The sequence below is a fragment of the Moschus berezovskii genome, chromosome 7 (genome assembly GCF_049115385.1).
Source record: "Moschus berezovskii isolate FMDL1 chromosome 7, NW_MosBer_1.0, whole genome shotgun sequence".
In the NCBI taxonomy this organism is placed as follows: Eukaryota; Metazoa; Chordata; class Mammalia; order Artiodactyla; family Moschidae; genus Moschus; species Moschus berezovskii.
The window spans coordinates 56,006,283-56,250,692 of NC_142466.1; the positions used below are offsets into that span (position 1 = coordinate 56,006,283).

Consider the following 244,410-nt stretch of genomic DNA (forward strand, 5'->3'; position numbering starts at 1 on the left):
CCTTGCAGTCCAAGGGACTCTCAAGAGTCTTCTCCTTAGGACACATCAATTTTCCCTCTACTTCTCTCCAGGACTCTGAGATGCTGATGACTCAAGGCCAGTGCTTGTAATTACCTCTTTTTCAAACCCTCAGAAACTTGGTGATAGTTTTTCCAGTCTCTAAAAACGGAGACTGTATTCTCAGTGACTGGGTGTCCTTGCTTTTTGGCCTGTAGAAGACTAGGTAAAAAGTGATGTAGGAATTCTCAGAAATCTCTTAAGTGGAGGCACCAGGGAAGCAGATAGGTACTACATTTAGTTTCTCATGCAGGTGTTTATTTAATTGCTCTCTTAAAGATGGGAGATTAGTTTGTTGATTTTATTGCAGTATAACTTAAATGCTAACCTGAAACTATTTTTAAGCAAATAGAAAAGCAAGTGGCAAAAAAAAGCACAATTTTAAGTGTACAGTTTGACGAGTTTTACATATGTTCACATTCATGTAACTACCACCCAAATCATATGGAGAGCATTTCTAGCCTCTCAAAAGTTCCCTATGCCCTTTCCTGGGCAGAACATGGCCCAAGGTATTTACCTTTGAAAAGAATTATATTAAATGTTTCAAACATAAAGTACGAAGAAGAACAAAGTGTACTCCTCCACATATCCCACATATCATTCTTATACTTATTACCCAGATTCTAAAGATTTTTCCACACAATAGTTATCTATTCCCTTTCTCCTTATTCATGGGTGTTAACTATTTTAAGCACACCTCCAATATCACGCCATTCTATTTTGATACACATCTCTAAAAATGTGGATATTTTCTTACAGAGTCATAACTTTATTGTCCTGTATGTTAAATGATGTGGGATCATTTAACACTTAGTACATGTTACAATTTCCCTAATTGTCTTTGTATAATTTATTTGGTCAAATTGGGATTTTGTTAAGGTCCATGGTAGTTCTCTCTTTTTGTCCTTGTCATTTGACTTGTTAAACATACTAATGAGTTGACCTGTACAATGTCCTGCATTGTCTGTTTCCTTTAGGTGGTATTTAACTTGTTTCTCCAGATGTTTTTTTTTTTAATTGGAATTCAGTTCTACAACCTTGATCCAATTCAGGTTCAGTTTTTTTTTAGAATATGACATTATATGTTTCACATCACATCACTTCAGGAGGCACATTGGATCTGGCCATTTCATTTTAGTGATATAAGTATTGATTCTTGAATTCAAATATTCACAGCCTGATCGCTTCCTTTCCTTATCAACCTTTCATCTAATGGTTTCCACATTAGTTTTAAACATTTATTATACAAATATTTGTCAGCCCCTCCACTGAGTACTTGTACTGTACAAGACACTGGGGTTATCAAGGTGGACAAAAGGAGCCACCTGCTGACAAGTATAAAGACTGTTCATATATCCTCAGCCCAAGAGCATTAACCCCGCACTCTCTTCACCAGTATGGGGTTTCCTTTTTAGAGCAGTTTTTCTAGCCAAGGAAAGAGGTGAATGGAAAATACAAGGAGAGCCCAGAGCTTTCTTAGTGACTAATTAAGCCCGTTACCTTTTCTTCCTTTACTTCTTCCTCATTTCATTTCATTCTCTTCTCTCTTCGACTTTTCAATTATTTTGCTTTCATAATATGCCGGGTATACTGAAGTTTGCTACTGGAGGTGTGCTGCACTAACTTATTCTTCTTTGTATGCCATGCTGATTCATGAGGGAGCTTGCTAGATAGAAGATCATCAGTTCAGTTCAGTTCAGTCGCTCAGTCGTGTCCGACTCTCCGCGACCCCATGAATCACAGCACGCCAGGCCTCCCTGTCCATCACCAACTCCCGGAGTACACTCAAACTCATGTCCACAGAGTCGGTGATGCCATCCAGCCATCTCATTCTCCGTCGTCCCCTTCTCCTCCCGCCCCCAACCTTTCCCAGCATCAGAGTCTTTTCCAGTGAGTCAGCTCGTCTCATGAGGTGGCCAAAGTATTGGAGTTTCAGCTCTAGCATCAGTCCCTCCAATGAACATCCAGGATTGATCTCCTTTAGAATGGACTGGTTGGATCTCCTTGCAGTATAAGGGACTCTCAAGAGTCTTCTCCAACACCACAGTTCAAAAGCATCGATTCTTCGGCGATCAGCTTTCTTCACAGTCCAACTCTCACATCCATACATGACCACGGGAAAAACCATTGCCTTGACTAGACGGACCTTGGTCGGCAAAGTAATGTCTCTGCTTTTTAATATACTATCAAGGCTGGTCATAACTTTCCTTCCAAGGAGCAAGCGTCTTTTAATTTCATGGCTGCAATCAGCATCTGCAGTGATTTTGGAGCCCAAAAAAACAAAGTCTGACACTGTTTCCACTGTTTTTCCATCTATTTCCCATGAAGTGATGGGACCAGATGCCATGATCTTTGTTTTCTGAATGTTGAGCTTCAAGCCAACCTTTTCACTCTCCTCTTTCACTTTCATCAAGAGGCTTTTGAGTTCCTCTTCACTTTCTGCCATAAGGGTAGTGTCATCTGCATATCTGAGGTTATTGATATTTCTCCCAGCAATCTTGATTCCAGCTTGTGCTTCTTCCAGCCCAGCGTTCCTCATGATGTACTCTGCATATAAGTTAAATAAGCAAGGTGACAATATACAACCTTGACGTACACCTTTTCCTATTTGGAACCAGTCTGTTGTTCCATGACCGGTTCTAACTGTTGCTTCCTGACCTGCATACAGGTTTCTCAAGAGGCAGGTCAGGTGGTCTGGGATTCCCATCTCTTTCAGAATATTCCACAGTTTATTGTGATCCACACAGTCAAAGGCTTTGGCATAGTCAATGAAGCAGAAATAGATGTTTTTCTGGAACTCTCTTGCTTTCTCCATGATCCAGCGGATGTTGGCAATTTGATCTCTGGTGCCTCTGCCTTTTCTAAAACCTGCTTGAACATCTGGGAGTTCACGGTTTACATACTGCTGAAGCCTGGCTTGGAGAATTTTGAGCATGACTTTACTAGCGTGTGAGATGAGTGCAATTGTGCGGTAGTTTGAGCATTCTTTGGCATTGCCTTTCTTTGGGATTGGAATGAAGACTGACCTCTTCCAGTCCTGTGGCCACTGCTGAGTTTTCCAAATCTGCTGGCATATTGAGTGCAGCACTTTCACAGCATCATCTTTCAAGACTTGAAATAGCTCAACTGGAATTCCATCACCTCCACTAGCTTTGTTCGTAGTGATGCTTTCTAAGGCCCACTTGACTTCACATTCCAAGATGTCTGGCTCTAGGTCAGTGATCACATTATCGTGACTATCTTGGTCATGAAGATCTTTTTTGTACAGTTCTTCTGTGTATTCCTGCCACCTCTTCTTAATATCTTCTGCTTCTGTTAGGTCCATACCATTTCTGTCCTTTATCGAGCCCATCTTTGCATGAAAAGTTCCCTTGGAATCTCTAATTTTCTTGAAGAGGTCTCTTGTTTTTCCTATTCTGTTGTTTTCCTCTATTTCTTTGCATTGATCACTGAGGAAGGCTTTCTTATCTCTCCTTGCTCTTCTTTGGAACTCTGCATTCAGATGCTTATATCTTTCCTTTTCTCCTTTGCTTTTCGCCTCTCTTCTTTTTACAGCTATTTGTAAGGCCTCCTCAGACAGCCATTTCGCTCTTTTGCATTTCTTTTCCATGGGGATGGTCTTGGTCCCTGTCTCCTGTACAATGTCACGAACCTCCGTCCAGAGTTCATCAGGCACTCTATCAATCAGATCTAGTCCCTTAAATCTATTTCTCACTTCCACTGCATAATCATAAGGGATTTGATTGAGGTCATATCTGAATGGTCTAGTGGTTTTCCCTACTTTCTTCAATTTAAGTCTGAACTTCGCAATAAGGAGTTCATGATCTGAGCCACAGTCAGCTCCTGGTCTTGTTTTCGCTAACTGTATACAGCTTCTCCATCTTTGGTTGCAAAGAATATAATCAATCTGATTTCGGTGTTGACCATCTGGTGATGTCCATGTGTAGAGTCTTCTCTTGTGTTGTTGGAAGAGGGTGTTTGCTATGACCAGTGCATTCTCTTGACAAAACTCTATTAGCCTTTGCCCTGCTTCATTCCGTGCTCCAAGGCCAAATTTGCCAGTTACTCCAGGTGTTTCTTGACTTCCTACTTTTGCATTCCAGTCCCCTAGAATGAAAAGGACATCTTTTTTGGGTGTTAGTTCTAAAAGGTCTTGTAGGTCTTCATAGAACCGATTAACTTCGGCTTCTTCAGCAGTACTGGTTGGGGCATAGGCCTGGATTACTGTAATATTGAATAGTTTGCCTTGGAAACGAACAGAAATCATCCTGTCATTTTTAAGATTGCATCCAAGTACTGCATTTCGGACTCTTTTATTGACCATGATGGCTACTCCATTTCTTCTAAGGGATTCCTGCCCACAGTAGTAGATATAATGGTCATCCGAGTTAAATTCACCCATTCCAGTCCATTTTAATTCACTGATTCCTAGAATGTCGACGTTCACTCTTGCCATCTCCTGTTTGACCACTTCCAATTTGCCTTGATTCATGGACCTAACATTCCAGGTTCCTATACAATATTGCTCTTTACAGCACCGGACCTTGTTTCTATCATTGGTCACAACCACAACTGGGTATTGGTTTTGCTTTTGCTCCATCCCTTTATTCCTTCTATAGTTATTTCTCCACTGAGCTCCAGTAGCATACTGAGCACCTACCGACCTGGGGAATTCCTCATTCAGCATCCTATCATTTTGCCCTTTGTTACTGTTCATGGGGTTCTCAAGGCAAGTATACTGAAGTGGTTTGCCATTCCCTTCTCCAGGGGACCACATTTGGCTGTGGTCCATGTGATTAGATCAGCTAGTTTCCTGTGATTATGATTTCAGTTTGTCTGCCCTCTGGTGCCCCCTAGCAATACCTACCGTCTTATTTGGGTTTCTCTTACCTTGGTCGTGGAAAATCTCTTCACAGCCGCTCCAGCAAAATGCAGCCGCTGTACCTTACCTTGGACGAGGGGTATCTCCTCAAGGCCACCCCTCCTGACCTTGAACGCGGAGTAGCTCCTCTCGGCCCTCCTGCGCCCGCGCAGCCACCGCCTGTTGGACGTGGGGTAGCTCCTCTCGGCCGTCGGCCCTGGCCTCAGGCGTGGGGTAGCTCCTCACGGCCGCACCTCTTTGCGTGGTTCGTTGCGCCCGGGCCGGCGTCTCTCGCGTCGCGTTAAGCCCAAAATATTTATTAGAAGGGTTCGGGAGAAACTCAGAAAATTCAAGGAGCTTCAGGAAACAGGGCAGCCCATGGGATTCAGGGACTAGACCTGTAAATCTGGTTCCACCAGACTCTCTATCTTTGATCATACGACAACCTAATTGTGTGAAAGAGAAAAGAGAGATAGAAGCCTTGTTGCTCTTCCAAGCTTACACAATAACTGACCCAATAATAAAGACTGTCTACAAGCAGCAAGGACTCTACCAAGAAGAAAGGCACATAGTGTAAATGGACACCAAAGCACACCTGATAAGGAACTGTGTGCACTGCCCACTCTGGAAACTCGGCATACTGTGCGTTGATCACAGTTGCTTCGGGCAGCTTAAAGTAGTTGAGTAGTATTATCATTAGGTCTTCTTTGTGGAATTCAAACATTAAAAACTTTCACTCTGCCTTGAGGAAAATACACAGCTAACAAAAGAAATGCACGTTTAAAGAGCAGGAAAAAGCAACAAAGAAAACCCCCTAGGGTCTCTGAAAAGAAGTGTGTGAGGCAGGTGCCGTAAGGTCCTTGCGTCTCAGTTCACGTTGTGCCAGGGTAAAGGCACATTGATGGCTAGCGTCCCTGGTGTGTATCTGTGGATTTGAATTTCACGAAGCGAGATACCACCAGCTGAGGGCTCTGCTGCTCCTGTTACAGAGCTGCGGCGACTATCGCAAAACTGCCACGTGGGAGACTTCTCAGATGACAAGATGTGGAACTCCTCAAGAGAAAAGTTTATTAGCAAAAGCTTTCTAATGCTGTCTCTTTAGAGAAGCACATTTTACATTTGTTTAGGACCAAAGTTCTAGCTGTTGACTTCTCTTCCTGCACAGAGAAGAAAGGATGACGTGAACAAGTGCTGTTCACGTTGGGCAGGAGACATGCTCTTGCCAAGCGGGTCAGCAGGACATGGGGACTGCATGCCTCACAATGGTGCAGATTAGCTCAGATTTACTCGACTCTGTAGACTCCCAGTGCTCCCTGACAGATTTCAGTTTCTGGAAAAGGAAGAGCCACCTTGAGGGCACCTGCTGTTCACCCTCTATTAGCTTAAGATTGAAGAACGATAGTAGCTGTTTGTAGAAACTTGGCATGAGGGGATCCTGGCTACCTGCATGTCAGCTCCCGGACATGGCTGCATTTTCCAAGTTGTTCACCACATGGCCCTGAGTAGGAATAAAAGTCAGTGCTTATTAGGGGAATGTAGAGAGTTGATAACAGGCCTCTCACAAGTCCTTGACCTAGATAGATATAGGGGCTATCATGCCTTGGATGTTATTGGGAGCTGTGTTGTGTGTGTTCTATTTGGCTCCCTAGTGGAGAATAATAACAGTAGCAACAGTATTAATGATAAAACCCAGATGTCAGCACAGACCTTCTGTTCTCTATCTTCTTCAAGATTTCTACACCTTTCCAGGGATTAATATTGGTTCAGGGCTGGATCTTCTCATATACCCAAAGACAAGTGAATGTGCTCTTGCTCTGCTAAATTGTCTACTTCGGTCTCCATCCTTCTTACCTATCAGTCTCTGCAATTGAAAGAGGGCAGCATAGAGACTTATTTTCCCAGTAACATAAATTAATTCCTTCCTGTGTTTTTCCAACTTGGAAGACAGATTTAATTATAGTTAGTTTTGATTAAAAACAAGCTTTTCTTCCCCTTCCGCTACTAGAATAATAATGTAAGGGAGCATTGTGAGGTATGATTATTCTATTTTCATAATGTTATCTATTATTAATAAAATCTTTTTCTCCTCCCAAAATTTGCTGGATAATGTAGCAAATACAATGGACTCAAAGCTCTGATAATAAAATTGCAGAATTCTCCAAGGCCAAGAGCCCAGTTTGAAGTCATGATCTGGCTTCCCTATCTTTATCAGTGAGGGCCCAGAGAGAGGAAGATGATGACTTTTGAAAGAATGCAGAATTCATATTGTGGAATTCATATTGTCCTACTCAAAGAAGGACTTTAGACTTACCCCTCTCCTTTTCCTGTCCATATTTGGGGGTGTCAGAGCATCTGTTCCTTCTTCTCCACGTGATCTCTTGTTTTAAAGTTACTTTCCATTGGACCAGTAGAGTGTTTGTCACTAATTAGGCAATGAGAAGGTGGTAAGAAAGATACGGCTGAGCCAGAGAATATCTGCATTTCCCACCATTTTATTTGCAAAGATATTTAGATTATTCTCCATTAGGTAGATGAAAAAGAAGATAGAAGGGGCAAAAGCCTTTTTGCAGGTGTCTCCCAAAAGGGCTGTGGAAGAGTGGATCCCAGTTTCAAAAAGTCTGTAGGTTAAGTGTCACAAGGAAAGGAGTGGGGAATAGAGGCCAAGATAAAGCTGGATTTTCCATATCAGACCCTATGTAGAGGAAGACCCGTCAGGACCCTGCAATGAACCAACAACGCGCACATCTAGTACCTGGACACCTGTCATGCAGAGAAGGCCCTGCCAAACTGGTGGATAAGAGACAGCAACAACTATCAGAAACAATGCACTTGCAGCAAGCAACTTGCTGCATCTCAAGTAAGTCAGTGTTGGCCTTTTCTGCATCAATTACCTGAAGTTCAAAGGTAAATGTGGGCTGGAGAATCAGAGAGGAGAAAGGGAGAAGGCAGTCATGAGAAGGCAGACCATGCCTTCAGCGGGGTGCTGGGAACAGTTCATACTTGCTCTGGAGACTAAGTTTAAATTTTCAGGAATGTTGCCAGTTGTTTGTTGGTAGTTTGGATAAGCCCCGGTGGGGCTACTGTGTATAGCATCAATACATAGTGGAAATCAGCCAGTGCTACAAACTGGGGTCCTTAGCTTTTTTCTCCCCTAAAGAGCTGGTCCACACGTGTGCCACTGCCTTCTCCCTACCCCGGCAGGTGCTCTCTGGGGACAGTGAGAGCACAAGGGGATAACATATCTGATTATTTCAAGAACAGAAAAGAAATTAAATTGGAATATAAGTAAAGAATCCTGCACCCCAGCAAGAAAAGGGAGGTTAACAAAATAATATTGTGTCATTTATTAAAAAAGCAAAAACCATTCTATAGCCTTACCAAAATGGACTTCTGCAGGGGAGGAAAAGTAACTTCCCTCTACTTTTCTGAGTTCTAGAACTGGACATGGAAAAACAGACTGGTTCCAAATATGAAAAGGAGTACGTCAAGGCTGTTTATTGTCATTCTGCTTATTTAACTTATATGCAGAGTATATCATGAGAAACACTGGGCTGGATAAAGCACAAGCTGAAATCAAGATTGCCAGGAGAAATATCAATACCCTCAGATATGCAGATGACACCACCCTTATGGCAGAAAGTGAAGAAGAACTAAAAAGCCTCTTGATGAAAGTGAAAGAGGAGAGTGAAAAAGTTGGCTTGAAGCTCAACATTCAGAAAACTAAGATCATGGCATCCTGTCCCATCACTTCATGGCAAATAGATGGAGAAACAGTAAACAGTGAGAGACTTTATTTTTTGGGCTCCAAAATCACTGCAGATGGTGACTGCAGCCATGAAATTAAAAGACGCTTACTCCTTGGAAAAAAAAGTTATGACCAATCTGCTGCTGCTGCTAAGTCACTTCAGTCGTGTCCGACTCTGTGCGACCCCATAGATGGAAGCCCACCAGGCTCCCCCATCCCTGGGATTCTCCAGGCAAGAACACTGGAGTGGGCTGCCATTTCCTTCTCCAGTGTGTGAAAGTGAAAAGTGAAAGTGAAGTCGTTCAGTCGTGTCCGACCCTTAGCAACCCCACGGACTACAGCCAACCAGGCTCCTCCATCCATGGGATTTTCTAGGCAATAGTACTGGAGTGGCTTGCCATTGCCTTCTCCGTAATGACCAATCTAGATAGCATATTTAAAAGCAGAGACATTACTTTGCCAACAAAGGTCCATCTAATCAAGGCTATGGTTTTTCCAGTAGTCATGTATGGATGTGAGAGTTGGACTATAAAGAAAGCTAAGTGCCGAAGAATTGATGCTTTTAAATTGTGGTGTTGGAGAAGACTCTTTAGAGTCCCTTGGACATCAAGGAGATCCAACAAGTCCATGCTAAAGATCAGTCCTGAATAATCATTGGAAGGACTGATGCTGAAGCTGAAACTCCAATACTTTGGCCACCTGATGCGAAGAGCTGACTCATTTGAAAAGACCCTGATGCTGGGAAAGATTGAGGACATGAGGAGAAGGGGACGACAGAGGATGAGATGGTCGGATGGCATCACCAACTCAATGGGCATGAGTTTGAGTAAACTCTGGGAGTTGATGATGAACAGGGAAGCCTGGTGTGCTGCAGTCCATGGGGTTGCAAAGAGTCGGACACGACTGAACAACGGAACTTAACTGAACTTTTCTGATTTCTAACTGATACTTCTGTAATAATAGACAGATTAACAAAAGAAAAACAAACAAGTTTATTAACATGTATATGTTACATATACATGGGAGATAGCCAGAAGAAAATGAGTAGCTCCCTGAGATGACTTAGAATTCAGACTTAAATACCATCTTAATAGGGAAAGGGGAAAAGGATGTAGGCTTCTTAATAGAAAGTGGATGATTTTTAGGAAAGTTGAATGGGTATTTAGAAGAACGTATATGTGAGATATGATAGTTTGTGGCAAAGTTTGTTTCAGTTTGGTGTTGACCTCTAACCTTCTCTCCTGTAATAGTTTTTTCTGCCTAATGAAGCCCCCAAGGAAAAGATTTATGACAAGTGAGTTCCTTTCAGAAGAGCAGTGTTTAGACACATGTGAGGAGTTCAGAGAAAGCCTCTCCCAGCATTTGCTGTTTTTCAAGTGCCTTCGACTCAAACTAGTCAATACACCAAAGTGACATATTTTGGAGTAGCATGTCCTAAATTCCTACAGTCATATTTTAAGGTAACATATTCTGCTATCTCTCACTTCTGTTATGGATTGAATCGTGTTCTCCCTAAAAGATATGTTGATGTTTTAATCCCCAGTACCTCTAATGTGACCTTATTTGGAAATGTTATCTTTACAGAGGTGATAAAGATAAAATGAGGTCATTAACCCCTGATCCAGTAGGACTGGTGTCATTATGAGGCATTTGGACAGAGACAGATAAGCTCTGAAAGGAGATGATATCAAGACACACAGGGAGAAGATGGCCATATAACTACAATGATGCATCTATAGGTCAAGGACCTGAGAAATGCTGGCAACTACCAAAAGCAGAAGAGACAATGTAGGCTCCCTTGATAGAGCCAACAGAGAAACCGTGGTCCTGCCAACTCTGATTTTGGACTTCTAACCTTCAGAACTGTGAGACAATAAACATCTATTATTCTAAACCAGTTTTGGTACTTGTTATGGCAATCCTTGGAAACTAATACAGTTGCCAAAATTCAGTTGCAAAAATGGCTACTGTTTATTGATTATTTACAATGTGTGTGGTGTATTTCACCACCTAGATTTATTTATATTAACTGAATTAATCCTTATGGAAGCCCTGTAAGGATGAGAAAACAAGCTTCTGTTAGTCATTGCTAAAGAGCATCACAGAAGTTTCCAGCAAGGAGGAATCTCGGATATCTCAGAATCAGCAACAAGGAAAGGTCACTTGGTTTCTCCAGGCAGACAGTGAGGAGCTGGTACTTACGGGAAGAGTTATTGTCATTCCATCCAGACCCATCCATTGCTCCAATTTACTTAAAATCTGAAAATGTGTCCTTTGGTTTAAGGGACATGGCAGTAACTAGGGAGATGATAATGAGCAGCCAAACAAATAGGATATTCTCAAACAATTTGCGATTAATTCAAGGTGTTGGCGCTCAAGCGCTAAGTGCTCCAGGGATGGAACTGGCTTAGATAGCTCGCTGGGTGTTCCAGCTACCCCCAGCTGAATGCTTTGAGGCCGAACAATTTAGCAAGAATGAAATATCAAGGGCACACAGCAGAGCCAAGTGGAGGAGGGAAAGTATTCTAAAATGCTAATCTGGGAAGTGAAATGGTAGCATGGCTGTGAGGGAAGTCAGATGGAGAGTGATGAGTTGTAGATCAGCAAATATTAATAAGTACCATGATTCTGGAGTCAGGAGATTTACTTAGTAGGCTAACAAATGGGGGGTCAGCTGCCTTAAAAATGCTAAGTCCAGCTTAGTTTTCAGTTTTGACTTAACTCTTAGAGCTGTAAAGCTCATGGCAAACAGCCTGAGATAAAGTTTGGAGGTTTCAATGAATATCAGCAGATGTAGGAACTTTGGGGGCCAGAATGTCTTAAATGAAATGAGTTTTAGTGGCTCTCAGAAAATAGTGGGAACAGGACATTCCATCTTGGAGACTGTCTGCCAGAATGAGGATGACAATGGAACCTTGGAAGTGGCAGAGCTTTTGGTCAAAATTCAAAGATTTTTGTCATAATATGGGACTAAGAAAGAGGCTCCAGGTGATGGCTGTGTTTTCCTGGGCTGATCTCTGGCTTATGCATAGATCTTACATTTTAAATCCACATAATATCTTTATTTATTGTCCGTTTTGTACTGGGCTTTATGCCAATTGCTGGGGACAGTAAAATGAAAATTGCTTCTTGCTATCAGTAACCATCAAGTAAATGTCTTGTTTAGAGAGAGAAGTGCAAACAATTATAATGTAATGTAAAAATGACTACTAGAAGTCTGCATGTGGTGCTCCAGAAGCTCTGAGTTAGGAAGGACCAACTCCCCGGTGATAGGGAGTGGATTATCAAGGAAGGCTCCATAAAAAATGGAGGTATAATTATAGGACTGAGGTCCATGAAATAGGTCAGCAGGTGCCAGATTACAGAGACTCTCATACCAGGCTTAAGGGAGTCATTTAAATCTTTTAAGTTGTTTGGTGACATGATTAAATGTGTTCTTTAGAAACATCTCTATGGCAGCCATGTGGAGGCTGAAGTGACAAAAATATACACTGTGGCTTACTTTGTTCTAAAAGGCAATTTTACCTTTAACTGTGTATATACCTTATTGACTGTACTCACGCCACAAAATGCACAGACTTAGAAGCCCTGCATTACATGCCTGTACCTAGGTTTGTCACTGATTCACCATATGCCGATGCTGTAATCTTACAGTCATATGATCTTGTTTATAGAACTGGTTAAGACTAATGAGTAATAGGCTGTGTTCAAATGTTCAATCTAATAATTATCACCAATACTATAGACTCTCTCTTTTAAGTGAGTTTTTCCATTGTATTCTTGGCTTTACAAAATATGTTAACACAATTTAATAATAGATCTCTTGGAACATGGTTGTGTAATATAAAGGAGCAAAGCAAAGTCAAAAATAAGATGGTAAGTGTTATTCCACAGAAATCCTATTGTTTTCAAGCTACTGCTGCATTTCTTTTTCTAGTTAAGGAAAGAAAGAAAACCAAGCATTCTCCTGCATTTAAATAGTCACGAAAACAGAAGTTCTTAATGATAACTTATGTTAAAACTTATTTTTGTTTGTTTGTTTTACCCTATATTCCACAAGCATGGTTCTCAAGTTTCAGTAGTTACCAGAATCACCTTCAGGACTTGTTAAAACAGAGTACTGTGTCCTGCCCCCAGAGTTTCTTATTCAGTTGGTCTGGGATGAGGCTTGAGCATTTGTATCTTTAAGCTTCAGATGATGTTACTGCTGCTAGTTCAGGGGCCACACACGAACAGCCATCAACCTGAAATAATAATGTACATGTGCAGTTGCTCAGTCATGTCTGACTCTTTGTGATCCCGTGGACTGTGGCCCACGAGGCTCCTCTGTCCACGGAATTTTCCAGGCAAGAATACTGGAGTGGGTTGCCATATCCTTCTCCACTAAAGTAATAATAGCTAACTTTTATTGAGCACTTTCTATCTTCCAGCTGTGTTCTGAATACCTTACTTTACCTTAGCTCACTAAATCCTCATGACAACCCTAAGACTCTCCATTGGTTAAGAGTATCTCCCTTTGTGTACCAGAAGAAGTCTGGCTCTAAATCACAAGAGAATCTTATCAGTGGAGAAGGTACCAACTTAAATCTGCATAACAAACTTGTCCTTGTTTACTGTGCTAATAGCCTCCTATAACTAATCTTTTCTCACCTTTCCTTCTTTGGTCTTTAGATGAAGATGATATTTAGGTCAGAAATCTAAGCCACCCTAGAGAGTTACTCATTTACCCCTGTGCATCTACCATGTATCCATGAGGTATACATATTAATGCATTTTTTCATTTTTCTCTTATTAATCTGTTTTTCATTATATGGGTCTCAGCTAGAACTCAGAAGAATGGAGGGAAAATTATTTTTCCTCCTTTAAAATCATCACAACAAATGAAGAAACTGAGACTTGAGAAAGTAAAATAACTCAAGTTCACACAGCCAATAAGCAATGGGTGAGGACTATTAATAAATCCAGAATTATACATGTTAGTGAATTATTGTCATTTTCCTGTTGGTGATTTCCTACCTCCCAAGCATGCCATGAACTGGAAACTTTGGAACCCTGACAGCATTTTATTAATGTATTTTGTGAACAATATTTCCTTGTTTTGAGACGAACATTGTTCTTCATAAAAATATTCAAATTTTTAGGTAGAAACTAACTTTCTCCCCAATGAACACTTCTTGGAGAAGGCACTGGCAACCCACTCCAGAACTCTTGCCTGGAAAATCCCATGGATGGAGGAATCTGGTAGGCTATAGTCCATGGGGTTGCTAAGAGTCGGACATGACTGAGTGACTTCACTTTCCCTTTTCCCTTTCATGCATTGGAGAAGGAAATGGCAATCCACTCCAGTGTTCTTGCCTGGAGAATCCCAGGGACAGGGGAGCCTGGTGGGCTGCCGTCTATGGGGTTGCACAGAGTTGGACACGACTGATGCGACTTAGCAGCAGCAGCAATGAACACTTCTGACTAGAGAGAAATTGCTGAACTTGTTGACTCAGAACAAAAATAAAGAGCATCTACTGTTCAGTTTATGGCTTTTATTTTGGGGAGGTGGTAGGAGGCAGTCTAGATTGCCACCACTATAAATCATTTCATTTTTATCATATTCAACATCATTTATAGTACTGTACGTAGAGGTGGTCTTGAGAACTTTGTGGAGACTATTTTTTCAATAGTACAGATGGTTCTGATGAATATTTAAGTCACCTTGGGGAACAAGAATATGATCCTGAGTCAGGGGAACTCAGTCATGTAAATCACATTGTTTCAAGTCCTTTGACTTCTAAACATCTAAAATAAGCACATATTTTATTGGCTGATTAACTAATTGCTGGAGTCACTGAAGGCCCAAGCTACAACCTCATGCTTGACCACATACCAGGGTTTTTTTTATTACTTATTTTTCTGGATCTTTGACTGTTTTCCTCTCTCTATCCATAACCACATATGTATAATGGCTAGTGAACACTCCCTCACAAGCATACACATTAATATTTCACTTTTCATGGATATGCTAGGTCAGAACATTTTCTGTTATGAAGCTAAGTATTAATATAAAACATCTTCTCTCACCAAAGGAATGCCAAATTTAGTTTTAAAGCTGTTTTGTCAGAATATAATGGAAGAAAGAGCCATCATCACCTGGAGATGAAGTTTCCTATGAAGGAGAAAACATTGATGCCTGGTATGCTTTTAATTTTAACACCAGTGTGTCAAAATTGAATACGTTGAATACAATTCATCTGCTGATAAACTCTCATTTAATCTTGAACATAACTGCAAAAAAGGAATTATACACTGAAATTCACCATGAAAATTATCTTAGAAATGAGCAAAGCTAAAACAGGAATATATCCCCATATTCCTGAAAGTTTACAAGATTTGCTAAAAATTATTAATATGGAATATTTATAAGAGCCTCCTCTATTTACTAGCTCAATATCCTCACATTTCTACCCACCACCTAAAGGGAGTTGATCATGGTCAGAAATGTTTCTAAATCCGGAAATATGGTATATTTTTCCATCTATTTGTGTCATCTTCAATTTCTTTCACCAGTGTCTTATAGTTTTTGGAGTACAGGTCTTTTGCTTCCTCAGGTAGGTTTATTCCTAGATATTTTATTATTTTTGATGTGAGGGTAAATGGGATTATTTCCTTAATTTCTTTTTCTGATCTTTTGTTGTTAGTATATAGAAATGTATCAGTTTTCTGTGCATTAATTTTGTATCTTGCCACTTTACTGAATTCGTTGATTCTCTCTGGGAGTTTTCTGGTAGCATCTTTAGGATTTTCTAGGTGTAGTATCATGTCATTTTCAAACAGTGACAGTTTGCTTCATATTTTCCAATTTGAATTCCTCTTCTTTTTCTTCTCTGGTTGCTGTGACTAGGACTTCCAATACTATGTTGAGTAAAAGTGGTGAGAGTGGGCATCTTTGTCTTGTTCCTGATCTTAGAGGAAGTGCTTTGAGCTTTTCACTGTTGAGACTGATGTTAGCTGTGGGTTTGTCATATATAACCTTTATTATGTTGAGTTAAGGTATGTTCCCTCTGGGCTTCCCAGGTGGCTCAGTAGTAATGAATCCACCTGCCAAGCAGGAGATGTGAGTCTGATCCCTGAGTGGGGAAGATCCCCTGGAGAAGGAAATGGCAATCCACTGTAGTAATCTTGCCTGGAAATTTCCATGGACAGAGGAACCTGGCAGGTTGCAGCCCATGGGATCTCAAAAGAGTTGGACATAACTTAAAGACTAAACAGCAACAATAAATGTTCCCTCTATGTCCACTTTCCGGAGAGTTTTTACGATAAATAGATGTTGGATTTTGTCAAAAGCTGTTTACTGCATCTATCAAGATAATCATATGGTTTTTATTTTTCAATTTGTTAATGTGGTATATCACACTAATTGATTTACAGATATTGGAAAATCCTTGCATCCCTGCGATATATCCCACTTGATCATGCTGTATGATCTTTTAAATTTAAAAGCTTTTGGATAGCAAAGAAAACCATAAACAAAACAGAAAGACAATTCACAGAATGGGAGAAAATGTTTACAGTGATGCAACTGACAAGGGTTTAGTTTCCAAAATACATAAACAGCTCATACAACTCAATACCCCTCCCCCAAAAAAACCCTAATAAAAAATGGGCAGAAGATCTAAATAGATGTTTCACCAAAGAATACATACAGTGGCCAACATCTCTAATTATTAGAGAAATATAAATCAAAATAAGAATGAAGTATCGCATCACACTGGTCAGAATGGATGTCATCAAGAGTCTACAAATAATAAATACTGGAGAGGGGGGTGGAGAAAAAAGAACTCTCCTACACTACTGGTGGAAATGTAATCTGGTACAGCTACTATGCAGAACAGTATGGAGATTCCTTAAAAATCTAAAAATAGAGTTCAGTTCAGTTCAGTTGCTCAGTCGTGTCCGTCTCTCTGCGACCCCATGAATCACAGCACGCCAGGCCTCCCTGTCCATCACCAACTCCTGGAGTTCACCCAAACTCATTCCATCGAGTCGGTGATGCCATCCAGCCATCTCATTCTCTGTCGTCCCCGTCTCCTCCCGCCCCCAATCCCTCCCAGCATCAGAGTCTTTTCCAGTGAGTCAACTCTTCTCATGAGGTGGCCAAAGTATTGGAGTTTCAGCTTTAGCATCAGTCCTTCCAATGAACACCCAGGACTGATCTCCTTTAGAATGGACTGGTTGGATCTCCTTGCAGTCCAAGGGACTCTCAAGAGTCTTCTCCAGCACCACAGTTCAAAAGCATCAATTCTTCGGCGATCAGCTTTCTTCACAGTCCAACTCTCACATCCATACATGACCACAGGAAAAACCATAGCCTTGACTAGATGGACCTTTGTTGGCAAAGTAATGTCTCTGCTTTTTAATATACTATCTAGGTTGGTCATAACTTTCCTTCCAAGGAGTAAGCGTCTTTTAATTTCATGGCTGCAATCAACATCTCCAGTGATTTTGGAGCCCCCCAAAATAAAGTCTGACACTGTTTCCACTGTTTCCCCATCTATTTCTCATGAAGTGATGGGACAAGATGCCATGATGTTTGTTTTCTGAATGTTGAGCTTCAAGCCAACTTTTCACTCTCCTCTTTCACTTTAATCAAGAGGCTTTACAAAGCCATTAAAACGAATGAAATGTCATTTGCAGCGATATGGATGGACCTAGAGATTATCATATTAACTAAACTAGACAAAGACAAATATCATATGATATTGCTTATATGTGGAATCTAAAAAATAATACAAATGAACATACCTACAAACCAGAAATAGAACCATAGATATAGAAAACAAACATGATTATCAAAGGGGAAAGGGTATGGGGGGCATAAAGTAGGAGTTTTGGATTAACATATACATGCTACTATATATAAAAATAGATAACCAACAAGAACCTACTATATAGCACAGGGAACTATACTCAGTATTTTGTAATAACCTATAAGGGAAAAGAATTTGAAAAAAAAGATAAATATACATATGTACATATATATCTATTCTTTTTTCAGATTCTTTTTGCCGACAAAGGTCCGTATAGTCAAAGCTTTGATTTTTCCAGTAGTCATGTATGAATGTGACCATATAGAAGGACCATAAAGAAGGCTGAGTGCTGAAGAATTGATACTTTCAAACCGTGTTGTTGGAGCAGACTTTTGAGAGCCTCTTGGACTGCAAGGAGATCAAAACCAGTCAATCCTAAAGAAAATCAACCCTGAATATTCAGTGGAAGGACTGATGCTGAAACTCCAATACTTTGGCCACTTGATGTGAAGCTGGCTCATTAGAAAAGACCCTGATGCTAGTAAAGATTGAAGGCAGGGGAGAAAGGGATGACAAAGGACAAGATGATTGGAAGGCATCTCTGACTCAATGGACAGGAATTTGAGTAAGCTCCAGGAGGTGGTGAAGGACAGGGAAGCCTGGCATGCTGCAGTTCATGGGGTTGCAAAGAGTCGTATACAACTGAGCAACTGGACAGCAACATAACTGAATCACTTTGCTGTGTACCTGAAACTAACACAACGTAAATCACTATACTTCAGCTTTTAAAAAGAGAATATATGGTGCCAAAGAAGCCAGAGGAAGAAGTAAATTAGGAGGGAAGGAATAATGGCAAGATCTTTTTCTGCAAAGAAGTTAAAGTTGATAAGGTTTGGGGAAAAGTCTATCAGATTTGGTGATTAGAATATTCAGGTAGTTTTATTTAAGGGGTGAAAGTCATGGGAAGCTGAGCAAGCAGTTAAGCCCCTGTTACCTGATACTATGAGGTTGGTAGAGGATTCAGTAATCAGGGTGTTTAAGCTTTTTCTATCAATGTTAGCAACTTAACAACGTGAGCAGAGAATGTAGGGTGCAGGGAAGGGATGGGTATACCTGATACTTGGGATTGAAGATTTGAATGGTGGGAATGGGTCTAAGGATTGAAGTTTGTTAGAAAAGACAGCATTGAAATATCTGACTACGGGCTTTTGCTTCAGAAAGGAGACAAATAAAGTCAGAAGGCCAGAAGAGGATTTAAGAGACTTTTCAAACTGCATTCTTTGTTTCAACTTGGACCGGTGGGTCAGAGATAAGGCCAACCTGTACTGATCTCAGTACCTTCTCCCACTAAACATCACAAAAACTTTGCTTTGATCAGTTTTGGTTAATAGGGCTTGGCTCAGATGGTAAAGAATCCGCCTGCAATGTGGGAGACCTGGGTTCCATCCCTGGATTGGGAAGAACCCCAGGAGGAGGGCATGGCAACCTATTCTAGTATTCTTGCCTGGAGAACCCCATGGACAGGGGAGCCTGGCGGGGCTACAGTCCATGGGGTCACAAAGAGTCGGACACGACTAAAGCAACTAAGCACAGCACAGCACACAGCACAGCGTGCTGCGCTTCCTTGCTGTTTGCTCCCCAGTTCCACTTTCCACCCTTTTACATTCTGCTCTGTGACCTTGTAGGCTGATGAATAGGGACCATAACAGTGAGTTTTCTTGCTCTCCTGCTTCTATTTGTATTTAGCTATTGGGGAGCACTGGTCTGAGACTGGAGGGAGGGAGAATGTGAGGGAGGTATTCACTCTTCTGCTCCCCTACTATAAGGTCGTCTGGTCCTCTCCCCTTCAAGCCTAGAGACAGTAATAATGCCCAGCTCTCTTAGCCCTTTGTGATTTCTCTATTCTCTGTCACACATTTGAAATTTCCTATATATGCTGCATATGTTTTACTTTCTCAAATTACCCAAGTTGAAAGTTCCATCTGGACCCTGTCTGACACAATTTTTATGTGAGATTTCATTATAAAATTTTGCATCACTAAAAAAAAATGTTTGAAATTGCTGGACTAGTACAGAAGTTGGCAAATTTTTTCCCTAAAGAGCCATATAGTAAATATTTTTGACTCTACAGATTATACAATACCTGTTATCATTCTTCAACTCTATTCTCTTAGTGATAAAGCAGCATAGATAATAAGTGAATGAATGTGCCTATGTTTCATTAAAACTTTAGTTACAAAGATAGGCAGTGGGTTTTACTTTTGGCCTATTAGACTGTAGTTTACTGATCCTTGATCTAGGATAAGCAGTCTTCTGCTCGATTCATAAGAATGGTTCTCAATCTGGGAAGACTTTGACCCTTAGGGTATGTTTGACAGTATCTATAAACATTTTTGATTATCACAAATGGAGGAGGGTTATGCTTGGGGAATGTGTCCCTGAACTAGTTCTTTTGATTATCATCTTCTGGGGCTCTGTGTTTAAGACTGGATACCTTAACATTTCAGAAGGGGAAGAAGAGGAATTGATAATGCCAACATGGGTTATTATAAGTTTTATTTATTTATTTATTTTTGTACTATGAGTTTTCAGTGAAGCTACATATGATCCTGAAGCTATTGAACCAGAACAAAACTGCAATATTTGTATTCCCTGAACTGATATTTCTTTTGACTAATGTCCTTATTTACTGACAGGGGACCATGTCTCACTCCTCACTCACCCTACCACCATATCATTAATTAGAGGACAAGTTGAAGAACAAGGATGCAGAGAAATCTGTGTCTGGATGACATCATAATTTTGATCAGCTTAACGTCTGCCAGTAGTTTTGAAGACATGCTTAACTTTTGGAAATCACTTCTTTATTGAAACCAAAGCTATTAAGTTTAAAGGTCCATAAAGATGAGACAAACAGTCATAAAGACCTTTTGAAATTCATACACAGTGTGTTAAATGGATTTAATCACTGTCAGTTAAAAATGGTGATGTTTTAGCAATGTCCATACACTGGCAAAAATCAGATCACTGACTGCTTAATGGGGGACAAAAATCTCAGTGGATGAAATGTTGCTTATTTGTGACTTCTGAGTCATTTTTACAGGGTTTTCAGGGGAAGAACTTGACCTTAGTGTACTACAATGTAAAACAACTCTATATCTAGGCTCATTCTTTTAAAATTAATTTTAGAGTTCATTATTCTAGTAAACATTTTTATCATAGTCTAATCTATAGATTGATAATCCTTGAAAAATCATTTTAGAATAATTCTGACCTTGACTATCAGGAAAAGAAATGCAATTGAAAAGTTAAGCCAATTTAGTGAGTATATAAAATACACTGCTGCTAAGTCACTTCAGTCGTGTCCGACTCTGTGTGACCCCATAGATGGAAGCCCACCAGGCTCCCCCGTCCCTGGGATTCTCCAGGCAAGAACACTGGAGTGGGTTGCCATTTCCTTCTCCAATGCATGAAAGTGAAAAGTGAAAGTGAAGTCGCTCAGTCGTGTCCGACCCTTAGCGACCCCACGGACTGCAGCCTACCAGGTTCCTCCGTCCATGGGATTTTCCAGGCAAGAGTACTGGAGTGGCTTGCCATAAAATACACAGTATAATCTTAATCCAGCTAGTATTGACCGTTTTCTATGTCTGTGCCAGACAGTATACTAAACAGTTTTCACAGATTACCTTTTTAATTCTTCTGGTAAACTGGAAGTATGTGCAACTATAATCACCCTAATTCTCTAGATGAAGAGAACGAGGGCTTGAAGAGATTACATAATTGGTTCAAAATCACACAGTAAGTAGTGCTGTTGGAATTTGCACGCAGGCAATTTAATTTCACAGCCTACGCTTAACCACTCTCTTATGCCGCTTTCCTTTGAGTACTTTGGTGGTAAATATGAGAGGATTATTTTGAAGGTATTATGGTATATTTAATCTTAATAACCCAGGTAATAAAGATGTCTATAATACAAGCAAGTTGTGTGGTCTTGGGAAATCACATAACTTGCATCAGTAGAATGAGGGATAATACTGAGTGATTTCTAAAATGGCCTTTCTACTCCAACATGGTGTTTCCAAGATAGTGTATAATATTTTTCAACCATATCATTCAATCAAATGGTCATCCTTTTAGCATTAAAATGTTTGGATTAAACACTTCCAAATTTGCAGAAAAATTTCCCAGTCCTTTTTGACCTCATTTTTGGTGTTTACATGTAATAAGAAACTCCATAGCCAAAATATGAATAATATTGTTTAAGTCATTATTCTTGTCATAAAAGAGATGTTTTGCCAGTATAGAAATTTCATAGAATTTTAGATCTGTAAAGGCTTTAGCCATAATCTAATCTGTCCTTATTGCATCATAAATGAGGAAGCTGAAATCCAGAGAGGTTCAGGGATGTGTCCAGATTCACAAAGCTACTTATTCATAGTAGAACTAGACTACAATTATCTAGGTTCAGATCCCAGATCTCTTTCAATGAGTCATAACCACTTCTATCTTAATGTCCCTGAGTCATGAGAAACTACTGGCCAGTTTTAGTCCAGGTTTATTGGAACAGAAAGATCTGGGTTTGAAGCTCAGCTTTTTGCTTACTAGATGTGAAATGCTGGGGAAGGTTAAAATGAAAATCTGTGCATATATGTTTATATATAGATATAGATATATGCATACACTATACACTAATCCTTCAAAGATAATGAGGGATGACTTTATATAAACCCTGAACATTATGTGTGCATATATATTATGCATATAATCTATGCATACATAATGTTCACCCTGGTTATTATAGTTTTTATATAATAATATATATTATATATATAATATATGTATATAAATATATTCACATATATATAATATATGCACATATTTATGCATGTTTATATAAAGTCATTCCTCATTATCTTTGGAGGATTAATTCCTGGACCCCACTCCCTAGTTGTTGAATAGAGTGTAGTAGCGTTTTAAGTCTGTTTGCTTTGGGTCTGGGAAGTCTTGTTATTATATAGGAACTATAATCATAAGTAGTTTACATCTCATTTTGTATTACACATTTAAATTAAGCAAAATTAAGTAAAAAATTAGAGAATTCTTTTTCAAGAACTCTTCATTCATTTTCTTCTAGGCGTGACAAATACTTGATAGTCCAGTATGAGGACTCCTTTTAGGTGATAGAGATTTTCTTAGACCCTCACATGATGGCAGCTGCATGTTTCAAGCATGCTAACTGAGACAATACCAAATGTTAAAAGACCGCTGTGAATTTCAAAGCTTCCAAAATAATTTCATTCATCACACAAGCATTTACATGAATTTTATAAGATGATATCACATGAAAAGGCTATTCACTGCAGCATGATTTTTAAGAGCAAGAATGGGAACAACTCATGACTACCAATAGAGACTGTGAACTTGTTATATCCATATTATAAAATATTATGCAGGTGAGAGGCGGGATGAGAACTATTTCTATCCATAGCTAGGAGTAATCTTGAGGATAAACTGTTAAGTGAGAAAGAAAGATAGAGAAAACATAACTCACAAACCACCATTTATCCAAGAACAGTAAGTACGAGTATGTGTTTGTGCATATACATAAGAACATATGGGTATAAATATATATGTGTGTATATGTCATGGTTAATTTTGTGTCATCTTGGCTTGGCTGTGGTGCCCAGTTAACTGGTCAAACTGGTCTAAATGTTGCTATACAGGTATTTTTTAGGTGTGAATAACATTTAAGTCAATAGACTTTGAGTAAAGTATTAATAGATTATCTTTCTAATATGGGTGGACCTTATTCCATTAGTTGAAGGTTTTAAGAGTAAAGACCAAAGGTTCCCAAACAAGAAGGAATTTGACCTCAAGACTGCAAAATCAACTCTTACCTGAATTTCCAGTTTGGTGGCTTGCCTTCCAAGTTTCAGACTTGCCCTTCTCCACAACTGTGTGAGCCAGTTCCTTAAAATCAATCAATCAGTCTCTATCTCTCATTCTCTCATTCTTATATATCTGAATGGAAATGAAAAGGATGAAGAGGATGGGGATAGAACCAAGTGAGACTTCTCTGGGTATAGCTTGTTAATAGGTATGACTTTAAACCAAGTTAATATTTTCTATAATTAGAAAAACAGAGAAATAAAAGAACGATTTCTTAAGAGAAAGTGAAAATAAACATATTAACTGTGAATCAAGTTGGTGGCAAGAAAAATGATTTCAAATGATTTTAAAACATAATAATTTGAGTGCACAGCTCTAGTGAGATTAAAAACAAAGGGAAAAGAACACATACAAAAGGTGCCTGCAATATTGATTGTACCAAAAAGCAGCAGAGCTATGAAAGACTCTAGGGGTTTTATCAAAATAGCCCGAGTCCCCAAAAGTGACTCCCATCATCCAGAGATGAAATAATTTGAACATTAATGAGAATAACAATAATTAATTCATAATGTTATGAATGTAATCACATCATAGATATTCATAGCAACGTGTTTAGAAATAATGAAATGTCAGAAAGAAGCTAAATATTAAAAAATAGTAATGTGTATTCAAATATCAAAATGTCATTTAAATCTTGTAAAAAAGCAATTTATGATTTAGGAAAATGTTTATAATATATTATTATGTAAAAAATATTATAAAATATGTCTATAGTATATTTTAGCTTGTTAAAAATAATATATGTGTAAGAATGCATATAAAGAAAACTGTATGAATATACTATAGGAATATACTACATATTAGTATATACTCATATACTAACTATATGAATATACAACACACCATATCTATATGGCAAGATTGCAGGAGATTTTGTTTTATCTTCAACTTATTTTCCAGTCTGCTGTAGTTAGCATACATAATTTTATAATTTTTAAATGAAAGAGGCTATTTTTTAAAAAGATAGCACGTGAATGGAAAGATTATTATTTTCAGGCTATAAATAATGCCTGTGCTCAGAGATTTGATACTCTGGATAGAAAACTACTCATTGAGTTCAACTTTTTCATTTTGAAAACAAACTAAAAAGACCTCAAAAGAGTGAGATGACTTGACCGAGGCCATCGTTACAAAGCAAAGAGAAAAAGTCCAAAGTAGAAAATGTGATCATAGTTTTAAAATTACATTTCCCTTAATTTGAAGTTAACCTGGACCAGTTGTGTTTCTGTTGTACAAAGCTTTGTACTTCTCTCCTAAACCTAGAGAAAAATAGCCAAATTTGGTACAAGTGAATTTCTCATGGACTGATGACTAAGTGATTAAAAGACTGACCTGCAAGAATCTCAAGGTCTGTTCAGTATAGATTTATAGTGATTATCTTGCACCACAAGGGTATATTGATATATTGGTATAACTAGCTGGTACTTCACCATCTAGAGAAATTTGGCCTCAGAGGGGAATCCTTCTGTAGAGTGTCTCATATGGTTCTAAGGAGACTGACACCGTCGATTATCAATCCCAATTCAGCCAAAGAAAGCACTTTGACACAGAAGGGATTGTGTGAGTGTTTATGTCTGGCATCTTAAACTTATCTCCAGATGACTCAAAGCATAAAGCAAGAGCATTTCGAGGTGTAATAGGCTCCTCTGTCCATGGAATTCTCCAGGCAAGAATATTGGAGTGGGTAACCATTCCCTTACTCAGGGGATCTTCCTGACCCAGGGATCGAACCCAGGTCTCCTGCATTGCAGACAGATCCTTTACTATCTGAGCCACCAGGGAATCCCAACAGAATATATAGTTAGCCACAGTTTAGGGGAAAAGAAGAGAAATAACCAATGGAGAACAAGAAAGAAATTTCAGTAGAGAAATTACTCAGACTCTGATCTTCAAATTGTAGTTTTAAAAGTTGAAAATTAGAACACATTTGTGTTACAAAAACAACTGAACAACAACAACAAAATAATCTAGATAGAAGAAAGTGAAAATGCAGTTAAAAACTAAGAGAATAGACTTGTCTTTTGATTCTGGAATGGTTGGCGGACTCTTTAGCCAGACTAAGGAAAGCAAAAAGACTTTTCACTACTGCTCCCTCCTATCCTAACTTTGAATCCAGAAAGCACCACTGGAGAGCTTTTTCCTGCCCCAGCTAAGTGTTCTGTTTTCTCACCTTATCAGACTTTAGTTCTGCTCTAATTTGCTTGGGATGTTGGCTGAACTGAAGGTGCAAGAAAAAGCAAAAACAATAGTCTCACAGAAAGAAAGCCAGTGGTTGTCAGGGACTGGGGAGAGGGATATGGATAGCAACGGTTTAGTGGTAGGGTCTCTTTTGGGAGTGATGAAAATGTCCTGAAACTTGATAGTGATAATGGTTGCAAAACATTTGAATGTACTAAATGCCATAGAATTTTCACTTTACGGTGGTTAAAACAGTGTATTTTATGTTAGTGGGTTTTACAGTAAACAAAATTAAGGCCTCAAATGTAGTGCATTTGAGGCTTTACTTTTTGTAGTAGTGTAGTGGGGAATGATAGAGGTAAGAATAGGGAGGTGCTGGCATCATGGAAGCCAAAGAGAGTGAGTGTGAGGAGCTCGAGGGACTGAGCTAAAACCAGTGGGACAGCTGGCTTGGAAATGAGTCCTGACATTATTTGGTGAATCCGCTTTTAGTAGTTCTTTCTTAGCACTACCTCAGCATCTAATTCAGTTCACCCAAAATTATACAGAAGTCCTGAGGGGACTGTCTAATAATCTAATGTGGTTTATGAATTTTTCTTCTCTAGCAGTGTCTTTTATTTTATTATTTACTTTACTTAGTATAAATGTCTTTAGATGGAGTATGCTTTCTCCAGTTTTGTATGTTCCCTGTGGATCCTTATAATTTTAAATTATTCTTGTTTCATTAATTTATGGTAACATGCATGGTCCATGCGGAGAAGGCAATGGCACCCCACTCCAGTACTCTTGCCTGGAAAATCCCATGGACGGAGGAGCCTGGTAGTCTGCAGTCCGTGAGGTCGCTAAGAGTCGGACACGACAGAGCGAATTCACTTTCACTGTTCACTTTCATGCATTGGAGAAGGAAATGGCAACCCATTCCAGTGTTCTTGCCTGGAGAATCCCAGGGACAGGGGAGCCTGGTGGGCTGCCGTCTATGGGGTCACACAGAGTCGGACACTACTGAAGTGACTTAGCAGCAGCAGCATGGTCCATGAAAGCATTTATGTTTGCACTCCTGATTGTTAAGTAGCTTACTCATTTAAAGCACAATGCTAGAAATAGTTTACTCCAAGTAGGTTTTTGCCTCACAGAGTGTTTTTAAAGTGAAGACACATAGGCAGGATAAATGCCCAAATGATAATAAAAATTAAGTGCATTGGAAACAAAGACAAATGCAAAGACCACGTGATATCTGATTCCCTTCCACTTTTGCTCACTGCATTGAGATTTTGTTGCAGTGAATGTAGTTAAAGACAAATGGTGTTTGTTAAGGAGCTGGGGAAAAAATACCATCAAATCTGTAACTAATAGTCATCAGGGCATAACTATATCATAACATCCTTATAGCTTGGGAATGAGGAGTGCAATTACATCTTTAATGAAAACAACTTTGGGGTATATATATGCATATATATATATGAAAAAAAATATGTTTGGATTCTTAGCAATTTAACAGCAATGTGCAACTATTGGAAATAAAGCAACTATTTATTGACTCTGCCTGGGTGCTTTATATATGTCATTATTGGTCCTCATAACAACCCTAAAAGTGTGAGAACCTTGACAACAGTGAGGGGATGTATCAAATATTTCCCAAGCCCTCAATTTCAAAAATGTGAACATGGATCTTGGCTTTCCTGAATCATATGTTTTTAAAAAATCAGATGTCATTTATGGGTAGTCTCATATTTCATTAAAAGTTTTTTTCCAACTATTAGAATCTTAATTTTATCTCTGCTTTGATAGTCATTTAAATAAATAAACAAACAAACCAAAATCACCTTTGAGAAAGACTCCATGAAGAAATGAGCAGAGCAACAGGAGCTGACTAACCTAGGGAGTCATTTGTTCCAGTACATCAGCCTCCTAGAACCGCCCAGAGGGTGCTCGTTCTTCAACCAATTATCTTCTGCTGGAATAAGCATACATGTTCATACCTTTATGGAGAAGTTTTATTTTAAATGTCTGAATCTTTGACCTTGGCAATCTATTCTAGGGCTTCCCTGGTGGCTCAGAGGTTAAAGCGTCTGCCTCCAATGTGGGAGACCCGGGTTCGATCCCTGGGTCGGGAAGATCCCCTGGAGAAGGAAACGGTAACCCACTCTAGTATTCTTGCCTGGAGAATCCCATGGACGGAGAAGCCTGGTAGGCTACAGTCCACGGGGTCACAAAGAGTTGGACACGACTGAGCGACGGAACGGAACGGAATCTATTCTAGGGGAAATAATTGTAATCTGAAGGCAATGGCAAGCCACTCCAGTAGTCTTGCCTAGAAAATCCCATGGACGGAGGAGCCTGGTAGGCTGCAGTCCATGGGGTCGCTACGAGTCAGACATGACTGAGCGACTTCACTTTCCCTTTTCACTTTCACACATTGGAGAAGGAAATGGCAACCCACTCCAGTGTTCTTGCCTGGAGAATCCCAGGGACAGGGGAGCCTGATGGGCTGCCCTCTATGGGGTCACACAGAGTCGGACACGACTGAAGTGACTTAGCAGCAGCATCCATAAAGATTTATGTGAATTTTGATAATAGTTTTAGTTATAATGGTGAAAACTTGCAAGGTGCCAGTTATCATTCTCTTGTCCTGAGCTCCAAATTCACCCTTCTTTGTCTTCCTTTGTGTTAGGTAGCTGAGTCCTGTAAACTCTTCTTTTGCCAGCTGGTGGGTTATTCACTTCATCAGCAGAGGGCAGTATAGAATAGTTGCAAGAAAACACTTCTTTTCCAGGTTGTAGCCGTCTAGATACATTCTGAGCCCCACAGCCTTAAGCAGGAGATTGAGCGGCACCCTTAAGCCATCTCTCCTTATGTGCAGCCACTTGAGAGCAACCAGCAATGCTGGCCACATTTACAGCCACACTCTGGCCCATCCATACCAGCCAGCAAAGGTATGCCATTCCTGCCAATCAGCTCCCACCTATCCACACCCACAAGCAAGGATGAGCGGTTTTTACAGCTAGTTCTCTCAGTCAAGTGTTTCTTTTGTTTTTGTTTTTCTTCTGCTGCAGTAGGCTGCCTGTGGTAGTGACTCCTGTTGAAGAGCTTTGAATTCAGCCTTGGGTCCCAGAGGGCTTCTCCTAGTCCCTTATTGTACTTCTTCTTCAGTCTCTAGATAGTACCTGCTCTTTTTAAAATTTTATTTTATATTGGATCATACTTGATTAATGGGGCTTCCCAGGTGGCGCTAGTGGTAAAGAATCTGCCTGGCAGTGCAGGAGACACAAGAGACACGGGTTTGATCCCTGGGTCCGGAAGATCGCTTGGAATAGGAAATGGTATCCCACTCCAGTACTCATGCCTGGAAAATTACATGGGCAGAGGGGCCTAGTGGGCTACAGTCCATGGAGTTGCAAAGACCTGGACATGACTAAGTGACTGAGCACATAATCGATTAACAATGTTGTGTTTTTAGGTGTACAGCAAAGTGATTCAGTTATACATATACACATGTCTATTCTTTGTCAAATTCTTTTCCCATTTAGGTTATCACAGGATATTAAACAGTGAACCTTGTGCTATACAATAGGTCCTTATTAGATTAAAATAGGTAATCTATTTTAAATATAGAAGTATGCACTTGTCAATCCCAATGTATCACAAATTAAAAGAGCAGGGAATTTAAAGTTAGAGCCCCCTTCAGTTCAGTTCAGTTCAGTCGTTCAGTCATGTCTGACTCTTCACGACCCCGTGGACTGTAGCATGATAGGCTTCCCTGTCCATCATCAACTCCCAGAGCTTGCTCAAATTCATGTCCATTGGTTGGTGATACCATCCAATCATCTCATCCTCTATTGTCCCCTTCTCTTCCTGCCTTCTATCTTTCCCAGCATCAGGGTCTTCTCCAATGAGTCAGTTCTTTGCATCAGGTGGCCAAAGTATTGGAGTTTCAGCTTCAAAATCAGTCCTTCCAATGAATATTCAGGACTGATTTCCTTTAGGATATACTGTTTGGATCTCCTTGCTATCCAAGGGACTCCCAAGAGTCTTCTCCAACACCACAGTTCAAAAGCATCAATTCTTTGGTGTTCAGCTTTCTTTATAGTCCAACTCTCACATCCGTGCCTGACTATTGGAAAAACCTGACTAGATGGACCTCTCACTAGATGGACCTTTGTTGGGAAAGTAATGTCTCGGCTTTTTAATATGATGTCTAGGTTGGTCATAGCTTTTCTTCCAAGGAGAAAGCATCTTTTAATTTCATGGCTGCAGTCACCATCTGCAGTGATTTTGGAGCCCCCCAAAATGAAGTCTGTAACTGTTTCCATTGTTTCCCCATCTATTTGCCATGAAGTGATGGGACCAGATGCCATAAGTTTTCTGAATGTTGAGTTTTAAGCCAGCTTTTTCACTCTCCTCTTTCACTTTCATCAAGGGGCTTTTCAGTTCCTCTTCACTTTCTGTCATCAGGGTGGTTTCATCTGCATATCTGAGGTTATTGATATTTCTCCTGGCAATCTTGATTCCAGCTTGTGCTTCATCCAGCCTGGCATTTCACATGATGTACTCTGCATATAAGTTAAATAAGCAGGGTGACAATATACAGCCTTGATGTACTCCTTTCCCAATTTAGAGCCCCCTTAGAGCCTACTTTTACCTGTTTTAGTAGTTAGCTTTTTGAATATTTATTTTTCCCTGTTCAAATAACTGTTGTGGTTTCTGTATCCCAACTGGGCTTTTATTAGTATGTAAGTTAAATGTTCAGCAATAAAGGATTAGTTGAATAATTGTGGATATATCCATTTAGTGGAATAATATTGGGATCTATCAGTACTCTTCAATCAAAGTCCACTAGGAACACACTGAGGATTTATTATTTGTTGCAAGGGAGAACACACATCATGGGAAACTGTGGGGTGTTTCAGTAGGAAGATATTCGAAAGAACCCTTTACAGGGTTTGGGATTTGGCTGGGCAATTTTTGGGAAGGTTTAAGAAAGAGATTTGGTTTAGACTGGGTGTTCAGAATGTGGGGGTAATTCTATGGTTGGATATTTTAGAGGTGCCATAGTGATCTTGCTTTTATCTGTACTTATACAAGGTTATGAAGAGGCCTTGCTTTATATAATCCTGTCATGATGTCAGAGTAACCTTGCCTAAGGTTGGTATTCTATGAGATTGTTTATGTCCAGTAGGAGAATAACATGGCCTTGCTGGGAATGTCAGATCATTTCTGAACAAGAGTTCTTTTTCAGAGCTTTCAGCTATCATTTAAGAAGTCTGGCTACCCTCGGGCTACCACCTGGAGTGACCACATGCTTACATATATAGAGAGATGGCTCAGAGTTCAGTCTCCAACTATTGAATGTTGGGTAACAGACAGTTGAATAAAGAAGACGCTGAGCTGATCTCAGCCCCAGTCATTGTCTGGCACAGCTGTGTGAGGGACCTGCATGCAGTGAGCAGTACTTAGCTGAGCCCAGCTGGCCTCTAAACTGGTAAGTAAAATAAACAATTCCATTGATTTACTACTTTGGAGCGATTCGTTGTTCAGTAATAGAGAACTGTTACAATATCTGGTAGGCAGTTAGCTCTATAGTTCTGGAGCTCAGGAGAGAGATCAAAGCCTGGAGGGAGAGGTTAGGGAGTCCTTTAGCAAGGAGGAAGCAGTTACAGTCATAGATGAAGTCATCAGGGAGATAATATACATTGAGAAAAAGAAAAAAAGAAAAAGAATCTTGAGTGTCACCTTTAGCAACAGCTCTAAAGGGATCAAGATTAAAGAAGTATTTGCAAGGAGACTGAGAAGGAGTTATCAGACGACGGAGGGATGATGTCAGGGAAGTCGAGAATGAGAGTGTGCAAAAGTAAGGGCATTTTCCACAGAGTCAAATGTTGTGGAGGGAGGTCAATTAAGACAAGGACTGAAAAGTATTCTTTGGATTTAGCAACAATTAGTTTACCTTGTTGGCCGAAGTTGTTTCAGGGAAACTGGAGGCTAAGCAGTGATGGAGACAGAAACCAGGTTGCAGAGATAAGGAGGGAGGAGAATATAAGAAAGAGACTACCAAAGTTCGGACTGTTTCACCACATTATGCTGACTTTCTCCATACTATTTGTTGGTATATAATTTTTTCTGCAATTCAATAACCCATAAAACAATCACATCATGTCATGAAACTTATACTTCCAGAATAGCATGGATTTATCACATCCTGGTATATATTTATTATTATACTTTAACCTGCAGTTTCCAGTTATAAATACATTACTCTGTGTTTGCCTTTATAATCACTTTAAATCTCTCATTGTTTATTTCTCTTGAAAGTAAAGTAGCTCATCATTAAAAATAGTACTCAGTGTTCATCGGTGCTGTATAGTTACTTCAGAAACACTTTCAGTTTAAAATTTATAAACTCTTGAGACATCTTTGCAGGAGGAATAGTTTACTTTCACCAGAAAAGTCTGGGGGAAATATTCTAGTCTTAGCCTGCTAATTCGTTGGTTTGATTGTCAGGGCTTCCATGACAGTTCATGCTCTTGGGACACTGATATGGGGCTCTGCTAATGCAAGAGGGAGGTCAAGGCCTCCTTGGCAACAGGGAATGCATTACCACCAGGGGGCTGTGGAAAGAAATTCTCTTCAATTCAACCTGTAAGTAGATCTGGACATAATGGCCTCATTTGACTCCTCTAAGTTTCTCTTTCCCACTTATTTTCAGGGCAGATCTTACCCTTAACTCTTTTTTTTTGCTTATGGTTTCCTTGCCGTCAATGTGTGGACACAAGCACTCTGATAAAAATCGGAGTAAGGCTTTTTGAATGAAGAGTTTACATTTCAAAGGACTTGAAATTTATATTTCAAATGTTGCTTCCAAATGAGCCTTTCCACACAGACAAAACACAATGAACATAGAGAAGATGAGAAATAACATGCATGTTTAACTCCTGTTGCATTCTTGGACTACAGTGGCTGTAATTTTTCCACAAATCCTATAGTTGCCTTGAAAATGTTAGTGCTGAGTATATTATATTTAAAATAGTCTTTTGTTAGGTGTAAAAGTTTAAAATCTACTATTATTGTTAAAAATCTGGCTTTGGCATTTTTTCATATTTTATGATGTTAGAAACCTCTAAAATGGAAAATTTGTGGACACTGCTCAGTGTTTGAGAAGCTCTGCCAGGGGCAGTAATTTTGGCCCTGTGTGGAAAGTTATGGAGGATAATTGTGTGAATGCTAAGAGGGATTGGAAAAGTTAGAAATGAACATTTATGCACTGAGCACGTTTTGTTGTGCTTAGCACCATACTAGGGGCTACACATTCTATTACATTTAATCATGGAGAATTGCCTGGAATAAGGCCTGAGAACACACTGTCCTGATGGAGATGGTCCGAGCTGTCAGCAGAAAGGAAACTGCAGCATGTGAGACTTAAAAACAGCTTGTAGGGGGTATGGAATAAGGGTAGAAGGGAAAAGATCTTGGCAAATTTATTCTGCACAAATACTTGTGTCATCCTTATTTGTGCAGACTTTGTGACTTTTTCCCTGAGTTCGTCTGGTTGGCAAATGGATGCAAATGCCTTTTGGACTGAAGGAAGGCATACAGAAGGCACGTACGAATCTTGGCTGAGTGATAAACAGAAGCTGGGCTTCAGAGAGTATCTGGTGTGTGTGCGTGGTTGTGTGCATGCAAGCATGCATGTGCATGTGCGCAGGCTGAATGTACCACTGGTTTACGTCTGATTTTCAGCTAGAAAGGTTTCACGTACTTTAGTGTGGCTCAAGTGAATTATTTTTGCTAATGGAAAGTAGAGCATGATCCAAAAGTTCTTTTCTTTTGTCATCAGGGATAGCAGTACTTTTATTTATAGTAATTTCAGGTCCCCAAATACCTTCAGCAGTTTTAATGGGGCAAACAAAAAATAATTAAGTAGCGGATGATTAGATCATGTGTTACTTTACAGAGTACTCTATTTTTCTTGCTTTTGGAAAATACAGGTCTTCTTTTCTCAACTGTGGTTACAGCTAATTCTTCACCAAGATTTATTTAAAAGGAATATTCTTGCCCGTGCAGTGAGAATATGGACAGAACAATTGACCTTATCTCTTGGTCTTGATGATTCAAGGAAAAATACATACATAAGAATCAAATCCTTTGAATTGGTTAATATTTATTATAACGGAACATACCTGGAATGGAAATATACATGGAATGAAGTTTTAATTATAAAGAAATAATTTCCATAGTTTTATAATGGAAATATATAGCAGTAGCTAAAAATGTCTATTATTTATTTAGCCACCACTATATGCTAGGTTCTTTCATATACTCATTATGTAATTTATACTCAAATAATCCTAGTAAGATATGTTTTGTGATTACCATTTGTTCCAGTGCAGTCTCAAAGATATTAATATTAGGTAATGACTCCAAGGACAGTAGCACAGCTGGGTTGAACCTAAGTTTGACCAACTCTGAAATTTATATTCTATCCACACAAACAAGCTGCCCGTCAGAGTCATGACAGTTATTGGGGGTGACATTCAGTTCTATCACTAGGAATACAGCTATGTTTATTTTTCAATACTTTCATATTCACAGAACCATTTACTGAGTTTCTACTTTCTTCTGTACATGTCCCTGCCCTCATAGAACCCACAGGTTAGTGAGAAACTCTGGAAAGAATATTAATTATTTTGGTGTTGGATGTTAGACATTATGAGAAATGTAGCAACAAGTTACTGATGGAGCCTGGGAAAAAACATAGCCTCTATGTGCAATGTGGTATGTACAGTGTGTTTGTGTGTGTTTGAGGTAAGACAAAGGACATTCAAAAGGAAGAGTATATGTAACGTCAAGTGGTTGAGAGCATATGACTGATATGAGAAACTGCAAATTGTTTGGTTTAACTGGATCATAATGGTAATGGGTAGTAGAGTGATGGAAAATGAGAATAAAAGTCTTTGAGAATGGTGAAATCAGAAATTCTACTTTTTGTAATGACTATAAACATTCAAAATTGTCTTGATAAGGTAAATATGTTCCTCCTTATCTTCTGGAGACCCACTGTACTAATATTTTCCTAAGGAGGAAATGCAATTAGTACACACGTACATGGGGAAAATAGTCTTACTGATAATCCAAGTAAAGAAAAAAAAATTAACCAAATGAAAAATAAAACTGATAAAAGTATCCAGTATTGTTAAGGATAAGTTGAGCTAGGCATATTTGTGTTTTGCTCATTGTTCTATAAACTGGTTGGACACTTTTCTAAAGCTCAATATATATTAAGATGTTATAAGTGTTTATGCTCTTTAAATCAATGGCACTAGTTTTGGAACTCTGTAATAAGAGAGTCATTATAAATTATAAATATATATAATACATTTATATATTATATATATATGAGTCATTGTTATTCAGTCTTTATGTCTGACTCTTTGTGACCCAATGGACTGCAGCATGCCAGGCTTCCCTGTCCTTCACTCTCTCCCAGAATTTGCTCAAGTTCATGTCCATCAACTTGGTGATTCTATATAACCATCTTGTTTTCTACTGCCCTCTTCTGCCTTTGCCTCCAATCTTTCCCAGCATCAGATTCTTTTCCAATAAGTGGGCTCTTCCCATCAGGTGGCCAAAATATTGAAGCTTCAGCTTTAGCATTAGTCCTTCTAATGAATACTCAGGGTTGATTTCCTTTAGGACTGACAGGATTGGTCTCCTTGCAGTCCAAGAGACTCTCAAGAGTCTTCTTCAGCACAATTTGAAAGCATCAGTTCTTTGACACTCAGCCTTCTTTATTGTCCAACTCTCACATCTGTACATGACTACTGGAAAAATCGTAGCTTTGACGATACAGACCTTTGTCGGCCAAGTGATGTCTTTGCCTTTTAATAGGCTGTCTAGATTTGTAACAGCTTTTCTTCCAAGAAGCAAGCGTCTTCTAATTTCATGGCTGCAGTCACCATCCACAGTGATTTTGGAGCCCAAGAAAATAAAGTCTGTCATTCATTCAGTCAGTTCAATTCAGTTGCTCCATTGTGTCCGACTCTGATCCCATGAACTGCAGCATGCCAGGCCTCTGTGCCCATCATCAACTCCCGGAGTTTACTCAAACTCATGTCCATTGAGTCGGTGATGCCATACAACCATCTCATCCTCTGTTGGCCCCTTCTCCTCCTGCCTTCAATCTTTCCCAGCATCAGGATCTTCTCCAATGAGTCAGTTCTTCTCACCAGGTGGCCAAAATATTGGAGTTTCAGCTTTAGCATCAGTCCTTCCAATGAACACCCAGGACTGATCTCCTTTAGAATGGACTGGTTGGATCTCCTTGCAGTCCAAGGGACTCTCAAGAGTCTTCTCCAACACCACAGTTCAAAAGCATCAATTCTTCAGTGCTCAGCTTTCTTTATAGTCTGACTTTCACATCCATACATGACCATTGGAAAAACCACAGCTTGGACTAGATGGACCTTTGTTGGCAAAGTAATGTCTCTGCTTTTTAATATGTGATCTAGATTAGTGATAACTTTTCTTTCAAGGAGGAAGCATCTTTTAATTTCATGACTGCAGTCACCATCTTCAGTGATTTTGGAGCCCCCCAAAATGAAGTCTGTCACTGTTTCCATTGTTTCCCCATCTATTTGCCATGAAGTGATGGGACCAGATGCCATGATCTTAGTTTTCTGAACATTGAGTTTTAAGCCAACTTTTTCACTCTCCTCTTTCACTTTCATCAAAAGGCTCTTTAGTTCTTCACTTTCTTCCATAAGGATGGTGTCATCTGCATGTCTGAGGTTATTGATATTTCTCCTGGAAGTCTTGATTCCAGCTTGTGCCTCCTCCAGCCCAGCATTTCTCATGATGTACTCAGAATATAAGTTAAATAAGCAGGGTAATAATATATAGACTTGATGTACTCCTTTCCCAATTTGGAACCAGTCTGTTGTTCCATGTCCAGTTCTAACTGTTGCTTCCTGACCTGCATACAGACTTCTCAAGAGGTAGGTCAGGTGGTGTGGTATTCCCATCTCTTTCAGAATTTTTCACAGATTGTTGTGATCCACACAGTCAAAGACTTTGGCATAGTCAATAAAGCAGAAGTAGATGTTTTTTCTGGAACTCTCTTGCTTTTTCGATTATCCAATGGATCACAACAAGCAAACTGTGGTGAATCATTAGACTCAGCCTAGGTAGCTATAGTACATCACTTTGATGCAACCTAAGGAACTAAAAAGCCTCTTGATGAAAGTGAAAGAGGAGAGTGAAAAAGTTGGCTTGAAGCTCAACATTCAGAAAACAAAGATCATGGCATCTGGTCCCATCACTTCATGGGAAATAGATGGGGAAACAGTGGAAACAGTGTCAGGCATTGTTTTTTTGGGCTCCAAAATCACTTTGGATGTTGACTGCAGCCATGAAATTAAAAGACGCTTACTCCTTGGAAGGAAAGTTATGACCAACCTAGATAGTATATTAAAAAGCAGAGACATTACTTTGCCAACCAAGTTCGTCTAGTCAAGGCTATGGTTTTTCCCGTGGTCATGTGTGGATGTGAGAGTTGGACTGTGAAGAAAGCTGATCGCCGAAGAATTGATGCTTTTGAACTGTGGTGTTGGAGAAGACTTTTGAGAGTCCCTTGGACTGCAGGGAGATCCAACCAGTTCATGCTAAAGGAGATCAATACTGGGTGTTCATTGGAGGGACTGATGCTAAAGCTGAAACTCCAATACTTTGGCCACCTCATGCGAAGAGTTGACTCACTGGAAAAGACTCTGATGCTGGGAAAGATTGGGGGCGGGAGGAAAAGGGGACAACAGAGAGTGAGATGGCTGGATGGCATCACTGACTCTAAGGACATGAGACTGAGTGAACTCCGGGAGTTGGTGATGGACAGGGAGGCCTGGCGTGCTGTGATTCATGGGGTCGCAAAGAGTCAGACACGACTGAGCGACTTAACTGAACTGAACTGAATGTACCTTTAAAATTATGTTTACAAATAACATACAAAATGCATTTAACACAGTTCTAGCTTAAAAAGTAGGACACTAAAATTATGTATATATATATACACACACACACCGATTTCTTTCCCCATTCCCCTAAACTATATAAAGCTCTGCATTTTGCATATATACTTTTATGATTTTTATATATTCTTTAATGATTAACTTTCAGAAATACTAGTAAATATTTTATTAATGAACAGGAAAAATGTTTATAGAATTAAATTTTGTTTCCTGATGTCTGGTAAACTATTCTCAGATAGAACTGGCCAGCAAGGGGATAATTCACTTAAAAAATTCCAAGTGTTGGCAAATTTTCTCTTGGAGTAGCTCTGCTGAACTCAAATGAGATCTTTCCCCCCTAAAACCCTTGCCCTCCTGTTCTTTGAAAGATGGAATTCATGAACAATTACCATCCATAGTCTACAAATTGCTGTTCACTACAGGTCTATTAAACAGTATGACATTTTATTTTAAGAACTATATATCCCAGGTTACCATGCCCCATAGCTAGTCTCACATCAAATGCAGTCTTCTTGAACAGCCATTTTCTCAAAGTTTCTATTTCTGTGTAAAGTAAGTTGTTAGGGAAAGCAGGATAAAAATCTGGTGACTGAAAACATCAGCCATCCACATGCTCTTCCTCTCTGAGAATGGCAAATCTGAACATGCGTCTCCTAGTCAAAGATGAACAATCACAAAAGACATTAATGAAGCCCATGAAAACAAGAGCAGGGTGTAATAAAACATGACCATTATGAAGCAGCACAAAGTTACTAGGAAAGAACAAGCCAGGATGAGAAGATACCCAGTGAGACTGAAAGAGATATGGGAGAGATAGTTAAGAGTGACAGGGAAGTAAAGCAACACAAAAACAATGAGACATTCATGCCAGCGAGTAAAGAGAACATTCAATGATGCAGATACTCTTGTGGAAAACAAATGAGAAATTTTTGCAGAACATAGAGTAAAAGGATAAGAAGGAAAAGGAAATGTCATGTATATAGAGGGCAAAGAATGGAATTTAAGCTAAAGCTAATAATGCTGAATACTCCTAAGGAACCAACAAAGATAATATAAACAGAATAATTACTAAAAATGTAATGGGAGAAAAAACTTTGTGTTGATAAAAGTCAAAGTATGTAGATTGAAAAGGCTCATTTTCTATTAAAAAGCATTCAAAACAGACGCTCCCCCCCAAAACACTACAAAATCTATTCTTGCAAATATAATATTAGGTTTTAGAAAAAATAAGTTCTCATGCAGTAGAAAAAAAATTTTCAATGAAGGAATTAAAATTAAGCTTTAATTTTTCTTATGTAAGTCTAAATTCCAGAAGTGGAGACGTATCTGTAAGTTTTGCAAGAGATATTCAAAATTAGGCAAACACACTTTCATTGTCAAAGATAGTAGAAAGATATATTTTTAGAAGTACATAGTAGCTCTCTAACTACCCTATATTCTATTTTTGCAAAATATAAGATAAAATATAACTAAAATAACATAAACTTAACAGTGTGCATTAATCACTGAGAGATGATTCAAAAACAGAATTTAATAACAAGAATGTTAGCATTTAAAAAGTGTGTAGAATTTTTCCTTACCCAATTTGCTCAACAAACCCATGGATCCATTATAACCTGATATACTTTGTGGCTTAAAGGAAAAGGTTGGCCTTACCATTTTTGTTCTCGCTCCTTTCCTGGTATCAGTTCAGTTCAGTTCAGTCGCTCAGTCGTGTCCGACTCTTAGAGACCCCATGAACCACAGCACGCCAGGCCTCCCTGTCCATCACCAACTCCCGGAGTTCACTCAAACTCATGTCCATTGAGTCGGTGATGCCATCCAGCCACCTCATTCTCTGTCTTCCCCGTCTCCTCCTACCCCCAATCGCTCCCAGCATCAGAGTCTTTTCCAGTGAGTCAACTTGTCACATGAGGTGGCCAAAGTATTGGAGCTTCAGCTTTAGCCTCAGTCCTTCCAATGAACACCCAGGACTGATCTCCTCTAGAATGGACTGGTTGGATCTCCTTGCAGTCCAAGGGACTCTCAAGAGTCTTCTCCAGCACCACAGTTAAAAAGCATCAATTCTTCGGCGATCAGCCTTCCTCACAGTCCAACTCTCACATCCATACATGACCACGGGAAAAACCATACCCTTGACTAGACGGACCTTGGTTGGCAAGGTAATGTCCTGGTATAAGAGATATATTTTTGCTAACCTGTTACTCACTCTATGTTTAAGCTGGCCTTTGTGGCCCTTTTGGATGGCTATTGAGTTAGATCAAAGGTAGTTTCCTGCCACATGCCTAAGCCACTTTAAATGATGTGACACTGCCCTCAGCTCCTAATGTGGGAACCACATGCTTTGTCCTACTCTGGTGCAACCAAAATTGAACCTTGGTGGGCACCTGATCCATGACCATCAAATTATCGGTGATTAAAAGAATGGAAACAGTCAGACTGTCTGGGTCCAGATCCAAAATTTGCCACTTAACTTTGATCTTCATTTTTTCTTTCATGAAATGATCTTAATGATTATTCCTATTTGGTTTGTCTGAAGTAAGGATTAAGAGTTCAGGCAAGCAATCTTTGGTACATAATACCTTATCCTGTTACATGTTATTATTGTTATTTTTTTTTATTGGAAGATAATTGCTTTATTGTATATTTTTTATTGGAAGATAATTGCTTTACAATATTCATCAACATGAATCAGTCACAGGTATACAGAAGTCCCCTCCCTATTGCTATTATTATTTGAAAAGATGGGATAAGTCAATCAAATTCTCTCTCCTTTCCTGAACTGGATTTGGGTAACTCAGAGTCAGTCAACTAGCAATGGGAACAGGAGTTTAAAGCATACACAGAGGGGAGTTATGAAATAGACTTGCAAGGGGTGTTGGCAATTTGGAGTTTGGAGATAGTGGAAACTATGATTAAACAGAGTGTATCTTTAGGCAAATCTGATATAAGCCCAGACAGAGTCACATCACCTCACTGAATACATGCCCCAAAACACTTGTCTTAAGCATATAAACATTCACCCTTTAGAGATTGTCTCTTCTATGACTGTTGGACTTTTCAGCTTCACCAAATAAGGTAGCTCCCTATTATAGGCTGAATCAGTTTGTATTTCCAGAAAATTTGTAAGCTGAAATTCCCATACTGTGATGATATTAAAGAGGGGGGTGAGGAGGCCTTTGGATGGTGGTTAGATCATCAGTGTGGAACCTCATGAAAGGGATTAAGGCCCTTATATAAGAGACTTCAGAGAGATTTCAAGCCCTCTCTCTGCCATTGAGAATACAGTAGGAAGACTGTAATATGCAACTAGGAGAGAATTCTCATCAGAACCCTACCATGCTAACTCTCTGGCCTCTGACTTCTAGTCTTCAGAACTGTGAGAAATAAATTTCCATTGTTTGTAAGTCACCCAGTCTATAGTACCTTGTTTAGTAGCTTGAACAGTGTAAGACACGCCCTTTACATAGGGAGATCTGCCAGAGTTAAAGGTAAGACAAGGGAATCTGGGTCTGGGATCTGAAATGGTGTTGAAGTGATCTTCCATTCTTTCTGCGATGTCTAGTCTGCCTTTTCCTCTGCCAAGCAACAGATTAAAGACCAAGTTTCTACACATAGAAGTAAGGCCTCACTTGATTGAAGGAGGGTCCAGCTTAATGGAACTTTTCTAAGTTCATTCAGCCAAGAAATTTATGTACATTTCTATTAATAACATATCTAACTTGTTTGGACTTGGACAATTTCTAAGAATAATTATGAACATTGAGTCATACAAAAGGCTCATTATCTGATTTCAAGATATAATTAGCAATGTGGTATGGAATAAATGAAAGGGGACAGTTTCGGGGTTGATGCCTTGTATATTTATGTCTCAAACCTTTCCAGTGCTTTTAATTTTTTGATGATAAAGAATACAGCAATGTGTGGATCTTTGAATCTGTGGTGTATAGTAACTGTCAGCCTAGAGCAGTGGCTCTCAACCAGGGATGGTTTTTGTCTCCTGGGAACATTTGTCAATTTCTGAAGACAGTTTTAGTTGTCATAACTTGAGGGCTCGCGTGATTGGCATCTATTGGGCAGAGGCCAGGGATGTTGTTAAATATCTTACAATTTAGAGGATGACCCCCCCCAGCCCGGCAAAAAAAAGAATTAGTTGGTCAGATATGTCAATGGGGCCAATATTGAAAAACTCAGACCTAAAATAGAAGCCTAGAACTTCTATTGCATGTTCTTTTTTCAAGCAACTAATGAGAAAAAACATGGGAGAGACAAATAAAAATGTCAGTAGCCCTCCATGGTATTCAGAGTTCCTCAGGTCCGGATCATTTCAGATGTTTGCTGTTTACCAATGACAACCAATTTGTTTATTTTCTAAAGTTCAGAGATTTCATAGGGGCTTATTATTAAACTGTTATTTTCTCATCACAAGCCTATTTTAATGGCCTAGTATTGAGATGTCTGACATAGAGATCTTTTTGTTCTGAGTGCTGGATCTATTTTCACTTACTCAAGATTTTTCTAGACAATACATCCTTCAACCTGAAAAGTCAAGAAGTATAAATCCTCCCCATGGTTCTGTCCTATCTGTATCCCCAGTTGGCAGGCCTTCTACAAACTCCTCACGTACGTTGGACATAGCACTTCCTAACAGTTTCATGATTAGAACACCCTATTCCTCTGAACTGTTTAATTTTTAAAATTAATCTGATAAGCTATAACCATTCAACTCTGAATCATTCTTCTAGTGTCAGAACAGAAGTCTAAATTGTTACAATATTTACAAGGCTAATCAAAAAAGCCTTATGGATGTCCCACTGGGTCATATGTAGCATTGATATGATCAGATAGGTCTTAAAAATTTACCTGACAAACACCTTGACATATAATTTTATTAATGAATCCTAGAAACTTTTTGGAAAAATTCCTTCTATTCTGAGTTATTCAGGACACATTCTTGAATATAGGGGATTCTGCATAAACATCTTCATAACTGGAAAAGTATAAGAGAATGAGTATTTCATTAATAAGGAATCCATTATTTTTTAAAAAATAAAGATAGTCTAGCACAGAAATGGCTATCTAGTAAATTTTGAAGGGAAATCTGAGGGACAGTTTGGTGGGTTTGTTTGCAAGTTGTGGGATCTGAATTTACAGAATGCATGGAAAGATATTTTAAAGTCTGGTGGGCTTCCGCCTATGGGGTCACACAGAGTTGGACACGACTGAAGTGACTTAGCAGGAGAAGCAGCAGCTGTAAGGTTAAGAAAGTCGCCTTCATAAATTTAAACATGATCCACACAGTTAATAGATATACCCCTAGAACTGGACGAACAACAACAGAACCTTGGAGTACCCCTAGGATTTTAGTCCCAGCACTGAAAGGCATAAGAAACCTGATACACTCTGTAAAGCAGTGGCTCCTAGCAGTGTACACAGTACTCCTCCAGGAGAGCTTCTCGTGAAGGAACAGTGTGTCATGGTAAGAGCTTCCCTTCCTATTGAAGGTGAATTGAGAATCTGTTCTGTCGACCTACCTCTGCTGCTGCTGCTGCTAAGTCACTTCAGTCGTGTCCGACTCTGTGTGACCCCATAGACGGAAGCCCACCAGGCGTCCCCATCCCTGGGATTCTCCAGGCAAGAACACTGGAGTGGGTTGCCATTTCCTTCTCCAATGTGTGAAAGTGAAAAGTGAAAGTGAAGTCGCCCAGTCGTGTCCAACCCTTAGCGACCCCACGGACTGCAGCCTACCAGGCTCCTCCATCCATGGGATTTTCTAGGCAACAGTACTGGAGTGGCTTGCCATTGCCTTCTCCGGTCGACCTACCTCTGGCATGGCTCAAACTCCCAGTTTGACTCAGAGGCATGCCTATAGCCAAGGACTAAACTGTCCTCAAGTCCACTGTCTCTAGAAATGCAGGTAATACAAGGCCCTGTAGAAAATGGAGGTTCTCCAAAGTCCTGTGGCAGGCCCTGTAGGCTGTTGAGAGAGGATAGTGAAAAATCCTCCTGTTGCCTGATACACAGAGGAGTCTAGTAGGGGCAACCCATCCACATGGGCTGCACTTGCAATTCAGCCCAACACTGACACCATCTGGATGGAAGCAGGGACAAACCATTTTAACCAATGGGCTGAACTTGGAGCATTTTAGCTGGTACTCAACAACCTTGGCCATTACCCTTTTACTGAAAGTAGGGCTGTTTTAAAGGGATTAATCCTATGGCTTAGACAATGGGAAACTGATGGGTAGATGGTCATGAATAAGCCCTTGCAGGGGCGGGATATGTGGAAAGATATTTGATTTCTCCTACAAGAGCCTGTGACAGTCCTCACTGTTTTCCACATCCCAGCTCACAAGGTGCTGACACCCTGTGGTAATTAGGAAGCTGATGCTCGGTCGATAGAGCAGCTTGTTGTATATGTAGAAAGAGTGGCCACCCTAGAGCATGGGGAGGTGGTGTAATGCCAAAGAAGCCAGACTGACCTTGCAATACCGTGATGTGATGAGTGCGGTCACAGCACATCTGTGTGTTCTAAACAATGCACAAGGCAACTATGAAAGGACTCTGGGACAGTGCCCTTGATTTCCCAGCTGGCTAGGGACTGGCAAATTGATTATATTGGGACCCTCCCTCTGATTGAGGGTTTTAGATATGCCTTGGTTTGTGTGGACATTCTGTCTGGTCTAACCCAAGCTTTCTCCTGTGCCTGCATAAGCCAGCTTGTCACCCTTAGGTGATTAGAGAAACCGAGTATCATGTTTGGATACCCTCACCAAAGAGACAGAGAGTGGGGTCACATTTTGAAGGTTGTGTGTGCAAGACTGGGCAAAAGAACTTCACATCCAATGGAGGTTCTATCTCCTCCATAACCTGTAGGCAGTGTTGTTGGTACAAAGGAAAAATGGAATATTAAATCAGCAGATTAAATTGCCAATAGGTAAAACTACCTTGGCTGGGTGGACTAAAGTACTCTCTCTGGCTTTAATACATTTGAATGATTTGAATGATCAAGCAGTAGGGCCTGATGACCCAGATGCCAGACTTGGGACCCCTGCTGAGATACCCCACTTTGTAAAGGCAAGGGAATGGCAGGATATAGCCTTGTATCAAAGTGCTCTGCTGCTAAGCTCCCATCACAGCAGGGAGAGGTCTTACCTCCTGGAATTTACAATGGGATGTTCCACTGGGATGGGTGAGTTACTTTGTATCCCTGAGTGAGGGGAACTCCTCAGTCTCCACTAGGATCCTGCTGTCCTGCTGCAAATCAGGCCTATTGAAACATACTGTACCTGGAATGGAACCCACAGCACTGAAGAGGGGAGAAAGTATGTGTCCTGGTCTGACAAGTCCCTACTAAAAGGAATCAAAAAGCCCATACCCATACGGCTTGAGGTCTCAGTTTGAGTTTCTCTAGATAAGACTGGAACTTTCTTATGTTTGCTGGCTGTGTTCCTTCTGTGAATTTACTGCTCATATTTTGTTCATTTTTATTAGATTTTATATCTTCCTATGTGGAATATTTGTTCAGATCTTTTGCCATTTATTTCCTTTTTGAGGGTACTAGTCTTCTTGTTGATGGGTAGAAATTCTTTGTTTGTTACACTAATGAAGTGTTGTGTGAGTTGTAAATATTTTCTACTTTAATTTTTTTGACATATCTTTTTATGTACAGAAATTTTTAACTTTAACATGCTTGAGCTAATCTATTTTTCTGTTTTGGTTTCTGTTTTTAATCTTTTGTATAGTATTGTTTTTATAATTTTCTGGACACAAGCCTTGAAAAACATCTTTTGTTAATTTATTTATGTTTACTATGGTTTTTGTCAGAATACCATTTAGAATTATTTCACATTTTTTTGCATAATCTAAGTTCATATAAATTAAATTACAGTTTGTCCTCACTCTAGAGTATAGGTCCAATAATTTGCAACAAAACTTCTCAGTTTCCTTATAAATTCCCAAGTTAAAGAGCCATTTTAACTTTAAATGTAAGTACTCATATCAGCTATATCCTACCTTACTATTATAATTGAGATCTAGTGTCCAGAATAGGAGAAAACTGAGCCTCACTCTACAGAGCTTTGTTTTAAACTATAATTCCAGGTGTGCTACACACTGCTTTGGCTGAAATCTACGTAGTAGGCTTTATAGTCTAGAAGGGTCAGATGTGTATAGGAATCCATCCATGAAGCCAAAAGCTGCCCTGGTGTAAATGTGCCACCAGGATCCATTTCAAAACAGTGCTTCCTCTTGCCAAGGTCAGTGGCTATCACCGAAGTAACCAGAGAATGCTCATGTTCTCCCTCTCAAAAAAGCAACCTCTTTGCAACATTAAATTTCAGCACTTTTTGTCCCTTTCTTTTCAGTGATGGAAATTTGTTGTTGTTTATCCTTTCAAAGAAAAGATTACCACCTTCCTTTGAGAAATGTTGACAGAGAGAAAAAATTGTTTTTAATTTCCAGAAAATGTTTCCTTATTTTCTGGTAAAGTTTTATTTTCAAAGAAGCTGAAAAATGAACACAATATCTCCAGGTTTCCCCACATTGGGATTGATTGCTAAACTGAACATGTGTCAGCTTTGCTGCTTAAACATGAACTCTACACCTAAGAGTGCCTTCTTTATTTACTCATTTAATTTACTGATTCGACTTAGCAGTCAGTATTTCTCACCTTTCTAAAAGTGGTTTCCATACACTGCCCTCTTCACATGTAACTGGGATAAAGCCCTAGAATTGAAGGTATTTAAAATGAGGCAGACAAGTGCATATGGGATGAAGCCAGATTTGCTTTGAATACCACTTACATGATCAGTTTAGTTTTGTTTCAAACATGAGCCTCACATACAGCCCTTTTGACCTGAGTACTCCATCCTTAAATGGCAAACTAAGCATTCATGAAAATTTAATGGCAAGGAAATTAGTACCTTCTTATGTTTCAGACTGTGAAATGGCACCAGGGAGCACTTTCAGCAACAAGCAGAAGTGTGTGAATGTGCTGGAGCAGACCTGAAACATTTGTCCCTTCAACCTGTCTTCCCTTTTCAAGTTAACTGGCAGCTGAGACGTCCTGAAAGGATACCACCAGGATGCCACCCAAGAAAGGTATTTCAAAATAAATACCTTGTTGTAGGATATTCTACCTTTCTTAGAGATTAGGCACTTTAAAAAGTTTGTTTCATAACTTTTGTTTTCCTTTTGGGGTAACTCCCCTTTCTATTTTTTTGTGTGTAGGGCCCCTTTGTTTCTTGAGAAACTGGGATGGGTTCAATATTTCAACTTCCTTTCTTTAATGGATGTATGATTTCACCAACTAGTAAATGCTCAAATTTACCTTCCTTTCATTTAGGAAGACAATGGGGGAAAGCAAAATACACTGAGATTCCAGTGCAGCAGCTCAGACTAGGGGTTTAGTCTGTAGCAGTGATCTCTTGTTGGATTGGTGTGTGTAACAACTTTGTAAGGGAGACCTATCTAGCTTCAGTTTGTGAATTAGATACAGTTCTGAGTTCAGTAAAGTTGATGAGCAGAGCAAAGAGGATTAAGACAGAGAAAGCTAAGAAGAGAGACATAAAACCCCATTGGGGGAGGCATTTATATGAAGGGAAGCAATGTGATGAAGCACTTTTGGTTCCTATGACTTGTCATAGAGGTGCATTTCAGTACCATGGAGAAAGTGGTTAGCATGTTCAGCTGTTATTCTATGATGCTAACACAGTTTGATCTATTGTCAGCCTCATTTCAGTCCCCAAAAGACAAACAGGTAAAAATTTTAAATATGGAAAACCTGGAAATACATATTTGCTTTTCAGCATAGAACTTCCAATCCAAATGGCCTTGGTCTCCATCATTCCCTTAACCAACTTATTTAATCTTAGAACGGAAAGTGGAGACACTAGAGATTTCATTTTGTTGTTGTTCAGTTGCTAAGTTGTGTCCGACTCTTTGTGATCCCATGGACTGCAGCATGCCAGGTTTCCTTGTCCTTCACTATCTCCCAAAGTTTTCTCAAACTCATGTCCATTGAGTCGGTGATGCCATCCAACCATCTCATCCTCTGTCGCCTTCTTCTCCTTCTGCCCTCAATCTTTCCCAGCATCAGGGTCTTTTCCAATGAGTTGGCTCTTTCCATCAGGTGGCCAAAGTATTGGAGCTCATTTAGAGAAACCTATTAAAGTCATCCAGATCTAGCTCTTGACAGTCTGAGCAGTATCCTATTTAATATGCTCACTTATTTTGTTGATTTCAAACATCTGGGCAGTCTTAGGAATATTATTATCAAAACAAGTCATTGCTTTAAAATGCAAAAACAAAATCAACCACTTCTTTTGAATCTCAGCACACTTTTCCAAAGAAGCTATTAGAAATAGCTCATATTTGTATATTAACTTTTAACATGTGGGGTTGGTTTTTCATTAATAAGTGTAGGGCTCAAATTTTATATCAGATGTTCAACTTCAGAACCTTTAAGATGTTCCAACCTGGAGTCTCAAACTTCTTAGGCTATTTTTGTAGTGAAGGTATTGGCAGGCTCTTTTTGGATCTCCAACAATTTTTATAAAATCTGGCAATATGGCTGCTCAGGCTATCTTAACCATTTGTAAATGTGATACTAATCCTGAATTGTAATTTAAAATGTTAAATATTGAGATCTTTCCCCACTCTCTCTCTCTTAGCTGTCTGAAACAGATTAACAAAGTGTTAACTGGAAAAGTTCTTGGAAATTTTCCTTCAATGCATCAATAGATTCTGTGATTTATAGACAGAAACGACCTATTGATAAATGGTGGTCCTAGATGTCTCAGATGAGTAATGTTTGTAAAAGCTATTTGTAAACTCTGATATAACATACAAAATAAAAGTGGCAATCACCATCATGTTTCTCTACTATTGTTTGGCCATATGATTTTTTTCAATAGTGCAAAAATTTGTGGTGCTCTAGTAAATGATCTTTTGTCATATTTAAAGTTGGAGAGATAGCATTTTCTGTAAGAGACAAATAATATATAGCTGTGTTGGGATTATTAATTCCCATAGAAATGTACTTTATTTATTCATTCATTTAGTCATGTATTGGTGCATACAACAAACAATTCATTTGATTCTTTTTATAAAAGTGCTTTTGGAAGAATGAGATGTGACAGAGTTCTTTTTCTCGAAGAGTTTATAGATTGATGTGTTTGGGGCAGTACTGAATAATTATCAAAACAAAACTAGAGTCAGAAACATTGCAGGTTTTTGAGGGCCTTGAAAATTAGGAACATTGAGGTGTTTGTTTCCAACTTGGCCAGTGCTTTAAGGATTTCCCTGAAGTGGACAGCACTTCCTGGGTCTAAAGTGCCCAATAACGATGACAAAGGATGGTATTCCTATGACTGATAAAATGTTGGCATTGTTTTATTTTCATTTCTTTCATTCCACTTTAAAAAAATCATGTTATTGAGTATAACTTGTGCACATTGAACTGTATACATTTAAAATATACCATTTGTCAAGTTTTGACAAATGTATACATGACATAATGACCATCACAAATAAGATTTCCACTTCCCCCAAATGTTCCTTGTGCCCTTTTGGCATAATTCCACACAGTCTTCACCTACTTCCCATATAAACCCTAATGTGCTTTTTTTCACTGTATATTATCTTGCATTATATAGAATTTCATGTAAATGGAAACATGCAGTATGTACTCTTTTGTGTCTGCTCCCTTATATTTAGCATAATGCTTTCAAAATTCATTCATATTTCAGTAGTGTTTCTTTTATTGATGAGTATTCCATTGTATGGTGCTCCACAGTTTGTTTATCCACTGACTTTTTTTTATTGGAGGCTAATTATTTTACAATATTATATTGGTTGGTTTTGCCATACATTGACATGAATCCGCCCCGGATATACATGAGTTCCCCCTCCCGAACCCCCCTCCCATCTCCCTCCTCCCCTTATCCTCCCTCTGGGTCATCCCCAAATAAAAGCCCTGAGCATCCTGTAACATGCATCGACCCTGAACTGGCGATTCGTTTCACATATGATAATATACAAGTTTCAATGTCATTCTCCCAAACCATCCCACCCTCACCCTCTCCCACATAGTCCCAAAGACTGTTTTATACATCTGTGTCTCTTTTGCTGTCTCGTATACAGGGTAATCATTTGCATCTTTCTAAATTCCATATATATGCGTTAGTATATTGTATTGGTGTTTTTCTTTCTGGCTTACTTCACTCTGTATAATAGGCTCTAGTTTCATCCACCTCATTAGAACTGGTTCAAAGGTATTCTTTTTAATGGCTGAGTAATACTCCATTGTGTATATGTACCAAAGCTTTCTTATCCATTCATCTGCAGATGGACATCTAGGTTGCTTCCATGTCCTGGCTATTATAAACAGTGCTGCAATGAACATTGGAGTACATGTGTCTCTTTCAATTCTGGTTTCCTTGGTGTGTATGCCCAGGAGTGCGATTGCTGGATCATATGGCAGTTCTATTTCCAATTTTTTGAGGAACCTCCACACTGTTCTCCATAGTGGCTGTACTAGTTTGCATTCCCACCAACAGTGTAAGAGGGTTCCCTTCTCTCCACACTCTCTCTAGCATTTATTGCATGTAGACTTGGATAGCAGCCATTCTGACTGGTGTGAAATGGTATCTCATTGTGGTTTTGATTTGCATCTCTCTGATTATGAGGGATGTTGAGCATTTCTTCATGTGTTTGTTAGCCATCTGTATGTCTTCTTTGGAGAAATGTCTGTTTAGTTCTTTGGCCCATTTTTTGATTGGGTCATTTATTTTTCTGGAATTGAGCTGCAGAGCTGCTTGTATATTTTGGAGATTAATCCTTTATTGGGTGCGCTACACGTTCAGAGAAACTTCTCTAGTAACAAACTATAGAAATGATCCCTGAAAGTATAGTCTATTTCCACTCACTTGTTGATGAACATTTGAGTTGTTTCTAATTTGGGATACTATTAATAAAGTTTCTGTGGACATTGGAGTGTGTGTCTTTGTGTGAATGTATGAGCTGAATGTATGAATTGAAATCAGGTTGATTAATATTCTTTGCAGCCAAAGATGGAGAAGCTCTATACAGTCAGCAAAAACAAGACTGGGAGCTGACTGTGGCTCAGATCATGAACTCCTTATTGCCAAATTCAGACTTAAACTGAAGAAAGTAGGGAAAACCACTAGATCATTCAGGTATGACCTTAATCAAATCCCTTACAATTATACAGTGAAAGTGAAAGTGAAAGTGAAAATCGCTCAGTCGTGTCCGACTCTTTGCGACCCCATAGACTATACAGTCCATGGAATTCTCCTGGCCAGAATACTGGAGTGAGTAGCCTTTCCCTTCTCCAGGGGATCTTCCCAATCCAGGGATCGAACCCAGGTCTCCCGCCTTGCGGGCAGATTCTTTACCAGCTGAGCCACAAGGAAAACAATTATACAGTAGAAGTGACAAATAGATTCAAGGAATTAGATCTGATAGAGTGCCTGAAGAACTATGGACAGAGGTTCGTGATACTGTACAGTAGGCAGTGATCAAGACCATCCCCAAGAAAAAGAAATGCAAAAAGGCAAAATGGTCGTCTGAGGAAGTGATACAAATAGCTGTGAAAAGAAGAGAAGCAAAAGGCAAAGGAGATAAGGAAATATATACCCATTTGAATGCAGAGTTCCAAAGAGTATCAAGGAGAGATAAAAAAGCCTTCCTCAGTGATCAATGCAAAAAAATAGAGGAAAACAATAGAATGGAAAAGATTAGAGATCTCTTCAAGAAGACTGGAGATACCAAGGGAATATTTCATGCACAGATGGGCACAATAAAGAACAGAAATGGTATGGATCTAACAGAAGCAGAAGATATTAAGAAGAGATGGCAAGAATATACAGAAAAACTATACAAAAAAGATCTTCATGACCCAGATAATCATGATGGGGTGATCACTCACCTAGAGCCAGACATCCTGGAATGTGAAGTCAAGTGGGCCTTTGGAAGTATCACTATGAACAAAGCTAGTGGAAGTGATGGAATTCCAGTTGAGCTATTTCAAATCCTAAAAGATGATGCTGTGAAAGTGCTGCAGTCAATATGCCAGCAAATTTGGAAAACTCAGCAGTGGCCACAGGACTGGAAAAGGTCAGTTTTCATTCCAATCCCAAAGAAAAGAAATGCCAAAGAATTTTCAAACTCCTGCACAATTGCATTCATCTCACATGCTAGCAAAATAATGCTCAAAATTCTCCAAGCCAGTCTTCCACAGTATGTGGACAGTCAACTTCCAGATGTTCAAGCTGGATTTAGAAAAGGCAGAGGAGCCAGAGATCAAATTGCCAACATCTGTTGGATCATCAAAAAAGTGAGAGAGTTCCAGAAAAAAACATCTACTTCTGCTTTATTGACTATGCCAAAACCTTTAGCTGTGTGGATCACAACAAACTGTGGAAAATTCTTAAAGAGATGGGAATACAAGACCACCTGACCTGCCTCCTGAAAAATCTGTATGCAGGTCAAGAAGCAGTTAGAACTGGACATGGATCAACAGACTGGTTCCAAATAGGGAAAGGAGTACGTCAAGGCTGTATATTGCCACCCTGCTTATTTAACTTACATGCAGAGTACATCATGAGAAACGCTGGTCTGGATGAAGCACGAGCTGCAATCAAGATTGCAGGGAGAAATATCAATAACCTCAGATATGCAGATGACACCACCCTTATGGCAGAAAGCACAGAAGAACTAAAGAGCCTCTTGATGAAAGTGAAAGAGGACAGTGGAAAAGTTGGTTTAAAACTCAACATTCAGAAAACTAAGATGATGGCATCTGGTCCCATAACTTCATGGCAAATAGATGGGGAAGCAATGAAAACAGTGACAGACTATTTTTGGGGGGCTCCAAAATCAGTGCAGATGTTGACTGCAGCCATGAAATTAAAAGACGCTTACTCCTTGGAAGAAAAGTTATGACCAACCTAGACAGCATTTTAAAAAGCATTAGAGACATTACTTTGCCAACAAAGGTCCATCTAGTCCAAGCTGTGGTTTTTCCAGTAGTCATGTATGGATGTGAGAGTTGGACTGTGAAGAAAGCTGAGCGCTGAAGAATTGATGCTTTTGAACTGTGGTGTTGGAGAAGACTCTTGAGAGTCCCTTGGACTGCAAGGAGATCCAACCAGTCCATTCTAAAGGAGATCAGTCCTGGGTGTTCATTGGAAGGACTGATGCTGAAGCTGAAACTCCAATTCTTTGGCCACCTGATGTGAAGAACTGACTCATTGGAGAAGACCCTGATGCCGGGAATGATTGAAGGCGGGAAGAGAAGGGGCCGACAGAGGATGAGATGGTTGGATGGCATCACCAACTCAATGGGCATGAGTTGTGTAAGTTCTGGGAGTTGCTGATAGACAGGGAGCCCTGGCCTGCTGTGGTCCATGGGGTCACAAAGAGTCAGACACAACTGAGCGACTGAACTCAACTGAACTGAACTGATGAATTGAAATTGCTGGATTGTATGGCAAGTGTTTAATTAACTTCATAAAATCTGCCAAATTAATTTCCAAAATGGCTGTATCATTTTATGTTTTTACCAGCGAGGTCACAGTGCTGGTGATCGGTAGCCTCACCATGTTTGATATTGCAAGTGAATCTTTTTAATTTTAGCCTTTTGAGAAAGTGTGTGGTTTTTAACCCATCTTTGTTGTTTATTCTCATAACTTCTTTTGGAGTATTTCTTTTAAATTTGATTTTATCTCCTCTGTTGGTATATTAGCTCTTTTTTGTTGTCACTCTATTTTAGTGAGCTTACAATATGCATCTTTAGCTTATCACATTCTACTTTCAAATAATGGTATTCTACTTTAAATATATTTTAAGAACATTACCATAGTATAGTTTTATTCCCCTCTCCTATATTTCATGTTATTATTTTTGTATATTTTACCTCTCTATGTATTATAAATTCCACAATTTATCTTTATTATTTTGCTTTAAACACCCAGTTATCTTTAAAAGAAATTTTGAAAAATAAGAAAAAAATGTTCCCATTTATCTGTATATTTACCACTTTCAGTCATTTTTCTTCCATATTTCAGATCCAGTTTTCTATCTGATATCATTTTCCTTCTGCATGAATAACTTCTTTTAGTATTTTTTGTGGAGTTTCCCTTGTAGCTCAGTTGGTAAAGAACATGCCTGAAATGCAGGAGTCCGCCTGCAATGCAGAAGACCCGAGTTCAGTTCCTGGGTCTGGAAGATCCCCTGGAGAAGGAAATAGCAACCTACTCCAGTATTCTTGCCTGGAAAATCCCATGGACAGAGGAACCCTTGGGCTATAGTCCGTGGGTTTGCAAGAGCTGGACATGACACACAATAATTTTTGTAAACCACACCACAATATTTTTTGTATAACAGGCTTTTTGGAAATGAATTCTCTCAACTTTTGTTTGAAAGAGTCCTTACCTTAGGTTTTGAAGGATATGTTTCAATGGAAATAAAATTCTAGCTTGAGAGATTGCTTTTTTTTTTTCTTTTAGCGTTTGAGGATTTCTCTTTTTCATAGTTTCTGATGAGAAGTCTGTGATTATTCTTATCTTTATGTCATTTTTCTTTGTCTGCTTTTAAGATGTTCCTATTACTAATGTTTATTGTACAATTTGTTTTTGCTGTGTCTTTTATAGTTTTATTAATCTCTTTTTCTATTCGGAATCTGCTGAAATTTTTGAATATTTGGTTTATCAGTTCAGTTCAATTCAGTTCAGTCGCTCAGTCGTGTCCAACCCTTGTTGCTGCTGCTGCTGCTAAGTCGCTTCAGTCGTGTCCGACTCTGTGTGACCCCATAGACGGCAGCCCACTGGGCTCCCCCATCCCTGGGATTCTCCAGACAAGAACACTGGAGTGGGTTGCCATTCCCTTCTCTAATGCGTGCAAGTGAAAAGTGAAAGTGAAGTTGCTCAGTCCTAGTTGCCATCAAATTTAAAACAATTTGGTCATTATTTCCTCACTTTTTTCTGACTTTCACTCTGATTACATATATTTTAGATTGTTTACCATCATCTTATAGGTCCAGATGTTCTTTTCAGTTTTTAGTCTCATTTACCTTCTATGTTTAATTTTGGATAAAATTGATGTCTTCAAATTGTTGTTCTTTTCTTCATCAACATCTAAACCACTGTTCATTCATCCAGTGCATTTCCCATTTCACATACTGTATTATTAATCTTTAGAGTCTGATTTGTATTTTTAAATTTTTTAAAAAATTGTGGTCTTAAATATATGGAGCCTATTTATAATAGCTATTTTACTATTGTCTACTAACTCTATCATGCTGATTTTTACTGGATCTGTTTCTATCAATGGATTCGATTGCTCTCCTGGTTGGGAGGCATTATTTCCCCAACTTCTTTGCTTTCCTGGTGATTTTTAAATTCGCTGTTGAATATGTTAAATTTTACATTTTGGAGTCCTGGATTTTTCTGTATTCCTTTAAATATTGTTGGATTGTTTTCTGGGATTCAATTAAGTAACTTTAAATTGAGCTGGATGCTTTAGAGACTCGTTTTTTTTTTTTTTTTCAAAATTTATTTATTTTTTTTTTGCATTTCAATAGTTTAATATGAACAATCAGAACTAATTAACAGTATAACAATATTTTACAATTGAAATAATTAAAATAAACTATAAAATTACTACATAAAACAGGTCTGATCTAGCTTATTTACTTTCTATAATCTCTTCAGTGCTGCAAAACCATTTATTTCTTTTTTTTTCATGTTTTAATAAACACTTCATCTTTTTGTATTGCTTTCTTTTTCATCACAATAATAGAAATATAACACCATATATCACTGTAAAACACATTTCCACATAAATGCTGATAAGCACAAAATATTTTTCATCATTTACATTTTAACTGTAATAATATATGGCAGGATTAAAGCTGCATCCATCATGTGTCTAACTAACCTTGCTGTAATGAATTTTTAAATGTAATGGTTTCTGTCGCAAAGTAAAATCGTACATAATGTCTAGTGACACAGTACGTTGGTGGATGGGTGGTTTTGGAAAATGGAAATGCAACTTCATTTTTAATTAGATTTATAAACTTCACCACCTCCACCTCCAGCCAGCTTCCCAACCCTCCCTCCCACCACCATTATTTATTTATTTATTTATTTTTAAATGAGGCTTTTAATTAATGTTTGACAGAGCTGATTCAAGTTGAACAGACTAAATTTCTTTAAACAAACTTACTTATACTCCAGAGTCCTTTAAAAACTTAATAGCATTTATACATTGAAGGTATTTGATTTTCTTGTAACTAGCACTTCAAATGCAACAAGCATTTGAAGCAACAAGCATTTGACCCAACAAGTAAAACTTTCTACAGTTCATAACTTTTATAAATAAAATAAATTAATGTACAGTGAATAAGTTCTCTGAAATATTTCAATATTTCTGCAGGTTTAGTAACATCATAAAATACATTTCAACTAAAATTCACAAATCTAAAAACCTGTTAGGCACTTTTAGGCGTTTTAAGTTGGAAATGAAGACCAATGTTACATCGTAATATGCCAATTACAAATAGTACTTCAAATAGCAAATACTACAGTTTGTCCCAAACTTTAAAAACTATTCATGAACTCAACACTGAACTATTGATGGCTATGAGAATTGTTTCCTAGCCTTTTTGAAAATTTCAACCCATTTACGTTTAAGGTAATTATTGATAAGTACGATCCCGTAGCCATTTTCTTTATTGCTTTGGGTTCAAGTTTATACACTCTTTCTGTGTTTCCTGTCTATAGAAGATCCTTTAGCATTTGTTGGAGAGCTGGTTTGGTGATGCTGAATTCCCTCAGCTTTTGCTTGTCTGTAAAGCTTTTGATTTCTCCTTCATATTTGAATGAGATCCTTGCTGGGTATAGTAATCTGGGCTGTAGGGTATTTTCTTTCATCACTTTAAGTATGTCTTGCCACTCCCTTCTGGCCTGAAGAGTTTCTGTTGAAAGATCAGCTGTTATCCTTATGGGAATCCCCTTATGTGTTATTTGCTGCTTTTCCCTTGCTGCTTTTAAGATTTGTTCTTTGTGTTTGATCTTTGTTAATTTGATTAATATGTGTCTTGGAGTATTTCGCCTTGGGTTTATCCTGTTGGGGACTCTCTGGGTTTCTTGGACTTGGGTGATTATTTGTTTCCCTATTTTAGGGAAGTTTTCAACTATTATCTCCTCAAGCATTCTCTCATGGTCTTTCTTTTTGTCTTCTTCTTCTGGGACTCCTATGATTCGAATGTTGGAGCGTTTAACATTGTCCCAGAGGTCTCTAATATTGTCCTCATTTCTTTAAATTTGTTTTTCTTTTTTCCTCTCTGTTTCATTTATTTCTACAATTCTATCTTCTAGTTCACTTATCCTGTCTTCTGCCTCTGTTATTCTACTGTTTGTTCCCTCCAGAGTGTTTCTGATCTCATCTATTGCATTATTCATTGTATATTGACTCTTTTTTATTTCTTCTAAGTCCTTATTAAATCTTTCTTCCATCTTCTCAATCCTTTTCTCCAGGTTATTTATCTGTAACTTCATTTTGCTTTCAAGATTTTGAATCATTTTCACCATCAAAATTTGAAATTCTTTATCAGGTAAATTCCCTATATCTTCTTCTTTTGTTTGTGTTGGTGGGCAATTATCTTGTTCCTTTACTTGCTGGGTATTTCTCTGCCTCTTCATCTTGCTTATATTGCTTTGCTTGGGACTCGGTTTTAAACTCTGTCAGGGTGTTTTTGAGCAGGGCTAATTTGGTCCGGACAATAACTTTCTGAGGACTATAACAAATGCTTCATGAATTCGGAGGTCTCTCCTCTCTGACTGGTGAAAAATCTGAACCCTTCCTGACTCTTGTGAGCTTCAGAAGCCATTCTGTTTGTCCTTTCTAGTGGTCTTTCTCTGACGTTGGTAGTTTCCTCTCATGTATGTGCATAGTGGGCTTCCCTGGTGACTCAGTGGTAGAGAACCCACCTGCCAATGCACGAGACCTGGGTTCGATCCCTGAGTTGGGAAGATCCCCTGCAGAAGGAAATGGCAACTCACTCCAGTATTTTTGCCTGGAGAATTCCATGGACAGAGGAGCCTGGTGGGCTACAGTAATGGGGTCGCGAAAGAGTCGGGCATGACTTAGCAATTAAATAACAACATGCATGTGTCAGTACTCAGCCAACATTTGAAAAGGTTTGCTTGCAGATCTAAAGCTTGCCCTCTTTCTCCCTTTTTTTCTTTCTCTCTCTCTGTGTGAAATCAGAATCATGTCTCCTTAACCGAGGGAGACCAAAGACTCTGTGTATGTTCCTTCTCCCTGTGTTGCAGTCTAGAAACTCTGCTCAGGCAAAATGTTCAGGCAGTATTCTGGGTGATTCTCATTTGTTTTCCTTCCTTGAGAGATCACTGTTTTGAGCTGTCTATTGAGCAGCGTCTGAAAAGAGATGTTTCATGTATTTTTTCTGGGTTTCTAGTTGCATAAAGAAGGTTAATACAGTCTTAGTTGCTTCATTGTGGCTAGAAGCAAAAATTCCAATACTGCATTTATAGTATGCCTTGGCTTGACTGTGTGAGGATTCCCTTTAGTTATCATAACTGTCAAATGATGTAAGATAAATACCTTCAAAACATATTTTTCTACTTTGGAGTAGTTTTCACAGGCCTGTTTTGTTTTTTTTTTCACCAAAGATACAGATTTTTAGTATCTGAGTTCCATATACTAATATTCAGAAGCACTAGGCATCAATCTATTCATATATTTTAATGGGGAGAAAAGATAAAATTATACTCTTGTCTGATGTCTTCATAGGTCTTGGAAAGGCTTGAACAGGGGCATGAAGTTCATAAACCATTATTAAGTGAGAGACATTTAAATGATCCAAACCAAAATTGTCGTAGACAAGAAAAATATCCCTGTGTAGAAGTTGAATCTCTAAGGCTTTTCCTCATGCTACAACAATTGCTTCAATTTGGAAATTTATCCCTAACATTTGATATCCCTGATAGCTCAGTTGGTAAAGAATCTGCCTGCAATGTGGGAGACCCTGGTTTGATTCTTGGGTCGGGAAGATCCCCTGGAGAAGGGATAGTCTACCCACTGCAGTGTTCTTGGGCTTCCCTTGTGGCTCAGCTGGTAAAGTAACCACCTGTAATGCGGAAGACCTGGGTTCGATCCCTGGGTTGGGAAGATCCCCTGGAGAGAGGGATGGTTACTCACTCTAGTATTCTGGCCTGGAGAATTCCACGGATGAGTCCATGGGGTCGCAAAGAGTGAGACACAACTTTTCACTTTCAGATATCAGTGTGTGAGAATTTTTCCTCCTCTTCTCTTTGTGGTATGGGGAAAAGTCAGTTCCCATCAATGCAGAGATTCTTATTTGCCAGTACTGTTACTAAATTATCTTCTTATTCTCTTGTGTTTGAACAAGGTGTCTTCTTTAATTTTAATTCATTTAACACAATGCACAAAAAAATAGAAACTCCTTGACTTCAAGAAGCTCATAACCTATTTGAGGAGATGAGACAAAGAGTAGAAAATATTAAAAAGCAGTACCATTATGAGAAAGATGTTTGAGTGCAGGATATGAAGTATCAATTGAATTGCAGAGGCAATATACTATGCACCTTTTCTCATTTCCAATTACCTAATCCTCTTCTATGACACTCTACTGAACATTCTTCAGTTTATCCAGATCACCCCTTAGCTATGGGGCTGAAATTTTCAGCAGACACAAATCTGGTAGGCCCTGGATATGTTTGGATGACCACTTTAAAGTTCTGACAACTACAGTTCTGTTTATGCCAAACCGAAGGTGCTGACCCTCATCACTACATCATATCATTATCTCTTGGCAGTGTGGGGAGTAGAACAAATATTGGAATCATGCAGACCTGGGTTTGAATTCAATCCTTGCTTCACTTCTTGTAAGCTTTAGATCTTATTGGTTAGGGGAAATTTGGTTACAGACAACATATTCCAGCTTAGCTAACCTAAACTAAAAGATACTGAGATGGGTGAGGGCAGGGAGAGAACCCAAAGGTAAAAAGAGGGTGAGTGTCGGTCTCAGCTTGAACCAGAAACTGAAGCCCTACAGCAAACCCAGGAAATTCTCTTTGTCTCTTACCTCTGCACACCTGCTTCATTCTTTCTGGTTGCATATGGTTTTCTCTCTTTTGTAGTAGACATAACAGGTAAGACTAAGGCTTAGAGTGCCTAAAGCTTCCATTTTCTCAGCCATATGGGTGGGAAAATGTGTGTATGATTATGTCAGGATACAATTAACAGAAAATGTTGGGGAGGTAGTAGAAAAGTTCCCATAAAAGTAGAGTAACTGGAACAATAAAATGATAATTGTTCACTACTGCTGCTGCTGCTAGCAGTCATGTCTGAGTCTGTGCGACCCCACAGACAGCAGCCCACCAGAATCCCGTCCCTGGGATTCTCCAGACAAGAAGACTGGAGTGGGTTGCCATTTCCTTCTCCAATGCATGAAAGTGAAAAGTGAAAGTGAAGTTGCTCAGTCATGTCCAACTCTTAGCGACCCCATAGACGGCAGCCCACCAGGCTCCCCCATCCATGGGATTTTCCAGGCAAGAGTACTGGAGTGGGGTACCATCATTTCACTTCTTTTAGTTCAGTGTACTTCTTTATAGGAGATCTTTCATAAATATTAATTTTCTTGTTCCTTACTTCCTTTCCAGCCAATCTTTACTCTCTATCCTAAACAAGTTTCTGCTAAGAGTATATAATATGTACTACCCTCAAATAGAAATACGTCTTGACAAAACAGAATTCTTGAGAACAGCTTCCATTTCCATCTTTTATCAAGGGAAGAATTCATATATTCTTCTTGGGCCACACAGATACAGTGAAAGTAACTGGGGTTGAGTCATTTGGATGAGTCTTTATCCAAGAAGGCTGCTTCTTGGAGCGAGGACTGTACAGATACAGAGGCTGCCTATGGGATGAACTGCTGGGATCATACCTGTAGGAGTGATACAAAAGGCCCTCAGGAGAAGGCATTAACCAAGTCTTAGACTGATTACTTAAGAGTGCACTGTGCATTGTAATGCCTTGATACTGGGAAATGAATATGGCTTATCAGAGTGAGGTGATTCTTATAACTGTAAATTACCAGAAAGCTGAAGGATCTGCCTGAAATCCAGCCTGGAAAGTGAAATCTCATGGAACATGATTAAAGGTAGTATTTATTTACTTTCTAAATAAACAATCTCTGTTTACTGAAGTGAGCTACAGTTATAGTTAGTAGGTCACATAGTAGATTTTGATATAAATCCGTTTGGTTCAGTTCAGTTGCTCAGTCGTGTCCGATTCTTTATGAGCCCATGAACTGCAGCACGCCAGGCTTCCCTGTCCATCACCAACTCCCAGAGCTTACACAAACTTATGTCCACTGAGTTGGTGATGCCATCCAACCGTCTCATCCTCTGTCGTCCCCATCTCCCCATGCCTTCAATCATTCCCAGCATCAGGGTCTTCTCCAATGAGTCAGTTCTTCACATCAGGTGGCCAAAATACTGGAGGCTCCAGCTTCAGCATCAATACTTTCAATGAATATTCAGGACTGATTTCCTTTAACATGGACTGGTTGGATCTCCTTGCTGTCCAAGGGACTCTCAAGAGTCTTCTCCAACACCACAGTTCAAAAGCATCAATTCTTCAGCGCTCAGCTTTCTTCACAGTCCAACTCTCACATCCTTATGTGACTACTGGAAAAACCACAGCTTTGACTAGACGGACCCTTGTTGGCAAAGTAATGTCTCTAATGCTTTTTAAAATGCAGTCTAGGTTGGTCATAACTTTTCTTCCAAGGAGTAAGCGTCTTTTAATTTCATGGCTGCAGTCAACATCTGCACTGATTTTGGAGCCCCCCAAAATAGTCTGTCACTGTTTTCATTGCTTCCCCATCTATTTGCCATGAAGTGATAGGACCAGATGCCATCATCTTAGTTTTCTGAATGTTGAGTTTTAAACCAACTTTTCCACTGTCCTCTTTCACTTTCATCAAGAGGCTCTTTAGTTCTTCTGTGCTTTCTGCCATAAGGGTGGTGTCATCTGCATATCTGAGGTTATTGATATTTCTCCCTGCAATCTTAATTCCAGCTCGTGCTTCATCCTGTCCAGCATTTCTTATGATGTACTCTGCATATAAGTCAAATAAGCAGGATCACAATATACAGCCTTGACGTACTCCTTTCCCTATTTGGAACCAGTCTGTTGTTCCATGTCCAGTTCTAACTGTTGATTCTTGACCTGCATACAGATTTTTCAGGAGGTAGATCAGGTGGTCTGGTATTCCCATCTCTTTAAGAATTTTCCATAGTTTGTTGTGATCCACACAGTCAAAGGCTTTGGCATAGTCAATAAAGCAGATGTTTTTCTGGAACTCTCTTGCTTTTTTAATGACCCAGTTCTTTTTCTTAACAGAGCCAGTTAGACGCTTTGAACAAGACAGCTAAGGAATTTCTTACAGGATGGTATGGCTCATCTATCTATCCTGTGTGTCATCTTGCTCTTTGTATGTTCTGGCCTGGGCTCTGTAATTCTAAAACCTTAATTATGTATGACACAGTTTTCACAATCTTTGCTTTTTAATTCTGAGAATGACTTCATGATGCTGTAAGTCTTTTTATGCACCTAAGGTTTAACGGTTTATCTGTCTTATTCCTCACGTCTATTCTTTCTCTTTGAATGTGAAGATTGTCTAAAAACTGTGTAGACTGAAGAGGCCTTCCTACCCTTTCAATGTTGATCCTATCTTCTGCTGTTAAGTCTAAACTGAAAATGGATCCCTCATTTATACAGCACCATGACATTTCTTGGGTAATGAACGGTCTTACAGCAGGAGTATTTCGTTTTGTTTTTTCATTCCACAGCTAATATTATGTGCAAGTTAAACTTGCAATTAGTCCACACCTTAAAATACAGTGATTTTGTGAAATGGAATTCTCTAACTTCAAATAGACTTCCTTTTCATTGAACTTACTGAATTACATTCAAGTCAATAATTCTGTTCTTTACTATCTGGTTTTTGAGAGGCAGTGACTAATACAATAGCATCTCCTCCCCCAATTCAATCTCCCTTAAGAAAATATTTTCGACTCAAAGAAAAAGATGTTTTCCTGCTCTTCTATTTCTGTTCCAACTCCCCAGATATGCAAAAACTCTGGGTTTTCACAGTTCCAGAATACCTCTGACTCCACTTAAAAGATTTCAATATAGAAACATATCGATAATGCTAACCTCCCACAGAATGCTTAGAAAATAATGAAAGAGTCTTCTTGCAAAAACATCTCCTGGGCCCTGCAGGAGGTACTTGCAAGTTCCAGTCAAACTTATGATGTAGCCCTAGGTCTGTGCCCTCATGTGGCTTCTCCTTATTATAATACCACCATTGTGATCTAGGATCCAGTACTCTAAATTCTCTGTCCTTTTCATTTTAGCTTGCTTTAATTTAATTTTTGTCCAAGTATCTGGGTGGAAAATGTCAGTATATTATTTTTACACTAGAATTTAAATCATTGATGGGTAAAGGAGTGCTTTTTAGTGTTCTGCTATGGTTCATATTTTTTCAGACTTTGCCTAATTCCTAGATTGTCATTCCCTTCTGTCTCTTCCTTCATCAGAAAGCTTAGATGGTTTCTATTGTTGCCATGTAAAATTTGATAGATTTCCCAAATCAGTATGTCAGGGTCTTCTGCCATTTGAACTTAGTTTTACTTTAAGTTCTTATTTGATCTGTTTGATCCACTTTCCATTCCCTACCCTACGTTTGATTAATAAGTACTAACATCACTTCTGTTTTGACTTACCACTTTCTGTGCTTCTTTTTCTGACCAATTCTTTTCTTTTGACTGCTTTTATTTTTCAAGTACATCAGTAGCATTATTTTAACTACTTTTTCTGCCCTGGGAGCCATCCTATCTCTTTAGAAAGCTTTTGCCTGTGTCATATCTCATCTTTTATATTTTGATGTTTAATAGCACGCAGAAGTTTTGTTTTCTTTTGTTTTAATAATATGAGAGAAAGTGTGCTCACTTAATGTTGCATTTTAAAAATTGTTACTTTAAAAAAAATAAAGAATAGAAAATTCAACAGTATGTCATAGCTAGCAAAATATTTGTAATCAGGACTCTTCTAGAAATTTCAGGATGTATCCTATCACTGATTACACTGGAAGACATGGGAAAGCAGGGGCATGGCTGACTTTTAATACCATATATCTTCTACTGCCACAGGAATACTTAATACTTGGTACGTATTTATTGAGTGAATGATTGTCTGTACTGGGAATCGGTATGTGGATAGTGAGTAGAGCGATCCTAGGCTTTATAAGACACCAGCTAAGACCCATTTTCAGGCAAGTGTAAGACGTGAGTGTAGTCTAGGACCCCACTCCTTGTTCTTTTGCAGGGAGAATTAGAAAAGGAAGTTGACTTCTGATACTATTTTCCTTGGTAGGTTATATGAGATCAAAGGCAGAAATTAAGGAAATAGGTCTATTTTTAGACTTGGTGACTTATTTAGATAGGTTGCTGTGGAAGGTGGTGCAAAGATATTCACACATAGAATATTACATCAAGGGTGCTTTAACACTGCATTCCAATGATCTGGGAGGGGCTGGGTGGAACACGTCTGCCAGCTGATGACTCAGGCAGACCTGATTATTACCTTTGGCACCATGATAATGCCTTAGCTTATAGACTTTGAGATTAATCTAATAGAACTTCAATCATTTGTTTTATCTAAAAAAATCTGTGTAGCTTTTTGCTTCCCTTTAAACTTCTCGTGTCTATAGGTGAGGGCACCAGGTGCCTGTGAGCTTATCAGCACTGATCACTAAGAAGAAAAATTTTCCCACTCATGAGAAAGTGACATTTGCTTTCTCTGTGAAAAGGAATGATCTGTATAACTGTGTGCAGAAGTGAGAACGTGGCCTGCAGTTCTGTGCCACGTTCCTCTCCATCCCCCTGCAGTTATGTTTCATTTGTGTGGAGGAGCCTGGGGTTATGTGAGGAGCAGAGCTGCCAGACTGAACAAATGCTATAGTGAGAAGGCAGGAAATTAAAATATCAAAAATTTCAAGGGGAAAAATTTACAATAGCTACATTAAAACAGTGCTTTGATGTTAAAGGGTATGAGAGATGCCTTAAGGAAAACAGGATCTTCTCTAAGAAAGTTAGGAAAGAGCCTAAAGAAGCAGCCCTCATCTCTTGGGGCACAGCTCTTATCTATTCCCTCCATGGCCTGTGCCTCCTCCTTCCTGTGATTTTGCTCAGTATCTTTTTTCCTCTTGGAAAGGTTTCCTATATTAACCAAAAGGCCCCAAGCAAGACTCAGGGGGAAATGTGGTAAGTCTGAGACTGGAAGGAATTTACTGTATAATATCCCTACTGTTCACTGATGGGCTGGTTTATTCGTTCACTCATTCATGTGACAAATATCTACTGACTGCTACAGTTTGCCAGGCACTCAGGATAAAGAGTTAAAGAAGGCCAGCAGAGGTTGATCCTGGCTTCCTGGAGCTTACTGCTTGTGGAGAAAATGAACAGAGGCTCAGTTTACAAATAGCTGGATTACATAGTGTCAGACCGTGACAGTGCTCTGAAGAAAACTAAAGCAGGGTAAGAGAACTAGTGATCCCTGGTAGTGTTTGATTTCTCCATCTTTCTAGTTGCTCTTGCGGGTAGCATGACAAAGGAAATTTCCAGTGCTGACTCTCAAGTTAGGGCATTTTTCTACCCTGTGTCTCACCCCTACGTTCTCCCTCCAGCCTGTAAGATCTGTTCCCTTGGATTCTGCAGTGTAAGTCAGCTTCCTTCCTCTTAGCTGCCACATATTCACTATAAAAATGTACATGCACTACCTTCCTTTGCCTAGAGACACCAGACTTGTCTGTTCTCTCATTTTTGAAATATTATAGAGATCGCTTATCTGCTGATATTCCTTCTTTCCCTTTGTCTTGTGGATTTGTACCTTTAAAAATTCCTTCACTACCATATATAGTTAGATCTTGGGAAGTACTGAAGGCAAACACGTATACAACCCACTATATTTAAATGAATTTATCCACTTAATCTGTCTAAAACTTGAGAAAATAACGCAACCATCACTGGGTTTCTCTGTGGACTCTGGACATTTTTAATCCCTGTAGTTTTTCAATTGCTTTGCAGTAACATAGTCAAGTATGTTGACTCGAAACAAACAGATTGCCAGATATTTCTCCAGCAAATAGAGATTTACTGAGGATCTACGTAAAATTGCAATTAGGGGTCTGCAGCCATGGTTAGCCACATGCAAGTTCCTGCATGGAGGGAAAGGGAACACTTTTAAAGAAAGGAAAAGAGGGGTGTGTAAATTGGGAGACTGGGACTGAGATATACACACTAGTGTATATATAATAGTGGAGAAGGAAATGGCAATCCACTCCAGTACTTTTGCCTGGAAAATCCAATGGACAGAGGAGCCTGGTGGGCTATAGTCCATGGAGTTGCAAAGAGTTAGACACGACTGAGCACACACACAGCCACACACATATAAAATAGATAACTAATAAGGACCTACTGTATAGCCCAGGGAACTCTAATCAATACTCTGTAATGGCCTATATGGGAAAATAATCTAAAAAAAAAGAGTGAGTTAATGTATATGCATAACTGATTCACTTTGCTGTACAGCAGAAACTAATACAACATTGTAAATCAACAATACTCCAATAAAAATTATTTAAAAAAAAAAAAGAGCGATAGAAAGGAAAAGGAAATTGATAGGGCTTTAGTAAGCCAAGAGTCCATGGCTTTTCATTGACCGAGTCTGTGCTAGGAAAAGAATCTGTCTTCCTACTGGGCTTTGTTTTGGTCACAGGGTGTGAGAGCTCCCCCTTCTGGTCTCCAAACTCTATTTAATTGAGGTTTTTATTTATTCATTTTTCATAGGTAACAGGGCCTATTGCTATGAATTCCAGCCCCCATCTTGTCTACCTCAATGGGGTTGTAACTTTCTCTTTACCAATTCTGCTTCTTTTTTATTAAGATTTTTTTTAACCTCTTTTTTGAAATTCAGTTTAACTCAGAACTGTTCACAGGGAGCCTTCAGCAATTTATCCATTACAGTGTAGAATTTTCTACCCAGTAACAGTTCCCATGGGGGATTCTGCTTGTAGATTTTGCTCTGGTAAATTGTAATTCTCTGTATTTGCTTGTCTCTCTCTCTCTAATTTTGGGGGCTGCCTTGTGACCTTGGTTCTCTGACAGATGTTAGAAGAGTTATTGATTTTCAGTTTTATCAGCTTTTTCTTGTTTGGGGGGTGAGAGTGATGATTTCCAATCTTTTTACATCTAGAGTCAGTGGGAGTCCACCTCTTTAATGCAGCTTCTTCTGACCATTTCAACTCCCTGGGATGTTTCCTCTCTCTTAGCACCCTATTTTTGACATTTAATATCAGGGTACTTACATTCCACCTTACACCAACTGTTTTATTTGTGCATAACCTATATTCTAGCTAGACTGGACCTCTTTAAATGAAAGAAAAACATTTTATTTACTTTACAGTTCCCCAGATTTCATTAGATTATTTTAGATTTGAGTGCTTCTGTATATCAGACTCTGCCACATACATTTTACTTATTTAATTATCACAACATTCCTATGAAATTACTTTTTTACAATTTGTTGAAATGAAAACTGATGTTTGGAGGGGTTATATGTGGCCTGTGGTCATGCTTTTTAAAGTGGCAGACCTAGGTTTTGAACTCAGGTCTCCCTGATTCTAAGAAGACAGTTCCTTCAGCTAAGCTACAAAGTCCTTCCTAGTGCTTTGTTGTATTCTTATTGATTGAGTGAATTAATGAATGAATTATCTGGATATTTCTGTACTGCTCTCTCTCTAAGTGAAGATGATGACAGGTACTTGACCTGTAAATAAAACAGTCAACTGAGATCTCTTAATTTGGTAACCAAGAGAAAGTAGAGTTAATTAACTGAAACTCTCTCTCATCACTTCTCCTTAAACTTGCAGAATGTCTCAGAGTCATTTTTCTGAGATCCATTATAAGGTGGAACATTTTAGCTACTAATGAAGAAAGCACTAAACATTTTATGAGTTGGCTCTTTCTTCCTAACACTGTGGGAAAAAATGTTGTTTGCTAAGTTCTGGCTGCTTTATTTATTTTTTTTTTCATGATGCTTTATGATCCAGGCCTTCTTTACAGGGTCACAGGAATGGTTTATAACTGAAAGGGTCAAAGAAATGTTTGTGTGAGATTCTAGAAGACATAGTGAAGCAGTAAGCTTTTACTTTCTGTAGCCTTTTTCTTTCTTTTTTTAAAAAAATTTCGCTTATTTTAAGTCTCAGTCTTAAAATAAAAAACAAAACACAACTTTGCTTTTTAAAATATCATTAAAAGTAAATGTGGTAAGTAATAATTTACCATAATAATAATTTGGAAATACAGAAATAATCTAAAGAAGAAGAAATTTTCTCACAATTTCATCATCCAGATGTGTCTGCTAACATTTTGGCATATTTCAGCTCAGCCTGCATACCCTTTTTGCGTAAAACATTGATTTCTGATCTCTAATTACCTGAAGGTATTGGATATGAAACAAAAAAGAAAGAGCCAGGAGGCAGCCAGGGAGCTTGACTCATGTTTTGTTTTGCTTTGTTTCCCACATGTGACTGGAAAAAAGAACTCAACCTACAGAATGCTAGAACATTTCGCATGAATAGATTTCTCATTTGGTCAAGATACCAACTTTACTCTCCTTTCTGAAACAAACTTTTAAAAAGTGGACAAAATACATGAAACAACCGTTTTCAAGATATTATACCTCAGATAACAAAGGATAGTAGCCTCTAAGAAATGGAAGACAAATAAGGTGAACCCTGCAACTGCCCCAGCTACTATCTAGAGAGAGACTCCAGGCCACAGTGTAGGAAGTAGGGATGTATGCAGAGATTAATGAGTTCCCTGAGTTGAGGGGATACAGCTAAGAGTCCAGGGACACTGAAGCAGCTAAAATTCACAGGACTGAACAGAAGAGAAAGCTGAGCAGAGAGAGAGAGCATTCTGGAGATTTGCAATGTTTCTATGCAAGGAGTCGGCCATGACTGAAGCAACTGAGCACTCACTGACACTTCAACTGAATAATGATCCTTTTTTGCATGGCTGGGGAAAGAACCTCCAAAAGGCTTAGAGGGAGAAATCACTAAAGCCCACACAATTCTGGGAATAGTTCGTCTTTCTACCAGCAAGAATGTAAAATCTTATAATTCATGGAATCCAGGAAGAGTACTAAGAAGAGTTTTTCCTTAGCAATAGGGAAAAGTTAGCCTTAGACCAAATGTTGTTCTGGTCCCACCTAACGGCTTAAAAGTGAATCTCTAAAGAATAAAACTACTTTAAGGTAACTTAAATGCATCCGTTCCGTTCAGTCGCTCAGTCGTGTCCGACACTTTGTGACCCCGTGGACTGTAGCCTACCAGGCTTCTCCGTCCATGGGATTCTCCAGGCAAGAATACTGGAGTGGGTTACCATTTCCTTCTCCAGGGGATCTTCCCGACTTAAATGCATACCAGAACAAAATTGAAGAATGTTTATAGGAATATAAAACACTCAATAAGGACACATTTATAATTTCTATTATGTAATCAAATATTATCTTGAATATAAAGAAGCATAAAAATACATATAATTATGAAAAATATCAATGAAACATAATTACCCAGATGATACAGATACAAATGATATAAATAGTAGACAAATAGTTAATATAACCTTATTACACACATTCAAGAGACTAATGGGAAAACTAAGTAGAGACGTAGATGAAATTAAAGAGATAAAATTAATCTTCTACAGACAGTGAATAAAATGAAACATATACTGCATGAGATTAACATCAGACGTCAATGGTCTAAATACCCAAATTAACAGTTAGAAACAGTCAGACTAGAGTCAAAAACTAAGATTCAACTATATGTTGCCTATGAGAAACTCATTTTCAGTATAAATATACAAATAGTTTAACAGTAAAAAAAGATGGGGAAAAAAAAGAAGTATTAGACTAATCAAAAGAAAGCTGGAGTGATCATGTTAATATTGGTCAAGTTCTATTTCAGAGCAAAGAACATTACCAAGATTAAAGAATGCCATTTCGTACAAATAGGGGTAAATTAATCAAGAAGAAATAACAAATTTAGATATTTGTATACCTAATAACTTTGCCAAACAAGGTCCGTCTAGTCAAGGCTAAGGTTTTTCCAGTGGTCATGTATGGATGTGAGAGTCGGACTGTGAAGAAAGCTGATCGCCGAAGAATTGATGCTTTTGAACTGTGGTGCTGGAGAAGACTCTTGAGAGTCCCTTGGACTGCAAGGAGATCCAACCAGTCCATTCTAAAGGAGATCAATCCTGGGTGTTCATTGGAAGGACTGATGCTAAAGCTGAAACTCCAATACTTTGGCCACCTCATGCGAAGATATGACTCATTGAAAAAGACCCTGACGCTGGGAGGGATTGGGGGCAGGAGGAGAAGGGGACGACAGAGGATGAGATGGCTGGATGGCATCACTGACTCAATGGACATGAGTCTGAGTGAACTCCGGGAGTTGGTGATGGACAGGGAGGCCTGGTGTGCTGTGATTCATGGGGTCGCAAAGAGTCGGACACAACTGAGCAACTGAACTGAACTGAACTGATACCTAATGACAGAACCTCAGAATACACGAAGCAAATACTGATAGAATTGAAAGGAAAAATACACAAACTCACTATTATAGTCAGATTTCAGCACCTTTTTTGTAATAATTGATAGACAAGCAAAAAAATTAAGACGCATATAGAAGGCCTTTACAACACTATCAACCATTTTGAACCAACTGAAATTTCTATAACTCCACCTAAGATTAGCAGAATATGCATTCTTTTCAAGTGGATACAGAACATTTAGCAAGATAAACCATATTCTAGGTTATAAATAAATCTCAATATATTTGAAGAGATTCAAGTTGTACAAAGTATATTCTCTGGCTACGGTAAAATTAAACTAGAAATCAGTAACAAAAGACTTATCTGGAATCCCCCAAAATTTGGAAAGTAAATAGCACACTTTTAAATGACCCTTGGGTCAAATAAGAAAGCAAAACAGAAATTAGGAAGTGTTTTGAATTGAATTAAAATAAACGTATAGCATTTAGAAAATTTTTGGAAGCTGCTAAAACAGTATTTAAAAGAAAATTTATAGCATTGTACACCTATATTAGAAAAAAAGGAAAGGTCTCAAATCAGTGATCTCAGTTTCTACTTTAAGAAACCAAAAAGAACAGAAGAGTAAATAAAACTCAAAATAAGCAAAAGAAAGTAAGTAGTAAAGGCTGGAGCTAAAATCAATGGAAGATAAAAACAGTAGAGAAATTGACACTAAAAACTTGTGTTTTGAGATAATCAATAAAATTGATAAACTTCTGGCCAGACTATCAGGAATTTATCAAGAGGAATTAATTTTAGTTAAATATAGTTATTCACCTAGTAGAAGACAGAAATGAGAGAAGTGACATCTCTACAAATCCTATTGATACTGAAAGAATAATAAGGTAATATTATGAACAACTGATGCTGAAGCTGAAGCTCCAATACTTTGGCCACCTGATGGAAAAGGCTGACTCATTAGAAAAGATCCTGAGGCTCAGAAAAATTAAAGGCGGAGGAGAAGTGGACGACAGAGGCCAAGACGGTTGGATGGCATCACCGACTCAATGGACATGGTTTTGAGCAAGCTCTGGGAGATGGTGAAGGACAGGGAAGCCTGGAGTGCTGCAGTCCATAGGGTCACAAAGAGTTGAACACGACTGAGTGACTGAACAACAGCAATGAACAACTCAAGACAATAAATTTGACAGCTTAGGTAAATTGTACAGATTATGTGTATGATAGCCTGCTACAGCTGACTCAAGAAGAGATAGATAACCTGAACAGAAATTGAATTTACTGTTTAAAACTGATCCACAAAAGAATATTTGGCCAACCAAATAGATGGTTGAGAATAACGCAGAGGCTATGAAGAGAAATCTAGGATTCTGAAATTTTCCTTGAGGCTTTTAAAATTCCCTTTCTCTCTCTCTCCCTCTTCCACACACAAACACACACACATGCTTTCACAGTGACATCTCATGACACACGAGACAGGATGTGAAACTGAACAGTTCTGATGAATGTCTGAGTGATAAGATCTCACCTCTAAGAGCAAAGAACCGAAAGGCTATTCTGGCTCTGAAAGACCTAGAAACTAGTTTCTTGGGGAATACTTGATTACATTAGGTAGGCCAAATAGCTTCTGAGGCTACCATTAGAGTTTTAGCCCTATCTTCAACTGCCTGAAAAATGTACTATACTAGATTAGGAAACTGAGTCTCATGTGGTCTGGTCTCATGTGTTCTGGTCCTGCTTTCTTGATTTAGGATGTGGTTTGTCTCAATAATCAAAGTAAGTCCATCTTATGGAAAGAAAAGCAAGGAATGATGGGAATTTGAAAATGTAATGAGCACCTGAATTTGTTTGTTTCTCTTTCTCTCCTGCCTCCCACCTGGCTGTTAGGACTAAATTTAGATCTTAATATTTGACCATTGCCCTTCCCTATGAGACATAATAGTTACAATCATAGTCCCAACCTCTGGCATTTTATCAAGATAAAACTGATTATCTTTAACTGAAAACAAAAAAATCACTTATAATCAGGATGCTGATTTCAATTTTTAGTAGACTTAGCAGACTGTCAGGTACTTATTGAGTGCTCCTCATACTGCTTCTCTCTTTTCTGTTGCTACATAGGCCTAATAGCTTGTCCTCTGGATGCCAGAGTACTGACAAGAAAGGAATTTGGAAGCTGAGTAAGAGAGGGTATAAAAATTTCTCATTCCGAAGTCCACAGACTTCTGTCTCTTTGTATGGAACTAATTTTCTGTGTCATTGTTACTCACAATGGCTATTGGCCCCTTGCTTTTTGTTCAACTTAAACCTGTGTTACAAGTGCTCCAATTATTGACAAGCAAAAATTGGCTAATGAAGTTGACTGTTGGCTCAGACAGCATGACTTTCAGCATTGATTGGCGTCATAAAAAGGTGTGGTGATGAGTAAAGAGATGGAGAGTTTTGGGTCAAATTTTATTCGTTTTCATTTTTTAGTGATTAGTCTTAAATATAATCTCAGACTGAATATTGTGGCAATTTTCTTACTTGCAGAGTGCAAGATATTAAAGTAAAGGTCAAAGTAGCTGTGTCTTCCTAGAATTTTAGGTGAAAGATGTAAAATTTTTGTTTATGCATAAGAGCATTTGAACCGTCCTTATAGATTACTATAACTTTTGCTATGTGTGAGGCACTATATTATGTGCCTGCATATGTTATTACATTTAGTTCTCCTGGCATGATGGTTATTATTCCTTCCTTTCTCTAAGACATAGGGAATTTAAATGAATTATCCAAAGTTATGGCATAAAATTGTGGCAGAGCCAAAACTCAAATATGAGTTTGTCTGACTTAAAACCTCAGGCTCTTTCTACTAGAGTCAGCTGCTGACTTGAAAGCTCAGAGTTGCCTCTTCTAGTTCTATGATGTGAACGCAATAGTCTTAGGAACCCAAATGAGCATAAGTCCTTTTTTGCTCCTGTTTTTCAGTAGTAGGCCAGTGATAGAAATAAACTTTGTTCTTTATGGCCATGATCTTGAAGGAATTGGAATTAATCCAAATGGAATTAAGTAGTGAAACATGTTCATTTGTATTAATTTTCTGCCTATTTCCAGAAATATTTGAAGAAATGTGAAAAAAATTGAATATCCTGAAAGTCCTAATGAGCATAATCTCACTCTCTTATGAACTCTAATAGATATTTATAGAGTTCTAATATCTAATAGATATTTATAATAGACATTTATGCTTGTATGTCTCTGGGGAACTTGCCATTATATCTTGTGTTACTGTTTCTAGTATTTGTCTAAGTCCATCAAGATGACCCTGAAGGCAGATACTCTTTGTATTAGTCAGGATTCTTTAGAGAAACAGACAAATAGTTCTCTCTCTCTCACATTTGATTTCATGAAGTTCACTTCTAAGAATCATTACTTCACTTAACACATCATCTAATGTTAGTTTGAGGTAGAGATGGCTGAAGTACTTCCGACTAGTCTTTTGGATGTTAAAACTTCATTCTACCATTGTGGATTACTAACTAGAGTACTCAGATGTTAACCAACTGCCCTTAGGATATAAATGAACACATATATCACATTTTATGTGAGCTATTTTAATAAAATGACAGACTACCTACAAATTACTTAAGGGTTTGGTCTTATTGAATATTATAAATTGAGTCTGTGAGGAAGAAATTGGCATGGGTGGATAGTTGATCGCAATACTTACAAATTCCTAAGTGTGTTAGTCATTCAGTTGTGTCTTACTCTTTGTGACCCCATGGACTGTAGCCTGCCAGGCTCCTCTGTCCATAGGATTCTCCAGGCAAGAATACTGGAGTGGGTTGCCATTTCCTTGTCCCGGGGATCTTCTTGACCCAGGGATTGAACCCGGGTCTCCTGCATTCCCAGGGAAGCCCAGGTGGCTCAGATCATAAACAATTTGCCTGCAGTGCTGGAGACCTGGGTTTGATCCCTGGGTTGGGAAGATCCCCTGGAGAAGGGAATGGCAACCCACTCTAGTATTCTTGCCTGGAGACTTTCATGGACAGAGGAGTCTGGCAGCAATATAAACTCTTGAGGACACCTAGAATTCAGAATTCTTTTTCATTAACTGATGACAGTGTTATCTGGTATCCCTAGTTGAGTAGCAAATCCTATAATGTGCAGTTGTTCCCAAACAACTAAAGAGCAGAAAAAAGACTGATTCATTCTAGTCAATGACTTACTTTTTCTAAGGAAAAATAAATTATTTCACCCTTAATCCTATTAATATTTTGTCAGAGAAACAAATTCTAAATTTCAGAAAATAAATTCAAGTTCTAATCTGCCCTCATTTTCTTTTTTCTGCCAGTCTTGTTGGAGCCCTTCTCTCACCATTCAGCTTTCATTGTGACTCTCTGCCCCCACTGCCTTTTGTTCTTTAGAATGCACTCATTAACATTTGCTCATGTATGCTAATGAGCATTAATTAGCATCTTCTGTGTGAACAAAGGCTGGTGCTAAGAAGGATGGGTAGAGACTGTATGGAGTTCAGTCAGCCTTGCTTCGTACTTCTTTATTCTCTGAGAACAATCATCTTCTTTCAGTTGTTTCATAGTTTTTGTTCTTTTTGTTTGTTTTGTTTGTTTACCCATGAATCCGGACAACCCTTCTTCATGACTGGGAATATTACAGAAATTTCATGGGCCACGGAAAGATCCCTTTTTGTTCTAAGCAATCCAAGGATATAGAAACAAAGTCGTCAAGGGTTAATAACACACTATTTTCATTGGGTTAATAGCCACAAAAACTCACACAGGAGAATGTATTTTCATTTTAGCACATTTATTTACAGCGATTGCCCTTTGTCGTGGTAATTGTAGTGTGAGAGCACACACTCTGAATATCTATTATGACAGCATGGTTAAATAAGAAATGTCCTTCCCCCCAAAATAATCTAAATGCAAAGAAGAAGAAAGACACCACTTACTTTTTTGTAACTGTAGAGAGCTCTAATGCCTTTGTAAATAGCTATTTATTTCCTGGATATAGTTAAAGTCAACCCTCCAAACCACATAGAATAAGAATTTCTTTGTTCTTTCTGTAGACCATGGTGTCAAGAAATATCTGATGGCAGCTTTTTGCAAACACTCTTGTATATAATTTGCCATTTGAAGAATGATGCTTCATCATTTCATATTTGCTCTTGACAGTTCAGGGGTGAGTGGGAGAATTTAGAATACCAGCTACCCATTTCACTCAGTCTGTTTAATTTTAATTTCATATACTATGTGCAAACAGAAGGAAAAAGTGCCAAAAAATTTGATGTGTATCCCCTCTTCTTTTAATTGTGAAAGGATAGAAGTTGGGATCTTTATTTTGAGTGAATTTTCTATTTTTCTCTTTTTTATCTCAGAGTTGTTTCTCTGGAACCTTGTGGTAAAATGTGTTTCTCCATAGACTTAATTCTCTTCCATTTGGCAAATACAATATTTTATCTTATGTTTTTAATAAAGCAGGCATCAGCAGCTATTTATTTTCTATTTCTTAAGGGCCACAGAGCCTTAAAAATAAATGTAATTCAAAAGGAAAGACATTAGAGAATGACAGTTACTACAGCAGTGATACATATATTTTTGCCTGCCCCCCTCCCTCCTTAGGTGAGTCTTAACAAAAACCAAAATTATTTTTCTTTTTTGTGATTTTGTAACCACAGAAATGTAAAATAACTATTTAGTATCTCCAAGATATTAAAGTGTTTGAAAATATGACAAGTCTTTTGGCATTTATTATACAAATTGCCATTAGTGTATTGTTGAACGTAAGCACCCCATGATTTTTTCAGTGGTTTTATGGAAGACCTTATGATTTTAAGGTTTTTAGTGGTATTAAGGAAGGATGCTGGCACCTGCAGAAAGAATATCAGCCTAGGTCTGTCAAATTAAACCTTTTTCCAAGATACCTTATTGACAATTGTGTAATAATTTCATTCTGTTATTCTCACTTCGGAGGATTTTTTAAAATGTCATAGTTTACAGGTTCATTAACGTATTTGATTGATATAATAGCTAAATAATAATTTTTTTTACTCTGTGGCTTCCAGAATATCATGCTCAAGTCCATGACTTGAAGGATTTCGGGTTGTTATAAACAAAGGTCCTGAATATTTTTTTGAGTGCGTGTGTGCTAAGTTACTTAAATCATGTCTGACTTTCTACAATCCTATGTTCCGTAGCCCGCCAGGCTCCTGTGTCCATGGGATTCTCCTGGCAAGAATACTGGAGTGGGTTGCTGTGTCCTCATGCAGGGGATCTTCCCAATCCAGGGACTGAACCTGAGTCTTTTATGTCTCCTGCATTGGCAGGCGGGTTCTTTACCACTGGTACCACCTGGGAAGCCTGAATAGTTTCTTACCCTGACCTAAAACTAGGAAAAATAAATGGAGCTGCTGAGTTAAATTGAATCAGATCTTATGTCCTTGGTAGATATATGAGAAGAAGAAAGATCACATTCCATCATTTTTGTTCACTTTCATGGACAGTGGCTTCCATTCCCTACTTAACATCCACCAATGATAGTGTTTTGATAAATTAATGGAAGCCGAGTGCTGGGCCACTCTCTGTAGGGGAAATGATACCTCAATATGTTTTGGTGATTTCATTTAGTCAGATTAAACTCCTGAACTTCAACAGTTGTGGCTGCTGCTGCTGCTAAGTCACTTCAGTCGTGTCCGACTCTGTGCAACCCCATAGATGGCAGCCCACCAGGCTGCCCCGTCCCTGGGATTCTCCAGGCAAGAACACTGGAGTGGGTTGCCTTTTCCTTCTCCAATTCATGAAAGTGAAAAGTGAAAGTGAAGTCTCTCAGTTGTGTCCGACTCTTCGTGACGCCATGGACTGCAACCTACTAGACTCCTCTGCCCATGGGATTTTCCAGGCAAGAGTACTGGAGTGGGGTGCCATCGCCTTCTCCTCAACAGTTGATACTTAACCTATTTTCCCTAGAGCCTCCTATCTCTTTTTCTTGCATCTCCATCCTCCCAGTTACCCAGGCCAAAATCCTTGGAATTATCCTTGATTCTTCTCTTCCTCTCACATCTTACATCATACCACATACTGATGACATGGGTTCTTCACTGACTACTTGGAAATGTGCTTGTTATGGCATGGATTAATGTCTGTCTCAGGGCAGTTTAGTCTAAACTGAAAGGTTTATTTTTTAAATTTTATTTAATTTATTTTTTAATTTTTTCTTAATACAATTCTAATTTAATTAATGAGCAGTTTCTTACCATTTTGCAGGTGAACATGAAAGTGTGTGTATGTGCCCAGTTTTGATAAAGGCAGTGCTTTTGTTTTAAATATCAAAGTTTATTTACTTCCCCTTATTGTATGTAACATTTTACATTTTTCATTTTTAAAAGGTTATACTCCATTTACAGTTATTATGAAATATTAGCTACATTCCCTGGAAATGTGCCCCATTTATATGGGAAGAACTGATGTTGACATTTGCTCATACACAAAGGAACCCTAAGAAAATAACACTAGTACATTGCTAATATGGAGAAGGAAATGGCAATCCTCTCCAGTACTCTTGCCTGGAAAATCCCATGGACGGAGGAGCCTGGAAGCCACTGTCCATGGGGTCACAAAGAGTCGGACATGACAGAGAGACTTCACTCACTCACATTGCTAATAAACATAACTAGTACATTGCTGCAATAATCCAAGTAAACGAGATAAGATATTCATACCTAAACTTGAATCTCATAAAGTCATTCTTTTGCATCAAATAGCTAGACTCCTTAAGGACTACCACTTTTCTTCTATAGTCTACAATCTCCTCCAGAACACTTTACTCTATAGACCCTTTTAAACGCAAAATAAACACTAATTGAATAAATGAATTTTCAGTTTCCAAAGGAATGATCTGGTGCTACAATAATCCCTTCATTAGCTAAATGTGGATCAGAGGAACAGGTGATATCATTCGGCTCTTTCGGCTACTTGGCCACTCTGATCCTAAGAACCACAAAATATTTTCAGTGCTATAGACTGAAAAAGAAAGCCTGGAACAACATTCACTTTTGTGAACGATTCCAGTGCCTCTAAAATGTGACATTTTGCTGTTGTTTCCTTCTACTGTTTCTAATTACTGGGTCTATTTGCATGAAATGAGGATCTGGGTTGCCTAGGAGTTCATCTGCTCCTATTTCATATTCTTCTCTTAAATAAACATACTTCGTTGTAGTCTTGCTTGCTGCCTTCAACATTTAGACAGGACCCTCCCCCCACCCCCAACTGTCCCACTCTCCTCCCATCACTTTTTAGGAGAGGGGTTATTTTTAAAGTACATAATCAATAGGTTTTGGGAAACATCCAGAACATGAGAAGGTCATATGATTGGGAGCAAGCTACCAGGGATTGCTGAGAGAAGGGATGGCAACAAGCCATGCCAAAAATTGTCTGAGAAGGGAAAGACAGTCTGTAACTCGCATTTAAATGTTCTGAGTTATTCTTTTGCTCAGGCTTTTGTTTGGGAGGGGCTTCTTAGCTTGGTTCTTCAGCATTATTTTGAGTTTCAGGAGATGCAGATCAGTATTAACAGTAGATTTTCAGACTAAATAGTGTTATATTAAAATCAAGAGGCTCTTGATGGAGTCTTCAATCTCCTGGTCATGGTGCTGCTATTTAGTTCCTGATGCTGATGCTACCTTTGCTGAGGGTTTGAATCAAGAATAAACCAATTATGGTCACAATACCTATGAAAACAAGGGCTCCATAGCTCCTGACTCAATTGCCAGACAAAAGAAACACTATTAAACAAAGAATGCACCTACTGAGAATGTGCAGATGATCATGCACAGATGAGTATTGCTATTGGAAAGTCACCTCAAGAGGAATGAAGAGTATTCTGCAATACTGTCCACTACATCACTCAGAAACCGTAGCTCTTTTTTCTTCTCTACTTGCAACCAGAGCAGAGCTATCTCCCCTTATGGAGCTTTATTTAATGGCAATTTATAACTATCCTTCCTGTACCTTAGAAGATGATCCACAACTCCAGCCCTGCATTTTCTGTCTTCTGGTTATCAGAGGAAATTGATTTGTCACTCATCTCCTTGGCTTGGGACATTTCATTTTGCTGTTTTTGTTTCATAGGATTGTAATCCTTCCTAAAGATTTGCTTGTATCTCTATTTATTTAGTATTTTCCTCCATTTCATTATTTAACTTTAATCATGTCTAGTGAGTCGGACACGACTGATGCAACTTAGCAGCAGCAGCAGCAGTGAGTTGATTATTAAAAATCAGTTTAGCATTTTGTGTGAGTTTTGCTTTGGTTAGGCATGGTGCAAAAGAGGCTGTGTGTCAGCCTTTGCTATTTGTCCTTAGCTGTTCCTATATTATGCCACTGATCAGACCTTGGGCTAAGGCTAATCTTATATCATTAAGTTGCCTTCCTAAGTGAATTATTCTTTGACTGAAGAAATTTGGTGGTAGCATTAATTGCAAGTAAACACCATGACTTATTGTTGAATATAAAATATCTTCTGAGAAGTGTCTGTCGTCACTATTGTGAACTCTCAGTAGTGACATAAAGACTTTTGTCCCCTGCAGATTCAGTTACAGCCAGTGACAAAGGCATATGTCCACTCTGAACAAAAGAACACTTATTTTCCTATTCCATGGCTGACATTGAGTGATAACATTTTTGCATATTGTAAAAATTTTTATGCATATGCTGTTTAAAGGCAAAAAGTGCTTTTACAATAATCTTCTTTGTGAATAGAATTTAAACTCCGAATGTGCTGCCTTTTCAATATGCCTGTCAAGCTCTGAATAATAACCTTTGACAGTGCTGAGCAGAAACAAAACCAGAGGTTGTTTCCTCTGTTCACAGCAGCATTGTTTATTATCTTTGCTGTTTTGGACTTAGGCTCATCCACCTTAAATAAAATATGTAAATTAATATTTTAAATGAGTTACTAGACTGTGGTTTAAAGAAATAGTCTGCTCTGATTTTTGCCATGGCAAGTCACAGATATTTGTCTCTGGCTGACTCAACCTGTGATAAACAGACAGTAGTTGACAAGGGGAAAAATCTGCCAATTAATATATTTTCTGATATTATTGTACCACTAAAATTTTATAAAACTTGTATATGCCTTTATAAAAATGGAGCTAATCTGAAAACGACCCTAAGGATGAGGGGAGGAATAAACAGAAAAAACATTTTTTGTCTTGAAAGAACTGTTAAATCACCTATCTCCACATTGTTAAGGTAAATCATATACGGGAAAATTTAGGCTGCATATAATATGTATGCTGCTGCTGCTGCTAAGTCACTTCAGTCGTGTCCGACTCTGTGCGACCCCATAGACGGCAGCCCACCAGGCTTCCCCGTCCCTGGGATTCTCTAGGCAAGAACACTGGAGTGGGTTGCCATTTCCTTCTCCAACGCGTGAAAGTGAAAAGTGAAAGTGAAGTCACTCAGTCGTGTCTGATTCGTAGCGACCCCATGGACTGCAGCCTACCAGGCTCCCCTGTCCATGGGATTCTCCAGGCAAGAGTACTGGAGTGGGGTGTCATTGCCTTCTCCGATAATACGTATAGAAATAATTAAAATAGGAAATATCAGCTTATAAGCATTTTTGAAAGGTCCTTCAAACCCTAAGTCGACTTACTGCAGAACAGAATTTATTTTGGTTGAAGTTATTTTGAATTGAACTGACAGGCTTATGATTGACATGTTTTCAAACTGTTGAAGGTGATGAAGCAGAGAAGTCCTTGCACAACACTCTATAAGATGCTATAGCTGTATATCTTTAATAAACAATGTTCATTTTGACAAGTTTATTGAAAAAATTTATTGACTGCACAGAAAACTTTACAATGAAAATAACAACAGTAAAAATCAGTTATTAACAATTGTGCTGTCATTTAAAGAATTGCTATATTTTTTTCTTTCCTCGACAGTGCAAATCCAAGTGGAGGAGAAAGAAGATGATACTGAGGAAAGTTCAAGTAAGTGGGGATGGACCCAGTTGGGATATGTTTCCTGTGGAATAGCAGTGAATTTAGGGGATTCGTCCTCTTATCTTGTGAAAATATGTGACCCTATGCAAACACAGGAGCACATGTGGATGACTTTTAATGGTCTCACAAGAGCGATCAAGTCCATCAGATAGACTCTTCACTTGAGATTCCATTCAACTGGCAAACACACATTACACCCAATTTATAAATTGCTCATCATTAAGTGAATGGTGGTCCAGAAAAAATTGCTTTTTTATTTCTTTACTGTTTTCTTTGTCCTAAAACGTTTTCCCTTAGGCTAAATCTATTACAATATAACAGATTGGCCTTTTGACTAAAGTGATCAGGTTGTTCAATAAAAATGAATAAACCTGTTCTTTTGAATCCATGAATATTTTGTCTAAATTGACCTGTTGTTTTTACTTTGAATAGGTTCAGCTCAAGAGCCTGGATTGTGACCCCTGCCCAGGCATGCAAACCACTCGTGGACTAGAACAGAGAAAGATCATTTAATGAGCTAAAGTTTTGAGTTTATCAAAACTGAAAGTGCAGTATTTCAGGTAGAGTTCAATTAGAGAATACATCAACACCATCAATTAAAAACCTGAGCCCAATATGACAGCCAGTGAATGTTCATGGTGACAGTTGTTTTCATTAATTTGGTACATTCTGCATGTAAGCAGCCCAGAGTCTCACATAGATCCTAGAGGCTCTGACTTGACTACTATAGGGAAGGAAAAGTAATTTTTCCTTTACCCTTCTGAGTTCCTTAACTGCCACTCCTATAATCAAGACAGTTTAACAAGAAAACCAAACCAAAACAGAAGTTTATTAACACATACACCTTATGTATACATGGATGATACCCAGAATAAAACTGAGTAATTGTCTGAGGGTGGCTTAACATTTAGACTTAAATGCCATTTTAATAGGGCAAAGGGAGGGGTATGTAGGTCTTTTGGGAGAGAATAAGTTTTAAGAAAATAGATGGGAAGTATGACAGTTTATGATAAAATGTCTGCATGTGGTGTTGACCTATAGTCTCCTCTATAGAACACTTCTATAGTGTTCCCTGGGGATGAAATTCCTGAGGAGGGGATTTATGACAGTTGAGTTCCTTTTGGAAGCTCTGTTTTCAGGCAGACAAGAGGAATTCAGAGAAAGTCTCTTTCTGCATTTGCTGTTTTTCAAGTGCTACATCTCAAAATAGTCAATACACTGAAGTGGCATATTTTGGGGTGGTATATTCTGAATGTCCTTTTGAGGAGGTATATTCTGCTACCCTTCAAAACTAAATTGAGCCCATTCCAAAAGGTAATGTTTATGCAAATCCACATTTAGTAGGCAACTGTAAAACACTTCTTTTTTTAAGAATTTGAATATGTGGAAACTAGTGAAAACACTAAAGATAGCGTTTTTGTCCTAAGTGCTAAAAGATAAATATAATGATATACTTTTTATCCATGGTAAAACTCTGCAAGTTTAATAGCTTAGCTTTAATGTAAAATATACTAAAATGAAGACTACCAGGTGTCTTCTTGAATTTTTGAGTTATTTGAGGGTGAAATTGTTTCTCAGTTCCTGTGAAGCCCTTGTTCTTTCTATGATTAGTGACTAAAATGAACAGTAAAGGCTGGGTAGATTTTTAAAATGCCAGAGTGGGGTTTGAATATCATGCAACATCTGCCACAGTATTTAACAAATTTTTGGTCTTGATGACAAGAGCACAGTTTTCAAAACCTAGTTAGAAAAGCTATTCTCCTGTTTCTCTCTGCTAGTCAAACTTTAGTAATATTGGTAATGTTTATTTCTTATTTAGATTTGGAATATCAATAAAAGTTTAATAAGTAATGTTAAAAAGATAACAAAATTAAAAAAAATAAAATGACACACACTATGTAAAAATGAACATATTTAACTAATAAATGAGGACTCTGGTGAGCCATGTATAGCAGTTACCAGTTCAAAGGAAAATTCAAAGAACAGATTAATTTATAGATCAGGAATATTGAACTGATTGTGCAAGTGAAGACATGACTGTTTTGTGGGGTTTTTTCCTTTCCTTTCTTTTTTGGTGGTGGAAGGTTGTCTGCACTGAAAAGAGTTCACTTGCTTGTCTATCGACAAGAACTATTTTGCATTGCTATCTAGTGATCTACAACTTACAAAGTTATAAGAAAGCTTCCATAGAATCAGCATCAGACAACATAGAAGGGCATGGTACAGACATTTCATAGTTTTCCATTAAAGCACAGCTTTTTCCCTATAGCAGCTTCTATTTAAAAAGATAGTGATAATTATGAGTCATATTTTTAATAATAATTAACTGTAAATATCAGAGTTAAAAAGCAAAAGTGAAGGTGAAGTAGGATTGTCTGTCATAAACAGTGAAGGAAGGAACTGAATTCTCCCCCTACTCTTTACTAGAAAGTTTCCAAAGAAGTTTATGTACATATGAGGCATTAATTGTCAGTTGGTGAATAAATTAAAATAATAATATTTCTCTCAATCTTGTATTAAATTTACTAGCTATCTATTTCTAATCAGAAAGATGGAATGATCAAGCAAAGTTATTTACTATCAATTTCATCTAAGAAAGAGAAAGAAATTTAGGAAAAATAAGTGTTTGAAGTTAAGAATGAAAATGATTTTACATAAAATAGATAAGCAACTAGGATTTACCATGTAACCCAGGAGACTATATTTAATATCTTGTAAAAACCTATAATGGGAAATAATCTGCAATATATATATAAATATAATATATATATAATATATATAAAACTGAACCACTTGCAGTACCCCTGAACAAGTAATACAATATTGGAAATCAACTAGGCTTCAAGTTTTTAAAAAAAGTTAAAAAAAAAAGAATGAGAATGATTTAAATTAGGAAGGTATTTGAATTATGTCAAGGCATAAATTAATTTCTTCAAAATTATTCTAGTTTACAGCATTTCCTTGCATTCTTATTGTTTGTTCTAAGATAGAAGCAATTATTAGCACATAGTGATTAAACACTCAACCCTTATGTTTTGAATTGATAATCTACAAACTTGGTCTGAGAGGTCACGATATGATATTAAACTCCCAAGTCATCTAGTTATACAAGTAAATGAAGGCTGGAATTCTAAGCTTTACTAGAATTTGGGGATTGATACTCACATATTTGAGTGGATAAACCACAAGAAATGAGAATGTAGATAAGTGTATTTAAATGGAAGACTATGAAATATGTATGGCATGGTGCATTTTATCTTGATATGACAAATTGCTAGATTATGGTTTCAGAGGTGTGACAATGATAGTTAAAAAGTAAGAATACATTTGGGATCGGGAAAGCACTTTTCTGAAACTACTTGCTGAAGCATTAACTGCTGTGTTTAGGTGAAGAGGAAGAGGAGGAAAACAAATTACCTCGAAGAGAGAGCATGAGACCAAAGAGGAAACGGACCAGAGATGTTATCAATGAAGATGATCCAGAACCTGAACCAGAGGATGAAGAAACAAGGAAGGCCAGAGAGAAAGAGAGAAGGAGGAGGTTAAAGAGAGGGGCGTAAGTTAGTTCTGATCTATAATTGACATTATTTTTCATTCAAAAGTGCCTGATGCTGAAAGATCACTCTTTAGGCACTCCCTAGCCTTAAAATTCAGAGAAGGCAATGGCACACCACTCCAGTACTCTTGTCTAGAAAATCGCATGGGCTGCAGTCCATGGGGTCACTACTAGTCTGACACGACTGAGCAACTTCACTTTCACTTTTCACTTTCACACATTGGAGAAGGAAATGGCAACCCACTCCAGTGGTCTTGCCTGGAGAATCCCAGGGACAGTGGAGCCTAGTCGGCTGCCATCTATGGGGTCGCACAGAGTCGGACACAAATGAAGTGATTTAGCAGCAGCAGCAGCCTTAAAATTGATAATTAAAACTACTTTCAGAAAAACAAGCTTAGTGTGATGTCACCATTTTATTCCACTTAGTTCAGTTCAGTTCAGTTCAGTCGCTCAGTCGTGTCCGACTCTCTGCGACCCCATGAATCACAGCACGCCAGGCCTCCCTGTCCATCACCAACTCCCGGAGTACACTCAAACTCATGTCCACAGAGTCAGTGATGCCATCCAGCCATCTCATTCTCTGTCGTCCCCTTTTCCTCCCGCCCCCAACCTTTCCTAGCATCAGAGTCTTTTCCAGTGAGTCAACGCATCACATGAGGTGGCCAAAGTATTGGAGTTTCAGCTTTAGCATCAGTCCTTCCAGTGAACACCCAGGATTGATCTCCTTTAGAATGGACTGGTTGGATCTCCTTGCAGTACAAAAGAGTCTTCTCCAACACCACAGTTCAAAAGCATCAATTCTTCGGTGATCAGCTTTCTTCACAGTCCAACTCTCACATCCATACATGACCACGGGAAAAACCATAGCCTTGACTAGACGGACCTTGGTTGGCAAAGTAATGTCTCTGCTTTTTAATATACTATCAAGGTTGGTCATAACTTTTCTTCCAAGGAGCAAGCATCTTTTAATTTCATGGCTGCAATCAGCGTCCGCAGTGATTTTGGAGCCCCCAAAAATAAAGTCTGACACTGTTTCCACTGTTTTTCCATCTATTTCCCATGAAGTGATGGGACCAGATGCCGTGATCTTTGTTTTCTGAATGTTGAGCTTCAAGCCAACCTTTTCACTCTCCTCTTTCACTTTCATCTTAGTTAAATGTATTTTAATATTAAAATAGAATTTTAAAATGAATATATGTTGAGAATGAACTTATGAGAGATTTCCTTATGAGAGATATAAATTGTCATGGGTCATTAACATTTTATAATTAATTTAAATATTTTAAAGTTATTCTGTTAGTTAAATGCATCGTTAATGAAGTTAAATGAAAAACTTACAAACATGATCCCAAATCACATATCTTACAGAGCAGGAGTTGGAAAACTATGGTTAATTTCAACCTAAGAGCCAAGAATGGTTCTTATAATTTTAATCAAACTGTAATTAAAATTAAAAAAGACTAAAAAGAATATGGGACAGAGCTGTTTAAGCTCTGTATAGCTCCCAAAGTCTAAAGTATTAACTATCTGTCCCTACAGAGGATTGAATTGTCCTTTACTTTTTAACATAACTCTATGTTTTTCACTTCTAGCAAGTCACTGATTTTCTGAGTGCTGCCTTTGTCTAGAATAATATATTAAATGCTGTTTAGGGAAAAAAAAATCCAAGAAAATAATTTTCTGCTCTTTGCTTCCTGGAGAATTGCAGATGGCAGACAGGTAGAAAAACTGTATATTTGAAACACATTTACTAATAGGAAACCTAGGTCACTTGGAAAGGATTCAAGAGAATAACTCCTCTGACACCCCTATGTGGGGCATGGAAATCACATGAGGTGATAGGATCTCTTCTCTGAAACAGTCTTAGAACTTTAAATGCTGAGGAACTTTCCAAGATTTCCTCCCAAGATGACACCTTGTGGTATTCAATAACTAGCTATTATTTGTGAATATTTTGTCAGTAGAGAAGTTTAGCATTAGTTGACGATGGTTCCTCTTAAAATAAGAGTAACCCCACCCATTTCTTCATTGTATTTTTGTTGACTTAAGGTTTTAAATCTCTCTCTTCCTCTTCTTTCTCCTTCTCTTCCTTTTCCTCCTTCTCCCCAGTCTCCTCTTCTTTCTTCTGTCCTTGAATATTAAGACATAGCCTGCTTTCCGTTTTACTCTGATATTTTTTATTTCTATCTTCAAGTATTTTTATGTTTTGTTCTTTTCAAAAACAAAACGCCCTTTTAAGTTTCATGTCTTATTGTGATTGTTATTTCTATTATTAGCTAGCAATATTTCCTACTAGCAAGGGTGATGCTTTCTGACAGTGGTATTTCTTTGAGGAAGCATCACCAATAGACGTATGAATGATATAGATTGTGTTCCAGAATTTGCCTTTTCCTCTCCACCTGTGCTTCAGAGATGTCGCTTTTAAAATATAACTCAGATGGAAATTCTTTGGCTTTCTTGGTCTGCTCAAGGCCCTCCTGTCAAGGATCAACCTCTAGAAATAGGACCATGTGAATCAACTGGGTTTTGGCCCCTGTTACTAGGTCAAATCTTGTCCCTGTGACAGGGTCTGTCCTTAGCTGGTCCCACTCTCATCCTGATTCTGAGAAGCCAGAAGCACCCGTCTCGCTTCTTCCCCTCTCCTCTGCAGAACCAGTCTTGACTAAAATGAATTTTATTTCCATAGGTTGTACAAATTTTATTATTACTGCATAATTTTTACAACTATTTTAAGTAATATAAATTACTTATGATGATTGACAGTTCTGGTCACTATTTCAGTGTCCATATTCTATCGTTCACTTTGAAAATAAGCCCTTCTGTTTTTAAGAAAATGTATTAGCAAATATGTTTTGAGAAAGATTAGTAGGCAAATCATGGCACATTTATTTAGGTTTATTAATTCATGATCTTCTTTTATTTAAATGTTCATGTGAAACACCTTAGGGAATTTTTCTTGAACTGAAAAAACATTTGAAACCAACTAAATCCAAGGTTGTAGTGTTAACTGTCTTTGGAGATGGTTAACAAAAGCTGCCTTGTTTGGCATTTTGAAGTATTTCTAATAATATTATATGCTTTTCTTGACCCAGTTTTAAGTGAATAAGTAATATGTTTATGGCAGTGAGAAATTCAGCACATTATGCCTCCTTTTTCCTAACAACTGTTGTTTAAATAAATCAAAACTAAGATAGAAAACCATTCTTACACAAATTAGCCCTACATTTTAGAAGCAAAGCATGCTTGTGCTATGCTTTTTAAATATGATTAGCACTTTCTTTGAGTGGTTCCTGGAAAAGCAGTTTCCCTGTAATGCAATGTTTAATTATGCATTATTATATTTAAATTATGCAAAAAATGTAATATCTTAATTACCTGCATATTTGAAGGTAACTTAGCTGACAACAACTATACATTGTAGCACAGAGTGATCTTCCTGGAGCAATCGACAATTAACAACCCAACTGGTATATTAAAAATATACCAGTCTGAGATCATTTAGTGTAGGAATAAAGATCTTTCCATAACTTGGAAGACATTGTTCTATTTTATTTTAGTGTACTTGTTGGTAATCCTGTCATCCAGAAAAATTCTGTACATAAACATTTATTTAATAAATACTTATTCAGCTCCACTTCTGTCAAAGATAATTTGCTAATTTCTTTGGAAAATATGTATATGAATGTGAAATTGCCTCCATTCTCTACAAATTAATAGCATAGTAAAGGAGAGGCCACTTAGACACAATTATTATGAAACAAGACTGTATAAATGTGCCAAAGAAGTAAAAAGTGATTTAGAGTCTTAAAGAAAACTATCTCATAAGTACAATCAGAAAAGTGTATTGAAGACATTTCATATGATTTTTGAAGGAGTCATAGAATCTGAATATGTTAAACATATAAAGTACTGGGTTTAAGACAGCAGGAAACTACATAATTAGTATTAGGAACATAGAGAAATGTAGAGAAATAAGCTTTAATTACATGGTAAATCCAAACATGAAATAGGTCATTCTTTAATTCTTTGTAAGTATTTTGTTATCCTTGTACAGCACCATAGGATTTTATATGTGTGTGTATGCTCAATTTTGTCCAACTCAGAAACTGTATGGATGGTAGCCCGCCAGGCTCCTCTGTCCATGGGGATTCTCCAGGCAAGAATATTGGAGTGGGTTGCCATGCCCTCCTCCAGGGGATCTTCCCAAGTCAGGGACCTGGATTCCCAGGTCTCCTGCATTGTCAGAGAATTCTTTAATATCTGAGCTACCAGGGAAGGATTTTGTATAATAAACATCAAATGTTTAAAATAAAAACAACTTAATGACATTCAGAGTTGTATCTTAGTATGAGCGTACTTCCATAGTTCACTTAAACCAGGATTACTATTCTAAGAAAAATATCTTAATTGATTAAAAAAAACCCAACCAAACTATCAATGGCAAATGTTATTTTAGAGGGATAATTAAATTTCTGTTTCAGTAACCATGACCTGATTAAAAACTCTGGTGGTGGTTTAGTCGCTAAGTTGTGTCCAACTCTTTGTGACCCCATGGACTGTAGCTTGCCAGTCTCCTCTGTCCATGGGATTCTCCAGGCAAGAATACTGGAGTGGGTTGCTGTTTCCTTCTCCAGAGGATCTTCCCTATCCAGGGATCGAACCTGGTCTCCTGCTTTGCAGACAGATTCTTTACCAACATAGCTACAAGGGAAGACCTAAAAAAAAAAAAAAGCCCTAAAAAAAACCTCTGGGTTGGTGGGAAAAAAAGGAGGTTGTGAGGTCATTTTGTAAGGTGGGCTATAAAACTATGGGTATGTCCTCCTATTATTCAGCTGAAACTTTCAAAAACATTTTTTGCCATAGCCCTACTGTGTGTGGTCATGAGTTTAGTGAACAACAAAACATGTTTCTGACTAACCCTGAGTCATGACTAACATTTCCTCCTTAGAAGAAAAGTGATGAACAACCTAGATAGCATGTTAAAAAGCAGAGACATTACTTTGCCAACAAAGGTCCGTCTAGTCAAGGCTATGATTTTTCCAGTGGTCATGTATGGATGTGAGAGTTGGACTGTGAAGAAAACTGAGTGCCGAAGAATTGATGCTTTTGAACTGTGGTGTTGGAGAAGACTCTTTAGATTCCCTTGGACTGCAAGGAGGTCCATCCAGTCCATCCTAAAGGAGATCAGTCCTGGGTGTTCATTGGAAGGACTGATGCTAAAGCTGAAACTCCAATACTTTGGCCATCTCATGCGAAGAGTTCACTCACTGGAAAAGACCCTGATGCTGGGGGGGATTGGGGTCAGGACGAGAAGAGGATGAAAGAGGATGAGATGGCTGGATTGCATCACCAACTCGATGCACATGAGTTTGAGTAAACTCCAGGAGTTGGTGATGGACAGGGAGGCCTGGCATTCTGCAGTCCATGGGGTCACAAAGAGTCGGAATGACTGAGCGACTGAACTGAGCTGATTTAGTAGGTATAAATAATCACTCAGTTCAGTTCAGTTCAGTTGCTCAGTCGTGTCCGACTCTTTGCGACCCCATGAATCACAGCACGCCAGGCCTCCCTGTCCATCACCAACTCCCGGAGTTCACTCAAACTCATGTCCATCGAGTCAGTGATGCCATCTAGCCATCTCATTCTCTGTCATCCCCTTCTTCTCCCTCCCCCAATCCTTCCCAGCATCAGAGTCTTTTCCAGTGAGTCAACTTGTCGCATGAGGTGGCCAAAGTATTGCAGTTTCAGCTTTAGCATCAGTCCTTCCAATGAACACACAGGATTGATCTCCTTTAGAATGGACTGGTTGGATCTCCTTGCAGTCCAAGGGACTCTCAAGAGTCTTCTCCAGCACCACAGTTCAAAAGCATCAATTCTTCGATGATCAGCCTTCTTCACAGTCCAACTCTCACATCCATACATGATCACTGGAAAAACCATAGCCTTGACTAGATGGACCTTGGTTGGCAAAGTAATGTCTCTGCTTTTTAATATACTATCTAGGTTGGTCATAACTTTCCTTCCAAGGAGTAAGCGTCTTTTAATTTCATGGCTGCAGTCAGCATCTGCAGTGATTTTGGAGCCCAAAAAAATAAAGTCTGACACTGTTTCCACTGTTTTCCCATCTATTTCCCATGAAGTGATGGGACCAGACGCCATGATCTTTGTTTTCTGAATGTTGAGCTTCAAGCCAACCTTTTCACTCTCCTCTTTCACTTTCATCAAGAGGCTTTTTAGTTCCTCCTCACTTTCTGCCATAAGGGTGGTGTCATCTGCATATCTGAGGTTATTGATATTTCTCCCAGCAATCTTGATTCCAGCTTGTGCTTCTTCCAGCCCAGCGTGCCTCATGATGTACTCTGCATATAAGTTAAATAAGCAAGGTGACAGTATACAGCCTTGACTGTATTCCCTATTTGGAACCAGTCTGTCGTTCGATGTACAGTTCTGACTGTTGCTTCCTGACCTGCATACAGGTTTCTCAAGAGGCAGGTCAGGTGGTCTGGTATTCCCATCTCTTTCAGAATGTTCCACGGTTTATTGTGATCCACACAGTCAAAGGCTTTGGCATAGTCAGTGAAGCAGAAATAGATGTTTTTCTGGAACTCTCTTGCTTTCTCCATGATCCAGTGGATGTTGGCAATTTGATCTCTGGTGCTTCTGCCTTTTCTAAAACCAGGCTAATAATAAATAGGTTACTGGAAAGGTGAAAAAAAAACACTAAGTATCATGGTAATAGCAACTATAGGAAGCAAATAGCACACCATGGGCTGGAGGAACAATGGAAAGAGGTTGAAATTAAAACCAAAAAGCATAGAGGAGAGACCCGGGGAGCTGAAACTACTGCAGAGGGGTTGATGCTCAAGTGGTGCTGGTGTCTACAGGGCTAATGATGAAGCTGGTTCTGCTAATGTTGGAAAAACTGGCAAACTAGTCTCACCTGCAGCTATGGGCAGGCCCTGCAGCTCTTGGGGTAAGAAAAATTCCTGAAGAGTAAGCATCCCACAAGTGGCAAATGGGAAGCCAAAGGAAAAACCAAGTCCCTTCTTAGTATACTCTATTTGGCAGCCGATTATGACAGCAGAATATTGAACCAACTGACAAACCAGAAATGTGTCCTACATAGTCACAGCCACAACATCACAATATTAAGTCTAAAAGGGTAAATTTGAAGTTAAGTGACCATGTTGTTGTTGTTCAGTCACTAAGTTGTGTCTGACTCTTTGAGACCCCATGGACTGCGGCTCACCAGGCTTCCCTGTCCATCACCAACTCCCAGAGTTTGCTCAAATTCATGTCCATTGTACCAGTGATGCTATCTAACCATCTCATCCCCTGTCACCCTCTTCTCCTTTTACCTTTAGTCTTTCCCAGCATCAGGGTCTTTTTCAGTGAGTTTGGCTCTTCGCATCAGGTGGCCAAAGTATTGGAGCTTCAGCTTCAGCCTTAGTCCTTCCAATGGATATTCAGGGTTGATTTCCTTTAGGATTGACTGGTTTGATCTCTCTGCAACAATAACTCACAGCTGAAACAATCTCTTACCAAAAACATTGTTCTCTACAACAGGGCATTACATTCTTCAATTTAAAAACCTTGTCGCTCATGTTTAGATTTTGTTTTCTTTGTTTTGGACCCTTTGTTATTTTTTGCAATACTAGGAACACAGAAGAGAAAAGATCCATCTCATTTGCTCAGTGAGAAACTAAATTCCTTTGAAGGCTTCTTCAAAGGATTGACTTCTATCAAGTACACTTTGAGTTCAATTTTATCAATTGAAGTTCTGAGCTTAATTAACAGATTAAGTTACCTTAGAGAAATAGATTCTTTTTATTTTTTCCTATTTCAGTTTTTCTCTTTCTCTTGAGACAGGGCTAACAAATTTTTTAAGGGCACTTCAAAGACATGTTCACCTCTAATTTACTATCCTTGTTGAAAAATAAAGTTTTTAAATGAAATGTAGAATTGGAGGGGGAAGGTGTACAGGGGAACAAAGAAGAGAGGAAAATATATTAATAGCTTTTTATTTCCTCGGATTTTCTGAGAATTTGAGACTATGGACATAAAATGGTTTCAGGACTTCAGAATATAAATACTATTTTTTAAAGTTACAGCAATTCCAGAAATCCTGCTTCAACGTTCAGCTATAAGCTCTAAGGCTTATGAATCTCAGCATTAACTGTATACAACCAAGTTGTTATGCATTAATCAGCTAAGTATCTGATAGCATTCTTTAAGTTTGGAAGTCAAGCAAATCTTAGCTTTACTAAAGAAGGGTTTTCTTTTTCTTTTTTTTTTTTAAGGGAAGAAGAAGAAGAAATAGATGAAGAGGAGTTGGAAAGATTGAAGGCAGAGTTAGATGAGAAAAGACAAATGATCGCTACTGTCAAATGCAAGCCTTGGAAAATGGAGAAGAAAATTGAAGTTCTCAAGTATGATGCCACTTTTCATAATTAGAAACACTTTTCTTGCCATTGATTTCCAAAATTCTCTATTTCCTATACATTATAGATAATACTATATGTAGTACATCATTTATATAAAGCACTCATTATATATAATGTTCATGGCCATATATACATAATTAATGTATCAAATGTTAACACATCATATATGTACACACACACACAGATGCATATATATATATCTCACTAGAGAGGCTGGGATAATGATTATAAAAGAAAACAATCATAATTAAATTCATTATTTGGAATCTTACAACATCTGATCACCTTTAATCATTTGCTCCTTGAACTGAGAATTTCCTTAGTTTAATACATTCATTACTATCTCTCTGAAAAAGATACTATATTTGAATTTTGCAAGTTTGTTGGATTACACACTCTAGTTTCTCTGCAGGGTTCCAGCATCAAATGATATATTCATGTGACAGCTCTTATTAAAGCACAGGGAGGATACTAAGCCAACAGAACAGTAAATGGGATTCCAATTAAGGGTTATGCTAATAGCTATTCCCTGGTAACATGTCAGCAACCCAGTTTCACTCTTATGTTGAGTGTTGACGCACTCAGAGACACATAGGTTTATAAACTCCCGATAAAAAAAAGTCAAATGATTATCCCTTTCCTGAGACTGCAAGCATATTTGCCTCTAGGATCACACTTTATTTCCTTGCCATAGTGGTTGGGGAAGCGGGGCATGAATAAAAAGGACGTGTCTGTGATAACAACCATGTTCGCATCTCACAGATGTGCTACTGATTGCATTTTCCCCACAGAATCATTTTTATAAACGGTGGTAAATTTCCAAAGCTATCCCTCCACAAGCCTATTTAACTAATAACATTAAATGTTTAGTGTATATATAATAATGTTAAAATTAGAGAAAAATGTTTCTGTCTCTGGTGATGAAAAAAGAACTGAAGCAGTTATCAGGGTAATTCACTACAAATCTTGGCTCTGCAAGAGGTTGTGCATTATTTAAGGAAACAGCTTAAACTTCTGGGACCTCGGTTACCCTGTATCTAAAATAAAACAAGATATGCCAGCTTTACCCTATGATGTGGGAACCTAGGTATCATTTCTAACAGTATTGTTTCATGGAATAAAGTTTTCCAAGTTCCAAAGAGTGGTCTTCCTAGAAAACTTCTGGAACACCACACAGCTGTAGGCTGGGAACTCCCTATGTTTGTGCATGTACACCAGTCATAAATGAGGTCAAAGAGAAGTAGCGTTTCTGGTTCCATGAAGCTATTAATGTGTATGCACGTGCATGTATGTGTGTCTGTTCAGTTCAGTTCAGTTCAGTCACTCAGTCGTGTCCGACTCTTTGCGACCCCATGAATCACAGCACGCCAGGCCTCCCTGTCCATCACCAACTCCCGGAGTTCACTCAAACTCATGTCCATCGAGTCGGTGATGCCATCCAGCCATCTCATTCTCTGTCGTTCCCATCTCCTCCAGTTTTCATTCAATGAAGTGATAGTGATGCTAAATAATAGGTTTAAAAAATATCCTTACTTAGCAAAATAGAAGTTTGGCAACCTTATGTGGGTTCCCAAAATATGTCTTAAAATATTGCTGACCATGAAATCCCCAAACCTGGAAACCACAGGTAACTGTATGTGGAAAGTTGTAAAATTATATAGTGATAATATTTTGAACTTTCAAAGGATGGTGTGAAACTGAGTAAAAATGCCAAGAAATATATCCTCCCTTTCCATCTGTATGGAGGTGTAGAAATAGCCCTTGCTCTTCCTTGTCTGCATTTTCCATAAAGAGCAGTGGAGAAGGGATGGGCATCAGGCTTGAGATTGAATCTCAGATCTTCCATTTAAAAGCTGTGCAAATTTGAATGAACTGTGTAGTCCTCTGACCTCAGGTTTCATATGAAATTTTACTAATTTACAGGGTTACTGGACTCATAAAGTGGGTTATTTCATATGAAACACTAATCAGGGTGCCAGAATATTGCACAAAGATGGGAAACACAACTTGTAATTATCATTTTATCTCAGGACAGACTCAGCGTTGCCTGATTCCCTGCAATATAACAGGAGAGATGGGGAGGGTATCGGGCATGGCAGGACTGGGTGGGAGCAGACTTAGCCATAGGCAACCCCAGGAGCCTTGGGGGATGGTGGCACATCGGTATAGCAGTCTGGGCAGTCTGGCAGGATGGACAACTGATTTTGATGCTCCAAGAAAGAAAAGAGAGTATCTTGACAGTTCAGCAGAATCTATGGTCAGCCACTTCTAGATTTTTCAAAACGTACCCACAAGGTCATCTTGTAGCAGATTCCAGATCCTGGGGCCTTAGGCTGGAGTCCAGGGATTTAGCCATTTTTAGACACAGGGAGAGATAAAGATTGGGATGGAAGGAAGGGCAACACAGGTCCTATTACTAGAGCAGACGTCAAAAATGAGGAGTCTGCAGCTGAATCTAGATTATAAATGGTTTTTATATGGCCCACATGCTTTTTGTTTCTTTTTCTTTTATTGTTTTTTTAAAATTATGATTAACTATATGTAACATAAAATTTAACATTTTAATCATTTAATAAAAATAATAATATTTTCTTTGTTCTTAAATTTAAAAAGTAGAAGATTTCACATTTTAAAATTCAGATATTCATCTTCTCCTGGACAGGAAGAAAGTCTGGTCCACATTCCTGCATGAAAATAATAACTGGGACTACGCAGTTGCTGTCCCCTACTAGCAGGATATTCACTCTTCAGTGTGCACAGTTCCCAAACAATCCACATCACTTATTCATGCTCCTTGGCTGGACCTTATAAACATTCATTTGTTGCCTCCTACACCATGCATCTGGGGAGCAAGTTAGGCATGCTATTGAGACAGTGATTCAGAAAGTTGGGGTGAAAGCCAGCTTGCATAATGGAAGCACAGATTTAGGCCCAGAGAAAAAATAACTGTGGCTTCTCACCTGTCATTAATGCCCAGTGTCTTGTGATGATTCTCCATAGCCAGAAATGGCTCCTGCTTTGTGGCTTTGCAGGATTCTGCACAGCTGGTACCATTGGCCATGATCAGCCTGATTCTCTTGGTTTCAGCCTCTGTGATAAGATTGTTGGTACTACAATGCCTGACCTATTTTCCTTTGCAGGTTTCTGAATACTGTATTGAGGTTCTCCCCCAAGGATTCCAATTACATTCTGGAATCAACACTTCATAGTATATACATTCAGGAAAAGTTTTCCCTGGGGCTTCCCTGATGGCTCAGAGGTAAAGAATCCGCCTGAGGTGCAGGAGACATGGGTGCAGTCCCTGGCTTGGGAAGATCCTCTGGAGAAGGAAATGGCAACCCACTCCAGTATTCTTGCCTGGGAAATCTCATGGAGTCACAAAGATCTGGACATGACTTAGTGACTAAACAACAACAATAAAGTTTTCCCTACCCCAGTATTATTAAAACATGGGAGCCAGGCATCTTTCCTCCCACCATTTATTCCTTTCAGAGACTTCAAACTCTGACGGAGTGTGTCAGTGGATTATGTTATTCCCTGAAGTAGCCTCTAGTCATCACTTCTGGCTAAGTCGACAGAATCCAAGACACTAGGCTCAATATAACTGGAATAGATATTTTCCTCATGGATTTGGATCTATATCTGGGTTCCAAGTCTTCCCATCTGGCTCTGGATTCTGAAAAACTTGTGAAACTTCTAAAACAGATTTTTACAGAGGGTCAATGTTTAAAGACGTGTTTTAGAGTAAAGTCTCAGGAATGGAGGCTTATGGTTCTGAGGATATATATTATGGGGGACCCAGGTATAGTTCTCATAAGCCATAATTCATCTTGGGACTCTCAAAAAATTTTGGAGACGGTCTTGTCCATCCCCAAACCCTCATGGTCATCATTGTCGATAACTAATGATTTCTAAAACAAAGAGCTGGAATTCAGATTTTGAATTCGGATTGTGGAGCTCACTGATATTTTTAATCGTAAACTTTTAAATTTTGTTATTATAATTACTGGGGACATTGAAAGCTTTGGACATAGAGATGACATGTTCAAAGTGGTATTTCAAAAGAAACTCCAATTTTCTTCATCCGCAAAACCTCATAATTTTCCTACTTCTCATTTGAACCATGTTTTCCAGCAAAATAAACAGTCTTCCCTAGACACTCTGGTAGACTTTCTCACTTTGCTTTAGTCTCCTCTCCCTTTGTCTGCAGCCTGTGCTTCTTCCAACTGAGTTCTATCCCCTTCTTGAATTACTGTCTCCCTGTGGTCTTTTATCTGCCAAATCCTATAGAATGAGAACTCAGATAGTCTCTCTATTATTCATTTGGCTCTGTTGTTATGCTTCATTATATTGCATTTTAAAATTGTATATAAATCTCTTTTCCTTTAGAATAGATTTTGAGCTCCTAAGACTATGATAGGGGTCTGACAGCTTTTTATTTCTTCAGGGTCTAGCCTTGTGCTCTGTACATAATAAGCTGAATTACTGTTTCCTGAGTATCACTGTTCATGTTGATTTCTTTTGTTGTTGGACACTCATTCCCAAACCAAGAGAATCATTAACATGACTGAGGCCTGTTAAAAACCTAGATAAATGTGTGAGTTAAAGGCAGGAATGTGCTGAAACTTTGATTCATAGTGTTTGCCAATTTCCATGGTGTAAATATTCCCACTATGATTAATTTCAAGGTTCTAACAGTTTAAGAACCAGCTCACATAAGACCTGTAAATTTAACAGTCAGTGCCTGAGTCAGCTGCAGCACCTCAATGGGGGGGATCTAATGATGCCCTTTGATTAAGCTTATATTAAAGAGATCTTAATCTGGAGCAGTTAAGAGCAGAAGCTAAAGAATAGAACCTATTTATTATGATATAACATATTACCTTAATTTAAATTCTAATCAACAATGAAATGCTTAAATTAGGACTACCTGTGAGAAAAAAAACATTATTCTATAATTTCAGGACTCTAAAGTTCAAAGTGCTGTCAACTGATAATAAAAAACAAAAAGTCCCCCGTACAACCCAAAGGTGCAAGTTATGCTTTATTTGGGGACTTTATTGAGTACTATAGCCTGGGAGACAGCCTCTCAGATAGGTCTGAGGAACTATTCCAAAAAGTTTATGGAGGAGCCAGCATATGCAGGAGTTTTTGCTGAAAACAAACAAACAAAAAATGTGGTCAAACATGAGAAGATCACTGCTAATCACAGAAAAACAGACATCACACTTTAATGATTTTAGTGCTATTTTATTTAAGGGAAGATGCAAGAGTCCAAGCTCACTAAAATTATTCCTTAGATATGCATCTTAACTATCTAGGGTCAGTATTCAGTTTTTCTCCAACTGAAGTTCCCTCAGGGTGCAAAGTTAGGAGATGGCTGCAGTGACTGATGGCTTGATAGCAGGCAGCATTCTTTGTTCACTAAAGTGACAGCAGTTTTTTTTTTTTTTTTTTTTTTTGCCACAGTGCGTTAGTAACCTCTTATCCTGAAAGGAGATCCAACCAGTCCATTCTAAAGGAGATCAGTCCTGGGTGTTCATTGGAAGGACTGATGCTAAAGCTGAAACCCCAATACTTTGGCCACCTCATGAGAAGAGTTGACTCACTGGAAAAGACTCAGATGCTGGGAGGAATTGGAAGCAGGAGGAGAAGGGGACGACAGAGAATGAGATGGCTGGATGGCATCACCAACTCTGTGGACATGAGTTTGAGTGAAGTCCGGAAGTTGGTGATAGACAGGGAGGCCTGGAGTGCTGTGATTCATGGGGTCGCAAAGAGTTGGACACAATTGAGCGACTGAACTGAACTGAATTGATCCTAGTTATTTTATCTTATCACCATGCTAAATTTCTTTTTTTAACATGTCTAGAGATTTTCAATCTTTCTTTCTTCTTTCCTCCCATTCTGTTCTTTTCAAAATTCATCTTAAAGAGGAAAAGTTTTTATTCAAGAGTATTCAGTTCTTGATTGATTTCATAAGTAGTTTACCTTAGAGTTCACCTGCCACGATTGTCTGTCTCATAATTTTCATGGTCTTAGAAGGAATCTTTCCATATTAAATAAGAACAGTGTCCCCAACAAGTCTTTCTGTCTTGGGATTTAGACTGTTAATATTTGCTGTTTCATTGTGAGTCCTTAGAAAATTATTGTGGTTATTTTAATAATGCTTTTCTAATAATATTTTGGAATTCTCCCCTGAAGGGTATTGAAAGGAACCAAATGAGAAAGTGACTATTTTTGTTTGGGACTTGTATGTTCTGGAAACTTTTTCAATTGTTAAAAATGTAGTTCTGAATTATTTCAGAGGAACATACTTTTGTCTACCAAGAATTCTCTTTCTTTATTTGTTTCATGACTCATTGAATTTTTTTTATCCATATTGTACCATTTTACCATGGTTGCCTGGAGATGTTATGTTCTTCATCTTGGTTTGGCAAGCTTTTCAGGTGGCACATGGAACCGTATACATGCTCCTGTATCTTTTGGAGAGCTGTGAAGGAATTTATGACTGTTCTATCTCAAAATCCTGAGCACACAGGCTAGTTAAATCAGCCTGAAATTCTGCCCATATGGCTGGTGGAAGGGTAATAGTCACTGAAAAAAGGGGTTAAAAATGCTAATATTCAAGGTTGCTTACCAAGATTCTTGGCAATCTTATTTGCTACCTTCCATGAACATCTGCTTATCCAGAATTCAAATAATCCTAGAGTTAAAAGAAACAGGGATTTTTTTAATGGCACACTATAAGATAATAATTATAATAAAAGTAAATGTTAGCAATAAAGAAGTTCCAAAGTTTTCCTTTAGATAGGTGACATATCATTATTTTCATCTTCTTAATTGCATTTCATTGTACACTACTTTCTCATTTTATTATCAGTCAGTGTATTGTATATGGTAAGACACACTGAGTTAGTTTTTCCAGCTTAACAAGTAATATAACCTCCAAAAATTTTTGATAAATAGCAGTTTACCTAACTTGCACTCCTTAGTATTTTAGTTGTCAGTGATAGCTAATTTTCACAATTTGTTCTTAGACTATCCATAAATACATGATCTTTGGAAACTGATTAAAAGGAGACATTCATTGACTATGACTTAAAATTATTTGGGAATGCTATTAAATATATTTGATGTAATACATTAACAGTAAAAAGAAAGCAACTGTGCACATGATAAGCACAAATAAACTTAATTTGAGAAATTTGTCCTTGTTGTTTTGGGAAAGTATGATACAGATATCAGATAAGATACTAATTATGAAGACAACCCTTAACTTTATCAGGTTTATAATAAAAGAGAATAACTAAGGCATTTTTGAAAATGTTTTTATCTATATAACCAAGAAATGGCAGGTAGAACATTACTTCAGGGGATTTAAATAAGTCTGTTGCTATAGAATAAAAATGGTTACATTTTGTTAAAATGCATATACTAAAATTAAATTTGGAGAACAGTGTATTAGAATATCATAAAAAATAAGATGAGCTGAAGAAAGGAGAATAGTCTTTCATATTCAATATATTATGTCTAAGATGTCCTGATTTTAGAAACTTTTAAATTAAATATAAATTATTTCTTTCAAATAGTCCTGTTAATTATGCTTTTGTAATATATGTACACACATGTGTATGTATATGCTACTGACCATATACATACATCAGTTCAGTTCAGTCGCTCAGTCGTGTCCAACTCTTTGCGACCCCGTGAATCACAGCACGCCAGGCCTCCCTGTCCTTCACCAACTCCCCGAGTTCACTCAAACTCACGTCCATTGAGTCGGTGATGCCATCCAGCCATCTCACTCTCTGTCGTCCCCTTCTCCTCCTGCCCCCAATCCCTCCCAGCATCAGAGTCTTTTCCAGTGAGTCAACTCGCTGCATGAGGTGGCCAAAGTATTGCAGTTTCAGCTTTAGCATCAGTCCTTCCAATGAACACACAGGATTGATCTCCTCTACAATGGACTGGTTGGATCTCCTTGCAGTCCAAGGGACTCTCAACAGTCTTCTCCAGCATCACAGTTCAAAAGCATCGATTCTTTGGTGCTCAGCTTTCTTCACAGTCCAACTCACATCCATACATGATTCACATTCAAATATCTATAAGAGATACATGATTCTTTGGATGAATTAATTTTTATATTTTATGCATACTATTATAGTGTTTCTTGGCCAGTGGTTAGTCATGTGGGTTAGGAAAGCTTAGAAGGAAGGCTGTGGAAGGAGACTGTGAAATAGAAAGACTTCAAGTCAACTCAGCAGAAAGATTAATTCACATCGGAATATACTATGCTCTGTGGATGACCTTGCATAAGTTGTGTTGACAAATGTTCAGGAGAGACCTAGATCTAAGTGTATCTTGTAGCAAGCAATTTACCAGGTAGTCTTCATTATTTGTAGAATTCACTGAACTGCCATCATTTAAAATTTCTTGCCCACTCTTGGATCAAAAGGCAGAACACACTGTACTAACAGAAAACTAAGGCTTTCTAGCATTCCTAAATATCATCACACAAAATTTTGAAAAAAAAAGTATTTCACGATACTTAGAAATGTTGACCAGGGACTAAATATGAACACACAGGTGTTGTGCAGAAATATTTTACCAAAACTTTCAAAACAGAATGGTTCCTCTAACTCTGAGGCAGTGCCCTGTGAATCCGTCTGTTTCACAGTATTCAGAATTCATTAAATATGCTTCATTAGAATGCATATAAACCAACCAAGCGAAATTAGCACAGTCTGTCTACCAATCCCTGAATGTTAGTATATCTAAGAATATGAGATTGTACTTGAGATTCATGGTGGAAATGTCTCCTTTGTTGAGAAAATTTCTGCAAATTTATGCCTGAAATGCCTTTCTCTGCCTACTCAAATCTATCAGCCCTTTAATGTTCTGTTTAGTTCTTATCTCATCTACAATGTCTTCAGCAAGCTCTCAAGCCTCCACTGCCCTTTCCCTTTTCACTTCAAGGCTGTCTAGCACTGTTGTATAACAGTTTTATGGGCCTATATCTCATTTTTTCTTAATGGGATTTAAGCTTCTGGAAGGAATCTCCATGTTTCTTTTAGTTTTTTGAACCACTTAAGTCTGCTAAAAGCATAAAACACACTCAATGAGTAATTAGAAAAAATGGCTAAATAAAAAGGAGAATGAAAAATTATAGAAATAGATTTCCTTGTTGGTCAGAATTTCAGATAGGTCCTTCTTACATCTATATGTAGCAATATACATTTTCAGTGCTATTTCTACCTAACTGTGAGTATAATTTTCCCACAACGAAGGTAGGGAGCGGATACACTGCCATTTTGAAAATCTTTGGGGTTAAGAATAGTCAAGATAAGATTTTAGATTTCACTTTTCTTATTACTCTTTAGCTCTCGATTTCAAGATTCATTTATGTCTTTAAGGACTTGGTCTCCTTAAATCTCATTTCTGCCCCAAAGTCAAAGCAATAGCAATATACTGGGATATACCTAGATGTCTTAGGGATATGGCCCAGAACTCTGCAGCCCACGTACTGCCACCCCTAATTTCAGATTTTAGTGCTGTTAATTGCATGCTCATTGATTCATTAAAATAAGACAAAAACAAAAATAAAAAATCCTTGATATAGAGCTTAGTAAGATCTGGAGAGATATTTATAAAGTTACTGTTATAGATTGTTTTAGATGGAGAAAGAATTCTTTTTAGCAACTTATTTGCACATCATCTCTGCTAGCAATTCACACATCTTAGAATTTTTTGATGTACTCATAAAGCAGAAAACTAGTTTATGTTGTGACCAATATCTAAAACTCAGCACAAACTTTTAGCTCCTGGGAAAATCTATATTGTCTTCTTTCTCCTCTCTCTACTATTATAATAAAAAGGAATACTGTTAAACATGAATTGATTTTTAAATTAATCAGGTAGAATAGAATTAGGAAAACATTTAATCAGCAAGTAGAAAGAGGATCTAGTGTTCTTTCTTACTGTATTAAACTACTAAAGCCCAGCTATGTTGTTTCTCCCTTGATTCATTTAAAATTACTCTAAGATGACTGACCTCTAGGGTACAACTAAATTATGTCTGAGTTTTTAATTGACATTTAAGCCAGCCATGAAAATTAGCATTGTTTTATACTCCCAGGGCGCAAAGAAATTATCTTAGTTCTGAAGAATTTCTATTGGTAGTAACTTTGAACTTAATACAGATTTGACCTACACAAGCTTTGCTTTAGTTTTTTACCAATACCAACAGCTGGCTTTGACATATCTTCATGAATGTCATCAGAGCTGGTGAAAACAGATCATTGTAATGTTTATTGCTGATGAAATGTTTAGAGGTCTTAATGATCTCTCTCTCTCTAATATATATATAAAATCTGTGAAATCTGTGAAGTGATGCTATTAAAAGGAGGCAGACCAAAATAAGCCACACATATAGGCTAAGAGGTTATATTCAGCCAATGTTTTTGGTGTTCTTTGTTGCTTGTCTTCAGATTGTTTCAGAAATTTTTAGTCAGTTGTCCTTTAGGGATACAAGATAGAGTGAGCTAGTTATTTTTCAAGGTAAAGTTATTCACCAAAATAAATTTATCAAGTTTCAAAATATGTAGAGTATTGTCAGTGCCAGAGGACACCAAAATAATCATATTTGATATAGTAACTTTTTAGCCCAACCCTCCAGCAACTTTTTGGCCACGTAAAAATCTCTTAAATTTACTAGTCTCAACAAATAAAATTTTGTTTAGTTCTGAATTTGATCCTCAACTTGTTTACATTGGAATTATTTAGGGACCTTGAAAAGTATTGATGTCTATGTCCCATCCTTAGAGATTGTGACTTAAGTGGACTGGAGATGGGGACACTTGGCCTTTGGAATTTTTAAAAGATCCCATAGGTATCCCACAGCAGACTATCATCTAGTCTTAGAGGTGTTCATTCATTCAAATAGCATTTGTTGAAACTTACTTCTATGCCAGGTGTTATATTAAATATCGGGAAATTAGAAATTGAGACAATGGACCTTGCTTTCAGGAAATCCCAGTGCAGCGGTGAAAATGGACCATGGGTTAACTTTAATAAGTGATGTAATTACTACGTAAAGGGCAGATGTTAAATCACCCTGACATGTGGCTGGAGGTGTAAGTGTTAGAAAGGAAAACCAGGGAAAAGCTTATGGAGGAGCTGTAGTGTGGACCTGGCTGTTGAACTGAAAATGAAAAGGAAGAAATCAAGTGGCGAAGAGGGGAAGGGCATTCCAGAAAGAGGAAGCAGCTTGTATAAAGGCCTTAGAAAACAAGTTATTGATACATCCAGCCTCTCATTTGGTTTTCCTCTAATTCATCTTGCAAATCATTGTTGCAACATTTTTCAGATAGCACACTGTACTGCACTTATCAGTCTCTTGCTTAAAAAATGCTCATGGTCCTTATTAACATCAGAATGAATTCTGCACTGCTTAACCTGGCATTGGGCGTGCCTACTCCTCCTTTAAGCACTTAGACTGTTTTCTTCATCACCCATCTGAAGGCCCCAGATATATTTCCATCTCTTCACTGTTGTTCACACCAGTTCCCTGCACTGTAACGTCTTTCCAGCAACCTTGACTATGTATCTGAATCCTCCTTTTGTTCAAGTTTCCTTCTACTCTTTCATCTGAATTTTTCCAGCCCTTAATTTTCCTATTTACTCATTTGGTAGCAATTAGATGATTCCCTGAATATTTATCTATGTCTTAGCTTTCTAATGAAATTAGAAATATCTTACAGAAAAGCACAGAACCACATTCTTTTTTTCCTTCATATGGCACAGTGCCTTGAAACAAATAAAAACCTGTATTTTACTACCGTAAATCTTATTTTATTACTGTAAACAAAACTGTATGACAATATTATACGTTTAGAAGATAGAGGAACTCATTATTTGCATAATTGCCGAGTCTTTGGCCATTCAGTTCAGTTCAGTTCAGTTCAGTTCAGTTCAGTCGCTCAGTCGTGTCCGACTCTTTGCGACCCCATGAATCACAGCACGCCAGGCCTCCCTGTCCATCACCAACTCCTGGAGTTCACTCAAACTCATGTCCATCGAGTCGGTGATGCCATCCAGCCATCTCATTCTCTGTTGTCCCCTTCTCCTCCTGCCCCCAATCCGTCCCAGCATCAGAGTCTTTTCCAGTGAGTCAACTCGTCTCATGAGGTGGCCAAAGTACTGGAGTTTCAGCTTTAGCATCAGTCCTTCCAGTGAACACCTTGGCCATTGGCACACACAATTTATACAGAGTTGTAAAGATAGTGTACATGTGTGCTCAGTTACTAAGTCATGTCAGAATCATTCTTTATTCTGGAGTTTTACTCAGTGTATCATATACATTTCCCCAGAAAAATAATAAATATTTTTGAATACATGAGTTTGAGTGTACTCTGGGAGTTGGTGATGGACAGGGAGGCCTGGTGTGCTGTGATTCATGGGGTCGCGGAGAGTCGGACACGACTGAGCGACTGAACTGAACTGAACCCCTGGTATACCAAGAAGCTGTTTTGTTTATGTTGTCTCAACTTTTATATGTCCTTATACCAATCCCATGAGGTAAGTAATAATGTTATTTTGAGGAAACTGGAGACACTGAACTCAATTCCTAGCTGTGCTGTGCCATTTACTCTCTGGGTAAATTTGGACACCTCTTTTACTGACCTAATCCTCAGTTTCCTCATCTCTGTAATGGGGATAAAAATAGTTCCCACCTTGCAAGATTTGGTGGGGATTAAATGAGATGATGGATGTAAACTACCTGGCTTATGGCAAACATTCAGTACATTAACTGTCATTGCTGTGACTTTCCCTGGTCATATTTTATAGGAGAGAAAGCTTGGGATCAACAACAGCTCCCCAAAAGCATACAGCTAATATTAATATGTGACAGAGCCAGGATTCAAATCTGTGTCTCAGTTATAAGATACAGATCACAGAATTGAATAGAAATGTGGTCCTAGTCAACAGAGTGTATGTATTAGTTGCTTAATCATGTCCAACTCGTTGTGACCCCATGGACAGTAGCCCATATAATTTTCCAGGTGAGAATACTGGAGTTGGTAGCCATTCCCTTCTCCACGGAATCTTCCTGATCAAACCAAGGTCTTCTGCATTGCAGGCAGATTCTTTTCTGCCTGAGCCACAGGAAAGCCCTTTTTGTCTCTTATCACAGACTCCCCAGCTGTCCAAGCATCCTGTACTCTCTGCAATAGCAGAGAATGGCAGGAGTAGGACTTGGGCTGGCACCTAGCACTGTGCTCCTCCCAGGAGCATTGTATCTGGGGCTTCTGAAACTGGACACCTGGGCCCCCTCATCAGGTCTCAGATGTAAGGCTGAATTCTCTCCTGCTCTTTTGGTAATAAGATGAATTCCCACTATACTCACATCTCACTAGGGTCACAGTCTAAGGGGAAATGGACTGGCTTTCCACAACTGCCTGGAAGTGTCTAGTCCTCAGCTTTTTACTTATTTGGAGAGTCAGCACAAAATTGGTCAGCGCTATTAGTTATATTGCTGTTAATGATAGCTACTGTTTATGGTGATCTTTTTGTTTGTCATGGACACATTACATACATTATTACAAAACACATCACAGACATTTTTTCCTATAAAGCATAAACAACCCTTGGGATAGCTATTACTATCTCTATTTTAAAGATGAAGAAGCTGAACCTCTTACCCATTATGACTACTGTCACCAGAACCTTTGTTTTAAAAGCCCATGTTTTGATAATCAGTTCCAGTATTAGTATGATCTAAAATAATTCTGCCAATCTAATTATGGAATTATATTATCTAAGAAGGCCTATAATCATTATTTTCAATTTCTGTACATTAGGCTATCTTCTTATCTCCTCAATTTTCTTTCAATTACTCAGTAATATTTTTGGAAAAGTTAGAGCTCTAAGTTTTAGTCAATTTAAATTGGTCAGTGTTTTTTTTTTTTTTTTTTTTGGTGGTGCTTATTAGAAAAAGACTTTTCATTCTTCTGGTTGCTTTATTGGGAAGTAGTGTTCATGAGCACAAGTTTGATGACAGTTGGCTTCAAGACCAGTTTTGAAATGTCTTTCATTTACTTGGGCAATACATGGGTTGCTCAATGATACCATCAAACTGAAAACAAGAGGAAAGAAAAGTCAACTTAACCTAACCCAAATGAGGAGCATGTTTCCTGGGATGAGAATGTGTCAAAGGCAGCAGGGCATGTCCTAACTCCCTTGTGGAATCAGGGTTGTATCACGTGTTAAGGGTAAATTATCTATTTTGTAAGTTAGGCCAAAGTGTGCTCCTTCAACTAACTGTGAAAGCATTCTTGAACGCCCATGAAACCTTATTATTCTAATTACCAACAAAAGGGGTTGATAAATGAATGATGAAGCCAGGTATTATTGTCATTAAATAGACCTTGCTCAATTATTTATCCCTGGGTCTGGGGTTACAGCTCAGAGAGCTGTGCATATTGTACCAGGGGCTTGAGCTCTGAGACATGGAGACTGGATTACAGACTTGGCAAGCAGCTTTTGTTGAATGCAGTTCAAGGAGACGGCACACATTTTTTCAGTCAGATATTTGGTTGATTTGAGGCTAGTAGGTATTCAGAATTTATCCACAAAAGCCTATTTCATGTTAGCCATGAAAAATGGCTAGAATTATCCAGAACAATACAAATGGTTAGGAAAATAGATTCATTACAAGAAAAATATAAACCCCCCCCCCTTTTTTTTTTTTGCCTTTTGGTTTTCAAAGACTCTGCTGTTTGTTTTCTTGCATTCTGACATCTGCTATGGCTACTTTAGTGTGATAAGTATCACTCAGTGTTTGTCTCCATACTGGATATTTTCTTTTTGTACTTTGTTTCTTACAGCGCAGTTAGAAGATATTGTCTTCTGGTTAAGAAATCTGTTATCAGGAAGGATGGGATTGAGCGATGCTAGTTTCTTCCATCCTAAAATCATGCCATCTAATTGTAAAGGTCAGCCCTGAAAATAGTGTAAAGGTTTGTTCTTTCTCTGAGCTCTTCCACCTCAATTTCCCTTCTATGCTTGAAAGGAGGAAGATGCTTATACCCCTCTGTTCTTGCTTAACAATTCTTCTCTGCCCACTACCCCTGGTAGTTATTTGGCCCTGGTGGGCAGTGGGGAGCAGGAGGAGCTAGAATGACTGGCCAAGGAGCCCTTAGGTATGAAACTATGAAACCTGGGGAAGACCTCTTGGAGAATAGAGGAGGGGGTAGGGCATTGTGCTGTGCTTAATCACTCAGTCGTGACTGACTCTTTGGAACCCCATAGACTCTGGCCCGCCAGGCTCCCCTGTCCATGGGGATTCTCCAGGCAAGAATACTGGAGTGGGTTGCCATGCCCTTCTCCAGGGGAACTTCCCAACCCAGGAAAAGAAATGGGGTCTTCTGCATTGCAGGCGAATTTTTATCAGCTGAGCTACTGGGAGAAAAAATAATCATACTTGCAATTATATGGAGTGGAGTGAAATCCATACTTTTGTTTGAAAACTCAGGATGTGTATGTATGTTGAGGGTGGGATAGGGTAGTACTGGAAGAGAAATATGAAACTAGCACCAGGGAGAATTTGGCAATTTAAGAGACAAAAAATGAAAGCTTGTTTAGATTGTTCAAAGGAGAAGTATGTGTGTAATAACTGATTTAAAAACGCTTATGAAAGCCATGTAAATAAGTTTCTGTATTTTATAATTTAATTTACAATTATTTTTTTGGTGACTTCAGTTTGGCTATAACCTTGACTTAAATTTTGCTAGTTTACTGTTCCTGTAACATAATTATCAGCTCACAAAATTTAAAACCTATGGAGTAGGTTAGCTATTCCTTTACACTTCTGATCGCTTAGAGCAGTCTTATTTTCTAATTGCCCACTCAAGTAGAAAGCAATATAATTCTAATAGGCCAAACTGATGTTCTTTAATTATCTCCTAAATATCAAGAGCTGTGGATATGTCTGTAAAGTGGTTACTTTATTACATTTGAAAACAAATTTTGATTTTACTACTAAGAAGAATTTTTGGTTCTCCATTTATATATGTTTATTATAATAGAGAAAGATGTGATAAATCCTACATATATTTGGTCTTAAGAATTTCAAAATTCTTGACACCAAATAATTGTTATAACATGATGAATGGGTTCCTAAAAATCACCACACCTTGAAAATTGGGTAATGAAAACTATAGGGCTTACAGAATACTGGGAATGGGGCATAATATTCAGGAACATCATAGGTGACATATTTTAAAAAGAGACATTTAAGAAAATGGCAGCAACATTTTACACACGTTAAATGGCTGAGAAATGCATAAATACTGCAATAAATATGGCTGTTTACCTTTAAAAAGATCTGAAGTTTGCTTGTGGAAATGGTAAGACTGCAGTTTGTGAGTTATTGTGAAGCCTGAAAGGAGGGTCATTGTAAGTCAGCTCTGAATGGATGTGACTTTTCTGACACAGGGGGTATCATGAAGCAACTGGTTGATGAGGTGTGTGCCTTTTGTGTATACCCTTCTAGGTTTAGGTGGATGAGATTTTTTTTTTTTTTGCATTCATTTAGCGTTTCTTGTATATAAAAATCACACATAAGCAAACACAAAGTTTGTGTTATGTTCAGGTTGTTCCGTAGTATAACAATCATGTTAGAACAGATTCTTGGTTTCAAAACAAGTGTTACAGGGGAACTGACAGTGTAGTATTGCCTTCAGCACATTCACATCTATGGTCACACCTTAGATTTTCACCACCACCCACGCTAGCAGGAAGCATTTGTTCAATTTTTGTTTGTTTGAGAATCCTGGACCTGTTAAAAGCTACACAGTAACTAAAGGAATCTGTGCAGAACTTGCTCAGGTGTGTGCAAGTTCTGAGTAAGTGTGCTTTCTTTTGAAAAACAGGATTCTCCTCAGCATGGGTATGACAGAAAGTGAAAGTGTTAGTTGCTCAGTTGTGTCCGACTCTTTGCGACCCCATAGACTGGAGCCCGCCAGGCTCCTCTCTCCATGGAATTCTCCAGGCAAAAATACTGAAATGGGTTGCCATGTCCTCCTTCAGGGGATCTAACCTGGTCTCCTGCATTGCAGGCAGATTCTTTACTGTCTGAGCCACCAGGGAAGCCTCAGCATGAGTATAGAGAGTGACAAAAACATGGACAAGGTTATAGAGACAAATCACAGAGGCTGGGTTAAAATCAGGTTACTTGATTTTCAGTTTATATCAGTTCAGCATTTTATAAAGTATCTGTTAGGTACAATACTCACTTCTGTCTTGTCATCTCTATAACACATAGTTAAAGCTTAACTCTGGTATGCTTGTTTTTGATTGCCTGCATTTAAAACACAGCCATGAAAGTTCAGTTTATACTTGTTGATATGGCATTATCGAACATCTTAGACTGTGTAGAATGTTTTAGAAACTGTTTTTCAATTAATCTTCACAGCCCAGAAGTCCTGTCAAATGCCAGAGTGTTTCATAAGTCCAGCCTAATAACTCTTCTTCATTTCTAGGAAGCTGTCCTATTTAGTTTCTGAGAAGGCAAAAGAGATGGGTGTGATTCCAAAGTCTAGGAATGACTGCCTTCAAGCATTAATTGATGTGGATAATACAGTTTTTAGACACTCCCCTGTTTCCATCTACCTGAATTATGCCAGTCATGTCTATTTCAAGTTTACTTGAAAATAAGTTTACTAAACACCTCTTATGATCCAAGTAGTGAGCAGTGCTGTGGGAGAAAAAAAGGATAAGATATTGTCCCTGCCATCAAAGAAATGATGTGAGTGTCTGACGTCTGAAGAGAATCTTCTCCATTGTGCTTGTGTTTTTATGGCAGGCAATGGGTAGGTGCCCATGTATGGGTGAATAATGGGGCACCATCATTTAGTTATCGGCTAAGGTAGCGGGCATGTGCTGTTTTGATCACTGGGTATTGTAAAATCATGAGCTTAGCACTGATACTGAGGAGCACAAAAATATCCTTCATCAACTTAGGGATGAAGTTTCATCTTTCACCTTTTAAAGAATACTTTGTGTGTTAAGTTTGTAGTCATGTGTTGAGGGGCCAGCCAACTGATGACAGTGTTGTACTTGTAGAACCAATGTCAAGGTTTGGATAATCCCTGGTTCTCTTGGGTTATGCCTTTTATGGCCCCTGAGAGGTCAGGGCAAGCCTGGACTGCCTCTATTTGTAAAGTTCTTTCCAAATTGCAAACAGACAATGATAGCAAAAATGACTAAAAAAGGTTATAAAAGTTGTAGTATATTTAACATATTCACTTTATCCATTTTGATGAGTTAATGCTTTTTAACACACACACAAAGACACTAATGTGACTACTGTAAAAGTACAAATATTTGGGAATAATGTTAAAGTTTAAATTTGAAACCCTTTGAGAACATGAGGCCAAAGATTATTCCTTTCCTTTTCTCTCTTCCCTAAACCCCTTTGCTTTATATAGTATGATTTTTCTGTTTTAAGTCATAATTGCTTTTATGAGATTAAATACCAGGTCAATAAGTGTGTTCTATGTCAGTTTGTCCCAAACTCTCTGCCCTATTTTTTTTTAAAGCAATCCTTAAAAAAGAAGGAAAGTATTTTAAAATAAACATTCTGACTGCCAGAATCTGAAATAAACTTCAGATTCATTTTTATATGTGGTAGAAATGAGAACTGGGGTTCTCTATTTTGATGTTTAGCATAAATTCCTTGCTTTTTGATGACTCCAGATGATTAATAAGTGACACTAAAACATCTTATTCTTCCTGGCCAGAATTTTAAAACTTAAACATCTTTTACAAATCCCAAGATTATGAAATTCAGTCACTTGTTAAGAGTTTAAAAGGGTCAAGGAGAAATGAAGCAGTAGACCTAATAAAATTAAATATCTACTGCCTATATACTATATTAATCTCCACTCACAGTTTATTTTGTTTTATTTTCTCAGGGAAGCAAAAAAATTTGTGAGTGAAAATGAAGGGGCTCTTGGGAAAGGAAAAGGGAAACGGTGGTTTGCATTTAAGATGATGATGGCCAAGGTAAGTATTTTCATAGTTCAGTCAGTCTGATGCCATATAAGCTCTGTGGAAGCCACATTGCCCCCAAGGGGTTGTAAAATTGGTTCTGTTCTGAGAGAGTGAAAAAAAAATCCGACATGTTATGTGTATACTTAGGTACATTATACTAGATACACAGTACTTGTGTTATTAAAATTTGGAGAAAGGGGTGATTCAGGAAAAAAAAAATTGTCCTGAAGGGCTCTTTAAAGGAGTTAAAATGAAAAATAAGTTGAGAAACATTGATTTATGGCAAAAGATTGACTTGTATGATTTTATCACTTCCAAATGTAATAGACTGTGCCCCTTTCACTTTTATTCCCTGGGAGTTATATGGTTCTGGGTCAAGGTTTCTTTCTCAAAATGTCTACAAGTTACAGAGCCATATAACTCTTCTCTACTAGGTACATCAGTTATAAATTGGATAGAAAATAAGAGAAAACAAATGATATGCCAATATAAATGTAGATTTTTGGAAGAGATAGAAAAAAGACTAACATTTATTTAGCACTTACTATGTTCCAAGCACTGAGTTAAATCCTTCTATAAAAATTGAGTCCTTATTATAAAAGTCCTTCCACATTTAATTCTCACAGTAAAGTAGGTATGTAGACATTATTATCTCCTCTTTACAAATGTTATGTCACCTGAGGCTAAATATGTTCCCATAGAGACGGAGTTTTGTGAATAAAGTTCATTTATCTTAAATATGAAATCTATAGGTAGATCTGATACATATTTACATATCATGGATTAGTTTTATCTGTTTTTACGGTTTAAATAAATGGAATCATGCAGTATTTATGCTTTTGTTTCTTGCTTCTTTGAGCAATGTTATTTGCATGAAATATGTCCATGTCATGGGAGTTATAGTTCATTTTTATTTATGTTATATTCTATCATATGAAGATATTGTAATTTACTTATCCATTTGATTATAGATGAACATTTGAGTTGTTTCTGGTTTAGATAATCTTTTGAACTTCAGACTTGTATCAAATCTTATTTAGGTGCCACATGCCTGTTTAGCTCATCCGTTATCCCAGCATCATCTATACATATGCAAAGTTATCTGTCCCATCCTCATTCTTCTTATGGGTAACCCAACATTGTTGGATAAAGTGGAAGGAAGATCTTTTACCAAAACTAGTTTATGATTCTTTTTTTTTCTTCCCTTTCCTATAACACCACGCCTTTCCATTTAGACAACTGTTTTATCTCTACCAGAATGAAAAGTCATAGCACTTAACATCCTGTACAGTGCACTTGACCCAGAAGCCCTTCAAAGCAGGAACTATGCCTTATTTATATTGCCTTAATTTCTTCATGCAATGAATATTTAATTAAACACATACCTTATTAGGTGCTAACTCAGTCCCTGCTTTCTTATTATGTAGCAGAATAAACAGATCATTTTCAGTGGTCGACATATTTTCTGTAAAACAGACAGCTAGTAAACATCTTTTAATTAAATTGGTTCAGGAGTAGGTGGGGAACAGGGGAACAAGTGAAACCTACCCATCTTCCCCTTTTATAAAAAGCACTATGTGATGCCAGAGAGATCTTTCCAAGCTCATTGTCATGTAATATTTTGGGATGAGTGTGGAGGATAAACATCTTAACAAACAAGCAGTTGGGTTTTACTGTTGTACTTGGCTTTCTTTTCAGAAATGGGCAAAATTTCTCCGAGATTTTGAGAACTTCAAAGCTGCTTGTGTCCCATGGGAAAATAAAATCAAGGCAATTGAAAGTAAGTGCTCATTCGATCTCATTAGATGAGGAATGCTGTCCTAGATAAATGTCTCAAAAGCTTATCAGATGGTTTTCTCAGTCCCGTACTACTGAAAAGATCAAAAACAAGAAAACAAACAAATAAAGATGTTTTTACGTCCTCTGCTCACTGTGAAGCTTTGCTAGCACTTGCTAACTGCAGCACTGGAGATTCCACTCTCCTTTTCTGCATTAGACCAAAATATTCTCATTTTGACCTTGTATTTTCTTCTACACATGAAAGTCAGTGTTGTGCACAATGACATTGAGTCATATCATTGGGAAAGCAGAGATTTTATTTTGGAAATGGACATTGAAAATAAATAATCACTTGAAATATTGTAAATCAACTATACTTCAATTTAAAATAAAGTCTTATAGAAATATCAAAAAAAGAAAATATACATTCACTTGGATGTTAGACAATAATAAAAATGAGCCATATCTAAAAATAATGAAGAAACCTTAAAGCATCATTTTCAAACCTCTGAAGTGAGAATAAGCAATAATCATCCAGAAACTCGCAATCTGAATATCATATTGTGCCTTCATTTTGTACAATGTTCATAGTGTACAGAGAAAGCAGGAGAATATACCCAATCAAAAACCTATTTATTATAGTGCTCTAGGCTTAGAATAAGGAAGATAAAAATTTTTAAATATTGTAAATATGATAGTATGTCATTTTAAAAATAATAAAATTTAAAGAAAGGGGATAACATTTAAAATAATTTTGAGCATGACCTTGTTATATTCTGGTTTCTAATATTTTTGAATAGAATCTGATTTTCCTCCATACTCCTCCAGATAGCAGGGCAGATTTTCCTGCTGGCTAAGTGTGGTGTTGCCTAATTAAAGTGGAGGCTCCATAGGGAGATAACACAGTTGATGGATATTTCACTGACAAGATTGGGCATGTTTTAGGAGTGACTACCTCTCAGTCCTCTGTCTCTCATCATCAGATGGCAATGAATTAAAAGACATCAGCTTATTAATCGAACACATCAGTTCAGTTCAGTTCAGTCGCTCAGTTGTGTCCGACTCTTTGCGACCCCATGAATCACAGCACGCCAGGCCTCCCTGTCCATCACCAACTCCCGGAGTTCACTCAAACTCATGTCCATCGAGTCGGTGATGCCATCCAGCCATCTCATTCTCTGTCATCCCCGTCTCCTCCCGCCCTCAATCCCTCCCAGCATCAGAATCTTTTCCAGTGAGTCAACTCGTCGCATGAGGTGGCCAAAGGATTGGAGTTTCAGCTTTAGCATCAGTCCTTCCACTGAACACCCAGGATTGATCTCCTTTAGAATGGACACATAATACATAGTAAAATAAATCAGCTCATTAATTCCTCCCACATATTCCTGTACTAGCCCTTTCTTGCTGTATTTTTCTCCTCAACACTTATCACTATCTAAAACACAGTATTTTTCATTTAATTTAAAAATAAATTATTAAATAAATAATAAAATAATTAAATGAAAAATACAGTCATTTCACTTCATTTTGTTCACTTCTTCCAATAGATCTGAAGGCAGAAAATTTGTTTTGTTCACTCCTGGACCCCCAGACCTAGAGTATGCTTGGTCTTAATGAATATGCTAAATAAAATTGAATTTCCAAATGAAAATGGAAAAATAAATTTTTAAAACTCTTGCTGTTTCCATTTTGATTCCAGTAGGGCCTGGATCCCAATACTAATGTGGACCAGGTACTCACTTGTTGACTCTCAACTTTTTTTCATATAAAAAATAGATTTGATAATTCTTGCTGTGAAGTTTTGTGTCATATGGTGATGCCATGGAGTTTAACTGTTATGTCAGCCTTGTAAAAGGACCTTGCCTAAAACCCCATGGTTATCTGCTGAGAAGCACCTTATCAACCACATTGGATTGCATATTTTGCTGTACCTTGGTACTCCAGGAGTACAAATATAACCTATACCTATTTGACTCCTGTATTACTATGAAAACCATGTTTTAAATCATTGAATTCTTTCAAGCTGGAGATTACAAGCCTTTCTCAGAATCAAAATCTACTTCTTCCTAATAGTAAATTACAGCATCAAAGTTAAAGAGTGATACAGACTTAGAGAACAGACTTATGGTTGACAGGGGAGATGGTTGGGGGGAAGGGATAGTTAGGACATTTGGGGTGGACATGTATATACTGCTATATTTAAAATGGGTAACTAACAAGGACCTACTATATAGCACAGGGAACTCTACTCAATGTTATATGGCAGCCTGGATGAGGGGAGTTTGGGGGAGAATGGATACATGAATGTGTATGGCTGAGTCTCTTCGCTGTTCACCTGAAACTATCACAACGTGGTTAATGAGCTACACAAAATAAAAAGTTTAAAAAAAGACAGTTTTCAGAAAGAGGAGACATAAAAAAAAAATTAAGGTGTGACAGACTACTTTTTTTTAAGACCAGAAATAGCTTTAGACAGGCAACCTTAAGCACAGAGTTTATACTACATGTTTCCCTGCTGGCCTAAGGGCTCCAGAAAAATGTAAATTAAATTTGCCACATTTAATTCCCCATCCCTAGATCAGTTTGACAGAAACTGTGCTCTGAATCCTTGCCTAACAAGATGGTATTTATATTGTACTTTACAGCAGGTAATTTAATTGGTCTTTTCCCATTTAGAAATGCTCGTATTTATCTGCTTGTCTTATTACCCATCTGTTCAAGAGGAAATTATACACGATGACAGACTACAAATTACTCTGTCTTAATAATAAATATCCAGAGGGAGATATGAAACCTTAACTTTAAAAGATACACAAGAAAATTCAGGAAAAATAATATTGCATAATATTCATTTTAATAAATACCAAAGACTATTTTAATATATTAATAATTTACTAATGAAGCAGAATTTATTCATTAGACTAAAGAGAAAAGAACTGGTCATTGATGGGCACAACCCAGATTTGTAAATTTGATCAGCCTTAGCTGTTTGATGGATATTACCTATATCTATTCTCTCACACACATAGTCATTGCATATTCATTCTATATAGCATAAAATAGTTTTTTTAAAAAAACATTTTTTTAAATGAATTTAACTATGATTATCCCAGGTGGCAATAGTGGTAAAGAACCTGCCTGCCAATGCGGGAGACATAGAGTTGCAGGTTCGATCCCTGGGTTGGGAAGATCCCCTGGAGGAGGGCCCAACAACCCACTCCAGTACTCTTGCCTGGAGAATCCCCATGGACAGAGGAGTCTGGCGGGCTGCAGTTCACACAGTCAGACACGAATGAAGTGAATTAGCAGGCAACTGTTATTATACTTGAGGAGCAATATTGCACTGTGGATAGAAATGTTGATTTGGAGTCAGACATCTATAGATAAAGACTATGATTTAGAGCTCTGGCTTCATCATTTACTACTTATGTAAATACAGTGTAACCTGGCTCCATCATTTACTAGATGTGTAACTATGGAGTTAAGTCTCTGTAAAATGGGAGTGCAATAGATTCCCTGGCAGGGATTTGATAATAATTAAATGAATTAATATGCAGAGATAAAATAGATGTCTAGCAATTATTATTATTAATCAAGTCTTGGATCAGTCAACTGCTGTGTTTGCTTTTGATTTCCCATCCACACAGTTGGACTAATAATACTTAACCTTACCAAACTGTCAAGGCAGTAAAATGAATTGATGCTAGTATAGTTCTCAGTATACGTAATTGACCCTCAAAATATGTTAGTTACTACTATTATTACTGTTCTTTACAAGAGTAAGTCAGTTTTATTTGAGAGACTGAGCGCATGGAAATTATGCGCTTTTAATTATGCTCATTTAGCTACACTATAGAAAGGTTTCTTTTTTTTTAGGAAATGCCAGTTTCAGTTAACAATCTCTGGGAGGATAGAACCACTGGGCTAAGTGAATATGAAGAGGGAAAATGTCTTCTTTTTCATTTTTGTGTTGAGAAAGGGAAAGGGCATGTGGAACTTTGATGTCAACCCATTGATTTGTTTTCTCTTCTTTATGATCTTTGTTCTTTGTTATTGTTCTTTCCTCCTCTGCCATTGGTAGGTGTCACACAGAAGGAACATTGCCTTCTGGACTCCTTAGTCTCTTTGACCTGTGTCTGGATCTTTCCTAGAATCACTCTGGCTTTGATGAAATCTATTTTCCTGCAATTCATTTTCTTTATACCTAGGATTTTGCAGAGAAAAGCCTTAGTTGTCACTCCTCTACCTCCAAAAAAATTTGTGGTGAAGCCACTTTCAAGTCTAAAAACTCGAGTTCATAAGCTGTGGAGTCGAATGTATATTTCACCCGTAATATATATGGATTATATAGGGTGGATGTGTTTGTGCGTCCTCAGTTGCTCAGTTGTGTCTGACTCTTTGCAACCCTGTGGATTGTAGGCTGCCTGCCAGGCTCCTCTGTCTGTGAAATTCTCCAGGCAAGAATACTAGATTGGGTTGCCATTTCCTTCTCCAGGAGATTTTCCTGATGCAGGGATTGAGCCCAGGTCTCCTGCATTGCAGGCAAATTCTTTACTATCTGAGCCATCAGCTGATAAGTCACTTCAGTCGTGTCCGACTCTATGCGACCCCATAGACGGCAGCCCACCAGGCTCTCCCATCCCTGGAATTCTCCAGGCAAGAACACTGGAGTGGGTTCTGAGCCACCAGAGAAGCCCCTATATGATGTAAGTGGTATTTTTTGAAATATTTTAATTTGCTTCTCTTTTTTGCTTTTAGGTATATTTACACTTATTTGCCAGGGATTGTGTATGGGGGACTGGGAAAGGGTGGGCCATGGTGCTAATTAGAAGAGCAAAAGCATAAAAGGCCAGGAAGGAAGGAAAGAAAAAAGGAGGGAGGGAAAGAGGGAAGGATGGGTCAGCATCCTATGCTCAGAACTCTCTATCAGAGGTTTCACATGTGTTTTCAGGGAAAAGTTTGCCATGGAAACCTAGAGACAAATGTTCCCCAGTTAATGAATAACTGTAATGACTAATAAGCTGGAAGTCCACTGCCTTCAATAAAACATGATGAGTGAACCTGGCTGAGGCAGCCCTTGGGTAGTTGTTACCAGAGAACACAGATAAGGACCATGAAATGATATGAAATCAGTGGGAGCCAGGTGGATGATCAGATGTCTTAGGAGAGGAGGATCTGCTCCAGCTTTTCTGCAGATAGACCAGTGCATCCAGTTACAACACCTGGGGGGCATGTTAATCAACAGCACACACTTTTAGAAATTTTGTAGAACTCAGAACTTCTACAAAATGAAATGAATCCAAATACAAAATGTCCAATTGGGGCTTCCCAGGCCGTGCTAGTGGTAAAGAACCCACTTACCAGTGCAGGAGACATAAGAGACATGGATTCAATCCTGGAGTCAAGAAGATCCCCTGGGGGAGGGCATGGCAACCCACTCCAATATTCTTGCCTGGAAACTTCCATGGACAGAGGAGCCTGGAGAACTACAGTTCATACATAAGGTTGCAAAGAGTTGAACATGACTGAAGTGATTTAACAAGCATTCATGCATGCACAATGTCCAATTAGACATTGAATTCCTTTTAATTTTCTATAAAAACTGCCACTGCGTTCTAAGTAAGTAAGGTGGTACCTAAAGAATGGACTAAATTCTGGAAATAGAGGTCTGACTCTCACATGAGCTTGGCTTTATCTTAGTAAGCAGAGGCTGAAATTTGCCCCATATTAACTTCCCTCCTCCTGTAATAATGCTTCCCCATCAGCAGTGCTTCAAAGCTGGAGACCCCAAGGAAACCAGTGTTCCCCAGGAGGTGATTTGCTGAGTGACGCAGGTCCTTTGTCCTGACTAAGTAGCTGAGAGTGTTCCCTGGTTTTTCTTGGGCAATGGAAATGAAAATTAGGAAGACTGGGGAAACTAGCAACTGGATATTGAATCTTAAATGGTTATCAAAGGACGTTGGCTTTTAGTAATCTGTGAAATTTCAACCTGAGACTCAAATTCAGTTTTTTCTTCCTTTTCCATTCTCTGATTTAAAAGAATGCTTTTGTTTGGTTTTTCTGAGTCAATAAGAATTGGACAGATCACTTTACTTTCCCTGAGGTGTGAGTTGACAGCACATTCTTGCCTGTCCCCTCCCAATTAATTCCCCAGGTCTGAAGTGAGTGTTAAAATGTGAAGTCTCCCTGCCCACCCCCACTGCTTAACACCTGTCAATGACTTTTCATCACATTTAAAATAAAACGCTCACTTTTTACCTTTCCTTAAGAGGCCCTACGCACACTGTCATTTGCTTTCTTCATCTGCATCCATCTCCATTTTCCTTTATTTGCTTACTAAGATGAGGCCAAGCTCACAAGAGAGTCAGACCTTCCTCTACAAACCCATCTAAAGCAACCCCTCTCAATATTTTACCTTCTTCCCTCTAGGACTGATCTGGATAATTATTATATATACTTTATAAATATATGATTATAATGTAATGTAGTATATATTATGATGAATGTATACTTCTTTATGTCTTTTTAAATTATTGCATGTTTCTTATTTCCACACCTCAGTAAAATAAAAGTTGTATTAGAGCAGCAATCCTGTCTTTGATATTATGTTTCACATCTAAGATAACTCCTGACAGAAGGTAAACATGTGAAAAATGAATGAATGGACTTCAGCTTCTACAATATCTATGAAATGTCCCATCTGCTCAGAATAGCACAGGGTGGTCTATAGGATGTGTGTGTGTGTTCATCACTCAGTTATGTCCAACTTTTTGTGACATCATGGACTGTAGCCTGCCAGGCTCCTCTCCATAAAAGATGTGGTAAACTTTGGAAAGAATATTGTTGCTTGAGAAAAAAGAGGAAGAAGCACAGTAATTATAATTATAATGATAGCTAACTACTGGCCAGGCATTGTAGTAACTATAATAGGGAGGAATTTTTGTGTTCTGTTATGTTAACCACTAAAGGGATGTTGCCTGTAAGTTTAAATTATACATAATGGCCCATTTCTGGGAATCCTGCCTTCCAGGTAATGAGCATTAAGCTAAAATATCTCTGTTTAGCTCATGAGGAACATTCTCACCAGGTCCACCTATTAATGACTAAAGGAAGGAAGAAATTATCACATTCTCTCTGGAAGCCAGCTGGTACTAGGAATGTTTGACTTTTTCCCCTCCCTTTTTAGTATAAAGGAAGCCTAACTTCCAAGCTAGGCCAGATAGTTCTTTGGGGGCATAACTTCACCATCTTCTTGGTCTGCTAGCTTTCTGAATAAAGTCGTTATCCCTTGCCCCAAGAACTCATCTCTTGGTTTATTGGCCTGTTGTGTGGTGAGAAGTATGAACTTGGGCTCAATAACATAACCAGTTTATATACATTTTCTCACTTAACTGTGTTAACTCAAAGAATAAAATGGACTCTTCAAATGGCAACTCTGGCTGCTGAGCAAAAGGCAGGAAGATGGACTCTAAAGATGTAGTCATTGTGTAGAATGCACATGTACTTTCATCATGTTAACATTTTCTCTTTCTGTATAGAAAAAAAAATGCTAGAGCCTGTAAAAGTGAAAAAAAATCAGTGTGTTGCAATGAGACGACTCAATTTGGAAGAGGCCAAGACTTGGCTTTTGTTTTCTTTTGCCCCCTCTCTCAAACTTTTATTTTCTTTTTAATAGGTCAGTTTGGCTCATCAGTGGCTTCATATTTCCTTTTCTTGAGATGGATGTATGGAGTAAACATGGTTCTCTTTATCCTGACATTCAGCCTTATCATGTTGCCAGAGGTAAGATTCTGACTTCTAGTTTATAAAACATGCTGTAATAAGCTTCTTATGCAAGCACTCTACTAAAAAAACTCTGCTCTTTAAGAGTAGAATGCCTATCTAGCTACTATGCTGTTAGAGTAATAGTATTTGTAACAAATTAATCTTCAAAACCAAAGGTCCTAATTCTTCTCCGAAGAGTATGTGGCCTCTTGAAATAATAAATAAAATGTGTGTGCATGTTTAAATGTACATTTTTCTGTGGAAAGGTTCACAGATTCTATTAGATTCCCAAGGTGGTCCCTATGCCCAAATATTAATTACTCAAGAGAAAGACTTTGACATCTTGTGAGTTGCATGTATTTATTTTGCTAAGTTTGCTTTGAAAAAGATACTATTTAGTGCAGCTTTGCAAAAAGCAGAGGAGAAAAGGAAAGATATAAGCATCTGAACGCAAAGTTCCAAAGAATAGCAAGGAGAGATAAGAAAGCCTTAGTGATCAATGCAAAGAAATAGAGGAAAACAACAGAATGGGAAAGACTAGAGAGCTCTTCAAGAAAATTAAAGATACCGAGGGAACATTTCATGCAAAGATGGGCTCGATAAAGGACAGAAATGGTATGGACCTAACAGAAGCAGAAGATATGAAAAAGAGGTGGCAAGAATACACAGAAGAACTGTACAAAAAAATCTTCATGACTCAGATAATCATGATGGTGTGATCACTCACCTAGAGCGAGACATCCTGTAATGTGAAGTCAACTGGGCCTTAGGAAGCATCACTACGAACAAAGCTAGTGGAGGCGATGGAATTCCAGTTGAGCTATTTCAAATCCTAAAAGATGATGCTGTGAAAGTGCTGCACTCAATATGCCAGCGAATTTGGAAAACTCAGCAGTGGCCACAGGACTGGAAAATGTCAGTTTTCATTCCAATCCCAAAGAAAGGCAATGCCAAAGAATGCTCAAACTACCGCACAATTGCATTCATCTCACACGCTAGTAAAGTCATGCTCAAAATTTTCCAAGCCAGGCTTCAGCAATTCATGAACCGTGAACTTCCAGATGTTCAAGCAGGTTTTAGAAAAGGCAGAGGAACCAAAGATCAAATTGCCAACATCCACTGGATCATGGAAAAAGCAAAGAGTTCCAGAAAAACATCTATTTCTGCTTTATTGACTATGCCAAAGCCTTTGACTGTGTGGATCACAATAAACTGTGGAACATTCTGAAAGAGATGGGAATCCCAGACCACCTGACCTGCCTCTTGAGGAACCTGTATGCAGGTCAGGAAGCAACAGTTAGAACTGTACATCGAACAACAGACTGGTTCTAAATAGGAAAAGGAGTACATCAAGGCTGTACTAAGACCAGTTAACTAATACCAAGAAACAAGACTGAGGTTGTGTACTTAACCGTAAGAAGTTAAATGACTCTGACTTCTTTGGATGCTTACCATACATAAGTTGGGTTAGGCTTTACTTAACCTACAAAGGATCTTTCCAGATATCAGTATTTCAAAAGTCAATTTGTTTGGCAACAGCCAAAACTAATTGTTTTGAATTACTTTTTATCCCTGTGGTTTCAAATCGGAGCCAGCTTTTGTAAAAAGCCTCCCCACAAGAATAATATTAGAGCCTTACATGCTTAATGAGTTTCAGCTTTTAATGTGCAAAGTACTTTTACTTCTTTTACTCACTGAGCCTCACAACAAATTTATAAAGTAGAATATAGTCGAGTTTTTCTTTCTCCATTAAAAAATGTGGAATCTGACTCACATAATTCTCACTGGACTTAGCTGATATTACAGAGTGGGGAGGTTGTTATTTTATTTTATTTAAGCTGATCTGGAATGAGCGTTCATCTTATGTAACAAGCTTTTGCACCCCGTTTTGCTAGTTTTACAATCTTTGAGATAATTTGGGGGGTTATATGACAATCTGGCTCGTAGAAAGTGGTGGACTTAGATCAAAAGTCCTAAGATGTCTAAGGTCATAAGTATAGTACATCTCCTAAGCAAAAATTTAAGCAATGCAGCAGAATGTATTTCACCTATTTCGAGTTAACCCCAACTTTGTTTCTGCTCTTCTCTAAGGAAACCTGAAACTCTATCACCAGTTACTACAACGCTTCTCAGTGTCAGATGCAGGGTATACACAGAATCTTATCAGCTGCATTTACTCTTTTCCCCCTACACCATGCTGCCTCCATGTGGAGGAATGAAAGGTTGTTGCTAATTCATTCCAACTGTAGAAAATTGTAGGATGCTTCTGGGTTGGGAAGATCTTCTGGAGAAGGAAATGGCAACCTACTCCAGTATTCTTCCTGGAAAATTCCATGGGCAGAGGAGCCTGGCAGGCTACAGTCCATGGGGCTGTAAAAGGTAGGACATGACTGAGTGACTGAGCACTGAGCACTCATATGGAGTGCAGGAAGCTAATACGTGTTCAATTAGATGTGTTTCCAGAACTAGGAAGCATATTGGTTTTGGATGCTTTTTTCCAGGTTGTGTTAGATGTTGAGGGGCATCCTGTTTTCTGGGCATTGATTACCAACTCCAGCAAACAAACAGAAGAGGATGGGCTCCCTGCTTGCTGACTTTACAGAACCAACAGAGGGCAGGACTGGTTGCCTCCCAGCCGCAGTGCTGGATTTTTCAGGGGCCTCCACCCAGCAGCCTTACTCAGCATTCTTCCGATGCATTTGCCCTTTTGCCCTAAGTTCCTGTTCCCTGTGCAAACAGGAGACCCTCATCTTCTCTGTTTTCTGTGGCCTCCAACTCTGGGGAAAGAGAACATGAGTAGAACCCACCCTCTGTTCTGTTCTGTCTAAGGAAGCCAGAAGGACTGCTGTGGAAGCTGTGCAGTTTGGGTAGAGAGAAGGAGCAGGGTCTGATTCGCAGCCATTGCCCAGTCAATCTCTGCACCTAGGTTTCCATCCACGTTCTTCCTCCTCCTCCGGCCACAGCCCCAGAGAAGGGATATTTTCATGTTGCACAAGAAGCAGCATCAGCTTGGCCAATTTTGTGCCTACGCTGGGGCTAGAGGGGTACTTTTTTCCCTACTCTGCGCCATCACTGACTTCCTCCACCCCTAATCACATGTCTTCTAATCTGGTAGCACAAGGTCTGGGCAGTAAACCTGAATCAGTGATGAAGCAGACATCACAGTCAGGGTGCAGTCTTCTCTCCTAGTTAAAAAGTGAAAGTGTTAGTTGCTCAGTCATGTAAAACTCTTTGTGACCCTGTGGACTGTATCCCACCAAGCTCCTCTGTCCATAGGATTTTCCAGGCAAGAAAACTAGAGTGGGTAGCCACTCCCTTCTCCAGGGGATCTTCCCAACCCAGGGATTGAAGCCAGGTCTGCATTGCAGACAGATTCCTTACCATCTGAGCCACCAGGGAAGCCCCTGCTAGTTGACACCCTCTAATTGTATGAGTGACTCTCCTTGTTCTTCTCTTCCTTGACATGAGGGAGAGATTCTCTGCCACCCCAACCCCTGAGGGGTATTCCCATCTGACTATGTGGGTATGATTTTTTTGAAAACTATTGTCCCCCAAAAGCCACTTCTCTCCTTTCCAGACCTCCTAAATGAGACTAGTATGGCAGTGGTGGTGGGTAGTAGGGCTCTCAGCAAGCCTCTAGGCAAAGTGGTTGGTTAGATTGCTGGTGGTCTGCTGAAGTGAGAATGCAGGGTCCTTAGTGTTCCCTTTATTCTTAACTCTGGATTTAGTAGTCAGTTCCCAGAAAAGGGGACCCCACATGGAGACCCGCAGAGTCCCCATGAAAAAGTTTCAGAAGAGTTCTAACCAAAACCATTTGTGATCACATGTGTGGCTCAGACTTTGTATCCAATTGTTAACTGCTTTATTTGTTTTTCCATGTAGTACCTCTGGGGTTTGCCATACGGCAGTTTACCTAGGAAAACGGTTCCCAGGGCTGAGGAGGCATCAGCAGCCAACTTTGGTGTCCTGTATGATTTCAATGTAAGTATTTTCACATAGCTGTGTGGTGACAGATTTTTCCGTATTCTGTAATTCCATGGCCCCTCTTCTGTAGCTGAATGAAGGTCTTAAGAGAGAGGGCTCTGCCCCCTTAAAAAAAAAAAAGGAAGGAAAAGTAAATGGAGTTTAGGAATATGATAAGATGATTAAATGGGAATATAGATTAGTGAATGAACGTTCAGTTCAGTCACTCAGTCATGTCTGACTCTTTTTGACCCCTGGACTGCAACACGCCAGGCTTCCCTGTCCATTACCAACTCCTGAAGCTTGCTCAAACTCATTTCCATTGAGTCGGTGATGCCATCCAACCATCTCGTCCTCTGTTGTCTCTTTCTCCTCCTGCCTTCAATCTTTCCCAGCATCAGGGTCTTTTCAAATGAGTCAGCTCTTTGCATCAGGTGGGCAAAGTATTGGAGTTTCAGCTTCAACATCAGTCCTTCCAATGAATATTCAGGACTGATTTCCTTTAGGATGGACGGGTTGGATCTCCTTGCAGTCTAAGGGACTCTCAAGAGTCTTCTCCAATATCACAGTTCAAAAGCATCAATTCTTCAGTGCTCAGCTTTCTTTATGGTCCAACTCTCACATCCATACATGACTACTGGAAAGACCATAGCCTTGACTAGATGGACCTTTGTTTTGCGAAGTAATGTCTCTGCTTTTTAATATGCTCTCTAGGTTGGTCATAACTTTCCTTCCAAGGAGCAAGCGTCTTTTAATTTCATGGCTGCAGTCACCATAAGCAGTGATTTTGGAGCCCCTCACCAAATAAAGTCTCTCACTGTTTCCATTGTTTCCCCATCTATTTGCCATTAAGTGATGGGACTGGATACCACGATCTTAGTTTTCTTCATGTAAATATTATTGTCTCAGTTTGGAAAAGGACAAAGCAAGAGTTTGCAAATGTGCTTTTTGGAAAATCTTGTTATATACCTCAGGTTTTGATATTTCGTATTAGAGTCTTCCCTTCTTACACATGTCCATTTAGCATTATTGAAGAGTCAATACTAAGTAAAACTAGATAGTAAATACTAAACAATACCAAATTCTAACTTTAATATAAAATGAAAATGAGTCTCACTCGATTGTGATACCCAAATGAGCATATTCAATCATAGCACTAAAATGAGTATTACACTTTGAGCTCCCCTGCGTGGGGATTATTATGGCAGGGATTCATTTTTGCCTATTGAAAAATCATTTTGGAGTGTGATTCAAGTCTGTGACAATGATTCTACACATTCTTCTTAAATGTGTAGTGACCAGATTAGAGATGTTCCAAAGTGTATAGGATCAGAAAGTAGGATGGTGGAGATTGGGGAATTAATAATTCAGAAATCTTTGAAGGGTAGCAAATGAGAATAAAATTTTATGTTGAGTGGGGAATGAAGGAAGGAAAGAAAAATGATGGTCTTCTTACTTATACTATTAATATGCATATTTCACAGATGTTTTGAATTCTACCCTCAACCTCTCTAAATTGTGAGTTTCCTAAAGAAGGGATAACATCTGCTGCATCTTCATTGAAGCCCTTGACATAATACTCAACCAGTAGAGACTTAATGAATCTTGTTTCCTGGGAATCCTGAGCAAGGGGGAGGATTTGTAGAGCATTGAAATAAGAACCAAAAAATTTAATTGATGTGAGCAGTACCAGCAAATATAAACTTTAGGAAAGATTCCCAGCCTCTGACTCAACAAAGCAGCTATAGAATAAGCACAGAGTGACAGCCTCAACTTTGTGGCCTTTGGAATTTTAATTTACACCTGTCAGTTGGAATTTTCACTTAAATTCAATGTTTATTAAACATAAACATGCCCTGGTTTTACAAAGATGCATGTGACATGGTTCTTGACCTCAAGGTAATTATGACAGTAGAAGAAAGCTCTTGCACAGGCAACTAGTATGCAATGTGTTCTGCACCTAGTAAAATGAAGGAGAAAAAAATACTGGGGAGCCCTGAGGAAGCAGGTTGTTTATTTCGCTTGCGTGCCTGGGTTTCAGAGAAGATATGGCCTTTGAGTTAGATTTGACTTATCTTTTATTTCTCCTTTCCTCTGCTCTACTTCTTCCATTTCTCCCTCTCTCTCCTTCCCCCTCCCATTTACATTTCAATTAATTTATTACTATATATCCCCCATACTATTTTTATTTCTCATTCTCTTCCTCTGATTAGTAACATAATAAGCTTCCAGTCTGGTTAATAAGACCCAGAACTAATATTGCTGGCATTTTCTGATGTTTTAGTCATATCATGGAAAGGAAGAACTAAAAGTATGAATAAAAGGTGTTTTGATTTTAAACACATATTTTTGAAGTTTCTACACTTACAAATTTGTCAGGTAACTGAAATGAAACAATGTCCATTTTGCAAACAATGTCTGTTTGAGATTTTAGAGGTATTAATTAACTGAGAAAGACAAAGAGGAAGGTGGTGCTGGAAGAGCTGCTAAGCAGTGGACTAGAGAGTCTAGGAGGTGAACACAGGAGGAGATAGAGGAAAGGTCTGGGCAATGAGTATGCTTTCTAAGATTTTTATTACTGCCCTCAACAGCTTTCTCCTGTTCAGTTTGGTGAAATATTATTTTTAAATTGTGTACCAGGTCTTGGTTGTGGCATGCAGCATCTTTTCACTGCAGTGCATGAGATCTAGCTCCCTGACCAGGGACTGAACCCATGCCCTCTGCACTGAGATCACAGAGTCTCAGCCACTGGACCACTAAGGAAGTTCCCAGTTTGGTGAAATACTATTTACTGTGGATAGAGGAAGATGGAAACAGGAAGATCCTATAATATTCACTTAGGCCAACCTAGAAATTATTCTAAGGCCATGAGAGATTATTGAAAGGTCAAGAAAAAAAGTCATTAAAGTAATGGTATGCACTTCTTTCTTTCTTAATTTTTTCTGAGGACTGTGATCACTCAATTGTTTGACATATCACAAATAAGAGACTTAAGAGAGTAATGAGAGTTTAATCCCATAAAGACTTTCTATCCCATGTCTCACATTATAAAGTTAGGGAAACGTTGAGTCACAGAAGCATCTTTAAGGTCTTAGGGCTAATAAAAGCCTCTTAATCTAGTGTTCTTTCTCTGTTTTGTATCACATCAGTCACTTTTTTGTCATAATTTCCAACATCTTTCTCATTGACAGTTTCTGGAACACAGACTGACTCCATTTAATGCTGTATCTTGCAAGGGGAAAAGGAGTTGAGCAGTTGGATCCCATTTCCACCTTTTGTAATAAACATGCAATTGCTAAATTAGCTTCTCAAGTAGAAAGGTTCAATATTTAACCTTGCCTGAATTCTTTACTTGCTGCTCTGAACAGTTACGTCATAGAGATGCCCTCTCTGTATTATCAAGTGATCTAATTGGACAGCCCACTATTTCATCTATCATAGTACCATGGCGGAAACCTTTGGCCAGATGTCCTTGAGGTCCCTGGAAACTCGGAATTCTGTACTTCCAAAGAGCCTGGAGATGCCAGGAGAAAAAGTTTTAGGCCCAGGGTAGAGATGACTGGTGCCTAAATGGTCTAATCAGAACATGAGCTTTTTTTCCCTTTATTTAAGAATGTTAATATATCAGATTAGGTAAGCAGTGTCATATAGACGCAGGTAAAGAAAAGCAGAATCAACTTATAGAACACTGTAAAATAGATGCAAGCATGACCTCTTGTGGTAGAAGATCCTATAAGTCAGGATCAGAAGATTTTCAGGGTGGAGGTGGCAAGTTTCTGGGGACCTGCTTCTCTGTTGAGTTTATGTTAGAACCTTGAAATGTCTCTCTGGACCCTCCTCCTCCTCACTCAGAGGTATCCCCTTGGAGCTCATCCAGATTCCCTTTAATTAATAGCAGTTGAGTGCCATTTGCTATCTGCAAGGCCAGCCAGTCTTATGGATTCTCAAAGTCACCACTTACAAGCACCATATTTTAAATTTATTTTTATTATATACCCAGTGGTGGGTCTTACTGGGTAAGAGGAAAGTATATTTTATTAAAATAGCAAGAAATAAGAAGGTGGTATAATATGGATATTATGAATCAAATGGACAGAAATAGTATTATTTGAAGCAATAGAATTAGAAGAACAGGTTTAAGTCAGTAAGAAGAGGATGTCTTTGTTGGCATGGTATTTGGAGACACAAGAATGATGTAGGAATGATGAAGAGACTATAGAGCTTTGATATTCTTGTGAGAGAGGGAGGGACTGAGGTGGAATTTGGAATGAGCTTGAGCTGTTATCAGACAGTGAGATCATGTGGGTAAAAATTTGAGCTGTGAGTAAAGGGAAATGCATTTAGCTTTCCAGCTTGAGGACATTTTGTACATTGTGAATGAAGTCGCTCAGTCGTGTCCGACTCTTCGCGACCCCGTGGACTACAGCCTACCAGGCTCCTCCACCCTTGGGATTTTCCCGGAGTACTGGAGTGGGTTGCCATTGCCTTCTCCCTTTGTACATTGTGGATGGAGATAAATGATGAGTCAAACTTTGTCTTCCCTTTTCCCCAAGTCATCATAGATATGGGAGATGTGGAGAGGAGAGTTTATACCCATTATGTATTAAACAGGCACATACATTAAATTTTATCTTTATATAACAATGATTCAAGATGAAGATCAATGATCTTTTTGTATTTGAGGAGACTGGGACTCAGAGAGGTTCACTGGTTTCCCAAAGACAGCACAGATAATTAAAGAATGTATTGAAATTCAAACTAAAATGTGGCTGACAATGTAAAATTGTTTGTTTTACTCTAACATATCATCCCAAGCCTAGGCCTTCTGCCCACTTTTGCCATATCTCATTTTTGAGGTCTATGAGTTTGAGTGAACTCCGGGAGTTGGTGACGGACAGGGAGGCCTGGCGTGCTGTGATTCATGGGGTCGCAAAGAGTCGGACATGACTGAGTGACTGAATGGAACTGAACTGAACTGATCCTCAAAGGAGACTGTCACAAACAGTCTAAATGTTAATAAACAGCAGTTCAGGTTCTTGTTTTATTGGCATCAATGTTTCCTTTAAGTAGTGATCTTCTAAAATGAGGGTGTCCTCTCTCAAACAGTCTCAGTTCTCGAAGTTCCTTCATCTCTTACTGTACCAGCCACATTTAGAAGAGATATTTTTGTGATTCACATATGGAATGAGCATCCTTTATTTAGAAATATTTCAGTAGTTCAAATGCATCTTTGTTTTTAGGGAGCTCCCCTTTTTTAAATTGAGGTAAAATTGACTAAAACATTTTTTTAAGGTATATAGCATCATGATTTAATATTTATATATATGTTACAAATGGTTACCACAATAAGTCTAGTTATGTCTCTTACTGTACATAACATAGTTACAGAATTTTTTTTCTTGTGATGAGAAATTTTAAGATTTGCTCTTTCTACTGAAAACAATGCATAACCTAAAAGTTGAAAATTGTGCTTTATTTGGTGGCTTTACTGAGGTTCATAGCCTGGGGTGGCAGTCTCTCAGATCGCTCTGAGGGATTGTTCCAAAGAGGTAAGGGAAGAGTCAGGATATATAGGAGTCTTTTCTGGGAAAAAACAAAAATAAAATGCAGCCCATATGCCGGTACATAAAAGGATTACTGCTAGTCACACAAAAAACAAACCTCTCAAGTTAATAATTTCAGTACATTTGTTTGTATGAGGAAGATGTAAGAGTCTGGTTTCACTGAAATGATTTGTTTGATATGGTTCTTAACTATCTAGGACTGGTATCCTATTTTTCTCTCCTGAATTGTCTTAAAAGTGTATGGTTGAGGGTATCTGCAGCAGCGAATGGCTTGATGGCTGCAGTGTCCTCTGTTTACTGAAATGGTAGGCAACTTTGTCCATGATTCTTTTAGCGATTTTCAGATAAGCAATACAATATTATTAACTACAGTCACCATGCTGTATGTTATATCCCTATGACTTCCTCATTTTATAACTGGAAGTTTGTATTTTTGCCTCCCTTTACCCATGCCACTATCTTTTGAAGGAGGTCTGAGAAGCTGCTATATTGCTGTTGATGGTGTCTACTCTTGAGATCCCCATGGGGGATAGCCCACCAGACTCCTCTGTCCTGAGACTTCTCAGGCAAGAATACTGGAGTGGGTTGCCATTTCCTTCTCCAGAGGATCTTCTCAACCCAGGGATTGAGCCTGTGTTTCCTGCCCTGCAGACAGTCTATTCTTTACCCACTGAGCTACCAAGGAAGCCCATATTGGGATTACTTAGTTTCAACGAGTTTCAAGGCATGGCCCCTTAGCCAAGGCTATTGTCTCAGCCTAGTCCGAAGCTGACTCAGCAGACTCTGAACTCTTAGAACATAAATAATTCCCCAGTGAGGGCAAAAGTATTACCCCATGCCAGGCTGCTAAGCCTCCTGTAGATTCCCCAGTCCATCCAGAGATATGGCTCTTCCCTGGAATGGAGATCCTAAGGTTTGGTTTAAAATGAGGCATATCAAATTCTGCTCCCATTCATAGGTCTTTTTCTTGCTTCATAAGCTTCTTAACCTACTACTTCTGGACTTGTTTATGACACATTTATAGCCTGTAATAGGAAAGATCCCTAGGTCTACTCTTAAGCTTTCTTGGTATGCTTTTGTTCTCCTGAATTTGGAGAACTGATTCCTTGGACTCTTCTTTCTTTGCTTCAGCAACAACTCCTGTTTTTCAGCATCTCCTTTAAGCTGTACCTGCCAAACCAAAGATGAGCTTTCTTTTTGCAAAACTCTGGGATGCCTGTGATCCTCATACAATACTTAAAACATGAAAACGTTGGTTTCTTCTTTAGAAATGATCACAGAAACAAGTATTCTTCTCATTAATTAAGTGAACATTTATTAAAGATTTGCCAGGTGCCAGGTAGTGTGCCAGGCATTAAGCAAAGGTGAACAAAACCCAACAAAACCTCTGTAATCAAATAATCATAAAAATAAATGTAATTGCAACTATGCCATGTGCTATGAAAGAAAGTTAAACAGTATTAAGAGAACATGTATCAGGAAACTTGGCTTATGGCCTAAGAGAGGGAGGTGGATAAGAGCAGGAGTTTTTCTGAGAAAGTAACATTTGAATTGGGCTTTGAAGAACCAGAGAGAATAGACATTGTAGGCAGTGAGAACAGCATCTGCAAAGGTCCTGTGATGTGAGAGGTTGCCTTATTTAAAGGACAGAGTGAAGGCTGGTCAATCTAAAGCTGAGAATGTGAAGGGGCATCAGGGACAGATATCGTTAGAGAGATAAAAGGATATTAAAACATGTGAGACCATCTAGAATCTAGACCATAACACTTTACTTTTTCTCAGAGTAACTGAAAATAATTTGAGTGGTGAGTGAGTAGTGACCTTATCAAACTTGAATTTTGAAAAGATCAACAGGTTGGAGAAAGGCAAGATTAATGTGAGGAGACCAAGGTGAGTCTATCAATATGTACAGAGGTGAGAGACAAAGATTGTTTAGAAGAGCTCAGTTTACCTGGGAGGAATTTGCTGATATCTAAATATTGGCACCAACCTAATAGGCTGAGCTTGGTAAACTCAGCTGAAAGGCTGAGTTGTTGAGTTAGGTTAGAACCTTCAGTTCAGTTCAGTTCAGTGGCTCAGTTGTGTCCGACTCTTTGCGACCCCATGAATCACAGCACGCCAGGCCTCCCTGTCCATCACCAACTCCCGGAGTTCACTCAAACTCATGTCCATCGAGTCGGTGATGCCATCCAGCCATCTCATTCTCTGTCATCCCCGTCTCCTTCCACCCCCAATTCCTCCTAGCACCAGACTCTTTTCCAGTGAGTCACCTCGTCGCATGAGGTGGCCAAAGGATTGGAGTTTCAGCTTTAGCATAAGTCCTTCCAATGAACACCCAGGATTGATCTCCTTTAGAATGGACTGGTTGGATCTCCTTGCAGTCCAAGGGACTCTCAAGAGTCTTCTCCAGCACCGCAGTTCAAAAGCATCAATTATTTGGATCAACCTTCAGTTCAGTTCAGTTCAGTTCAGTCGCTCAGTCGTGTCCGACTCTCCGCGACCCCATGAATCACAGCACGCCAGGCCTCCCTGTCCATCACCAACTCCCGGAGTACACTCAAACTCATGTCCTTACAACCTATTAAATTATATTCTGTAATATAAACAAGCAACCCCAAGTGATGAGTCTAATACCTCAGCTATGACAAATAGATTACTTAAGTTTACAAACTTTTAAAAGCAATTCAGTAAAAACTCTATCTGATATTTCATCATCATATATCACTTATGGATATTATTTGCTTATATATTGTACTTGAAATTATTTACATTTGATAATCTTAAGTATTTGAAATATAATGTATGCTGTTCATATTGGATTTTAAAACTTCTTAATTTAAGTATTTTCTAAGTAATTTCAATATTTCTTCTATATTTTGGGGGTATTTTTATTTCCTCAAAAACTCCTTTTTAAATATTAAGATAATATTTAAATACTAGATAATACTATAGTGTTCCCAGTACAACCTGTGTCTAGATAACTACCGTAACTGCTTTTCATGTATGACTTGACATTTCATGACTTTAAAGAAGTAGTGGGCAGATTTTATATAGAACGACAAAACCCCATGATATAGTCCCTTTAATCTCCTCTTATGAAGTAAAAGATCATTTTTCCTATGTAGAAAGAAATCACATGTAGCATCTCATTTTAGAACACTGAGATTGTCTCATTTATAAGAATTTTAGGCAATTAGACAGTAGGAAAAATTGAAGAGATTTGTCAGATATTTTCTTGGTGTTTTGACTCATTTAATCCCAACATAAGATTATTATTTTCATGTTTGTGTCTTGAATGATTTACTCTGTTTTATTAAAACAAGTAGTAGAGAGAAGAATGATAGAAAAGGGTGGTTTAGATGATAATTTGAAGGAGCTTAACTTAACTGAGGATTGCTAATGACTACCAGAAGCAATTTCTCTGTTCATTTAATCATTCCACAAAGATGAGTGTGGGATGCTAGAAATACAAAGATGATATATGCTCCCTATCTACAGGGACATTATGGTCTATTTGGACATGCAAACAAATGAATGCCATCCATGGTGACAATCTCCAGCTCACAGATGTATGTCCTGGGCACATGGAGTCATAATGAAGGAGGATTCAGTGTTGGAGTTTACTGGGATTCAGTTTACTGGCTTTCTTAGAGGGTCCAGTAAACAGTAACTCTGTTTCTCATCTGAATTCTAAATTTGAAAGGCAAGCCAAGTTAATTCATTGACCTATCAGAGATGTCACTGTATCTTCCCTGGGGTGGAGTGAGTAAAAGCTAGAGGAGGGATGGGGTAAAGTTCATCTAGTGGCACTTTGTGTGAATGAAAGAAACGATCATTCATTTCCTCATACACCTGGCTGTGGTCTAGAGGTCAGTAAAGTCTTTACGAAGGTATTGTCACCTAATTTTAAAGAAACAGTAGGAATAACCTAGGCTCTGAAATGGGGAGAATAACAGGGAATAGTATTCTTAGCAGAAGGATCAGTATGTACAAAGGTATGGAGGCAATAAACAGTGCTGTGCACTCAATATCTGTGAGTGATTCAGCCAAGCTGATATGTAAGGAGAGATAAGAGTGGTGGAAGATGAGCATGCCATACGAAAAACAAGGGTATAATCAGGCAGGATAGTCTCATTCATGATGCTGAAGACTCAGACTTTATTCACTAGGCAATGGAGAACATGATGGTTTTGAATTAGGATAGAAACATGGTCAGAATTACCCTTTAGAAGACTCTCTGTGAATATGGTTCAGGTTTGTTTTCTTAAATTGAAGGCAGGGAGCCCTATAAATGGTGGTGGTGTTCAGAGAAGGGATGAGTATCATATATGGTAATGAGACAGAAACTAAGGGCTTAGTGAGTGGCTGCATGCATCTTATGGGTACAAACATGGAAAGATAGTGAAAATGTCCAAGTTTCTGCTCGAGGTAATTATAGGTTGGTGGATCATTTCCTGAGGTAGGAGGGAAAAGCTTTAAAAATATTTGGGAGAACTTTTAAAATGTACTAAGGTCAAGATTCCTGTGGAACATTCAAATGGAGTGAGATATGTAATAGGTGTTGGGCATATGATCTAGAATTTCCACCATTTTTGTCAGTTGTGGATCATGACACAAAAGGCAAACGGAATTTTTCTTTACAGAAACCAGTGTGGTTAAAAAGGGATTTGCATATAGAACTTTTCTTAAGGGTCTCTGTAATCCAGTCTCCCATTCCATCTATGTGTAACATTTAGCAAATATGTTCTCTTTAAAAGTTAGTTGGATAAATAAGTACATGATTACCTGTGATCACATCATCAAAGCATCATAACATTCTCGTAGATGTGTGTCAGTGACTATGCACTAGACCAGCAGCAGCATAGCATTCAGACCAAAATTAGAGACTTAGTAGATGATGTGCAAGCATGGAACCTAGAATTGGACAGGAATTTTCTGTGCTCATTTGAAACTTGGCTCTGACTGTGGTTTCTCTGTCACAGATTTGGGGATGGAAGAGTGTTCCCACAGGAAAAGCCATGTGTGCTGACATGGAAACCGAATGGAACCTTGGCTAGGCTAGGAGTCATTGCTATTTTAGTCACTTCCAGATGTCTGCTGTTGGAGTTTTAAGGGAAAGGGAAAGACGTATGGCTTGTGGTGGGCCCACAGGGTGGAAGGGAAGGGGGAAATCCTCTTTTAAGCCTTTCAGCGTGTTTAAAACCACCCCTCGATATGCTACTGAGAGGGACTGGATAAAGCTTTTAAAGACTGTGCTCTTCAGTAGTACCTCCTTTTTCATTACATGCTTCACAGATAGGTAGAAATAGGCTAACTGAGGAAACCTTTGTGAAATAATCAGGATTCCAAAAAAAGGGGCCTTACCCACTTTGGTTGTGATCTAATATTTATGTAGTGCCACCATTGAACATATGCTGAATAATACATATGCCAGATGAATTAGCTGCCCTGGTAGCTATTGTGCTAACCTAACAAGCTCACCAGATGTTTGCTACATATCTCCTTTCTCCTTTTATGTTGTTTTAAAGGTAGCTTTTAATCCCACTACTGTTGTTGTGAATTAGAAAATGAAGTCAGCCTGTAATGTTTATACATGTGAGAATGAGACCCTTCGAGGATGGGGATGAGGCCCTTTGAAATCTTTTCGAAAGGAGTGTCCGGGGGTCCTAGAACCACTCTGAACCAATCCAGGGGTCTTGGGGCTTCAGTTTCTTTGTTTTTCTGGATAGATAAGACATTAGTATGTTGCAAGACCTGGTAGGCAAAGAGAACATAGGAGAAGCAGTATAGCACAGTGGTTAAGTATACAGATTTAAAATTAGACCCAGTTCAGGTTCAGACTTGCTTACTAGCTGCGTGAACATGGACAAGTAGCTTCACTTCTCTAAAACTCAGTTTCTTCATCTGCAAAGTAGATATAAAGCTATAGTGTCTTTTTGCAGCGGGGGGAGTCATGGTAAATAATACCACATACATTGTCAACTCAGGTTGTAAGCTAACCAGAAATAAGACAAGCAGACAGATGGAGGTCAACATGTCAACTTTATCATTGTTAAAGCTGGGATATTGAAGAATGTGCATCTTTTCATGGGCAAGTGAGCTTCAAATCAGACTGTCCTACCCAGCTGTCCTAGGCCAGGACAGGGTGCCCCTCACAGGGACAGAACACAGAGGGTGATCTCAAAGGAGGAAGAGTGGCGCCCCACCTTGTCCCCACTCCTCAGCCATGCTCTGCTATCAGATGAGGTTCTCCTCCCTGGAGCTAGTATGGGGCAGTGGAGAGGGGCTGGGAGTGTTGTGCTCACGGGTCTTCTCTACGTGGAAAGTAACAAAACTAGGGGAAAATGATTGCCCCTAACAGGAGCCACTTCAAGAGGGTGCTTGTGAGGATTCTGTAAGATGAAGTAGTCAGCAGATTCTAACTGCTCAATAAAGTTTATTTTTATTTATCTTAAAAAATGATTTATTTATTTTATTATTTTTGGCTGTACTTTGTTGTGGTGTGCGGGCTTCTCATTGTGGTGGCCTCTCTTGCTGGGGAGCTCTAGGCTCAGTAGTTTTGGCTCATAGACTTAGTTGCTCCATGGCTTGTGTAATTTTCCCAGAGCAGGGATCAAATCCATGTCCCCTGCACTGGCAGGCAATTCTTATCCACTGTGCCACCAGGGAAGTCCCTGCTCAGTCAAATTTATTGATTGATATTATTACTGCAATTATCCTCTCACTTCACAAAGCACAGTAGTTTTAAATTACTGCCAGAGAGATGAAGTTGGAGAGAAGAGGGGGAAGTGGATGCACAGTAATACAGAAACAACGCCTCCAAACTAAGAGTGGAGAACACAGCGAGTGAGAGGAGAGAAAGATGAAGACTATTATAAGGGAAGCAGCATCAAAATATACCATGTTCTATGTGTAGAGAGCAGTTACTTAGTTGGCTTTGGAAGACAGTGATGCCAACCCTGGCAGATAATTTTTGGGAAAGAGCATGTAGTTGTATGAATAAACATGCTTATTCAGGGGTAACAGTCTTAATGAATAGAAGGTTGTATATATTGGTTCCGATGTCATCTCATCTGCTCCTTGTTTTTGCGAAGTTTGAGCTGAGACATGGCCTCTGTAGCTTATGGAGAACAAATCTAACTGTGGCTTAGGTGACTGAAAGTGGAAACCTGCCATGAAACTTTGAGGAAGCACCTTTCAGATTTCCCCCCAGTATTAAGCAAGCTTTTAAAATTGTAAATCTAATGACACCATGAAGTGTGTTCTGATGTTTCAATCAATGGGCATTTCACGGTAATGGCTCCACAGCTGAGCAAGTCTATATTTGGTTAAAAATCTGATCTATTTAGAAGTCCCTGAATTTCAAGTAAATCAAGAGGCTGTCAGTCAGTGTGGCAGCTGAAACAGTCACTCCATGAAACAAAACAATAGGGCTCATGTCAGAGCCATCTCCCAAGTTTGAGAATTAATGTCATTTTGTTAGTCTTCTTAGAAGTTGATCTTTTTCCTTTGAGTTGCTTTTCACAGCATCTGTTAAGCGGCTTTGTTGTTGGATTTTAGGGCTTGGCTCAATATTCCGTCCTCTTTTATGGCTATTACGACAATAAACGAACAATTGGATGGATGAATTTCAGACTGCCACTCTCCTATTTTCTGGTGGGGATCATGTGCATTGGATACAGTTTTCTGGTTGTCCTTAAAGCGTAAGTTTCATTGATCTCCTGGGAAGCAATCAATGATTGCTGGATCAAATGGGAAAGTTAATTTGGGAACTGGATTTTTTTTTCTGCTTCATGTCTAGAGAATGCAGAGTATATAAGAGATAAAATGTGGTTTTAATACCTGTACTAATGTTAGACTATTACATTTCCCAAACAAAAGGGTTGAAAACAAAGGCAAGTCTTTGATCATATCACTGGGTCACAGTGATGGCTGTGTGCCTATCCTGTGGTTAAGCATATTTTAAAATTGTGCTCTTTTGTATTTTAAGGTGTAAGTTAATGTTGCAAACAAGACGGGAAAACAGCTGCTGACCCCTCTTTTAGTGTGCAGAGAGGTTTGTGACTTGCAGGATCAGCTCAATAGGCAGAATCTGTTGTTCTCTGTTCATTAGAAAACAATAACAAAAACCCCACAAAAAAACAGAATAATCACTCATCCAAAAAATTTCAGCTGCGTAAAACAGCAGAAACAAATGGCCCTCAACAAGATCGTCATGATCAACTGCGTAATCATATTTTATCTTGGAAGAGGATTTATTAGAGCTTGGGAAAGAATTTCACTGGGGGAACTGATGAAACTGCTGCTTATTTTTTCCCCCTCTTTGAAATATATTGTTAAAATCTCACTTGAAGACTCTGCAGAAACCTTGCACAGTCATTTAGGGCTATGAAAAACCCAAATTTTAGCTAATTTTCTGAACCAGTTTAGCAGAACTGTTGAAACATCTCAATGAAGTCTCCCTTTTATTTAACTATGCACAAGGTTAACTGAGCTAGCTTTTGCTTCATTGCAGGGAAGGACCTTTACTTTAGGGTCCAAGTCCTCTTCAGCAGGAGCTCTCTGGAACAGTCTGAAACATGCTTTACATCCTTTCCCTGCCAAACTTATTGGTTCCTCCTGAAAAACTATCATGTTTAGATTTTTAAGCCCTTTCAGAACTTGAAAAAGGCCTTAATGGAGGCTCTGTATCCAAAATCTTTATCTACTTGTCCAAGTGTAACCGGAGACCCTAAGTATGTAAAATATCTGTCTACCTGCTAAAATAGTACCTCATTCCAAAAAATCTAACATATTTCTAGTCTTTTAGCCATTAAGATTTGGCAGGATTAAAGTCAAGTGTATCAATTACATCACACAGGCCTTGTGAGTATCACTTCAAATTGGTCCTTTAGTCTCCATTTTCCCTGAGGAAGCATGTCTATGATGCCCAATTCCTCAGCTTCTTTTACTGACTCTGCAGAAGCTACACAATCTAGTGGTCTCTTGAGCCATTCTGGTGGTGGTTTAGTTGCTAAGTTGTGTCCGACTCTTATGATCCCATGGACAGTAGCCTGCCACGCTCCTCTGTCCATGGGATTCTCCAGGCAAGAATACTGGAGTGGGTTGCCATGAGCCATTCTTCATGAATTCAAATACCAGCTCTAGCCCATTATAAAAGAACTTTGACAAATTGTTCAACTGCTCTGTTTTCCTGTTTCTGTGCTGTGCTTAGTCACTTAGTTGTTTAGTTGTGTCTGACTCTTTGTGACTCCATGGACTGTAGCCTGCCAGGCTTCTCTGTCCATGGAGAGATGAATTCTTGTCCAGGCAAGAATACTGGAGTAGGTTGCCATGCCCTCCTCCAGGGGATCTTTCCAACCCAGGTATCAAACCCAGGTCTCCCACCTTGTAGGCAGATACTTTACTGTCTGAGCTACCAGGGAAGCCCATGAATACCGGAATGGGTAACCTATCTCTTCTCCAAGGGATATTCCCAACCCAGGAATCAAACCAGGGTTTCTTGCATTGCAGGAGGATTCTTTAGCAGCTGAGCTACCATGGAAACCCTTTCCTATTTCTAATAGAGGTGTAATAACACCTTGATGTTAGGATGGCATGAGGACAAAATGAATTAATACAGTCCAAGCGCTTAGAACATGGCTAGCATATGCTAATTTAACTGTTTCATTAGGATTATAATTCATAGGCTTACTGAAAAACCAAACCAAGCCAGCATGATAGGAAGTGAGGTCATATGATAGCCCTCACAGTAAGGTAGTTGTGCATGGTTATGTAGTTGCACATTAGTAGATTTGCACATTTATTATAATTTCTGGCAGATGAGTATAAAGCATCTAGAATAGCATTATGTAAAGAAATATAAGAGAAGGGACATGTAATTTAAATATTCTGGCAGCCATCCTAAACAAATACATAGGTAGAATATATTTTAATAATATATTTTATTTAACTCTATATATAAAAGCAGTTCCTTCAACATATAATCAATCTAAAATTATTGTTGATGTATTTTCTGTTTTTTTTTGGGTACTAAGTCTTTGAAACACCAGTTACATTTTAAGTGCTCAGTAATCACATATTGCTGATGGCAAACTTACTGGCTAGTGCAGCTCTCCAGGAAATGGAAGCTATTTCAAATTAACTCAAAGATGCCATTTAGGATACCTGCAGAGCACCAGTTCCACATTTCACCCTCAAAGTCATCCATGTTATACCACCTAAACCAGACTGATTTTGGTTCCTCCCTCTGGCAGGGGACCTTTGGTTGTTCACCACATGATTGGCAAGTGGTTTAAGTTCATTGGCCTTTATGGCACTATGAGTGGCTTTATGGGATACGTGCCTCAAATCAAGTAAAACTAAAATTGAGTACTTACAATCAACCAGGCAACTGAGGGATTTTGCCTCTTGCTCATACTGTTTATCACAGATTCCTCATCCATAAAAGGGAAGCAGATATCTGTTTTGATTAATTAATGAGGAAATTGGCTTCCCTGGTAGCTCAGTCATTAAAGAATCTGCCTGCACTGCAGGAGACCCAGGTTTGATCCCTGGGTTGGGAAGATCCCCTGGAGAAGGAAATGGCAAACCAGTATTCTTGCCTGGAGGAATCCCTTGGACAGAGGACCCTGGTGGGCTACAGTCCGTGGGATCACAAGAGTTGGACAAGACTTAGCAACTAAACCAACACCAATGAGGAAATTGGAAGGAAATTAGATAGATATACAAGAAAGTACTTTGAAATTTTAAGATAGGATGGCTAACTTTGTTGACCCAGGACTCCATCGGCTTTATCACTGAAAGTCTTTTGTCCTGGGTAACGACTCTGTCCCTGAAAAAGCAACATGGTTGGTCACTCGTCCTTCCTCCACTCTTTCCTTCCTCGCAAATTGTATGTTGAGATAGCTTGAGATACAGTTGTTCAAAACTATAGCCCCCTTGAAAAAGGAAGAATTTTGGTTTAAGTATGTACACTTTATTTTTTTCTCTGCAACCAAGGGATGGAGCTGTACATGGACCTTTTTACAGCTATCAGGGCCATCTCAGTAAAAATGTGTTGTTAGTGGAGTTTGTCTTCAGTATCCTTCCATATGCATTTATTATTCCACTCCCTTTCTTGACAATTTTCACATGCTAGATGTTCCCAGTTTGCTTGTCAAGCTTGAGCTCCCTTCTCTGGGAGGCCGACTACAGGTATAGAATCTTGCCAGTGATAAAGGTCCATGCAAAATCATCTGTCAAGTGGATAGTTTTATCTGAGGCCCTGCCCTTTGCTCAATGACTATGCACAAAAGGAATGATGGCATCTTAATCAAAAAAATTATTTTCTCCATAGGTTAAATCATTAGGAATGTTTGATTTCAATATTTTTTGACCTACAAAAAGGCATCTTGTATTGTTCAACATATCTCATGGTGTCCTAGCTTGGGTACTAGAGTGAAGTCAGAAAACCTAAGCTCTTGACCCACCCCTGTGGTTTACTTCTGCATTATGTCCAGAAAATCAGTTCATAATTTTACCCTTCAGCTTTCTCATCTGTAACAGAGAATAGTATCAACTACCTTGACCTCTCATTAAGTTTTTGAGAAGGACAAATATGGTAATACACATAAATACCATTTGCAGAGGGTAAAGTGGTAGACTGAGGTCAGTAATAATTATTTTTAGTTATTTTTCAAACACATGAGCCCATTTGAAACATATAAAGCTCTGTAAGAGATAGGACTAACAGTGGTGGAATAAAGATGACCTGAGAGATGTCTGCCAAACTATAATGTCATCTTTATGTCCTCCTCATCCTTTCTTTTTTAATTCTATAACCCTGTAAAAAACCAAAACCTTATAGGGCCATTCTGTAATATATATCATATAAAATTTTAATTTTGCTATCTATGGTGGTAGGGGAAACAAGGAAATGAAGTAAGTAGGATATAGATTTTTAACTCCTGAAATAAACCTTTAAGTAAATGTATTTTAAATGGTCCAAGCAAAAAAAAAAAATTAAACATAAATTATTAGAATATATGTAACCACTTGGCATTAAAGTTGTATAAAAATCTTGATTTTTGGTCAAGAATTGTAGAGTATGGAAAACTTTCATGCATTCAGTGTAATCACTCTTTGGGAGGAGATTCTTAGAGCATTTGAAACCTATAAAGAAGTTTCCTGATCTGACCTTGGTTAATCTATCCCTAGGCTTTCAACTGTAAATCAACTAAAATTGTGTATAACCATTTTAGGGCCTATACATATTTTTTCCCTGGGTAGGGGCCAAGTGGTTTTCATCAGATTTCTAAAGAGATCCTTGTCCCATAAAAGGTTCAGAGTCCAGTATATGACTCCAAGAAAACAGTTTAGGAAAACAAATAAAAAAATATTTTTACATAACCTGTTTAATTGTTAAAACCATCAATGCTTAGTAGTTTTCTATTCTTGAAAGCCCAGAAATGAAATTTAAAAAATTAAAACCAAATTTTTTTTAAAACAAACTTTTCTGGTTATTAGAACAAATTTAATTGAAAGTATATATCTTTTAGATATTGCTTCTCCAATATCCCAAAAATAATGATGTCTTGCTATTCCCTAATCTCTCCCTTTCTGCTTGTATTCTGGCTGCTGGTAAACCTTCTGTTTGCATAGGATGACCAAAAATATTGGTGATGATGGAGGTGGTGATGATAACACTTTCAACTTTAGCTGGAAGGTCTTCACTAGCTGGGACTACCTTATTGGCAACCCTGAAACAGCAGACAACAAATTCAATTCTATCACAATGAACTTTAAGGTAAAGTTACCAACTTCAAGAGCCTTTTCTTGGTATTTGTAAAAGTAAAATTGGAATCATTCCAAATGCTATGTGTAGCAAAGTATCCTGACAATTAAAAGAAAGATTAACTCATCATTTTTTCCTACCAGGATCTGGGCAGGGTTCTGAATATGACTGGAAAATGATTGATAACTTGTGACAGCACTATTTCTCTCTAAATTTGGTAACAAAACACCATTGGCTTGGAATAGCTAACCATTAGTAATCAGAATCAGATATTTTAAATAATAAAACAATGCTCACTTATTATTTAAAGGAATACATTAGCTCAATATTTAAAATAACTCTAAAGTATTATTTTGTAATTGTTTTAAAAAGCGATACTAGAAGAGACTTTCGAATGAAGACTGTCTTAATATTAGATCAACCAGAGTTTGTAAGACTTCTTCCTTTTTTTCTCTCACATTTTCTCACTTGCTGGCAATATTCACCTGGTTTGTGGAATCCCAGATTTAGTTTACATTTTCATTCCTCACATTCTAATGTTTGTGAAAATAATTCCTAAGTTCATGATAATTTTTGTAGATCATTGTTTTTTTTCCTGTTTTCCTTGGATACAGGAAGCTATAATAGAAGAAAGAGCAGCCCAAGTAGAAGAAAACATCCACTTGATCAGATTCCTGAGGTTTCTTGCTAACTTCTTCGTGTTTCTAACACTTGGCGGGAGTGGATACCTCATCTTTTGGGCTGTGAAGCGATCCCAGGAATTTGCGCAGCAAGATCCTGACACCCTTGGGTGGTGGGAAAAAAATGAAGTTCGTCTCTGCATGCTTTTTATGTGCTTAGAATCTGACATTTAAGGTTTCGTGGGTTGTGCTTCAGTGTTGGAACATGAAATACAGCCACTTTTTACCTACCTCTGTCATCTTGCCCTGAGAGTGAACCAACCTTGGCACACAGTTCTTTTTATTTCCAAATCTGTCTATTGTGTGTCTGTTTCTTACTTTGTGACATTAGGTAGAGTTGGAAGAGAGATTAGAACACAGTATGTTTTATAGACAGAGATAATGAATCTCAGGTTAGGTGATATGTTCATGGTCACAGAACCATGGAGAACAGAGTTAAAATTCAAGAATTTTGATTTCAAGCCCAACAGTCTTTTCCATGACTCTATTTTATGCTCTCTGTAGATCCTGCTTCTGTCTTTGAAAGATCTAGCTGTTGCCTGAATTCTTTAAAGTGGGGATGATATAGCCCTGGGTTCTTATATTAATCTCATTGGAAACATTCAGATTGCCTCCTGTACTTTGGGCAAGACTGGGCCTCTCTCTGTTTTTGACTAGCAGCCTAACAGCTCCACCTCCTTGTCCCCCTACCCTATTACCTCCCCCTCCAAATGCTATTCAAATGAGGAAGGCCAGATCTTTGCCAGAAATTAAATATTATCATTGTGATTTGTCTTCAGGGTTCAGTTCAGTTCAGTTGAGTCGCTCAGTTGTGTCTGACTCTTTGTGAACCCATGAACTGCAGCACACCAGGCCTCCCTGTCCATCAAAACTCCCGGAGTTCACTCAAACTCATGTCCATCAAGTCGGTGATGCCATCCAGCCATCTCATTCTCTGTCGTCCCCTTCTCCTCCTACCCCCAATCCCTCCCAGCATCAGAGTCTTTTCCGGTGAGTCAACTCTTCGCATGAGGTGGCCAAAGTATTGGAGTTTCAGCTTTAGCATCAGTCCTTCCAGTGAACACCCAGGACTGATCTCCTTTAGGATGGACTGGTTGGATCTCCTTGCAGTCCAAGGGACTCTCAAGAGTCTTCTCCAACACCACAGTTCAAAAGCATCAATTCTTCGGTGATCAGCTTTCTTCACAGTCCAACTCTCACATCCTCAGGGTATCTGCCCATTTAGCAGGTCCAAGAAAAGAGGTCAGAAATAGACATTTAGAATCAGGAGATCATTGGTCATGTGTTGTTTCTTGGGCCTGTTCCCTTTCATAAAATGTTCCATAATACAATCTGACATCATTTTGAACTGGGAAATTCTCAAAGAGTATGAAGATTTAAGCAGTGGGAAGTGTAGATTTACAGTACTGAAACTTCTGCAAAGCCTTATGACCAAACAGATTAAGAAAGTATTCATAAGCATAGAATTTCCTAGAAAAATCTTGGACAGAAAATGGTATAACACACTTAAAACAGAAGGCTCCAAACAAAAAACCTTCTAGGTATTTCAGAAGCAATAATGCTGAAGATGGGAGACCATACATTTAAGAGACCGTGAAGACATAGATATTTCATGGAATCCTGTAAAACAGAGTCATTAGGTAGGGTCTTACTTATTTAAAACTAAGGGGGAACCTCACAGTATTACTAAGTTGCTTTTAAGATTATCTTTTGCAGTTATGATAGCATTTATCGGCAAAATTATCATACCACTTTGGTTTGTGGATCATATTGATTATATTTTTGTATCAGGGAACCACAAAAAAGAATTGGTAATTGATTATCATTAAAACAGTCACTCTTTATAAGAACTTGTTTAATATCCATCTTCCATTCAGTTTAGTTCAGTCGCTCAGTCATGTCTGACCCATGGACTGCAGCACGCCAGGGTTGCCTGTCCATCACCAACTCCTGAAGCTTGCTTAAACTCATGTCCATCGAGTCCATGATGCCATCCAACCATCTCATCCTCTGTCATCCCCTTTTCCTCCTGCCTTCATTCTTTCCCAGCATCGGGGTCTTTTCAAATGAGTCAGTTCTTCGCATCAGGTGGCCAAAGTATTGGAGTTTCAGCTTCAGCATCAGTCCTTCCGATGAATATTCAGGACTGATTTCCTTTAGCATGGACTTATTGGATCTCGTTGCTGTCCAAGGGACTCTCAAGAGTCATCTCCAACACCACAGTTCAAAAGCATCAATTCTTCAGTGCTCAGTTTTCTTTATGGTCCAACTCTCACATTCATACATGACTACTGGAAAAACTATAGCTTTGACTAGATGCACCTTTGTTGGCAAAGTAATGTCTCTGCTTTTTAATATGCTATCTAGGTTGGTTATAGCTTTTCTTCCAAGAAGCGAGCATCTTTTAGTTTCATTCAGTTCAGTTCAGTTCAGTCACTCAGTTGTGTCTGACTCTTTGTGAACCCATGAACCGCAGCACACCAGGCCTCCCTGTCCATCACCAACTCCCAGAGATTACCCAAACTAATGTCCATTGAGTCGGTGATGACATCCAACCGTCTCATCCTCTGTCATCCCCTTCTCCTCCTGCCTTCAATCTTTCCCAACATCAGGATCTTTTCAAATGAATCAGCTCTTTGCATCAGGTGGCCAAAATATTAGAGTTTCAGCTTCAACATCAGTCCTTCCAATGAACACCCAGGATTGATCTCCTTTAGGATGGACTGGTTGGGTCTCCTTCCAGTCCAAGGGACTCTCAAGAGTCTTCTCGAACACCACAGTTCAAAAACATCAATTCTTTGGTGCTCAGCTTTCTTTATAATCCAACTCTAACATCCATACATGACCACTGGAAAAACCATAGCCTCGACTAGACGGACCTTTGTTGGCAAAGTAATGTCTCTGCTTTTTAATATGCTATCTAGGTTGGTGATAACTTTCCTTCCAAAGAGTAAGCGTCTTTTAATTTCATTGCTGCAATCACCATCTGCAGTGATTTTGGAGCTTCCCAAAATAAAGTCAGCCACTGTTTCCCCATCTATTTGCCATGAAGTGATGGGACCAGATGCCATCATCTTAGTTTTCTGAATGTTGAGTTTTAAACCAACTTTTCCACTGTCCTCTTTCACTTTCATCAAGAGGCTCTTTAGTTCTTCTTCACTTTCTGCTATAAGGGTGGTATCATCTGCATATCTGAGGTTATTGATATTTCTCCCGGCAATCTTGATTCCAGCTTGTGCTTCCTCTAGCCCAGATGGATTAAAAAACATCCATCTTAGGGGATCCCTGTTTCTAGTGGCCAACAAAGGTAATAATGCAAATTCATGAAAAACTTTACAAATTTGATGAAACAATTCAAACTTACCTTAGACTGCATAGGCTCTGCCAAGTTTTTACTTTAGGCTGAAATTATATTATGCTAATTTCATATACATCATGCTGACTTTTAGCTCCCGCTAGTCATACTTACATACTGTTCTTAGTCAAAAGCATAAAAGCCTATTGATAATTATTTTCTAAATGTAGCCTGGTAGTTCTAATCATTCAAAACATGGAGTCCAATGGGGGAAATGGGAACTCACAGTAGTGACAATTTGAGCCGGATATTCAGTCAAAGAAATTGCCAGTGTCAACTGGAACCTTTTTAAAATTTTTATTTAAAGGTTTTTCTCCCCTATTGGGCACTTCCCTGGTGGCTCAGACAGTAAAGCGTCTGCCTACAATGAGGGAGACCCGTGTCCAATCCCTGGGTCAGGAAGATCTCCTGGAGAAGGAAATGGCAACCCACTCCAGTATTCTTGCCTGGAAAATCCCATGGACAGAGGAACCTGGTAGGTTATAGTCCATGGGGTCGCACAGTTGGATACGACTGAGCGACTTCACTCCCCTATTAGAAATGTGGCACATGCTTAATTTACCCTAATAATATATTCATAAGTGTGTCAATCAATCTGGAGATATGGACCACAAATATCCAGCTTGTCATATTTTCATTCTCTTTCTCTTCCATACTTTTCTTACTTTTGGCATTATAAGTCAGTCCTTCATTTCTGAAACTTTTCTGCCTTGGCTTGATGACATTATGTATTTCCCAATTGTATTTTCTGAACATCCTCTCTGTTTTCTTTGATAAAATCTATTCCATTTTCTTTCTTTTTGCCCCTAAGAGTTTGCATTCCCCCTAACTCAGTAGTCCTAAGCCCATCTCAAGGAATTCATCGATTCTAGTTGATGAAGCTAGCCTATATGTTGATGATTGTCAAATTAGTATTTCCTGTTTGCACCCATTCCTCAAGCAGACAATTTTTCATTTTTTTTTTGAAATCTTGTTGTGAAGTGCAGAATTGGTACCATGTAGACCAACATATTATCTGCATAAAACGTAATGTAAATCACATCCCTCATGTACTAGGAAACAGACTATTATTACTGGCATGTCCACAGACTTGTGCACATGTATATCTTAAAAGTGTGAGTTGAATATTGTCCCTATTTTATTAAGATCAAATTTTAAAAATGCATGAAATAATTTTTAGTCTTGTAGAATATCAAAGGAATCTAGTTGGAATCTTGCAAATTTGGAAGAAAACAATAATAATTTTTAAACACCATCAATTTGGTTCACCCTTTGTTTCTTCTTGTAGATGAACATGGTCATGTCTCTCCTGGGGATGTTCTGTCCAACACTTTTTGACTTATTTGCTGAATTGGAAGACTACCATCCCCTCATTGCTCTGAAATGGCTACTGGGACGCATTTTTGCTCTTCTTTTAGGCAACCTGTATGTATTTATTCTTGCCCTGATGGATGAGATTAACAACAAGGTAAATCTTGTGTCTGGATTGTCCTTGCCATCAGCACATTGTTACATTCCCAGTCTCAAGATTGCCAGAACTGCCTTCAAAATCTGTTTCAGTTTTGTTTCCAATACTCTCCTTTCTAGATTGAAGAGGAGAAGCTAGTAAAGGCCAATATTACCCTATGGGAAGCCAACATGATCAAGGCCTACAATGCTTCCCTTGCTGGAAATACCACCGGGCCACCCTTTTTTGTGCACCCTGCAGATGTACCTCGAGGACCCTGCTGGGAAACAATGGTGGGGCAGGTAATGTCACACACAGGAGTGCATAACAGTTATGGGATTAAAAAGGAGCAGAGTCAAAATTTCTTCTGTAAGTGTGACCTGGTTTATATTGCTTATTAATGAAAATTGCTAAGACTTACTGACTGCTCTCTATATGCTGGCTGTGAATTTCACATATACTAACTCTTGCAGTCCTCACAAGCATCCATTCAGGTAAGTAGTACATTTACACCCCTTTTCAGTTCGGTTCAGTCACTCAGTCATGCCCAATTCTTTGCGACCCCATGATCCACAGCACACCAGGCCTCCCTGTCCATCACCAACTCCCGGAGTCCACCCAAACCCATGTCCATTGAGTTGGTGATGGCATCCAACCATCTCATCCTCTGTCGTCCTCTTCTCCTCCTGTCTTCAATCTTTCCAGCATCAGGGTCTTTTCAAATGAGTCAGCTCTTCGCATCTGGTGGCCAAATATTGGAGTTTCAGCATCAACATCAGTCCTTCCAATGAACACCCAGGACTGATTTCCTTTAGGATGGACTTGTTGGGTCTCCTTCCAGTCCAAGGGACTCTCAAGAGTCTTCTCCAACACCACAGTTCGGTAGCATATAAAGGAAGGATGTTTTAAAATGGCCTGAGGAGATATTTTCTATATATAATAAAGCACCCAGATTTAGCACCCATGCTGAAGCAAATATTTAAATGGCACTCAAGTTAGTGTTACCTGTTTTCCATAAAAAAAAAAGAGAAAAAGTTCATTTGGGAGCATACACTAAAATTTATTTCAATAATGTTGAGTTTTGTCAAATAATTGCCCCTTAAGCATTAAAGGAAATGCTATTCTAGGTTTGTTGTTTTTAGATGACTGTGTAAATGACCACAGTCCAAGACTAATGGTATTTTAGCAGATAAAAGAAATAATGTTTCCTATGGCTTTCTGTTCAATAAAGGGAAACCAAACCAAACAAAAACAAAAACCTACTTCAGGTCTCTTATTTCTATACAAATCCAATTTATATTTTGAAATGCCTTTAATTTTTTCTCATTAGAATTGACATTCCTCATGTATATTTCATAAACTGATTTTGGACTCTGGTGAACAGACATTTAAAGACATGTCATAGTGCCTCTGTCAGACAACAGCTCAGTTTCAGTAGTAATGTAATCTTTGGGAAATTATTTGAATATCTCTTTTTTTAGTTTTTAATTATTCATATTATTATTTGCATAAATTTTGTACGATAAATGGAAAATAGAAAATTAGCATTAGTTTTATAAAACTAATTTAAACAAATATAGATAGCATTAGATGTCCTTAGCTTCAGATACTCATCTGATTTAAGTGACTCATCTGTGATTTCAACTGTGAAAAAAAAATAAGGAAAATGTGCATAATGCTAGACAAACGTCATTGAGAACCAAATCCAAAGAGTATAAAAAAGGAGTCTACTTTATTTTTTAAGCTTTCAGGGACCAGATAGGCCTTCCTTTTCCAGTTACATGTTATTATATTCAAGTTTTCAGACAGCCTTGTTTTATACTTGTTTACAGGATCATATAATGTGTGAAATAATAAGTGAATGGAAAACTGCCTGCACTTGTTAGAGAAATACTTGTGATACATGGTGTGGTAGACAGAATAAAAGCTACTCCAAAATGTCCATGTGCTAATTCCTGGAAATTGTGAATATGTTACCTTACATAGTAAAATGGATTTTACCAATGTAAGGAAGTAAAATATCTGAGGATAGGAAAAGTATCCTGTATTATATGGGTTAGTCTAACAAAAGCACAACATGCTTATACATGGGAGGCAAGAGTGAGAAAAGCTGGATGTGACAGTGGAAACAGAGGTTGGAGTGATGCACTTTAAAGGTGGAGGAAGGGGCCATGAGCCTGTTTTTATTGTCTTTTTGATCACTTCTAGGCTCTTCCCTAAATCTTCAGCAAAAGTTGAGAGAAATGAAAAAAAAAAAAATGTAGTTTTCACAAACTCAAAGAGTTTGAGACATTCTATTAATGGACATCCCAGAATGCAGACTGGCATGAGGGCTAAGAAACTTATTCTTTACCAAGAAAATACCTGGATTAAACAGGACTAATAGAACTAACTGTAAAGAATAAGGTGGAAGCCGTTCACTTCTGAAGAGGAGGCAGCAATGTCAATACAATCTAGAAAACATGTTTCTGATTATTCAGAAGCTTCTGGGATATTCCTCTGCATCCTGAATTAAAATAAATAAAAAAATATTAATTTAATTATTCCTCTTGAGTCCCTGTACCATGCTGCTTGTCTTTTTCTTTTTTTAAAATCCTGTCCCTAGTGGTTTTCTCTGCTTCATCATCTTTTCTTACTGCTGTTTGTAGTTAGGGTTTCCTTTTCTCTTTCACCTTCCTTTCTTTAAAGGAAGAGGCAGCACTGCACTAGTGGGAAAGCTTGTGGGAGCTGGAGGAGGGAAGGGCTGTGATTCTGAACAGAATGTTGATGAGGTGGGATCCATGGGGGCAAAGAGAACACAGGGGATGTAAAACCCTGAGTGCTGGGAAGGTCTGACCTTTAAGAGATCAATAGGTATATCCATGCACCTGAAAACATTAATTTTAACCACTTTTAAAACAAAGTCATTCCAGAAGAAATAGTATCAGCAGTTTCTGGAGATGCACCCCAAAGATCTGTTCATTGTTCTATGAGAACATTCCAGATGTTTCCTCTTCTTCTCTGCGGATGTCCTCTCCTCTGTTTTCCTTCAAGGATACTGTGGAACTCAGGATCTCTTTGATTATAAGAATTTGGTGACTCCTTTATGTCTCCAGGAAATCTCAAGATTTAGTTACTTAGTCTCATCTCCAATGGCATTTGATAGGTAGGCAGCAGAACAATTCTTTGAGATCACTATTTGAAGCTGTATACTGAGGTCTGCATTTTGGGAACAGAGAGAAAGCAGACTACTACTGAAGATAATGACAACAATGGCTCACATTTATCAAATTCTTCTTGTGAGCCAGGCATTACTTCTTTGAATTTTTATTAATAAATTAGCCTCCAAGTTATATCATTATCCCCATTTTATAGATGAGGCGACCATAACTTAGAAAAGTAAAGAGACTTTAAAGGAAGACCTTAAAGGAGACCTTAAAGGAAGCCAGTGATAGGAACCCAAATTTAACCTACAGAGTCTGATTAGAGTTTGTGTCCTCCATAGTGCCGAATCATCCTCCAGAAACATAACTAGCATGAATGCGTGCTCCCCAGGATCCTGCCATGGAAAGTCTATAGTCTTTGTGATACGCCTTCTCTATTATTTCTCTGGTGGCTCAAACAGTAAAGAATCTGCCTTCAGTGTGGGAGATCTGGGTTTGATCCCTGGGTTGGGAAGATCCCCTGGAGAAGGGACTGGCTACCCACTGCAGTATTCTTGCCTGGAGAATTCCATGGACAGAGGAGCCTGATGGGCTACAGTCCATGGGGTTGCAAAGAGTCAGACACAACGGAGAGAGACTAACACTACTTGCTAATGATAGTCTTAGATTTATTGATCAAAGCTGCTCAAGCATTTTATTACTACATGTCAGGAGTGTGAAGTGTGAGGTGTGGAGTGCAGTGGTCTGCAGAAGGCCTGTGGGGAAGCCATGCTCCATCCTGACTAGCATGCTAGGAACTGGAATTGAATGATGTCCCCATGATGGGCTGGACCACCATTGTGGGAATTTCCTTTCTTATAAAGCAGTATATTCCCTCTATGGTGTGTTAATAAATATTTTCACATAATGTTTGAATCCTCTTCTGCTATTTTATATAAAAGTTAAGACACTGCTTAGGGGAAGAATCAGACTTCAACCATTGGGATGAGGGTGCTTAGGAGTTAGTGGAGGACTTCAAAATCACCCTGAAACTGTCTCTTACTGAGGAAGTCTTTTCAAGCTCATGGTGGAAACCTAAATATAACCCTTATAACCTGCCACTAATGGATGCTAATTATTAGAATCTGAACTCAAGTTTCCTGGGGAATGGAAAGAAGAATAAATAAGAGTAGGGAAGAGAAAAGTTATGTTCAGTAATAACTGAAAGAATTTACTGTCACTCAGTCACTCACTGCATGTTTATTAAGTGCAAATAGAGTGTTGGGCATTGTGCTAGATAGTGAGGTCCAGGGGGGAACAAAAGTGGATCTCTTCTTTGTCCTTGTGAGAATTAAAATCTCTTATGAAGAACAAAGCTATTAATTAAATAAATATATAACATTTATGGATGGGTCATGGTGGAAAGTTCTAACAAAATGTTGTCCACTGGAGAAGGGAATAGCAAACCACTTCAGTGTTCTTGCCTTGAGAACCCCATGAACAGTATGAAAAGGCAAAAAGATAGGACACTGAAAAATGAACTCCCCAGGTTGGTAGGTGCTCAATATGCTACTGGAGATCGGTGGAGAAATAACTCCAAAAGACTGAAGGGATGGAGTCAAAGCAAAAACAACACCCAGTTGTGGATGGGACTTGTGATGGAAGCAAGGTCCGATATAAAGAGAAATATTACATAGGAACCTGCAATGTTAGGTCCATGAATCAAGGCAAATTGGAAGTGGTCAAACAGGAGATGGACAGAATGAACATCAACATTTTAGGAATCAGTGAACTAAAATGGACTGGTAAGGCTGAATTTAACTCAGATGACCATTATATCTACTATTGTGGGCAGGAATCCCTTAGAAGAAATGGAGTAGCCCTCTTAGTCAACAAAAGAGTCCAAACTGCAGTACTTGGATGAAATCTCAAAAATGACAAAATTATCTCTGTTCATTTCCAAGGCAAACCATTCAATATCACAATAATCCGAGTCTATGCCCCAACCAGTAATGCTGAAGAAGTTAAAGTTGAATGGTTCTATGAAGACCTACAAGACTTTCTAGAACTAACACCCAAAAAAGGTGTCCTTTTCATTATAGGGGACTGGAATGCAAAAGTAGGAAGTCAATAAACACCTGGAGTAACAGGTAAATTTGGCCTAGGAGTACAGAATGAAGTAGGGCAGCGGCTAATACAGTTTTGCCAAGAGAATGCACTGGTCATAGCAAACACCCTCCTCCAACAACACAAGAGAAGACTCTACACATGGACATCGCCAGATGGTCAACACTGCAAACAGATTGATTATATTCTTTGCAGCCAAAGATGGGGAAGCTCTATACAGTCAGCAAAAACAAGACTAGGAGCTGACTGTGGCTCAATCATGAACTCCTTGTTTCCAAATTCAGACATAAATTGAAGAAAGTAAGGAAAACCACTAGACCATTCAGGTATGACCTAAATCAAATCCCTTACGATGATACAGTGGAAGTGAGAAATAGATTTAAGGGACTAGATCTGATAGACAGAGTGCCTGATGAACTATGGATGGACATTTGTGACATTGTACAGGAGACAGGGATCAAGACCATCCCCAAGAAAAAGAAATGCTAAAAAGCTAAATGGCTGTCTGAGGAGGCCTTACAAATAGCTTTGAAATAAAGAGAAGCAAAAAGCAAAGGTGAAAAAGAAAGATACTCATCTGAATGCAGAGTTCCAAAGAATAGCAAGGAGAGATAAGAAAGCCTTCCTCAGTGATTAGTGCAAAGAAATAGAGGAAAACAATAGAATGGGAAAGACTAGAGATCTCTTCAAGAAAATTAAAGATACCAAGGGAACACTTCATGCAAAGATGGGCTCAATAAAGGACAGAAATGGTATGGACTTAACAGAAACAGAAAATATGAAGAAGTGGCAAGAATACACAGAAGAACTGTACAAAAAAGAACTTTACAACCAAGATAATCATGATGGTGTGATCACTCACCTAGAGCCAGACATCCTGTAATGTGAAGTCAAGTGGGCCTTAGGAAGCATCACTTTGAACAAAGCTAGTGGAGGTGATGGGATTCCAGTTGAGTTATTTCAAATCCTAAAAGATGATGCTGTGAAAGTGCTGCACTCAATATGCCAGCAAATTTGGAAAACTCAGCAGTGGCCACAGGACTGGAAAAGGTCAGTTTTCATTCCAGTCCCAAAGAAAGGCAATGCCAAAGAATGCTCAAACTACCGCACAATTGCACTCATTTCACACACTAGTAATATTCAAAATTCTCCAAGCCAGGCTTCAGCAATACGTGAACCGTGAACTTCCAGATGTTCAAGCTGAATTTAGAAAAAGCAGAGGGACCAGAGATCAGATTGCCAACATCTGGTGGATCATCGAAAAAGCAAGAGAGTTCCAGAGAAACACTTACTTCTGCTTTATTGACTATGCCAAAGCCTTTGACTGTGTGGATCACAATAAACAGTGGAAAATTCTGAAAGAGATGGGAATACCAGACCACCTGACCTGCTTGTTAAGAAATCTGTATGCAGGTCAGGAAGCAACAGTTAGAACTGGACATGGAACAACAGACTGGTTCCAAATAGGAAAAGGAGTACTTCAAGGCTGTATATGTCACCTTGCTTATTTAACTTGTATGCAGAGTACATCCTGAGAAAAGCTGGGCTGGAAGAAGCACAAGTGGAATTGAGATTGCCAGGAGAAATATCAATAACCTCAGATATGCGGATGTTACCACCCTTATGGCAGAAAGCAAAGAAGAACTAAAGAGCCTCTTGATGAAAGTGAAAGAGGAGAGTGAAAAAGTTGGCTTAAAGCTCAACATTCAGAAAACAAAGATCATGGCATCTGGTCCCATCACTTCATGGCAAATAGATGGGGAAATAGTGGAAACAGTGAGAGACTTTATTTTGGGGGCTCCAAAATCACTGCAGATGGTGATTGCAGCCATGAAATTAGAAGACGCTTGCTCCTTGGAAGAAAAGTTATGTCCACTCTAGACAGCATATTAAAAAGCAGAGACGTTACTTTGTCAACAAAAGTCCATCTAGTCAAAACTATGGTTTTTCCAGTAGTCATGTAGGGATGTGAGAATTGGACGATAAAGAAAACTGAGTGCTGAAGAATTGATGCTTTTGAACTGTGGTGTTGGAGAAGACTCTTGAGAGTCCCTTGGATTGCAAGGAGATCCAAACAGTCCATCCTAAGGGAAATCAGTCCTGAATATTTATCAGAAGGTCTGATGTTGAAGCTGAAACTCCAATACTTTGGCCACCTGATGTGAAAAACTGACTCATTTGAAAAAACCCTGATTCTGGGAAAGATTCAAGGCAGAAGGAGAAAGGGAGGACAGAGGATGAGATGGTTAGATTGCATCACCGGCTCGATGGACATGAGTTTGAGTAAACTCAGGGAGTTGGTGATGAGCAGGGAAGTTGGCGTCCTGTAGTCCATTGAGTCTCAGAGAGTCAGACATGATTGAGCCACTGAACTGACTGATAACATTTACAATTTTATATTGTCAACAAAGCACTACAAGAATTCAGTGCATGCTGTCTGAGAAAGTTGCATGGACTTTAAAGTACAGAATTCAGTGGTTTTTAGTAAATGTTTATATTGTTAATCACAGTGGCATTTGTTTTTTAAGAGCTCACAGTATTTCATTGTGTGCACACCCATTTTTATTTTATTTCCTCTTGAGTGTATTTTTTTTGATACTGTTCATGGGGTTCTCAAGGTAAGTATACTGAAGTAGTTTGCCATTCCCTTCTCCAGTGGACCACATTCTGTCAGACCTCTCCACCATGACCCGTCTGTCCGTCTTGGGTGGCCCCACACGGCATGGCTTAGTTTCATTGAGTTAGACAGGGCTGTGATCCGTGTGATCAGATCGACTAGTTTTCTGTGATTATGATTTCAGTGTGTCTGCCCTCTGATGCCCCCTTGGAATACCTACCGTCTTATTTGGGTTTCTCTTACCTTGGTCGTGGGGTATCTCTTCATGGCTGCTCCAGCAGAGTGCAGCCGCTACACCTTACCTTGGACGAGGAGTATCTCCTCAAGGCTGCCCCTCCTGACCTCGGGCGTGGGATAGCTCCTCTCAGCGACGCTTCTGCGCGTGGTCGGTAGCGGCTGGGCCGGCGTGTCTCGCGTCTGCGCCACCGAGGCTGCCGTGTGTCACGTCTGCAGTATGCCAGCAAAGTTGGAAAACTCAGCAGTGGCCACAGGACTGGAAAAGGTCAGTCTTCATTCCAATCCCAAAGAAAGGCAATGCCAAAGAATGCTCAAACTACCGCACAATTGCACTCATCTCACACGCTGGTAAACTCATGCTCAAAATTCTCCAAGCCAGACTTCAGCAATATGTGAAACGTGAACTTCCAGATGTTCAAGCAGGTTTTAGAAAAGGCAGAAGCACCAGAGATCAAATTGTCAACATCCGCTGGATCATGGAGAAAGCAAGAGAGTTAAAAAAAAACAACTATTTCTGCTTCATTGACTATGCCAAAGCCTTTGACTGTGTGAATCACAATAAACTGTGGAACATTCTGAAAGAGATGGGAATCCCAGACCACCTGACCTGCCTCTTGAGAAACCTGTATGAAGGTCAGGAAGCAACAGTTAGAACTGGACATGGAACAGCAGACTGGTTCCAAATGGGAAAAGGAGTATGTCAAGGTTGTATATTGTCACCCTGATTATTTAACTTATATGCAGAGTACATCATGAGGAAGCTGGGCTGGAAGAAGCACAAGCTGGAATCAAGATTGCTGGGAGAAATATTAATAACCTCAGATATGCAGATGACACCACCCTTATGGCAGAAAGTGAGTTCAGTTCAGTCGCTCAGTCGTGTTCGACTCTCCGCGACCCCATGAATCACAGCACGCCAGGCCTCCCTGTCCATCACCAACTCCCGGAGTTCACTCAAACTCATGTCCACAGAGTCGGTGATGCCATCCAGCCATCTCATTCTCCGTCGTCCCCTTCTCCTCCCGCCCCCAATCCCTCCCAGCATCAGAGTCTTTTCCAGTGAGTCAACTCTCCGCATGAGGTGGCCAAAGTATTGCAGTTTCAGCTTTAGCATCAGTCCCTCCAATGAACACCCAGGATTGATCTCCTTTAGAATGGACTGGTTGGATCTCCTTGCAGTATAAGGGACTCTCAAGAGTCTTCTCCAACACCACAGTTCAAAAGCATTGATTCTTCGGCGATCAGCTTTCTTCACAGTCCAACTCTCACATCCATACATGACCACGGGAAAAACCATAGCCTTGACTAGACGGACCTTGGTTGGCAAAGTAATGTCTCTGCTTTTTAATATACTATCAAGGTTGGTCATAACTTTCCTTCCAAGGAGCAAGCGTCTTTTAATTTCATGGCTGCAATCAGCATCTGCAGTGATTTTGGAGCCCAAAAAAATAAAGTCTGACACTGTTTCCACTGTTTTTCCATCGATTTCCCATGAAGTGATGGGACCAGATCTTTGTTTTCTGAATGTTGAGCTTCAAGCCAACCTTGTCACTCTCCTCTTTCACTTTCATCAAGAGGCTTTTGAGTTCCTCTTCACTTTCTGCCATAAGGGTAGTGTCATCTGCATATCTGAGGTTATTGATATTTCTCCCAGCAATCTTGATTCCAACTTGTGCTTCTTCCAGTCCAGCGTTCCTCATGATGTACTCTGCATATAAGTTAAATAAGCAGGGTGACAATATACAACCTTGACGTACACCTTTTCCTATTTGGAACCAGTCTGTTGTTCCATGTCCAGTTCTAACTGTTGCTTCCTGACCTGCATACAGGTTTCTCAAGAGGCAGGTCAGGTGGTCTGGTATTCCCATCTCTTTCAGAATGTTCCACAGTTTATTGTGATCGACACAGTCAAAGGCTTTGGCATAGTCAATGAAGCAGAAATAGATGTTTTTCTGAAACTCTCTTGCTTTCTCCATGATCCAGCGGATGTTGTCAATTTGATCTCTGGTGCCTCTGCCTTTTCTAAAACCTGCTTGAACATCTGGGAGTTCACGGTTTACATACTGCTGAAGTCTGGCTTGGAGAATTTTGAGCATGAGTTTACTAGCGTGTGAGATGAGTGCAATTGTGAGGTAGTTTGAGCATTCTTTGACATTGCCTTTCTTTGGGATTGGAATGAAGACTGACCTCTTCCAGTCCTGTGGCCACTGCTGAGTTTTCCAAATCTGCTGGCATATTGAGTGCAGCACTTTCACAGCATCATCTTTCAAGACTTGAAATAGCTCCACTGGAATTCCATCACCTCCACTAGCTTTGTTCGTAGTGATGCTTTCTAAGGCCCACTTGACTTCACATTCCAAGATGTCTGGCTCTAGGTCAGTGATCACGTTATTGTGACTATCTTGGTCGTGAAGATCTTTTTTGTATAGTTCTTCTGTGTATTCCTGCCACCTCTTCTTAATATCTTCTGCTTCTGTTAGGTCCATACCATTTCTGTCCTTTATCAAGCCCATCTTTGCATGAAATGTTCCCTTGGAATCTCTAATTTTCTTGAAGTGGTCTCTTGTTTTTCCTATTCTGTTGTTTTCCTCTATTTCTTTGCATTGATCACTGAGGAAGGCTTTCTTATCTCTTCTTGCTATTCTTTGGAGAAAGTGAAGAGGAACTCAAAAGCCTCTTGATGAAAGTGAAAGAGGAGAGTGAAAAGGATGGCTTGAAGCTCAGCATTCAGAAAACAAAGATCATGGCATCTGGTCCCATCACTTCATGGGAAATAGATGGGGAAACAGTGGAAACAGTGTCAGACTTATTTTGGGGGGCTCTAATTTCACTGCAGAAGGTGATTGCAGCCATGAAATTAAAAGACGCTTACTCCTTGGAAGGAAAGTTATGACCAACCTAGGTAGCATATTGAAAAGCAGAGATATTACTTTGCCAACCAAGGTCCATCTAGTCAAGGCTATGGTTTTTCCAGTGGTCATGTATGGATGTGAGAGTTGGACTATAAAGAAAGCTGATCGCTGAAGAAATGATGCTTTTGAACTGTGGTGCTGGAGAAGACTCTTGAGAGTCCCTTGTACTGCAAGGAGATCCAACCAGTCCATTCTAAAGGAGATCGATCCTGGGTGTTCATTGGAAGGACTGATGCTAAAGCTGAAACACCAATACTTTGGCCACCTCATGCGACGAATTGACTCACTGGAAAAGACTCTGATGCTGGGAGGGATTGGGTGTGGGAGGAGACGGGGACGACAGAGAATGAGATGGCTGGATGTCATCACCGACTCGATGGACATGAGTTTGAGTGAACTCCGGGTGTTGGTGATGGACAGAGAGGCCTGGCGTGCTGTTATTCATGGGGTCGCGAAGAGTAGGTCAGGACTGAGCGACTGAACTGAACTGAATGAACTGAGTGTATTTAAATTGTTTCCAGTTTTGATCTGGGAAAAACAATGCTTTCATAATTATATGTATAGATTGACACTTGCCATAGATACATTTCTAGAAGTGGATTTTCCTGATCAAATTCCACACACTTACAATGGGATGGATCTTCACAAAAGTCCTGCTTCCCCCCACCCCAAATGATGCACCACATCAGTTTATGACAGTGCCTGTTTCACTCCACTCTCATCAATATGGAAGAGCACGGGTTTTAAAATATTTATCACTGTGTAAATTAACAACTGTATTTTTATAAGGAATTAAGTCCTTTTTATTTTTATAAGGAATTAGGTACTTTTGAATGTTTTAATTAACTGTATATTTTCTTATTTTTTATATGTGCCATTTGCCATTCTTTTCCTTATTGAATTGCCCATCTATTGCACTGATTTATAAAAGTTTTTAACGTGTTAGAAAAACTGGTCTTCTATCATATATGCCACAAGTACTTTTTACAAGTTTGTCTTTTAATTTTATAAATAGCGCTGCTTGTCAGATTAAACTGCTAAATTTCCATGTTGTCAGTACTTCCCTGTTTTGTGTTCTTGTATCAGGCTTATAAAAGTTTCTCAATAGAAAGACTTTTGATTTAGTGGTTTGGGCTCAGGAAATAATTTTTTTAAACTAATAAAATAAGGGTGAAACATTTTTCACTGGCTCAATATGCCTAACTAGCTTCTTTATCATTAGTTGCAGTTTCAAGTTAATACTGTTTAGAAAACATGATAAATTTGATGTCAACTTTAGGACCACATGAAGGGAGAAATGCTTGTTTTAATACACGTACTATTTCAACAGGAATTTGTGCGACTGACTGTTTCTGATGTTCTGACCACCTATGTCACAATTCTCATTGGGGACTTTCTTCGAGCATGTTTTGTGAGGTTTTGCAACTACTGCTGGTGCTGGGATTTGGAATACGGATATGTAAGTGTGATATTCATCTTTCTCTTATCAGATCATTCCTCTGTGACTCATCATTTACACATACTGTGCAAGAAGAAGAATTAGGAGGTAGGATGGTCTTTCAGATGTCAATAAGCACAGACCAATGAGGTCAGTTTTAATTCAGAAGGAGATAAGACTTGAATATCATGGCTTGCGGTAGTCTAACAAAATTAGATTCTAGTAAAATTATAGGTGGCTAAAGCAGTGATTTCAACCTATCTGTTAAATTGATGAACTCAGTAAATCTTGGGCCCACAGTCTGCACCCTCCCCGTGAAGTCTGCTGCCATTTCTAGAAGCAGGGCAAGATGAGTAGTATCAACTGTACATTTTCTGTTAATTTCTTTGAATTCTACTGAGCAAACTCCTGGACACTTATCAAGTGTATCACTGTGCAGTATGTTGAGGGATGCAGGCATCAGTGAATATGCTGCTTGCTTCATAAAGCTCACGGTCTAATAAGCGCTTAGCAGAGACACAGCATGGGGCTGTGAAAGGCTCAGGGTGCTGCTAGGGCTTTGGTAAGTGGTGGGGTAGAATTCTAGCGAGTGGGTTTGCTTCCCCATAGCAACAGCACAGCTTTCTCTATGTCCCACTAGTGTTGATTCCATCATTAACTCCTGTCTTTGTTCAACGCCAGATCCCCCCACAAAGTTTGAGAGCAGTAGCAGAACACATATCTCTGTGTCCTCCTTTTGCACATGAAACTGTTATCTTGGGAAACAGGACCTGAGGAATTGATAGTACTGATTTGCTCAAGTATTTCCAGCGGTTTCTAAATATTTAGAATTAATCTGAATCTCTGTCCAGGGCCATCGATACCCTTTGTGATCTTCTGCTTTTTTCCCTTCTGAACTCATCTCCTACCACTTTTGCTCTTGCTTTGTAAAATCCATAAACATTGGGATTCTTTGTTATGCTCAAACACAGATGCTCCTTGCATCTGCCCTAGATGTTCTTCCTTCTGGGGGTGCAGTTTCCTAGAATTTGCCAGGACTGATTCTTGTCATTAAGGACTCAGCTAAGTCACCTCCTTCAAACTTTTCTCTGACCTTCCAATCTAAGGTGGCCCATCAGGCACTCTCTGTTTCAGCACAGTTTTATTTTCTTTATACATTGTATAACTACTTGATGTCTTCTGTTTTGAAAGTGCTTATTATCTGTCTCCCTCTGTTGGAATGAAAGCTTTCTCAAAACAGAGGCCTTGACCTCATGCTTTGAGCTGTGCTTGTCACATCGCAGGAGTTATTTTCCCTGGCTGACTCAGTGTTGAACCTCCACATTTCAGCACCATTAAGGCAACACTGTCTGCTGACAGAACTCTGCTTGCTTCCAGGGATGTGCCCTGGAGTCAAGTTCTGCCCTAGTATTCTTGATCTAATGATGCTTCTCTTCTCCCCAGTGAAGGGATATTCTTCCCTGCTGGTCTTCTTCTTGTCTCATGCCCTCTAGTTTCTGGTCAAGTCCTATATTCAGAACTATTTTCAAGACTCCAGGCTAAATCCTCTTCCTGACTTTGAGACTGTACCTTTTATGAAGTCATCTCTGTCTTTCTTCCGGAAAGTGCTTCTTGGAGGAGCCAGGTCATGTTGTTTGGTAGACGATGGTGAGGTAATGCTATAGATCCAGAATGCTCTTGTGTTGTTTCCCCGTTCTCCGCTGTGAAGTATTCAGCTGGCTTGGTTTCATTTCTCCGCTGTGAAGTATTCAGCTGGCTTGGTTTCATTTCTATTTTCCTGGCTTGATTCAGTTTTTCTGAAGCAGGCATAAAAATTGCCATTTCTTTCTTAGACCATCACTCAGCTTATGCTTGCCTTTTATCCCTGACTTTTTCTTCTTTTTTTTCTTCTTAAGTGCTAGAAAATTTTGTTTCAAATATGAAGTCAATATAACATGACCTGGATGCATAAAAGCTGTAATTAAATGACTAATTTATTATTTATTGAGTGCTGATGGTGCTCTTGGGTTAATATGAAGTATAGAAAAACAGACAAATTCCTGTTTGAGGTCACAGCGAGTGAATTTTCTTCCATGTTACCTTTGGAAGGCTCATCAGAGAGAAACTCAGCAGTGAAACAAGTTTTGAAACATTAAGGTTGGATGCTGGATCTTTGATATGGGTTTTATTATCACTGACCCACCAGGTGGATAGTTTACAGAGCTGAGTGCCTGCTAGTCACAAACTATCATGAGCAAACCTCTGTGCCAGCTGATAAGAGGATACAGAGTTGTAAAAGTTGTAAGCCTAAGGAGAAGTTGCAAATGTGGGCTTGCAGGCTAGATTCAGCTGACAGATATTTTCATTCTGGTCTGCAGTATTGTTTCCTTTTTTAAAAATGAGCTAATATTTTAAAGCTTGGAGCTTTACATTTAAAAAATACGGATTTCTTATTTTTCCTGATGTACTGAAAGGCCCATATTCCCACGCTGGAGAAACTGGCAGGAGCTGAGGATACTGGCCTCTTTCAGTGAAATATTCATTCACCAATTCTTCACACTCTGCTACAAGCTTCCCTTGTCAGCAGAGTAGGACATGTAATTGCTTGCTGTTAACAATGTAATTGCACATTGGAGACACCATGACTTCTGTTGGGGTGGTGAGGGAGAGATCAATAGAAATGCAAAGACAGGATGAAGTAAGAACATTTGAGGCAAATCTTGAAGAAGAATCAAAATTTCAAAAGATTGCAATGGAAGAAAGCATTCTCAGTGGATGAACTGATGGAAGGCAGGGCCCAGCAGCTAGCAAGTATGAACAGTGCAGCTAGAGATGCAGAGTCTAAAATGGTGCTGCTTTTAGTGAAGAAGAGAACGATGAGAATGCTTCTCTGATCTTCTGGACTTACTGATTGGCAATATGAGTCCAGAAAGTACCTGTCTTGAAGCAAAGGAGAATCTGAGATGGGCAGAGGAGATGCTTTTAAGAATCCTTTCAGGCATGAAAGAGAAAAGATGTCCATTTCTGCTACTAAAGAAATTATTTTCCTGAACTTTAAAAATAATACCAGTTCATTGTTAAAAAGTCTGTAAAAGGTAATAGAAACTTAATATGAAAATAAAAATCACAGGTTATCCTACCATTCAGGACATTACTTCATGGAATTGTAGAGTATTAATATTTATTTCGGTATGGATAAACTTGTACTGTAGATTTATGTGTTTTACTATAGATTTTTGTAAATACATATAAGCATGTATCTTATTGACTAGTTACTTGAGTTTTTCACCTAATGGTTATCTTTCTCTATGTTATTAACTGGTCTTTTATAATTTTTAAATGACTGTGTGTGATTCTACATACGAATTTACTGTAATTAGCTATTTTTTATTTGTTGTCAGTTAATTGTACCTAATGGTTTGTTATTATAATAAACATTGTGATCACATTCATTTATATCCATGCAGATAAATATCTCCATAGATAAATCATAGTGGTATGCACAAATTATTTCCTTATGAGAAATTTCTCTAAATTGAATTGCCCAGTCATAGAGAAGATATTTTTGAAAAAGTACATTCACTTTTTCTACAACAATTAACCTCTATAAAATGTAAACTCAGCAGACTCCACCATTAGACTCAGAGATCCATAAAACGCTAAGGTTAGGTGAAATTTTTACAAAATAAGTCATAATGCTTTTATTTTACCCAAAAAAAGAAATCAAGAGTCTGTGAATTGAAGTGAGTTGCTTAAGTTATTTAGTCGGAGGATAAATAAGGACAATGAAGAGTTTTCGCTTTTTTTTTTTTGAAAAGTCATTATGTTTAGTATACTGAATAACATACTGATTAAATCTGAGTAAATTGGGTTTAAAGTGACCCTATATATTTTTCCAGTTGTAAATTCACAGCCAAAGTATCATCACAGCAAACCTATGAGGATGAATTGAGGTAGGAAAATTACTGGCTAGGAGCAGACTATTAGACCATGTAATGTAAGTTAATCTTTCTCTAAGGCTTCTCTGAGCATAGCAGATGTTTCTCAATGTTTCTAAAGAGTTCACTGGCTCATGGAAATGGAATGCTTTGCTCACAGAAAGAATTTTAACCACCCTGATTCAGCAAAAGCACCCTGAGGCCTCTTGTAAACTCTGGATTTTCTATACTGGTTCAACACTACCCTCACTTTAATTTATGTTGACACCATCCTTGTCATTTTTCAATGAAGTAAGTAAAGAGCATCCAGGAAGACATGGATTGAATATATGGCATGAGGTAAGAGTATATTCAATCAAATTAAAATCTCAGTGTGTTGTTTAAAGTTACATTTTTAAGGTGGTCCTCATTAAATTCCACTTTATGTAAGTGGAAAATGTGAGAGATTTCCCTGAGATCTGATGAAGGGAGTACTGCTGCTGCTGCTAAGTCACTTCAGTCGTGTCCGACTCTGTGTGACCCCATAGATGGATTACCTATAAATAAGAGACGTATGATTCACAGACCATCAGAGGATATTCCTAGTTATATTACACTGTATTATATTTTTATGTAGTGCTTATTATGTGCTACAAAATGCATATGTTATTCTGTATAATCATGCCAGCAACACTATGAAGTAGTTATTTTCCTCCTTTACAGTAAGCTGAGAATTAGAGATGCTTAATAATTTGCTCAAAGACAATTTAACTCGTCAGTGGTGGAGCTAGGACTGAAACCCACAGCTGATTGACTTCAAAGCTATGAACCAGCCTTTCATCATATTGAATTTTTGCTATAATGCTTACCCCTAGAAACATCAAGGACTCTGCCAAAGTATGACTAATTCATGAGCCAATCCATGGCATTTGTTACTCAAATACTTAGACAGGTTTCTTGCTGTAGAATGGAATTAGCAGGAGGAGTTGGGATGTAGAATTAGGAGATAGGGAGATATTCATTATCTTGGAATGAGATACTATTCAGGGGTCCAGGGAAGAGGGTATGATAAAGAGTCAGTAAGAAGTCGTGGGTCCCCAGTGAGGGGATGAGAACATGTGCAAAGGAACAAGAACAGGCTGGGCTGGATGCAGTCTATCTTTAGGCAGTGAGGGTTAGAGTACAAAGCCCCGAGTTGCTGAATTATCCTAGAAGATGAGGCTTGGATTTGTCCTGTGTTAGTAGTTCTTAAATTTGAGCATATATCAGAGTGCTCTGAAGGCACATGAAAACACTGAGTTTCTGATTCAGTAGATCTGGGTGGGGCCTGAGAATTTACTAAGAATTTCCCAGGTGTTGATGCTGTGGATGGTCTGGGGACCACCATTGAATACCATTGCCCCGGAGCCCTAGGCTAGGCCAGCCTGCCGCTCTCAGCAGGGTGATTCCAGCTGTGGGGAATGAGATTTGTGTGAAGAAAGGCAGGTCACTGCAATGACAGAATTACCTTTGAGATCCTGAATTTCATTTCACAATATCCAGAGGTTGATGATTTGCCAGAAATAACTAAACTTGCGGAGAGAGAATGGGTTTTCTCAGACTTTTTAGTCCAGTGAGCACCATGTGTCTTCTTTCTGGGTAGCTAACTGACTCTGCTGCTGCTAAGTCACTTCAGTCGTGTCCAACTCTGTGTGACCCCATAGACGGAAGCCCACCAGGCTCCCCCGTCCCTGGGATTCTCCAGGCAAGAACACTGGAGTGGGTTGCCATTTCCTTCTCCAATGTGTGAAAGTAAAAAGTGAAAGTGAAGTCGCTCAGTCGTGTCCGACCCTTAGCGACCCCATGGACTATAGCCTACCAGGCTCCTCCATCCACGGGATTTTCTAGGCAATAGTACTGGAGTGGCTTGCCATTGCCTTCTCCTAGCCCACCACAAAAAAAGGTCTAAAAATAAAGCAAGATGATTTCTAGTTCCTTGACTATTATGGACCTCAACCCAAATCCAAGTAGGTTCTCCTATTGCTAGTTCCTAAAAATCTTATTATGGGTGAGCAGCCCTTAGAGACTTCTTTACGTTTATTCCATTTGAATCATTTTGTTATCTCAGGTTTCAAGAAAGCCTGTTTTTTTTTTTCCTCAAGCATCATTTACTTTTAACCTTTTTATATTTTAGAGACAAACTTTGCAAATTGGTTTACACTCATGAATGCATTGGCTTAAGAATGAAACTATAATGTTATCTCATATTTTAAAAAAATTCACCTCGAAAAGAATGAGACTTGGATTTCACACTCTGTGTGTATGTGTTTGCTTTCGTACATTTGTTCTGTTTTTAGAGTGTGAATTTCTGAATTTAATACATGGAATATAAATTCCATTTTTAAGGTGCTTCAGTTCAGTTTAGGTCAGTCGCTCAGTTGTGTCTGACTCTTTGTGACGCCATGAACCACAGCACGCCAGGCCTCCCTGTCCATCACCAACTCCCGGAGTTTACCCAAACTCATGTCCATTGAGTCGGTGATGCCATCCAGTCATCTCATTTTCTGTCATCCCCTTCTCCTCCTGCCCCCAATCCCTCCCAGCATCAGGGTCTTTTCCAGTGAGTCAACTCTTCGCATGAGGTAGGCAAAGTATTGGAGTTTCAGCTTCAACATCAGTCCTTCCAATGAACACCCAGGACTGATCTCCTTTAGGTTGGACTGGTTGGATCTCCTTGAGATGCAATTCTTTAATAACTGAGTCAATCAATAACAGATTTTAGATTAGAAAGGGATCTTAGAAAGGGATCTAGAAGTAAGCAAACTTTCTCTGTAAGAGACTGCATAGTAAGTATTTTCACTTCTGCAGGTATGTTATTGTGATGTAATAAGAAATATATTTTGGTTTTCATCCCAGTTTTTGGCCAGAGATCCTAAAATCTTTGTAGTTTACTAAGCATTGAAGGTGCTAAGAACATCTTGTATTCTTATATTTGGTCTTTAGCCCTGACTCTTGATGCAGAGTTCCTAAATTCCTTTGGATATCTTGTATGATAGAAGCACTATTTTTTCCAATGAGGCAGCTCCTGGTGGGTTCCTGGATAGGAGGCTGGTCAGCAAAAGACCTGATTATAATTAGAAGCTTGGGGATTTCAATCTTATTCCCCTATCCACCAGGGAAAGGAGAGAGGCTGGAAACTGAGTTAATGATTGGTTTTGTCCATGTAATGAAGTCTCCATAAAAATCTCTGAACCTTGGGGTTTGGAGAACTTCCAGGTTGCTGAATATACTGAGGGGCTGGGAAGAGGGTACACTTGGAGAAGGCAAAGAAACACTGTACTCTTTCCCCTGCACCTTGCGCTTGCGTCTTTTTTTTTTAAACTTGCTATTCCTGAGTTGTATCCTTTTATAATAAACCAGTTGGTGATGGACAGGGAGGCCTGGCGTGCTGTGATTCATGGGATTGCAAAGAGTCGGACATGACTGAGCAACTGAACTGAACTGAACTGAATCTAGTAAACAGTTTTCCTGAGACCTGTGAGCTGTTCTGGCAAATGATCAAACTTGAGGAGGGAGTCATGGGAATCTCTAGTCAGCATAGATGACAACCTGAGCTTTCAATGAATGAGTCTTGTGGGAATGAGACCTTAACCTGTGGAGTCTGTTAGTGTCTGAACTGAGTTAAATTGTGACATTCAGTTGATGTCTACAGAGAGAAACCCTTTGTTTGCAGGAGTGGGGGTGGGGAGAGTATCATGAATAAGTGTAGTCATAGAGGAAAATGAGTGATTTTCCTTGCATCAAACGATATGGTCTCTGTTGTACCTATTAAACTCCTGTTTTCATCCCAAACAGCTATAGGCAATATACAAATGAATGGATGCAGCTATGTTCTAAAAAAAAACTTTATCCACAAAAATTGGTGGTGGCCAGATTTGGCTCCTAAACCATAATGCACCAACCCTGGTCTAGTTCACTCCATCAATTTATCTGTGAGGAAACTGAGGCCTGAATTAATCAGTGACTGGCTCAGCTCACCCAGCTAGGAAACGGCAGGCAAAGTCTCCTACTAGGATCCGAATCCCAGGCGAGTGTCTGTACCACAAACCCGCTGGCGCAGTAGGGGCCCTCTACCCTTTTTCTGAATCGAGTTAATTAATTTATGCATCAAAGATGTCATTCCTTCAGCTGCCCCTGCTGCACACACAGTATGAAGCCAGGGGTTCCTAGTGTGTCCTTTGTGCTTTTCTAGTCACTTGGTTATAAAAATATCTCATCTCAAATGGCCTTTAAGAGGTTTATGTGCTTATGAAAATAAAAGAAATGTACTTCTGAACGTTTGAATTTTTTTCATTTTCTTCAGTTTGGTGGGCTAAATCTGACACTTTTCTAAAGAGGCCAAGGTTGAAGGTTTGATTCATAAATGGACACAGAGAAGAGCTGTTTCAAGGCCACAGATGGTGCAGGCCACCGACTGAGCATTTGTCATATGTGTTCTGTGATCTCACAGGGCTCCAGGAGAAAAGGGAAGTTGATGCAGAGCAAAGGGCTCCTGAAAAAGAGAAAGACTCAGAGCTAACGTTTCTCCAGATTAGAAGCAATTCGTCTTCATTTTTCCATGAAAACCATACTTTTCTTGTTGTTGATTTTAGAACAAAAACTGTCAACTGAACCTCTTTGCATCTTACATTAAGCTTCTCCATCTGCACACTAAGTGAAACACTTTGTATATTCTTTAGTAATATCTTTAGTGAACTTACCTTGAAATCATCTGTCATCTTCGTTCTGCCAAATATATAGGGTTATTTATTATTTCATCATGTATCATATTATTATTATATCTTGCAATTTAACCATTCTTGTTATGTCAGATTTGCCAGATTTACTCCTTGAATCTGTCACGAGGCACTTCGTTCATATCTTTCAGTTAACTAGGAGAGTACTGCTGCCTTTGGGGAAGTGACAAAGTTGATGCCTGGATTCAAGAATTCTTGAGGCAGAGTGTTCAAAATTTGTGAAAGATTTGTTGGGGTTCCAAATCAGAGACCTATTCTGTCTTCTTACAAACATATTTTTGGACTCGGGTTTAAGAAGAACTGAGACACTCTCAGGTTATCTCTGTGTGCGTGTGCGTGTGTGTGTGTGTGTGTGTGTGTGTGTGTGTGCTGAGAAGGAAGTTATTATGAGGATACACATGGTCTGAAGCCACTTCTCCCGATGTCAGGATCTGGGGCAGTAATCGGGTCCTGCCACTCTATTACTCTGTCGTCGTGGTCCTCTCACTTTATATTTTTTGCTGTTCTCTTCTTCTCTTGTTACCAGTTAGTCAATTTCCTGATTGATTATTCCATATATCAAATTAAATAGAGCCAGCTTTATTGTGGCTAACTAGCATTACTCCATGGGTAGAGTTTTCCTTCTAAGATGCCTAATGTGTCACTAGGAAGCCTTTGGGCTGAGATGCCCAGCTCACTTCCCGTTGGTCATGTCTGCCCTGAACATGATGGTATTATCCAGGATATGAACACTGGACATTGAGTTGAATAACTTCTTTAACTTTGTTGTATTTCTAGCTCTTTTTTTAATTGTAAAAGAAATTCACATTTTTTGTTAAAAAGTATTTTAAGTATGTAAAACTTAAGAAAATAAGGTATAATCCATCACCTACATATAATAACTATTAATATACTGATACTTTTAAGTTTTTTCTTTATGCATAGTTCTGTATTGAGTTTAAAAAATAATGTTTACATATTTTTTGTTTAACCTTAGAGCATAGTTTTCTCTTGGGTATGTAAATATCCTTCCAACAGTGATTGTAATTAGCTGCAATATATATCATAGCATAGTTATACTGTATTTAACTTAGCCAATGTTGGACATTTAGATGGTTTCATCTCTGCTTCTTAAAATTTGTCAGCATTTAGGATTAATTTGTTAAAACAAATTTCTGGAAGTAAATTTACAGGGTCAAACAAAATCAGATATTGTCAAATCATTTTTTATAAACGTACGCCAAGTTTTACCTTTGCCAGCAACGTATGAGATCCTATCTCACCACACTTCCACAGAATCAACCAATAGCATTTAAAAAATGAGTCTTGGATGTTAAAAAGGATACCTTATTTTATTTATTGCTAATTATTTATTATATTGATTATTCTGCTGTTGTTGCTTCTAGAAAGGAGTTGAGAGTCTAATCATACCTATATAAAAATATGAAAAACTTGCCTTTCAATTTTTGCCATTTGAGATGCTAATCCATATGTGAATATCTATCGCCTCTAGCCTTCATACACTGAGTTTGACATCAGCGGCAATGTCCTTGCTCTGATCTTCAATCAAGGAATGATCTGGTAAGCCAACTGTGGACAATTCATCACTTGAAATGAGCCTGCAAGATCATTATTGCACAAAGCACTGTAGCCTGGTGTCAGAGAAGTCTACAATCAGTGCCTAACTCAGCATTTGTTTTTCAGAGTGAATGGCTATGTAGAGTTTACTTTTCTGCCCAGATCTGAAGTCTTAATTCTATATGGCATCTGCCTGTTTTGCAGAGCACTTTTTCATCAAATACTGGGAGTCTAGGTTCTGGCTTCTAGATTATTTGAATGCTTTTTATAGTTTTATGTCTTATGACACTAGGATCTCACAGTGAAAGGTTAATGATCCCATGACTGCATGTTAAGAACGAAAGAAATTAATATAAGACCTTTCTGAGAAACTTACTTGTGGTCATTATTGAATATATTTTAAATGGAATTTATAGCTACTTTAAAAAAATATTACCTCACCGAATTCAACACTTGATAGAGATGAGACACATGTTTTAGGAAGGTTTAATAGAAATATGATTTTTTTTTTTTGGTAACTTGTTTCATGGGGACATTTGCATATCAAAATTATTTCTTCTGCTGTACAAAGGATTGTCATATCTTTTATTAAATGAAAGCATTTTCACTGTAAATCCTGACAAGTTAAGATGAGTTGATACAGTAGAAAACACTTTGACTATAAAAATTGAATCATAGCAGGAAATTCATCTGGGGACCATGTGTCTTAAAAATCTGTCACAATTAACTAACACATATCAACCAAAAATCAGTTATAACTGAGCTTCCTTATCCCACTGACACAGGACAAATATCGTGCCAGTGATCACACCATTGTCCTAAGTACATATGCTAGTTACTGGAGTCAGTTTTGCATGAGCTTCATTTATTACTCAACTCCTACAACCACGACTAGTCTGAATTGTTAAACCTTGGTGAAAGCAGACCTCTCTGCAAATGTTAAAATGATCTTGCTTAAATAAACTAAAGACTAGATTCTAGGGTTCCATCACCCTGTGTTGGGGCCCGTCAAATTCCTGGGTCTCACTAGGTCAAGCCCTGTGAAGAGAAGACTATAAAGAGATCCTCTTCTCTATTGTGAGGTATGTTTAAAAATGGGATTCCTGTTCTCTTGCTTTCCAAGTTTTACACATTATTTATGGCTCATATGTCTAGAGTCATTAAGGAGTGAAAGGCATCCTTCTCCAGGCAGAGCAGAAAGTCAAGGTGGCTCAACGTGTGACTGTCTACAGAGAGAGCAAAGGGCTCACCTTCTGATCTTTTATCTCCTGTAGGGGATTCTGCTGTCACGGCAGAAAATGGCTAACACTGCTGTTGGGGTAATGGGAATCCACTGCCTTCTACCAGTTTTAAAATTCCTTGGCTCTTATGCAGAGTGTCATAAATCCCTCAGGCCTGGTGGGCACCATTTGTACAGACATATGCTGCATGTCTCTCTCCTGTGCTTTCATAGTAAAGACAGCAGATTGACCTAGAAATTTGTTGTCATTGTGAGCAAAGCTCTTATAATTGTGCCCTGATTGGTTTCACCTATAATTTTGCCACTCTTTTGTCCACTATTATTCATACTGAAATTCTTAAATATCCAAAAAAAAAAAAAAAATGCTCTTCAGTTCTCTGGCAAACCCATCATCAGAATCTTTACAGTACGATTACACTATCACTTTTTCTATATTCATCCTTCAGATATTGGTCAAATGTTGCTTCTGGTTAGTTTGAAGGGGACTTTAGAAAGTGATTCTGTTTTTTGAGTGTTTAAGACATTTACATGCTTGCCAGAGTTCTAGAAGCAAAAAACTATCATTCACTTTTGGGTCAACCCTTTGTATAACGGTCTTTTCCTCCTTCCCAGAACATTGGTGAGAGGGTAGGGGTGTGGTGTGGGGAGTGTGTTGTCCAAGTTTAGTAGGCTCCCTTGTACTCACACTATTTTATGAAGCGTAAGGAGCTGATACCTGAATTTGGCCATTTTCTACAGAAACAATTGAAAGAGTATGGAGATTTTGTGTTCAGTATCACTGGTTTGTGACTGGAGACGTTCAATAACTGCTTTAGGAGTTTCTGAGTAGTGAAGGCTATTTACACAGATATAAACAACTGTCAAACAATCATAGGTAAAATCCATTTTGTTATGAATTGGCTAATATGATCAGTATCATCTCCTTGGAAGAAAAGCTATGAGCAACCTAGACAGCATGTTATAAAGCAGAGACATTACTTTGCTGCCAAAGGTCCATCTAATCCAAGCTATGGTTTTTCTAGTTGTCATGTATGGATGTGAGATTTGGTCTGTAAAGAAAGCTTAGTGACGAAGAATTGATGCTTTTAAACTGTGGTATTGGAGACGACTCTTGAGAGTCCCTTGGATTGCAAGGAGATCCAACCAGTCAATTGTAAAGGAAATCAATCCTGAATATTCACTGGAAGGTCTGATACTGAAGCTGAAACTCCAATACTTTGGCCACCTGATGCGAAGAACTGACTCATTAGAGAAGACCTTGATGCTGGGCAAGATTGAAGGCAGGAGAATGGGGCAACATAGGATGAGATGGTTGGATGGCATCACTGATTCAATGGACATGAGTTTGAGCAAGCTCCTGGAGTTGGTGATGGACAGGGAAGCCTGGCGTGCTGCAGTCCATGGGGTTACAATGAGTCGGACACGACTGAGTGACTGAACTGATCAGTAAAACTATATTACACATATATCTTTAAAACAGACAGCACAGGTTTTGTAATCATGTTTTTAAATGATGGAAGCAGATCACGTCTCCATCAGAGCAGGATGTAGCAGTAGCAGAGAACACACAGTGGGAAAGAAGATGGGTTTGGACATTGTTCCAACACTGACTCCTGTATCTCCCTGCCAGTCATGTCACAGTCTGCTGTCTCATTTTCTCACTTGATCGAACGTGAGTAATTTACCTGACACGTACCATGTCACTAGAATAATAAGGAGAGCTAAATAAAAGAAGCTTTCATTTGCTTTGATCTTCTTGGAAGAAAAGCATTTTATAAGGCTAAGGTATTACAGTGATCTTCAACTGACAGATGATGGGATCAGGTCTGAATAAAGGACTTAGTAAGCTGAGCTGATTAGTGAGTAGCAGGCAAAGATGGAATGAGCTTTAAGATTCAGATATCACTGTCCTGGCATCTCTCTTTCCAGGTTACTGTTCTTGAGTCATTTGTTCAAAATGCCTGTGTGATATTTATTTTGACATTCTTAAATTTATTTACCTATATATGCACTTACGTATATGAGTGTACATGTGTGCATACAGCTAAATGACACATGCCTGTGTATAGATACACATGTATGTAACATTAGGCAAGTTTGCATCTTGAATTATGTGCAAAACCGTGTCTTAGGATAGACTAAGTTGTGTACCAATGAAATACAATCCCAAAATCTTTGTAACTTAGAAAAGGAAAAGTTTTTTTCTTGTTTACTCCATGTGAAATGTGAGTAAAGGACTGCTCCTGTAAGTTACTCTCACTATAGACTCATAGACCGGGACAGAACAGGCTCTTTCTGGAGCATCACTGGTCAAAGCAATAGAGAGAGAAGAGAACAAAAACCCATAGCATTATTAACGTTTTCACCCAGTAGTGAGACACTTCATTTTTATCTCTAATTTACTGGCCAAAACAAATCACATGGCTAAGCCTGACTTTGAGGAGGGGGAAAGCATAATCATCTGTAAGTATAATGCATTGCAAACATTGACATTTGGGAATATAATCCAGTGCTTTGTAATTATGACTCCTGAGCTGGGACAGTGACTCACTCACTTGCTAACATTTCTGGAGTTCCAGGTTGTTCCAAAGTTTACCTTCATTTTAAAAAAAACTAATGAACCTTATGTCTTATAGAAGTTAAAGGTTCACTGCAACTTTTAAGTACAGAGTTCCCATATACCTCCTACCCCTACCCATGCCCAGCCTCTGTTGACATCTTCCACAATGCTGTACCTTTGTTATAATCGATGAACCTACATGGACAAATCATCATCACTCAAGTCCATACCATTTTTTAAAAAATGGTTCATCTTTCTACAAAGTCTTTGGTCAATTTAGTATGTTTAAATATTGGCCACCTCATGCGACGAGTTGACTCACTGGAAAAGAGTCTGATGCTAGGAGGGATTGGGGGCGGGAGGAGACGGGGACAACAGAGAATGAGATGGCTGGATGGCATCACCGACTCGATGGACATGAGTTTGAATGAACTCCGGGGGTTGGTGATGGACAGGGAGGCCTGGCGTGCTGTGATTCATGGGGTCGCAAAGAGTCGGACATGACTGATCGACTGAACTGAACTGAAATATTTTTCAGATCTGTTGTATGGGAACCTACCAACAAGACAGCACAAACTGTAACAAATTATCACTTTTCAATGAAATGGTTTAATGTTAGGTTGCACAAGTTCAATTATAGCAGAAAATAACTTCTTCATCTAACTCAACCACTTATGCTTTCAGTTCTGTCGTTCAGTCATGTCCGACTCTCTGTGATCCCATGAATCGCAGCACGCTAGGCCTCCCTGTCCATCACCAACTCCCGGAGTTCACCCAAACCTATGTCCATTGAGTCGGTGATACCATCCAACCATCTTATCCTCTGTCGTCCCCTTCTCCTCCTGCCCTCAATCTTCCCCAGCATCAGGGTCTTTTCCAGTGAGTCAGCTCTTCGCATGAGGTGGCCAAAGTATTGGAGCTTCAGCTTCAACATCAGTCCTTCCAATGAACACCCAGGACTGATCGCCTTTAGGTTGGACTGGTTGGATCTCTTTGCAGTCCAAGTGACTCTCAAGAGTCTTTTCCAGCACCACAGTTCAAAAGCATCAATTCTTCGGCACTCAGCCTTCTCTATAGTCCAACTCTCATATCCATACATGACCACTGGAAAAACCATAGCCTTGACTAGATGGACCTTTGTTGACAAAGTAATGTCTCTGCCTTATAATATACCAAATCTATATTGGATTGATTAAAACAATTATTCCACGTAACCAGGAAATAGAATGTGCAAACCCTAACTAGAATTGCTGGATTTTATTATATTTAGGACAGTTTAAAAGATAGGACACTGCTTGTATTTCTGAAATAAGTGTACATGTATCTACTTTTGGATTTTGGATTAATAACTTGCCATTAATTTGGCTTTATGGTGCTAATGGATTTTCTCATCAATGGAAGATGAAATTTATTTTGTTGAAATAACCACTGAAGTCAGCAAGAGTGACCTTACCCAAATGGTTCCTGTTTAAAAGTGGCATTTTAAAATACTTTTAAAAAATTGCATGTACAGATCAGTGGACTTCCAGGACAAATTAAAGTTAGAGAATAAACAGATAAAATTAAATGGATGTGTCGAATTTTCATCTCAAAAACACATAAAGCTTGCAATTGAATATCAACAAAACATAGTACCTTATTGGGCACAGATTATTCCCATCAGCTCTAAAATGCCATAAACGCCACAAATAGAAAAGAACATAAGAAAAACTTATTTTAGCTTTTTCTTTCATTAAGTAAAAATTAACTAGCCTTGACAAAATAATTAACACACATTTGCAATTTATTTGAATATAATGGGTAGCTTTAAGAGTTACTTATAAAAAAAGCTAATTTTTAATTTTTGGGGGGTTTTGAAGCTAAATTTTTCAATATATTAGTGATATGAACATTAAGGTAAAGTAAACGGTTTTTAGAAGTAGAAGAGAGAAGTAAAACGAATGTAACATATTGTTTGGTCTGTTGTTTAAATTTATCAGTGATAGTGGATATAGTGAGTGATCAACATGTTTCTGTGAAAGACGTATATGCAATACCTGAAATAATCAGGAAGATGGTAGAATGTGTATAAGAGATGGAAATAAATTAAGTTTATTAACATACAGGGTTTATGTGACTTAAAGTGGCAACACATTTCTGCCTTTGGCAAATAAACACGATGTAAAATAAACAGATGCTTGGTGACTTTGTTGTGGAGTGAAGCTCCATGGTGAGAAGAGTTCTGTTCTTCTTTCTAGGATGGGCTCCTTCTTCGCTCCCAGCCTCCCAGGCATCAATATCCTTCGGCTCCATACATCCATGTATTTCCAGTGCTGGGCTGTGATGTGTTGCAATGTTCCTGAGGCCAGGGTCTTCAAAGCTTCCAGATCGAATAACTTCTACCTGGGAATGCTCTTGCTCATCCTCTTCCTGTCCACCATGCCCGTCCTGTACATGATCGTGTCCCTCCCACCATCTTTTGATTGTGGCCCCTTCAGGTTCTTATCTTGTGATTCCTTTTGGGCATAGTTTTCTTTCAGAGGTGGAGATAAAAATGGTCACTCATTGTAAAGTGATCATTTTTTTCCCCCAAACAACAACATTTTGGTCTATAGGAATGATATCTTTGGGGTATTCAGACTCAGTATAGGGCATGGAAATTCTTAAGCAAGATCCATCTATTGTCATTGGCAGTCATAAAAGGGAAAAAAAAATTTAACTGCTTCAGGCTCTGCCCATGTGAAATATGTATAATGAATCTGAGCTATTTCCACATAAGGAGATAGCAAAGAGAAAGGTTTGATTACACTAGTCTAAATGTGAACATTTTCTTGGTGCTAGGTCATCTCAATCAGACATTGGAAAGCTATTATTACTTCTAACACAAACCACTTAATTGAAAAAAATAAAAATAGGAAGGAAGGGAGGAAGGAAGGTCAGAGGGAGGGAGGGATGAGGGATGAAGGGGCAAGAGAGAGAGAGGGAGGAAATGAAGGGAGGGAAGGAGGAAGGTGGGAGGGAGGGAGGAGAAAGAAAGATTACTCCACAAGACACTCAGGAAGTGGGATCATTATTAGATAATAATGTATATAAAGAGAGTCACATCATTTAATATCCAAATTCTACATGCTAGTAAAAAATTTAAGGATGCTCCTCATGTATATTCTCTTCAAATAGCAAGGGTAAATCACTCAACTCAGTAATAAAGAGTCAAGAAGGCTCTTTAACTTAGAAATAGACTACTCTACAGTCGCTGGGCTAGAAGCAGCACAAGCTGGAATCAAGATTGCTGGGAGAAATATCAATAACCTCAGATATGCAGATGACACCACCCTTATGGCAGAAAGTGAAGAGGAACTCAAAAGCCTCTTGATGAAAGTGAAAGAGGAGAGTGAAAAGGTTGGCTTGAAGCTCAACATTCAGAAAATAAAGATCATGGCATCTGGTCCCATCACTTCATGGGAAATGGATGGAAAAACAGTGGAAACAGTGTCAGACTTTTTTTTATGGGCTCCAAAATCACTGCAGATGGTGATTGCAGCCATGAAATTAAAAGATGCTTACTCCTTGGAAGGAAAGTTATGACCAACCTGGATGGTATATTAAAAAGCAGAGACATTACTTTGCCAACAAAGGTCCGTCTAGTCAAGGCTATGGTTTTTCCAGTAATCATGTATGGATGTGAGAGCTGGACTGTGAAGAAAGCTGATCACTGAAGAATTGATGCTTTTGAACTGTGGTGCTGGAGAAGACTCTTGCAAGTCCCTTGTACTGCAAGGAGATCCAACCAGTCCCTTCTAAAAGAGATCAATCCTGGGTGTTCATTGGAAGGACTGATGCTAAAGCTGAAACTGCAATAATTTGGCCACCTCATGCGACGAATTGACTCACTGGAAAAGACTCTGATGCTGAGAGGGATTGGGGGCAGGAGGAGAAGGGGACGACAGAGAATGAGATGGCTTGACGGCATCACCGACTCGATGGACATGAGTTTGAGTGAACTCCGGGAGTTGGTGATGGACAGGGAGGCCTGGCGTGCTGTGATTCATGGGGTCGCAGAGAGTCGGACACGACTGAGCGACTGAACTGACTGAACTAAACTGACAGTTCTCTATGACAGTTCTCTCTGTGACACTTATCTAAGAAAGCAAAGGTTCCAGGTCTGGAGGATTGATTTCATTCTACCACAAGTCCCCCCATGAATCTCGGCATGTTGAGTCACTGATCAGCATGCATCTGAGTTATTTCTACTTTTCAGTGAGGAAATGAGAATGTGAAGTGATGTGAATGACAAGCATGATGCAGTAATGGACATACGTAATTTCTCCTTCATGCTGTCAGAATCAAGTTATGAAATTCAAATTTCCTTGCTCACAGACTTAAGTATAAAAGAGATATGTTCATTTTAATAATAGTCTGTTATTACTGCTTTACTGGAAAAGAAAGAAAACGTTAAGCCTACTGATTAAGCCAAAACTGCTGGAGTCCTGTCTTACATATTCAGAAAGCTGAAGTTGACAAGTCCTGTTTCCTTGCCCCACCCAGGTGGGCTGAAATAAATAATGCAAACAGTGACATCTGGAGGCTAAATGTGAAACTGCAGTTTTGAAAGCAATTGCTCAGGATAGAAAGTTCAAGAGATGAGCCATCTAAAAACTTTAGTTAACTGGAAATTACCCACGCAGTTAAATATCCAGGATAAGTTTTAACTTTTTAATTGTAAGTGGATCCTTCTCAGGAAAATCTAGGGAATTTATCTGTCTTCAAGAGAAACCCTACAAGGCCAACATGGAGCTGGGCAGTGGTAAGAAATGTCCATTGATATTAAAAATATCATTGAGCAGGTTACTGCACAGTTTTAGCTTTTGAAGCCTAATTCTTCTTCCTCTCTTTAAATCACACTGAGTTACTATTATTTTAATTAATAAAAATTAGTCTGTATCTAAGGAGTAGTATCTGATTTTGACCAACTGTTTCCAAATTGGCAAACTTTGGCAAATTAACAAACTTTGGCAAATCAACAGTATGTGTGTCTTTGTGTATAGTCATATATATATATGACTATTTTGAGGTCAAGAAGGAAATGTAAATATTTTTAGTGGAGCATTGGGAAAGGGGTATATCTGTACTATTTAGTCTACTTTTCCTGGAGCAAAAGAATGTATACTTGGTTTATTCATTGGGTTTTAAAGTTTAAAGCATTTTCCTACCCTGGTAGTGAGGTGAGAAAGCATGTAATAGTAGGAACCTCATGGCTTGCCATCCTAAGGGATCCTGAGTTTGAGGTGGTCTGCCCAGCCTGCCTAAGGAGGGGTGTCTGACCCTACTTGGCACCTGGGTGGGCAGCAAATTGATAAATATGCATTTGAGGTAGATTAATGGGGACACGGTCATGGCCAATCTCTCCCACGTGCAGGTACATTTTCAGGTAAGATGACTACAATACCTTAGAAGACCAATTCTGCAAAGCAATTTGATGAGATATTCTGCTTGTTCTGATATCATAACAACTTGTCAGGGAGGGTGAATTTTCCAGAAAATTATTCCAAAAGGCCATGAAGTGAATTTACCTTAACAGTTTAGAATTTAAAAATGGTGTCCAGATGAAGAAAATTCTTCTAATTGCCCTACCACATTTCCTGGCACTTAATGCTTCTCCCCACAGAGCCCTCACTAATAATTCTGAACAATTTCTAGTTCTCTAGGTTCTCACACCTAAGGAAGGAAATGCAATCCACTTCAGTATCCTTGCCAGAAAAATCCCATGGACAGAGGAGGCTGGGGGGCTACAGTCCATGGGGTTGCAAAGAGTCAAACACGACTGAAGCAACTGAACACACACACTCAGAGGTTCTCACACACCTCCTTGCTACGTTATGGTAATGATAACTTTATGTATTTTCATCTAGCTGCAAAGGTAACATGTGTTTATCCTAGAAAACCTGGAAATTATAAAAATATTTTCACATGAAAATACACACTGGCCATAACCCCAAAGACCCAAAATAACAACTCTCAGCATTTTGGCATTTTGTGTTATGGTGTTCTTTTTTATGCAGACTTCAAACTGAGATCATATAATATGTATAGGTTTATATTATATATCATTACACTGTTATTACATTACTCATTTGATGTATCAATTTTTCTTAATAGTGTAGCTGACTTCTACAGCTTGAAAGTGAAAGTTGCTCAGTTGTGTCCAACTCTTTGTGACCCCATAGACTGTACAGTCCATGGAATTCTCTAAGCCAGAATATTGGAGTGGGTAGCCTTTCCCTTCTCCAGAAGATCTTCCCAACCCAGGGATCGAATCCTGGTCTCCTGCATTGCAGGAGATTAGCTGAACCACAAAGGAAGCCCTACAGCTTGGGGACAGAATAGTTTCATTTCAAAAGTCCAAACACTACAGTAGAGTGTTGGCATGTAATTTGAATGAATGAATGAAGAATGTTTATTGTGCACTAAGCACTAGAGGAGATGTAGGGGTATGTTGGGCATCAATTATGGTCAGGTGGGCCTTTCCATCTGGCTGTAAAGACAGACATAGACTATTTTAATCTGGGGTGAATGGAGCTATGCCCAAGAGAGCTGTAAATTTAAGTTCAGTAGCATTTCACTTAGCTGTATACTCATAACAGGTTGGAAGAGACTTCTGGGAATATGATAAAGTGGCATATTTTGGTTAACCTGTCAGAAAAAGGGACTGCTGTGATTTGTAGATGCTTCTAAAGTTTGTGGATAATAAAAGATCTGGATTCCTGGTAAGAGACCTAACCTGGAAAAGGCACCCAAGAATCCTCAAAGATGCTAATGGCTTCACATTTCTCATACACAAGATGCAGGGAAGACTTTAAGGGTAAGAATGGTTTTGTAAAATTCCAGTTTCCCCAGTCTGATATTCATTAGCCACAGCTCGAGAGGCTGGAAAAGAGTGCGGGGTGGGTTGTTCTATCTTCTCTTGTCCTCCCTGCCTGTCTCCTCACTCTGGCTATATTCCATATGTCATGGTAAAGCATGGTCAGCTAGAATGGATGAGGAAGAATAAACTTTGGTGGGATAGGTTGATATAATCTTAAATTGTCGATAAGCTTCATTCCCTCTTATGTATCATAGGTTTTGCTAATTAGTGTGTAGATCTATAATTTGTGAAGCAAAATTTATATCTCGGTAGTCTAGTGACTCCTGACAAGATAGTTGAAGTCACTTTCAGTCTACTAAAAGATACAATTAGTTAGATCAGGAGAGAAAAGGTCTGATCTGGAACTTGTGGGTCACGTTTATTTAGAGGTTATGAATGTATAAAGGTCAAAAGGCAAAAGTAAAATGAAAATATTCTACTCAGTGTTATGCCAACCTTTATTCTCATGATACATACAATTTGCTGGTAAAAAAATTCAATATCTTTTCTGAAAATGACACATTTTATAGCAAAATATATATGCATATTCAGAAAAAATAATTTTGCATGATGGATATTACTTTATATATTCATATTTTATGTATTTATTCACAAAGTAACCCAAACCTTAGAAATATAACTTTAAAAAGTCTTCTCCTTGGGGAGAGGGATAAATTGGGAGACTGAGATTGGCATATACACACTACTATTTATAAAATAGATAACTAATAAAGATCTACTGTATAGCACAGGGAAATCTGCTCAATGACCTAATGGGAAAAGAATCTAAAAAAGAGTGGATGCGTGTATATGTGTAAATGATTCACTTTGAAGTACACCTGAAACTAACACAACATTGTAAATCAACTATGTTCCAATAAAAAAATTTTTTAAATCTCCTGATTCTATGATTAATTTCCTAACTGCTTGGTCTCTGTTTTTGCATTGGTATAACATTTCTCATATCTTATCCATATGTTGACAGTATGAGTTTGAAGTATCAGGAGTTGTAGCTAAACAGCAGATTTCTAACCTGAATACTTGGGCAGTGTTGGAGAAAAATTTCTCATCTTCTTGCTGTAACCACGGTTGTCACATCTGTTTAAAATAAATGTCTCTTTTTTTTCAGTGGCAAAAATAGGATGTTTGAAGTCATTGGAGAAACGCTGGAGCATGATTTTCCAAGCTGGATGGCAAAGATCTTGAGACAGCTTTCTAATCCTGGACTGGTTATTGCTGTTGTTTTGGTCATGGCGTATGTGCTTTCCCTCCTCACAGAAAGAGCCTTTGTGATGTTCTTCCTGCTCCTTTTAAGTTTCAGTGTTTTCAACTCTCTCTTTCTCCCCAGGGGTTGTGCTGTAGCCTAACCAAATTCTGCACTGATTACACGGTGCTGAGAGGCTAAAATTCATGAGCCATATTCTCCTCCTATTGCATGTAATTCATAGCCATCTGCATCTGTATTTGCCAGCCTAGGATTATAAGATTTGTTCCCAAGTAACCAAAATAATTATCAGTAAACAGCTAAAGCAAGGGAAACATAAATGTTAAATCTAATCAGCACATCAAGCTTCCCTCCTGCCCCCACCCCCAACCTCTTTTTCCATAAAGCAGATGGCTGTAAACACATAGACATGATGAGCCTCTAAGTTAATATTCCCCTTGAGGGCCCTATAGGCTGTATTTCAGGGCTGAAGGCTTAAAGGGTCTTAAAAATTACCCTGTCCTTGTTCCTAGAAGGCCATCAATAACTGTGTCTACCCATAATAGAATCAGAGGACCAGAAGGCTCTTGCAAAGGTCATTTAGTCTTTCCTTTCAAAGTCAGAGGTGATACCAAAAGGGCAACTTGAGAGGGGGCTTTTGTTCCCATATGACTTTCTTTGGTTTCTGACTCTTGGCCACCACAGGTAAACTTATATTCTAAGCAGAGAAAATATGCTTCCTATGGAAGAGCTACAAAAAGTGCCCCAGCCCCTTCCTTTCAAACCCCAAGTCCCTCATAAATGAAAAGTCTGGAACTGCTACTGCTCTGTCAGTGAAATCACTCTTGTGGATACTCTGACACTCTGATTTGTTTAAATAAAGGTAAACTAGGAAATCTCAGGGGAGAACTCCCAGTGGTTTAAGTAAGTGAACTGGGTTCTGGGCCAAGTTGTTGTGATCTTCTCTGCGGTGGTTGTGGTCACAAGCCACATCCGTGATGGCAGGTGTCATCTTCAAGTTTATAAATTGAGAAACGGACTTGAGGCAGGAACTGGTTTTTCCCTAGGTGAGAATACAGCAAAATGATAGGAAGGCTTTGACAGTAAATCCAGCACTCACCTCTTACACCGTGATGCCTTAAGGGAGAGCTAATAGCCTGTAGGGATAATTAAACAGTAAAACAGATTATTTTACATATTACAGGACCTTGATCATGGGGCGGCGTTAGGAATCTGGTAGTGAATCTCTAGTGCAGATCTGTTAGAACATAATCTGCTGGAGGCAGCACGTTTCCCCAGCTAGCCCTGGAAGTGATTCTCCTTCTCCAAGTTTTTATGATGCAGCAGCTACAGAGACCATATTAAATATCATGTGGCTTTCATGGTATAAAGGAGGTCTTGTTTTAAAACACACACACAAAACTTAATGTCAGATTTGATGACTATATTCTTAGTGAGAGATAGATTTATTTCTAAGCAAAGGAGCAACATTGTTCTAATGCCGCTAATTAAAGATTTAATAAGCTGCCTTGAGGGTATGGGAGAGGAATGAACACTGCCCTTGTTCCAGGCACGATCCATATATTAACCCATTTAATTTCCACAATAACCTTAAGAAGTTGGCCACATTAATCATATTATTAAAGGCACATGGAAGATGTGCCCCAAATCAAATGGCTAATAAGTAAATTCAAGCCCATGTCTTCTTATTCCCCACCTTTTATTCCCCTCTAATTATTTAGCACCAAACACTCGGTTCAGGCTGAGTGAATATGCTCATAAGAGTTGGAAACCACTTGTCTTGGATGTTCTATACCCATGATCGGCACACTTTTCCTTAAAGGGCCAAGATATTAATAGTAGATACTTCAGGCTTTGTGATCCAAGAGGCAAAGTTGAGGATATTATTTAAATACTTTTATAACTATTTTAAAATAAAAAACCAATCTTAGGTCATGGGTCATACATAACAGGCTGGGAGTCAGATTTGCCCTAGAGGCCATAGTTTGACAACCCCTGATATAGACTGTCTAGATGGAAACTGGCAGGATGTAAGATCAAATATATGTCCCACAAGACTTTAGTTTTGATGTTCTGATTTTAAACCCGAATTTCAGTTTATTGTTGGTTTGATATTTCAGATACTGAGATCTCATCTTCAACACTTAATGGTGTCCATACAATTGGCTTGGCTTTTTATTACCTTTAATTAGTGAATGTTTACAAGCATTTTGAATTTCCCCAGTGAATCATATTCAATCAGTTTGGATGGTTTTGGGGTAACTGAGTTTAAGCTAATTCTCTGCAGGCACTTTCATTCTTTTGGAGACTAAAAAATGATCTATGACTATTCCTCACTGAAGGTACATCTCAAGACAGAAAAAGTGATGAATGAATAGATAATTACAGTCTGAAAATCATTTGTGAGGTCTTTGAATTCTTCCTCCAAATCCAGGCACTTTTCTAAGAAAATTCTTGTAATACACACACACATTTATTGAGCACCTACTTCATGCCAGATAGTACACCAGATGTTTTCAGGTATATAATGTCATTCAAACTCCCAACACTTGTATAAGAAATAAACCAGCAGAAATGATATCAATAACTGTGTTGCTAGCAGCAGATGGCTCATAAAGGTTATGATCTGACATGCTGGAGTAGAGGCAATGTGTTCAGTATCCAGTTATTTGCAATAAAGGGCAATGCCAGTTCCTTTTTTTTTTTTTACTACATTTTTTCCTTTGTTTATTTTGCTTTAAGTGAAGATGAATGTGTTTATTTTTGCAAAAATGTTTGGCTGGAATTTGCTCTTTTGAGAAACGTAAGTGTCACTTATATGCCAAGACTATTCTTTTCTGAGACGTTTTCTTTTGAAGCAGAGAGAAAGGCAAACAACACATCCTATGGATAAAAAGGCCATGTTAATTAACTATGACTGAGGATTATAGTCTTAGTTGTAAAAACCCAAGGAGGGAATTTAAAGTGGAGACTCAATCTCCTTTTTATTCTACACATTCCCTAAGCTTCAAGAGATTTCCTCTTCCCTTGGCTGCCCTTGGTATTGATTTAAAATGCTGTTTTCAATTATAACATAAACTGATATTACTACATTTCCAAGGAACAGCTACAATTAGACAGTAAGGTAGACCAGACAGAATGCCCTGGGCTGTGAAGGAGGAGCCTTAGGTGCCACTTCCCAGGTCCACCCTAGTCACTGGGTAGTTCTGAACGTGCTTCTTCACCTCACTGTACTATAAAGTCTTTCATCGACATAATAGAGGTTCAGAGTAGAAAATATCTTAAAGTCACTCCAGGGCCAATATTCTATGATTAATTAATGTAAATTTAAGCAGAATCTTGAGGAACTGAAAAATACCATACGTTTTATTTTATTTTTTGAATTTAGTTTGACCATCTATTATCTCAATGCTACTGCAAAGGGCCAGAAGGCAGCAAATTTGGATCTAAAAAAGAAGATGAAACAGGTAGGATACAATATATTTCAGAGAAACATTTGTCTTCATTTATGTCAAGTTGTAGAAAACACCAGGAAATCTCATGTTCTTCTTCTTTACTACTTTTTATTGCTAGCAAGCTTTGGAGAACAAAATGCGAAACAAGAAAATGGCAGCTGCACGAGCAGGTTTGAGCTCTGTTATGTTTGCATTCTCTTTCCCTTACAAACAGTATGCTCTTCCTTTTTTTTCCCCCTCTCAAAATGGGGCATTTGGTGCAGAGAGGCATTATTGCCACAGCAAGTCATCTTATACTCTTTACAGTCCACCTTTTCAGCCCTTCCAGTCTTCATATCCAGAGACTTCAGTTATTTTCCAGTGGGAGAAAGAAAAGACAAAGAAAAATTCAGGAACATAAAAGTAGCATCAGTGATAGAAAAGGGCTTTTACTAACTGATGGAAGATGAAGAAAACATTCATATAGTTATACAAATAGCAGAGACAAATATACAATCTCTCCTGTCCATTTTGACCATTTTTATACATAGATGGACACATTGGCAAGATACTAAGAGAATCCTCTGGGCTCATCATTATTGATTTCCCAGATCGTTCTCTAATTCATTAACCTCTTTTACTTTTTAACCTCTTTGATTTTTAACTTCCTGTGTAGCTCAGTTGGTAAAGAATCTGCCTGCAGTGTTGGAGACCTGGGTTTGATTCCTGGGTTAGGGAGATACTCTGGAGCAGGAAATGGCAACCCATTCTTGTCTGGAGAATCCCATGGACAGAGAACCCTGGTAGGCTACAGTCCATGGGGTCACAAAGAATCAGACATGACTTAGGGCTATCTTTCTTAATTTTTAAACTATTTGCCAAAATTACTGATATTATACATGGAAAAGTGATGAATTTTTTGAAAATCTTTTCTAACTCTTCCCTCATTCCTAATTCTAAAACTCTTTATATTAGTAGGACTCCTCACTCCCCCATAATTAATAATGTTAATAATAAAAACCCTCAACCCAAATTAGCTTGAGTAGAAATGTATTAGTTCACACAAATGAACAGGAGTGTGGTATGTAATACTTCCAGTCACATTTTACCCCAAGTTTAGAAGCAGTCAGGACCGAGCCCCATTTCTCTGTGGGTCCTTCAATACTGCATTCTTATTATGCTGGCCAACCTTTATGGTGGCGTAAGTAGATGTAGCAACTTCCAATGCCGTGTCCTTGGGTTATATGTCTTATGTTTTGTGTGGGGTTTTTTTTTTTGGTATTCTGCTACTTTTTTCTTAACTGCATTAATTTTTTTTTTTTAGCTCTATTGAGGTATAATTGACAAAATGTTCTGACTTCTAAGATCTGAATTCTAGCTAAGGCATATTGTTTTCTTTATTCTTTTAAATAGTGATGTAATGTTATTGCATGCTGTTTTTCTGATATTTTTCCACAGTTTGTTTAAAAATGCGTATAATCTTTGTGAAGACAGAGACTATCTAATTTATAGTTGTTTCCTCAGGACTTAATATAGGACTTTGTATATCAGTCATTCAATAAATACCTACTAAATACCTACTGGACAATGAGGAATTCTTTTACTGGGAAAAATTTCAAAGGAATACATTTCTATATTAATTACATAAGCAGTAATGAATGAATAAATGTTACCAAAAGAGAACTTTTATTCTCTTGTCTTTAGAATTTGTGCAGGTTTTGTAAAATAAGAAATATAGAGATATTTGGCAAAAAAATATTATGGCAACAGGAGCACGTTTGGAAGATACACATTTTTAAGCCATCTCATTCAGAACCATTACACACACTAAAACTAATTTTTTCTTCTCTCTTCTTTATCTGTTTCTTTCTCTCTCTTATTTATTTATTTAATTTGAATAGCTGCAGCTGCTGGTGGCCAGTAATTTTCATGGATATTCTGGAGGCCCAGAAGTATTCCTCATCACGCATTTCTAAGTCATTGACTTTCATGAAGGCCCAGAGGACAAAGCATGAAGAGTTGATACTACCCTGTTCTAAACCTGATGGATTATCAAGGTCTCGCTGATCAGTCAAGGCATCACTCGCCCTAACAAATTAAGGATTTGTTTCCCCCACCACCACTTTCTCCCCTGAACCAATCCCCTGACATTTTCTTTAATGAATTGAGTTTAAAAGTGTGTATGATCCTGCAGTATGGATCACTGGCTTACTTGCTAGGTTAATTTAAAAACCTTTTGCTCATATGGACTTTCATTTTATACATTTCTTCTGCCTTAGTTTTCTTAGTCTGGAAATGGGGATATTTCACCATTTTTTTCTTCTAAATTCAGAAATATATTCATAAAGTATTCATTGTAATCATTCATTAACTCACTTTTTTGAAATTATCTTGTTTTCCCTTTTCATTCTGTCTCCCCATCCATGGTTCATCCACAAATCATGCCCAAAACCTTTTTGTTTATGTTGGATTCAGTATGAGAAAGAATGGACTTTTTAGAAGAAAAATCCCAAGTGAATTAGGGGCCTGATCAACAGTGGGTTGAAGGTCTTGACCCCTTGAGGAGGTATATGAGTCTTACTTTACTTTAAATCTAACTTTGTGAGTTAAAAGAAAAATGACATCATTAAGTGAGTACTAGTCCATCACAGTCTGATCACGACCTCCAGTGATCATATCTGCTGTTTGGAATCTAAAATTCTATACCTTTTCTTTGCTTTTTTGTTAAGGCTAGGAAAACACATACTATTATTGGGGGGGGGGTGATTTATACCTATGTTTAAACATTATTATCGTGTTAAAATTTAAATTGACTTTGACTAGTAACAATCAATGCACTCAGCCAACTTTGTTTCATGACTTCAATTATATCTCTTAACTCAGTGTCTCCACCACCACCCCTATCCCATCCCCAGCTAAGCCAATTTGCCTGCCATTCCCTACAATTAATTTTTCTAATTTTGTATTACTCTCTCTTTGAGTTTTTCCTCCTGGCCATAGAGTGAGCAGTCTGTTCTTCTGCCAGTACATGTGCTCATCACTTCCATCAAACCAAATTCAAGATTACTTCCTCTGATCAAATTTGCCTGACTAGCCTCCATTAACAATCATATAACTCTCTTTATAGGCTCCCTTTGGACTCGCCTGTCTTTAACTTAGAGTTTGTTATTCTACTGATTTTTCTGTAATTTGCAATTAAAAAAAATTATATGCATGAATCATTTTTCCTATCCAGCTTGTACACTCCCTATGAGCAGGGATCATATCTTCTAATTTTTGTGTGCCTGTTATAGTGCTGTGCACAGATAGGCACTAAATAAATGCTTAATTAAATTGAATCAATTTAACTTAGAGCAGCAGCATTGTGAAAAGAACCTTCTGTTATCTGTATGAAAAATTTTACTGTGCTGTACAAAAATGGAATTCTGTTGATGGGCTGAATTTATTATCTCGTTAGATTATAATGCAGATGAGTAAATAAAGCTAGTGCTTATTTCTACTTGGATTACTTTTGTACTGTGTAGTAATAAGATTAGATAATTGATTTACACATGTTGCCAAGTTTACAATATGGATGAAACTCCCTTGTCTTGATCTGCTTCACAAGGAAGATGATGTGAGATGACAAACTGTCCCCAAAGGGCTTCAACTTCTAAGTGTGTTAGTCACTCAGTCGTGTCAGACCGTAGCCTACCAGGCTCCTTCATCCATAGGATTTCTCAGCAAGTGTACTGGAGTACACAAGGGATCTTCCTGAGCCAGGGATTGAACCCAGGTCTCCCACATTTTAGGCAGATGCTCTACCTTCTGAACCACAAGGGAAGCCCTTCTAAAGACAATGGATTTTCCAAAGAAGTGCTCATAGTGTAAGAAGCATTAGGACACCACATGCTAACTTCCAGTCTTTCTATAAATTAGAAACTAAGTTAGGTTTTTATAGCACCTAAGTATCTGCTGAACTATGGATGGAGGTTCGTGACATTGTACAGGAGACAGGGACCAAGACCATCCCCATGGAAAGGAAATGCAAAAAAGCAAAATGGCTGTCTGAGGAGGCCTTACAAATAGCTGTGAAAAGAAGAGATGCGAAAAGCAAAGGAGAAAAGGAAAGATATAAGCATCTGAATGCAGATTCCAAAGAATAGTAAGGAGAGATAAGAAAGCCTTCCTCAGCGATCAATGCAAAGAAATAGAGGAAAACAACAGAATGGGAAAAACAAGAGATCTCTTCGAGAAAATTAGAGATAACAAGGGAACATTTCATGCAAAGATGGGCTTGATAAAGGACAGAAATGGTATGGACCTAACAGAAGCAGAAGATATTAAGAAGAGGTGGCAAGAATACACAGAAGAACTGTACAAAAAAGATCTTCATGACCAAGATAATCATGATGGTGTGATCACTCACCTAGAGCCAGACATCTTGGTATGTGAAGTCAAGTGGGTGTTAAAAAGCATCACTACGAACAAAACTAGTGGAGGTGATGGAATTCCAGTTGAGCTATTTCAAATCCTGAAAGATGATGCTGTGAAAGTCTGTATTCAATATGCCAGCAAATTTGGAAAATTGAGCAGTGGCCACAGGACTGGAAAAGGTCAGTCTTCATTCCAATCCCAAAGAAAGGCAATGCCAAAGAATGCTCAAACTACCGCACAATTGCACTCATCTCACACACTAGTAAACTCATGCTCAAAATTTTCCAAGCCAGGCTTCAGCAATATGTGAACCGTGAACTTCCAGATGTTCAAGCTGGTTTTAGAAAAGGCAGGGGCGCCAGAGATCAAATTGCCAACATCCGCTGGATCATGGAGAAAGCAAGAGTTCCAGAAAAACATCTAATTCTGCTTCATTGACTATGCCAAAGCCTTTGACTGTGTGGATCACAATAAACTGTGGAACATTCTGAAGGAGATGGGAATCCCAGACCACCTGACCTGCCTCTTGAGAAACCTGTATGCAGGTGAGGAAGCAACAGTTAGAACTGGACATGGAACAACAGACTGGTTCCAAATAGGAAAAGGAGTACGTCCAGGCTATATATTGTCACCCTGCTTATTTAACTTATATGCAGAGTACATCATGAGGAACGCTGGGCTGGAAGAAGAAGCACAAGCTGGAATCAAGATTGCCAGGAGAAATATCAATAACCTCAGCTATGCAGATGACACCACCCTTATGGCAGAAAGTGAAGAGGAACTCAAAAGCCTCTTGATGAAAGTGAAAGAGGAGTGTGAAAAGGTTGGCTTGAAGCTCAACATTCAGAAAACAAAGATCATGGCATCTGGTCCCATCACTTCATGGGAAATAGATGGGGAAACAGTGTCAGACTTTATTTTTTGGGGCTCTAAAATCACTGTGGATGCTGATTGCAGCCATGAAATTAAAAGACGCTTACTCCTTGGAAGGAAAGTTATGACCAATCTTGATAGTATATTAAAAAGCAGAGACATTACTTTGCCAACAAAGGTCCACCTAGTCAAGGCTATGGTTTTTCCCATGGTCATGTATGGATGTGAGAGTTGGACTGTGAAGAAAACTGATCGCCGAAGAATTGATGCTTTTGAACTGTGGTGTTGGAGAAGACTCTTGAGAGTCACTTGGACTGCAAGGAGATCCAACCAGTCCATTCTAAAGGAGATCAATCCTGGGTGTTCATTGGAAGGACTGATGCTAAAGCTGAAACTCCAATATTTTGGCCACCTCATGCGACGAGTTGACTCACTGGAAAAGACCTTGATGCTCGGTGGGATTGGGGGCAGGAGGAGAAGGGGATGACAGAGAATGAGATGACTGGATGGCATCATCGACTCGATGGACATGAGTTTGAGTGAACTCCGGGAGTTGGTGATGGACAGGGAGGCCTGGCGTGCTGTGATTCATGGGGTCGCACAGAGTCGGACATGACAGCGACTGAACTGAACTGAACTGAAGTATCTGCTGCTGCTGCTGCTGCTAGGTCGCTTCAGTTGTGTCCGACTCTGTGCGACCCCATAGACGGCAGCTGACGAGGCTCCCCCGTCCTTGGCATTCTCCAGGCAAGAACACTGGAGTGGGTTGCCACTTCCTTCTCCAATGCATGAAAGTGAAAGTGAAAGTCAAGTCACTCAGTCGTATCCGACTCTTCACGACCCCGTGGACTGCAGCCAACCAGGCTCCTCTGTCCATGGGATTTTCCAGGCGAGAGTACTGGAGTGGGTTGCCATCGCCTTCTCTGACCTAAGTATCTACCTGATTTAAATTAAACATTTTTTAGAAATTTTAGTTCTTTCAGGTTTCAGAGTGCTGCTGGAAATATTCAATATTCCCATCCTATGACATGGACAAGCATCTAAAAGAGGGAATGCCACTTGCAACCTGTTTTTACAACTAGTGAGAGAAGGAAACAGCATTATAGGACAGTGACAAGAGTTCTTAAGCTACTATATAACATTTCTTTTTCTCAAAGTTTTCTTGTCATGGATTGCCTTGGCTGGTACAGCTGACTTTATCAGAATGGGTCCTGGTGACTTAGTAATTATGAATAATGGAACAATGTGTCTGTGAAACTCTGGACCTGAAATACTTGACCTCTTCTGGGAACTTAAATGTTATATAACACACATCTTCATATACACCCAGAAGTTTTCATACAAATCCTTGGTCATTTACAAACCTATAGCAGTGGTACATTTTCATTAAAACAAATTTAGAAAATGTTAATAAAATGTAAAAAGCAAAAGAACCCTTAATTCCAGCAGCCAGAATAACTTCTGTTAACATTTGGTGTATTTTTTTCTCAGATTCATGCACACACACAGACTTGATAAAATATTTTGAATCACAAGATGTATTTAGTTTTTATCCTATTTTCTTATTTAACAATTTCCTGTATCACAAAAATTACTTCAGGACATTTTAAAATTTCTGGATCAATCCTTGTGTATCATATGTAAACTAATAGAAACTCCCTAAATTCAAATGAAGTTATAGAATATTCCATAACATAGTAGATTAGTAATCGATCATGTCAAGTGGATCATGACATTTCAAATATATCCAGCTTAAATTTAGAAGGTGATTTAAGTTCTCAAATCCCCAACTGACCCTCTGAAGATTTCCCCAAGAATTTTAAGGGGAAAATAGCATCTTGAAAGTGGATTAGAAAACCCATGCTCCTTGTGAGAGTTGGACTGTGAAGAAAGCTGATCGCCGAAGAATTGATGCTTTTGAACTGTGGTGCTGGAGAAGACTCTTGAGAGTCACTTGGACTGTAAGGAGATCCAACCAGTCCATTCCAAAGGAGATCAATCCTGGGTGTTCATTGGAAGGACTGATGCTAAAGCTGAAACTCCAATATTTTGGCCACCTCATGCGACGAGTTGACTCACTAGAAAAGACTCTGATGCTAGGAAGGATTAGGGGCGGGAGGAGATGGGGACGACAGAGAATGAGATGGCTGGATGGCATCACCGACTCGATGGACACGAGTTTTTTTTTTGTTTGTTTGTTTGTTTTTTTTTTTTTTGGACACGAGTTTGAGTGAACTCCGGAAGTTGGTGATGGACAGGGAGGCCTGGTGTGCTGTGATTCATGGGGTCGCAAAGAGTGGGACACGACTGAGCGACTGAACTGAACTGAACTGATGCTCCCTGTAAGACTCTAAAATGGTAACTCTCAATAAACTGCCTGAAAATAACTGATTAGGTTCATTGATTACTTTCTCAACATCAAAGCCACTATTAAAATCAGTCTCTTATCTGTGGATAAAAGTGGATTTAAAAGGTCTAGACAGTATAAGACCCCTTATTACATTTCATCTTATGTGTTAGCTTTCATTTGTAAACAAAAATACTCCACACCAGCCAACACATTACAGTAAGGGAGTGATGAGGATGAACTGTAAAGAGTAATTAAGAGATCGTTTAATGCTTCAGACAGGAAAGCACAGTCACCAATTTGCCAGTTAATTATTGGTAACCATTTTAGATGTCTTTTTTCTGCTCGACTGTACATCTGAACTCTGGGAAAAAATTGAGAACACTGTTAAAATGAGAATTTATGAAGGTCATATTATTTTTATGAATGGAAAAATGAAATGTTAATGGTGATTCCTGACATCTAATTTTAAATTAAAAAAAAAATTACTCTTAAAACTCTAAACTTTCAAACATGCTGAAGTCATGCTTTCTGACTCCCAAAAGTCATTTAGAAGATGATTTTTTCTGGAAAAAAAAAATTCTGCTTTGTTAGGTCTCTAAATACCCACTTCCTTGCTCTGTCAAGTAATCCAGGCATGGAATTAGCAATCTGTAATGCAGGTGGCCCGGAGAAGGCAATGGCAAGCCACTCCAGTGTTCTTGCCTGGAGAATCCCAGGGACGGGGGAGCCTGGTGGGCTTCCGTCTATGGGGTCACACAGAGTCGGACACGACTGAAGTGACTTAGCAGCAGCAGCAGCAGCAACACAGGTGGCACAGTGAATCCGCCTGCCAATTCAGGAGACACAAGAGATATGGGTTTGATCCCTGGGTTGGGAAGATCCCTTGGAGAAGGAAATGACAACCCACTCTAGTATTCTTGCCTGTAAATTTCCATGGACAGAGGAGCCTGGCAGACTACAGTCTATGGAATCACAAAAGAATTGGATGCAACTAAGCACATGCACATGTATGTAATGCAGATGTGCTTATAAATTAGAGGGCATATGTCTGTATGCCCTAGAGACATAACAAGTATTTCAGGAATTATATACATGGGCTAAATACATAAGGACTGTGAGTCAATAGGAGCAGAGAGTATTTTAAAATTTTAGAATCCTAAAGTGCTTTTTTTTTTCTTTTGGGATCAAATATTTCCCACATGACTTGATAATGGAAATAAACGGAGTAAGTGGATTTACTATAAATTTTTAGAAATGACTCTATGTGTTAAGGTAGGTCAAATTGAATGACATTATTTAAGAGACATTTGATGCATGATGACACTTTATGACATTTTATATTGTTATGAGTGATGAGAGGATAACCCTGTAAAAGATGGTAGATTAACAGGCCTGAAGAGTAAGGTGCTCAGGGGATTTACTTCAGAATTAATAAATACATTTATAGTGAAATATGATGGAATAACCCAATAGCAGGTGAAAATTAACCTGGTGCAAAAGGGGTCAAGAGCTGGAATTACAACTGATCTCAATGGAACATGGAATGAATGGATTCCATGGGAAATGTTTGTCCCCAGGGAAACAGTAGATAGGAGCCAGTGGAAACACTCAACCTTTGGATCTGTGACACAGAAAAGTTTCCATGTATTTCAAGTCCACAGAAAACTAAATAAGTGTGGGTGCTGGGTGGTGGAGGGAAAGAATACAGGCCTGGGATTCTGGGCCAAGGTTTAAGTTTTGTTTTGAAGAGTGTCACTCAATGGCCATGTAATTTTTTTGTAGTCATTATTGGTTTTCTGACTCAGGCTACTTACTTATCCTCACTAGCCTTCAAATTATCTCATCTTTAGATAGATAATTGTCTCCACTCAAATTGCTTCAGGGATTACATGAGATGAAGCTGAAAATCACGGAGCACCATTTAGCATGTAGCACATCATTTAGCACCTAGTTAAAAGCTGGATAAATATTACCTCTCATTCTCCTTTTTTGTCAAATATTTTCTTTTGAAAAATTTATTCATGTTCTAGTTTTAAAATGAGATATTAATTGATTTAATTCAAGGAGATCAAAAAACAAATGCAAGGAAGATTTTATTCAGTTGGAGAAACCAAATCTTTTATAGACCAACAAAAACAACACATTTTTGCCACATTCTTAGTTATTTTTTAGATAGAACTGTTTTAGTAGTAGAGTGCCTTAACAAATTTAAGATAAGCAGCACTAAATGAATAAAAATGCATATGATTGAGCATCAGGATCTCAGGGTTCTAGCCATGTCTCTGCTACTGGTTAGCTGTCTGACTTGTTGGAAATCATGTAACCTTGTAAAGCCTCATTTGCAAAATGTTTCAAAATTTTCAAAATTCTTTCCTGTGCTGTAAAACTGAGAGACCCAATATGGTAACCACTACCCACATGTGTCTATTGAGAACTTGAAACATGAGACTAAATTGTGCTGTAAATATAGAATACATACTGGTTTTGAAGATGGTATGAAAAATTAATGTAAAATATGTCATTAATAATTTTTTCATTTTAATTATTGGAGAGATTATTTTGCATGTATTTGGTTAAATAAAAAAAGTTACTAAAATTATTTTCATTTGCTTCTTTTTCTTTAATGTGGCTACTAAATTTTAAATGACTCAGCTGGCACTTGTGGTTGTGTTCCATTTCTATTGGACAGTGCTGCTCTAAAAACTGAGTTTATAGGATAAATTTTAGTGACAGTTTCAATTAAATTGTACATAGAGCTGGGCTTCAGAGCTACTAGAATGTTTCTGTTAAGCTGATAAGAGCTAGTGGCCTCTACTCATCTGGAGTAGTTGATTTGCACTGGGGGGTTGGATGGGGGGAGGGAAGCTGCCTTTCAGGAAGCTGGGGAGAAGAATAGCAATCAATTGGAGTCCAGTAGAGACAGAGTCTGCAGACAATCAGATGGGGCCAGTTGGTGGAGGGAGGATTCTGGGGTACATTTGATGTTCTGTTGGTTGTCGGAAAGTACACATAACATACAGAAGGGAAGAGAGACATTCTGCTCACAGCAAACAGAGCACGTCACTGCTCTGACACCATCATCAAGGGGCAGCTTTTGGAGCATGGGGAGATGGTCCACATGAAAGGATTCTGGTGTCCTCAAGGCAGACATCATGACTGGCACTTCTCAGGCACTGGTTTGAAGAACTGGAGGAGCAAAATAAGAGTTCAGAGCAAGCTTCACAGTGAATGAGCCTCACTGATCAGTTCATAGACTATAGCTCAACAAACAGGTGTCCCTTTACAGATGATTAATGTTTATTTCCCCCAAAGTGGGCACAACATTACTTGGGATCGTAATGTTAATAAATACCTCCTTTGGACCTAAGGCTGGTAAAGTCTAGGGAAATTTTTCAGCTAAGTAGCTGAAAATAACAACCTTTTAAAAATCAAAGTATCTTAAAAGCAATGACATTTCAGGTCAAAGGGAAGGCAGTATGCTTACAGTGTCTTGTCCGGGGTGTGAAGGAAGATCTGACAAACATACATTGTCATTTTTGTGCTGTCTTTTCTAGTGCTTTATAACCAGTGGAGTATAAATGGGGAATTATAGAGTTTTCTGGGATACAGGAGTAATATTCTTGAGTCAATGACAAGGTTGAATGTTAAGTCATGCCATTTCCTGAGCCTATCATAAAAAAAAATAAGTTATCACTTTGTGACAAGCATCTGTGGTCAATTTTTCTTAATCACATTGGTCACATGGCTTTTGATTGGCCTCTTACTGTTGTTGGTATGCACACCGATTTGTGATATACTGCAAAAGATTAATAAGAGAGATTTGGCTCTAGGGATGAAGACACTAGCTCTCTTCCCTTTTTTCCAAGTTATTTAATTCTAAAACTCATCTTGAAGTTTAGAACCGGATCCAAAAAATTATGAACAATAAATGTAACAACTCAGTCAGTCACAAGCAATACCGAGTATTCCTAGGTGAATCCAACAAGCTCTTTTAGGAGGAATCTTGGTGTCAGGTTCACGGTCAGACTGACTGCTGAGATGTGATCCCTACATGACTGTGCACTGTCCAGCAAGGTGAATCCTCATCTCCTTGATTCTAGGTGATGTCTCTTTGCCTTCCTTGAGAACTTCAGCTGGACTTCTGACATGCTCACTCGTCCCTCCTCTTCTAGTCTCCTTGGAGACAGCACGTGAGACTGTACAGCCAACCAGTCTTCGGTATAGCTTGGGAAACGCTACCTCATAAGACACCGATGCATCTGTGGGCCTTGAGTGTCAGGCACTGGAGTAGGTTCTAGAACACAGCACTGAACATAGCAGATCTCTTTCCATAGGGAGGAAACACATAGGAAACCATTACAAAAACAAACTAATGAACCAAATAAGTGAAAGAGTAAATTAAAACAAGAACAAGTTTCCCGAAAGGTTCGCTTGCCTGATGCTCAGAAAGACAAAACACTGAGACACCGAGGTTTGTAGCAATGAGAGGGTTTATTCACCAGGCGGCCAAGCAGGCAGGTAGGCAAACATCCACCTCCTGGAAGGCAGGGGGCTCAGGATATATTGAAAGGATACAGAATAAAGAATAAAGAAGCAGGTGGTCTGAGGTGGGAAGTGGGGGAAGGGTGAGTGGAGCAGCAGCAGGAAGTCGCTGGTCTGCGCAGGCTTAACTGGGCAACAGGCCTCTCCATGCTGGGGGGTGGAGCTTTACTGCCTGCTGAGGTCAAAAGGCACATGCTTCACAGAAGGCTGGGTGGTCCTGTCCAATCATAACCAGCTCAGCTCTAACTAGACACAGCTGACTGCCAGTTTCTGGAAAACAATACAAGCAAACTTCTTGTTTAGGTTACCTACCGCTTGAAGAATGTGTAAGTCGTCAACCGACCTTCATTAGTGAAGGCAGGTGAAATGGATTTACTCATTACCCATGGTTTTAGCCACTGCTTCTGCTGATAATGGCCAAGAAAAAGGTGCTTGTTTGTGCTAAGTCGCCTCCAACTTTTTGCAACCCTATGGACTGTAGATCACCAGGCTCTTCTGTCCAAGGGATTTCCCAGGCAAGAAGACTGGAGCAGGTTGCCATTCTCTTCTCCAGGAGATCTTCCTGACCAAGGGATCAAACCCGAGTCTCTTAGGTTTCCTGCATTGGCAGGTGGGTTCTTTATCACTAGCACCACCTAGGAAGCCCGAAGAAAAGGGTAAAATAAGGTAAATGGCAGGGAGGGCTGCTTTAGTAAGGTAACCAGGAAAGCTTGTCTGAAAGGATGACACTGGAGTTGAGACATAACTGATGAAAAAGGGACAAACAAAAAAATTATTTGAATTTTTTTCTCCTTAAGATCCCTTGGGGATTAAGGGGGAGGGGGCTACAAAAAGTGTTTAAATTACCTTGAATTTAGATAGTTGGAGAAGACCATAATTTGCCTATTTTAGAGAAATCAACATTACTTTAAAAATAGTATTGTAGAGTATAATCCATACCTTTTCTACAAACTACTGTATTTAGTAAAAATAAAAGCTCAGCATGATTGGATGAGCATGGAAAGTGATGAAAACGTAGAGGCTAAAAGATATAGACCATTCCCACTGCCCCCCCACCCCTCAAAGTGATCCAGCCAGGATATGACAAAGCTGGAAAGCAGAGGATCTTTTATTCCGTGGTTTATACTTTTTCAATTATATATGAGCCTTTTTGCCATCGGCTTCCTCCTTTAACAGGGATTCAAACCCAGAGGCCAGCAACAGTCAAGAGAGTAGCATAATAAGTGCAGTTATCCAGTGGGACCGTGACAAAATGAAGAGTTCTGTCCTGTACTCAGGGAGAGTGAATACTCAGTTATTGCTAACTATTGCTGACCTCTGGTTCCCAGATCTTCTGATTTGTCAAAGATAAGCTGGAAACCTGGACTTTCATGCACATACTAAACTATTTTAAACGTTAGTAATTAGCACAAATTGATGTGAGAGTTGGACTGTGAAGAAAGCTGATCGCTGAAGAATTGATGCTTTTGAACTGTGGTGTTGGAGAAGACTCTTGAGAATACATTGTACTGCAAGGAGATCCAACCAGTCCCTTCTAAAGGAGATCAATCCTGGGTGTTCATTGGAAGGACTGATGCTGAAGCTGAAACTGCAATACTTTGGCCACCTCATGCGACGAGTTGACTCACTGGAAAAGACTCTGATGCTGGGAAGGGTTGGGGGCGGGAGGAGAAGGGGACAACGGAGAATGAGATGGCTGGATGACATCACCGACTCTGTGGGTATGAGTTTGGGTGAACTCCGGGAGTTGGTGATGGACAGGGAGGCCTGGCGTGCTGTGATTCATGGGGTCGCAAAGAGTCAGACACGACTGAGCGACTGAAGAAGAAGAAGAATACACACATACTCTCCATCTGTTGGCAGGATGTTGTCCAAGGGTGTGCTCTGATATTCTTATATTAGAAGAACAGCTTTATACAAGCAGTTCCTGCAGCTTAACTCCAGAAAACTAAGTGACCCAATCAAAAAATGGGCCAAAGAACTAAACAGACATTTCTCCAAAGAAGACATAAAGATGGCTAACAAACACATGAAAAAATGCTCAACATCCCTCATCATCAGAGAAATGCAAATCAAAACCACAATGAGATACCATTTCACACCAGTCAGAATGGCTGCTATCCAAAAGTCTACATGCAATAAATGCTGGAGAGGGTGTGGAGAGAAGGGAACCCTCTTACACTGTTGGTGGGAATGCAAACTAGTACAGCCACTATGGAGAACAGTGTGGAGATTCCTCAGAAAACTGGAAATAGAACTGCCATATGATCCAGCGATCGCACTCCTGGGCATACACACCGAGGAAACCAGAATTGAAAGAGACACATGTACTCCAATGTTCATTGCAGCACTGTTTATAATAGCCAGGACATGGAAGCAACCTAGATGTCCATCTGCAGACGAATGGATAAGAAAGCTTTGGTACATATACACAATGGAGTATTTCTCAGCCATCAAAAAGAATGCATTTGAATCAGTTTTAATGAGGTGGATGAAATTGGAGCCAATTATACAGAGTGAAGTAAGCCAGAAAGAAGAACATCAATACTGTATATTAACGCATATATATGGAATTTAGAAAAATGGTAACCTGAACCCTGTATAAGAGACTGCAAAAGAGACATAGGCATTTAGAACAGTCTTTGGGACTCTGTGGGAGAGGGTGAAGGTAGAATGATTGGGGCGAATGGAATTGTAGCATGTATATTATCATAAGTGACCAGTCCAGGTTCGACGCATAAATTTTCCTCTGTTCATTTCTTTGCATTTGTGCTTTTTTAATAAAAAATACTTTTAACTATTAAAAAAAAAAAATAAAACTCTGCAGTCAAAAAAAAAAAAAAAAAAGAAGAAGTCCCTCAGATAAAGAGTTCTCTTTTGCACATTTTGAAACCGTTTGCATTTTCAGGTCATTTTCTCCTTTGAAAAGAATGCAATTTTTCTCCTGGCTCATTAAGAGATCTGTACTTTCCTTCACTGCTGCTGCTGCTAAGTCACTTCAGTCGTGTCCGACTCTGTGTGACCCCATAGACGGAAGCCCACCAGGCTCCCCCATCCCTGGGATTCTCCAGGCAAGAACACTGGAGTGGGTACTTTCCTTCACTAGGAACCAGAAAATTGAGTTCAGCTCTCATCAACTACCACAAGGGGGAGCTCAAACTTCTTTTTTTTTTTTTTTTAAGTTTTACCTGAAGTCAATATTAATTCATGCAAAAACTGAAACTATTATCATATGACATCTTAGGTTACCTCTTCCTGCTAAAATTGCCTATGTGGCTTGATTTTATTAAGAATTATTTCACTAACTATAAAAACAGACAGCAAACTCCCCTAAAACTCGTCTTAAATCCTAGCAGTCTAATTTTTATTTTATATTTTATGTTTTTTACTTTATATATTCAATTTAACTTTTTTATATCATGATATATTCTCAAGGCAGAGGTAAAGAAGCAAAAACAATATAGAGTTTGGAACCACTCTATAGAGTCCTATAACTTACAATTCAAATTTAAATTTAAAATAGGAAAAAAAAAAAAAAACAAACCAACAACAACAACGCAGGATTCTCTGAGACAGGAAATATGTTTTCCTTTTGGCAAAGGAAAGCCAATGGTTAGCCCTAATGGGGCTGAGGTATCCAAAGATGCCACTCTGGCTTAGAACCTAGTCTTTTCATAGATATCCAGCTTTATCTGCTCTGTTTCTTTTGGAATCTCCATGAACCTCTCTTCTATTACATCAGCCCACACATCAAGCCTTGAATGGAGGTGTGATTTCTTTGTTGTTTCTTTTCTTGGTTTCCTCCCCTGTGTCCCCCCACAGTAAAGCCAGGAGAATACTCGTACTTCACAAGGCTTAGCAAGTGGTTGTTGAGTTGAAGTCTGTGAAGTGCTCCATGCAGGGTCTGACATATGGAACTCCATATGTGCTAGGAATTATTATAGCAGACATTTGATATGAGTGCATCTTACTGAAGTGACATTCCTGGGATTCAAACTGTGACATAGTTCACAGTGTTCAAGAGAACTTTTAAAAAAATACCTTGCTAAATTGTTAATATTATGTTCTGAATTATCTTTGGCATAATGAAATTTAAGAATTAGTTGTTGACTAGCAGTGCTAATACAGGCCTTGACTTTGATATATACTTCTAATCTTGGCAAATACTGTGATGTATTTACATACAAAAAAAAAAAAACCCACATAGAATTTTGAATAACCAGATCCCATTTTTATATACAATATATGAAGTATGAAAGTGAAAGGCACTTAGTCGCATCTGGCTCTCTGCGACCCCAAGGACTGTAGCCCGCCAGGCTCCTCTGTCGGTGAAATTCTCTGAGCAAGAATACTGGAGTGGGTAGCCATTCCCTTCTCCAGAGGATCTTCCTCACCCAGGTATTGAACCCAGGTCTCCTTCATTACAGGCAGATTCCCTACCATATGTGCCACCAGGGAAGCCAGATATGCAGTGTAGTCTGTATCTAGTTTTATGTATGGATGAGCAGATAAATTTACGATGAGAAAACAAGACTATTTACTTTGACTTGCTTTTCTTATAACTAATCAATACATCTGCATCGCCTATTTATTAACTTCAGCTAAGATAATCCTTACCATATCCCTGAAGAAATTAAAAGCTTCCTATTAAAGTTGATTCTTCTCTTACCCAATTGGTTGAAGTTTAAAAAGATAAAAATCGTGTGCAGTTATTTTATAAAAGTTTGTATATTAGGATTATGGCAGAGAATGTAATATTCAATTGCAACACTTTCTTTACAGGAAATTTGGTTTTGCATAATTTTGACTTATGGGGAAAATGCCAGTTCCAAATAAAAGTATTCCCTGTTCCTCTCATTCATTAATGTCACACTTTAATTTTCTTAACATCTATTTATTGAGTGCCAGGTATGTGCCACTGTTCTAGCTAAGGCATGCTTCCTACTTTGAAAACAAGAGACCACTATACTTTTTTTTGGTTAAACAGTCAAACGCAAGTGAAAAGATAATCATAATAGGTTAATTAAGGCAGTTGACAGGTTAAGTATTTTGATAGTTTAAAACTAAAAACCTAAGAGGCTTCTGAATGTGGGTCCTCACAAGTTCTCTTTGGCTTTGTCGGGTTTCAGAACTACGCGCTTGTGCTCACTGCTGCCACCTGGTGGCAGCCCATCATCTCCTCAGGCACTGCTTCATGAAGTGGGTAGGAGCCGTGATGGACTTGTCGATCTGGTCTCCAGTGTACTGTGTGCCTCCTGGCTTTCACCATTTCTGAGTTTAGGTTATTACAGGGTTTCCAAATTAATATTTCTAGGGTCTTGGAAAGAAGAATCAGAATTCCCAGGAATTCTTGAAATGATATCATTATGTACTTTAAAAAATTCTTATTTGTGTATTTTAAATTAGTAGTGAATTTGTGGCATAAGATGGCAGAGTAGGACATGCGCTCATCTTCTCCTGCGAGAACTCCAAAACTACAATTTGCTGCTAAACAACCATCAACTGGAGAATGTTGGATCCCACCAAAAAATGATATCCCACGTCCACTGGCAAAGGAGAAGCCCCAGCAAGATGTTAGGAGGGGCAAAATGGCATTTAGAATCAAATCCCTTACCCACCAGAAATGCTCAGAGGGCTCAAACAAACCTTGGCAGGACCCAGAGACCCCACAGAGACTGAGCCAGAACTGTGTTTGAGTGTCTCCTGCAAGGGTACGGGTGAGCAGTGGCTTGCCGCAGGTGCAGGGGCTCTGGGTGCAGCAGACCTGGGTATGGCATAAGCCCTCTTGGAGGAGGTTGCCATTAACCTCACCACAGAGCTGCCTGAACTTACACAGGACTGGGGAAACAGACTCTTGGAGGGCACAAATAGAGCCTTGTGTGCACCAGGACCCAGGAGAAAGGAGCAGTGACCCGACAAGGGACTGACCCAGACTTGCCCGTGAGTGTCTGGGAGTCTCTGGCAGAGGCATGTATCAGTGGTGGCCTGTTGCAGTGTCGAGGGCACTGAGTACAGCAGTACAGCATGTGGGACCTTTTGAAGGAGGTCGCCATTATCTTCATTACCTCAACCATAGTTTGGCCGCAAGTCAAACGACAGGGAGGGAACACAGCTCTGGCCATCAACAGAAAATTGCATTAAAGATTTATTGAGCATGGCCCCACCCATCAAAACAAGACCCAGTTTCCCCCTAAGTCACTCTCTCCCATCAGAAAGCTTCCATAAGCCTCTTATCCTTCTCCATCAGAGGCAGACAGACTGAAAACCTCAATCACAGAAAACTAACCAAACTGATCACATGGACCACAGCCTTATCTAACTCAATGAAACTTTGAGCCATGCTGTGTAGGGTGACCCAAGATGGACGGGTCATTGTGGAGAGTTCTGACAAGATATGGTCCACTGGAGAAGGGAATGGCAAACCACTTCAGTATTCTTGCCTTGAGAACCCAATGAACAACATGAAAAGGCAAAAAGATAGTACACTGAAAGATGAACTCTCCAGGTCCATAGGTGACCAATTTGCTACTGGAGATCAGTGGAGAAATAAATCCAGAAAGAATGAAGAGATGGAGTCAAAGCAAAACCAACACCCAGTTGTGGATGTGACTGGTGATGGAAGTAAAGTTCGATGCTGTAAAGAGCAATATTGCATAGGAACCTGGAACGTTAGGTCCATTCAGGAAAATTGGAATCAAGGAAAATTGGAAGTGGTCAAACAGAGAAGGCAAGAGTGAACATTGACATTTTAGGATTCAGTGAACAAAAATGGACTGGAATGGGTGAATTTAACTCAGAGGACCATTATATCTACTACTGTGGGCAAGAATCCCTTAGAAGAAATGGAGTAGCCCTCATAGTCGACAAAAGAGTCCAAAATGCAGTACTTGGATACAGTCTCAAAAACAACAGAATGATCTCTGTTCGTTTCCAAGGCAAACCATTCAATATCACACCAAGTCTATGCCCCAACCAGTAATGCTGAAGAAGCTGAAGTTGAATGGTTCTATGAAGACCTACGAGACCTTCTAGAACTAATACCCAAATAAGATGTCCTTTTCATTGTAGGGGGCTGAAATGCAAAAGCAGGAAGTCAAGAGATACCTTGTGTAACAGGTGAATTTGGCCTTGGAGTACAAAATGAGGCAGGGCAAAGGCTAACCGAGTTTTAACTAGAGAACGAGCTGGTCATAGCAAACACCCTCTTCCAACAACACAAGAGAAGACTCTACACATGGACATCACCAGATGGTCTGTACCGAAATCAGACTGATTATATTCTTTGCAGCCAAAGATGGAGAAGCTCTATACAGCCAGCAAAACAAGACCAGGAGCTGATTGTGGCTCAGATCATGAACTCCTTATTGCCAAATTCAGACTTAAATTGAAGAAAGTAGGGAAAACCACTAGACCATTCAGATATGACCTAAATCAAATCCCTTACAATTATACAGTGGAAGTGACAAATAGATTCAAGGGATTAGGTTTGATAGAGTGCTTGAAGAACTATGGACAGAAGTTCATTACATTGTACAGGAGGCAGTGTTCAAGACCATCCCCATGAAAAAGAAATGCAGAAAAGCAAAATGGTTGTCTGAGGAGGCCTTACAAATAGCTGAGAAAAGAAGAGAAGCAAAAGGCAAAGGAGAAAAGGAAAGATATAACCATTTGAATGCAGAGTTCCAAAGAATAGCAAGGAGAGATAAGAAAGCCTTTCTCAGTGATCAATGCAAAGAAACAGAGGAAAACTGTAGAATGGGAAAAACTAGAGATCTCTTCAAGAAAATCAGAGATACCAAGGAAACATTTCATGCAAAAATGGGCACAGTACAGGACAGAAATGGTATGGACCTAATAGAAGCAGAAGATATTAAAAAGAGGTGGCAAGAATACACAGGAAAACTATACAAAAAAGATCTTAATGACCCAGATAATCATGATGGTGTGATCACTCACCTAGAGCCAGATGTCCTGAAATGAGAAGTCAAGTGGGCCTTAGGAAGTAGTGTTTGACCATAATAGTAAACAATAGCCCTTTTTTTTTCTCACAGGGTTTTTGCTAAAAGTTCAGAGATTTTCTTTATTATTCTTATAAGCCAGTATATTGAAAAAAATTTTTATGTTCTAGTAATAGATTCATCTCTACCTGATATTTATATTTTGTTATAGAAAACACTGAAAGAGGAGACATAAAAATGTCAAATAAAACTTATTTTAAATGTAAAGATTATACCATATATGTCTAATGTTTGCAAGTTAAAATTCTTGCATTCTAAGATCAAAGCATTAGTTGCCTTATCCAGTACTCTTGATTTTTGTTTCACGACAAAAATTGTTTTCATTGCATCGATATTTGCATAGATAGTGCAATGAACACATGCACTGATACCTGTTCACTTGTGAAAAGCATCTTCAAGTTGGCTATAAGAATACATATTGCTTTCTGTAAGCTTATTTCCTTTTGAAACAATTTTGAGTATTTTGTTGAAATCAGTTTTGCAAACTGTGGCATTTTCATCTATCTTATTAAAAATTACAAACTAGAAATTTGAACGGAAATGAGTAACAATAAGCTTGAGATAAAACTTGAGATCTTTAATGGTACTGAGATACTTACTGAGATACTTAAGTGGTAAATCATAATCTATTCATAGCTCTTCAATGAGGTGTGTAATTGAGATGGATAAGAATATGTTCAAAATGATGAGAAGTTTTAATATAGTGGACATTTGTCAATTTGGGGGTAACTGGTATCCAAGTGTCCTGCCTGTATTAATCAGTGTTTTTCAGAGAAACAGAAATAGAAAGGACTAATAAGATGTGTGTATATGTGTGTGTATCTGTATCTATAAACATATGTATTTATTCATTTATAGTAAGGATTTGACTTACATAATTATGGAGGTTGACAAGTCCCAAAAATCTCTAGTTGGCAAGCTGGAGATCTGGGAGAGCCAATGGTGTAGTTTCTGTCAAATAGCTGGCAGACTTGAGACCTGGGAAAAGCCAGTGTTTCATTTTTAGTCTGAAGGCAGGAAAAGCTGATGTCCAAGCTCAAACAGTCAGATAGGCATAATTTCTATTACTTGCAGGAAGGTTAGCCTTTATCTTGTATTTAGACCTTCAACTGATTAGATGAGGGCCACTCACAACAAATGAGTCCAATCGTCTTCATCAGATTCACTGATAAAGATGGGAATTGTCATTAAAAATGCTCATTAAATATATACATTTCATACCTCTACCATTTTAGTTTTTCAATCTCTGCTGAGTGGAGCCCTAAAATCTGTTTTTAATGGCCTCTGTAGATGCATTTGTGCCCAAACATTCAATCACTCCTGTCTATTTAGACTAATGGGATGATGTAAAATGAGATCCCTGGAAGAAATGTGTTCTCCACTGCTCCCACCCCCAACCCCCGCCCCAGTCCCAAGAAGAGGTGAGTTAGAGGGAGCATGGAATTGCTTGGATTGTTGAGCTTGTGTTAAAAATTTCAGTTGCTAGTAGCGTTGTTCAGTTCAGTTCAGTTTAGTCGCTCAGTCATGTCCGACTCTTTGCGACCCCATGAATCACAGCACGCCAGGCCTCCCTGTCCATCACCAACTCCCGGAGTTCACTCAAACTCATGTCCACAGAGTCGGTGATGCCATCCAGCCATCTCATTCTCTGTCGTCCCCTTCTCCTCCCGCCCCCAAACTTTCCCAGCATCAGAGTCTTTTCCAGTGAGTCAACTTGTCACATGAGGTGGCCAAAGTATTGCAGTTTCAGCTTTAGCATCAATCCTTCCAATGAACACCCAGGATTGATCTCCTTTAGAATGGACTGGTTGGATCTCCTTGCCGTCCAAGGGACTCTCAAGAGTCTTCTCCAGCTCCACAGTTCAAAAGCATCAATTCTTCGGCGATCAGCTTTCTTCACAGTCCAACTCTCACATCCATACATGACCACTGGAAAAACCATAGCCTTGACTAGACTGATCTTTGTTGGCAAAGTAGTATCTTTGCTTTTCAATATGCTACCTAGGTTGGTCATAACTTTCCTTCCAAGGAGAAAGCGTCTTTTAATTTCATGGCTGCAATCACCATCTGCAGTGAAATTGCTACTGCTAAGTCACTTCAGTCGTGTCTGACTCTGTGTGACCCCATAGACGGAAGCCCGCCAGGCTCCCCCTTCCCTGGGATTCTCCAGGCAAGAACACTGGAGTGGGTTGCCATTTCCTTCTCCAATGTGTGAAAGTGGAAAGTGAAAAGTGAAAGTGAAGTCGCTCAGTCGTGTCCCCGACCCTTAGCGACCCCACGGACTGCAACCTACCAGGCTCCTCCATCCATGGGATTTTCTAGGCAAGAGTACTGGAGTGGCTTGCCATTGCCTTCTCCGCAGTGAAATTAGAGCCCCCAAAAATAAAGTCTGACACTGTTTCCCCATCTATTTCCCATGAAGTGATGGGACCAGATGCCATGATCTTAGTTTTCTGAATGTTGAGCTTTGAGCCAACTTTTTCACTTTCCTCTTTCACTTTCATCAAGAGGCTTTTTAGTTCCTCTTCACTGTCTGTCATAAGGTGGTGTCATCTGCATATCTGAAGTTATTGATATTTCTCCTGGCAATCTTGATTCCAGCTTGTGCTTCTTCCAGCCCAGCGTTCCTCATGATGTACTCTGCATATAAGTTAAATAAGCAGGGTGACAATATACAACCTTGACGTACTCCTTTTCCTATTTGGAACCAGTCTGTTGTTCCATGTCCAGTTCTAACTGTTGTTTCCTGACCAGCATACAGGTTTCTCAAGAGGCAGGTCATGTGGTCTGGTATTCCCATCTCTTTCAGAATTTTCCACAGTTTATTGTGATCCACACAGTCAAAGGCTTTGGCATAGTCAATAAAGTAGAAATAGATGTTTTTATGGAACTCTTTTGCTTTTTCCATGATCCAGCGGATGTTGGCAATTTGATCTCTGGTGCCTCTGCCTTTTCTAAAACCAGCTTGAACATCTGGATGTTCACGGTTCATGTATTGCTGAAGCCTGGCTTGGAGAATTTTGAACATGAGTTTACTAGCATGTGAGATGAGTGCAATTGTGCAGTAGTTTGAGCATTCTTTGGCATTGCCTTTCTTTGGGACTAGAATGAAAACTGACCTTTCCTGGTTCTGTGGCCACTGCTGAGTTTTCCAAATTTGCTGGCATACTGAGTGCAGCACTTTCGCAGGCAATGCCGAATGATTTCTACTATCAAGATCATATGAGAACATTTAACACTGTGGAATACTACAGGGACTCTTCAGAGGGAAACTTCTCTGTGACTGAAAATGTGGTCATGATTTGAAAGTAATAACTGGGCTAAGCTGGAAGTTCCAAGATGGCCTCACTCTTGTGATAGTGCTGGTCACTGGCTGGAATGCTTCATAATATTTTTAAGTCTCGTTAAGCCTTATTTCATTGTGATTTCAACTTAGTATTTCTTTTCTCTTTCTTTTTATTTTTCCAAAGGCTGTTGCAGCATCTACTTACATTTAACCATATGTAGAAAACTTGTTTAAAAAAATATCAAATTATATAACAGGAGCCCTCAAATTCATGCTTGTTATGAGCTAAAAACTGAAAGTAGAGTTTGTCCCTAGATTAAACATCACATTTTAAAAAATGTATATTCTGTTTGATTCCTGTGATTAAATATATAGTTAGAAGAAAAAATTTTTTAAAATTCAACTAATTATAATGTAAATATAAGGCCATTTTACAGAGTCATATTTTACATAATTTGAAAAACAGAAAGGGGATGGAATTCACACTGCTACAATTTTTGTGTTATTTTCCTCCAATTTTTAATCTATGTGTCTTATAATGTCATAATTGTTCTAAATGCTGCCTTTAAAATGAGCTGATGCCATAAATATTTTCTTTTCTTGTTTCTATATAATATTTTAAAGTATTTTTACTGGAGGGTTAATTTTCTAGCTAATGAATAAACTATAATTTATTTAACCAATTCCACGTAAGTGAACATGCAGGTTGTTTCCAATTTTGTTATTGCTATTTTGCTTCTTTTTCATTATTACTTAAGGCCAGATTCCTAGAAAGTCAGTCAAAGCTTATCTGAACAAGCTTATAAGACATTGCTAACTTCAGTTTCAAAGAGTTGCATCAGTTTACTTTCCCATCAATAATACATAAGCAATAGCTTCTGTCTTCCCTTTCCAGCATTTCCAGGATTCACAAAATGTTACCCTCAATAATTTATTCAAAAATGTTTATTGATCACTTTACTATGTGCTAGAATCTATATATACAAAGAAGAACAACAAGGAGTTTGTGATTAAGTAGGAGAAACAGATGTCTTGAAAGTATATATTTCCAGCTTAATTTTAAAAGTTCAGTAAGAGAGATTTTCCCAGTTAAGATGGCACTAGATAATATGAGGGCAATGGCACATCTACTTCACATATATAACAATGATACAGTCCATGGAATTCTCCAGGCCAGAATACTGGAGTGGGTAGCCTTTCTCTTCTCCAGGGGATCTTCCCAACCCAGGGATTGAACCCAGGTCTCCCACATTGCAGGCAGATTCTTTACCGGCTGAGCCACAAGGGAAGCCCAGATAATATGAGGGCAATGCTACATCTACTTCACATATATAACAATGATAGGTAAAATATAAAAATAAAAAATGCAAAAGGCATGGCTAGATTCAAAGCTGAATATAGCTGAAGTCACATGCCTGCTAGGCTCCTCTTCTCTTAAGTATCCATAGTGTTGGTGCTGGGGGAGACTAATGTTTTGACAAATCCTTCCCCCAACCCCAGTGAATAATACATCCTCCTTTAAGTGTGTGACATTTTACAGAGAGAGTCAAAGGTGTTAACGGGTCCTTTAGCTCCATGAAGGAAAATGCAACCTTCTCCTTTATTTTGTTTAATGCTTAATTCATTAAACCTAAAACCATTTTGTTATAAACATTCACTTAAACATTGAACACTCACAATCTCTCTAAATATTTTTATATTACTTACAAGGATAATCCATCAATACTTACAGAGTTCAGTTAAAAATATCTCAAATATTTAAATGATTGTGAGTACATTTAATTTTACTCCTCTAAATATTTAGTTGAAATCAAAACATGAAATACAAAATTCTCTTTAAAGTCTTTAAACAATTTGAAGAGCAGAAAATCTACACATAAAATATATCAATTACAAGTATTACAGTAAAACTGAAATAGTTATAAATGTGATGACGAAAACATATAACTATACTACTAATGATTTCATTTTACATTTATATTCTTATTTTTTCTCTTCTGCTTTACTGTTCCAAGATCATAGTAATCTTGCCAGATGCTAACTTTTTAACCGCTTTATTTTATGTTGGAGTGTAGTTAACTAACAATGCTGTGTTAGTTTCAGGTGTACAACAGTGATTTGGTTTTACATGTATCTATTTTTTTTCAAATTTGTTTCCCAGTTAGATTGTTAAGTGGGGAAGGGAGGGACAGTTAGGGAGTTTGGGACTGACATGTACACACTGCTATATTTAAAATGGACAACCAACAACGATTTACTGAATAGCACGTGGGGAGATACTGACTTTTATACCTCCTTTAAGGTGGAAATAACCTTTCCAAACCCCAAAGCAGAAGAATACTCAGACTTGCCAAGGTCTAGGGTTTACTCTCTTGATAAGTTGATTCTTAGTAGTTTGCAGAACCCAAAGTGACGCAAAACTGAGCCACTTACTTGGGATATATCCTTTCTAATAATGGATTTCCCTTGCTTGGTTATGGATAGTTCAGTTTATGAATATTATGATATTTGTTTTTAAAATTCTAGAAATAATGTATGCTTTAAAATGGACAACAGTACTAATTCATTGTCCTGTTGTTATGAGATTATTTTTGGCAAAAGTAGTGTAATCGAGATTTACATAGACTTTCATCTTCCTTCTCTATGGCTTGGAAAGAGTTACTCTCCGAGGGACCCTGTTCCCCTATAGTCCACAATAGTATTAAAGACCAAAACTTAAATTCTGGATATATCTAGGTGGTGGGGGTAGGAAAACATTAATTTAGCCTCTTTGAATTGGTTATGCCCAGTAACTCTATGCTAAGTAGCTGCTGGGAGCATCAACAACCCTTCTGAAGACATAAATGAGGGCAATGGTTTTACCAGACACAAGATCATGGAGAAAGGGGCCTGCCTGAGCCACTGTTGAAACCACAAATGAAGAGGGTGCTGGGACTGCTGAGAGGCTGCTATTCAGCAGTGATAAGACTCTTTGCTGCATGTGCCGAAAGATGAGGATAGAGTGTTGGCTCTCTAGTTGTTGAAAAATACCAACAGATTCTGGAACAGGAAGCAAACCCCCTTTCCCTATTCCTGCCCTTTGAACTTCCATCAATACTTCCTATTGGTAGAAACTAACCAGAAGCTTGTTGGCAGGTATCTGGGAAAATGGAATATGTAGAGTCCCTGGACTCTTAAAATACCCTGCAGTACATAGAAGGGCAAAAATAGGAGCCAAGAATAAAAGGCAAAAATGATAATTACAACCTATTTCTTCTCAGGGTCTCTAAGTGGGTGAGACACATCCCAGGAGGTCACCTGTTTGGCTTTTTGAGTATGCATCTTCTTTTTGAGAAATCCACCAGGTGCGCTTTTTTTATCCTGCTTTGGATTGGTTCGTCTCCCCAGGTTTCTATGTCTCCACCAGGTGGAGTTAGAGGCTAGTTTATTAAAGGGTTAAATTTAAAAAGTTGAGAGTTTCATTTTCAGATTGGATGAAGCAAAGATAAACAATACCAAGGGGACTGCTTTCCTCTGACATTTCCTTTTAAAATGTTACCTTGTTATGATCATACTTGCTTTGTCTGTAATGTCAAAGTGCACAATTCTCTGGCTGTGACTTGGGATACTTGTGTTGCAAGGAATAGCGACTCATTCCAGCTGGCTCAAGAAAAGAGAATACTCTTATAAATACACAAGAAGGAATATCAGAGACATTTTTGGAAAAGAAACGAAATGTAGCCAAGGCCTACTGGGAGCAGGGGCTGCTCTTTGCCTCTCAGGGAACACACGGTCACTCTCACTTCTGCTTCTCATTTATGCATTATTCATTCGCTGAATATGCACTGAGTCTCCACTCTGGTGCTGAAGACTTGAGACACAAGGATGTATACGGCATTAAATGAACATTAAATGGGAAGAGAGTCATTAAACAAATAAATACACATCCATACAATCACAAATTGCCATAAATGCTATGAATAAAATATGCAGCTTTTAAGATAGAGGGTAACATGGAAACTTAACAGCAATTAGGAGGTTAGGGAAAAAAAAATTTTAAGGGACATTTAAACATAGACCTAAAAAGACAACTAGCAGTCAGCACAATTGGAGTAGAACAGGAAATATGCTCAGCTAGAAAGTGTTTGAGGAAAATTTAACCAGTTCCTATGTATACATGGGCACTGGGCTTATTCTTTAAAGAGCTTATTATTTTAATGTGGGTGAATACGTTTGTGGTGAACAGAGGAAATCCTCTCAAAATTAGGGAAAGTTCTTAGTTGTGGAAATCTGTGAACTAGACAATTCTCATCCATTCAGACTGGGTCTTCACTTTATATTTGCTTTATGTGGATATTGAAGGTTCAGTTCAGTTCAGTTCAGTTCAGTCGTGCAGTCGTGTCCGACTCTCCGCGACCCCATGAATCACAGCACGCCAGGCCTCCCTGTCCATCACCAACTCCCGGAGTACACTCAAACTCATGTCCACAGAGTCGGTGATGCCATCCAGCCATCTCATTCTCTGTCGTCCCCTTCTCCTCCCACCCCCAACCTTTCCCAGCATCAGAGTCTTTTCCAGTGAGTCAACTCTTTGCATGAGGTGGCCAAAGTATTAGAGTTTCAGCCCTAGCATCAGTCCCAGGATTGATCTTTAGAATGGACTGGTTGGATCTCCTTGCAATCCAGGGGACTCTCAAGAGTCTTCTACAGCACCACAGTTCAAAAGCATCAATTCTTTGGCGATCAACTTTCTTCAGAGTTCAGTTCAGTTCAGTTCAGTCGCTCAGTCGTGTCCGACTCTCTGCGACCCCATGAATCACAGCACGCCAGGCCTCCCTGTCCATCACCAACTCCCGGAGTACACTCAAACTCATGTCCACAGAGTCGGTGATGCCATCCAGCCATCTCATTCTCTGTCGTCCCCTTCTCCTCCCGCCCCCAACCTTTCCCAGCATCAGAGTCTTTTCCAGTGAGTCAACTCGTCGCATGAGGTGGCCAAAGTATTGCAGCTTCAGCTTTAGCATCAGTCCCTCCAATGAACATCCAGGATTGATCTCCTCCAGAATGAACTGGTTGGATCTCCTTGCAGGATAAGGGACTCTCAAGAGTCTTCTCCAACGCCACAGTTCAAAAGCATCGATTCTTCGGCAATCAGCCTTCTTCACAGTCCAACTCTCACATCCATACATGACCACTGGAAAAACCATTGCCTTGACTAGACGGACCTTTGTTGGCAAAGTAATGTCTCTGCTTTTTAAAACACTATCAAGGTTGGTCATAACTTTCCTTCCAAGGAGCAAGCGTCTTTTAATTTCATGGCTGCAATCAGCATCTGCAGTGATTTTGGAGCCCAAAAAAATAAAGTCTGACACTGTTTCCACTGTTTTTCCATCTATTTCCCATGAAGTGATGGGACCAGATGCCATGATCTTTGTTTTCTGAATGTTGAGCTTCAAGCCAACCTTTTCACTCTCCTCTTTCACTTTCATCAAGAGGCTTTTGAGTTCCTCTTCACTTTCTGCCATAAGGGTAGTGTCATCTGCATATCTGAGGTTAAAGATCATAAATTCATTATTAGCACAGTTTTCCCAACATTTGTTCATAATAATTTAAAGATGCATGAAGATCACTTGCCTTGCATTTTAAGTTGGCCAAACTCCTTGCTTCTTGGGGGCATTTTATTTCATTGACTAGCAGATCTGGTTCTTTTTCTCACCACTAAAATGGCACAAAGGCAAACTTCAGCCAGGTAGATAAACAGTGTTCTACCTGCAGATGATTTTTCTTTGAAATCAAGTCGTTGAGAATCCCAAGACACCACCTGACATACATCTGGTATCGCTGTGTCCACTAATGTGGACTCGACTGCCAGAGGTCTGACATTCAGCCCTGGTCCTCTCTGACCCTCACATGTTGTGGGCTATTTATGAATTAGTGGGTTGGCTGCCCTGAGGCAGAATGTTATTTTTCCTCAAGTCCTGATTTCACAGACAAGAGTCTCAAACCCACCAATTTCATACAGCTTCAGTGACAATTCTAATTCCTATGTTGATATTCCTAGAAACACCTACTTACTAGATCTGGGATAATGTACTAATAGACCATTGATACAAAGGAAAAAATTGAATAATCAAGAAGCAGATCCTAAGTGTCTACTGGAGTAAAAGAATGAATATAAAATGGTCAGTATTCTCTCCTAGCTATCTCAGCCAAGCATATGGACTATTTAAATACCCTTTCTATAAAGGAACTATTCCACTTAGAATTTTCTGAGAAATACCTAGAAAACATAACTAATGTAAATTTACTTGCATTATTTGAATGATAGAATTGGCAATGTAAATGAGAACTTTCTAGTAACCCTGAATGAAGATCTTTTCAGGTATTTATTTAAGAAAAGGAGACTTCAGGTTTGCTTTCTGGCCTGTTGTTAAGTCAATCCAATAAAAACAACTCGATATATTTACTCTCCTCAGTCAATAGTATTTTATTATCTTTAGCGATTGTTTTGGCCTCCACACAGAGGTTGGACTGCCAAAAAGATAAACCAAGATATGAAACTTACTCTATTCTTCAAAATTAAAAATTATTTTCCCTAGTTATATGGGCATGACTCCCAACTGAATCATCCAAAATAAACTAGCTAATTAGTTCCAGGATGGATAAGACAGACTATCCACAAAAAGATTATACTACATATAAGCTTATAAATATTCATTCTCTTATGTTGATAGTTCTATATTTAGCCTATGGATGTGTAAAGAAAGTGAGTGAGCCTAGTAAGACTTTAAAAATGTTGTTCATCTCAGTGCATTGATTAAGATGACAGGCCAGGATTCAAATTCCACCTCTGCCACCTACTGTTGTGTAAGTGTGGTCTGTGTGTGTTCTCTACTGCTTGTGTTGTGTTCTCTACTCTCACTTCCTTCTTCTCCCTTCCTCTCCTACCCCCACCCCAACCTCTCCTGGACCATGATCTCCCTGGGGTCAAGTTCTGGATCACCTCTATCACAGCCCTACCTGCGCTGTCCAGTCTGAGGCTTGGCCCAAAGGACTCCTTAGCAAATGCTTGTTTCCGTTCCGTTCCGTTCCGTCGCTCGGTCGTGTCCGACTCTTTGCGACCCCGTGGACTGTAGCCTACCAGGCTTCTCCGTCCATGGGATTCTCCAGGCAAGAAGACTGGAGTGGGTTACCGTTTCCTTCTCCAGGGGATCTTCCCGACCCAGGGATCGAACCCGGGTCTCCCGCATTGGAGGCAGATGCTTTAACCTCTGAGCCACCAGGGAAGCCGTTTTTAAAAATGCTTTTCAGAAACTCCGTAGCAAAAGGCTAAACCTCTCATTGTGGACTGTGCATGGTAACTATACATTTCACACTAAGCTCAGGACATTTATTCTGACAAGGTATGAGAATGTTTGTGGCACAATAGACTGCAACTTTGACCAGTTATAAAAATGTTGGTTGCTGTTCAGTTGCTCAGTTGTGTCTGACTCTTTACGACCCCATGGACTGCAGCTTGCCAGGCTTCCCTGTCCTTCACCATCTCCTTGAGTTTGCTCAAACTCATGTCCATTGAGTCGATGATGCCATCCAACCATCTCAAAGTCTGTTACCTCCTTCTTATCCTTTCCTCAATCTTTTCCAGCATCAGGGTCTTTTCCAGTGAGTCAGTTCTTCGCATCAAGTGGCCAAAGTATTGAAGCTTCAGCTTCAGCATCAGTCCTTCCAGTGAATATTCAGGGTTGATTTCCTTTAGTATTGGTTGGTTTTATCTCCTTGTAGTCCAAGGGACTCTCAAGAGTCTTCTCCAGCACCACAGTTTGAAAGCATCAATTCTTTGGCACTCAACCTTCTCTATGATCCATCTCACATCTGTACACGACTACTGAAAAAGCCATATCTTTGACTAAATGGACCTTTGTTGGCAAAGTGATGTCTCTGCTTTTTAATATGCTGTCTAGGTTTGTTATCAGTTTTCTTCCAAGGAGGAAGCATCTTTCAATTTCAGTCATATATTTATTCTAGGGATGCTCTGAAGATTTCACCAGACAGTCAATGTGAAGTGGCTAGTTCAGGATAGTAGTTCCTAGCAGCTAGAACATGCCATGACTTTGGGCTAATTCCATTCTCACCATCCCAGCCACAGTCTTCATCTCTGGAGTGGAGATAATAACTTCTTTGCACTAGCTGCAGGAATTAGATGAAGCCATGATGTGCTTAGCAGAATTTAATAAACAGTAACTATTATTATTATAATACCATTTTTCTTCTAGTGGCAAGAACTCAAGAAAAGAAACAATTCTCTGTCTTTTCCTTTTCACTTTTTCCATCTCCTCCATTCATGTTCCATAAAAGCACCGGGAAGAAACCAAAAACAAGGAAATCAAAGGGTGATATTTTAAAATGCTTTTGACATATTCCGAAATAGTGAGGTGCATTTAAAGCTTCTTCAGAAGAAGTGTTGAACACCCTTGTTCTTGTAGCAATAACAACTAGACAAGCACCGAGGTCTTTTGCTTGTGTTTCTGGGCCATTCTTCAAAGTATTGAGTTACCCCAGAATGATTTCTTTCTTTTCTGGGACATGTGACAAGAAGAAATCATTGGTGATGATTACTATCATCTCCAGCCCCTATCTCTTTTATTATGCATAGGTGAAGCTGCCAAAACTTTGAAAAGTGCTATATATCAAACATATATATATATATTTCCAATGCAGGGCAGAGGAAATATTGTGGGAAATTTGGAGCCTATACTGGTGTCTCAGAGGTTAAAGCGTCTGCCTCCAATGCGGGAGACCCGGGTTCGATCCCTGGGTCGGGAAGATCCCCTGGAGAAGGAGATGGTAACCCACTCCAGTATTCTTGCCTGGAGAATCCCATGGACGGAGAAGCCTGGTAGGCTACAGTCCACGAGGTAGCAAAGAGTCAGACACGACTGAGCGACTGAACGGAACGAACGGAACGGATACTGCCACTAACATAATATGGGAATGTTCCCTATTTGATTGTGAGTGTGGGTGTGAGTGTGTGTAAGTAAGGGCAGAGTGAGAGAAAGAATTTGATTTTTTTAAAAAAAATTTCTCAGGTCTGAGATAACTACTTAAAAAGTAACTTACTGGTTCACTGAACCATACCATGGGATGGACTCTATTCAGGCGAGATTGAGTTTTATGTTCAAACCTGGGAAAATCTCTAGAAAAAAGGATGGAGTATTTTTCCTTGGAAGGAAAGTTATGACCAACTTTGATAGTATATTAAAAAGCAGAGACATTACTTTGCCAACAAAGGTCCGTCTAGTCAAGGCTATGGTTTTTCCCGTGGTCATGTATGGATGTGAGAGTTGGACAGTGAAGAAAGCTGATTGCCGAAGAATTGATGCTTTTGAACTGTGGTGCTGGAGAAGACTCTTGAGAGTCCCTTGGACTGCAAGGAGATCCAACCAGTCCATTCTAAGGGAGATCGATCCTGGGTGTTCATTGGAAGGACTGATGCTAAAGCTGAAACTCCAATACTTTGGTCAATTCATGAGACGAGTTGACTCACTGGAAAGGACTCTGATGCTGGGAAAGGTTGGGGGCAGGAGGAGAAGGGGATGACAGAGAATGAGATGGCTGGATGGCATCACCGACTCTGTGGACATGAGTTTGAGTGAACTCAGGAAGTTGGTGATGGACAGGGAGGCCTGGCGTGCTGTGATTCATGGGGTCGCGGAAAGTCAAACATGACTGAGCGACTGAACTGAACTGAACTGATTTTTTCTTTCCTAGGAGACTGGATTTCATCACTGTGCCCAGAGGATATTACAGGCCCCACTGCAAATCTTTCCCTTTTTAATATTTTCTTCTCTCTCTTTTTTTCTAATTTTGTTGTGGTATGAGACCCAGTTTATTTCTCCAATGGGACATATCCATCATTGCAATAAATGAGAAATTTTAAAACATAATCTATTGGGGACTTCCCAGGTGGCTCAGTGTTAAAGAATCCACCTGCCAATACAGGAGATTCAGGTTCAATCCCTGGGTCAAGAGGATCCCCTAGAGAAGAGAATGGCAACCCACTCCAGTATTCTTGCCTGGAAAATTCCATGGACAGAAGAACATGGTGGGCTGTAGCCCATAGGGTTGCAAAAGAGTAGGACACAACCTAGCAACTAAACAACAACAACAACAATCTATTGTTGCATGTGAGAAGCACCTGTTAGTGGTAAGCTTACTAAATGATGCCACAAAGTTGCTCTTGGTGACCCCGAGGGTCTTTAAGAGTCTAAGACACAGTGCATCCCACTGGGACCCTGGGCTACCCAGGCAGGCAGGATAGCCAGAAAACTTCCTAAGGGAAACATTTTTAAAAAGGTCTTTGGGGGCCTAGAATTAAGTCCCTGGAAACCAGAATTAAGACACTCACACAAAAGAGGGTCTAACTCTGGTCTGAAGAAAATATCATGTCCTGCTCAGATTCATCGCACAGAGTATGTTCTTGATAGTTGTTGTTGGTTGAATGAAGGAAGATGGGGTGAAGTTGAAGTCATAGCTTCAGTTTGAGATGCGGGTTGGAATGTGAAGGCCCCTGTGAGCACCTAGTCACACCACCCTAAACTATTAGGCCTGTTTCAAAAGGGGGAGGAAGTCAATCCAGTCCAAAAGTATTCAACCTTCTTCTAACCCTTTTTCAACTAAAAACCTGTTGCATGCTATGTAAACAGAGACAGAAGGAGATGCTCTGGTTGGAGCCGAGGGGGTGGGAGGGGCTCTCCAAACCAATGAAACTGACCATTTCCTGTCTTGCCTCACAAACACCCCATGTCCTGCTCCACCAAGAGGGTCTGCGGGGGCAATTTGCACAAACCAGAATCAATGCACTAGAAAGGGGATTGTCCCTTTAAAACAAGTCTCTATGCTATTAAGCCAAAGAATGATAATCCCTTAGAAGCCAGCACATCAAAACTGAGCTACAAGAGGCATTACACTAAAAGAGCAAGACTGGTTGCATATGAGGTGAGCTGTCACCTTCAATTGGTCCCATATTAAGCAGGTTATTGGTGTGGAGACCTCTGCAATGGGGCAGGGAACGGGAAGCCAGGCACACACAGTAGGCAATTGTGTGGGCACAGGGCTACCTCATTAAGGCCATGGGGAAATAAGAGCCAGGCAGGCAGTGTCAGAAGTGTTAGCGGTTCCTGGGGCCTCAGGACCCAATAGAGGGTCCTTGAGGGCTGAACACCCCAGACAGTAGAAGGAAGTGAGTGAGGGGGGAGATTCAGAGGCATTTTCTTTGTATGGGAAACTTCCCAAGGAGACATCAAGCAGGATGGGAGAGGCATAAGAAACCCTTGAGAACTGTTGCCAAACACTCTTTACCCTGGACATAGTGTTCCAGAGGCTGCTTGCCTTCCCAGCAAGAGTAGATCATTTTAGGGCAGTCATCCAAGTTGACTTCATGATGCATTGATGACAACCTGGGAATGTTACAGGTTGTTACCTCCTCCATTAGCTTAAAAGCTTGGTCCTCCAAACCTCCCAGCTCAAACCTGTTGCCTGCCGGGAGCCAGCGAGGGAAATCCTACCCGTGGCAAAGGTCAATTGGGGAAGAGGCCTGACGGGCAAAGGCTAATCAGGACTCGAGGAACCCCCTGGACTTACCTGAGCATCTACCCCAAAGAAAACCGGAGTCTGACTGCCTTACTATCTTACGCCTCTTATCAAGTCCTCTAATACTTACGGGGGCTTCCCCCCAACCACCTTTCTCTGAAAACATTAATTCAGAGCTGTAGTTTAAAAGTTCTCCTCGGCTTAATAGGAGTGTTCCAATCCAAGCCCCTCTGATAGCTTTCTAACTTGCATGACAAGTTTGTCCGGGCTCTTACAACTATGAGTGTGACTGTTTATAGCCTCCCAGCCATGCAAGGACAGAAAGCCTAATATTCTAAAATACAGGAATCTGTTGAAGAAGTTAAAATCATTAGAATAGTACTAAAAAAGATTTCATTGTTGAATCAATGCTTGCTGCAAAGTTTCCTCTATCTATTGTATCCTTGGAAATATATTAATCACATATAGAGAATATAAGTAGTAGCCTTTGATTTAACCACATCAGATCTTAAGTTAATAAATTCCTTTCTTGTAGCTCACTACACCTGTGCCTTATAGGAGTGTAACCTTGTCATGTGTATAGCACCTGACTTTAGGAAAATCAACTTAAAAGAATATAAGCCTTTTTCTAGCTAACTAACCTTTGTTAGGAGAGAGGGCCATAAACTGTTAGCAGGCCCCCTGGCCAGAAGATGATGTAAACCACCTAAAACTTTTGTATATCACGAGACATACAAAAATGAGCCCTGATCTGATAAGGGTCAAGACTGCTGACCCCGTGTGATTTTGGCGTGACTCTATACCTCTCTTTCTCTATTTTTTATGTGCACAACTTAGGGTATAAAAACAGCACTGGAAAATAAAGTTTTGGCCCTTGCTCACTGAAGCTTGGTCTCCCCGTGTCGTTCTTTCTCTTTTTCCGTCCTTTTCTCTATTCTCCTTTTTCTGGTTGAGATCCTTGGAGCGCTGGGCCCTCTGAGTTTACTTATCTGCCTGGGCTTCTAAGACCCACTCGAGGGGGTGCCCTGGTGGGGTACCTCCAGTGATTCGAGAGGGCGCCTGCGGCCTACGTAAACAGAGCAAACCCCGTGCTGGGGTTTTATTGGTTTCCTGCGTAAACCAAGGAATCATCAGCCCCTGTCTCTCTCTCTCTCTCTCTGACGCCGACGCTGTTCATCCCGAGGATACCCTGGGCCACATCGAGGCTGGTCCCCGATAGTTGCCAATTTTGACTTCTAAGAATGGAGTAAGGTGCATGACTATAAAGCCTGCAAGACTTTAAGCCCCTTGAAAGTGTTCTGGGTTCTGCAGGCTCACAGATTTATATTAAAGAGTGAGTTTGGTCAGCAGTTTATTAAGCAAAATTGTTGTCAGATACATTTAGGGATTGTGGTCAGTCTTCCTCATACATGAAAAAAGAGAGCAAGGAAGAATTAATTTTGTTTTATGATGGAGACTTTATTTATGACTTTGTTATAGCAATGATGAATTTCTTCTTTTCTTCCCCACAACAGATCTGTCAGTTTTGGGGTCTACCTGGGATACCTGTTCAGAGCAGCACTTGCTGGGAGTTTACAGCATCACTGTGTTCCTCACCCCATGTCCCCTCGGGATCTACCCAATTGCTCTACAGTCACTGTTAGACATTTATCCTCCCTTATTCTCAGTACTTATAACCAGCCAAAATATTCTGTATTTATCTATTTCTTTATTATTATCTCTCTCAGTATTCTTTGCTGTGTTCCTACCATTTTGAACCTTGACCATCATGTTCCCTGTCATGTGTTCTGTTTCCCACAATCCTGTTTAACTTTCTCAACCAATGGGCTGAATACCATCTTTATCCCTACACTCCAAGTGACAGTATTAAACTTAACTTGATCAAGGTTTCACAGTAAGAACATGTAGAACCAGGATCTGAACTCAGCACTGCTGGATTTAGAGACTTCAGCTTTTAATCTTATGTTCTTATCTGCAAATTCCCAATTGAATTAAAACCACCCTCTTGATGAGAAGACTTTTCAGGTGTTTCACGGCCAGTTGGTTTTGTGCCACCGTTTTGCCATAAAGCAAGTAGTGGTACCAGTAGCTGGGGAGCTGGGTGTGGTGGAATTGGTCTGGAGTCCTCATGACTCAGAGGGATGGGCAGAAAGAGTCTTTTGAACTCAGGAGTCCCTCTGGGTGTGGAGGTTTGACTAAGGAGTGGGTAAATAGAAGATCATTCAGAAGTAGGGAAAACAGTAAGAGAAAAAAAAGTTGAGTTAATAAATGAATGAGTAAACAAGCCCACAAAGGAAGAAGTGCATGCATTAATCGGTGGCGTGAAAGCAATGTAAGGACTGAGGGAGTGCATTGTTTTATTCTTAGTAACCTGGCCGGTTACTTTGGGGCTCTGATGACAGAAGGGACAAGCTTCAAGCCTCCTCCCTCATTATTTATTTTTAAGCTTTATTAAGGTACAGCTGACAAATAAAAATTGTATATATTTTAGATGTCCAATGTGATGATTTGATACAGGTACACATTGTGAAAAGATGACCACATTCAAGTTGATAAACACATCCATTACCTCACATAGTTATATTTTTTTGGAGAGGGGTGTGATAAGCACATTTAGGATCTACTCTGTTAGCAAATTTCAAGTACACAATGTACTATTATTAACTCATTATTGACCAGAGATATATTAATACATCTTTTGTTGCTTGAACATTATTGATCAGAGGCATATCAGTATTCACTTACCTAACAAATTGCCAGCCATAGGCATTAGTTTCTGCAAAAGAACCCCAGTCAATAATATGTTAACTATCATCACCATGCTGTACATTAAAGCTCCATCTTATAACTGGAAGTTTGTACCCTTTGACCCATTTTCCTATTTTCCCCATCTCCGGCCCTGGAAACTGCCATTCTAGTCTCTCTATCCGTTCCTGCACCTCCCTGCAGCTCATCTATCTCTTTGCTCACTTTCACCACTGGTTGACTGGTCTTGATGTAGCAGAGTCAGCCATGTCTGGAATTCTTTAAGAGGCTCTGGAGGAGGTCTTCTGTTCTGCTTTGTTAATCTGGTGAGGGGGACTCCCTTTGACTTCATCGCAATCAGAGTATGAATGCCAGCTTCACAACCCACTGGGCTTAGGACCTGGAAGAAATAACTTATCCTCTTTGTGCTTCAGTTTCTTTCACTACATAATGAAGATTCTTAATTCCCATGTAACATCACCAGGATGATGAAAAATTGTATAGAATACACATTTACACCTACACTCACACACACACAAACATACACCCACAGAGCCTAGTGCCATGCCTATAGTTAAATAAATACAGCTGTCATTTCTTGAGACAAAGAGAAGGCAGGAAAACAAAACAAAAAAATGGGAGGGGGAATACATCCCAGTATAATTGTCCTGATTATTGTGATTGATATGGGCAAATGAGTTTCTGAGTAGCAGCTTGTCTTCCTCTTCCACTGACATTCCAGAAACAGTTTTCCAACATCCTGTATTTTCTTACTGAAGGATGGGGCCATTTGATAGCTTCTATATTTCTTTTACTCTTGGGCTTTTCACAGTAACTTATTTTGATTAATGTCTAGTTAGTTATAGATTCTCACTTTTTTTCTAAATCACTTTAGAGAATTTATAGAATCTTATTATTAACATTTTGATGTATGGGTGCTTGAAGTTGGAGTGGTTTGTTCATGGATTTAGATGTTCTATTTGGCAGTGAGGTGATGGAAGCCGCAAACGTCTCTGGGGTTAGTTGCAGATTCCATATCCACAAGAAGCCAGGTATCCACAAGAAGAAGAAATGATGCCCGATGAACTCCAAATTAGAATCATCAAAAGTTTTCCTCTCTAAACATTTTGCTAGTAACTTAGTCTGTTATGGGTTATGCATTGCTGCAGTGATGGGAGGATTGGGAAACATACAGAAAAAAAAAATGGATGAGCTTATTTAATATTTAGGAAAATATACTGCTTTGAGGTGACTTTGCAACATAATGCATTTTTCTGTGATAGTGGCAGGGTTTATAAAGTTAGTATAATTTCTTAAGTTCTGTAAAGTAGATTATATGTGTAGTGCATCACCTTTGGGCTGAGGCAGTTGAAAGCTAGTGTGTGTCTTCCATTTACCACTTCCCTTAAAGTGGCTACCTTAAAGGTCCTGTGTTCCAGATGGCAGAGCTGAAAGATGCAGGAAGGCTGAGGTACTCACTTGAGACTATATGTGAGAGTAATAAGCCATCATTGTGCAAAGCCTCTGCGATTTGGAGGTTTATCTATTATTGCAGCACATTATAATCTATCCTGACTAACTCAGGGCAATTAAAAAACACTCATGAGACAAAGCCATGGCAGAAAAAAAGGAGTGCAAAAAGGAAGAATAAAGTCATCCTGCAGAAACTGACTTGTGTATGAGTCCAGGGTCCATCACAGTCTGTGACTTTATATTAACACCACTAAACCTGTTTTCTCATCCATAAAGTGGGAATAAGAATAGTATATACTTCAGATGTTTGTGATAAGAATAAATGAGGTAATTCAGGCAAAATCAAAGTATTCTTCGTAGTTCCTGGCACAAATAAGCACTTTTAAAATGTTTGAAAATATAAAATAATACAAAAACTCATTCTGCCTTATGCAGGATGTCAGTCAATATTATGAAAGCCAGTTCAGGCAAAACTACAAAAGAGAGATTCTTAAGTTATAAGACCTACAGATGGATTTCAGAAGGTGGATAAATGCCTTGAAATTGTATACAAAATTAAGTGCATAAGTAAATGTCTTTTATCTATATATAATGAATACCAAGTGAGAGTTTTATTGAGAGTTTCACTTGGTATAACAGACTATAGGAACAGATAATCAAGTTGAGATATAAAAGATATTACAGTGAAAATATTGACAGGAAATGAAGACAGATTAGAATATTGTGACGCTCAAGGATTTGAAAAACTTAATCATGTGGGACTGTGCACTGGTAAAAGGTTGTCACTTTTGGCTCTGATCAGTTTGCCTCTCTTGAAATGGGTTCAATCACTGTTTATCCCTCCTTGGTCAAATGTCCACACCCAGAGGGACTCCTAAGCTCTAAGGAGTATTCCCATCCAGCCTTCCGAGAGGTTGAAGATGCTAGGCTTACCCCACCACAGCCAACTCTGCATCTACTGTACCCACTACTGACAGTTTTATAACAGGACAACTGATCACCCAATAAGAAAACACTTGAAAATAAGGCCCTAATTGTTTGTTTTATGTCAGTGGAAACTTTGGAAATGAAGAAGCAAGCAATGAGAACACTTCAGAGAAAGAGCTCTGTAATTGGGTTGCTTAACTGAAACATTCAAAGATAGTTTCTATTCAGGTATGGTTGAATTCAAGAGTGTGAATTATACCAAGACTCTATCTACTGGTTTTACTTTTTCTTCTAAGTTCACTTCTTTAATGTCTAGGTTTTTGCCATAGAGGATGTGATTTTACATTTCATTAAGTAAAAGTTTCAGTTGAATCACTGAAGTTCAATATTTGTTGCCTTATAAAGAGGTGCTCAACCATATGTGGAATTTGCAGAATTAACCAAAGATGCATTATATAATGCTAAAAATATTTCACCTTTAACAAATAGGTTGACTAATTAAGGAGGAAGTAGGAGAATGATTTCTTTGGAGAAAACAGTTTGTGAGAAGGTATGAGTGAGGAGCTTTAAAAAAATGTACTCCTAGATCTCACACGCTAGCAAAGTCATGCTCAAAATTCTCCAAGCCAGGCTTCAGCAGTATGTAAACTGTGAACTCCCAGATGTTCAAGCAGGTTTTAGAAAAGGCAAAGGCACCAGAGATCAAATTGCCAAAATCCGCTGGATCATGGAGAAAGCAAGAGAGTTTCAGAAAAACATCTATTTCTGCTTCATTGACTATGCCAAAGCCTTTGACGGTGTGGATCACAATAAACTGTGGAAAATTCTGAAGGAGATGGGAATCCCAGACCACCTGACCTGCCTCTTGAGAAACCTGTATGCAGGTCAGGAAGCAACAGTTAGAACTGGACATGGAACAACAGACTGGTTCCAAATAGGAAAAGGTGTACGTCAAGGTTGTATATTGTCACCTTGCTTATTTAACTTATATGCAGAGTACATCATGAGGAACGCTGGGCTGGAAGAAGCACAAGCTGGAATCAAGATTGCTGGGAGAAATATCAATAACCTCAGATATGCAGATGACACTACCCTTATGGCAGAAAGTGAAGAGGAACTCAAAAGCCTCCTGATGAAAGTGAAAGAGGAGAGTGAAAAGGTTGGCTTGAAGCTCAACATTCAGAAAACAAAGATCATGGCATCTGGTCCCATCACTTCATGGGAAATAGATGGGAAAACAGTGGAAACAGTGTCAGACTTTATTTTTTTGGGCTCCAAAATCACTGTGGATGCTGATTGCAGCCATGAAATTAAAAGACGCTTGCTCCTTGGAAGGAAAGTTATGACCAACCTTGATAGTATTTTAAAAAGCAGAGACATTACTTTGCCAACCAAGGTCCGTCTAGTCAAGGCAATGGTTTTTCCCATGGTCATGTATGGATGTGAGAGTTGGACTGTGAAGAAAGCTGATCGCCGAAGAATAGATGCTTTTGAACTATGGTGTTGGAGAAGACTCTTGAGAGTCCCTTATGCTGCAAGGAGATCCAACCAGTCCATTCTAGAGGAGATCAATCCTGGATGTTCATTGGAGGGACTGATGCTAAAGCTGAAGCTGCAATACTTTGGCCACCTCATGCGACGAGTTGACTCATTGGAAAAGACTCTGATGCTGGGAAAGGTTGGGGGCGGGAGGAGAAGGGGACGACCGAGAATGAGATGGCTGGATGGCATCACCGACTCTGTGGACATGAGTTTGAGTGTACTCCGGGAGTTGGTGATGGACAGGGAGGCCTGGCGTGCTGTGATTCATGGGGTCGCGGAGAGTCGGACACGACTGAGCGACTGAACTGAACTGAACTGAGAGCTGCTGTGCGGTCTATAATCAGTTTCCCCTGCGATATACTACTATATGACTCTCTCCTGAGGAATCTAGAGGATGAGAGAAGAGTTGACCAGCTTTCTTAGAAGCAGTGTGAAGAAGAGTTGCTGCTGTGTTCAGCTTGCACTTCCAAAGCTTGACAGCAAGAGTGATACAGAAGTGTCTCCCTTGGACTGTGTTTTAATCTTCTAGGGCAGCCCTAACAAAAGGCCTTAGACTGGGCTGCTTAAACAACAGAAGCTCATTTACTCACAGTTCTGGAGGCTGAAATCCGTGATCAAGGTGCTGGCAGGTTTGGTTTCTTCTGAGGCCTCTCTCCTTGGCTTGCAGGTGGCCACCTTCTTGCTGTGATCTCACAGGTCTTTCCTCTGTACAACTGTGTGATCTTACAGTGATCTCTCACTATAAGGAGACCAGTCATAGTGGCCCACCCCACTGGTCTCACTTTAATTGCCTCTTTAAAGTACCTTTACTCAAATATAGTCACATTCTGAGCTACTGGGGATTAGGACACCCACATATGAACAGGAGGTGGGGTGCAGTGTTCAGTCCATCATAGAATGTGTGGGGTTATGTATCAGAGAGTGTTGTCAGGAGAGTTATCTTAGATTCTGCCAGAAACAAGCTTGCCTTGCAGACATTTTATGGCTGTGGAAAGAATAGGGTTCCAGGAGTCATGAAGAAATATTCCTCTGAATGAGGGCATGGAGGATATGAGAACTCCTGCGTTCAAGGTTTCCAAAGAACCCATGACAATGCCCACAGGAGGCAGTGAGAGGCAGAGAGCACAAAGCCAGGACAACACAGCACCAGGCACGTTAAGACCTTTCCTGCTGCCTCACTGCTTCCTCCTCCCCTTTCATCCCTCCCTACCTCCATCTTCAATTTGACCCTAAAGGGTAAGAAATCTGCTTAGTAAGTTGGGGAAGAAGGAGATAAAGTTGTAAGTTGGGAAAAGAGAGAAATAAGAAGAAAAGGGCCGCGTTCTCATTCCTTTCCAGTGTGGAGGTTTTCATCAACCACAAACTCTGGTTAGGGAAGGAGAAGATATTATGATTTTCAGAAAAGGTAGACCTTTGACTCAGAAGCAGGCCTTGGCATTCGAAATGCAGAGTTACTTCTTAAAAATATAAAGAACATTTTTATTCTTTGAGAGTGAGAAAAAGTAAACAGTTTATTGAAGTCTTCATGAAAGGTTAGAACTTCACCCAATGTATTTTCAGAGGACAAAGGTAAAATTTTTAAAAGTGTGTACCATTTAGATCCTATGTGTGCTAAGTCAATTCAGTTGTGTGTCTTTGTGACCCTGTGGACTGTAGCCCACAGGCTCCCCTGTCTGTGGGATTCTCCTGGCAAGAACACTGGAGTGGTTTGCCTTGCCTACCTCCAGGGGATCTTCCCGACCCAGGGATTGAACCTATGTCTCTTATGTCTTCATGTCTCCTGCACTAGTAAGTAGGTTCTTTACCACTAGCACTGCCTGGGAAGCCCTTAGATCCTGTAAGTTTTATTTATTCTATATGCTAGAGGTCTTAGTGATCAGTCTTTGTGGTTCCAGCAGTTGTCTCAGACTGTGTTGATTGGCTTAGCTGAGAAGATGGACACTAATCCCCAAGTACAGCAAGATAAGAACTCTCACAAGACTTGGATTAATGCCCATCCCTAAAGTTAGAGGACATACATGGATTCCCATGTTCCCAAACCAGTTTGGGAAACACTAGTGCCTCAAATACATGTTAAGCTGGCAAAACAAAACAATGACCAATCATATGTGACCAGAAACTCTCAAGTCAGTTATATGTTTAGAAATATATAACAGGTAGAATGATACTGGCAAATGTCCCAGTATACAAATTAGCAATCTTGGATTTTAGTTGTGATACTGCCATTAACTAGCTGTGTGTGATAGTAGCCACCCACTTAACCTCTCTGAGCCTCAACAGCTTCAGCTACGTAATGATGGGTGTGGGCTAGATCCTTTTCCACTGTTCTTTTCTTCTGGCCATTCCTTGCCACATGCAGAATCTTAGTTCCCAATCATGTGTGTAAGTTCTCTGACCAGGGATCGAACACATGCCCCCTGCAGTGAAAGTGCAAAGTCCTAACCGCTGGACCACCGGGGAAGTCCCAATCCTTTTCCAATTTTAACCCCATCTATGGAGGTGTAGTGGAGAAGGCAATGGCAAGCCACTCCAGTACTCTTGCCTGGAAAATCCCATGGACGGAGGAGCCTGGTGGGCTGCAGTCCGTGGGTTCGCTGTGGGTTGGACACGACTGAGCGACTTCACTTTCACACATTGGAGAAGGAAATGGCAACCCACTCCAGTGTTCTTGCCTGGAGAATCCCAGGGACGGGGGAGCCTGGTGGGCTTCTGTCTATGGGGTCACACAGAGTCGGACACGACGGAAGTGACTTAACAGCAGCAGCAGCATGGAGGTGTAGAAAAGCCTTGTTTCTAGAGAGAGGAGTTTGACTTTGTAGTCATTTTATTTTGATTTCTTTCTCAAATCTATGACAAACAGTCTGTCACAATCCAAAAAAAGTACTGGAATGTTAATTGAAATGTGGATAACTTCCAGAAATGCGATTTCATTGCTTCCCTTTTACCTGCTGGGTATAATCATGTCCTAGCTGCCTACATTTTTTTTATTTTTTTGCTTCTAAAGCATCTTATAAACCAGGAGAAGATCAGATGGGACTTTTATAAGCCTGGCAAAACCACTCTCTTTCTTTAAATTGCATCGCCTGCATAATGGGAAAATCCTACTCAGTTTACCCCCTCCAGAATGTGACTTAAAATGATTGGAAAAAGAATGATAAAGCAACAATGGAGAGAATATCCTGCAATCCTTTAATATCCTCTGTATAGTCATTTTCTGCCTATTCTTGCAGTTTGAGATCACAGGATTCTGACAACCTAATAACCCTTCATGCCAATAAAGTCGAGACTGCCTTTTTGTTTGATGTTGCTCGGAACATGCAATTATCCAAGGGCAGGTTGTAGGTTAATGTTTTCATCTACCACAGCTCTTTCTGCCTGAGAGAGACTAGGACAGACCTCTCAGTTTCAGTGAAATGAACTGGCCTGGGATTTTTCAGGTTTGAGATTTTACCTTTCAGAATGCTGGATGCTGTAAATCCTATTTGGAGGAGATATTTTAGCTCTTTAAGAGTGACCGTTTTCCTTCCAATATTTTTTTTAGATGAAAGATCCAGAAATTTCCATAGTGTCCTACTTCCATCACCATTTAGACTTTCTTTTTAAGCTGTCCCTCTTTTAGATATGAAGGGATTTACAATCAGATTCTCAGGCCCCTGAGAGAGCACTCTGGGATGGAGAGATGGCACTCTCAAGACAGATGGCTCCTTCCATTCTTACACTGTCCCCACCTACCCTGCTATTTGCTCTGTTTAGTAGTAGAAACACTAAGAGAATAAAGAAAAATTCAGAGGTGCCAGCCTTCCAAAGGGAAAATAAGCATCCCTCTGTGGGATTGTCATTCCAGTGTTCTGAGCCCTGCATCCCTTATCTGCGCCCCTTCCCCACGCAGAACTAACTCCGGGAAGCTCTCTTTTAACATTCCTGGGCTGTATGAAGGAGGGATGTCCCAGTGCCTCTGTGCATAAACATCACCTTCTTTCCTCCTTCCCACCATTTCCCCAACAGTGAACTACTATTCTTTGCCATTGCTACTTTTCTGGCAGCCTCTGATGTTAAAAGTGTAGTGAGATAAAGAACAATTATAGATATGAAAATGCTTTCTAGGAGCCTGGAGCAATATAATCAGAAGATTTCAGCATAATCTTTGCACCATTGTACCTTCCCTGTCTGAACTTGAACAAGTCAGTCAATCTCTTAAAAGTTAAGATTTCTTATATATCCAGTGGGATAACAAGTCCTTCTCAGCTCACTTCATGACATGTTACAAGAATCAAAATAATGTGCCATATGCAACAGAAATATTAGCTGTCATGAAGGATTGCACCGCTAATGATTTCATTGCTAACTCTTATGAATCATGGACGATGGGCTGTTTGTTACTTACATGGGTTCATTCTCACAACCCCCTGAGTTTTTAGTGTTATGTCCCCATTTCACTCATGACATGAAGAAAATAAAATCTAGATGGTTATTGGACTTCCCTCATGGCTTAGACGGTAAAGAGTCCTCCTGCAATGTGGGAGACCTGGGTTCATTACCTGGGTTGTGAAGATCCCCTGGAGGAGGGCATGGCAACCCACTCCAGTATTCTTGCCTGGAGAATCCCCATGGACACAGGAGCATGGTGGGGTAGAGTCCATGGGGTCGCAAAGAGTTGGACATGACTGAGCAACTAAATAGCAGCAGCAGAATGGCTATTCTACCCAAAGTAGTACAACTATTTACATCAGAGTTAATGACTGACTCCTCAGTCCAGGATGTAATGTAAGCCAGTCAACAGAGGGTTACAGTTGAGAACAATGCATTCTAGGTGAATGACTGACTAACAATAGGACAGACAGGAGAGCCAGCTAACTAGAAGAGTGGTTGAGAAAATTGTGTGTGAGGGAAGACTTCTGGACCGAGGTAACCACACACTTAAGTCTCAAACAATCACCAAAGTTAACGTTATAATAAAATATTTTTTTCTCCCTTTTCAGGGCCTGTGCCTGCAATCTCCTCAAGCTTTCCATTCCCTATTTCTCCGGATCTTCCATTGATTTTTCCCTTAGCCATAATTTAATTGTTAAAAAATTTAAATCTAAAGATTTCTCTTCTATCCTTTTCCCTTGAGACTTGATTGGCTTCAGTTCAGTTCGGTTCAGTTCAGTCACTCAGTCGTGTCCGACTCTCCGCGACCCCATGAATTACAGCACGCCAGGCCTCCCTGTCCATCACCAACTCCCGGAGTTCACTCAAACTCATGTCCACAGAGTTGGTGATGCCATCCAGCCATCTCATTCTCGGTTGTCCCCTTCTCCTCCCGCCCCCAACCTTTCCCAGCATCAGAGTCTTTTCCAGTGAGTCAACTCGTCGCAAAGTATTGCAGTTTCAGCTTTAGCATCAGTCCCTCCAATGAACATCCAGGATTGATCTCCTTTAGAATGGACTGGTTGGATCTCCTTGCAGTATAAGGGACTCTCAAGAGTCTTCTCCAACACCACAGTTCAAAAGCATCAATTCTTCGGCGATCAGCTTTCTTCACAGTCCAACTCTCACATCCATACATGACCACGGGAAAAACCATTGCCTTGACTAGATGGACCTTGGTTGGCAAAGTAATGTCTCTGAAAACTGTCAAATCCTTTGTTATTAGAGTCAGTGAGCCCTAATAAAATTCTTTTGCCCTTAAAAGTTAGCTGAGTAGCTTTAAAGTCCTGAAATGCTATAGTCATACCCTAAATCACTTCACGTGGCCTATAAGACCTTGAAGACCAGACCACTGCTTTGACCATCACTGGACAAGCAAATATCTGGGCTAATTTTTGGCTGGAAGAGCCAATGAATGAGAGAGATGACAACTTTCCTATTATGCTAATAATATTCTGTAATTTGTGATTGCTTGACTTAGACCTGATGCCTAGCTATTAAGGTTTATTGGGTCAGAATGAGGGAGATTAAGTTGTTAGACTGCCTGGCTTTGAATCTTCATGCTAGTATTTACTAAATGTGTAACTCTGTTGAGATAGTTAAGTTTTTTGAGTTTTATTTTCCTCAACTACAAAATAAGGACAGTACTACGGTCTCAATGGACTGTTGAGAGGAGAAAATGAGATAATTTTCTGATGGCACTTGGTATCCTAACTGGAGAGAACAAAGTGTTCTGTGATGGGTGATGTATCCTATGGTATTCCAGGATGTTCATTGGTGCTCTATGGTGTATTATGGTATTCTGTGGTGCCTGTGGTATTGTGTGATATTCTGTGGTGTCTGTGTTGTTCTGTGTTGTTCTGTGGTAGTCTATGGTATTCTGTGGTATCAGTGGTGTTCTGCAATGTACCGTGATGTCTGTGGTGTTCTGTGGTACCTGTGGTATCCTGTGGTATCCTGTGGTATCTGTGGTGACTTGGTATTGTGTGGTGTTCTATGGTATTGTGTGATATTCTGTGGTGTCTGTGGTGTTCTGTGTTGTCCTGTGGTAGTCTATGGTATTCTGTAGTATCGGTGGTGTTCTGTGGTACCTGTGGTACTATGTAGTGTTCTTGGGTGTCTATAGTGTCCTGTGATGTTCTGTGGTATTCTGTGGTGCCTGTGGAATTGTGTGGTGTTTAGAGGTGTCTGTAGTGTCCTGTGTTGTCTGTGGTATTCTGTAGTTTTCTATGATTTCTGTGGTATTCTGTGGTGCTCTGTGGTATCCTGTGGTATCTTTGGTGACTTGGTATTGTGTGGTGTCCTGTGTTGTCTGTGGTATTCTGTAGTGTTCTATGTTTTCTGTGGTATTCTGTGGTGCTTGTGGTATGCTATGTTGTTCTGTGGTTTTCTGTGATATCTTTGGTATTCTGTGGTGCTCTGTGGTATCCTGTGGTATCTATGGTACCTGTGGAATTGTGTGGTGTTTAGAGGTGTCTGTAGTGTCCTATGTTGTCTGTGGTATTCTGTAGTGTTCTACGTTTTCTGTGGTATTCTGTGGTGCTCGTGGTATGCTATGTTGTTCTGTGGTATCGGTGGTGTTTTGTGATGTACTGTGATGTCTGTGGTGTTCTGTGGTGCCTGTGGTACTATGCAGTGTTCTTGGGTGTCTGTAGTGTCCTGTGATGTTCTGTGGTATTCTGTGGTGCCTGTGGAATTGTGTGGTGTTTAGAGGTGTCTGTAGTGTTCTATGTTGTTCTGTGGTATTCTGTGGTGCTTGTGGTATACTATGTTGTTCTGTGGTATTCTGTGGAGCTCTGTGGTATCCTGTGGTATCTGTGGTGACTTGGTATTGTGTGGTATCCTGTGGTATGCTGTACTCTGTAGTGTTCTGTCATTCTCTGTTGTGTCCTGTGGTGTGGTGTTCTGTTCTGTGTTATCCCATGGTGTCCCATGGCAGCTGCTCTTTTCACTCTGCTGGTGGGTCTGGAGTGCTATTGAGTGCTCTGCTTGTCTTAGTCTAATTAAGTAGCTGTGGGGAGAAGAAGACAGGCACAAACAGGGACAACCTACCTTCTTCTGGGTGGGGGAGCAGCTGGAGTGGACCAGTCCTTTAGACCATTGTGAGGACCAGTATATTCGGAGTTCTGAGGAAGAAGCCCCATGCTTTCTACCTCAGGCTTTCTGCGGAGGACTCATGAATAGAGCTAGATGAGGAAGACACATGGGGGTGACAATCACCTCACCTGTGTGCTTGCCTAAGAACCTGAGGCACATGCTGTCATTTGGGTCCCTGCTCTGTATACTTCAAGGTTTTGTTTCATTTCTAACTTGTCCCTTCTACTTTCTCAAATCTAACTCAGAACTTCAGAGGAGATTCAATTACATCTCTAGAAGCAGAAAAATGAAACATTCTATGTTTCTGCCAACAGATCCTCCTCCTGTTTTCCTGCCTTTTCACTGTCATTCTATACTCACACTTGGCTGGGGCACAATAAGGCACTTCAACTCCATTCAGAAGTCATTATGAAAAAGTAAAATAAAATTCTCTTTAAAGACATACTATCTTAAAACCTGTCAAGACAATTCCCATCAGAAATGGTAAAATTCAATCATATATTTATTTAACATGAGTATGGTTCAATGCAGAGAATAACTTCGATGAATATCCAGAGAATTATTCTGGCTGAAATAAAAAGCAAGTCCAAAAGTTTACATACTTTATGATTCTTGAAATGGCCAACTACAGAAATGGAAGACAGATTTTAAGGGATAAAGGAGAGGTGAGGTAGGAGAGACATGTATGAAAATAGAAGAACAACATAAGGGATCTACAAGGTGACGAAAATATTCCTTATCTTGTGCTGTAATGGCATCAATGTTCTGGTTGTGATATTGCATTATAATTTTGCAACATTCCTATTGGGGAAAAGGTGTGATCTCTTTCTATTATTTCTTACAACTAAACGTGAATCTACAATTATTTAAAAATTTAATTGACAAAAATCTTAATGAATTTACCATTCAGTCTAAGATTTTGCTTTGTCTGTTACATTTTTATGACAAATTGGAATTCAAAGTTTCCATGATCTTGCCCCAAACTGCCTGTCCAGCTTTATCTCCCAAACAAGCAGAACCTTCACTGTTCACCCTATAAAACTTGGACTTTTCCATTTTACTTCTGTTTGTAGGCCAGAACACCTTTCCTGCGTCATCTTGTTCAGATCCTCCTCCATGTCAGGATGGGCCAGTTTCTGCCTACACCGCAAAACCATGGAGAAACCATTTTCCTCCCTCCAAACAACTGCAGATTTTTTTTTTTTCTGTATCAAACTTGATATATTTTGTACATTCTGTCTTTTATTTCTATGATTTTGTATACATTACTCATTTTTTCCTATTAGATGTAAGCATTGAGAGAGCAGGAGCTTTCATTTTTATGTGAAGCAAATAACCTCTGTAAATCACTAGAATTGTGTTTTCACAGAACAAGATCTGAATACCTGTTATTTCTTTCTTTTGCATTCCTTGGCTGCAGTCCATGGGGTCACTAAGAGTTGGGCAAGACTGGGCGACTTCACTTTGACTTTTCACTTTCATGCATTGGAGAAGGAAATGGCAACCCACTCCAGTGTTCTTGCCTGGAGAATCCCAGGGACGAGGGAGCCTGGTGGCTGCCGTCTATGGGGTCGCACAGAGTCGGACACGACTGAAGCGACTTAGCAGCAGCAGCAGCAGTTATTTTGTACACAGTAGATGTCCAATTACTGTTAAATCAATAAATGTAACAGATTTTTGTTTTTGAAACTATATCAAGGCACTTTGCTTTGCAGGTAAGTGATTGAAACTAATTTGTCTTATGTGAAGGCTTATTAAAAAACTATCATTTAGAGTTTTTCCTTTTATATACAGAAGGAATATATTCCAGAAAGCAAAATATATACAAACAAAATGCAACATGGGTATTACATAGCTTCATGTTTTTCTAGACACAAGGACTAAATTACAAAAAATAAAATTAAATGATGGCTGTTACATATTTAATCAAGTATCAACTAAACATCTACAATGCCACATGGCACCCAGGCAGTAGCATAGAACTAGGAGTTAGAATACAAGAGGGCATTAGTCAGACTCTCCCAATGGTAATTTAGCGACTGTTCAAGGGTCTCGATTTCTCCATGCCTCTGTGAAGTTATTGGGCTAGAAGAACATTAGGTTTTTTTTCTAGTTCTGACAGTCTGTGGTTACTTGAATTTGGGATGACTGAACATTGAACACAAATGCTAAGCTATGTGCTTTTAAGTCCCCTAATCCTTCTTATTGAATTCATACTGGCTGAGGCTCTGACTCAATCACCGGGTAACCAATGTCATTGTGGGCTCCTGGGCGGCGTTTGAAACCAGTCTCTTCTGTTTGTCGTCTGCTTAGTCCTACTGTCCCTGACTATTAGCTTAAAGATTAATCATGATGACTGGTAACTCAGGGGTGAAAGGCAGTTGAGTTCATTTAATTAGAACTAACCCCACTTTGGGATTAAATGTATTCAAATTTCCAACCTCAGCTCTAAGCCAAGTTTTGTTCACATTCCTCTCCATCCTCTTCTGTCTTTGATAGTAAATTTTAAGTTTTATTTGAAGGGAATGCTTTTTTTAAGATGGAAAGGATGAGCAAATCACAATTATGGGGTCCTGACTGAAATTAGCTTAGCAGCAGGCCCCTGGAAGACTGAGAAAAGGAGTGCAGAGAAGATACAGTCAAGGTCAAAAGAAAGATACTTTCTTTGATGTCTAAATATACTTTATTATTTTTGTTGATATTGTTATTAATTTAAGATATTAGTAAATTAGTAATAGGTTGGGCAGTTGCTACATCCTAGGAACCCTGCAAAACATTTTACGAACATTATTTCATTTAATATAATAATGCAATTAGGTTAGGTACCATTATTGATTTCTTCTTATATATAAAGAAACTTGAATTCAGAGAGGTTGAGTATCTTGTCCCAAATTCCAAGGCCAATGAGTGCTGAACAAGGATTTGAAACTATATTGCTGTGCTCCAAGGACCATGTGCTTATGTAGAACATTATAATTCTTCCCAAATATCAATAGACCCCATTATCTGTTGAATGATTGCTAAATGAGAAAAGTTTAATTAGCATAGGTTACTCTTGCCTGGAAAATCCCATGAATGGAAGAGCCTGGTAGGCTACAGTCCGTGGGGTTGCAGAGTCGGACACGACTGAGAGACTTCACCTTAATACCACTAGTGAGCAGTGGAACCAGAATTTAGAATTTCGTTGACTCCAAAGGTCAACATCTTTATGTCTTCATTGCGCTTTGATAGGAAAGTCATTTAGCATGTTTCTATGTGATTAGAGATTTGTAACTAGTTCAAATTAAAGTACCTCCTCAGATGTCATCAGAATACAAGCAATCTATTATTAAGGGAAAATATTCAAGTAAGCAAGCTAGGAAATAGAATGAGAAAGGGCAATATTTCAGTAGTACAAACAAGGGACAGTCACTAATATACTCAAGAGAGCATAAAACTTTTCTTTAAAATTGCCCAAGAGAGAAGGTACATTTTCCAATTTGTAAATATCCTTGTCAGTTTACCATGGAGGATGGTAGTTAATAATCAAATCTTAAAATATTTATTCCTGAAAACCATTAAACCTACTTTTCTCTGATTCTTGTTAACTCAGTAACTGTGAGTTTTGTTTGTCCTGTAGGGTTCTCTCCAGGCCAACAACCCAACTTGACAGAATATTGGATGTGTATGAAGTATAGAGCCATTATCAGCTTCCGTCTATGGGGTCACATAGAGTCGGACACGACTGAAGTGACTCAGCAGCAGCAGCAGCAGTAAGATAAGAGGAAGCTATGGTTAAGTAAATGCAATGCATGGTCCTAAATTAAATTATGGATCAAGGTGGGGATATCATAAAGGACATTAGTGGGACAATTAGAGAAAATTGTATGTGGATTGTATATTAGATACTAGTACCTTGTCAATGTTAAATTTCCTGAATTAGATAATTATACTGTAGCTAAGATTTCATTATTTCTAGAAAAAATACTGAAGTATTTTGGGGTAAAGGGACATGATTCTTAAGAGTTATTCTTAAAAATCTGTCTCAATACCAAAAAAAAAAAAAAAAAAGAATCTATATAGAGAATGAGAATTAAAAAGTTAATAAGGAAAAATATTAAAATTAGTGAATAAAAGATATATGGGAGTTCTTTGTGTAGCAGTTCCTCCAAAAGTTTAAATTATTTAAAAATGATAAAGTTAAAAATTATTTGTCCACCTAATCAGATTTGCATTTTTATACTTGTTATATTTCTCAAGGTCTGATGAGTCTTTAAGTGACTTGACAAAAATAAAAAAAATCTAAAATTCACGAAACTCTGGTGAAATCACTTCAGAATCATGCTTTGTCAGCCTCCCATAAACATATCTATAAAACTCAGAGATGTCTTTTTAAACACAACAAAACTAAACAAAATGAAAGAAAACTAAGCTAAATGTTTGTGTAACTAGTTAGCATATTACTCTGAAGTAATTGTGCAAAAAAGCATTGCAATAGCCTTGGCATAGATATTCTACTAGGCAATAAAGTTGACTTTCTAGGTATTTTAAAATCATCCTAAGTGTTTATAGATGTTAACAGATGAAAATGCATAATCCTAAATTATGTTATAGATCATTAAATTATGGATCCTAAATTAATGGATGTGACTATTTTCTTTGGAATAAAACTACCACATAGAATCTAAAGAATGATTTAGAGATATGGTCTAGAGAAACCTCAAACTCCCCTGGAAATTTTGTGGCCTTGCCTTCAGAAAGAGATGCCATCTCTCCCCCCACCCCCTCTCACAGAATGTCAAAGGGATAACTGAGCTATTTCTCCCTCATTTGTTCTTGATATCTTCCAGGCTCCTACAGTCTCATCAGGTTACAAGAGTGAGATTCCATGCCTTTCTGATAGTCACTGAATTTTGGTATCCAGGTAATTTAGCTGTCCTCTCCAATTTTCCTTCCTCTATATTTTCTCACTATAAAAAAGGGAAGACTCAAATATACCTCCAGAGAGCACTGAAAAACCCCAAGGTGAATCAACAATGAAATTGTAATTGGGAACTTAATGCTTCATGTGAAAATATAATCCGGCTGTTTGATATACCCTGTAAAAGTCACCAAAAGATAAGAGTTTACTTGACGACTCATGCACACTTCTAAAAGCCCAAGTGAAATTATATACTCAAAATATTACCTGAGCCCAGGGAAAGGTGTCTTTGGGTCCATTACTCCCCCCTGAATTATGTGAAGAAATAACTAAAATTTCTTACTTTGAGTTAACTCTATTTTTAGTTGGCCACAAGAATTTAAGAAACATATTTTCTATTTCTCATCGACTATTTCAAAATAAACCCAGAAACATGCATCCTAAAAAATGAAAGAAAAAAAAGAAAAGACACTAGATATTTGAGAATCCATTCTTGACCCCTGATACTGCCTTTACTTAAACAGTTACCTCTCATTCCTATGAGTTATTTTGGTGTTCCTAGAGATGAAAATACTTCTGCCATGTGGATATTGAAGACCATGAGGTCACATTTGTGACTGCAGAACTGAATTCTTTCTGATAAAATTCCTACTGTACATCCTGTAGTCATGGGTTAATAAGATACCCTTCAACTTTTCAATGTTTTAAGAATTATTGCCAGTATAGTTTTAGAAATCAGAGAAGGAACACAAATAATGTCTACAGGGTCAGAATGAGCCAATATTAAACAGATTTTTTTTTTGTTTAATCCTGTAATGTCTTATTTATACAAGGAAGATTTAATTTTAAAATATTTAAACTTGCTTCTGGCTTTTGTCTTGTTCTATGTTCATCTCTCTTTGTTCAACTTAAAAATGTTCTGGTGGAACACCATTACAATATTAACTTGTCTATCTATTAATTTATTTGTGTATGACTTTCAACATATTTTCATAATGTAGACACCATCTATCTGGTTTTTGGAAAACACAACCCTCCTCTGTATTTGGCTTTTTTCCCTTCTCAATGTCCTCCTTCGATTCTCCTTAAACTTTAATTTCTATTTTCAAAATGGTTGTTATATCCCAAATTATGTAAAACAGTCCACATTGCAAATCTCACTGGCCCATACAAATTAGAGAAACTCTTGCAATTAGCAATGAAATTATTTCAGATCTAAGAAGCTAGTAAATTTCATTCATTCACACATTGTTGCACTTGACCATGGCAGCTATTACAATGTTCTAGTAACAGTGTCGCTGAGGAATCTGTTAATGTAAAATGACAAGCTTACCCATATATATAAAATTTGAATCTGGAAAAAAAGCATTATCCTTAAGATTCCGTTCCGTTCCGTCGCTCAGTCGTGTCCGACTCTATGCGACACCGTGGATTGTAGCCTACCAGGCTTCTCCGTCCATGGGATTCTCCAGGCAAGAATATTGGAGTGGGTTACCGTTTCCTTCTCCAGGGCATCTTCCCGACCCAGGAATCGAACCCGGGTCTCCAGCATTGGAGGCAGACGCTTTAACCTCTGAGCCACCAGGGAAGCCCATCCTTAAGATTACTAGGTTTAAATGTTAAGCTGCTGAACTAAGAGTTTTATAATATGTATGAAAGTGAAAGTCACTCAGACGTGTCCAACTCTTAGTCCATGGATTCTCTAGGCCAGGATACTGGAGTGGGTAGCCTTTCCCTTCTCCGGGGGATCTTCCCAACCCAGGCATCGAACACCTTCCACATTGCAGGTGGTTTCTTTACCAGCTGAGTCACAAGGGAAGCCCAAGAATACTGGAGTGGGTATTCTATCCCTTCTCCGGAGGATCTTCCTGAACCAGGAATATACAAAAAACATTATACTTGGGCTTAAGTCACTTCCCATGTGGGAGCATAAAAAGAGGCTCTTTGAGGGCAAAAATAAATAAATATGGTCCAGTTAGTTTTACAGATGATATTTTCCCTGCTGCTTCCCTTTGACCCCTAGATCTCTGATCAGAACACTCATCACTACCTTGTTGCATAGAACAGTATCTTCCAACACAGGGTTCTTAATGTTCATTGGTATTAAATGAGTGAATGGAAAGCAAAGCCTTTGGTTAAATAAATTTTGGGAAAAAACCTATTAAACAAAACTGAACAAGTTGTATGACTTCTCTCAGAACTTTGCCAATGTGCAAAGACTATGCCAATGTGCAATCAGCAACTCCAAGAGGGGAAAATACTATATAGAATTTTTTTGATGGAATATGTCCAGATGTACTATTTTGTAGGACTTCTTTCCTCTTTATTCATTGCAAATTTGCTCATCATTAAGGTTCATATTCAGTCAAATTTCCTTCATGCCATTCCCAAGTTCATCAGTATTGGTCACCACTACCCTTTGGCATCTTACTATAATCTTATGGTCTTTAATTCTCATTCACATTACATGCCCCATCTTTTTTTATTTTTCAGACAATATCTTT

At 39.0% G+C, this 244,410-nt stretch overlaps 1 protein-coding gene and 1 pseudogene across 1 annotated transcript; one reads left to right on the top strand and one right to left on the bottom strand.

The window, feature by feature from the left end:
• Positions 1 to 7,642: 7,642 nt before the first annotated feature.
• TMC1 (transmembrane channel like 1) lies at positions 7,643 to 189,684 on the top strand. The gene is made up of 21 exons (XM_088837777.1): positions 7,643 to 7,775; positions 8,076 to 8,135; positions 81,301 to 81,348; positions 84,748 to 84,916; positions 93,217 to 93,345; positions 112,335 to 112,425; positions 114,112 to 114,193; positions 121,868 to 121,974; positions 125,839 to 125,937; positions 139,044 to 139,186; positions 144,126 to 144,270; positions 144,873 to 145,067; positions 149,582 to 149,761; positions 149,881 to 150,042; positions 162,086 to 162,214; positions 172,357 to 172,424; positions 178,459 to 178,698; positions 184,231 to 184,356; positions 187,715 to 187,793; positions 187,900 to 187,951; positions 189,662 to 189,684. Exons 1-21 carry the CDS (start codon positions 7,643 to 7,645, stop codon positions 189,682 to 189,684), a joined length of 2,460 nt encoding a protein of 819 aa, XP_088693903.1.
• LOC129557673 (small nucleolar RNA U3) lies at positions 50,436 to 50,517 on the bottom strand (annotated as a pseudogene).
• Positions 189,685 to 244,410: the final 54,726 nt, after the last annotated feature.

Bases quoted from the DNA above. Each gene is read 5' to 3' on its own strand.
- TMC1 (XM_088837777.1), top strand. From the start codon at position 7,643: ATGAACCAACAACGCGCACATCTAGTACCTGGACACCTGTCATGCAGA. The intron at 81,349-84,747 runs GTAAGTGGGGAT...TGCTGTGTTTAG, and splicing joins TGATACTGAGGAAAGTTCAA to GTGAAGAGGAAGAGGAGGAA. The intron at 162,215-172,356 runs GTAAGTGTGATA...TATCGCCTCTAG, and splicing joins GGGATTTGGAATACGGATAT to CCTTCATACACTGAGTTTGA.